Source organism: Thunnus thynnus, chromosome 3 (assembly GCF_963924715.1).
Source record: "Thunnus thynnus chromosome 3, fThuThy2.1, whole genome shotgun sequence".
Classification (NCBI taxonomy): Eukaryota; Metazoa; Chordata; class Actinopteri; order Scombriformes; family Scombridae; genus Thunnus; species Thunnus thynnus.
The window spans coordinates 4,573,075-4,861,432 of NC_089519.1; the positions used below are offsets into that span (position 1 = coordinate 4,573,075).

The 288,358-nt window shown below is 40.6% G+C and overlaps 8 protein-coding genes across 16 annotated transcripts in view; 5 read left to right on the plus strand and 3 right to left on the minus strand.

Annotated features, from left to right (window-relative positions):
• cxcl12b (chemokine (C-X-C motif) ligand 12b (stromal cell-derived factor 1)) overlaps window positions 1–3,331 on the minus strand; it is a 12,833-nt gene extending 9,502 nt beyond the window's left edge. Inside the window, exons 1-2 of the mRNA XM_067581890.1 lie at window positions 3,171–3,331; window positions 579–696 (exon numbers count right to left, since the gene is read on the minus strand). Coding sequence (XP_067437991.1) covers window positions 579–696; window positions 3,171–3,237 — 185 coding nt within the window. The 5' untranslated portion in view covers window positions 3,238–3,331. The remainder of the gene's footprint in view (window positions 1–578; window positions 697–3,170) is intronic.
• A 21,001-nt stretch (window positions 3,332–24,332) lies between these two features.
• Window positions 24,333–28,010, plus strand: LOC137175819 (homeodomain-interacting protein kinase 3-like). Of its 2 annotated transcripts, none has more exons than XM_067581724.1 (7): window positions 24,333–24,756; window positions 26,143–26,316; window positions 26,498–26,680; window positions 26,892–27,070; window positions 27,258–27,381; window positions 27,576–27,683; window positions 27,822–28,010. In XM_067581724.1, exons 1-7 carry the CDS (start codon window positions 24,697–24,699, stop codon window positions 27,897–27,899), a joined length of 906 nt encoding a protein of 301 aa, XP_067437825.1. In that variant the 5' UTR covers window positions 24,333–24,696; the 3' UTR covers window positions 27,900–28,010. The 2 variants fall into 2 exon arrangements, with proteins under 2 accessions (XP_067437825.1, XP_067437832.1); XM_067581731.1 differs by lacking the exon at window positions 24,333–24,756 and adding an exon at window positions 24,766–25,480.
• LOC137175812 (nematocyst expressed protein 3-like) lies at window positions 27,960–29,871 on the plus strand. The gene is made up of 2 exons (XM_067581708.1): window positions 27,960–28,139; window positions 28,258–29,871. Exons 1-2 carry the CDS (start codon window positions 28,057–28,059, stop codon window positions 29,360–29,362), a joined length of 1,188 nt encoding a protein of 395 aa, XP_067437809.1. The 5' UTR covers window positions 27,960–28,056; the 3' UTR covers window positions 29,363–29,871.
• A 46,553-nt stretch (window positions 29,872–76,424) lies between these two features.
• On the plus strand, window positions 76,425–78,540 carry si:dkey-246e1.3 (uncharacterized). The gene is made up of 3 exons (XM_067581761.1): window positions 76,425–76,661; window positions 76,878–76,974; window positions 77,150–78,540. The coding sequence occupies exons 1-3, from the start codon at window positions 76,472–76,474 to the stop codon at window positions 77,463–77,465; spliced, it is 603 nt and encodes a 200-aa protein (XP_067437862.1). The 5' UTR covers window positions 76,425–76,471; the 3' UTR covers window positions 77,466–78,540.
• On the minus strand, window positions 78,394–89,844 carry xpnpep1 (X-prolyl aminopeptidase (aminopeptidase P) 1, soluble). Of its 2 annotated transcripts, XM_067581742.1 has the most exons (21): window positions 89,696–89,817; window positions 88,890–89,004; window positions 88,471–88,595; window positions 88,016–88,079; window positions 87,401–87,505; window positions 86,885–86,977; window positions 86,460–86,603; window positions 86,076–86,171; window positions 84,873–84,954; window positions 84,274–84,484; window positions 83,739–83,828; window positions 83,582–83,632; window positions 83,160–83,218; window positions 82,706–82,783; window positions 82,522–82,593; window positions 82,236–82,296; window positions 82,000–82,069; window positions 79,724–79,897; window positions 79,168–79,244; window positions 78,967–79,065; window positions 78,394–78,683 (listed from the first exon to the last, which is right to left on the minus strand). In XM_067581742.1, exons 2-21 carry the CDS (start codon window positions 88,906–88,908, stop codon window positions 78,564–78,566), a joined length of 1,890 nt encoding a protein of 629 aa, XP_067437843.1. In that variant the 5' UTR covers window positions 88,909–89,004; window positions 89,696–89,817; the 3' UTR covers window positions 78,394–78,563. The 2 variants fall into 2 exon arrangements, with proteins under 2 accessions (XP_067437843.1, XP_067437852.1); XM_067581751.1 differs by lacking the exon at window positions 88,890–89,004 and having other exon boundaries at window positions 89,696–89,844.
• A 941-nt stretch (window positions 89,845–90,785) lies between these two features.
• Window positions 90,786–105,349, minus strand: cusr (Copper-only SOD repeat protein). Its single transcript, XM_067581771.1, has 10 exons — window positions 105,112–105,349; window positions 98,126–100,205; window positions 97,400–97,499; window positions 96,104–96,181; window positions 95,270–95,374; window positions 94,064–94,196; window positions 93,735–93,849; window positions 93,039–93,163; window positions 91,697–91,777; window positions 90,786–91,267 (listed from the first exon to the last, which is right to left on the minus strand). The coding sequence occupies exons 1-10, from the start codon at window positions 105,149–105,151 to the stop codon at window positions 91,176–91,178; spliced, it is 2,949 nt and encodes a 982-aa protein (XP_067437872.1). The 5' UTR covers window positions 105,152–105,349; the 3' UTR covers window positions 90,786–91,175.
• Window positions 105,350–113,070: 7,721 nt separating this feature from the next.
• add3a (adducin 3 (gamma) a) lies at window positions 113,071–218,236 on the plus strand. Of its 6 annotated transcripts, XM_067581796.1 has the most exons (17): window positions 113,071–113,174; window positions 133,284–133,321; window positions 185,069–185,315; window positions 194,762–194,900; window positions 195,544–195,695; window positions 196,313–196,393; window positions 201,523–201,672; window positions 201,816–201,959; window positions 202,621–202,719; window positions 204,092–204,268; window positions 205,633–205,890; window positions 206,569–206,673; window positions 207,051–207,137; window positions 207,788–207,811; window positions 209,006–209,129; window positions 212,583–212,675; window positions 215,179–218,236. In XM_067581796.1, the coding sequence occupies exons 3-17, from the start codon at window positions 185,121–185,123 to the stop codon at window positions 215,427–215,429; spliced, it is 2,079 nt and encodes a 692-aa protein (XP_067437897.1). In that variant the 5' UTR covers window positions 113,071–113,174; window positions 133,284–133,321; window positions 185,069–185,120; the 3' UTR covers window positions 215,430–218,236. The 6 variants fall into 6 exon arrangements, with proteins under 6 accessions (XP_067437897.1, XP_067437882.1, XP_067437906.1 ...); XM_067581781.1 differs by lacking the exons at window positions 113,071–113,174; window positions 133,284–133,321 and adding an exon at window positions 146,467–146,834; XM_067581787.1 differs by lacking the exons at window positions 113,071–113,174; window positions 133,284–133,321 and adding an exon at window positions 177,647–178,067.
• A 28,907-nt stretch (window positions 218,237–247,143) lies between these two features.
• mxi1 (max interactor 1, dimerization protein) lies at window positions 247,144–278,201 on the plus strand. 2 transcript variants are annotated; one of them, XM_067581834.1, is made up of 6 exons: window positions 247,144–247,518; window positions 250,079–250,181; window positions 254,806–254,835; window positions 273,462–273,576; window positions 275,048–275,246; window positions 275,888–278,201. In XM_067581834.1, exons 1-6 carry the CDS (start codon window positions 247,290–247,292, stop codon window positions 276,049–276,051), a joined length of 840 nt encoding a protein of 279 aa, XP_067437935.1. In that variant the 5' UTR covers window positions 247,144–247,289; the 3' UTR covers window positions 276,052–278,201. The 2 variants fall into 2 exon arrangements, with proteins under 2 accessions (XP_067437935.1, XP_067437943.1); XM_067581842.1 differs by lacking the exon at window positions 247,144–247,518 and adding an exon at window positions 249,245–249,781.
• Window positions 278,202–288,358: the final 10,157 nt, after the last annotated feature.

Sequence of the window (288,358 nt, forward strand, 5' to 3'; positions counted from 1 at the left end):
GATCAGATAGATCCCACTCGTCACGTTGCAGTCATCATATTACATAACCGCTACTTCTGGTAGTTTAAATAAAACTCAACAACTGATTTCAACACACAAGGCTTCAGGATGTTGCATTCAGCCACGTAATCGAGGAGGCTTCATGTCCAGCAGAGCACTTCACCCAATGAGGATCAGCCACAGACCAGCCAGCACACTATTTCATACTTATGCGTGAGCATCCAGTTAAAACAAAGATTTCATTTGTTAGTGAGTCTGACCAGCTGGATGAACCTTTTGTTTATGGAGAGTGGCCATGGTCTTTGCGGCATTATATTTTTGCATAGCTAGGAAATTGGCCAAAAGGCTGCAAAATACCAGAAGCTTGACTTCACTTTGAAAAGCAGCTCTGATGTGAAACTCATGACAATTTGTTTACTTCACTGTTTGCTTCCTGAAGCACTGCAAATGAATCTACGTGAGGAAATCCATATGCATATATAAGTGAGTCATCATTTAAATAATCATCCGACATTGACATCAGCAAAACACATTTCTTCAAGTTAATTGCGACCATAATTTTGGACTCATTGACTTACATGACTTGGAAGGGGCAGTTGGGTGTGTGGAGAAACTTGAGCTCTTTGATGGACCGCTGAGGAACCGTGTTGAGGGTGGAACGACACCAGCAGCGCTCCACCAGACTGATGGGCTTGGCTGCAAACACACAAGATCAGTGTGAGTGTAACAGGCATAAGTAAAAGAATATGTGAAATATGTAAATTGTGGAAATAAAGTATAATTTCAGCTGTTCAGCTCAGGCATTGACATGATGATGCTGCTCAAGGTTCTCAGCATAGTTTCTGCTAAACAAATATATTGAACAAGGCACATTTCAGTTTTGATTCACTTTATGGTTTTAACCCAAGCTTAAGATGGACAAAGTTATATAGATCTTCACACCTTAAATAGTGTGCAAGCGACAAAATGTAGCAGAAATCAGACTTCACAATACAATACTGTTAACCTGGTGAAGAAAACTGATCTCAGTGTAAAGGTTTTGATCATATTTAAGCATGTTAAATACTGTATAGAACTCATTATATATATATATTAAAGCCTGTTGAATACAAATATATTATCGCTTACTGTAACTAAAAAATAAGGAAATAAATTAATTAAATGATTATGCTGTTCAGTCACTGCTAAATGGTAAAAATGTTTTATTTCTCATTGAGAAGGATCACTGTGGTTCATATGAGGGTTTAAATATTTAGATCACCATCAATTAAAGTCCTAATTCAAATACAGTCAGACATCTCAGTAGTGATTATACGCATCACTTCCCTCAGTGGACAAATTAAAAGCATGTTTAATCTACTGTAACAAGTCTTTACAAGGCATGGGAACGTATGAGTTTACCTGCTATTGCCCTGAACAACATGTTCATTAAAAAGAGATTAGCCCTTTCTCTCTCATACTCACACACACACACACACACACACACACACACACACACACACACACGCACACACACACGCAGAATTTTAGCTTTTCACTCCCAAAGCATTCACCCTGACCACTCTAATGGAGAAGGGTCCTCAACATTCAATTTCCAATATTCCCCTTCTTTTATGAGGGAGTACTCAGACAGCATCCAGAGCCTCTATGGAAATCACATCAAGTACATTCTTAAAATGATTACAAATCACCCCTGTGCCTCCGTGGAGGTTTGTGGGGTCCCAGTGCACCACAGATGCACGCTAATAACTCTAAACACACAAAATTACAAACTGATTATACTTATTGCCTTTTTTAAAAATACAGCTTGTAGATTTTCCAAAGAAATTATGGTTGTAAAAATGTCAGAAAAGAAGATGAAAGGAACCACTGTGCTTATAAAACTGAAAATGAATTAAGAATCCATCCAAATAGTCTTAATGGTTTAGTGCCTCACTTTATATATTACTTACAATGGGTTGAGGCTGCAGTGTGTTTCAAGAAATCATCAAGAGTCAGGGAGCAGATGTTGATTTTGAAGATATTTTGCAACAACTCATTCTTTCTATCAACCATTTCCTTGCCCAGATAAACACCAATTAACAAAATCAAATTCATCGAGTGTAACTAACAGACCTTTATTCTGGGGTTCAACACGTTCCTATTTATATGCATGTTTATAATGTAACACCAAATGTCCTGCCACAAATGGCTAAATCCAAGTAATATCAGCCTAATGATTCACACCCATTCAGGGTCTTTTCTCATGCAAACTAAAGGGATCATTATGCAGCAAGCAGCACAAGGGCCAGAAGCGAGCATCCACTGCTATCACCACCGCATTGTTTATCCCTAATTAGAAACTAATTAAAAGAAAGCACAGAGAAAAGGCAAATACACACATTTAGATCTAACTCTTTAATATGCAATCAGGGGTCTCACTTGGGTCGAAACAACAAGTTTAGCATAACGCAGGCAGGCGACTCGACACCCTGGCGTGTCTCCTACCAAGTAACATACGGGGAGGCTAATGTGGGGTCACTGTGGAAACTGCATCAGATAAATGAAGGATTTTACTGAATAAAATCATTACTCGTAACATTTTTGCCTGATTTCTTTTATAAAGAATATCCTTTCAATGTTACAAAGTTTCAATAATGATGCAAAGTTGTTATTTCATATTTATGAATCATTTTGTAATAAAAGTTTACTTTTTGCTAATAATTTCTCCATGTCTGAGAAATCCTTATGAACAAAACAAAATCAAAGCAGGGTATAGAAGTGCTGGAGTCTGTAACAAGAGATTTGTCATCAGGTACCTTTCCTCTCTGCAACAAATCAAACTCATCCACCATCAAGCCATAAAAGTTTAGATAAATAAAACTTGAAAAAGAACAATCAGCAACACCAAAACTCCACTTTTCAGATAATAAAAAAGAAGTTAAAACATGAAGCCAGAAGGATTTGAGACATTCAGCTGCTTTCTATTACAGTCTGAATCCTGAAATTTAAAAAAAGGTCCAACATAATCAAGATTACAAACAAGCTGAACGTCAGAATCCTCAGCATCCAGACCATCAAAGCAATAAAAATCCCTTCCCTACATTTAAAGCATCTCCTGTCAAAACCCTCAAAGATGATCAAACCAACAAACTATCTCAACTAAAAAAAGTTTAAACTCCTGAACTCACCGTCAGAGGTTGGTATGCGTGTGGCCACGGCCAGCAGAGCCATCAGTGCCAGAAGTTTGACATCCATGGTGGTGAGCAATCAGGCTGCAGGAGGGCTGCTCTCTCTCTCTCTGCTACAGTCCAGGGCACAACTGTGACCGCCAGCTCCGCTCTGCGCTGTGTTAAATCTTCAGATGGAAGAGAGAGAGAGTGAGTGAGGAAGAGAGGGAGGGAGGGAGGGAGGGAGGGAGTCCTAACTTTCTCAGGAGGGAGGGGGGTCCCAGCATGAGAGGAGAGAGGAGAGGAGAGAGGAGGTGAGAGGAGGGGAGGAGAAGGAGGGAGGGGAGGAGAAGGAGGGAGCAGCGGCGAGTCAGTAGAGACTTCCTCGATTGTTAATGTGTTGGCTGGGAATCAAGGAGAAAGTCTGAGGAGAATTCTCTCTCTTTCCCTTTTCACTGATTTATCTCCATTTTTCAGCCTTTTCTCTCTCAAATTTGCTCCCTTTTGTCTATTTAATCTCTATTTCTCCTTCTTTGTCGTCCAGTTCTATTGTCTTCTTGCCATCTGCCACACACACACACACACACACACACACACACACACACACACACACATGCAAGCACACACACACACACATGCAAGTACACACACACAGTACATGCAGCTTCCACCACTTCCCACCAATCACTCACAGACTATTTTCAGACCCAGAGCTCCCTGCTGTTGGGCTAATATTGTTGTATATTTCAGCTGAGTGTTGTGTTATTGTTTACTAGGACGCAGACTGTGCTCTCTCTCTCTCTCTCTCTCTGACTCTTTCCTTTTCCCAGTTTGCTCGGTTGACTCCCTGTCATCTGGCCCTGCTCCCATCCCTGACGCCTGGTTCATGTCTTTATTGAGCTCCTCTGGACTTACCACCAGTTTTTCACTGTCTGCTCTGCAACGAAGCTAATAAAGGACTCTTTAAATGTCACAGTTGTACACTTAAAGGCTTGGAGGGGGAAGATCTGTTGAATAGCACGAGAACAATTGAACAACAATACTAATGTAATATAATGTAACGTAATGTAATGTAAAACAACTCACATCTGTGACTCTGCAGGGCTTTTCTGTCGGCCAAAGACGATAAAAGAAGAAGTTGAGGTTTGGAAGCACGGTCTGCATTTGCCGAAATCATAGATGGAAATGTAAACCTCAAGCTTCAAATGGTTTATTTTAAAACAAAATTCAAAAGGATGAAGAAGAAAAACAGTTTGCAGTACATTTGTTGAATTTGTTTCAGGGGAGGGGAGGATGTCAAATTCCTTCAAATAATAAGATGGACTGGGTTTGATGTCCTCATGCATTGATGACTAAAAGTCTCTGACAAGGAGGACAGCTGCTCATCCATGATTGTTCTTGCCACCTTGACAATAGTGATAAAGCGGTTCCTGCTTTGCACATTTCGATTCACACACCCATAGATAAAGTAGGACTGGTCCCATGGAAGAACTGCAGGTAAAACCATCAATTTTCTGTTAAAGTCGAGTTTCCGTAGAAAATGTAGCTTATGCTTTTCTCCCCTTCTTACATACATATACAAAAAGTGTAAAGTTTTCTGTAATGTTTTAATCTGGCTCTTAACAGATTATTTTTCTATTGATCCATAAGAAAATAATCTAACAAAATAAATTCTGATGAATATTTTTATTGCGTTTTGAGTAATAGATAAAGCTAATGAGCTCTGATTCGACTTTTGTCGATTTGAGTAGCTGATAAGGTGTGCAACACTACCCATAGTGTTAAATTTATCCATGACTCGATAACGCTAATGATTTTGCTGTGCGTGAATATCTGCCTTTATTTGATATCTTCTCTAAGTGAGACAGACATGCAGTCCAAACAGAGAGGACGCTGGAACAGGTGGGAGGGTAAATAAAAGCCTTTCGACAGATATTAGTCCTCATGTGTTTCTGAAACACTTCATCTGGAAGAAAAGGTCTTAATCAGTGAGCAACGATGTAACGGGACACAGATGTGTGTGTGTTGATGTGGCTGTGCAGTTAGTATAGTTTTCGCATGTGTGTACATGTCTCTACGTGTGTGTGTGTGTGTGTGCGAACGTGCATGCAATTATGCGTGGTTTTGTTTCCTTTCACCCTGTTCTGCTGCATTGAACTGAGCAGCTGGTAAATTGAAACTGGTTTTCATGCCAGAACTTGACGCCTTCTCTGTCAGAGCTGTTGGAGAGGATTCAAACCCCTCCACCACCTCCACCACCACCACCAGCAGCAGTAATAAACCCATACACTGCTAAAGGCTGGCTGTCAATTCATACACTGGAACCCCTCCCCTGCAGTTTACAGGCTCATGCCACGGGGGCGTGCTGAGAGAGTATTCACAGGTCTGAGCCCTGCTGTAAGCTGTAAACCTGAGAGGGTGTTTACTGTTAGCCAGAGAGTTATCCAATATAACTGCCATTAACAGCGGGGAGATCAAACTTAGCTAACAAGAGACAAACATCAAATCACTTGGGTGGGTTTGACTTACTTTTTTCACACAAACAATTAGTTTTCATTGTTTTATGACCCAAGTAAGTAAGCCGAGAAGCAACACAAGCAGTTTTTGTTTGTGTGGTTGTGCTGCTTTGATCACACAAATTATAACGAAAGCATATTTTCTAACTTCTCGTTAGTTGTATTTAATCTCAGAATTGAGACTCTATGCCTTCACCACAATACAATGGAGGTGAATTAAATGTCACAGCATTGATAAATGACTTTAAACTATTCAACAGCAACACATCTTTCCAGAAAAAATAATTGCGTCAGATGATCTACAGACCACACAGTCAACAGTTTTCATTGGAACTACTTTCTACCAAAGAAATAGCTCCTATTAACAGTGATGGCAGTGTTTCCTCTGGATTATCTAGAGAAACTGGGGATATTGTTTCTGAAAAAGAGATGCTGCTGCTGATTTTTTGTAATATTCCAATATTGTGAATGCCACAAACAAACCTGGAAAACAGAAATATCAAAACCCACCACAAAGAAAAACAAAACTATGGCTTGGTAAGGCCAGAGTTAAGTTGGAGTATGTGTTTTCTATCCCCATAAATTGGGTGAACTGAAGATTACGGTAATATTATCATTTATGTAGAGAATGCGTCTTTAGAAGGACCATATTACTTGTCATTTAAGACAGGGCTGGGAAACAGATGTTGGTTTATAAGTCTTATAGGTCTGATTTCATGCTAAAGCTCAGCCTTGCGCTCCACGCCTTGAGCAATGTTTGGATTTTCTCCATGGATGTAATGTTTCTATGATGGGACGTCTGGCAAAACAAGTCTGTATTATGTTTCATTTACAAGTAAGCTCAGATAAACCCCAAATCCCCCAAACTACCTTAAAACCTTGTCAATCTTATCATCACAGCGCTAAGGGTTGTATTTACTGAGACGAAAAAACAAATGTCACAAGTGTTTTAACCGCTTCAGCGCTAACACGCCACAGGAGCTGCGAGGGGAGGCCTGGGAATGCGTTTGGCACGTTTACCGCCAACCTGTGGGACAACACTGCCACTTGTATCACACGTGGGGTCAGAGGTCAGTGTTTCATGTCCCTATATAGGGTTACAGGGAACAGAGCTGCCAGCTCTTTGTTCTGCACCCGTCCTGATAGACAAGCTTGCACAAATGGTTGCCATGATGACGGATATGATGGAGAGCAGACGGGTATTTGGTCTGGTTGGATGGTCTGCGTCGGATCTACGCATGCAACACGATCCTACGTGAGTTAAGTAATCAGCTAAATAAAGATTATAAGGTATAATAAATGTTTTTCATTTCACTGTAAATGCAATTGCCTCTTGTAAAACAGAACTTTGATCACAACAGGACCTATAAGGATGTGGTTTAATAGGAACAATCAGGGTTTTTAATGAGAGCTGAAAAACATCTGAATGTTGTTTTTTCTTTCTGTTTTCCTGTCTGTGTATTTGCATATTAAAAAAGTCTCGAGACAAAGAGAAAATGAACACACAAGTTAAAATCTTTCCAAAAATCCTATAGAATAATTAATGTCTGCCATATGAGCTTAAGAGTTATAAAATAAATGCACTTTGTCCACTTCAATAATCATCTGTCATCAGCAGGTGTGTCATAGCACTTAAACAAAACCCACACAAACTCATTATTAATGTCCACCATGCACTTAGATGTAAAAATGAACCCAAATAAACACGGACTAATCTTTTGAGTAATCTCCCATGCAACAGTGGATCCCGACTTTCCTATTGGGATCTATGTGTGGAGATTGCTTTGTGGTCTAAAGTTTATTGTGTTTGTCCAGCAGTTTGAGTCTGGTGCTGAGTTTTATTTTATGGTGGCAGAGCAGATGAAAGGTTTCCCTCCACTGGGCTTAGATAAACAGTAGTTCACAATTACAGCCGGGTCTGTATAAGAGGCTCAAAATGTGCCATGTAAACACACATTCATCAACATGTGGAAAGATTCTCAAGAGTGCCAAACGTATCGGCTGCTAGATCATAAAAAGGGAAAGTGTTGAGTAAAAACTACGCCCAATATGTCTAGTTAGTGTAATAAAGTGGCTGAGCTAGTTCACAGTATATGAAAGATTTACAGTGTAATAAGCGGACTGGATGTAGATTTCTCATTGAGTGAAAAAATTTTTCTATGTGTGTGGGTTTGTGTGTAATTTGAAGCCGGGTTCTGTAAACAGGATAAACAGGAGGTTTAGGGGTTTAAGGTGTGTGTGTGTGTTGGGGAGAGGGGGGGGGGTTAGAGAGGGGGATGGGTGTGTATATGTGATTTGTTTTGGGGGGGGTCCCTGTTATCAGTTAGCACGTTTTACCCTGAGTCTCAGCAGTTCAGGAGGAACACACACACACTCACACACACAAACACACACATGCCTTGATTTAGCCACATGGGGCATCCTGCTGTGTAGAAGACAAAACGTTTTCATTAAACACTTAGGTTCATTAATCATCAATAAATCAATAATTCTCTCCAGAGTCCAGAATCAGCAGATCATCTAGTTGATTATCAAAGGAGCAGAAATGCTGCAGCTCAGTAGAGGACACTGTGGACAAATCTCTACTAGAAGCTACAAGAAAGTACGATTATTTTTGTTGACGACTATTGAGTGCAAGAGTCCTTTAAAAAATTACATGTTCGAAATAACACATGGAACAACCTTAGCAACAAAGGCTACCAGCAGATGGCCACAAATGATCTGATGTCATCACAAGGAGGAAGAAGTGGTCACACTGCAAACAAAGTGTTCAGAGCAGACTGAAGCCTGGGTGTTTGACTAGCAGGGAACAATTTTACATACTTTCACCTCAAGTTTTGGACCTTTAACCATGTTAAACAAAAACATCCAACATTATAACAGTACAAAAAGAACAGAAAATCCCAAAAAGCACGATATATCCCCTTTAAGAAACGCCATCATGACAAAAAAAGGTTGCATCCGACACTATGAAATGATTTAAATAGTGTTAGTATAGAGTAGAATACAATTGATATCACCGTATTATATGAGCACACAGAGGGCATTAGTTTAGTAGCAGCCTGAAAGAAACAACTGTTAAAGACCAAAGAGGTCTTCACTTAACAAAACATGAAGAGAGCTCCTCATTGAGTCCGCCTCTTGACCATTTTAATCCGGCATTTCGCATTCACATGTACAGCACATACAGTCAGAAAGCTATGGATGCCAGCAGAGAGCCACGATAAAGGCATTTGCATTTGAATACAGGTCTGGTCTTTAGGTAGAAATGTCCTGAATGTGTTTGAAGATTTCAGCTCTCCTTGGTTGTCAGTTATGGGAGAAAGGCCTCTCAATGAGTAATCCAGTTTACTTTGTGCCCATCTGTGGAGGAGAGAATCTGGCATGACACCAAATGCCACTCAATAGATGCTTTTCCAAACAAAGGCAAAAAATGGCCGCCCCTCCTGTGCTCTCCTCCTCCTCGCTCCTCGTTTCCTGCTTAACAAGCACATTGAATCTGTCTCGTCTTTCATATATTTGTCAAGAGCATGGTTTGTATCTGACCCAGTTGCCATGGCTTCAGCTCCTGTATGGGGCAGAACATGTGTTTACTGTATATATTATGGGATGCTGAGAAAAGAGAGGGCGTTCTGGAGTGCTGGTGCCCTTTGGTGGCACATTCAAGTGTATGAGACTGTGTGTGTTTTAAAGCTAGGCAGCTCTCAGCTCCTTTTCTCAGGCAAATGCTGAGAGCAGGAGGCCATATAAAGGGATAGTCATCACAACTCAAACTCTAATTGGATGGGATGTACCATGAACGCTCAGTGACCGAAGGCGTGTGGTCAAACCACACGAGTCTGTTTCTGTGAATGAGAATGTATGTCTGTTATGTGTAAGTCTGTTCTTTATAGACAGGATGGGAAATTAATAAGGGATTGGAGCAATACCCCCAAAAAGTTAATCAAATATCCGCAAATCCTTCAATATGGGCGAAATATCAAATGCCCTAGTCAATTTTGGAATCAGGCGCATTCATATTTCTTAATCATGTTCATTTAGTACAATAAAGGTTATTATTTGTGATGCAGGACTGAGGTTTCTGCTCAGGAAACAGATGAGGAAAAAGCATGAACTCATAGAAAATGTTTGGCCAGCAGTATGAGAAAACATTGACCCTAGACAAAGACTGCATCAACAGAAACAAAACAATCAGCAGAGTCAAAACTCAACAATTGAAGAGTTGCCATCGGATTAGAACCAGAAAATTGTGAAACAGTTCCAGTTAACAGGAATGCAAGAGAAGGATAGGGGGCCTTATATAATTGAAGATGAAAGAATTAGTCACCGGTTTGCAATGCAAATGTATAACTTCAGACCTACAAATGCCATTCAAAAAATAGCCTAGTTTCCCTCTTTGGTGTGCACATGAATGAGTGTTCATGATAACCCATACAAAGTTTTGGGTGTTCTCATTTTGTGTCACCGACAGCACATGCAGACTTCATCTGGATGTGACAGTTTGCATGACTTCACCTCTGAGATTCTTGATAGAAAAGACACACTAATGGCAGCCGCTGTTTGCCCCTCCTTTCCCAACAGTCCCATGGCGACGGGTGATTGAGGGCTCCGTTTCGAATTGACAAGTTAAATTTTTCTGAGTTTTTCAAAAGCCAAAGCTGACGGAGGCCAAGACAAATTGAAAACACCAGGTTACATGGCAGAGTTTTAAAGAACATATTCCTCTGCTGAGATTTTCAGCTTTAGCAAATTAAAGTTGAATTGGCTTGCACACATCTTCCAGATCTAGCAACGCTGTGAACAGCAGCCTTTCGTAGAGTTCACTCTGCTCAAATTGCAGTTTTTTTTCTGTTCTGAAGCAATTCACTTGTAAAACTTGTACAGTCAAATGAGATTGGATGCTGTCTTTGTGATGTAAATTACTTAAGGGCTCTGAAGGCTTAATGGGATGTATGTCTGGCACATCAGGAACAAATCTGTTGGCCTTGGCGCACTCACACATTACTTTTCTTTAAACACCACACACATAGACGTAATTTCACTGGCTTCTCAGCACTTCTTGATCAACACACAAACAAGCACAGCACTGCTATGGAATGAGGCCAGAGCTGAGGCCAGGCAGGGATGAGATCCTCAGTGCACTGGGACGGGGCTGAGGTCATGATCTCTGCAGATTGGACGGCCAGTATCAGTGTGAGTCCTCCTCTTTGCTCCCAGTCTGGCCAGAACTCACACTCCTGCAGGTGGGAGGCAGAAAGCACTTTCTCTTTGCAAACTGTTAAAGCTACAATAGTTGACAGAGTGTTTGTGTTTCAACAGCCAACATATTCCTGTGTTAAACACAGAGAGCCTGTTTCTGTAGGAGTGTTTAATTCCAACCCGCTCACCAAACACAACGTTGATATGGTTACGGTGCTATGTTACACTGATTGGTTACGAAGTTTTAGTAAGGCCGTCGTCATGGCTGAAAATGAACAAAAGCGATCTCTGACTCTTTTGTTAAAGATGAATCTCAATCATCAATCTCCCGATCCCAATTTTCACCATGTTATATAAACATCATGTTACTTATACTTAGCACTGAACAACAGCACTAGATGTACTCATTTATGGCAGAGTAGTCGACCATTAACATATTTCCCCCGTATAGGAGACTGGACCGTTTATTCTGTTTGCATGTAATCAATCACTCACTCATTGCACATTACTTTACCAATTACTTTACAGCGAAAATAATTTCCAGTTTGAAGCCCAGTTTTGCTGTTAATGCTTGGCGGCCATTTTTCCGTTTAGAGCCAGGATCTACCAGATAAGGAGTGCTGAGTGTTGCATTTCATGCTCTGGAAACACTCCCAGCTACCTCAAGGCTGAAGCAAATACTAGCTTACTCGGCCTAATGTTAGCTACTTTAGCTAAACTGTGCTGACAAGGCAGATCTCATAATCAAGTAACATTAAACTTACTGAAATATTTCAACAACTCAGTGCGAGTCCCGGAGCCGTGGAGAGCAGCAGGTAAGCGATCTGTCAATCAACACCCACAAAGCCATCATCAAAACCTACTATAAATCTTCCAATCTTATTAACAGAACAATCATTTCTAAAGTGACCACCAGCACACTTATTAGAGGGCCTGAATTTAGCAATGTGATGCATCTGATCCATATAACAGATTATATGGCCCCCACAGAGCCCTGATCTGAACATTATCGAGTCAGTCTGGGATTACATGAAGAGACGGAAGCAACCGATACGCCGAAATCCACAGAAGAAGAACTGCAAGTTCTCCAAGATGCTTCTAACAACCTACCTGCAAAGTACCTCGAAAAACTGTTTGCAGGTGTACCGAGGAGAACTGCTGCTTATTTAAAGGCATATATTGATTAGATTTGGATTTCCTCTGTCTACTGCACTTTGTATGAAGTTAACTGATAAGTAAAAACTATTCATGACATTATCTATGAAGGCATCCTCACTTATTTGTATATCACATACACCACCTCAAGATCCACCATGAATACATTTGTGTCAAACATCTGTAGCTTACATGAATACCAGGCAGATTATCATATAAGACATTTTGAACATCCTGAATGGACTCTTCTCATTGTTTCCCATTTCATCACAAGCTGTTTCACTTCTCGGTTTTTCCGCTTCCCCCAATTTGGTCATTTTCCTTGTCTTCACTCTCTCTACCCCTCCATCTCTTTTAACATTTTTTCCTTCTTTGCCTCTTCTAATGTTACCACTCATTTATTCTATCCATCTACAGACCACAGCAGGCTTGTTTTCAGAGCATTTAGAGCCTGTTCTCCCCGTCATCAGAGAAAACCTAGCAGCTGATAGGATCTAGAGGAACTCAGCAGCCGTCCTGGCAACATATTCTAGAGAGAGGAAGATTAAAGTGCACACAGTCAGACCAACCAGACTGCATATCCGCATGCATGCAGACACACACGTACAGAAGCATGAATGACACATGCCTCAAAAAAAAAAACATACACACTAGTTCACGTATGAAGATATGTATATATGTCCACACACACACAATTATTATCAAACCACCATCACACACTCTATTTCAAAAATGTACTCTGAATCATCAAAAGTCTTGCACTTTGTGTGTCTTTCTTGATTCCTGCCTGAGCAAGGCTGTAATACACAGAGACCCAATAATGATCAGTATCCTGGACTTCTACTTCTATTAAAAAAGGTATTATCTCAAATAAAAACATTCAAGATAATATTTTTTTTTATTTAACTCAAAGAGCAGAACCTTTTCCTGCCAAATATAACTGTAAAATATTTTCTAGAAATGGTCAGTGCCTTGATGTAAAAACACAACTTCTCTCTGGAAATACAGAGCCATTTTTTCTTGAATTTACTTTAAAATTTTAAGTGTGTCTTGTATTTTAAAAATAAATGCTTGCTACGGGGACATTTACTTTAAAGGGGACATATCATGGTTATTCTGATTTTCTATTATATTTTAAACTGTTATGATATCAGATGTCTATGTTAAACACGGTCAAAAGTTCAGAAACCTGAGGAGAACGTATGTAAAAATGCTCCCTGAAAGTCAAAACCCAGAGCTTCAGCCTACTTTGAATACTTCGTTTGCAAAGTTATCTCTACTTCCTCCCAGCGATGATGTCAGATTGTTCGCACATGAACACAAATGGCCATCTATTTCGTAGCCTTTGATGCTAATGTTGTTCCATGGGTTGTTTACATATTCCACTTGCATATTTCGGATAGTATTTGGGTTCGAACATGTGTGGATGTATTTGAGAAGTTTCCATTTAGAGTAAAGAATGAGAAAAGAGATGAAATCCCTCTGGGAAGAAAGACTGAACAAACATGACAAACACTGTCTAATCCATTTCTTGCACTTTTGCTCTCGTCTCTTCTTAGTTTTGGAATGGCAAGAAAACACTTTTGACATTCTTTGAATAACAACTATTGCTTTGACTAGTACCCCATGCACACTGATTCCTTGAGAAAGCTAGTGTAAGTAGTGGCTGTAAAGCTAGTCACTGGACAAAAGATGTTCGAGGGAAAGGTTACGTGAAACTTCACATTTTCTCCGCTACAACATCTGTAATACATGATCAACTGAAAACAATTTTGAACGCTTGGATAGGTACATGTGCGAGCTGCATGAGAGTGAAATTAGACCGCACAAAATGTCCAGTTCTTGAGAAGTGAGGAATAAACAAACATGTTGCTGAATTTCTGTCTGAATTTTGCAGATTTCTTCACATTTCAAGCAAGCAGTGCTTCTCATGGGATGTGCTGTTTAATAATGGGCTCTTTTGTGATTAACTGTATGTAATACAGACATAATACAATACAATGTCACTGAATTAACCAATCCATAAATCAACAAATGTTTTGAACGGAGGACGTGTATATTTAGACAGAAGAAATAAAGAATAATGTGATGAAACTGGTTCCATTATAGCTAAGAGGTCTTGAACCTTAAAACAAGGTTTCAGTAATAAATATAAAGACTTTTGACTCTTGAAAGTAATATGCTTCGGTATAAACATCCCCCTTTTAATCTTACAGTTAATCTCAATCACATCATAAACATTTTCATGTTCGGCATCGAGTCAAGTTTAATTTTGAGGTTGAAAATTAGCCATTACTCAAACCATTTCTGGCCTCTCAGCTTTTTACTAGAGACCCATTAACTGGTATTATGAGTCCTCTCCTTTCAGTATCACCAATTTATGGCCCGTCTGTCAAAACATGACAGAACTTTCCCTCTCCTCCTCCATCTCCTCCTCCTCCTTCTTCTCTCTAGACGGAGGGACAAAAAGAAGCGAGCTTTACCCGTCCCGCTGAAGTCTCTGTAAGATGGTTCCCAGATGGAAGAAAGTTATAAATCCTAACACTAAATGTGGCATGACAGATCAAAGTCCACATGACATGACTCTCCTCTGCAACAGTGGCACAGGTTGGTCAAAGGTTTCTTCTTGATCCCTTTGCTGAAAAAAACAATCCTCTAATTCCCCGGGGAAGGTGCGTAACAGCGGCCGGTCTTGTGGACAACATAGATATGATGTTACGTCTTCCCCAGAGGACACATATCTAAAGTATTTGCATGCGTATCTCTAAATCAAATAAACAGCTGTCATATGATAATGCATGGCATGAGTTTAGCAGTTTGTCACTTTGTCAAATATGTCGTCAGCTCACTAAGAGATCAGTATTTATTCAGTGAGCCAATTTATCATCCTTTGAAGGTTTAACATTTCATATCTTTAAGCTGACATACCAGTCAAAATTCCCACGCTAATAAGGCAGATAAAAGTATGATAGTGTGTTATTAATCTCTTTGTACTTTCAACAGAAATATGCACTTTATCCTTAAGAAGCTTTGAAAAAGTAGCTGACGAGTCTACAATGTAAAAGAAACTCCTTGAATTATTTGAGAGCAAAATATTTGTATGGCATTTGTGTTCAAATAAAATACAGTCAATTTGGGTTTTTTTTTTTGTTTATTAAAATTTTTTTGAATAGTATGATGTGGCTGCTTAGTCTTTATATAAAGTTGCATTTTCCATTTCTTAGAGTCAAATGTTAACAAATTCTGATTCTGGATGGATCACATGACAAGAGAGGAATGGCATATTAGTGCCTCTCGCAACTACAGACTTTAAATGCTCTAAAATACTGCTTCTAATGTAATAAACAAACACTATAAACACCATAAACTGCTTTTAAATATGCTAGCAAGGTATATTGTTGCATGGATGTCTGGTGAAACAGCCCATCAGGAGACAATATGAAAAAAGACACAGCAACAGCTTTTGACCCAGATCAATAGTATTAAAAACCCATTTGAGTCTAGATTTGACGAACTTAATGACTCTATGAAAGGACAGAAAAAGACACCTGGTCTGTCTTGAATAGGATAAGCAACGCTAAGACACAAATAGGGGAACTGGAGGACCAGTGCAGCACTGATAGAAACTTACTAAAGAATTTACCAAAGACGTGGATTACTTGAAAACCAAGATGATGCTTTTGGAATCCCACAGTAAAAGAAATAATTTAGTGCTGATGGGCTTGGAGGAAGGCCTGCTGGAGACAAGTGATGGTGGAGATTCTACAGTATGTCCTGTATGTCCCATTGACCCGATACCAGAGGTGGAGAGACAACATTGCAGCCTCCGTACCTGCCCCAACCCCCCAGAGCTGCTGCAACCCTATCTCATTCAACTGCTATGATGGGACGACCAGCAAAGCATCTTAAGAGTGGCAAGTAAGAAGAGAGAGAGAGAAAGAGCAACAATGAAAACAAGTGGAATATGCAGATGTCAGGAAAAAACTCTGTGGTACAGATTACCACTATGGCATTCTACACTCAGAGAGGCTCATTGTTACTATTGATGGAAACACAATTGAAAAAAAAAGAACTGAAAAAACACCTTCCAAATATTCTATATATACAACTTCGAAGCACCTCAGAAGCACACTGGCAGACTGATGTGAGTTATTGATTTTTGTTAGCGATAGGCCTCCGAACACTTCTGGACAATTTAAGTTTAATGAAAAGGAACAGTCATGTGACGGCAGTTTCAGTATGTGAATAAAATGGTGCAATTAATGTATTATGGTAATTGTTCTGTTCAATTGTTTGTTTGTTTCTTCTCGGTGGGCTGGTTTGGTTTAATAATGTTTAAGCACCAGAATCACCATGCAAAATGCTACTCACAACACCTCTACAAGCTCAGAGCTGAATGACCCACTTCCCTGAATATTGCGTATAACTGCACCCCATTCATGTTTGCTCACAGACAAAACAAAGATATGGTATCGGTCAAACGCTATAAGATCATCTCACATTTGAAATCATAAGCATGTGATGTGGCAATGCTGCAACCTTAAAGAGGCTGAAATGCCTTAATTAAAGCAGAGATATGTTGGACAAGCATTCTCATCCCCAGGCAGTGGAGCAGCTAGCGGTGTCAGCATCCTGAATGCAAAGAGAATTTCTTTCAGATTAATAGAACAAATAGCTGACAATGTTGGGAGACATATAATAGTTTCAGGTTTTTACAAAAATAAAAAAATACACCCTTGTTTACATTTATGCACCCAACTCTGGACAAGTTGTATTTTTATCATCCCTGAATGTACTTTTATAAAAGTTTGCTGGAGATCTCATCCCGATGGGAGGAGACTTTAATATGGTCAATGACCTGACTGTACACCGTTCAAGCCATCCCCTTCCATCAGATATTGCTCTCTCTGCGAGTTTTAATGAACTAGAAAATACATTGGCGTTGACTGATATTTGGCGCCTATCTAATCCCCACACCCGCAAATATACCTTTTATTTCAAGGTTCATAATTCATCTTCACAAATAGACTATCTACTCATATCAAAAGCTTTAATGGAGAATGTGTTAGATTCTCAGATTCATAGTATTATTATATCTGACCATGCATCTCTGTCAGTTATTTTCTCTCCTCTAGTCAATAAATATAAGACTAATCAATGGAGATTCAATAACTCTTTTGAAAGATGAGGAATTTATCTCCAAAACAAGAAAGAAAATGTCTGAATTTATTGCCAATAATCAAAATTCAGGCCCATCTGTCCAAATAGTATGGGAAACTTTATAAGCCACATGTAGAGGGTGGATAATAAGCTATTCCACTTCAAAAAGAAGAAAATACTAGACAAAAAAAGAAATCTAATGACTGAACTTAAGATTTTAGGAACACAACACACGCTCGATGCAAAAAAACCTTAGACTCGGGAAATGACGATTACTGATAAGATCCGACCTCCAAGCAATCTTACATGAGGAGACATATTTGCTCAAGAAAGATTTCAAATCTGGAGACAAGGCTGGAAAAATGCTAGCACTCCAACTAAAACAAATGGAAAATAAACATTCTATCCTGGTGATATATGATTGTAATGGGACCATGGTATGTGAACAGAAACAAACAAATAAATCTAACCTTTTTCGTGTGTTCTTGGAAGTCTGCAATTAAAGTTCTATCAACTAGGAAAACACCAGGTGATGATGGTTACACACAGGTTTTTATAAAAGCTTCAAGGACATATTGGCTCCATTTCTCACCACAATGATATTATCTCTACACAATCAATCCCAATGACTATGCGATCTGCTATAATACCTCTGATTTCAAAGCAGGATGAAAGCAGGCTCTGCACCCTTTGTCTGGAAACCTCAAGGTATGACGTACCTCGCAATAAATATCAGATGTACAATTCAAATGGCCCCAGCATTTTAAAAGTAATTAGAGAGGATATAAGGAGATGGGCGGTCCTGCCTATATCGCTGTGGGACAGAGCAGAGGTGATGTAGATGAACTTTCTGCCCAGACTCTCCTTCCTTATATCAGCCATACCATTTAAGTTTCCCCAGCAATGCTTTAAGGAAACTGACAAATTATTTTCAAGTTTCCTATGGCAGAACAAGAAGCCTAGAATAAAATGTAAAACGTTTGCCATGCCCAGAAACAAGGGTGGTCTGGGTGTTCCTGATGTTCATCTTGACTATTTAGCATACAATGCAAGATTCAAACTGTTATGGGCATGCAGAGATAAGAACCAATATGCGGTAGGTAGGTAGTTGGGGGTGGCTTGAGGAAAGAGTCATATTTGAATGCAAAGAATTAATCTCCATGACGTCATTATTGTACCACCCCAAATATAATGCTAAAATAGATGATATGCATATTGATTTTTCTTGTGAAATTGCAATGGCAATAAACGAATGATTGTTTATTTATAGTGTGTCTCTACCATCTTTTTCCAGTAAGGAATAATCCACTGTTAACTGCAGGTGGTATAATACTGGTAAAGAGCACTTGGCAAACACCAAAATATCACTCAGATTGGACAGATTATAAAAGATGGAGATATTATACCATTCCATGAGCTGAAAATGTAGTCTGAATGAGTCTGCATTTCTACAACACTTATAGCTGAGATCTGTCTTTAAAAAAATGAACATGCAAGGGAATCATACTGGGATCTAAAAGTGTCCTTGATGGCAAACTGAGGGATGCTGCTACTGGGTGATGAACTGTCTCAGCTATATATAAGTTATTCCTTCCCTGGCAGCACTATACCCACCAAATTACAATGGGAATGAGAAATTGGTTCACCCGTCACTGCGATCAACGGGACTCAATATTGAAGCATTCAACATCTATGTCCAACTGTGTGAAATATAAAATTATCCAAATGAAGGTCAAACACAGGGCTTACATTAAAACACATAAGTCAGAAAAATGGACCCAAATGCTTCTGAATTGTGCTGACACGAATGTGGTAGGATTGGTACACTCAAGCACTTCCGGTCCAATGGTAGAGAGATTCTGGACTGAGGTAACTGATGTTTTACAGGTGATAATGAATGTTCGTATTCCTCTATGTCCTGTTGTATGCATATTGGGAAATAGAGTGGAAAATATACATGCAAGAACCACATGACGTATTGCTGCCCAAGCCCTTCTCTTTGTAAAGAGGACAATATTTATAAACTGGAAAATCTGTAAGCCAGACTGCTATAATAAACATATGTGGCTGAATGTATGTGCATGCATGTGCCACATGATTATGAGTAGGACCTGAGCTGATGTAAGGTATAACCTATGGTCTTGACTGGGGTGTTGATGTTAGATTGGCATGCTGGCCGTGGCAGATCACTGATGATTGGAAAGCTGCCTTGGCATCTTCATCTCCAATGTTGATCTGTACCAACCCCCACTTTTAGAAAGTTTAGCCTTTACTCTCATTGATTTCTTTTAGAAATCAATGAGAGTAAAGGCTTGAATTACTTTGGGGAGAGGGACAGATGTTAACAGTCTTAGTCTTGGACCGTTTATATTGATCAGTTGCTCATCTGTGCTGCGCTTTTAAGGACATGATCCTCTTGTGTATGGAAAAATGATGGCTAGATTTACTGATGTGAGCAGACAAGGCTCATATAGAGACACATATACACTTAACATAGTTTCAAACACACACACATAAATTCCAACCCGCCGTCTCTCACCCCTCCATGCACCTAACATCCGTCTTGAAAGATGCCGATGGCCTGGTCGCGGTGTAAGGTCTCAGTGAGTTGTGTTTGAAGTGTGTGTGGGGGGTTGTCCAGATGGGTCATTGTCCACTGACACACACACACACACACACTCTGTCCTTCAGTGCCAGTCCTGGGGCAGACGACCCTGCTGAATAGAAGAGCAGATGGTGGAGAGGTGCCCTCAATGGACAATGAGTAAGAAAAGAAAAACAGTGCAATGAACAGAAGAAAAGCTCAGGAGGACGGCTGAGATTAAAGATGCCTAAAGAGGTGGTCAGGTGTGTGTGTGTGTTCGGAGTTTGTGTATTTTAAATATGTCTGCTTTCACATGTGTTTGTGTGCCTCTTAGTCTGCTCAGGAGTCAGTATCAGTATATCTCAGTATCTCTTTGTATCTTTCTATCCAGCGACAGGCAGTAAAAGCTGTGCAAATGAAACTTAATACTACACTGTTTATGCAGCATGCATGAATTCCCAGAGCTACTCCCACTGTATGCCACACACACACACACACACATACACACACACACAGACAAACAGAGCGGAGCTTTTCCTCACAGACAATCACATGTTCATGTTCTACTTTGCTTTGTTTTAGTCAGACTTTGGGTGTAATTATTTTTAAATACAAGGATGCATTACTCTCATAATTATGACATAATGCTTTCATTATTATGATTATTCTCTCATTTCCTCATCCAGGGTAAATGAGAGGCGCAAGTTTACTCTAAGGGGTGGTTTCACAGTAAGGTCTAGTACTAAAATGGCCCTTTTAAGTCTTGAGGGGCAAAATAGTCCTTGATTTAAGATAATGTAGGTTAAAATAATCTGCTTTTGAAGTGATTATTCATTCTTGTATAACATTACAACTACATCAGCTAGTGCTACTGAGAATAGTTACCACTAGAAGCTGTGTGTAAAATAAACAGTTGGGATTGGAATTAGATAGTTGTTGTGAGGCCATTTCATTCATCCAAATTCTTTGTACTTTGTTGCAGTTGTTAGAGGTTGAAGAATAGCAACCCTCAGGTTTAACATTGTTTAACCAGGTTTAATTACCCAAATCATATTGTGATGTTTTGTAATTCTATGTCATTTATATAAATTGTTTGTCCTTGTTTGACCTTGAAGAGGGCTTAATAGCCTGAAACCTAACAGTTTAGATTACATAATGTTTTTTATAAATATAATATCAAATATGAAATGGCCTCACACACACACACACACACACACACACACAAACACACACACACACACACACACACACACACACACACACAACCAGATCTATTTGAGGCACACACACACACAAGCCTCAAATAGATCTGGTTGTGTGTGTGTGTGTCACTGAACTCCCTACAGGGGAATACTGTGTATCATCATATTTATGAGACTCAAGGCATAAAACTTCTTGTGTGGACTTGAATGTCCACACACGCACACACACACACGTTTTATTGATTGTCTGCAGCCGTTACTCCACAAAAATGTGTGTGTTCTTTTTATGAGTGACAGGGTTTTGCAGCAGATTCTGTATATCTATTAGAAGATTTAGGATTTAGTAGCTGGCATGCTAATAAAAGATATGCAGTGCCACTTTTGGAAGAAAAATGTAACCTTATTGAAACTGTGCTTTCTATAAATCAAGCCCTGTTTGCCTGTAAAAGACAAACAACATATTAGCAGATTAACAGAAAAACACAAGCAGCTCATAGGAGAGGTATTTCCAACTCTCTGAATCATTTCCGTAATAGTGTTCAAAAGGACATAAGGACCATTCCCTTGCCCCGTCTTTGTTCCTGTGCTTAGCAGCTTATATAAACAGATCCTCGTACCAAGTTTCCATTAGATTTTTGACTGTTAAGCCCCAGAGTGCAGATCTTTTCCTCAGATGATAAAATGTGCCTAAAATAGTGGCCAGCACTGAACTTGGATCTGCTTATTGGTAAAAAAGTTTCCATGGCTTTGGCAATCCTCAAGAGGAAATCTGTGATTAAGTTAAAAAGCACAACTGCCGCCTAGTTAGTGTAGTGTTAGAATAAAGGTACATACAAATTTAACTAATGAGCTGTTTGGCTCTTTGTGCTGGTTGTCTGCAGCTCTTCATAAAACATCTCATTTCCTCAATTTCTCTATCTTGTTTTTATTTTTCTTTCCCAGATAAATCATGTAGCAACCAGTATCATAACTATACGGTGGTGGTGCAAGCCAGGCTCTGCAATTATCTGTACTACAAAGGTGTCTGCTGTGCTTCTTGCTCTCTTGCACAGAAAACATACCCCAAGTCATTTCAAAAGAACCACATCTGCAGGTGATGCTGCTCCAGAAAGTTTAAATTCATTTCAGGTTGCAAGTCTGGTTTAAGATTGAGTGTTTCTGTCTGCAACAAATACAGGATTCTATTTTGTGAACACATCTTTCATTCTCAGTGAAACTTTAAACTCAACTAGTCACATTTGGTGATGTAATTACGTATTTATTCTTAATAATTTATTCATTTATTTATTCATTTATTTATTTATTTTATTGTTACGATGCAAGCAATATGCTGCCGTAATTCATTACCAGTCACATGGAAACATAGATGGATTGAAAGATGATGACTCAGATCCACACTAAACATGAAAACATAAATGGCTGCAAATATATTTTATCCAAAGAACTTTACAATGTTTCTGCTGCTCATTCACCCATCCACACTCATATTCACACGCACACTCACACACCGGTGGCTGCAAGCTATCATGCAAGGTGCTGGCACAATCATTGGCAGCATTTGGGGTTCAGTATCTTGTCCAAGGACACTTCGACATGTGGACAAACCTTCTGATTAGTAGATAACACCCTCTACCTCCTGAACCACATCCACCCCAAAATGTGTTTTCCTCTAAACCAGCTGTACCTGGTGGTGAGAGATTTGTGGTGCTGTGATCAGTAATTGAAAATGACTTCATTTACATAATCACTTGGGCATCCTAGCCATATGTGGTCACTGTACAAGGATCATAGCATTGTTTCTGCACTGACGCACTGCAGCCCCAGCCCAACCTCACTGTTCTTTTATCACTTCTGTGGGAGTATAAATCAGAAATGCTTCAGTGTATTTTGTTTTTATATAAATGTGTCACTGTGCACATTATGTAGCCAACAATTGCATTGGAAAGGATCACACATTGGCTTGATCAATCATGTCTGAGTCTAAATGTAAACAAGACAAAATGTATGTTTTTCTCTAAAACTATGTTACAACCTCCCAATGCTGATATTTTCAACAAAGGTGAAAAAATTGACATAGTTACTGATTTTAAATATCTTGGTGTGACACTAGATCCAAATTTGAACTTTAAGAAACATGTTAAAAAAAACAGTTAAAACCATAAAGTACAACTTAGCAAATTTTAGACATATGAGAAACTGTCTCTCTATGGACGCAGCCAAGATATTTATACATGCTATGATCCTTTCCCATATGTCTTATTGCATCACATGTTGGGGGCAGGCTGGAGAAACAGCCATAAGACCTCTTGAATCCTTATAGGCTACAGACAAACAAACTCTAAAAACTCTGGACAAAGAGCCAATGCATTTCCATCACTGTAGGGTACTGGAGAAATACAATTCACTGAGCAATTTCTCAAATTTGTGCTTAGTTTATAAAATTTTAAGTGGTTTGGCCCATCCTTCACTATGTGACTTTGTGTACACTCGCTCAGTGTCAAGTTCTGTTAGATCCTCCAGAATATCCTCCATACAAGATTGTACCATTTTGTCACACTGCATTTGGGCAGTCAGCTTTCTCTGTGAAAGCCACAACTCAGTGGAACGTCCTACCTGATGATATGAAGACCTGTAGTTCAATCAATACATTCAAGGCCAAATTAAAAAATCTACTAAAGACGAATCAGCTGTGTGACCACTGAGTTTAGGTTACATTATTAATTTTTAATTGACATTGTGGGTGTATGTGATGTGCTGTTGTGTGTAGTTTTGTATTTTGTATATTGTGTTCTGTGTGTTTTTTTTGTTTGTTTTTGTTTTGTTTTTTGGCTTGTTTTTTTTTTTTGCTTCGTACTGTTTGTTGTTGTAGTGTTGTATGTTTTAATTGTGGGGGACTACGGATGCAAATTAATTAATATATAACAGTGGAGGCTGGTCCATAGAGGCAGAGGAGGTTGCTCCTCCTCTATTTTTTGAGAGGCAAGAGGAAGATCAAAATATAAAAAAGAATATTTGGTTGAGATAAACCATTACCAAATCTCTGTATTATATGTAAAATTATTTTCTCTCTTCCTTGGAAAAAATCCATTATTGACATTCTGGTTAAAATGCTTCAACAGCGACACTTGCAGGGCAGGAGGAGAAAGAGCAGTGTGTGTGAAGTGGTGGTGGGGAGCAGTGGGGGAGCAGTGGGGGGCAGAGGAGGACGAGCTCCTGCTGTCCTCCTCAGGACGGGATCTCTTACATCAATGTAATGTACTTCATTTTTTTTCATGCTAATCTATGATTGGCCAAGACTCGTAAAATGACGCTCCAAGGGAGGCTGTCCTCCCTTACCAATCAACAACCAGAATACATTATTGACATCGAGTTGGTCCAATGATAGTTTCCAGATTTCATCTTCAATTCTCTCCACTGTAAGGCAGAGTAGCAGCAGTAGATAGCTCGTTGTGTTAGCCAATACAACAGTTAGCTTGTTGTAACAGCCTGAAGGAGTCTTAATACATCCATGGAAGGACTGTTAAGGACTGATGTTAAGCTAACGGGAGAAATGATTTGGACTGTGCAGCGTAACAGCAGCAGGACGCCGCTGGGGAGGCTGGAGAGCGAAGCAACCGGAGAAACAAACAGGAGAGTTAGCTTGTTTGTCATTGTTGCTAATGATATCAGACTGGTTAACCAGCAGCCATAAAGTTCTGTTAACTAACAAACAAGATGACCAACAGCCATAAATGGACGTTATGACATTAATACTTCATCTCCATGATAGAAAGAAGAAGACATCAGATAACGTGAGTCAAACACAACTTCTCTCTGTCTGTCTCTTTGGTCGCTAATTTCATCTCTGATGGTTAAATGTCTCTGTGTGGCTTTTTTGTGTTTTTTATCTCCTTAACAAGAATGCAGCAGAGATCATATAATGTGTTGTAGGTAGTTTGCTTGTTGAAGTTACATTGAGATGTCTGGGCTCACTCATTCATTTGGAATTGGTAAAATAACACATTCTGAACCACTCCATAGCTAAAATGAGCACTTTTTTGTTTAGAAATAATATGTAAATGCTAAATGTATTTAAAGAAGCAGCCTTTTCACTACTCAGGGATTTTTTGTTTTTGAAAGCAAATTGTTTTATTGACATATAAAATTGCCCCCCACCCCTCCAAATTCATCGGGTGGGGGACAGTGATGTAGTCTGATGCGATTTGTTGTAAGATTGCATGTTGATTTTCCTCCTGTCCTCCCCAATTTTTTGAGTCACCAGCCACCAGTGATATATAATGATGTCATCAGTCAGAATCCTATGATACATCACATATTCTTATGACATAAAGGAGTTCTAGATCTGATGTCACACAAGAGCATCTAGGTGGAATCTGTATGTGGAATCATTTATTCAGAACCAGTTGTATTGCCAAGTACATACAGGGAAGTACATACAAGGAATCGTGCTCTCTGAGTAAACTACATTATCATTAAATCCAAGGAAGAGAACCATAAAGTCAAACAGGATTACGAGTAAGTCACTTCTTCATTCTTTTTAATGTAGCAATTTGTTTGAGATCCAGTTATGACTTACAGCCAGAAGTGGAGGGGGGGTTAATGTGCAATATGAAGTCTCTAAAAGTAATCACCTGCTTTTTCTTATTATGTTATTCCAGACGAAGTTCAGATATAACATTTAAAATGTCTCATAATTTGTCACATTTACTTGATATTGTCAAGTCCCTGGTAGGTTAGGGATCACTGATAATTATGTTTTGGCCAGATTTGCAAATGTCAACTAGTGCTACCATACAGGATAACCACCTTGCCCCAACTTTGTTTGTGGTAATTTGATTAAATGCATAGCTAATTAGGAATACAAACAATTTAAGCACAACTGAAATAGAATGATAAAACTAGAAAATGATCAAACTAGAATTTGACCCAAAGTTGCTCTGTAAAAAAGGATTAAGTAATATGAGGATCCACCAGATAGACATTATCATAAATATTGTCTATCTAATACAAAAAATACAAAAATTGTATCAAAATAAGTTATTCAGATACAACAAAGCAGCTGGTGCATAGCTGATGAGACCTCAAACACACATGTAATTCATTAATTTACAAAATGATTTCTTTACAGGGAATTAAATTAATCTGTTCTTTTACTTTCCCCCCCATATCAATTTCAGCTTTTTGCAATGGAGACACCAAGTTCATCGAATTACAGCGCAACCCACTTCAAGAAGTACAAAATCTTGAAAATAGTCGGAGAGGGCAGCTTTGGACACGTGTTCAAATGTGTCCACAGAGAAACTGAAGAGATCGTTGCCATCAAAGAAAAGTGGTGGGCTCTGGACAATGAGGTAGGACTCTAGTTGATTTTGATTTTTACAGATTTTGCCAGAGAAGATATTTAGTCTTAGTAAAACTCTGGTAACAGCATTCTTAATGAGCTGCAGTTGTTTAATTGCTTCAAGATCGATGTGTCATTTACATTTTTGTATGAGTTTGACTAACAATGCCAAACTTGTTTTGTATCTGCAGGCATGCACCTTAAAAATCTTAATGGAAAAAAAGCTTGACAAATGCAATATTGTCAAGTTCTACGATGGATTTTCGGGGGACCGATGTCTTGTCTTCGAGCATTTAGACATCACCCTGGGGGGGTTCCTCGCAGAAACAAAGACGGCCATGCGTCTCCAAGACGTCAGAAGAATTATCCAACAGGTACGCCATTAGCTGGACAACACAAGTGAACACTCAGTCTGTGGTCAATCCCCCATTGTAGTTATGTTGTTTTTTATTGGATTTGTCTCCATTTTTAGGATTGAAAGCACTTAATAATTAAATAATAAATAAATAATTTTAGGTTCAGAATTTTATGTTGTAAAAACCTTTTGAAATAATAGGCTCACATCTTGTCATTTATTATTTGCAGATGGCCGTAGCATTTGATGCCCTAAAGAACATCGGATTGATCCACACCGATGTTCACATCAATAACATCATGCTGGTGGATCGTGTTAGACCAGTCCGGGTGAAGCTGATTGGTTTTGACATGGCTATTCCCAGCCACAAAGCCAAAAGGAGCATGATCGACCATGGCAGTTTCTACAGGTGAGGTCTAGCTCTGTATGTGCATGTGTGTGTGTTACCTGTCCATACCTGTATGAGCTGTTGGGTGATTATCTGCTGTGATAACTTTGTACTAATGCTATTATTACATTATGTGCTACATTGTGCTTTAATCGTTAAAATATGACAATGTTCCTAATTTTTTTCGATGCTTTTATTCCACATTCAGAGCTCCAGAGATTATGTTAGGTATGCCATTTTCTGAGGCCATTGACATGTGGTCGCTCGGCTGTGTGATGGCAGAAATGGTTGTGGGCTCGACGCTGTTCCCGGGAAGGAGTGACCATGAGACGGTAACTAATTTACTATAAGTGGACTGGACTTTTTGCTTTTCATTGCTAACAGATTAAGTAGTGCTGTAATCTTTCTTAAGGAGCCATTGTCAGTTTGCATCCTTATAAACCAGCTAGTTTATCATTATTATTTCAACTGTACCAGAGTCTCAAAAAAAAAAGAAAGTTGATGTGATATTGTGTTTTGTTTCCAGCTACGGTACATCATTGACATCCTGGGTCCGCCGCCAGACCGCATTATCAAGGAAGGGAGGAAGTCAAGGGAATACTTCCAGTCGGATTCCCAAGGATGGAGGCTCACGGTACAAAACCCCTTATTTGGCTTTTCAAATATTTTATCCTTAACATATAAAAATAATACCTTCCAATATTTTCCTTCAGTTCATCAGTTGAATTTATTGAGAAATACATGTATCTTAAATACTTTAACCTTCTTTTAGGAATTCTCGAGATGGTGTGGGACTGATGACAGGTCCTACTCGTTCCGGTCCCTGGATGGAATAAAGGTAGGTCATTAAATAGGCACTAGCTGCTGAAAAGTGACGTCATTGATTGTCTTTTCATAATTTAGGAAGATGACTCAAATATTAGGTTAAATTTTTCAATTATTTCCTAAACTAGACGTGTCTGAAGAAAGTCAGGAGATCGAGGGACTGCGTCAACTTGTTAAAGGCGATGCTCCAGTGGGATGGGAGGGAGAGGATTACCCCCAGCGAAATCCTCACCCATCCATTTATTACAACGACCTACCGCAACAAGTATGGGCATATGTGTGTATATATGTGTGTTATGTGTTTGTGTTGATTTACATATTTGCATACACATGGGATTTCTGTTTGTTGTCCATAAACATAACAGTGTAAGTTTCTCTTGTAGCAAAAGAACTCTGGAGACTGCAGCAAACGAACCCGGCCCGACAGACACACCCAAATTGAACCAGGAAGCTGAGCCTGGAACCAGTGAGGTATACGAGCCCGGTATGAACCAGGAACCCGGAACCAATGAGGTGGATGAACCCGGTATGAACCAGGAACCTGGAACCAATGAGCTGGATGAACTCAGCCTGAACAAGGAAGATGAAGATGGATTCTGGAGTAACGTTCGTCGCACAGTGCCATCAGGTGTGATCATGGTTCAGCCTCTACCTCCTGCATTCAGTCTTCCACCGGTGGAGCTGGTATCCTGTTTGCGAGAGGCACAGGCTGAACGTGGACCCAACAACGTAGAGGAGGATTTCTGGAGTGCTATACGCCGCATAGCACCATCAGGCATCCTTATGGTTCAGCCAGCTCGTGCTCCTGGTCTTGCTCCTGCTCGAGCTCCTGCTCCTGCTCCTGCTCCGGCTCTGGATCCCTCTACCGCTACCGCCCCCGCCCCCGCTCTGGCTCCGACTCTGGCTCCAGTTAAGGCTCCGGCTCCTGCTCCTGCTCCTGCTCCGGCTCCGGCTCCAGATCCCGCTACCGCCCCCGCCCCCGCCCCCGCTCTGGCTCCGACTCTGGCTCCAGTTATGGCTCCTGCTCCTGCTCCTGCTCCTGCTCCTGCTCCTGCTCCTGCTCCGGCTCCGGCTCCGGCTCCGGATCCCGCTACCGCCCCCGCCCCCGCTCTGGCTCCGACTCTGGCTCCAGTTATGACTCCTGCTCCTCCTCCTGCTCCTGCTCCGGCTCCGGCTCCGGATCCCGCTACCGCTCCCGCCCCCGCTCTGGCTATGGCTCTGGCTCCAGCTATGGCTCCTGCTCCTGCTCCTGCTCCTGCTCCTGCTCCTGCTCCGGATCCCGCTCCCGCTCCCGCCCCCGCCCCCACTCTTGCTCCGGCTACTGCTGCTACGGCTCCTGCCACTGTTCTATATGAAAACAATCACCTGGATAGAACGGATGACAGCGAGCCGAAGAAGAAGAAGAAGAGGAACGGCTTCAAGCGTTTCTGCTCCTGGTGGAAGAGGACGTTTTTCTCATGCTGCTGCGTGAGCACCGTGGAGGACTGAGGCTCGCTATAAAGGCTTTATAGCAAAAACAACTAAGAACTTGTCTTTGCTATAAAGCCTTTGTAGCTCTTTATATGGGCAGCATGGTGGTTCAGTGGGTAGCACTGTGGCCTCACAGCACAAGATGGCCGTGGTCTTTTCTGTGTGGAGTTTGTATGTTCTCCCCATGTCTGCGTGGGTTTTCCCCAGGTGCTCTGGTTTCCTCCCACAGTCCAAAGAAATACATCCTAGGTTAATTGGAGACTCTAAATTGTCACTAAATCTGACATGATCTGAAATCTGGATTGAATCAAGGTTACAATTTTTGCCACAGAATATAAAATAGTAAATACCGTCAAAAGTGAAAAATTGTTTGAAAATACAAGAGTCCAGGAGAGAAAAGTCAAACAAAAAAGAAAAAACAAATAAAATAAATCCACAATAATAATTTGTCCAACTTCTTATGTGTTTCTTTAGGAATCTGAACTACATTATGTTTGAAATAAATAAAATTCGGATATCAATTTTTATTTCATATTTATTTCGTTTTTTTCCCTAATGTTGCAATATATATATCACTAACTTCCTGGAAACCTCACTGTAGAGTAAATATGAGTACACAAATATTTCATAGGCCATGATCTACCAAAACTATTTTAGAGTCAACTTAGCTTGGTTTATGCCAAATTATTTAGTGAGGGTTAATTGAACACAGTAGCTTGCAAAGTTGCCGGTGTTATCAAACCTATGAAACCCTTTATGTGCTTTACCAATTATTGATGCTTTCAAAACATCCCTGACTCCACCAAGTAAAATAGAGTTGGAGAAGCTGATGGAGGAAATGAAGGTGAGGACAGGAGCAGAGAGGGGACACCCGGTTTATTTTCCAAACTTTGACTTAGTTAACACACAGTGTGGGATCGGCCATCTGTTGACAGCTCAAGTCACCATAGTGGAGGCTAAGGTTACAAGGGTGTGAGGAGGAGGAGGGCCAAACGGCTGGTGTGGGAAGTATGTGGCTAAAGTGCATGTGTGTGAATGAGTGTAGGTATGGTATGTATCTTACAGTACCTCTCAAAAATGATAGGGCCTGCAGAGACCTCCTCTGTGTGTATGTGTGTGTTGTATGTGGTGGGTTTGATAGCTGTCTGTCTAATATTAAACACATGCTTTTCACTTATAAAAGAGCTCCATCCCAAGTCGTTCCATCACTGTGAAAATTACAGTCTACATTATTTAGATTATGATATTACCACAGTACATGGTGGGGATGCCAAGGAAAAGCGGGGGTTCAGGTCAGCAAATTAAACTTTTACAGACATTCGGGCAAATTGGGTGATGAGTTTACTCCATGCAGCCTCTTAAATAAACACACCAGAACAAACTTGACATGTTTCAACATTTGCTCGTCAACATGTTGGCTGCGTGTTGACGTGTCTGAAAACAATCTGAAGCATCAGCGAGTCAGTAAACTGTTTACTGTTGGGATTGAAGAGCAAAGATTGCATTGTGTGTAGGTTTGTGTGTGCCTGTGTTGAAATGTGTGCCTACGTGCTACTGCATGTATGCACAATGTGTGTGACAGGAGGAGAATCTGTTAGACATTATCAACACTCAACTCTGCCCACAATCAGGAGGCACTTAGCCACGCGAGACAATCACCACAGGGTTCACAAGGTCACCACATCAACCGTGCAGCAGCAAACAAAAGAAGAGCATGTTTGAGGTTAACAGAGGAGCCGGTAGCACTGAAGACACCACTTACACAGAAGCCCGGTGAGTGGGAAAAGAAAATAGCTGCCTGGATTACACGGTCAATCTGAAAGTGTGTTTGCATTGCGGGCATCAAAGTCCTTCATCCCTGAGGGATCCCTGAGTACCAGCCTTTTTCCTGTTATTTTATTTACACCATAGCAGACAGTGGTAGAGTAAGAATTTTATTATGTTCTATATTAAATAATAAAATACCATCTCAAAGACAAAATAACAATTCAAGGCATTTTCCATCGCTCTAGGCTGCAGCCTCAGTTGTTTACTGATCAGAAACAGATTTGCACAAACTGCCCATATAATAGCCGATGAGGGAAAATGGATGTATTTCTATGTGAATAATTGCCTTGCCTGGGCAATGAAATCAGCAGATGTGACCTCTCTGGAGCTTGAGTTTCATTTCTGGTTTTTGAAATGAAACAAACATTTCTGGCTTTTGTAAACACCAGTGAAAACAACAGTCTGTATCATTGTCCTAGAAATTTCATACAGTAAATACTCATTTGTTTTGCCATTGATTTTTTGAGGGAAACATAAATGCTTCCTCTCTCTTTGTTCTTAGTGAAGGAGGTGCTACATCTTGTGCTACATGGAAGTCGTAGGGAGGTGGTCAGGGTGGATAGTGGGCATACAAGACACTGGACTTTGACACACGAGATGGTGGTGTGCATCCTGATTCCTGCATGTGGTTGAGTTTAAGCAACCGAAGCACTTTGGTTAACATTAGGGAAAGATCATAGTTTTGGTTAAAACTTGCTGTTATACTGTAAACACAGTGTGTCTCATGCTTTAAGTCACTGTGGACTTTTTCAACTTAATACCAAGACCATGAGCTTTCCCCAACCTTAACTGAGTGCTGACAGTGCCGAGACATAACCATGAAAAACACTACTGCTGTTACTATGAGCAGAGCATCGTATAGCAAGTGTGGATATTATAGGGAAAACAAATTAAATACATTGTCAGTGAACATGCAGATATGTTCAGGATCAAAATTTTCAGTCTTGGTAGATTACGTTCATTAAATGTTTCCTCATTTAGTTGATAAAAAAGTCTAATCCGGACAGCATCTGCAGTTGCAAATTAGTCATATAGAAGCTTGATTATATATTTATAATAATGTCTATAATTGACAGTGGTGAAAACAGCAGTCTGTGTCATCCTGGCACACTAAGTGGCAGCTGGGTTTAAACCAGTGTCGGCAAACATCTGTCCCGCTGAAGTGAACACTGAATACCCTCCAGCTCCAGGGCTGCTGTTCCATGTATGCTGACCTCCCTGAATAAGAGGAAGTGACAAGAGAATTTACCTTAAGGGATCAATAGAGTAAAACACGGTTACTGACAGCAGCAAAGGCCATGAAATCTGCAGATGGAAAGAGCACAAGCTATGACAGCTTTATTTTGCAGATTTTGCTCTTAGTTTTTTATTCATTCATCTTACAAAAAATAACTGCAAAATTAACCTTTAATTCGTAGCTCACCAACATTTGAGAGGGAAGACAAAAGAAGAAGAGAAAGAAAGAAGAAAAACATTAAAGGGTGTAAGAGTTAGACTCACATTGCCCTGACAACAACTCTAACAAAATACTCCTGGAACTCTCTTGTGTAGGATTGAAACATGCTGGGAAAAAAAAAGAATAAGAGAAATAAGAGCTGAGGAGAGGGATACAAAGTGTTTTGTTAAGACAAAGTGTATCCAAGCATGTAGAGGAAGAAGATAAGGGAGAGCAGAGTGTGACTCAGAAGGGACAGGGAGGTATGTCTATCCTCCAGTTTATCGCTGTCAGAGTCAGCTCTGTATCTTTACAGATGTCCAGTTTGATCAATGTATTTCCACACAAACATCATGTCCTCAGATGCACTCCACAGTGGGCCTTAAGGGATGTGCACATGAAATCTTGAGGGAATATGCATTAATCTAACATTGCAATAATACTTAATTAAAAGTTAAAGGCTTGCATGCAGAACAATAAATGAACTGGTGTTAGTATCAAAAGTTCTCATTATGAAGAGTGCTTTACTTTCAGTATTACTTCATTGCATGTATTTTTAAAAAAAAAATGTGTATCTGGTTTAATTAGTACACTACTAGGTTTGTAGATTGGATGTTAGACGGACACTATTTCTAGAAAATTAAACATTTGTTATTATTACATCCATAATTATGAGCTCATTGTATGTTTTTCATATAAAACAGCAATCGAGAAAATGTAGCAGTGTAAAGAGGACAAGGTTACGGTGGCCATTAAGGACAAAGTACATACAAGAATGCACAAACATTAAGGGAAACACACTCTGAATCCAGAAAATGCTACAAATACCAAAGTGAAAGTATTTGTTGCATTCTTGTGTGTGCTTTGTCTTTAGGAGCCACTGAACTATGTTGCTCTAATAGAAAAACTCACAAAAATACTAATACTTGCTTTTTGCTTTTACGTGCTTTTGCCTTTAATAAAAGTCTGACACACTCACACATGGACACGCACTGTGTTACGACCGAATCATCTATGCATCATAAACTTTAACGCTTTCCTAACGACAAACCCGTAAAAGAAATCACCTCTGAGAAAACAAGCGTTAAAATGGATCTTTCCAAACACATTCGGAGCATTAGCCTCCAATGAGCTGTTACACAAGTTTACACCCAAGCAGCAGCCTTCCGCTAATTTACTGTTTTCCGTATGGCTCAGCCAACCTCAACAGGTTGGTAAGCCAAACAGTGGGACCTGTTGCCCAGGTGGAGAGCTGGACACATCCGTCCTCGGCAGGCGGAGCCCAGACTGAGTTATGAAAGAAGAGGGAGCTTGGCGGGGCGCCAGGACTGGCTTCACTGTTTATTTACACTCCTGTTTCACTGGCTTTATGATTCATAAGTCAGTGTTAACGGCCTTCATGGGACCAAATATTTATGTTGGTTAGATTTCTTGTCACTAGTGAGGAAACACACAAACACACACACACACACACACACATACACATACACAGAAACACAGTGATTTGTTTTTCACTTTCTCCAGGAGCTATTTGTCATTATGAGCATGTGGCCCCAAAACACCTCAAAGCAGACAACTGAGATTAGCTACTGATGAATAGCTAAAACATGAGTCTGCGTGGTGTGTGTGTGTGTGTGTGTGTGTGTGTGTGTGTGTTAGAGAAAGCAAGAGAGAGAGACTGAAAGAAGACAGACAAGACAGAAAGACAGCTGAGGGGCAAGACTGACCAATGGAAAAAGGACAGAACAGAGGAAGAGGGGATAAAGTGAGAGCACAGTAAAGACGTCAGAAAGACGCACAGTGATTGGCTCCTGCTGCAGCCAGGAGAGAAAAGAAAGAGTGATGGAGTGACGCAGTGAGAGAACGATGGTGCTGCTGTCTTCACCGGTGGCTGCGTGTGATTAGCTCAGGAAGCACTGGTATTCTGGTTCCCATTACTACCCAGTTCATTCCTCCGAACCTGTCTGGTGCTCAGGAGGATGACATAGGCAGGAAGGAGTGATTTTAGGCTCTAGGCAAAGTCCTCCAAACTGAATGACAAAATATGTCATTGGTCCAGTGCTCCAGAGCGACACATAAAAGCCCCTATTGGCAGCAATCAACGGGATGACATAACTTGTCTGTGCTTTCTAAAACTGTTAAAAATGACTGTTTAGAAATAAATTAGGTTTAGGGATAGATCATGTTTTGGGTTCAAATAAAAGTGTGCTTTGTAAATGACTGCTTAGGAGACTTTTGTTGTCATGGTTACAATGACAACCATGCAGTTAAAGTTAGGGAACAATCATGGTTTATAATAAACAATGTTCTTGTGGTTGGAAATGGGAAACAAAAAGTCCAATTCTTTGTTGACCCATCCATGCACATCGACTTTGTTGCTATATAATATCCAAAATTGGATGTACAACTGGTTAAAAAGAAGGCATTTTTCAATCTGCAAGAGTGGACGGTAGAACAGAGGGGGCTGCAGAGGAGAGAGTGAATCCAGGTGAAATGCAAGATAAAGATACTCGAGTTAATGACGACTACGCTTGTTACCGCAGTACAATAAACTATTATAAAATGTCAATAAAAGCAATTTCTCAAACCATCTGTCCAACAAGCTTAAACTTTTAAAAAAGCAACATGCCGGTATGTTTTAGCCATAGAGATCTTAATTGTTTGACAAACAGCAAATTGTTATGTACAACCTAAGACAAAAGCTGACTGTATGTAGCCTAATTAGCCGCTAATCTGAAAAATCCAATTCTTGTTGATTTTCTGGTTGAGATGACAGCTCCCGCTCCCAACCCTGCTCCTCCTCCCTCTACCAGCTCTACCTGCAGTCTAGTTACTAGCTGCAGGTCTGACCAGTGTTGTCACACCAGACCAAGTAAGGCCTGACCATTAGCTGTTGGTGAGTAAGTAAGTTTTGGACAGATATTGCTGTGTAACTGATATTACTAAGTCAGATTGCTGACTCAGAGAAAATTGGTTACTGTTCAGCAAAAGTTACATAGCTTGAAGAAGTGCTTGTTGGATTTTTTATGCAGGGTTTTTCTTATTTTTTTCACACTTCTTCTTCACTTTGTGTGCACGACCGAGTGCAGAACCATAAATGTCCTTGAGGAGGGGAGGTCCAGTGTGTGTGCTGTTATCCATTTTGTATGATTAATTGCTACAAGAGACTACAAAGATGTGTAAAAGACAGAGTTTTTAAGAGAGCTCAGTGTGACCATTTGTTCGTTTTAAGCATAATAAACCCTATAGCCTATCCAAAACTAACAACCTATTTTCACTGTTTGTAGGCTGGAAAGGCTGCCAACTTCCACGGAAATACAACAGCTGATTGTCCTCTTCACCAGTCAGTGTCTGATGCAGTTGCTCTTCTTTCTCACCAGAAAAAAAAGAAGAAGGAAACATCATACGCTTCAGCTGTCTTTGGTAGAATTAGCAACAATAAGCTTGTTCCCATCCACCTGTTTTTATTTTAATTGATTTGAACTGATTTTTTTCTTCAAGTGAACACAAGAAAAGTGTTTTATGTTTGCTTTACCAGGTGAAAAAAAACAGTTTAGTTTCAGTTCAACTGAGCATTCCTCTTTACCACAAACAGCTGTTTCCTCTTGTCAAAGTAAAATTGCACATTGAAATGCTACTTATGTGTTAAATAAAGACTCATCATCATACTCATCTTTTACATTTTACTTTGAACAACAAGACAGTAATCAAGTCATTTGCAAGTAAGCTGAAATGACTCTCTATCTGGTGTGTAAACTGATGGTGTGGAATGTGGAGTGGTGTTGATTTGAGCAGCTGTGTTGGTTAATCTTCTCCAGACCGGTCCTTTATAACCTTTTAGAGCCTTTTATAATCCTTTAATAACCTCTGACCAGAGCCCTCTTTATGGTCTTAATCATGATGGCTGGGGGTCAATCCACTTAACACCAATCTCTCCTCCATTACTTCCTCTTTACTTCCTCTTTTATCTGACCATGATGAGGGCATAAAAATTAAAGCCCTGCTTGTTTTTGATCAGATAACTGATTGAATTATAGCCTTTCTTTTTCCTTTTACAAAGGTCCCCTAGTCCACGATGATCCCCACAATCAATTTTATTGGTTTATCATTGTTATTATTATTAACTACTGACACAAGGGTTTCGAAAGCTACCGTAGTCGGTGAAAATTCTATAATGATATTAAATTGGATCCTAAACACTCAAAAGCGCCCAGAAATGTCAAAATAGACTATGTTCCTCTGTTTTTCTCAAAACACTCTTACACAGTCATGCGGTCAGATGTCTGTTTAATTCAACTTTACATACGTATTCAGGATGTGGCAATTCCCACAGCGCAAACAGTAGATTTCTCACTTTCTCCCATGTTTGCTTTAATCAGTGGAGGGTTCCAGTGATTAGCATTCAAATGCTGCTTTGGGATTATTCAATTTACGCACCAGCTGCACCAGAGATGAACGATAGAAATGTAATGTCAGCGCAGATTTGTGTGTCCAAAATGATTTATTCAATCTTCTTGCTGTGCCAAAATAATTTGTTGGTGATTATTTAACTGAAAACACTCAGCTGTTTCTGTAACCGGTCCAAGTTAGTGTAAGGATCATTTATAACATCAACAAATCTTGATTGTTCTTACAAGAGAATTATCAAGTTACTTGCTATACACAAAAAAAGAGATAGTGGATAGAATAAAATAGATTAATAATAGATACGTACTGTTATAACTGTCACAAGATAACCCATTGATTTTACAAAGCTAAACATTTCCTTGCTGGAAAAACAATAGCAGTTGAGACTTTCTTATCTTTAAGACATTTAATGAGAAACTGCAGCTATTTTGCAAAAAGGATATCCAGTGTTGGAAATGAACTCTCTGAATACCTTCGGTCAGAGAAAACTCCCCCCAGGCATAAAGTACAGCTCACGCTTAAACACAGGATTTACATCCCAAACAGCTAATTCTAGCCAGCTTGGGGGGAAAAACGTGCACCCAAAGAAAAACCAAATCTAAACGTCTCAATCACTGTGTCAATCTATTTGAGTTTAGATTTAGGGTGTTGGGAGTCTTGTCATGCCTCCATGTCTGAGGATTAAGGGGTCTGTTGGCATACAGGCTCTGTTCTCCTATAGTTCTCTGTACTCCTTTTTTTACACCTCAATAAAGCCCAGTTTTCCAGGAGCTGCAATTCCCCCATCATGAACCTCTCCTGTTGCTCTTATCTACGATTACCACTTCACCGCCAGAGTGTCTCTCTGACAAATAACTTAATAAAATAGCTTGCCAGAAAAATTGTAACAGCGCTTGAGGCGAAAGTTCTGGAAATTTTGTAAAAATGTGTCAAATATGTTGACTGGTTGTTAGGGTTTGTCATTTCCAAAAATGAAGTTAGAGAAGGAAAGTGAAAGATCAAGCTGTGGAAAGAAGGGAAACGAATTGATTTTAAACCTCCAAAAGCAAAATACAGTTACAAAGGGCAGATCCTTGTGCACAGACCTCAGGGATTCTCCAAGCTCACTGTACGCCTACAATGGAATTTAAAATGTCTCGTTTTCATGATTGTTGGACGAGATTTTCTCTAGACTGTGAGCATGACAAGGTCGAGGCAGGGATTACTCATCAGAATAGAACTAGCAGGCAAGGTAACACACTAACCAGCCAAAAACATGCTAACGCTAGTCAGTCACAATAGCTCTTTGCGCTTCTATTTTCTCTGTACTGTGATGTTTGCTCCCTCCTGGCGTTTTGCTCTCATGAACGCACTGTTTGCAGTTAGTCAGCAGTTTGAATATGCATGACAGATTTCACCAAAATTGAATTCGATTAGATCTGTAAGCTTCCATTAAAATAAAGAGATGTTTCTGTGAAATATTGCTATTTTAAATGCTGGTGTGGTTGTGAGTTTCATGTCATAGTGTCATATAGCCTAATTATTCTAGGATGAAAGAACCTGATGTTATATTGTGTACCTGATATACTCAACATTAACAAAGACAGTTAGTTGTCATCAGTTCAGTAAGTAGCATCAGTTGAGGATCATGTTTCCTAATTCTTGCACAAACACAAACACATGTTGATTGATTAATGTCTACACACCATAAGCACACCAGGAAAAATTCACACACAGACACACACACACCCACAGAGAGAGTCAACAAGGACCACTTCACTACACAGAACAACCAACTGGAACCCAGGTTCCTTCAGAATAGCATTAACCCCATGACTTCCACAGACAAAAACGTTGGCTTCTATAGAAACCACTCTATAGGATGTTAGTTTTGTGAAGTTTCCAGGCAGATCGCAAACAAGAATCCTCCTTTGCCCTCCTTTTCACTCCAAATTTTTACTTCACACAAACGGACAGGCGTCATTCAAAACCCATCTCGTTCCATTGGCTGACCCACAAAGGCTGAAAAGCTGCCATTGACAAAAAAAAAAAAAAAATTGCAAAGAGGGAGAGTTTTCATGTCTCTAAGTCCACGGTCAAGCTCTGAGCACCCGGCTGTGAATGAGCCTTTGGTGAAGTTCAGGCTTCTAATGAATGTTATTAAGAACATCTTGAACTGCACCAAAGTCCCAAGGTCAGCAAAGGCCATATCTATTCACTCTAAATGATAAAGCTTCAAGGCCACTTCCCCTTGTTTCTAGATCACTAACCTTTCTCTGTTTTGCACCTCAGGAATGCCAGTCAGAATCACACAGTCCGTCCATCTGCAAAACACACCTTGGCATCGGAGTTACACTCAAACAACTGTGTCCTCGATGCACAGATGTCGTTTTTTGACTGCTTTCCCGTAAAAAGTAAACATGAAAGATTACGGTGCGCTTTGCGCTGCAATAAAAATCCAAAGTGTGGATTCTGTTAAGGAAATGAGCTCTGTAACACATCTGCTACAGCGTTTTAGGACACCATCTCCCTCATACCTTTGTAGCTGCGAAACAAAGAGGCAAAGAGCATCTCAGTAAAAATATTTAAGAGGTATGAAACCCTGCTGTTTTTGCATAGAAATAGAAGTATTTCTTCTTCTAGTCTTTCATTTACCTTGTGAGTCTTGAAATAACTGTTTGTGCTGGATGCACAAAGAACCATTACATGTATCTCACAGGCATACCTTGTCATTTTTTGAGAAGCCTCCTAAGTGAAAAAAAAATGGCAGCTTCAGGCGTCAGTGTCAAAACTGGAGAAAGTTTTTTTGTCTTTAGCCACCTAACAGCATTTGTTCATGTTATTAGATCTGAAAGCCGACAGCAGCTGAGTGCTCAGTTTCCAGTATTTCTGCTTGAAATCTCAGTAAAGTCTATAAAATGTGTTGTTTATTATAGTACATAATGTTAAAAGCCAATCAGCAACATCTCATTATTGATTTGGTCACATAATTACCTCTCCTTAAGATTCTTTTTTACAATTGTAAAATATTCATCAGACCATAAGTCTAGACTGTACAGTCTGAATGAGACCTGATTTCTCCGGTCTTAACCCCGACTCGGTCTCAATCTTCACTTCATCTGCTCTGGAAACTCATTGATGTAATTCAATTCCCTCTTGTGAGAGATATTTATAGGCAGTTTAAACAAACCATCACATCATTTCATCACCTCATGTGATAAACAGTCCTCTTCAGTGTTCCAACAAGTTTTTATCCCATTTTTCTCAGGGGTGTCTATCTTTCAATATCTTTTTATTCACTCTCTCTTTCTCTCTTCCAACCGTTTTATCTCCCTACATCAGCTCTTTGTCATGTCTCTCTCTCTCTCTCTCTCTCTAAGGCCACATCCTATCAGCGCGCTCATCTGAGTGCCGTCTCAGATCGCCGTTACCTCGCTGACAGGCTATGATCCCGGCAATCACTTTGGGGGGAAAGGAAAAGCCAGTTGGGGGTCTCCTTTCATGTTTATCTGACACTAGAATCATTAAACTGAATTTACAGAGAATTTGCAGCGCGGGAAAGTCATTTTGTAATCGTTACTGAAGATAAAATCAAGCCACAACCTCACCAGAAAGACTAAAAACCTAAAAACATTTTTGTCATCTGTAACGTCTCCATGCCAACACTTTCTTTCTTTTTTCTCTCTTTGATTCATGCTACCACCTCGTCCCTTATGTTTTTTTTTTTTTGCTTCGTCTCACTCCTCTCATCTCATCACTAATCTGCACAGCTGATAAGTGTTGCAGAGCAGCGCTGATTGGTGTAGATAGTGATAAAGTTAACAGTGCTCCATCTTCTGACCCCCTACAGGTTGTAAACCAGACCAGATGACTTTTAGATGAGAGTTATGGTCCACTTAGAGGGAGCAAAGGGTCAGGCTCTGGGACACACACAAGCATTTAGGGAAAGTGTTATTGTGGGCTTGGCATGTGTTTATCGTGGATTTACTTAATGGATGACTGGATTATATTCTGACAGCTGAGGTGCTGTGGTACTAGAGGCAGCTGTGTGTTTCCAGGTTGAAGCAGCACAGCAGAAATATTTATATATGTATTGTGTAGAAAAGCAAATCAAATGTCCTGAAAGAGATACATTGATGTGTTGAAAATGAAAGATTAATGCCCTTATGAAATGTGTACTGTAGCTCTGACAGCTGAGGTTTTGTGGTCACCAGAGGCTGATGTTTCTTTCCAGTTCTTCACTTCTGAGATTTAAAACAAAAACAAGAGAAGACACTTTACAAGTTTTAGTCACATATATGTTGTTAATTCCCACATTTGAAGTGTAAGAATATCTTACAGGAACAAGAAGAAAAATATGTTTTTGAGTGGAGATAGTCTTTAATGTGGTATATGGTCAATTTTGAGACTTATGATCTCTACTGCACTGATGTGTTGTTGTTGAAATTTTAACATTCAATTCCAATTTGTCAGACAAACCAAAAATATTTATAATTGTTGAAGGGAACTGCGTCAAGCAAGGTCTTGTAGCCTGCATTTCTTCAAGGATACGTATTATGAACTTGAATAAGGACAGATAATCTGACTGTAAGTAAATATTCATTAATCTAAGAATTTTGTTGACAACAATTGGCATGCTCATTCTGTCCTTTGTGTGTTTTGTAATTACTGTACATAGCACAAGGAAACAGTTAAGAAAATATCAGTTGGACAAATTTTAATATATTTTGATGCGTTCCTTAATAAATTAAGGAAATAATAAATGATAAGTTTGTGAACTGTGTTCTACAGATGTAGTTGGCTGTGGATCAGCAGATCTGAGGTCTGGCCGGCGCCTTTCATGCTAGCTTGCTGATATCTTTGTGTTTGTGTGAATGAAGAATAAGAGGCGGTTTGGATAAAAGCACCATATAAATGCGGTCCATTTATCATATACTGCATGGGCTAGGGTTACCTTAAGGTTAAGGACAATAGCTTGGGCTCAGTTTTTGTAATAACTAAATCAAATGAATTTAACAGAAAAAATACTTTGTATGAGTTGGGAATAAAACTTAACCTACCTAAACTGAAAGCCACTATGTTATCTAAATAAACACAGTTTCCTGGTTGCCTTTCTTTAGTATAGGGATAATGTTTGTGTCTCACTTTCTGAAATACTGTCCCAAAGACATGTCATATAGATGTTAATGTACAGATAACATCTGGATGTCTGGCTGCTACACAAACCTGGATATTAGTTCACTTCAACCAGACCGTAATCACCCGCAGAGGGACTGAGAGGAGGAATATCCTGAGTCCTGCTGCATAAATGGTATCAGACAGTTAGAAATACTGTGGATCAGCAAGAGGATACGAGTCTATGCAGACACTATACTCCTAATCCTTTGACACTTGCTTGTGCATATGTATTCATGTTAAAGCATACGCATGCCTCATGTCAAGAGACATCGTTGCACCTCTCATCATCCAGGATCGATCTCATGTCTGTTTCCAGGGGGATAATGAATATCATTTGAAATAAATAGTCCCATCGTGCAGGACCATTCTTATTTTTACAGCTGTACAGAGAGTAGCGGAGCATGCATGAGTGGAACAAATTCATTAAAACATTAAATCACTGCTTGGTTAAAAGTCCAGAGTGTAAAGAATTAAGTTGTCCTCTCAAGCAAAGAAAACAGGTGAAGTGACTTCCTATTTCAGCACCAGTTGAGGATCGTTCAATCATTTCAGGCCTCACGCAGAGCCAGTTTCATTCTTGCATTCATATTTTTCAATTTTTTTTGAATTATGTTTCACCGAACTTACGGGCAATCCATTATACTAATATTTCAATTTGAATTACAGAATATTTATACCTTTCATCTGGTTGACAAATCATTTTAAGTCATAAATTTGCCATTTTTTATTTGAATTGTATATAAATTATCCAGTTGCATTTGTGTTGGTTGTTGAAAGCTCTATTAAAATGTAACAAATGATGATTCATCTCTTTTTACTTTTTACAATTGATGCTTCAACATAACTGGTGTAACTAAGACTCTAGTGTAACTCAGCAGATGAAAGTAGAGATTTCTAGACCTCATTTACAGATGAGGTTTGCATCAATCAACCTAATATAATTCACCCGTGTGCCAGTGAGTATAATTAATTTAGTTAGTTACTTCATATAACTGAGACATTAAAGCTAAATATTATCTTAATAAACAACAATTTAACATGAAATTGAAATAAATAAGGCCACTAAAAATAAAGTTAATCAATTACTGAAACTAATAAATATTAGTTTATACGAAGAAATAAAGATTTCAAAACCCAAAAGTGAAGAAGCCAAATAAGAGCCTTTGTCCTCTATTCTCATCTATTTTCAGTGACAACAGACCTGCCAACATAATTACTACAATTATTTTAAATATCAGGCATATTTAGATTTGTTTTGTTTTTACCGTGACTGAAAGTGAAATTAGATAAATGAAAGCCCAAACAGCTGTCTCAAAAGTCAAAATGATATGAATTAGAGGAAAATGAAATTAAAATCTTAAGTAAATTGTAAAATCATAGTGACAGATGTTTAAACATAAACGAATGCAGACATCTCTAATCACCCCCCCCTGCAAGACAGATACAAAAACCAAGACAGAAATGTATGAAACTACGGGTCCTCCCAGCCTTGATGTATGTGGGAGACGTGTTGATTTAGCCGTAACTCCACCATCTGTCATGTGAACCATAACCAGAGATGTAAACCCGTGGTGCTGACCCCAGCTGCTGCTTTTATGGACGGCCCTGACCACGTTTAGTTGTCCCGTCTAAAACTGTCACCTCCAATTTGTGGGTACACAGGTAAGAAAACAGTGGAGCCTGTTTGCGTTGATGGACATTATGAGCGAGGAAAGGTCAGCTGCCGTAAAGTTTGACCACCGAAAGACATAAAATAGACTGCGAAAATGCATAAAATACCGTGTTGCTATGTGGAAAGATGCTTTTAGAGAATGTTTATGTGTTTAAAAAAAAGACAGAGAAAGACAAGCAGGGAAAGAGAGAAAAAATAAGACAGAAAGAGAAAAACACAGGAGATAAATATGAAATCCAATCAAATCCCAATCCCTGAATCCCAGCTCTTTATAAAAGCTGGACAGCTGTCTCAATTTGTCTTACACAGAACAAGCTTCTGTTGAACAGAAGCCATTTTTACTGTTTGTAATGCTCACCTGACATTGAGCTATTCATTTAAAAAAAAACAAAAAAAGCATTTTCAGAGCTGTTTCTGCTGTTTTGGTACTACAGACTATCATTTAAATGACATATGATGTTCTCATCGTGAATGTTTGAAACCTGTGAATAGGTCATCCGCCAGGTCGACCATCTGATAAAACAGATCCTTGGCTGTTGAATTTAACATCTGGGGAAATTATTTTTTCTTATGATTCTTCTATTTTTCCATATTATCTCTGGACTGTCAGTCATCAGTGAGAGCTCTGAGAGAAGAATATGCAGACTGAAATAAAGACGATGAAACAACATTTTGAGAAATTTGGAAAAAATCTTATTTGTTTTCTTTCTGAGAGTGTTGACACCACTCTCATGTCTGTACACTAGATATGAAACTACAGCCAAGAAACCGTTAGCTTAGTCTAGCACAAAGACGGGAAACAGGGGGAAACAGCTAGCTTTGTTTTGTCTGCCTACCAGCATCTCTAAAGCTGACAAATTCATTCAAGATCTGATGTTTGTTTAATTCGTACAAAAACCGAAGTGTAAAAATGATATGTTGAGGTTTTATGATAATTTTTGTCTCAGCTGTCTGCCTGGCAACCGCATGTAAGACTCCCCCTTAAAAGTACAATGGACAAACAAGATATAAATTGTTAGTGCGCTTCAAAGATGCTGATAGGTGGATTTTGTTACCTTTGGAGAAAGTCAATTTAGCTGTTTTCCCCATTCCTAGTCTTTACGCTAAGCTAAGCTAAGCTAAGCTAAGCTAGCTAGCTGCTGGCTATAGCTTCATATTTGCCGTAAGCAAATAAGTGTTTTTCTTACAATGTTGAACTACTCCTTTAAAAGACAACAAATTTGATAAAATCAGGACTTTTGCAATAACCCAATAAACTTCAGATTATCACTTAATTTCTATTGTTTGCCATGACAGCTTTGTGATGACAAAAAAACAGGGAAAGCTGGAGTCGACACACTGTAAAAGTCTAACCTGGATGTAGATAACATGAGAGATAAATGCATGAGGCACATGAAGGAAAGTTGGAAAAGGATGAGGAGTTTATTGGGGTCTCCTCTAGTCTTTGGAGACAGGAAGAGTGAAACTGGGGTGGGGTTTGAAGAGGGGAGATGAGTTAGGGAGCTTCCGAACCACAGCAGCGTTTTTATTGGTTGCTCGTAAACCTCTGATGATCCCAGGGCTGACAGGTCACTCATAAACCGTCATTTAAGAGCGTCCCGGAATGCTCCAAGCCTAGACTGATGCTAGGTAGGTAAAAGGACACCGTCGGGTTCGACAGGTTTTATGAGACCCCCCCCCCCCCAAGAGAGGATTCCATTTCTGTTGATCCGAACAGGGAATTCCTGGCATTAGTGAACCAGAACAAGTGGGATCAACGCTTCTCTGTGTCAACCCAATGAGCTGGAGAAGAGGAGACAAGGCGGGGTTGTCAGGATGGAGTCAGGAAGACAGAAGGGAAGGGACTCCGTGTGTTTACCTCCACACATGGCTGCACGACATTGTCAGATTGTCAGTTTAGCCTGAGAGCGGTCAACACGTCCTGCCGGTTAGACACAGTGCACCTTTCCCACAGCATGCTGTTTGCAGCTTGAGAGATTAACATGGCTTGTATTACAACAAAATTAATATTTCCATTTTTTTTATAATAAGTCATAAGGAAAATCCATCAGCCTGATGGATTTCAGTGCTTTGACGTTCTTTTATTGGCTTAAATTCAACGACAGAATATTCGAGCACTTCATGAGAAAAGAAACCATATTCATCCCCCGTGTGAATACATCTACTGGCCGTCACCCCTGTCACTTCCGAGCGCCCAGATGTTGTCTCAAGTCTGTTTTTCCTCTATTGCACATTATCGCGCCATAAGTAAAAAGAGGAAATCATGTAAAATCAAAGTGGCCTTAATGGATCCGTTATCTAGATGATCCTAATGTGATACTGTGTAGGCAGCAGGCCATGACAAATGTTTTTTAAATTTTCAACTCAGTCATATAACAGTGTGCTCATTTATCAGTCTCTCATTCAGGCCAATGGCAAACATAGAATCTCAGTGTGTCCTTGAGAGATAAACACTGACTGCAAACTTGAAAACATGACTCCCGCTCTGATGAATGGTTATTGGCAGTAACACTAAGCTCAAAGTTCAGATTTTTTTTAAAATTAAAATATAGTGAAGTATGTTTGAGGTGCTAAGCAAGACAAACATACTGAATTTTCCACTAATGGGGCCCATAATAGAAAAACAACATTCACTCCATCATTGAAACACACACATTCAAATAGAAAATGATTTATATGCCTGTGCGAAAGCTCTACTGCTGCTGCAGCGTGTGTGCAGCATGACACTTCTGTTTTTCTTTCAAGTGAGGAAACTCGATACACTGAATGAAACAAGCACTTTGGCCACAATGTCGGCTGTTTGGAATCAGCACTTAAACCATTACATTCCTGTATCATCGATAGGAATCAGAGGTCACTCCTCGAATAGCCGAAGTGGAGACCATTACAGGAAACATGGACAAAAGTCTGAGGAATTTCTGGAGTGGACTATTTCCTCACTCCTCTTTATTGACTCTTAAAATCTCACTGTTTAGCCCTCACGGTGCGGAAGTCGGTTTTGAGAGAGGCTAAACAAAGACTTTATTAAAAATGATCCCAGAACAGAAAAAAAAACCAGAAACAGAAAGTCCCTGTCTCCACAATCCTTCTTTTAATGTTAAGAAAGTCACGCTCAGGTTGTTCATATGAGGTTGATGAGTGATGGAGGTTGACCAGGGAGGGTGATGTGTGTGTCAGACATATGGTCTCATGTCGGCAAGCGTGTGTGTTATAGATAAGATGATAGGATAACATTTTTCTGTTTTCTAAGAATCACGTTTCAGTCAGGTTGGAAAAAGTCCTTTTTATTAAAAGAAAAAATCCTTATTATTAAGCTTTTCTGAGCTGAAAACAGCCACACTGCTTCACAGTCACAGCAGGCAACAGTATATTTGCATTTAGCATAGACTGCACAGAGTTATTTCTTATAAACTTCATGCATCAAGTCTTTTTTTTAACATTTTAGATGTTTATCAATGCTGAAAGAATTTAAAATGATCACCTTACATTACTGAGTTTCATTACTACTCGAAGGAATAATTCATGCAGATAGAGTCACTTCATCAACACTACAGCGGAGCGTCTCCAGCACAACATTGGATGTCAGATCTTTTCGCTGCAGGGCCGTTACTTTACCTCCCAAAACCATATGCACCTGTAACTTGTTAGACGGTGCAATTGTTGGATGTTTTACCACCTCTCATGTGGTGTTGAAGTGAGACACAGAGCGCTCTACAGTGGAACTAGAGCCACAAACTGTTTATTGTCCTGTAAAATCCACACGAACATGTCAGCAGGCAGCTGATGGACCAGTCTGGAGACACATATCACAGACTCTATCTATCTATCTATCTATCTATCTATCTATCTATCTATCTATCTATCTATCTGTCCGTCGGTCTGCTCCTGTGTATTGACCTATTCACATCTATCCACTGATTACTCACCTATAACGACAGGTTTTAGCACCGTTTAAATTGAAATTCAATTATAAATTTAATTTAATTTAATTATGAACTGGGATTGCATTTAATATGAAATTAAAAATGTAACTTAATTACATTACATTTTAGATTATATTATACAAAAAATGTAATTACATTGAAAATTAGATTAATTAAATCAATTTATATTATATACTGAATAAATAAAACATAGATAAATGTAATCTTATGAATGAAATGAAACAAAAATTCAATTCAATTCAATTAAAAACTAAGCCCAAAAAACTTAAAGTTTAAATAAAATTAAATAAATTAAATTTGATTTAAATAAATACAAATTTTTTAAAAAAAAGTTTTGAATTATTGGAGAGCTGATTTGATTAAAACTGCGCTTTTAAAACTTCATTATTTTAATATTTTTCCAAAACACTGACTCGATGAGGCTCGTTACCTGCAGCACTGAGTGCTTGTGAGCAGGTGGTGGTGACATACGAGCCCTCTGAACTTCCTCTCATTCCTCTCACACTAATGAGCTCCTTTCAGCACTAAAATGTTTGTGTATTACTCTGAGACCAAAAACTGAGTTCTCAAGTTAGGACTGACACACACCTTTATTTTATTTTAGGGGTTTCTCCGAACTTTGAGAGAGTCTTGACACAATTAGTAGTTTATAATACAGCAATCCTCTCATCCCGTTCTGTATAAATGTGCAGACACATTTAAATTGTAACGGGGGTTTTATGCCAGTCTTACACTCCAAACAACTTAATTGATGAGTATCTTGAAATGTAAATAAAACAGACAGGAGAGCTAAATGTTATCCTCCTCTCTCCAAACATCTGCCAGCACTAAAATCACTGGTTAACATGGAAACTGACTTTCTCTGATTATTATGTTAATACCAGTGATGATGAGCCTTTCAACACATTTTCGCTCAACATACAGAGAAAACACCATATATGTTTCTATAGGTCTCAGTCGGTACCTCATTCCCTCTTACTTTTGACCTCTCACCTGCATTTTTGGCCATCTCAACTATATACCGACCGAGCTTTTGGCCCCACGGATAGCTGGGGCCAACGGGGATATTTGCAGTTCCTATGGGGTCAGAGGTCAATTTTGGCCCCCTTAATGGAAACTTCTCCTGCGAGCTGCCAATCACAACTGCATATGCCTGAGCCAATCACGATGTCCCATTACCCCACTGGAACTCAAATTAATTTCAGCCTAAAGTGCATTTGGGAGCAACAAATGGAGCAAAGCAGCTTTGGATGGTGATGTAATGACTGAATTACTGTCGCTATGGAGAGAAGAGGTGCTCATGGGAATGTGTAGGATGTACTAGTGAGTTATTGTTGTAATGAAGACATACCAGACAAAGCACTTTAAGGTACATATTTGGTACACTAGCTCATATAAAGTGACTGAAGAGTGTTTAGCTGCTAAATAAAGCTTCATGTTCTTTATTGTGTTTTTATCCTGTGTATTCACCATACGATTCAGTGTGTGGCCTATACCTAAGCCTCTTATATAGAGAGCAATAAAGATCTTATTGAAACCATATTAAGTCTTTGTGGAAACTCCAAGGGGGTCTTCCTAAAAAAAAGATTAGCCAACATGCATTCAGTGCCAGCCTAAAAAGCACAGGATTAAGTTTCAATATATGGAGAAACATGTGAATATCAGACAAATACCTGACAAACTCCTACGTATGTGAGTGCGTGCATCTGACATTCATAATACAACGAATAAATCACCTCTTTAAAAAGAAAAGTTTCCTCTTATTCTCTGAGGAAAACTGATAAGAATGCATTAATTCTTAGTTGTGCAAGAACAACGGCCGGAATATAATTTAATAAAACTCTGAGCCAAGTTTTTTCCCCAAGCTATGAGCTGCAGCGCGGACCTTAAGTTGAGCATAATTTAAACATAAGCAGAGAAGCATGCCAAAACCTACTATTTTGATGGTTTAGAGAGCATTTCATACAGAAGTAACTGTATCCAAACAGTTCATCGGACAGATATTGCTTCCTTTTTAGATCGTTCAGCGAAACGTGTAACGAAATGAGAGATTTGACCGAGTCAGATGTCAGAATACATGTGCAGATGTCAGATTCCTGTTGAGTTGATGAATGGATAATGAAAGGGGTGGCAGCTATATTTGATTGAAACAGAGACATGGACAGTGTGATGAAGCACGTTTATCCGGTGATGAGCCATCCATCATCTGACAAAATCAAACATTGCGTACTATAGTTTGAACACCAGCCAGGTCTGAGTACGCACCGCTTAACATTACTGTCTGCCATGTGTGTGGCTTGTACATGAATGTACTGTTCCCTACTCTAGTGTGTGTGTGTGTGTGTGTGTGTTACATACAGTATCTCATATGGAAGCGATTGCCTGAGCCAGCCTGAGACAACCTGTTTCTCTTTAGAAGGCAACAATTCCATTTATCATGATTTATAGCCTGTGATGGATGTCAGATAGCGTTTCATGGGCCTTTTCAAAGTGACCTGAACAAAAAAAAAAAAAAAAGTACAGATATTCGTAGGACATTTAAATGGTGGAGATCAGATTAAAGTCTTGGAAATGGCTACTAAGTGAACAAAATGCTGCCATTAAGTAATTGAGAACTCTGATTATCCTCCTTTTATTGGCTGAAATATGTAAAGAATTAAAACACTGCATTTACATTAGAAATTCTTTCATATTAACCTTGACTGCACCATATGTTCGAAATATCAAGAGATTAAAAAAAAACCCAAAATAATGTGATTATTGGTTTAACTTATTTGATCAAACTAAAAAAAGCCAGATTTTTTGACTAAAATAGATCACATTTGATCAGACTTTTTTACTTACTGTAGTCTTTGATCCATAATGTCATTATTGCTACCAGACCAACAAAAATACACAGAGATAGAGAGAAAATACTGATCAGAGGGATAGATACACATAAGATTACAATCTGTAGGTTTTGCATTTACATAATTCATAGATTAAACCTTTAAAGTTCAGATTTGTCTATTTTCACTGAGCAGATGGGGAGCTCCACCTCTGCTGGTCGTCGTCCGTTTCTCCTAGTTTTATGTGGGTGTAGATTTATCTTGTCTGCCGCAAAGTGCTGTGTTGTGGTGAGAGCTGCTCCCCTCTGTAATCCTTGTGGTCAAGTGTTTATCGCTTTTGGCACTCGACTCTCTCTCTCTCGCTCAGCTGCAGATTTCAATCTGTTTGCTTTGTCAGTATAGATGTTTGGGTTTTTTTTATTATTATTCTACAGCCAAGTGCAGGTGCATGGGGTTCCTGTAGAGTTAAATCAAAAATCAAATCTTCTAACATCCATAGTTTATATTGTATATTACTGTAAACCTATTGTATATCATTAAAATAAGAGATTTATCCGCCAGAATTAAAGAATAAAAACAACATATCTGTGATAATCCTTACAAGACTCACATTAAAACATCAAAGACATGCTAAACAGGAGACTGAAGTGAACAGCTGTTTGTGTTCCTACAGAAAATGTACATAGAGTTTACACATAATTAGTAAAATAAAATGTCACAAGATGCTGACATATATAAACTCAGTGTTTACTTGTACTGTACAGGATATGGTTGTTCATCCTATGTTGGTATGATGCTGATTTCCAAATATGTTTTCAGCTGATTTGATCCAACAGCAAACAGCATAAACTACGATTCATAAAATCATATATGGAATATGTGCCTTTATTTATTTACCATGTAAAATGTCTCAGCCCAACTTTTCTAGTGTGTAAAGCTTGTAAATTCTTCCAGCTAATGATTATTTAGTGAAGATAAGTAATTGCTCCACATGTGTGCATCCTGAGGATCAACATCTTAGTGCAGTACAGCAGTTGGTCTGTTTGAAATATTGTGCAGACATGTTTGAATTCTAAGCACAAATAATCAGTAGCAGCAGTATTATTTGTAGTCCGTGAGGGTGCGGAGTGAAATGTTGTAAGCAGGCCTTCTGCCAGTCGTCCACATTTTCTCTTCATGTATCCTAAAACAGAGCTACAAGCAGAATAGAATAAAAACTACACTACAGAATGAGATGTCACTCTTGGTTTTCTCAGAAGCCGACAGCAGAATGAAAACCACAAATAGAGACTGACAACAAGGGTGTGGAGGGCTGTCATTTCTCTTTTAAAAAAGAGGACCACATTGTATTTAATGTTCATCACTGCCCTGCTCTTTACTGCTACCAATGTTACAGTATTTGTCTGTACTAAATGGTCCTTTCACAGCATTGGGAATAGAGTTTTGAATAGGGTCAAGAGAGAGCAAGGGATCGAGGGCAAAGATGCAATGGCATGCAGTCTGGGCACAGAGACAAATGGACAGTGGTTACACGCTAACACACATACAAACAAAAAAGAAAAGAAACCACAAAATAACTCTTGGTAAGTTTTAAATGTTAATTCTTTATATCTAATAATGTATGCATCCAAAGATGTTTTTTTTTCCTTATTTTAAATAAGGAGGCTAAAAAGGGCATCGTCTTCTCACAGCAATCCGAATGGTCAGACTATTTATTTAAACTTAATGCAATTTAAATTTAACAGGATAGATGTACAGCCAAACCTCAGTTGCACTTTCAAATATTTGCTGGTATCTTGTCCAGTGTAGCTGGTTCTTGTTTGAATGTTTATTAAGACAATATTTGTGCACAAACAAAGATTTTCTGCCAAAGATGGGCTTGACTGTTGAGATGTACTCACATGTTGATCATTCTTTTGCAATAATTAACCACAAGGGGAAAAAAAAACAATACAGTGGATTTTTGTAAACCAGAATTGGTATGTTGATAGCCAGCTGCTGAGCAGTTGGGCGGTAATCAAGAGGACAGACTGCAGAGAGGGAACCTGCTCCAGACAGTCATTTATCAAAAGGGCAAAAACATCAGGATGTCGTATCCCGAGGTTGAAGAGGAGGCCTCTGGGTTATGTTGCTCTAACAGAAAGACTGATATTTGAAAGGAGCAACAAAAGAAAATCAAGCGGTCTGCAAATTTGATCATCACTCACTAGCAGTTGGAACACAGTGTGTTGCATCCTGGAGAAGACTGAGATGGAAACCAACTGGCCCTAAAGAGCAACCTTCCTCCGGAGCAGGGTCCGCCGGGTCCTCGTTCAGCGCTTAAAAATGTTTATCGACTCAATCAAATTAATACTTCTGGACCAGTGTGATTCGCTGGATGTTTTATTTCATTACTGCATTACTGTGTGGGATATATACTGTGTGCATGTGGTCCTATGAGCAGTGGTGGTAGTAGAATGAGGTAGGTAGGACAAACACTGGGGCTAGTTTATCTAGTGTCGTTAACACTGCAGGTAATTTAAGCACAGCAATAAGAGAAGCCTTGTGGCTTATTTCAATGTCTCAACCAATTTTCTCACTTTCATCTCAAGCTAGGAGTATGCACGCATATCCAAGCCAAAGAGGGATAGGTGCTGGGCTCAAAGTGAGCAAATGTTGAATAAACGTATACACAGCTCCAGTGTCCGCTTATAATTTATTGCACCAAGATGACGTTTCGAGCACTACTGCTCTTCATCAGACTCAAGCGACTTACTTTCATCTTACCCTTATTTTGATGTCATGTAATCCTGTCACACAACTTAAAAAAGACAAAAATATGGAACTGCAACTTTACAGGTATGTTAAATTTATATAGTTAAATTTATATGAATTTCATGAGCCTAAATCAAGAAAGTAAGAGAAAGACAGAAGATAAAGGGAAAGACAGAAGATAAAGGAGCACCTACAGCTCCACCCTGATCATAAGAGGCCACCTGAATTTCCTTCCTTCTATCAACGCATCCATTGTCTGCCTGCACCAGTATGACTGTTTTTGGTAAATGGAAACTAATCTACCCTCACACCCTCATACTCCTGCCCCGCATGATGCACCTGATCTGCATCTTGGTGCTTGGACATTAACTGTCTGCACATCACCATCATGTTAGATTAACTTCAGTTTATCACCAAAATTGTTATGGTGGTTGTAGCTTAGGTTTCTTTTTTCAAATGCAGGTCTGAAGTCTGTATTTGACTTAATTCAGGACTTTTGTCCTACAAGGCCTTAATGGTATATAAACCGTGATGGTTAGGTCATTTAAGAGTCGTCACCTTATTCAGATATTTGGATACCGCTTCAAGTAAGAGCCTTGCTCTTTTAAATGGGAATTTTAATACTCTCAAACTAACTTAACTCATGTTTCAAGGTTGACACTGGTACCAGAACCAGCTGTTTGTTTAACTGTCTCAAAGAGCTCATTAAGAATCGCCAGTCAGGATGAGTTGCATTTCAAGTAGCCCAAGTATTTTTTCAGAGGCTTAGAAATGCCTTGTGGTCTCATAAGTGTAATTTCAGCTCTATTTCCAGCTTTTATCAAGGCCTCGGCTTCGTTAATTGTTCTCTCTGAGGACCCACAGATGACAATTACATCTCTACAATAATCACTGCTGCTCAATTTATTAGCAGCACCAAAAGGTTTATGTGAGCTTTAAAAGTGCCAGTTGTGCAGGGGCTCAGCTGGTTTCCATTTTTTTTTTTTTTTTTTTTGTCATCATGGTTTTGTCTTTAAACACAAAAGGCTGCAGAGCACAAAGAAATCAATACCTTATGTCCGAAGACCATGATAGTTAATGCTCATGTTGCTTTTCCTCTAATGACGAATACAAGATGATAAAAGGCCTTATGGGAACTGGGATATTGCACTTCTGGAGAGATTCAAGATGTTCTCCACTTCCACAATAAACTGGAGATGATTTTTCATGTTGTGATTCACTGGTGTGTGTTACTATGGAGACAACATGTTTCAGCAGCAGCCCACCTTGTGGATGTATGTTCCCCAGCGAGAGCTTGCTAATAGCTCGCCACGCCAACTGTCCCTCCAATGCCATCCTCAATTACACTGATAAGAAAATAATTAATGAGCCACTTTGCTTTCCCCCTGAATCGAATCCATTTTCATATTTAGGTGTGAAGCTAAAATCGGGCCCATCGGAGTATCAGGTTAAGCTCTAATTGAGTAGAAATAATAAACTCTGTTCAGGTTCACAACTTTGGTCGAGGGGGAGGTGCGGTAAAGCTAACACCGCCCAGGGTCTCCACACTGACGAGCTGATTGCGGCATTGAGTGCGACGTAGAAAAAATGTTTGGGGTAACTCTTTGCACTTCTGAGGTGTACCATGACGGGACTCTCAGAGAGCTATGAAGAGAGTCCTTGTTTTCCCAGTGCACGAGTGCACCGTGAACGCGGTGTGAATCTGCATCTGTGTCTGAAAGATGTGGTGGGAGTGAAGCCCTCAAAGGCAGAGGGTCATTTCTGTTTTATGTTCACCCAAACCTGCTTGTGTAGGCCTCATTGTATTCAGGAGAGGTGAGGATCCGTGTGATGGCTCACTTGACCAGAATGAATCATGTTTCGTCATGCTTTCTTTTCATCTAGAGCCATTTGTATGTTGCCTAGACACATTTTATAGACGTACTCCTCATCTCCTTTGACAATATAGTGACATAGAGTCATGCCTGAGCTTTATTATCAAATATGATGTTTGGCCGGTACAGCCATGAACTTGTGGTGGAATTTAACCTGTACAACCACATGCTTGACCTTAGCTTTTAAAAACAAATACTCTGAGCGCAGTTAGTCATCTTTTGGGTCTGCAGCAGCTCTACATGTGTTGTTTCAGTGTGAAGGTGTGAAAGGAAAGTAGTAATGAACAAACCAAACCACCGTAACTGAGGCTGGAAATTTACGATTATATCAACCACAGATAAATCAGTTTAATGTGCAGAAACCATTTAGCAATAACACAGGCCAAGTGATCTTACTGTATACTGACTCTTTCTCCTTTTCAAACAATGACCATCATAAAGCATTTCTATAGCCACATTAAACTTGTTGTTTAACATCTTGGCAAAGTTAACTGGCTTCAGTCTTTGACTTCCTATTGGTATATACACTGTTTACAATCGGCAATTATATTCGGAACTTTAAAATGGCTGTAGGCCAGATAGCAGGATACACGTATATATTACATATATATACACACACACACATAAATAATACACATAATAAAATGATAGAGTATAAACTCATATACTTGAATATATACTGTTACCCCCAAGTCATAAATAATGTTTGGAAGTTTTTTGTGCTCATACTTGGAAACTATAGTAGGTGTATTTGCTCAACTACTGTCCTTAAAGGACACATCTCATGCACATTTCCAGGTCTATTTTTATATTCTAGGGCTCTGCTGGAATATCTTTACATGATTTACAGTTCAAACACACTCCTAATTTATCTTATACTGGTCCTTTACGCAGCCCCTCAGTTCAGCCTCTGTATGAAACAGACCGTTTTAGCTTCTGTCCCTTTAAGGCCCGCCTCCCGATGACCTAACTCTGCTCTGATTGGCTCCCAGGAGCTGCCCCTCAGCAGACTTCTGATGGCTCCAAAGGCAACGTAAAGAGAAGTGGTAGGATTTCACTTCTTTTTCTTGTTCTTTACTCGAAATGTCAATTTCTCAAATACATCTGTACATGTTCAAACCTGAATCCGATCAGAAAATGCGAATGGACAATCTGAACAACCTGAAACAACCTTAGCAACCACAGCCTTAGTGTAGCCAGGTAGTCTGAGCAGTCATTATAAAATCAAAGTCATCAGACAGGTATGACAATATTAGAATAACTACTCAGTATTTGTATTTGTATCTATTTGTTGAGGCAGCAAAATTATTTATATTTGTATTTGTACTCGAATAAGAGTGGAAATAGGCGTAAAAATCCAGTTTTTGTTTTTATTATGCTTTCAATGTTATGATATTAAAATAAAGATAAATGAGGAAAGGTTCTTGGAAGCTGAAAGAGAAGTTATGTGACGGAGCTGCTAACCCCGTCCAAACAGTGTGTATATCAAACATTTGGCCTGTTTTTTTGTTTTTTTTTGTTTTTTTGTTGAGACTATACTACAGACAGAACTGTGCAGCCCAAGTCGCTGTCATGCTACTGCCTCCTGGTCTCCATCTCCATTATCACGATCTTCTCGCTGCTCACTGGCTCTTCAACTGCCATCATAATCTTCAGAGTCTGCATTTCCATTACTCATCAGCTTCCAACTCCTTCATCATCCTCATCCTCTTGGGAGCCAGTTTTCCTTGCCAAGTGTGGTGGTAGGAACTTGAGGGCACTCAAAAAAATCATAAAACAGAGTTGAACAAACATAAAGACTGATTTCATGTTACCTCGGTTATTTTTATGAAGAGTACAGACTGTTTCTGTTCCAAGATCTCATTTTTTTTATTTTTTATTTTCGTTGTTCTTGTTTGGGCCCAACATTTAAAAATTGTAGGTGAAATACATTGGGTCTGAACTTAATTGCCCTAGCAAAATCTGGTTCCCATATTGAATAATTTAGGCTTTCTGTGAAAAAACTGTAAATATTATATACTATAAATTAGTCAATTATAGGAATTTCGTATCATTTCAAGCTCTAATTGGTCCCGGTTGTGGGTGAAATTTTGTTTCAATACTCAAGATGTCTACAAATTCAATGACTCCTGTAACAAAATGGAAAGTGTAGTGCTGTAAATGAAAGAACATATGCAAGGTTATTGTTCTAAGGAAAAGGAAATAAGACAGGAAAAATAAACAATAATGCACTACAGTGAAACATTAAGGTATTCAGTTGTTGGTGTGTCGAATGTGGCGACACACGCCAAGTGCATTACATTAACAGCCGCGGCTGTGGAACAGACAGTCCAAACAATCTGACGTCATCACAAAGAGGAAGTACAGGTAACATTGCAAACGATGCGTTCAGAGCAGGTTGCAGCCTGAGCTTTTGACTCGCAGGGAGCATTTCCACATACGTTCACCTCAAGTTTTGGAGCCTTGACCATATGTCAAGCTTGATATGTCCCCTTTATGTACAATTTTGAGGTATTTTGATCTTATGAGCTTATGTTTCTTTACATTTTTTAATTTAACCAATGTATACTTCAGAGGGAAATATAGTACCTTTTAATGCAGTAAATTTATTTGACAGTTAAGTTACTTTGTAGATTACGATTTTACATACAAAACTTGTAATATAACTTGTGATATAACAATATGTAACATATTTAATATATATTAATGCATCCCTATTATATCCTTTCATTTGCAGTGGAGCATGTTTATGTTGAGGTATTACCACTTTTACTTATGTGAATGATATCAGTAACTCTTCTACCACTGCTGATGCTACATAAAAGACAAAGCAGTAGCTCTCGATGCATGTAAAGAATCTGTCTTTTTTTTTTTTTTAAATACTCAGACACATCATAATAACAACTACAGTTCTTTATATTTCAGTATAACACTTGTTAAAGCTTCAGAAACCTTCATCATCTCTGTGAAGATTCAGATCAGAGCTAAATTTTCCATGAAGACTATGAACTCAACAGCGACATCAGCTGCAGCGATTCATCATCACTGATTGTGATCAGATGACACACTTGGAAAGCGGTATGATAACAGTGACACTGATGTACAAGTAGGGATTTAAGGCTTATCGTAAGTGCCTTGTTAAAGTTCTGTGATGATTAGGAACGTTTGTGAAACATGCAGTGAAACATGTGTCGCTGATAAAACTGTCACTAACAAAGCTTTAGTCACCTTGTTAAAGGCCCTTAATGATGAAAATGATATATAATAACTGAGTGAATGACTGTGTATACAATTGTTGAAGTGATCTTTAGGTCCTAAGTGATTTTTTTCTTCCCACTGAGAAAAATATCCATAAATCAATAGGAGATGTGACATCTTCACTTATACCAGTCGACAGTGTAATTCGTCATCATCGGCCAAATGTCACACTGTGACAATCTGCAGCTGGACCAAAAGGAAGGATAGTATAATTGTGCCTTATAACAAATCAACCATCAAGTAAAATGCGAGCGTTCCCACAGCGGATGAAGGCTATAACTGCCTCCATCTTTGTTAGAATAATAGACGATGATATAAGGCTGAGAACACAAAAACAATATAGAATATGTTAACAATAATATTATTTACATTTAAGTATTTTTGGTTCATTGTCCCTTTTGGTTTTCACTGGTCCTTCATGCAATAGTGACAACATTTCAGTTTACAGTACTGCATATATATGCTGTTGAGATTTTACAATAATACATACATGCATTATGATACCATAATACATTATAGAATTACACAATAATGTACAACATATTGTTACACTTAATTTGTTGTTTGTGCTGGCCAAAAGATCTGGATGTGGTGGATATCTAATTTTGGAATTAGACTAATTGAATTACTTAATGAACATTTAGCCTGATTTGAAAAGGCCCCCTCAGTGTTTCAGGTGTCAGCAGGACCTCGGGAGCGAAAGAGCTCCATCACACCGGGCCAGGTCAGCTGGCCGAGGCCGTACAAGCGTAGCGCCTCCAGTGTGTCTGATCTCTGGGGAAGCGAACCTAATACCTCCCTCCATCCTTTCTCTCCACGCTCGGACGAGTGCGCTCACTGTACCATGAGTCGCACAGTATGTGATTACACTGTTTGGGTTGGCAGCCTGGACCAAAATCATCTTAAAGAGCAGGCTGTGCTGGACCGTGAGGGAAAAGACAGGTAACGCAGAGGAGGTATTTGAAAAATCCCCCTGTTTGGTTCTGTTGAGCTGTGCATTGTCCGTTCTGTTACAATAGGAACATAATTCATGACAATCACCTTTGTGCTGAGGCATTTCAGTGGTGTTATGTCATGTGTTGCTTATGTTTTTGATGTTCACAGCTGAATTCAGACACTGAGGTCATATCCACAAGGTCACACACACACACACACCTCACATTTCTCTGTTCCTTGTTCTCCACTTGAGCCCCTCTTCCCTTCCCAGCAATGCCACGTTGCTTCTTTTTTTAAGTCTTATAGGGCATCATAAATGTACTTCCATACTTCATTGAATTGCTTCATTTTATTGTTATCGTCAGACAATGTCTTTTCTATGGTCAAAGAATATCTCATCACTTCTCTCCAAATCTGTAGGGGCCTTTGTTTTTTTCCAGTGTTTTAAAATGAGTTTATTATAAACAAGGGAGGAAAACATCATCTGTCTTCCATAGGATACCTTAGTTTTTTAGGGATTTAAGTTTAAATTTCAAAGCAACATAGTTGGTATCATGTAGCATGTTTTAGTCACTTTACTACGAATTGTGTAAACTTCATACCACTGCTTGCTTTTTCAAATCATGATATTAATTAGAAGGCATTCATTTCACTGCACTTTGAAAATTAACTTGTAAAGATATGAAAAGTAGCTTATATATATATATAACAATCTCCCTGTTAGTATGTTCAAGCACACTTGAACTCCAATTTTCACAGTCACCAGCCAAACAGCAACCTTTTATTTAATAAACGACCAAAATTAAATTATCCTCTTTTACAGCTCATTTCCTCTGGGCTTGACTTTCTGAAAACATTATTGCTTATATAGGCAACACTTTGTGGTAGCTGACTCTAAAATCTCAGATGAATGTCCTTGAACAGAAGAACAGGGAGGATCACCAAAACAGTCTCTGCTAGCACCTGAATTACCACAGGATGAATAATGACAAAAAAACAGTCATGGAGTATTTATGTTGTCCAAGTCTTTGTAAATTGATTTTCACAGTACTGGGAAACTGGCCTGAACAGAAATCAGTGGCCACATGGGAAGCAGGAAATCTTTGAGACATTATTGATCTTAAAGGTACATGATTTGTAATTATTGGGCATACCATGCAATATTTTCTAATAAATACTTGAAAAGCCATCATGTTAGGTTGTCAATTGTTCAGCTTACTGGTTTATTAAAAGAGCACTACAGCCACAGATGCTTCCTTTCATAGACTGTTTTTACAGTCTATGAAGAGACGTTTTTACTTCTCATTGTAGGGGAACCAGGATGTTACTAATGACACTGAGCTCAGTTCTACTGAAGTGTTACAGTAAACCAGTATGAGTGAGCCAGCATGCATCAAATATGTGACATTTTATTGCACAAAATTTCAGCATAAAGCTTATTTGTAAAGCAGATATCTAATTCTTGGATCAATTTCTGCATTTTTAGTAAATAGTGTATTTGTTTCCAGTGTGATTGCTGGTTGCTAAAAGCCGAAATACTTTGACCCTCCTGGGACGAGGCCTGTAGAAAATTCCCAAATTTACCAAACTTAATATGAATGTTGAGATTATTGTGGTTGGTGTTTCCAGCAGGATCTTTGTCTCTTTCCCGTGTCCATCCTGTGAAAACTAATTAATGGGGGGTAGGGTGGGGGGGAGGCAGCATTCCTCTAACCATCTCCACACAAGAAGTCTGTATCTATTTTTGGGTACAGCTCCTGCATCCCACACATGCATGATTCCCCCTGGAGTGTCTGGCGATATCTTTTTCCCAGAGATCTATGTATACATGCGTCCTGGGTTATCTTTATTTGTCATGTAGGCACTTACACATCAAGTATGCAGTTCCCAGAAACAAGGTTTGCCCTTTAGAAGTGGGCAACATGGTGAGAAAAACAACAGAAATACAGATTTGTTTGCCTATGCCAGCATAAATGAATAGGTTTTGGCATCTAACTCATAGATTAGACATGTATGTCAATATTGAGCCTATAATAGGGCACAACCAAGGTTTACTGTTTTACTTATTACATCAGCATCAGATATTTTACATACAGTAATAACATGAGTTCTTGGCTTGTATTAGATTTCCACTGCTCCAAATAAACATGTCAGATTGAATAATTTTGATTTGAGATCAGATGGTTTGGTGTGCATCCTCTCCAGAGGACGATGGTGGAAAGTCTCCCAGAATGCAACATGGTCTGGATCCTCTCTGACAAAATGTTCCACTGTTTTCCAAAAAAAAGTGACAAATTGTATCAGTGGCAGTAGCTCAGTGCTGTTTCACAAACCATTATAGAGTCAATGATTTACACAGTTTATGAAAAGTAGTTTGGAAGAAAATTTTGCATGTTTTGCATTAATAGTTAAAAGAAGGAAATTTATATTAAAGGGTCAGTTCATCCACATCACAGAGAAACAAACATAATTCCCACGTTCCCCAGAGGTATTTAGTCATGCAGATTTCTGTTTGATCAGAAGGGATTTTGAGACCTCTGCTGTTGAGAGATTTGTTGCAAGTTGAGTCAAAGTCAATTTTATTTATACAGCCAAAAAGTAACTTAGATACTATGGGGAAACAGAGTGACAATATTTGAATAAATAAACATACTGCATATGAAGAATACAGATCAGAAAAATGTTGAGAAACTTCCAGGTGCTGCAGAGGAACGGTAGGACAAAGAGCTGGAAGGAGAAGAGACTCCACACAAGAGGCAAGACTCAAAGATAGACAGAGAGAGAAAGAGGAGAGAGAGAAGAGATGCTGAGAGAGGATAAAGCAGTAACTGCAGATAACAAATGACGTGAGAACAAGAATAAGCAAAGACAGAACAAACACTAGCCGACATTTCATTACAGTCAAAGCATCGAAAGAACTCAACGGCAGAGTATTGTGCTTATCTGTCGTCATTAATTAATAGCAGGGGAAAAGAAAAGACCCAGTCACTCAGAAATATATGCAATCGGCATATTTTTTCAAATTGAGAGGTCACTTTAAGTTGAATCTGACATATTGTTTTAGGAGTATTGCATGCCGTTACAGATTTAACATCTGATAAAAGGTGTAATGCTTACATTTAGCTCGGGCTTAGAGCCCTCCTCTTACTGTACCTACAAATACAAGATGAGGTGAAGCTCCCTGAAGCGCTGAGAAAAGCCATCTGAGTTGCGCCATGATAGTTCATGTTTTCATCATTTTTGGTACAGCAGCCAAAATCTAATTTCTTGGCTGGATAAGTGAAGACCCGACTCCGTTTTAAGAGCACTTAGAAACAGGCGTGTGCTCCGTCTTTCACAGTTGTAAAGATTATCAAATCATTGAGCGGAACAAGTGACTGACCAAACACATAAACAATATGAGGCTGATCAAACCGACTGTCCACTTTCTTCCATTAAAATATAGGGTGTCAGGTTAACGGTCAGGGTGTAATCTACATTTTCTCTGCTGCTTGGTTGACAGATCTATGCATCATTTTCAACTTGGATGTTTCAGAGCTTGACAACGAGACAGCAGTCATTTTTCCTCGCTGTATCTATCTACAAAGGAACACGATGCCAAGTTCTAGTAAGAAAATCTATTGCGCAAAACTAAAAAGGGAACTGACATTTAGTTGGCAAGTGACTGAGAGAGATTTTAAAGCTTTTATATTCAACATTTTGTCAGCGGAAAAAGTCAGCCATATATGGATTTGTTTGTTAAAATGACAATATAGACCTACTGAAACTTAAAGAGACTTAGCTTTGTTGATTGACTGTCATTAGCCTTAAAAGCCAACCTGTTGCTAGGTGTGATCATCTCTGCAGCGATGATTAAATGTATACATGAGAAATTGTTTTCAGATGAGTAAGCCATTGCACAAGGAAGAGTAATGACTGCATTGTATGACACACTGAAACATCTGAGTGTAAATGTGGTTTCAGCTTGCTGGCGCATTATTCACGTCCAGTCATTTATCAACAAGGGGGCAACAGTCAGGAGCAGAAAATGACTTTTTGATCCAAAAAACAATCAATCACGTTGCACAGTATACTGCAATAATAGTCGATAGATGGGCATTTGAATTGCAAAACACAGACTATCCAATGAAAAATATATGCTGCAGTGCATCTCGTTTCATCATTTTGAACATAGGTATCTACAGTAAGAATTAGGCATTCCTTCCTTCATTCAACCGTGCCATTAAATCTAATTGTAATAGCTTCTTTAGACAGTTTGAGCCTTTAGGCCTGACAAGGCTGGAGGTCCTGATTTTGAATCCATGAAGCGTGAGAGTCATGGCGGACAGAACTGCACTGCACTGTATAAGGCAACATGGAAACAATTTGATTTGATGGAATAATCCGGTTTACTCTAATACATCATTTTATAGAGGTTTCTTTCCTCTAATCACTGCAGTTTTCGCTGGTAGACAGTAGAGTGATCCCAGCTCGTCTGTGTATGTCCCGTGGTTTGCAGCGCCATGATAGAGAGAGGAACAAGGAATGTTAATGTTGATTCCTCCAGGAGCCATCAGTCGCTCTGCAGAAAACCTAAAAATGGCCACGAGCTAGTATACTCATATAATATACTCATCTTCCCACATGCACCTTTGCAAGTTTACTGTGATGCTTTGCCATCATTCTGATATATATGTTTCTCCCCTCAGTCGGTATTTGTTTGTGTCTTGCGAAGTGTGTAGTTAATTTATTTCAAAATCCTTCATAATAATTCAGCCTTGACTTTTTTCATCATCCTAGTACCATACCCCCCCCCCCCCCCCCCCCCCCCCCCATATATCTGTCAATGTTTTTTTCCATGAATGCATAACAACATTAGGTCCACTCTCGTATGAAGAAAAGAACTGCACAATTAAAAAAGCTGTCGATCTACCTTGCTTTCTTTTAATCCATATGCTTTTTTAGTGGTGTTTTAACCAGGAATAACTGGCCAAATACTGATGATGTGACATCAAATTACAATATAAACAAATGTAAAAAAGTTGTGTTGTCAGTCCCACAGAATTAAAAAGCAAGAGCTTATTTTTCTTGATGAAACCCATCGGATGCAAACGAGATGTCCATCAGTTAACTGGAGCCACAAAGTCCACATTTGGTCAACGAGTAGAAACCTGAATGGAGCTTAGGTGGGTCAAGTGGCATTGACCTGTGCTGAGTGTTGAAAGCTGACAGACCTGTCAGTTAAATTATTGACTCTGATGTAGTACTTTGTATTTGTACAGAGGATTTGGGGGTCACTTCAGAGTTTAATTTTGGAGCCAACATCCAGCAACCATTAGAGGAACTGCATCTGCTGGCTGTGGCACCTTCTTTCAGACATTGTGGATGCCACTTGAGAGAAATCCTTCAGACACAAAGGCTGATAGACAGATTTCTCTGCTGAAAGCAGCCTCAACAAACCACAGCGAAACACAGTGAGAAGACGTGTTGCATTTTGAGGATGTGATGCTCATTTATATGTACATACAGATACTTTTTATTTTAATTTCTATCGCTTCCTCTCAGGTCTCGAAACAGATTTTATACTACGCAGAAGGAGGCGGGTTCCTGTAATGCACTGAACATTACAGACTAATGACAGTTTAAGGGTGGATTTTCCCCCAAAGTCAGACTCAACAAAGGGGGTCTGGACTACAGTACTGCCACTATGTCACCAAACACAGTTTGACATTACACTGATCCATCACAGGGAGGTGGGAGGGCGAGGATAAGTGTTCCTGTAATGCGCTACTAATGTATAATCCTGAACATGGCACACTCTGACACACTACATATGTCAGGCTTTACATTAATAACTGCCAATGAGAAAAGTACACAAATCCTTTAAGTGGACCATTAAAATTGTACTCTTATAGTTTGAAAATTATTCTTTAGGAAAAGTATGAGATGTGGTTAAGATGTGGTTGAGTGTGTTGTGGCTGTAGTTGATAATAATGATAATTAAATTAATTAATTAAATTAATGATAATTAAAGTTCATGAATCCCCATTTATAGTTGTTCAGATCTGTATTTGCAGACAGGTAAAATAACTTTCTGTTAAAAAAAACTGTTAATGATTTTAAGATCATAAGATAACACAAAGTACAGCCTAAATGTATTATTTGGGGCAACATTTTATTCAACTTTGCAAGGAGATTTTTTCTTTCTTAGACATTAAACAGGTTGCTGAAAGGTCAACTGAGAAGTTCAGCTAACGACATATCGCCTCACATAAGGCAACACACATTTATCTTTCTTCAGATCCATGATGAATGATTCATTAATCTAAATATAATTTACACTAATGTTATTTAGATTGTTACTTCATCGAGTGACACCATCATTGTACATTTTCCAAAAAAGTGCCTTATCTTATCTGGGAGCTCAGAAAGAAAAGAGTTCAGAATGGGTAACCCAGTTTGACTTGATGGATTGCAGAAAGTAGCTGTGTTATCACATACTATAACAATATTGGAAGTAGATGATCAAGACAGAGGCTTCCCCTGCACAGGCAGTATAATAAGGCTGCTGTCAAATACTATAAATGATGAGGAGAAAAGAGGAAAAGAGGAATTTAAAAAGTGCAGTTACAAGAAAAAAAAAAAGTAATAAAAAAGAAATATAAGTAAGAGGAGAGAAATGTCATAAACAGGAAGTGTCACTGTCCTCTCTCTCCCATATGGTACATGTACTTTTCTGCAACATACAAACACAAAATAAACTCTACCAACACGAGCAAAGAGTAGTTAAATATTTCCGTGACGTTGTTTCTTTACTCCTTTCTTCTCCAGAGAACGGCTCTTTGGCCTCAGTTCCTCTCTCGAGCCGCCCCAGTTCAGACTTCTTCTGGCCAACAGCAGCTTTGGCAGAAGGAGTTTGTTTTGCAGAAACTGTTTAACTAAGACTCCCCAGTCTGCTTTGTCACACAGACCAAGATAAATATACATCTGATGGGCTTTTTTAGATAACACTGGAACCCTAGGGTCCACACATACACATGCAAGTATGTGAGTGTGTGCTGTGCTCTATAAGAGACATATACACAAGAGCACACACATAGTACGTATTCAGTATATCACCCTATTTCTTTCATTGAATTGAAGGTTTATCTGGAACATAAACTATGAACCCTTAACTTCACAAACATGCCATATATTGTATGTATGGATAAAGTCATTAAATTGTCACTGGAATACTTAAAAATAACTTAAATAGCAAAGAATGCATTGAATGTTTTTACTGAAACACTGAAGTTTCTGCAGGGCTACCCATGGAGCTCTAATTAAGGATACAGGTAATCGCCTTTTTCCAAATATGGCAACATCCAGCGACTGCAGGCACAGAGCAGTAGTTAAGACATTAAGACATTTTTGTCTAGTTGCATGCATTTGTTTTATATTTTATGAAATTAAAAATAAAACAATTAAGTGACCCAACAACTGTGATCATCAGTCATCTTGTCACCTTTAACCTCAGTCTGTTAAGCTGACAGGATATTTATATTGTAGTGTTGTTTTTGAAGTGAAGCGATCTTGCACCCACTGCTGTGAGGTAGTGAGACAGAGACAGTAGGTGGTCTTGGTTCATGGGAACTTTTTCTGTTTTTGCTCATTTGCAGTGCAATGATTGGCATGACGTCTGTCCTGCTCCTCAGTTATAGTCCAACAGGCTGTCATTAAGCATTTGTCAGAGTTTATAGTGAGTTGATGTGGTGGATGGAATTGACATTTTCTGGAGACCTGCAACTAAAGCTTGATTTATACTTGATGCGAGGGCTTAATGGGAGTCTGACTGTAGTAAAGCCTCAGATTTCACTTGTTGATATCACCACCACAACACTAAATGGGTATATCAGTGATCAGGCGGTATTGTGCTTTCATTAAATACCCCACAGGTGGAAAGTTTTGCTTTGTTCCATTACGTATGTAAGTATGTTGTTCCATTCAGTGTGATAGTGAGCAGGGGCCAAGGTGAGCCAAAGGTTTTCAGTGGAAATGGTTTTGCTGGATGTGAACAATGCTGATCAATCACAGTTCTTGTGGCCCCCCCTACGGTATCTCCATAGCTGCAGTAGTCGCAACATGTAGTTACATTTTTGTGGAGGTGCACAACAGCTTTGAAACCTGTGCATGAAGCTGCTGTAGATACAGTGTAACCCCTCAACGCAGACGCATAAATCAAGTTGTCATTACTATTTCATTCCTATTTGAATGAATTACTGACTCTGTGCAGCTTTTGGATTCAGTATATCATAATATATCATTTCAGTTCACTTTATAACGTAACTCCGTTGCACCAAAGGTGATGTCTAATGATATTGCTATTGTGTTGCATTATTTTTTAAATACCTGTCTATTACAGTAATGCTAAATGCTATTTTATTCCATTTATCATATGGATTGAGTTTTGAAGCAAAATATCAAGCACATTATAAGAAATCCAGGTATTCTGAACAGTCTAATTGAACTGGCAATTAAAGTACCTGCCACACACCTTTGAGTCCTGGTTGTTAGTTTGGTTTTTATGCACCCCAACCCTGAAGAAATCTGCTCCCACACAGTATTTGTATGGCTAGTCCATACTAGCCCATTAGCTTATTCAGGTGTAATATAAGCACAACTTTTGCAGGCTGGTTATTCCTCCTTTTGTTTGCATGCAAACATTTAGAACTGACCTTTTTATCGCCCCAAAGTGACAAATATTTAAATTAATTCACTCCAAAAACAGCCTATTGGTGCAAATCTTCTATTATGTTTTTGTATTTCCTCCTTGTGGAAATATATGGAGCTACTTTAGCATCTTTATTATGCAACCAAACAGAATAGGTTTGCAATCAAAAAAAAGATTTGAGAGCAACACTATTGACACTGCAATCAAAAAATGTTTTATTGCAAGTAAAATAAATTTGTGATTAAAATATGAATCAAAAATGTTTGTTTGCAAATCCAAAAGTGTTGCTTGCTGTTGAGCTGAATTTCGTGGGCGGGAGGCTGCGCTGAAAGATGTATCTATTGAGTGACAGCTTGGCAACATCTACAGTTAGTAAATGAGAGAGGGAGTTTTGAAGTCCAGCAGATAATCAATGCGCAGGTAATTTATTTTACTTGCAATAAAACATTTTTTGATTGCAGTATCAATAGTTTTGCTCTCAAATCTATTTTTTGGATCGCAAAACTATTCTGTTTGATTTCATAATAAAGACACAAACGTAACTCCGAATGCATGCAGACTCCTCCAACAATCTCTTGCAGAATTTGTCCAGAGAGGTCAAACAGCCACAGCCGGTGTGTTACTTTTAGTCTAGCGTGCAGTTCCCACACATAGCTTCCGAGCCCATTTGTACAGTATTTTCTACTGGCAAGAAGTGGATTAGGCCTGGATAACTTCAGGGATGCAGCAGGCTCTTGGTGGTCGGCCAACAAGTGCACGGAGCTGGGCTGAGACTGAGCACAGAGGTGTGGGGGATGAACCATCATGCTTGCGGTACTGAGGTGGTGAGAGTTCATGATTTGAGAGATAGATGTGAAATGCAGGTGGTAGTTGAGCAGATAGGGCACTCCCATGGGATTACAGAGATATTTCAAGAGGTATAGTTCCCAGCAAAGAAATCTCAAATAAAAATCAAGTGGCCAGCTTACCACACACAGATGCTGTCATATTTGGACAGTATACAAAATTAAGTGAGTTTTTTTTTGTTCCCTGATTCAGTCAAATCCTCCATTTGTAAAATGTTGTTTATTGAAATACACAAACAACGTGGCGATGTAAATCAAACTCTGGTATTACGGTGAAGCAGCAGCCTGCGCCTGCTAACAGAATTGTAAAAACAATGCAGATTTAAGACCTGCTATAAGCTATTACTGAACTTACAACAGCTGGGCTCATTACTGCACACAAAGTTCATGTCCTCACTGTACGCTTGACAGCTTTGTAGTACTTCTACCATGAAAAAAAAAACAGGTGACTGCGGCTACCTCGCTACTGCAGCCAGCTATTAAGGTGCGGTGGGCAAATGAGACCGTTTGTCTTTGTCACTTATAGGCTACTTGTTTCTCTGTGCTTCCAGTCTTTAGACTAACACACTTCAGTCCTATCTCTGAACTGAAAATGAACTTTTGACTTTGAATAAGACAACAAATGTTTCTCAAAATGTTGAAATGTTTTCTGTTCTCTTGCAGGAATCTTGTTTTGGCAAAGAAATATCAAAACATTAAGCAAATATATAAACAGTAATCTCTACATCTCCATGTGGCTGTCCACTTAATCATTATAATATCAGTGATAACTCTCCTTTTAGGTCTATTTTCAGAGTCTAGCTGCTAGATGTTGAGTTTCTTCACTTGCTAGTTGCTAACCTTGTCTGAATTTTGTAGCTACAGCAGTAGGTGGTGTACAGTGGGTTCACAAGAGTTTGTTTGGTGTGAGGATAAATGCAAAAGACTACAATAAATGTGAGTAAAACGGAAAACAATGAGCTAAAAGAAGAATCGTGTTAAATCGTTTCATCTACACACACACACAGATGTTTTCACTTACCTTCCTGATTAGAACCTTATATCTTTATCATTCTGTTGGCGCATTGACTAATGTGATTCCCAACATAGCTCCATTCAGCCTCAGCAGATATCTAATTAGTCAGATTAATTGAAAACACCTGTTTGGGTGTGCGTCTATATATTATTCATATTATATTATTAAAATATCGATTAATGCAAGTTTAAGACCTTTAAAACAAGCTACAACCTATTGTACAATTAAAAAATTCAAGATTTTGAAGAGATGTCAATCTGCATATAATGTTACATATTTTTAAAGAGTTGCTTGAAACATGTAGACACTTAGTTTTTCATATCTGAGACGAATATTGTATACTTATACTGGCACAACATAAAACACAGCCTGAGGAGTTCCTGTGTCTTTTGACTGCACTAGGATCCGCACAGGCTTGGGAGCAGCGAATCCCTGAATTGAAACGGGAGATTTTCGGATATATATTAAGAGATTACATATAGGCTATACTGTTTATGAAAATTGCTTGTTTTTATAAAAGAGAGAAGAAATGATGAAGAGTAAATCTCCACTGTAAATCTTTAGGTCGGTGCTGGGAGAACATAAAGTGTAAACAGACTATATTAATGTCCTTTGCTACACTGGAGACACTTAAACACACACAAAGAATGTGTTTCTTCTCGTTATTCGTCTGTATAGGCCTCAGTTTTCCTTGTTGCTTTGAACTGTTTGTTAGCTGCAATCTAAATAAACTAAACTTGATTTGCCTCAGAGTACATTTCCCATGTAGTACAGTGAGGAGTCCAGGGGTCAGACAGGGTGGCGGAAGTAGCACATTAGCATGTTTTATGGGTCACGCACCATGCATAGCCTCTTTTCTGATACTGCTTGGTAAAGTTTCACAGGCGTCCACCGAGGGCCACAATATCATATGTTCGGTTCTAATTAGACAGAGTAGCGATGACAGCAGGGATCATTAAATCACACGTAAACGCAACGTCTGACTTCTCACGGCTCTTTGGTGTCTCCTGTTTCTGACATTAAATATCCAACGCTGGTCTTTTTTCTAGTCTCCTAGCTGCCAAAACAGATTTTACCTTCATGCTGCCAAGAGAACGGATCATTCGAACATCCGTCAGGACAAGTCATTTAGTCTCAAAGCTTAAAGACTTTTTACAGAACGAGAAGAAATCGGCCAGTGGACTGAAATAATCCTAGTTGTTACTGAAGGATTTTCTAGAAATTGATATATTGACACCACACACCACATGTAATTACTGTTTGATATGGCAATTCTTTGCTGATTGTTTTTGATGTATATAACCAGCAGTATTGATACTGAGTGGATTCTCCAGGTTACAGTGAAATGAAAAGAAATTGATAGAGATTTCGCAAGTGTAAAGTCCACTTTAAGTTGATTCCTATCATTTACATTATGTGCATAATCTGATGAATCTGAAGTGCCACATGGCTCTCTGAATACACACAGTAGGTGAACACTGAATATCTGTGATTGCAATGATCAGGTGTGAGAACAAATAACTTGTTCTTGCGGTTATAAATGAGGCACTAAGTCAGACATCCATGTCTCATAAATAACTTACATTGTACATTTTCTTAGTAATAATGATTATTCATTATGGATTAATCTTCATAAGATGCTCTACTCAATTAATCAATTGTTTGGTTTATGAAATGTCTGATCAGTCACAGTTCGGTTGCAGTTCAAAACACAAAGATATTAAATTTAAAATGATATAAAACACAGAAAAGCTGAAAATTCTTGCAATTCAAATAAATTAATGCTTTTTTTCTAGAAAAAAGTTAGCAGTTTATGGTGTTTAATAGATCACAGTCACATTAATTCATATTTTTCTCTACTTATGTACATACATTTTACTGTACAAATTAAGACAATTTAGACGTTTATAATATTCAGTCACAGTTTACTTTTTTCGCTTTGGCACAGTACTTACTGTTCTGTCTGTCAGATCTCAGCATGCAGTTTTATTGTATAAATACCCTTTCATCTAAACTACAAGAAAAAGAAAATTTCTCCTGCTGCATGACTGTGTATTTGAAAAAATACATCAAGCAAACTTAACAATACGGGCCCTTGTAATAATAATTTTGCAATTTCCTTTCTCGTATTTTCTACATACTGTTTATATTAAAGTTCCATCAACAGTGAGTCTTTCACCATGAAGTCAGTGATACTCTGCGGTATGATCACTGATACAAATACCAATCAAAATCAGAGAACAGGAGCAGCATGCGGTACCCAGTCTGTGTATTAAAAAAGTTACCTCCAGAAGTTTAACTGACAAGTGTAATAAATCAAGGCAGGACCTTCCAGCTGAACCAAATCAGAACAAATGGATCACGCCAGAACGCTAATTCCCCACCAGCCTCTGTATAAACACAGAGAGGGGGGAGGCAGAAGAGCGGCGTGGACGAGAGGGTGAGGGCGGGTGAAGAGGGGGTGAGGCGGGGTGAGGCAGGCTGATGAGGGATGGTCAGGAATTCACTGGCCACTCGCAGAGAGTAGGAAGAATTATAAGAGAGATGATTGATTGACTTTACTGCATTTTATGATATAAAGAAAATATAAGAAAATATGAAATAAAGGACTCCATTCACTCCGCTTGACCCTCAGCAGATCCGCTCTGTAAATGCACTCATATGGGCAAACAAGGCCTTATGATAACATCACATGAAGCCAAAACTGTGTTCCATGTTTGGGCAATAGGGAGCAGATGCCACCTATTTCAAATAAAGAAATCACATTTTGAATCAAATAGAAAATAAACACAAGCTCGGAAGGAAGAGAAAGAACAGAGAAGACTGAGAAGAAGTGAGTTTGAAGGGTTACGAGCCATTATGTCTAATAATCAGCAGTCATTGAGCAAGATTATGAAATATCACCCTCTCAGTAATGGAAAGCTGGTATGTATAGAAACATCATAAAAAAATGCCTGAAATCTAAATGTAAAACATAAAGTGCTATTGCCGCCTGATAAGGGACCTCTGGTGTGTATGTGAGACCTATAGTGGAAGTAACGAGGCCGTATATTAACAGTCTGTTATGCTGATAAGTGAGGTGCTGGGTGTGGATGTGCTGCGAAACTAAGAGCATGCATTAACACTGACGTTAAATATTTTATTCACTGTGTTTCCTAAAGCTGACATGCCCACAGATACACTTCTTATTTAAACTGGCAGCACATCAAGATGGTTTATGTTATATAAACAGTATAAATACTTTCCCTCCTCAGTACTTAATTTCTGCCCCCCCACCCAACCACCCACCCCTCCCTAAATGCAAGCACCCTGCATTAGCAGCTGCCAGATGTGGCAACGGCTGCGGTTGTGTAAGGTAGCGCAACTAACATGAGTGATATATAGTATGTGCTATGTCCTTCACACATGAAATGAAAATCTCTTTGCATTCTTTTAAAACTATTCTCACTGAATTACAGACAAACTGCTCTAGCTGTCCGTGTTTAGTTGGAATATTAAGATACATTGTTTTTATATATTTGTTTTTAAGGATTTTAATCTGCTCCGCATCTCTTTTTATATTCCCTGTCATAGTAAATTTATTGCTGTTCTATCTAATGTTACGTCATTTTTCTGTTCAATATTACATCTGGTACTGATATTTGGCCCGGACACTCCTGACAATTCAATTTCAGTGAGGTCTTTGGTTAAATAAAGTTATCTACATATGAATAATGTTATGATATTTTACAAAAAGCACTGTTGTAAAAATCCGCTAGAGTATAAGCAAAAAATTGGCTAATTTGAAATTTGTCTGTAACAGTTACAGAAAACGTTTCAGAAAGGAAAACATTGTTACCGGATGATGGATGTAATGTTTTCCATGCACCTCTCAAAGGACGAAAAAGAAAAAGAGGCTAGAGAGTATTTTAATTGGAAACCAAGTGAAATAAGTTCACAAAGCAAATCCAGATGACTCTCAGCTATTTTTATTAACTGACCATTGTTAGTTTATGAGGTTTTCCAACACAAAGACAAACGAAGCACACAGAGCGGAGCTCGAGATACAGCGATTCCCTTTTTTTTCCCCTGCTGACATTCAACCAAGTGACTGTGAAACATTGAAAAACTTGGTCATTCCTAATCACTTGACTGTAAAAACTCCCTCCCATGAAACAGAGAGTGTGCGAGATTTAAAATGAGGATTTAACACTCAAATCCTTCTGAATTACAATGTATTCTTATGGGTATTAATTGTAAGTAAATCTCATTACATTTGCAGAAACAAAGACTATACATGGATTCAAATTACTCTTGCAAACAAGTACAACTCCAGTTAAAGGAGTAAATGTCATTATTGTCGTTTTCTCAGCCCAGCAGCTGATTAGCCATCATGATAAATAAAGTCATTTCCTCCTCAGTGTTAATACATTAGTTCTGGGTGAAACGGAGAAAACACTCATTCCCATGATAGCAGCCACAGACAGAGTTGGTTTATGCATACTGGGCCACTCAAATAAACCATACCAACGTAATGCCACCCACATGCCCCTTTAAATCATAACATCTTAACTCTGCAGTGAACCAGGATGGATGTGAAAATTAAACAGGCTTTAAAGTAGTTTAGGAGGCGAATAAACAGATATTTCAGCCTCTGTGTCACGCCTTATTTCCTAATCAGTCAATCTCTCTCCATCTGTTTTTCTTTACTGTACGCTGACTTGGAATACAAAGGACACCGCCGTCACTCAACCCCAAATTGCCAGACTGATAAATATCACGGAGCTGTCCTTTTACTGAGCTACGTGGACGCCAGACTGATGTTCAATCATACAAGCGAGGTCTGACACCTAGTGGACGATTCGTTAAACATAATGGATATTCCCATAATAGGAAAAAGAAATCAGATTTAGTTGTCTGATTTGTAGTTGCGTGCTGCAGTTACTAAGTACTTTGTTTTCATAGATTTACCTGATAGTCTCTATGTTATATAACTGATACTGTTTAAGTGATGCATGAGAAGTAAAAAAAGCTTGAGACTGTTTTTCCAGGTGGTTAAGTCTTGGATGTAATAGCTCAAATAAGCAGTTTTGGGAGGTTTAGGGTAATATTGTATCCAGACATATACAAACATCTATTTAGTCTCAAACTCAGGAAACAGAAATAGAAATAGAAATGAAAAATCAGACAAAAATAGCAAGAGAGAGAAAATATCTGGGAAGATATCAGAAAGATGTTTTCATTTCCAAGACGTTTGACCAACAGCTCTAACATTTATTTGGTACTTTTAAATGATCATCTACTGCTAACTTTATACTATTATTAGTCAAATCCATTCTACTGATATTAACATCTAGAAGTCACAGTATGTGCCAGTATCGGACTACCATCAGAGCATTTTATCAATGGCAACATCATCATTTCCTTGACGACAGCCTGTGCCTGAAAACTCAACCGCAGTGCATTCCAGCAGCTCTTTCCAGTCACTGGTGCAGTAAATAAATACTTTATTTGTGCCAAGTTGTCAGAAAAGTACACTAAAAGGAGTTACAAATAACATTCTGGTCATATTTTTAGCTTATAGCACACATTGTGTATCATCCTATGCATAATCCACCAAAGGACTCCAAGCAGGTTAACGCAAAGGTCACTCAAAGAGGTCAAATTCTCTTCATGTTCACTCTACACAGCAGCTGGTCTTGTCAAACAGGGAAACAAAACCCTCTTTAATTAGATGTTCAACTAATTGCATAATATCTCCCATGGGGCTGCGGGGTGAAGTGAAGCATAAGGCAAAAGGAGAATGCTGTCTTTGTTTCCCTTTTTTGCTGATTTTTTTGGCTCTTGCAGCTGATTTGAGTGATTTGATGTACTTTACTCTTGTCCCCAAAAAACACACCAAAGAAGCAGCGATGATAGATAGATACATAAATAGATAAATGCTTTATTTATTTAAAATGAATTAATTAATGAACATTAAAGGTAACAAGTGTGAAAACATGGCAGACATGGACGTAAAATCTGTTGTTATTCTAAAGGAGAGGGTTTTGATGATTTACTGATGTGTTGTGTGATTTGACACAATCTTTTTGAAAGTTTAAGACATACAGTAGCGCACAAATTACAGCATGTTGATCACAAGTATGGAGGGCGACAAGACGTCAGACATGAAAAGGATGTAAGTTGCTTTTAAAGAGAAAGAACTCATGAGAAAACCCCGTCAGCTTTAGTTAAATTCCTCTTTGCGTCCTCTCACACATTTCCAGTGGTAGTCTTTGCAAGCTGAACGTTTTGGGTCACCACTCAGCTTATTACAAACAGTATAAAAGGCCCAACATCTCCCTCCCCTCAGCGTCTCTCCCCCCCCCAAAAAAAAACGCTGAACAGAATAATGAGCAGTAAACAAGAGGAGTAGCAGAGAGGGAGAAGGGGGTATCCAAGTTGGACCGCAGGGGTGACAAAAGAGGGGGTGTCTCCACAGCGACTGAGTCAAGCTGGTTGAGTCACATGGCCCGGGTTTCTATTGAAACCAGTGAGAGAGGATTGAAGCTCAGCCTTTTAGTCCATGTTTTGGAAGCCAATGGCAGCGACATGAGTGGAGCCCAAGCGAACGGAGCGATGACGGCGGACGGCCTCCATCTGAACGAGACTGCAGCTTTGGGACTGCAGGATGAGGAGATGAACACAGCCCTGTTTGGTGTGTTATACTCTTTTTATATCAGTTATTGACATTTCACAGTATTTTTTTGCAAGTGGTTTAAAGAAGACCTATCATTTGCAGTCTCTTGACCAACCTATTTTTTTTTCTACATAACAAAAACAGGACTGATCTTAATAATTCTTAACAAAATTGAACTGAATGATCTTTCAGTGTTCCTACTAAGTGGAACTCTTGTGTTTTTATCCTCTGCAGAGTTCAAAGTGTTTAACATTGTCATGATTGCCCTGGCCTTGTGTATCCTCACTATCACCGGCCTGTACTGCATCACAGTCTGCTACAATCGCACCAGGTGAAGATCGAATATCATTACTACTGTGAATAGTTGTGTATCCGCTTTTTACACCTAGTTTAATAGCATCATATCCTGTCTACTTGTAATTTTAGTCTTTACTGATTACTGTAAATTCAGTACAGTAAAATGACATGAAAGTCATTAATACAATTAGTGCCGTCTTCTTCATCAGGCAGTCAAAGAGAGCCCACGTGTATGAGAGCGCAGTGACCCGAGGCGAGCCAGTGAACCCCGTCGCGGTCAAAGCAGTGAAGAGGTCGACCAGTTTTATCAACCCTCTCGCCTTCTTCAGGAGACCAGAGGCGGCGAAGGACAACTCCAGGATCTATTACATCTACAGTAACCCGTTGCCTGTAGGAGTGAAGGAGGAAGAAGACGAAGTAGAGGAGAAAACCGCGCTGTCGCTGCCGCTGTCGTTTCAAGAGTACGCCAACGATCCCAACAGCGGCGTCATCCTGGACCCTCCGATTTTTTACATGCAGCTTTAGAGGGCGGTGAGGTGTTACCCTACGGGGGTGGGAGGGAGAGACTTGAGAGACTTGTCCTGAATCTGAAAGGTCTGACCCGTGCAGCTGCACTGAACAAAAGTGATGTCACCGTGTACACGTCATTAAAGGAGCACTTAGGGCCAGTTTTACACAGGAAATTCAGTTTACTTGTCAAGGCGAGTACTCAGTCTTTAAAAAGTAGTGATGTCATCAGGCTTATATCAGCATAGACTACAAATTTATAACAGAAAGCCTTCAACCTGGAAAAAGAGGTTTGAAAGACGCAGGTGTTCACCAGGTAAGGAAGGTCTAACGAAAGACACTGAGTTGCATTATGGGAATTGTAGAATCCAATCCAATTTTGCAGCTTGACCCATACTAAGAGATTAAAAATCAGGATATCTTGGCCTCTGCCTCTGCAGTTCTTCTTCTAATCAAATATACAAAAATCACTGGAGTACCCCTTTAAGTCTTAAAAATCTCTTCATGCATAACAACTAACTAACTGCAGAGTTTCAACTTCAGAATAAGAGTTTTTTTAAGACTGTTTCTGCCAAATCCAAAAGAAAAATTAAAAAAATAAACCACAAAATAAACTACATAACTGGACAGAAGTGCAGCATGGTTTAAAGTGTAACATACCCAAGAGGTGGATGAAGATCTTAACTTGAAAGATGCTAAAATTAAGCTGTAGATGTACTTTGAATTTTTATTAGGATAGTGCTGAACTACTGTATAGTGATGCTGTCATACACACCTCGCATAAAACACTATGTACATCTTAAGAAAATTCCACAGCATTTGGGTTACAAAGCACCCAGTGGGTAACCTAAATAGATCGTCTGATTGTTTGAATGTGAGACTGTCACAGATCCTTAAAAGCTAAAATCATTTATGGGACAAAAAGTACACGACAGGAAAGTTCTCATTTGATTTTGAATGATCTTTAATAAAACGGCTGATACACAGTGTTTTACAAAAGAAGCCGAGTGTGAGACACAGAGAAAGATGAGAAAAATACAAACAATTCTCACTGTAGAGCGATTGATCATACAGTACTTGAGGGCAAAAATGATTGGATTGCACAAAAGTCAGGCCTCAGACGATCGGCTGGGTCTCTCTCATCAGCCACTCCAGAGCTTCCTTCCTGCCCTGCCTCTCCAGCTCGGCTCCGATCACCTCCCGACAACTCCTGTGGTACTCGTTCACCCAGTCCCGCTGCGGGACAGAGAAGAGAGTGTCAAGGGCTAATGTAATAGGAATATATGTTTATTTTATGATTGTAATATTAGATCATATGAAGCTAAACTGCTAAACCATTTCTCACTTTTCTCATAATCTCTTACAGAATGTACAGTAGGCTGGTAGCTGTTGTGTTTGAAGCAATGTGTTAATAACATTTCCAATAAAAGCCTTTTGAGATTCATTTTTAAATACACGATGGTGAATTTGTCTTTGTTCAATGACACTATTAAACATAATCATACTGGATATTCTTTACCTCCTTCTGAGTGAGCATCTCCGTGTTCATCATCTTGACTTGGATAGGAACCAGAGTGATGGGCTCAAATGTCAGGCTGCCTCTGTTTCTGTAGTTGTGCTGGAAACACAGACGAGAGAACAAAAACTCATCAGTTTTATTTGATTTGAGTTAAAGTTTTGATTTTACATTTGATTTGGTTCTCAGTTAAAAATGACCTACTTTGGTCTTGGCCGGTACGACAAGAACCACGTTTTCAATACGAATGCCAAAAGATCCATCTTCATAGTAGCCGGGCTCTAGAAAAAAAAAGACCAGAAATGAGATGATTTACAACATAAACAAACTTCTGCAAAGAACTTCTGCAAAGAAACAGGTTCCTCTCAGTTTCCCAGAATGACAAACCACTTCAATGCTGATCAAAACACAATATTTCTACTTCCAGAGAGAAATCTTTTATGATGACTATATTATGTTTGTGTAGCTGCATCCGTTTTTTGGTTGTACTGTTTTGAGGAAGAAAAGAAACAGATGCAATCTATCGCTCATTCCTGCAGTGCAATCCGAAGCCAATTTATGACACCTGTGAAGATTAGTTGGTTTAATTATGGGCTGCTCTTGTGATGCTGGTGACATTTAGGTTACGCCTAAATCAGTCTGTTTATATTAAGGACTATACTGCTGGTCAGATGTTGTTGCTTTTAAAAAGGTGAAAATACAATATAGTGTGCAACGCTTTTCATAACGAGATGTGTGATAAAATGATCTGTATCCATACCGTCGCTGACGATCATGCCGGCCTCCAGAGGTTCATCGGCGAACGTCTTGTAGCTGATGCCGCAGGGCCCTTCGTGGACGTTGAGGAAGCAGCCCACACCGTGACCCGTACCGTGGAGGTAGTCCAGCCCGGAGTCCCACAGGGCGGCCCGGGCAAACGAATCCAACAGGTGGCCTGGAGAGTTAACGGAGGTTTGAACGTAGCGATTACACTTTGTATATAAACCTGAAAAGTTTTGTTTTTCGCACATTTCTAATGAAACATACCATACACTAGTAGACTTTGAAAAGATTTGACACCCTCTCACATGTAAAGACAACGTGTCTCAGTCTCAGTCAATCACTGAGTTTTTAGTCACAGACGAATAATTTGCAAAGTCTGAGGATCTTGCAGCATCACTGTTTGTGAGACTACAACTAGACTCCTTTTGAGATTATTTCCCATCGTGCTCCTAATGGAACAATGGAGCAGGAACAAGCTGCTCTTTGTGTGCAGTGGTTTGTCCTGAAAAACCAGCCAAAGAAAACTTAAATTAATTAATTCAGTTGTAACTGAACAACAACTGTGAAGAGAAACAGACACTACACACTGATTGCTCCTATTATTAACTCATTTTCATTTTTTTGGGTTAACGTTTCTTAGATCATATCAGCTAATCACATTTCAAAAGGCCTGTACTTGTATTTTTACAACTTTAAAACAGCTACACAGCATACAGCTGCCCACAGAAACCACCTTCAACCATTAAGTATCTGGACGCTTTCAGCTGCTGGATGTTGGAGTGTTTCTGTTTGGAAACCCACAAACTGCATGAAATACAGAAGAAACAGCAGCAGCCTGGATAATTATTCAACGGCACAAAGTCACAGTTTAACACAGTTGAACTCGATTCCTGTGAATAATAAGTAAATACACTGCAAACACGCAGCAGCCGACAGAAAGAAGAGGTCACACTATAAAGAGAAATATTCGCTTTTTCCGGGTGAGTGAATTAATGTTAATGTGACTTATAAAAAGGGAGGCTAAAGGGCAGCAAGAATGATGAGCTTTCAAGTTTTTTCAGGAGTCATTAATAACACTATTGCATCATGTTTCATCAGGAAAGTAGTTGGAAAACACACACACACACACACACAAAGAGCATCCATTTACTGCGTACCACCATTAGAAACTGAGTACAATCAGCCATTGACAGTAATCATATAAACACATATTATAGACGCAGCATCCAGTGTGTCCCAGAGGCTGTAAACCATTAATCAAACCAATAACCTTATCATACTAAAGCATTTTACTTGGTGTTGCTGTAGTGGTGACAAAACGTTAAAAAATATACATATTAGCAGTTTGAATTCAACTGAAGCTCCCTGCGTTCTCTGGGGAAATATTACGCCAAACTCCCTTTAAAACATAGGACATATTAATAATTCCTTATGTGTCCGCAAAAACACATAACTCTAGAAACACAAGATAAAAGGCGTCATATGTCGACAGTCAATTCAGCATCAATATAATCCATAAAGATAAACTGTATTACTTAATATTTTGGGTTTTGTCGTCTCAACTTGCTACCAAGCCGAGATGTTCACTGTCTATCGTGTGTGTGTGTGACGGTTTGCTGCTTCCTGTTTGCTGCTGGAGAGAGCACATCTATTGGTCGTTGACAATGTTCACGTCACTGAACTTCACTATTTGCATGAGCCGAGACTGAAGACTTACGATAATATTAAATATGTTTGATTTCATCCGACCGACTTAAGACTTAAGCTCGGACTAAGTTTTTTTGATCACCAACACCAACTCCAGCAAAACTCTCATGATTTTATTCTGACATTGGAAATTTCTCTGCGCCAGTGAGGGAACAGCTATGAACCGGGCTGGGTCCCTGCGTTGGGTCCCTGCGTTGTGATGTGATATCTCAGACACCATCGGTTAGATATTTCCACCGATTGGCCTGATGGGAACGTTATAGTTAAAGATTAAGTTCTCTGTAGAGTAATTACATTGGCCCAAAGTCTCTTTTCTCTAAACACTGTTCCTGCTTGGATTTTTCCAGAGCTGCATGAGCGTGACGACACAAGAGGAGTTACTGATTTGCCAAAAGGTCAACAGCAGTATTTTTGAGAGACAAATACCACAGCTGTTGACTTGTTATTGTCTGAGATTAAAGAAATACTTTTATCTAAAGGAATCATTTCAGTCTTACTGTTTGTGAATGCTGAACATTTATGATTATTAGTTTTTTAATGAGGTAATGTGAGAGTGGAGGGCAGCACCTTTGGTTCCGTTGGGGAAAACGGCAGCGCTGACGGCTATGTGTCCCTTCAGTACGTAGGTAAAGCATTCCTGGAGGAATAAAAAGAAAAACATCATAAATATCAGGGCTGGGATAAATTTAGTCAATGCAAAAATGGAACTGCCCTCACTAAAAAATTTTTTGCACATTCAATATAAGAATATTTTATATAGAATAAGAAATTGGATAGACTGCCTTCTCAAATATAGAACGTACCTTCTCAAAAGCAGATGGTGTCCCAAAGTGCATGGTGCGTGTGACGTCTGTGGTTCCATCACTGCCAAAGAACATGAACGTGATTTAATATCAGATTATCAGCAATGTTCTATCACTTATTTACTAGATCATTGGTTGTTAGATCCAGACAAAAAAGGATGTAATGCATCACCGGGCAGGAAGGTGATGATTGTCTGAATCGAAACATGCAAGTCACACCAAACCTGGACATGATTGGTTCGTCTAAATGAAACTGTTTTGAGAACAGATGATAGATTTTGTTTACATGTATTGAGCTCCAGAGTCTATCAGGTAAACTTCATTCATGGTTAGCGTTCTGTTGGTTTCAGGCAGCGGTCTGTAGAAGGAAAAAAAAAAAGTTGTATTAAGGAACAACAAAACCGTTTCCATGAAAAACATATAGTTACACAAACACGTCACACCCAGGCCTGTTTCATCCACCAACTGACCTGTAATGTATGATCGCTCCATTTGGACCGACGCTGGAGATGGTGGGGAAACTGAGGCCGACGAAATGTTTCTGTTGACTGAAAAAGACACATTCAAGTCCATCAATTCATTGTTTAAATAATCTATCATCAGTGTCGCTAGAACATTAAATGTCAGAGTTTCTATTCATCAAAAACAAAAGAGAAAAATATTACTCTTGGTCAAAAACACTGTGATACAACAGCATTTAAATCTATTCGTTTGTTACACTTCCATATCCAGTAGAGGGGGACACAAGTTCAGAATGGTCTTTATCAAAGCGTTCTTCATATGCACACATCTGTCAGTCTTCATCTTTCATCTTTCCACAGCATGTAAAGCTGACAAGAAGTTAAACTGGATGAACTTGTTAACCAAACAAGGAAAAACCAAAGTGGTTTGCAAATCATCTGTGGAAAAAACAAAAAAAGACACCTGCGTAATTCTTCAGCCTTATCAGACGCGGAGATCTCGGTCACGGTGCCTTTTGGAATCTATAAAACAATAACAGCAGAGACAGAAAGAAAAACTAAGCCGAGTTATGTGAAATCCTCCGCCTGAACACATTATTTCCACTAATACTGATATTGTTTCTTGAAACTCAAGGTTATATAATTGGTGTTTTTCAGGACAAAATAACAAATAATAATAATAAAAGATGGTAAAATACTAATTTCTAAACAGTTTCTATAACAATGAAAATATCCATATCAGGGGTTTAATCAGCACAAAAAGTATTTAAGTAAGAACAGAGAAGCGAGTGGAAACCCAGTGACACAGTGACACAGACTGGAGGAATCTGTTCTTTTCTCTTATAGATCTAAACATGTACGACCTGAAAAGCAGAATTGAAATACCTCCTTTTCCAACCAAACGAAGAGTTCACAAAGGGCGACTGCATCCTTGATCTGTCGGGAAAATCGCCCGTTAACATAACGTTTTAAACGAGGGAAATCAGACAGACGGTTTATGAAGATGTCATAAAAGATTTTACAACGAGTGAAAGCTTCTTACATGAGCCATTCTCATGCCTTGAATCTCCGTGGTGTTCTTCACAGCCTTGGAGAGGCAGAGTGGAGTGTAGGGAATTGGAGTCCTGTGGGTCTGAAACAGATCAGGAGGAAAGTAGCTGATGTTACCTTCAAATAAATGTTACGATAAAACAGGTTTCAATTTCTAAATCTGAAATATTTCAAGTAATGTATTGTTCCAACTGTCAAAGGCAAGAGAATTGATGCTATTAAAACAGCTTAAATGTTGTGTTCTACTGGTTTAAGCAGGTGAAATAAAGGCAATCATACAATTTTAAGATTGTACCACATGATGACTAAGTCTCTGTCCTTCCACAAACAAAACTGCAACACATGTTTGTCGAGTGACACTGTGCATCAATCGAACTACAATGAAACATTTAAAAATACATCATGTGATGGGTGTAAGGACACAGATGATGACATCTGATAGACACCAGGAAACAGAGAAAAAACACGATGTACTCTGATTAACTATCTTTTTCGAATGTTCAGCGTGCTCGGCGGCGCTCTCTCACCTTGGGGATGACCTGTGTGAGAGCACAGCTGGCCTTGTCACAGATCCACACTTTGTCCTTTGGGCCGAGTGCGGCGCAGATGGCCTGGAGCTCGGTGTAAACCGACTCGTACGGGAACGTCTGGATACTCAGTTCGGGCTTGCTGGGAGAGTCCAGCTGCAGGTGGTCTCTTAACGCAGGATCGGAAAGACGCTTTAGGTCCACGAAAAGCCTGCAGAGAGGGTTTAGGTCAGTGAGGAAATATTGTCTGTTCCTCCAGGAGTTCAGGGTGCCGATGAGCTGATTAGGATGGACAAGGATACTGTGAAGTATATGTAAATTACTGGTATCTGGGAGGGAAAGTAAATCACAGTTCATCATCATATTGCTAATACTGATTTACTTGCTTTAAATGTTTCAATATGGAGTAATGGGGTATTTTTTTCCATTATTATATTGTTACTGGACTTTGTACGTACTGTGGTGGAGTGCAAGTGTCAAAGGACTTATCTGTATTGGATTTTGGAAGTCTAAGTACTGCTGATTATCTGGTTAAAAATTAATGTAGTAATTAATAGGACACCGATCAAACCAATATGCTGCGTGTCATATTTCATTACCTTATTGTGTTCATGCCCACAATCGTATACACGAAGAACACTGGGTTGTACTCGATGTCTGCACCACGGAGGTTGAAAAGCCCTGAGAGAAGGAAACAATTCAATTTTATAATTGAAAAAAAACATTGAACAACATTAAAGACTAAAATTTCTCTGCCAACAAAACTGCAGGCATCGGCAGTAAATCTGTGTAAAGATTGCTTAAAATTTCCCTAATTATCCTCTGCAAGCAGAGCTTCATATGTGACGTCTCTTTATGAGAGTGACTTCCACTCACTCAGTCACTCATTTGATAGGTTAATATACAAAATAGTTTACTAATCCTTAAATATCCATTTAAAATACCCTGATATGAAATATGTCTTTGAAACCTCGTATAAACGAGTTGTTAAAGACTGTCAGTCATCCTCTGTGGATGCCTGAACAAATCCCCTTCAATTTAACGCCCATCGAGACTCTTTGAGAGTCTAAATTCTACCTGATGACAATCAAAATCAGCTTCGCTCTAATTAACAGAAACTCTCAGACCAAACAATCAGAAACAAGAGCTCATTAGGCACGGTTAACAAGGTGCTCAAACAGACATCTAGAGGGACACCTGTGCATCCCTGGGTCCTTGGATCGTGATCGTGTATCAAAACGGACTTACGTAACAGAAATGAAATCGGGTACGGCTGCTGCTTGTGTTATAGAGCGATATCTGAAAACTAACTTTACATGAACATGAAAGATCTCAAATAAGCTTTTCATTCTGTGATCAGTTGTAGTTACATGTACATGCAAAAACATTTTAGCCTGAGGCTAAAATGTTTTTGCATGACATATTTCCGCCCACAGCTCTGAGCTTGACAAACACTACTCTCGTACAGTGGGGCTGAGATTTCTATCTGTCGTTGCACATCTGATTGTTGACCTAGTCAGAAAGTAACTCAAGAACTGTGCTTAAATGCAACTGTGACTTTCCTAGTAAATGTACTTCAATATATTTATCTTTTTACTTTATGCTTTATAAATCTTCAGTGATGTGCACAGCTGTCTACAACAGTGATATTTTTTAATACTATCACAAAAGGAGGCAAAAATTTTTAAAATTCTACACATTGTTGGTTTAATATAGTTCATAAACACCTCATGACTGTCTTCATTTACCTCCTTGGCAGAGGTAATTATACTAATTTGTACTTTCCGAAAAATTAGTCATACATGCAATCTCGTCCAACGCCGTGGCAACGAACCAAGTGATTTTCCTCTCCGTCATCTTGCCTCTCAGCGCTGTGATCTTGTCTTGCCAGGACATACCTACAGGAAGATAGCATCAACATGGCATGATGCTTATTAAACTTTCCTCAAAAACCTGTATATCTAGTAAAAGTAAACAGAAACTATTTTGTCAAACTTAAAAAACAACATCCAAAAATGGTGCAACTACACCTACAGCGTGATTCAAATAAAGGGCAATACTGTAAATAAAAGAATTCATTTATTCTACAAGCATAAAATGATGTTGATGTTCTAGCTGTCAAATATAAATTCTGGTAGAATTTCATAACTACGGATCTCTGTGTGTTAATCCAGCGTCACACTGACCAGTGTATTCCAGTCCCATAGTACGGAGCTGTGTGCTGGGTCTCGCTGGGCGGTCGGGCCACACGGCATCGATCAGGTTGTGCTGCACCGCCACCAGAGAGTGGCCTGCACCAATCAACGCCTTGGACATGTTTTTCCACTGGTCTGAGATATACAACATCAGAAAGGTTTCAGTTAAGATGCACAAAAAGTGGTTAAAAAAACAAACAATATTTTAACATATTAACAACAAAAAAACGACTGGGTGTTTAGGGTTCGATAAAGAGGCTCTGCAGGATACAAAAACAGGACACTTGTACACTTTAAAGTCAATTGTAGGATTTTTGTTAACTGGAGCATATTTTCTTGCTATACACTTGTAAGAATGCAGCGTTCACACTGCTTGAGCCTTTTGCACTTAAGAGGAAAATGGAACCATAATGTACCAGCAGCAATAATCCAAGGATCCACTCCCACTTTGGAGTTCTCTGGCAGGACACTGATCAGCCAGTCCTCCTGAGAAGGTGTCTCCTTCAGTCCTATATAAGATTAGAGAAAAAAAACAAGATAAACTAAACACTGAAGATAAAGGCGTGTTAAGTGTGCCTGACTGATACCACTGTTGAACATCTTTAAAGATTTATTTTTGTCTCAGGTCAAAGTGCAGACATAAACCAGAATACCTTGCTTGCCAAAACAGGGAATTGGAGACATGTTTTTTTTATTCTAAAATTAGGTCAAAACATTCTGGTAGAGTCAAGCTGTAAGTCATGTCTTCTCACCAGTTTGATGCTGAGGGCACTTTATTTCACTACTAAGTCTGAAGCTGCAAATCCTAAACTTATATCACTTAAGAAAAACAACTAAACTGGAGCTTAACTCTCAGTACTTTTGTTTAGAGCTTATATAACATTATAAAGAGGCAGTTGTTTACTGTCATCAACAAACAAGTTGGAAATTACCCATCTTCATCAGGGTCCAGTTGTTGTCCATCTGCTGGCTGGCCTGGAGGAAATAACGCCCATCGGTCCACATTGCAGCATACTGCTCTGTGACAATGGCTGTACCTGTACATCACAAATCATACACACAAAGCAGATTCAGACTCTGTCGGATCCAGTCTGTATAACAGACAGAAGGTATGCAAGTAAACTGATATCAGAAAAGTGACACACTAGTCTATTACTGTCTGTCTGCTACACATCTAACGTGTCAGTTGTGTTTGTACAGTGAGACACTGGGGGGGGGGGCTGTTCAGTCAGTTCTGAGAAGCAGGATATACAGGACAAGCCTCTGTAATTCGATGTTTAATTTGTAGGTCAAGTAGAAAGAGTAGAGGTGATATTTCACACAGAACATGCTATGTATTTAATGAAAGCCACTATCATGAGGTCATCCGGTGCACTAACGAAACGTGATACGTCGGGATCTGGTTTATCATGAATAGATCAACAAGACAATACAAGTTGGATGTCTCTGCCCTTTTTTTCCCTGTAAATAAGATTTATACATAAGCTTCTAGTTTGCCCATTAAGATTTGACCTCTTGCTTTTAAAATACACACACACACAACATACCTGCAGAGCCATTGAATCCGCAGATAAATTCACGCCTGCAGTCACACGGTGCGATGTATTCGCTCTACAACACGCACGAGGACAGAAAGAGAAAGACAGACAAAAGGGAGAGATCAGCTTCATTAACAATCAGCGCAAAGAGGCCATAAACCAGTCAGACATTTTAAATGCCACCTTTGCTGCTCTTCTCACATCATGGCTTTACATGGAGAGGGGAAAAGGGAGGGGCCGTGGGCAAAGGGCTACAATTAATTACGAAGGTCAGACGAGACGATCAGAAGTGAGGAGTCAAGACAAACACACGCAGAGAAAGAAAGAAAGAAAGGAGTAGCAGCTGTACTACTGTGAGCGTGTACATGTGTGTCTTAGTTTATGTTTAATAATCACTATATTAAAGCCCTCGTGTATAAATGCAGAAAATATGTTGTTCCATGTGTGTGAGAGATCTCACTTACCTGGTGTGCGTCTCCAGAAGGGATGATGTAGGCTTGTATGGGCTCAGTAAAGTATTTGCAATTCTTCATCACCTGGCGAAGCTGCCTGAGCAACTCTCCTGTGATCTTTGGAGACATGGCTTGGTCTGAATGGAGAAAGAACATGAAATAGTAAATAAAGACTTAAATTTACTTGATGCAACAGAGCTACAGTGCACTCAATATGCAGTCAAACGACAGATGAGTTTAATCTAAAAAAGCTCAGATGAAAGCCGTTGCAAAGTGCAGACAGTGTCTCAGCATTTATCGCATGAAAATAATTGGTTAAATCTCCCAAAAATAGTAACTGCAATAAAAGAAAACACAAGCGTTTAGGCAAAAAAAAGACACTTATGAGTTTCCCTTATTCATTATAATTCTAAAACCCACACTATGATTACCTGACTTTTGGGAAGCCATGTTGACTTCAGGTGGCTGGAGCAGGACAGTGACTGACTATTAACGTGGAGCTCAAAGTCACAGTCCACACCTGGATCTTTAACCCTCTGTAACATGCTGACAGAGCAAATGTCACAGGAGTCTCGGTTAAATATTAATGGAATAGCTTAATTGGCAGGCAGGTCTGTGACCTATTTACACCGCAGTAAATTCAAAACACAAGTGACTTTTATGTGCTGTAGTGTTCCTATTATAGTAGTGCAATTTAACTCGATGTGAAACCAACCGACCAATCAGGTTGCAGTCTTCTTCATCGATGAGCTCTCTCATTGGCTAACCGCTCCGCATGCGATTGTTGTTTACAATTTGGTATCCATTGGTTCAATATCTTAACCGACTAGCTAGCTACTAGCTACAGCAAAAATGCTTCCGGTATTATGAAAAGACACTACGACGGAGCCAGAATTTAGCTGTGTGGTCGGGAGTCTTTTTTTTTGTCTTTCATACATCGTTATCAACAGGCCAACCATAACACACAATAACTGCTTCATTCATTGTGTCGCCGTTGCTGTTTGGCAGTGGATGTGGTAGCAAACGGTAGCGCGTCAGGAGGATGTTTGCAGTTGCTTGCCAATTTAACCAATTTCACAACTGGGAGAGCAAATGTTTCGGCCTCAGTTTCTGTCACAGACAATACGCTAACAGACACAACCGTTTCCTTCAGTTGAAACACAGTCAACGTCTCGACGCTCCTCAGTCTAACAGTGAAGTTTCCCCACATGCAGCCAATGAAATGCTGGAGACATACCCGGGTCGTTTCGCCTCGTAAATGTGAGTCTTGCGTTGAGAAAACAAAGCGTTTCACGTTAACAGCTCGCACCTCAACACGAGGCTGCCATTTCGATGTTGACGTTTGCGGTCACATGACTGCAGTTTCTTCCAGTAGACGCAGAGGGATCCAGACTCGCCTCTTTCCCTGTGATTAATCCATACATACACTCGCTTCAGCCTGTATGAACACATGAATACATTCACTAAATATACACATATTAATCAAGTCACTGTGCTCGAGTGCATCAACCCGACATTAGTGATCATACGGCGCCCACAGGAAAGTCAAAAATACAAGTGATCCCATCAGCTACTACCGTTAATAAATCATTCAAATGGAGTGTTAAATAAATATAAACATTTAAACGTTTCCATTAACCTCCAATCGGTTTATAATAAATGCAAAAAGCATCTAATGTCTGTTGATAAAAGTTACCGCCACTGGCTTTCTTTTTTGCACTCCATTTTAATTATTAACAGTTTTATTTATTAATGTAATCTGTTATAATTTTTTATCTGATAACCTTTTACTGCGTTTTGTTACATTTGTGGCTCCTTGTTTGCCAAAATGTACCACTGTCTAATAGAGAACCCTGAAAAGGCTTTATAATTTATAATTGATAGCTTATGCTTTAACTAATACTTTATAGGTCAGTTATCTACCAGTTAATAATAAAGTGTTTTTACAACTATCCATGAAGTCCTTGTCCTTAGTTGTAAATGTTAATAAGTTAATAAATTCATTTTGGTTCATATGCTCTGCAGCAATACTAAAGAACTCAAAAACTACAAAAAAGGAGGAGGATAAACACCAGGCAACCCAAAATTTGCTCATATTAAAGGCTTGTAACTGATCTATAAAGAATTAGCCAGTCAATTTTAAACCATTAATAAAGTAATTACAATTACATGCCTCTCATAAAGGGTGCCTTTTTTAGAAAGTGGTACCGAAATAGTATATGAATAGCCTATTATTTAATCATTTCAGTATTTGAATAGCATCTCCCACAGTCATTGTGTAAATCTCAATAATTACTGGCACACAGCATACAAATATTGCATTTTATTCACAATTTTTACACAAAATTTGACAAGGAAATTGATAGTGCATACATAAAGGCAAACATCTGGAGATCTGAAAAAGTACAGCATTGACTTCACCCAACCATTTAACATTTCAAATGAATGAAATATGAGCAATATTTGTTGTGGAAAAAAATAAGTTTCTAAAGGCTACATTGAGCATTTAATATGGTATTTGCAAAAAATTAAATAGTAAAATAGAAAGATCTTTATTGGTTGACAAAAGTTGTACAAAGAGACACAGTTATTATTTTGCTGGATAGTAAATCAGATGACCATTATATCACTTGGTGGGCTACATTTCATAATCATGTTCACAGTTTGAGGATCCATGTATACCCAGTTATGATGCATGGTGTGGCTGAATCTATGAACTATACGTGGGTTGTAGAAGGCAGCAGGTATGCAGCAACAGACATCAAGCCAAGAAGAAAGCTTCCCGGCACCAGCCGCACACCTTTATTCCCTGAAGGCATCAGACCAGAAATGTTTCCACAGGTTATTCAAATGAGAAACGAAACTCTGTTAAAATATGCTATTTTTACACTCTGAAACAGTAACCTAACATTGTGTAAATTAGTAATCTTTAAAAGCATGGCCCTGGGTATGAAATTAATGTTTTAGTTGAATTGTTTATTTTATCAGTGGTTGGCACGACTTCCATGCTCTCCAGGTTGTAAACATCACACATCTCATGTCAGTGTATTGTTGAACAAGAAATGTTAATTATAGAGAGCTGCTCATATATACAAATACAAGTGTTCCAATGTAGGAGTTCTGAATGCCATTCTCCCTTTAATGAAGGGTATGAACAATTTCCAGTTATTCATTCATTCATTCATTTATTCCAGTAATGCACCTAAGGTGCAGTGAAGACAGTAAGCAGCATACTTACTGGAACATCGGTTAGACTCTTTGAAGTTGCCCATCTTCTCACTGGTTTTGACAGACTTCAGAAGTTCTGCAGTGACATCCCCTTTAAGATACAGACAATGTGGCAATGCTTAATTACAAATAGACTGTCCAAGCCACAATTACTGTTTCTTATACTTGATAATTACTGCATTTGCGTCTAAAGGCAGATATGGACTTGTTACAGTGTATTTCTAATGTTCCAGAAATAGTAACTTCTATTACATCAACTTTTGATGATGATTGCATAGTAAACTTTCTAGCTTGTGGGATATGTCTGAGGGCATAAATGCCCATCCTGTGCTATACTGTGTGAAACCTCTCTACAGATACCTCTCTGTTCCCCCCTGGGACAGAGGAAGGGACTGAAAAGGAGACACACGGACACTCAACTCCAGCATCAGGTTACTGAGCAATTTTTCAGGTTTTCTAAAGATTTTCAATGCCCGTAATTGTTCATTGTCCTGATGAACACAGCCTGGGCACACAGCTTGCCCAGCTAGGCCCTGCACGGCTGTAAAAAAAAAAAAAATCTCCTCCTAGAGAGGAAGAATCTGAGCCATGTGTTTGATTTATGTATTTACTGTATAGACTTACATGTTGTACATGCAGTCTGATATCACACAGACAAACCTAATTTCACTAGCCATGTTTGTAGATATAAAACCTATTATATAAGGCATTGTCCTGTGTGCTGCTAAATCTGCTTTTCCAATGTTTAATTCCTCCTTTTATTATGTACAGATTCTCTTTTGATGTTTCTAGATAAATATTCAAATGAGACTGATGGTTTTCCCCTCCTTGGCACTACCATGTTGTTTTTTCATTTCCAGAGAAAGTTTACGTTCTCTGAAGGCACATAATTGCTTCTTAACTGTGAAGTGAAGTGAAGTGTGAACTTAAACTGTGATACAACCCTCATTTAAAAAATACCGACAGCTTCCTTGAGGAGGTGACATGATTCAACCAATATTTTCATACTCGCATCACTGAACCAGGTGATGTGTGTCTGCAACCTGCTGATTTTAATTGTTGCGGTGTCGGATCAAACTTGGGTGTTGCCATAGTTATAGTCATTATAATTTATGGTCTCACATACCACTGGGACAACACCTCTTCTAAGAATTGAACATGAGTCATGTTTACACTGAAATGTCTACTTCTTATTTACATAACATAATAAAGAGAGAGAACATTCACTCACTCACACCCTCAAATCATCTTTCCTCATGTTTCAAGCGTTACTGTTCGGTTGTTGTGTCGTTAGGGGAATATTCTCTTTGAGAGGGTGTTTCAGGGAAAGCATTAAGAGCTGGAGTGCATACCAGACACCATGAAGTTGACTTTCTGGCACCTTCCTTCAGCTGCAGACATGGGAGAGCTGGGCAGGATGGTGACTCTTGCCATTTCCAACTGAAGGACATCAGCAACCCTCCTACGGAAGTCATATCTGAAAAAACAGACATAAAACATCAACTTTATAGTCGCTCGATACTCAGATTTTTTTCAGTGTAATTCCTATAATCAATCACAGATATTAGCAAACTAAGGTAACTGATGCAGTTAAAGTGTTTCCTTCAAAAATGAATAAGAAATCATTTGAAATATGAATGAATTTACTCCCCCGAGTGTAGGAATCATCCAGGTAGGCACAACATGATTGATGCCAGATTTGTCATAAATGGCATTTCAGAGTCAGCCTAACTGTACTAAAACAAAGTGCCAACATTGGCCCAATGTCAAAACAAATCCTGCAAACTGGAGCTCAGACCAAAAGATTATTTTCAGACATTTAGTTGTGATGAGTCTGACTCAGCTGGCAACCGGGGACCCCACACGTCTGAAAACTATTCTGTCCACTCAAAGACACCGACCAATTTAAGAACCACGTAAACCATGGGTGCACTCATAGAAAACAGCGTCTGTTCATGAGTAATCAAAGTTTGCCAAGAAGACAAAGGTAAAATTCAAATGACAGGTTATGAATCATGCTGTATGAGGTTTTCTTTTTCACACTCAACCTGCTGAAGGTGGTCACAGTGGGAAAGGTCTGATCTGCTGAAGGAGATTCTGGGAGGATCTCAGCACATGCGATGATACTGTCTCCATTCTTCAGTACTAGAGATCTGTGGACCACTATAAACACAGAAAATAGAAAACATAAACCACATGTTCTTTTTTTCCGTTATGGCACTCAACTAAAGCGATCCTGAACTAGCATTAACGGGTACTTGTAAGTTTGATTTACCTTTTCTAAATAAAAACACATTTTCCCTCATTTCAATAGAAAATGAGAGAATTACAAATTTATGACTGTGACTGTAACTATTAGAACCATGTATGGGGGTACCTGTGTAGTCTCCAGAGAGCTGAATGATGCTATCAGTGTAGAGCTGTCTCAGAGTCAGGCTGATTGGGCCATTTCTTGCGGAGAACTCTCCCACCACACAGCTCAGAGGGTTTTCGAGTGAACAGCTGGAAGTCTGAAGGAGGAAGAGAAATAAGGAAGTGCATTTCACATGAACCACACAAGCACGATTTTGACACCATAATTGCAGCTGTTTATGCAAATGTTTTGACCTTTAATGGTCATGTTTTCTGTTAAGTGAAAAAGAAAAAAAGGAAAAAGGATCATTGCTTGAATTTACAATTGAATGCTTAATTGACGTGAATACAATTGTCATTGAAACATCATAGTGCATTAATTAATAACAAAAACCTTTGCACAGAATATCTTAAAATCTCAAACTTTCTAACTTTAAACATATAAATGGCCTAGTTTTGCAAATTACACTGACTAGGCTGATTATGGTAGTATAATTAAAGCTCAAATTTAATTACAGCACATTTGGAGCACAATCTTGGAGAATTTACATCTTTTTGCAATTTTTTCTAGTAATTACAAAATAAATAAATTACTGGCCTAATAAAAGTAATTTGATAAAAAAGTTGAAATTTCCAACTGTAGCTGTTGTATTTGTAGAGGACAACATGTTGGTTATCTTGACTCTTGGCTTTTGTCTTTATACAAAGTACATACAGTACCTCACAGAACATGTAAATCATACAGAACATGACCATATAGTATCAGAGGAACTTTAAAAATGTAACAAGCCAGTATGAAGTTTTTAGCACCTTGTGTTCACTGAAATTTGTTTCAGATTATCTTCCATCCTTAAAATCAACAAAAATCTGAATAGAATCTGAACGTGGTGGTCGTGGCTCAGGAGGTAGAGCGGATCGTCCACTAATCAGAGGATCAGCGGTTCGATCCCCACCTCCTCCAGTCCGCATGTTTAAGCCTCTGCCATCAATATATGTGCTTGTGAGTGGGTGAATGTTGACATGTGGTGTAAAGTGCTTTAAACGATCAGAAGACTAGTAAGGCGCTATATAAATGCAGTCCGTTTACCAATACTAAAAATACTTGAAGGGACCAGCTCTTGCCCATTAAGTGCTATTATAAATTCTGAAAAAGCAAGAAACTAAAAATGTAGTAGTGCCAGCATAATAATGAACCGAATCAGTTGATGAACTGTTGACAGTGCAGTCTCACCATTGATGTCATGTTGAAAGGATTATACGTCTCTCCCACACCATTGCACTGGCTGTTGTTGGCACCCGCGCGGTCGTTTGTGATGAACAAGGATGCCTCAGTAGTCTGAGAAGTTAATGGAAGTGTGAGAGTTTGATTTTAATTAGTCACAATCACACAAAAATACAAAGTAACACACATACATGTTAACACTGAACACATATTTCAGATACACATTTACAATCTCTTTCAAATCCTGCTGGAACCAAAGGCAAAGAAATTAACTTGCTGAATAACAATAAGTGTCTGGGAACTTAAATCGGCTTGCACCATGTTATTTATCCATGGTGTCTGACCGCACAACCTCATGTCCTCAAATTACAGGGACTGCCAATTTGGATCTGTGTGTTGCAAGTATTTCCTCCCTCTCAGACACTGGTCACTGACTTATACATGGCAGCAGTTGTGGGTGCTAGGTGAGTCCCACCCCTTACACAGTATTTCTACCTGTTTCTACTTGGCATTGTGCATGAGTGCACTCTTATTTCATGATAATTTTCCATGTTATTGTCCATTTTACTACTCTGGGAACAGTTGCACACTAAGCCATTCAGGTGTCTCACCTATTGTGCACGATTTCCTTGTAAGTTTTTCATAGTATGCTGAAAGGTTTTCAGGGCGTTGGCACAATATGTATATGCACTCATGTTTGTCATTGATTGTCACCTTCCATTGAATTTTTGTTTCCTTGTTTCCTCCTCATGAAGACGTTCTTTGAGAACTGTTATAAATCTATATAAATAATTGAAGGTGCATTAGTGTTTATAAGTGTGTGTCCCTATGTTACATGCTTACATTTTGCCTTTTTGCAGATTGAAGGTTCACCTCCAGTGTGGTATCGCTGCTACTCCCATCAGGAAACATCTGCTGGTGCTGGAAGAGAGGAAAACCAAAATATCCAATATCAGTGAACATGTAAAAGGACTGAATTGATCTTCAACCAGATTGTCTTTTCTAAAATACATAGGCAGTTCAAATGGACACCAGTGGGGATTTGTGGATATGGCATACATACAGCATTGTTATGCCATTCTGTGACTTTGTGCTCAATCTGCCTGAACAAAACTAGCAGATTGAAGTTAAAGGGACACATATATTCCTCAGACTGTCATTTCCATTTTTTTCTTTGCTAATATTGCCTCTTAGGAGATGCTGTATTACTACCTCTTATCCATAGATGTGGTGCAGCAGAGCTCAGTATGGGGTCTCTGGAGGGCAGCTGACAGACACAGCTGTTCCCTCGGTGAGCTTCCTAGATCAGGGAGCCTGTAGGTTCTACTAGCCAGCAGACGGATGCTAAGCTAAGCTAATGATCTTGCCCCAGCTTCCCATACCTCCCTGATACAACCCACCACAGGCATAATTAATTCACTGTCTGTCCAGCACAGCAGAAATACCCTGTCATGTTTTTGTGGCAGCTTGGTTCCTAGTAAGTTAGCAAGAAAAATATCTTGCATATGTTCTGTTGAAATCTTTTTCTGTTTCTATGTGGAAATCTTGTAACTCCTCCTAGGTAAAATGATTTTCTTCAGAATAATTTGAGAAATACTCACAATCCATTTCATGATGCTAAAAATGGACTGTAATCACTAATGAAATGTTTTGAAATGTTCCACCGCTGCATAGTTTAGCAACTTGAACTTGTAACTCCTCCTAGGTAAAATGATTTTCTTCAGAATAATTTGAGAAATACTCACAATCCATTTCATGATGCTAAAAATGGACTGTAATCACTAATGAAATGTTTTGAAATGTTCCACCGCTGCATAGTTTAGCAACTTGAACTTGTGCAAAAAAAAGTGGGTAGCTATGTTCTCACCACATTACTATAGTTGTTGTTGTGATCCACCAGACAAAAATGCAATCTTTTAAAGGCGGTGTATGAGATGAGAAGAGCCAGTATTTCATTTATTATCACTGCAACAAATAAATTAAACTTTGTATTTTGCATTGTTAGTTCTTTTTTTGCACAATTCATAAAATAAATAAAACTATATACAGATGTACATTGTAATGTAAGTGTTTCAAATAAATTGGCATTAGTGGAAACAATGGATTGAATGGATGGAAGACTTTGGCTGCTGTTTTTACCAGTCTGACTGTCCCAGTCAAGGTGCCATTGAAAACAGCCTTGGCAATAGTCCATTGTCCATCTGGATCTCTGTCAGCAGAAATGTCTGCACACCGCATTCTGTAGAGAATACAAACATGCATGGACATGTATAGGAAGACACAAAAACACAAACAAGATGAGCAAAACATATTCAAATCCTGCAGGGATAACCTTTAGGATTTTCTCCTTCACAATATTTTGTTGAGTCACTCTCAATGAATGAAGAAGATTATCTGTGTGTTATAATAAAAAACATGAGGAGGATACGGCACAGTGTCTATGACATCCTACACCTGTAATTGTCCTCAGTAGCCTGTTTAAATCTGTTATTGTGCCAGAGAGCAGCTCAGAGTAGTAAAGCTTGGATGTCTACACATGCTGCAAAATCATCAATGACTACTCAAACTGCTATATATCATATAGTATTTATATAGTACACTATGATATGTATTGTATCATATAATATGCACATGAAATGACAAATAGGATCATGGTCTATGAAAAAAGTTGGGGCTAGAGATCGGTGGTTACAATGCTCACCATTTCTTCTTTAGATATAGGAAGCTGTGGCCATCCTATGAGTATTTCCTCATACTATATCTCCTGTCTCTCTTTCATTTTCACTCTCTCTGATTTTTTCTCTCCATCTAATAAGCATTCTACCACTAAAACAAAGACATGCATTTTTGCACACAGGTTCTCACCTTGATCCGTTGCTGTAATGAACAACCAGGGACCTCCCCACAATGCTATAGGGCCCCGTTAATGGTAAGGTTGCATCCATGTATACATCCTGAGACTGGTCAAGGCCATTCAGCATCCCAAACTTCCCACTAATGTCTCCAATCTCATACTGGTCAAAGGTGCCATCTCCAGGTGCAGGGGAGTTTGATGCGTTCCAGGCCAGTGGATTGAAGTGGCCCATAATGTTTGCTCCTGAGCAGGGCTCCACGCTGTCAGATTCAATGGGCAGTATGTGAACATGGTAACCCCCAGCTAAGGCGTTCAGGTTCATCAGGGATATGTTTATCTGTGTGGGGCCTTGTGGGATGGACTGGGAGAACCGAACCTGCCCACTGGATATCCCAGGGCCAAACCAAGTACCTGAGCTTGCTTTTGGGACCCGCACCATTGTAACGTTGGCACAAGCAATCCTTTGCCCTCCTCTTTCTGCTTGATGGATGACCACAGAACGACCAATAATGCCTGACCCTGGCAACCAGGAAGTTACATCAGTGAAGAAGTTTTTTCCTTCCACTCCACCCACTCTGGAGTCAAGGTTGATCGTGCTGTGTTTGCTGGAGAGGTCTCCCACTTCGCAGGACAAGGGACTGGAGGGGCCACAATGGAGGGCATAACTGCTGTCTCCTGTGGTAATGTTCATGGGGTTCCAGTGACCTCCTGTCGTGCTGCAGCGCCTAGTATCATCATCCCTCTCTGAGCTGATGGGGTAGGTGTGAATGTGCCAGTTGTGGTTTCTGGTTTCACTCATTGTGGGGTTTCCATATGATAAATCCATGAAGATGGATACATCAGACAGAGGGTATTCGTTCAGTTGGGTGAACCAGATCTCACCAATCACAGGGCTCTGGAATCTAGCTCTGGCAACAGTCACTTCACCGGGATAGCCAATGCTGGCGCAAACATACCTTGCACCATCTGTTTGGTGAATCACAACTGACCGACCTACAATGGAGTTTTGTCCAAACAAAGGGAGATTGAAGTCCGTGAACACCATGTCCGAATTGTTTTTACCTGCAAGGGACATATGCTTGTTGCTGAGGTCACCGATCTCATACTTGTCATGTGTTGATCCAGGCACTTTGGGGTATGTTGGGTCACTTTGGCTGACACCAAATGGATTCCAGTGACCACCCACATTATCATTTGAGCACAAGCTTGAGGGATGCGACCTGACTGAAGGGACAGGGAAATTGTGGACATGGTAAGGGCCAACTCTGCTCTCTAAGTTACTCAGGTTCACCCTCAACTCTGTCACATCAAACGGGGAAGCCTGATGGAAACTGAAGTATCCTTTGATCTCTCTCATATTCACAACGGCTCTCACCTGTTTCTCTGGCACATTATAGATCTGAGCACACATGTAACTTGACCCCATAGGGAGGAGAAGAAAGGCAGTGTTGATATTGAAGCTAGTGAGGTCCAGACGGGACTTCTCAGGTTGTAAAGGGGTTCCAACCTTTATGACGCCCAGACGGATCAAAGCTGAGGGATCTAATATTCCAAGAAGAACATCACAGTTTGCAGCGGTGTTCACTGAGCCAAAGATGGTGATGTTTGTTTTGGAGGCATTGACCTGACCGATTGTAACTAGGTCTGCAAGAAGCCTGGGGTTGGTCTGGTCTGTGTTCAGGCGGACATAAACATTACCCGCAATGGGTCCGGTGAACCTGGCCTGACGTGTCAAGAGCGTTTGACCTCGACTTACAACTGTGCATACTTTGGTGCTGTTACAGGTCTGCAAAGTCAGCGAGAAGTCATCCAAGTTTGATCTCTGTTCAAACAGGTGTGACACATTGATGGAGTCTGAGACGGAATTAGCTGTGAAGGTAAAGACACTAGAGCCAATGTTTGCTTCAGAACAGGGCTGATCAAAGTGGCCGTACATGACGGGAAACTCGTTGACGGAAAAGTTAAGGGAACCACAGGATCCAGTACCGGATATGTTGACAGTGGCCAGCTGGGAGGCAGAGTCAAACTGCACCTGCCCTGTGACTCCTCCCATGTTTACAGGTGCCAGAAACTGAATGCAGGAGATGGAATCTGAAAAGGATGACAAGGAGGAGGTGATGGTAGTATTCTGGGTTCCTGCAAATTGTTCTTGCACAACCCACCCCAACAAATACAGGGCTGATAATGGATGACCCTGCAAAACCTTGACTTGTGTTCAGTGATGTTTTTGAATGTTCAATTGCCAATGTGTTGTTAAAATAACATTCCTATAATCTCTGCAATTTACAGTATGGTTGATGTTAGGCAATTAAAACAGTTGGTTAATGTTGGGGAAAGATTCCCATCATGGATAAAGAAATCCAAAATTAATGGTTTGAGTCCATAACATGAACTCTGGTCTCCAGCTCAAAACTGAATCCTTTATACATGCATCCACCACTATCACCACACCCTCCACACCCCTACTTTTTCCCACACTACAGAGATGTTTCCCTCCATTGGCATTGAATATTAATCGTTTGCTGACGTATCATCCAATATAAACTTAATCTCTTTAGAGAAGTTTTTGCTCCAACAGGAACACACACACACATAGAGTACCACATATTTAAGGAAGTCTTTTCATTTCCTATTAAATAGTGTGTTGTGTAAATAGATGTGTTAACATCTGCCCTTTTTGTTGATCTGTATCAATCTCCTGTCCATGACTTCCCTTTGTTAACTTCCCATCTTGTGAGTGCCCTTTGTTAAGTTGAGGCTTTTTCTGCTGCAGAGACAATTTTAGGAAATCTCATTGGCCACCCTAGTGGTCACCCCAGATCTGATAGGTCATTGGTCAATCGATGATGACAGCTGATTAGCTGATATAGGGCAGTTTACCATTTCCAACTACTATAGTAATTGTAGGACTGAAGCCATGACAGCCAATCTTTAGTCAGTGGACTTTTCTCCATGAGTCACAAAAAAGCAGGTCTCAAAATTGAAAGTACTGGAACATGCAAACGGCTGCATCCACGTGCCCAGGACTCAGGACTCTGGTTACAGTGACCAAAAGCTGAGCTAATGCCATGATGATATGAATAATGTGCTGACAACTACTTTATATATGTTTTGCACAGGTAAGAAAAGTATAATGGGACTGTTTAGGTGGCAAAATAGAGTTAGCTCCTGTTAGTGTTGTGGACATTGGTTTGGGGTCGCATACAATGTGAATTTGAATGTACATGTGGGGCCGGGACATGTGTATATGCTGCAAGCATTAGCACCTCACGCTAGTGATTAGCATTAGTGATTGACATGAAATTTACAGTCTAATGTGTGTTAATAGATAGCATTAACAGCCACTGTGATAAAATAAAGCCCGTATTTAGTTTATGTACACCCACAACTGTAGTTTGTTCAGTTTTGTTTAATAGCATTTTTCATGTAGGTAATGTTATCTGTGCTTAGAGTGTGTAAGAGTGAGAATATTGCTAAAATACAGACAGTTAGCCAGCCAAGGTAAACCTGTGAGCCTGTAGAGATGTAAACTGGAAAGTGAGGTTTATTGTATTTCCCGACCATTGTTAGACTGCTTAGGTCATTCAGTAAAGACAGTAAAAAGTATAATGTGATGTTTTCAATAAGGTAAACTGAGTAAGAGGTAACTATGGAACATAAGAGAGTTTTATTCATGCAAATGTTAAGGTGCAGTTTACACATGAAGAGAACTGTAAAGCAGGACTGTAAGCTAAAGTTAAAGTTCACAGTTCAAAGATAGTAGAGCTGATGCAAGCTGAGCTAATGCCACAATGATATAAATAACATTACAGACAACTGTTTTAAATATGTTTTGCATGGGTTACCCCTGTGAATAAATGTGTTTCACCAGTTTGGACCGAGAGCTTCATTCTTAACCTGTAACATATAACATATTAACTCTACTACAGGGAAACAGCTCTTGTGTAGTCTATCCTGAACATAATTACTGACTGAAAATAGACATGTTTAAATAACCACTGCTTCCCAGAGACTGGGATATGTGGAAATGGAAAATGTGATGTACATGGAATAGAAAACTGAATAGAATGGTAGCTGCATCTTAGTGCTGTTCTTGGTTGTAATATGAACTTTAGTTGTTGTGAGTGGTCAGCATGGCACCTTTAATTTAATGCTGTATTATAAAATGCAAAAACAACAACCTGGCCTTGAGTACAAACATTACAATGGATGCTAACATAAGTTTTGGAATTCAATTATGATTTACCTGTCTATAGGTTGAAGCAATGTGATGCATTGAACACCTGTATTTACACATTTTGATCACCAGCCCTTCATTATGGTTTTCTATGCCATGGCTACCCCACACTATAGCTCTGTGTCCCATCTTGACCACCCCAGTCAAAATGTCCTGGATACCACTGCGCAGTGATCTTCTTTCCTCTCAGGGTAATTTGAAGTTTAATCTCATTTTATGTTATACATTTAAGTACTTTTAATCCCAATCTCTATTTACAGCTACATCATAAATTCAAATGATATACAGTTTGTGCAGTCTTGTGAGCCAGTGAGGATTAACTGTCACAATGAGGTGCACAGCCCTCATTTGCACAGTAATACCCACACAGGTATCAAGGTATCCACTTATTTGCAAACTTTTTACCTCTAGTTCACATATCTACCACCTCACAACCTAATGCTCATTCTGTCGGAGATATTCATACCAAGCTCTAACTCACAGGTGTGAACTAATTTTTGGGCTACTGCCAACATTCTTTCAAACTAGAACATTTATGAAGAGGATGTATGTATGCTCACTGCTAAAACTTTGTCATTGAAACATTTGAAAGAGTTAAAATACTGAAAAGAGGTTGTGGTTAAAGTTGAGGTGACATGATGTCACACACACTGTTTCAACATTCTCAACATACAAATCGGATCGGTGTGAAATAAGTATAAACCTGGAAATGGGTTTAACGAAAAACTATATAAGGGATGGAAATGTTAAACTAATACAGTAAAGTACAAAGGGTGGAGACTGCTTTAAAGTCTGAATCAAGTTTTTAAATGAAAGTATGAGTGAGTATGAAGGGTTTAAAGAGAAGTTGAAAGGGTTTAAAGTTGGGTGGAGTTTTTATTAATAACATTCATTTCAATATGCAAAAAAGTTGTATTGTGAAAAGTATGAATGATATGAAAATGTGTTGACGTGTGAATAGAATGTCTGTATAAGGAAGTTAGAGCATCTCAAAAAAAGTGTCCAAAAGAAGGAATGGAAGAATAATAATAAAGATATAAAGATAGTTTTAGAGTGCATTCCTGAAGCGAGCACAGTTATGAAACCTGTTTCAACATGTCATCTGTTTATTTATTTGGCGCTACTGGTTTATTAATGCAGCCTTAGGTGCCACATCAGTGGCGGCACACCGATGGGAGAGAAAGTTGAGACAATTAAAGGCACATGATTTGACATGTACTTTTATCTGTTTATTGTTTTTGAGAATTATATCATTTTTATACAGGAGAAGCCTGCATGATGTTGGTGTGCTGGTCTACTGACCATGCTGACCTCTTCATATGAGACAGCTGTCACAAGTCAGCCTGCAGTTGTCCCCATTTAAAGACTTGAATTTGTAAATTCCAGACACGCAACTGCTATATCACAGAAACATTACACATATTACTTGACTAAGTTACACATAATGTTGTTTCAAATAACCTATAACTCTGAACAATTCTTTTGTTAGGCAAGATACTTTAAGTATGTTGTTAGATTAAGTTGTTTTGTAAGTGGCACAATAGCCACCATCAGGTGGAAATACATCTAAATCTAAATTTGTAACCCCTCTCAAGTTTCATTTAGTAAGAAGTTAAATGAAGTAGACGCTTTCATTTCTGTAAAGTTATTCAGCCTGTATGGCACTTGAAGTGAGAATCAATAGTGGAAATGCTACTTTCACAATGTGATCACAGTTCTGGTGTAAAATCATTAGCTCTATTTTAGTTGCAATTTTAATTCTATTAAAATATATAAATAGGACAAATAGAAATTATTCTCTGGCCATTGTATAAATGAGATGAAGGACTAGTGAGGCAGACCTTTGGAAAAAACACTGTTTTGGTCTAGTCAGAAAGTTGTAACATGAATCAATCCCGATTGTTAAGAGAAGGAGCTTCAGAAGTTTTCTTGGACTACAACCAATATTTAATATAGCAGGTTAGTATCAGGGCATCATCTGCCTCTGAGACACAGACTTTGAGTAAACCTGAATTCTGGATCAAAGCCTTTTCTGTGAGCCCCATTTTTTGGGAAAAGAAAATCCTGGATTTCTCAGAATTTCAATGTAACACATCCCACTAATCCCACTAATTTGGTAATCCTCCTCACCACCCTGATGTACTAAATGTCTGGTGAAATATCTCATTGCCTGTGCAAGATAAAACTAAGGATTCTTTGAATCCTATTGAACTCTGGGAAATACAAAATGATCAATAAAAAAGCAGACTGTTTGAAAGGTTATACATTATAGGCATCAGTTGGTTGCATTGTCAGTTTCTTATATTTTCAGCAAATTGCAAATGTTTGGGATTCACTTAGAGTGCTTACTAATATCAGATGTTTCTAATTTTATCATTTACATCGTTTCAAGCCTTTCCACAACATCGTGGGATTCTCAGGGGGGAGATGCAACCTGAGAAGCTCATATCAATAAAACTGAGCTGCTGGTAAAACTACTGCAAAACTGGTTTCAGAACAAGTAAAACATGATAAAGAAAGATTAACCCAGGAATCATTAGCCACATGCTTATGAGTAATTGAGAGCCTGCAGGTTTTACTACCAACAAAGGGAAAGGGATGATTTCACATAAAAATACAACATCAACCAAAGCAGAGAAACTAATGACTGAAATTACCAGCTGTTTGAAGAAAACCTCTCCGCCTACATGACACATAGTAACATTAGACTCATCTATGAGATCCACTTTATTCAAAAGTTAAAAATTACAAAGTACTCACCAAGTAACGAAAACAGCAGGGCAGCTGTCAGAGGGCCCATGTTGGGAGATGTGTGCAAGACAGACAGCGAAGAGAAAATTTATAAAAGAAAATTATCTTTAATAAAACTGAAGTCATGCAAATCCTCACAGAAGGTGTAGATGATAAGGAAAAAACAGCTCAGTTACAGCATGAGAAGTTTAGTGACTGCAAAATGATGGAGTGTGTGTGTGTGTGTATCATGTGTTCTCTAAGATTGTGTCATATATGACTGGTTTGCAGAAGTGTGCAGCCTCTCTTGTGCTTCTTTTTCAGCCGCGGTCTGTCTGTGTCAGCCTGTGATTGGCCAGCTGGGTGACAGTGTCTCATGTATGGAGGTAGGGGAGGGAAAAAGAATAATTTGGAGCCTGGATGGGTGGAGGTTGTCATGCTCAGCTTGAGAAAAAATTGTGGGTAGAAGATTGTATTGTATTGTTGATTCTATTGTTCATGTGTTCAAGGTTTCATAGTACAGTCGATGTCAATCAATTCAAAACACAAAGAAAAGATTTAGTAGTTGGACACGGAGCACACTTTCTGACAATGTATAAATATAGCAAGATATCAATCCTTTGTTCAAGCTTTCATTCATTTAGTAAATGTAAACTTCAATCAACTTCAGACCTCATCTGGTTGAACTGAAAGTGAAGTAATTCTCTATAAGCTTTACAAGCAAAGGCTATTTGCTTTGTCAAAGAAGATTACACTGAAATACTTTGTACTATACAATTCAAATACTTATCTGCTGCGAAGTGTCGCTAAAATATCTCTCAGTTTTACTTGGTCGTTGTTCAATCGTTTCAATAATTTCTTAATAAATGCAGGCAAACAGGCAGGCATTAAACACACAGGTCACAGGAACACAGTGTTGACAACAGCAACCATATAGCCAAAGACATAAAAACAACAAAAAATATGTTTATAAAAAATAATATTGTAAGATCTAAGATTAGGACCAATGCCAAATATAGAGCCAAATGAAGTGCAGTTCTAATTAAGTGCAGGTGTGCAAATATCTGTATAACATTAAAAGGTTCAGCCTTCCAGCCAAATTGCTTTATTCTATGTAGTTAAGCAAAACAAAGTAATCAATATTATTGAGAGCATACATATTATACATGGGTTTGCTTTACAGGAATAATTAAGTATAAGGTGCCAGAATCCAGTTTCTCTAGGAACATCAAAATGTAATGTTTTTAGTTTAGGGTTTTTTTTTAGTTGCTGTGGCTTTTTGAAATTTCTTGTGGTACCAGGGTCAATAGTTTTCTTTCCTCTTTTAGACCCTTTTTCTGCTTCTTCCTCTTTCTTCTCACATAATATTTCTCAGCTGTCCTTGTAACAGGGTTAAGGAAAAAAGACGAAGAGAAAATAGTAACTTGTTTCTAAGAATAGCAGCCCGATGGCCCATCATTGTGAGCTGTTTGGGGTAGGCCACGCAGCTATTTACACATTTTAGAGAGCCTGTGAAGTGGGTCAGGTCCTTCACTTGGCTTGTTTAGATCACTGATTGCGAAGCTGCAATTGTGACCTGACCGTGTCTGCGTCCCTGTGTGTACACAAGGGTTTGCTATTTGCACACACACACACACATGCAGAAAATACACACTGACAGCAAAGGACTGGAGGAAATTGGAAAGAGCAGAGTCACTACAGTGGTAGTTTTCTCAATGAGGTGATCCCCACCACAGTGTTATAAAGGATGAATGTGGGAGTGTTTTTAGCATCTAGTGTCTCAAAATGTATGGAATACTAACACCAGTTTTATAAAGTGACTTTGAGAATATAATTAAGCACCAGAAGCACCAGAATAAAGATGTTCTGCACCCTTTCATCAACACCAATAGTTGTATCGCTGTGCATTTTGAATTATACAGGAATAAAAAAAAACCCCACTGTCTCATGAGAGCATGCTTGACATGCATGTTCGACTTTCCAGTAACAATCTGCGGTAGGTGAGATAAGATAATCAGTAAGATCACAGTTTTAAGGAATTTAACAGATAAGCATGCACAATTATTGTTTTATGACTTGTTTAGGTGTGGGCAGCATTTCAAATTGAAAGCATTTACTAAAGAATGTGCAAAAAAATGTATGAAATCTTGTGGGTGGATGTGATGTTTTCTACACTCAAACATGTCCAAAAAATAGAGTTTTGCTGGTGAAATGGTGAGGGTGGTATACTTACATATGATGTGACATATTAATATAATAATAACGATTAATAAGACCAAATTTATTTATTTTTTTATTTTTTTATTTTTAAGTTCTCTATGAATGAGGAAATGTGATTTTGTACTCCACTGACTCAGATCTTGTCAAAAAACATCCGGGGTTATTACAGGTGACAACAGTGTAAACATAAACATTGAAAAAAATGTCTTATAATATCATCATACCATGCTGAGATCATGAATGAGATCATCAATGGATTCAATCGTGAAGTCATGGAAGCATTGGGAAATGCGTCAAAGTTGTCAAAAGTGTTTGACAGAGATGCAGATATAACAAGAATGATGTAATATGACGGAAATTAAAAATTACCCATTGACACCGTTGTCTATTGGTAAGGTCACATTTAGTAAGTAAATAAGTAAAGTTTATTTGTATAGCACCTTTCACAGATAAAAAACAAATGAGATAAGATAAACATAAAGAAGTACAAAAGTTCCAAAACACAAACCAGGAAATAAGGCAAAAAAGATGTGGAACAACTATTCAGAAAGGCTTGATGTCACATTATGTCACAGGAGTTACAGGAGTCTAGTGCTTGCAGCGATAAGGGGAGAGCATCACATAACTTGAAAAGCATGGTCACCTCGGGTTTTATAGCAGGTTTTAGGGGCAGCCAGTCATTTTTGTTCAGCAGGCCTAAGAGCCTGACTGGGCGAGGAGGACGTCAGCAATATACTGGGGTGTTTGACCATGCAAGGCTCTATAGGTTAGCACCAGTATTTTAAAATGGATGTGAAATTTAATTGGGAGCTAGCACTTGTTATTTCTAGTTAAAAGCTGAGCCGCTGCATTTTGGACAGTTTGGAGACGGTTCAGAGAGACAGGGGGGAAAAAAGCATTACCATAATCTAAACAAGAAGAAATAAAAGCATGAACAATCATCTCCAGCTCAACCTTGGTAACCATAGATCTTAATTTAGCTTAACTGGAAAAAGCATGACCGCATAAGTTGACTGACATGATTATCAAAGGACAGGGACTGGTCAAAGATGGTTATGCTGAACACAAACATTTAATGACCCCATATGCTTTTGATGTTTGGAATAAAGTTTTCAGGAGCAATTATAAGAGCTTCTGTCTGATATGCATTTAACTGATGGCAGATGTCAGCCATTCAAATCTTGACGGCATCCAAACATTCATTTAAAATGGACAATCTGTTGCTCTCATCAACTGAAATATCATCGGCATAGAAACGATAAGAGATGCCGCTATAATGGCTAATAATCTGTCCAAGAGGCAGTATATATAAAGAGAAAAACAGAGTACCCAGGACAGAACCCTATGGGACACTGCATGACAGCAAGGTAGGAGGAGAACCAATCCAAAGCAGACCCGGAAATACCCACTAACTAGTTTAGCCTATTTAATAGAATACCATGAGCTGAGGTCAAGTAACACCAATAATGAGCATTTGCCATCAGCTGCAGCCATCATAATGTCATTACTAACTTTAAGAAGAGCCGTTTCTGTTGAATGTAGTTAACAAAAACCTGTTTGAAATGAGTCATACAGGCTATGTGTTTTAGAAACAAGCATTGGCTGCTGGGCGACAACTTTTTCCAGCAGTTTGGATCTAAGTGGCAGCTTGGATAAAGGCCTATAATTCATTGGGAGGGTGGGGTCTAAATTAGTTTTTTTCAGCAAAGGCTAAACTATTGCATGTTTAAACTGGCTAGGGATAGAGCCAGTTGAAAGGGAAAGACTGATCATGGCTCAAACAAGGATGAGGGAAGAATATCTAGTGGACCAGATGAAGGTTTAATTTTGTGCAGCAATATAGAAAAACGGCCCTCTAAGGAATCAGGAGAAAAAGGAGTTCAGGATTGTGGAGCAGGAAACACCAACGGTATGTTGGTTTGATGATGGGGGAATATTTGCTCTGATATCAATGACTTTGTCCACAAAACAATTATTGCAATCAGTCGTAGAGAAAAAATGTATTTGTTTCTGACTCTGGGAAAGTGGGAAAAACAGAAAAATTCCCCTAAACTATTGTATCTCTTAACTATCTCTTTAACCAGATTACACACATTTGGGCTATTCTATGTGATCTCATTTTGATAACTAATGTAATATTTTTTCAGTTCCATTCACTGAGCCTCCCCTGAAACTGTTTGGAGCCCCCCTGGTGAGGCCCGCCTCTGATCTACAACAAATGTTGTTTTTTCTTGTTGTTGTTGTTGCTTTTTGCAGATGACCACATTACTGTATACAGTATACACTCAAAGAAATTTAGAAAATGTCTCTGCATGCATATCATACTTACAAATATACAATTTACCGTATTATCCAATTATTTTTTTCCAGCCAGTGCTTATAAATACGGAAATGACAAACATAAATTGCATCCTTTGTCCTCAAACAGCATAGTTCAGATATTTCACAGAACAATTAATCTTGCTGGCTTTGAAAAAAAAATAAAAAATACTCAGTAGTCAATGGTGATCATATTTAATTTCATCAATACATCACATGCCATAATAAGTGGTCCAATTTAATGAGGAAACTGGAATACTGGGCATTTCATATGATAAAAATACTGTAGAATAATAAAGGTTCTCACAGTACATGACACATACTCTGTGTGAATAGTCTCCATACATCCTGCACTCAGGACCAGTTTGTCCTTTCCTCAGAGTCACGAGGAGGAAGAGCAGGAAACCCATCCAATTACTTCAAGCCTTATTGACTCAATTCAAGCTGTCACAAGACCCGATCAATCATCTACACTGAGTCCTGTTATGCGTTTCCTTTTAGTCGGTGCTTTATTCATATTTCCGCGAACCATGAAAACAAAACCAAAACAATGAATAATAACAGTTGGGTAGGTGTCACCTAAAACAATAAAAATTCCAGAAAACAGAGACAATTAATCGTGAGTCAGCTTAAAGGAATATTGCGGTTCATTTGAACCTGATGTATTTCCCGTTAATATGGCCATTGTGGCTCTATGTGTCATGCTAATTTTACTCTCTCCAGCTCCATTATAGAGATCTATATCTTTCCATATAAACGTGATTTTTACATGAATCGCTCCAAAAAAAATTTCTGACTCTGAATGGAAGTAAACACAGAAACTAGCGGCCTGTAGGTCAGACTCCGGAGAGCTTAGCGTCTGTTCCTGCTAGAGAAGTAGAGACTAACCCCTGACCCTATCATATGTCCCATTCATCTAGTAATCCATGTTGATTTCTTGTCTTTTGTTTCTTTTGTCTTTGCTTTTGCATCTGACCCAAATATAAGTCAACAACAATGATTCAGTGATGTTGACCTCATTGTCTTTATTGATAATAACGTACATGTCCTTTATTTGTAGCAACTAATTTATATGCAGCTTTGAATGGTTACAGTAAACATATATTTTCCTTATGAATATATGCTATTAACAACAAGGGCTGATAATAACATAATAAAAACAGCGTTAACACAACAGAGTCCTTAAATGATGCATGATACACAATGCTCACCAGTTAAGTCATTACGAATAATAAGGAAATACACATTTTGCAGCCTGATGATATCACAAACAGTTTTTTTGTTGTTGTTTTGCAAATCATCATTTTTTAATGTCTATTACCTTGTAGGAACTATTTATTTGTGTTCATTACACTGCAGTATGAAGAGACTCAACACTTAGTCTGTTTTATTCACCACACAGTCTGTATAAGGGGTTCTTTACAATAATATTGGTTCACAAATACAATTTGCTTCATTTCGGTTTTCCCATTTTCAAGACGAGTTCAGTTTCATTTATGTTTTTTGAAACAACACTCAGGTGCCCATATGGACAGTCAACCCGGTTTTTCTTGCTGTGATCATTCCTTCTGTTCATACTAACCATACTGTAAGAACATACTGTTCATACTGGAGAAGATTCCCTCCAACTGTGTTCACAATGTAAGTGATTGAGGACAAAATGCACAGTCCTCGTTTTGAGCAAAAATATATTTAAAAAGTTTATTTGAGGATAATATGAGGCTTCAGCCGTCTGAGTTAGTTAAATATAGTTTAGCAAAAAAAAAAAAATCCCTTTGTGTCTGAACAGAGTGTTTTCCTGTTCATCTGCAGTAAAAGTAAAGCAACAAAAAGAGGGAATTTTGCACTAAAAAGACTAACTTTGAAAGACGTTGACTTGATTTGACAAATTTGGACGCCTGAAGCTTCATATTAGCTTCAGATAAACTTTTAAATACATTGTGGAACAGTCAGTCCTGAACAGGAAGAATGATGAAGCAAGAAAAACATGTGTCGATGTTCATTTTGGCACCTGAATATTGTTCTTGGACAGACTTGAAAAATTGTGAACTCGTCCTTCAATGTGTTCCAGTAATCCAACATGATGCAGCATGTGACATATAAGAACCATATATGGATTTTTTCAGGTGAAATTATGAATTATATAGTGTTTTCCAGTACAGTCTTTTGATGTAAAAGCTGTCTCCAGATTTGTTCATAAAAGACAATAATGCACATTGTAAATATGACTGTTAAATACACAATATATATGAAAATATTATGATAACCCAATCAAACATTCCTCTACAATTATATGCTCAACGGACCAATACACAAAAACATAGTTTATGGCTGATCTGATGTTTGTAAGAATGAAATCTGCTCTGCAATATTGAAACATATACTTGTGTGTGTGTGTGTGTGTGTGTGTGTGTGTGTGTGTGTGTGTGTGTGTGTGTGTGTGTGTGTACATGTGGGTGTTTTTTCTCTTTTGTTTTTTACAGAATGCATTATATAGTGTTAATAGAGTAATTGGCTCAGCTTTCATCTTTTATTTTTAATCCACCCGCAGTTTGCGTCTGTCAGAGCTCAAACACACATCTTTACAGAAATCCATAAAAGACAAAGAAACATTTTATTTACCACACAACTGAGAAAAAAATCTTGCAGAGGAGAATCACTAAGATTTATGTTTCTCTATAAAAAAGAATTGTCCATATAATTCATTTTTATGAATGCCCATTTAGGCTGTACACCACCACCTTCATGGCCACTAGATGGAGGTAGCACAGCATATTTGTATGACTTGTATTGTGATAACCATATAGATTGCTGGTTCAGTCTTTGCACAAAAATACATTTGTACACTTAATATGACAATGTGTGTTAAGCCACAAATGTATAGGCAACATTAACAGTATAGATAGCAGATGAAAAGGGACCTCTATATTAAACAGTAAGTACAGTTGTAACTTGTTTGGATGTGTGACAGTCAATCCCACAAGCGATGTTTTTGATACACTGACATGCAGTAAACTGTGAATGATATGATGTCAGCTGTTCGCCCATTTAAATGGTCCAAAATATACTTTACTCTGCATGTGGCCTACATAGCATCAGCGAGGTTTAAAGCCTGTATTGTGAAACATAGTTTTGTCTCGGTCTGGTGAACCACAGCTCAGGATCACATACACTCTTTCTGCCTGAATTGGGGACAAACATAAATAATACACATCAACATCAGTCCGCCTGAGTCACGTGTGCTCCGTCCCAAAGCAAGGGATTTGCAAAAAAATGCGTCGCCGACCGCTGTGAACGGGACTCCACTTCCTGCCATATAGTGAGCCAGTGTTTCCGCTGCAGCCGGCGGATCAGATCTACACAACATGTGAACCTCCCGTACGGTCCGCCGGCAGCGAGTTTATCCCATCACACTGCTTGAACATCGGTGAAAGTGCTCTCGGACGACGTCGTGTTTGAACGGAACCATTGAATTCAAACGTGAATGAGGGTCTGAGGACGTTTTGAATGTTTCTGCGGGTCTGTCGTCACCTTCTATGACCTCTTCACTGCAGGTAACCGGATGATTTTATACATGTTTTTGTGAATAAAACCACTTTCCGTGTGTTGCTTTGTAAGTTTACGCCATCGCCTGTAGTCACGCTGTTTACTGCTGTTTCAATGGAAATAATAGTTAAACAAATGATGTCACTGTGACCTTTACTGATACATTATAACCATCATTAATAACGTTTCATTCATCAGCCTATGATCATGTGCTATCGCGTGCACACCTACAAGTAATCCGGTGCCTCCAAACAGCTGTGATATTGTTTATTGTTAGCATGTCTCTGAAGGTGTGAGTTGCTGTTGATATTTGCACCCGCCTTTTGTTTTTTCTTGTTTGCAATTAGTCACTAATAAGCATCAGTTCTGTAGTTAAAGACAGAGAGTTACAGGCGCAGTACTGGACATGGATATACACCTGCATTACTCAGTTTTAGTAGCTGTAATTTTTCTTTTGTATGTCGGTTGTTGAAGGGAAAACAAATATTTCAAGATTTTGCAGTGCTGCACTTGTCTAAGGAGGTCAAAGGTCAGGGTAAGATGCAATGTGTATAGAGATTCACAGCGCCCCTTATTATACTGATAGAAAAATGTATGTGCTAAAGGAAAAAGTGCACTATTTGAGTTTACTGTTTTTATTTCTTATTATCAGCTGACATTTCTAACCTGTCAAAAAAGCTTACAGTGTTCCACATATTTCAATGTATAGTGATGAAGGCTAAAAAGTCTCTTGAAAGATGTACCTGACCAAAGTATTGCGATGGCGAGGAGAAGGAAAAGTTCACATGAAGTATTAAGTTAAGTTTAGGTTCAACTGAATCTTCAATCTGGTTAATTTACGGTGTCTGATCAGCATGCAGAGTGATTTTTTTTTTTTACATGAGAGTTACTGACAGTTATTCATAAATGCTTTGCTAAATGCTAAATCGAAATGCTAAATTGATGGAGTGCTCCTTTAAGTCAAAGTGGTAAGCTGGTGGTCTGCTGGGTGATTCTTTCACCTGCAGATCAGTCACCTCACACAGGTAAAAATGTGGTGTTAACAGGTTTATTTATAGTGATACTCTCTCGCTGTAGGTGCAACGGGGCACTATTCTGAAGAAAACATGTACTGGTAAATTGCCAACAGCTGGCTGACCTTGTGCGTGCATTCGTCTCCTTCTATCTGTCATGTCCTCTCTTGTTTCCCGCCTTTTCCTCCAGTTTGTTTAGTTTTTTTCTTCCCCCGACTCATTCTGTCATTCTTGTCATGCCTCCAAGTCCTGCAGATCAAAAGTCTAGCAGACACCCTCCCTCTACCTCTCCCTCCCTCCCTCAGGTTGCATGTAACCCACGAGTACCTCCTCAAGCACCTCTGGCTCTCGGATATTTCTCAACCTGTAATGACTCTCTGAGGATATCCATTTCCACACCGAAGCCCAGCGGGCTCTTAAAAAGAGCTCAGATAAATATGTTTATCGTATCCAAAAGGCCTCTACCCTGACATACTTGATTTTTCATTTCTGTTTCCTTTTTTTTTTTTTTCTCCTTAATTTTGTTTCTGGAGAGTATCCCCTCCCTAAAAAATTGTGAATGTTCGCCATATGGATCTGAAATCTAAGAAGGAATTCCCCTCATCCTCTGATTTACTTGGTTAGAAGGCTCCCACATTTCAAAATCCCTCTGGGACTCTCTATAAGTGAGATATTTAACCCCAAAGCCAATGACGGAACGGGTAAAAAATGCAAACATAGTCCGTATTTATTTTTCCTCCACCTCTGCACATCCTCTTTGATGAGAACTCAATTCTCTCTCTCTCTCTTGCTTCTATTTTGCTCCGAGTCTTTCGTAAGGTCCTCATGAATTTTGCAGTTGCTTGGGACTCCAGGGAGGCGAGACGGCAGGTTTTCTGGCTCTTGTCGCCAGTCTGAGTGAAGAAGAGGAACGGTACCTATTTCTCACGCTTGACATGAAAGCTCGATATAATAGAACAGTTTGAAATCTCTCGCTGCCTTCTAGCTTGTTTTGATATTTGTGTTTTGTTTGTCATCTGTGCAGCTGATAATATTGCACCAGCCAGAATCTGAATTTAGCTCTCTCCACAGACGTACTGTACCATCATTGTAAAAGGCCTTGTGTTGATCTTTACAGTGCTTGTAAAATAACATTTAGCTAAGCAGAGGGGAATCTTTTGTCTCAACACTTCTGCTGCAGTCTCTCTGTCTGAGCTGTTCTCTTTTGTTTATTTTCTCTCCCCCTAATGAATAACTTAAGCCTGAGGCACCTCTGAGCTCAGCTAATACTAAGATCCATGTTGAGACACAGGAAGAACAGCGTCCACCACGACCGCCTCGTTGTAGTTAAGTGACACTAATAACAGATCGGTGGCTACTAGGTGAGTGGGTGCAGGGACTGTTTATGAGGTGCGTCCATAGTAAGACTTGATTTTCTTGGGAACGTTTTGGGAAAACAGGAACTGAAGGATGAGAAGGAGATATTTGATGATAGCATTTTTTTTTTCAGCTTGAAAGAGGAGCTTCTTGAGTGACAGGTGTATAGAAGAAGATGAGGTATCTTACTCACATGCTGCAGCTCCCTCAGTTGATACCCAATGCAAAATAAAAGCTTGCGTACAGTCTCTTTTTTGTTTTTTTTGTTTTTTTTACTGCGTAGTACCCCCCCCTCCCAGAAATGGAAATGCAAGTCTTTGTGTTGGTGAGTCATTTAAAATGTGCACGGCCCTGTGAATTTGAACCTGTCCAGAGGACAGAGATGACTTCATCATTACCTCACCCTGCTCTGCTAGAGGACTTATCAAAAACATGTGGCTCCACTCTCTCTACACACTGCAAATTGATTGAGTCTTGGACTCCAATGTTTTTCCTTTGTCAGAGGACGTGTGTGTGTGTTTGTGCACAAGCGGGCCTCATTTTGTTATCTTGGATTTTCTTTGTCTCTCTCTCTCTGGGTTTGGACTTCATCTGTCGTTCATTTGGCTTGTTTAAACCTGCAGCTCTGGGTTCGGTCAGACGGGGCTGAGTTAGACTTATACGCCAGAGCGTGTATGTGTGTGTGTGTGTGTGTTACGCCCAATGAAACCAGAAGAAAAACATAACAGGGATAACATTTTATTTACCCTGTTATTAAACAACCATACAATACAGTGCCTCCATGAAGCTTGAAATTTCACAGGTTTTGACTGACATGTTGAAATACTGTTAATATTGGATGTGTCACAACAGTGAAGGTAGTAAAATCTTTCTCCTGTCTTCTGCAACTTAGTTTGGATGAAATTACTCTCTGATGCTACACACCAGAGGAAGATATAATTAGTTTGTAACATTTTTTCAGGGCTGACCGTGTGTAAAGGGAAAAGTGTTTAAACCGTGCCTGTATCGAAACAGTCACACTTGAAGAGCCAGCTGTCATACTGGGGATAATTGTGCAAATATAGACAGGAATCCCTGTAAAGCCTAGAAGAAAAGCACCAAGAAATGAATTTGTTTTGCAGTGTAAGAAGTATCTCGATAAAGTTGCATTGAGCAGCACAACTGATCCGCAGCTTCGGTGTTTTATTTTTTTTTATGCACCGATTTCTCTGACTGAAAGAGTCAGGCGGAGCTGAACGGTCTATTGTTTCATGCTATTGTACATCCACAGTCAGGGTGCTGTTTGATATGATACATGTGTGGGCTGAGTGTTTAGATTCCAGACTTGTTTGGTTGCCAGAGCTAGAGGTCCCAGCAGGGTGGGTGGTTAGAATAACCTTATTATACACTTGTGGGTGGATGAATTACTGAAAGCATCCGGCCTGACGCGGAATACAGCTGACTTCTGTCCACCTCGCGGAGGTGCGTATGTCCATATGAGCATCCGTACGCCGTCGCGTTGGATGTGCGTGTGTTTGCATGTATGTTTGCATATGTGTGTATTTCATACAGGGTTCATAATATGTTTACAGGCCTTTTCTCTGTTTGCGTGCGAGGGGGCAGATGTCAGCTCCGGACAGCAGTAGGTCTTCCCATGCAGCGAGAAGGCGTTTGCATAGATATTAGAGTGGAGTAACCATGGCGACGAGGTCAACCTCCGACCATGGGAGAAGGAGAGGTGCCAAGTTTTGGGCCGAATGAGCTTTTGAGGCAGACAGCGTCTCTTTTGATCCCCGCGGTCGTCACCTTATTAAAGGGTTGAACATCTGAGATCATGGAAGTCCGGACGGACTCCCGACTTCACCGGACCGTCTGTCTGACTTTTAATCATCTGTGTGACCATGAGCGATGAGAGTGAATACGTTGTCTCTTGTCTGACATTTCACATTTGTTATCCAGTCAGTGAACATGTGCAGATGTGAGCTGAGAATCATCAAGTCTCGTCATGTGGAAATACCAATGATCTGGTCTTTTAACATCAGATGGTTGTGATTATATAAGCAGAACAATCTATTAATTCTGTCCTCGCGAGGTTCGATCCATGAAGTCTTGACTTCTTAATATCGTCAATCTCAATTGTCGATTTTACCGCTGATAACCAATGAAATGCTGCCATTGTGAGCGGAGAGTGACACTGCCTTGGTATGCTGTTTTGGCTGGGCGGCTTGCCAGTCATGAGTGTGCAGTGGGTGGTTGGGGTGGAGGGGGAGGGGGGGGCTACCCCCGTTTCTGGGCCCCCGGGGGTCCGCATTAGTATGGAGATTAGATTAGAAATCTTCCAGGTCACCTAATCTACTCAATTAACTGACTGTCATTTTGCATATTTACTGGCAAAGGAAAAAGACTGGCGAGTACAGTGAATGCAGCCGTTGGGGTTTGTACTCATCAGCCAGTGTGAATCCATTCCTCACAGCACGTTCATGTGAAGTTCATTCTGTTCATTTATAGCCCAGGCTGTGTGTGTGTGTGTGTGTGTGTGTGTGTGTCTGGCCACGTGAGGAGCTTCCATGGATGCCTTCATTACGGGTGTTGATCCCCTCAGTGTTCGGGGGATGCACTGTCACTATTTCTGAGTGTGATGGCAAGCTCACATTGCTCGTGTGCGCACCATATCTAAATCTACGATACTGCCAACTGAGCTGTGTCTCTTTTCTTCTCTTCTCTTCTCTTCTCTTCTCTTCTCTTCTCTTCTCTTCTCTTCTCTTCTCTTCTCCTCTCTTCTCTCTATTGTGCCATGTTTCTCCACTGTTTTATTACCCAGCTATAAAAGTCCTACTAAGCAACATAACTCTTCTATACATACACACACATAAAACACACACACACACACACGGTTTAAACCCTGCATGAGACCTGCAGCGACATTCAGCCTCCTGCTTTGTTCATTTCACTGAGTGCACCCTTTGTATTGTCATCATAGCATTGGATAAAGATATATCACTCTGTGATTGACCTTCTGGGTAATGAGCATGCAGGTTTTCATTGTGCATCGCAAAAGGGAAACATTCTGGAGTTTGAATTCTTACTAACCATGGACACAACATGTCGATGTGAGTACCGGGCTGTTGGAAAAAAACCTTCTGGTCTTTCTGAGCCATAAAATCAAATGTGGTAGCAGTTTATGCAGCAGTTACCTTCTCGGTTGGCTGACCACCAGCTGGTGAATTTTGGCATTTCTAACAATAGTGTTTTTTGTCATGTCACTATTTACCACTTTATTTGAATGTGGATGGTTTTATTGGTTGTCTGTGCTTGAATGTGGTGTGTGTGTGTGTGTGTGTGTGTGTGTGTGTGTGTGTGTGTGGGAGGGTTTTATGGCTGAATGGAAAAGCTAATCGACCACACATGTCATGCATGCATATAATTCAACAAATATTCAATTAGTTGGTTGATAGAAAAATTGACACAATTTTGTAGGCAAATATGCCTAAAAATGATGGTTTTCAATTCTTAGTCATCTGTATATGATGGTAAACTAAATAAGTTTTGGGCTGTCAGACAAAACAAGCTGTTTGAATATGTCAACTTGGAATTTGGGGAATCATGACGGGCATTTTTCACTTTTTTCTGACATTTTATCGACCAAACAGTTTGTTGATTAATAAAGAAAAGAATCATTCAGATTAATCAGTAAAGAAAATAAGTGTTAGTTCTGGCCTCAGGAGTATTGTTCTTCAGTAGAAATGACAAATAAGTCCACAAAATAATGTAATAAATCATGTTGTGGGGATATGAATCTGTTTACACAGTCACACTGTGTGGGGAAAAGTAAGTCCCCCGTAACGTAAATCATTCCATTATGTGATGAAGACTTGGGTTAATGTTAAGATAAGGTTAGGGTTAGGTAAGAAGTGTTTCTAGTGAAGGTAAATCTCTATGAAATGTACGTCTGTGTAATTTCCCCTGAAGAGATGGAAACAGGACCGTATGTGTTCATTTGCATATACGGTCAAATATGCCCTAAAAATGATGGTTTTCAATTCTTAGTCATCTGTATATGATGGCAAACTAAATAAGTTTTGGGCTGTCAGACAAAACAAGCTGTTTGAATATGTCAACTTGGAATTTTGGAACTCATGACGCGCATTTTTCACTTTTTTCTGACATTTTTGTTGATTAATAAAGAAAAGAATCATTAGATTAATCAGTAAAGAAAATAATTGTTAGTTCTGGCCTCAGGAGTATTGTTGTTCAGTAGAAATGACAAATAAGTCCACAAAATAAAAATTATGTTGTGTGCAGTCACACTGTGTGGGGAAAAGTAAGTCCCCCGTAACGTAAATCATTACATTTTGTGATGAAGACTTGGGTTAATGTGAAGGGAAGGTTAGGGTTAGGTAAGAAGTGTTTCTAGTGAAGGTAAATCTCCATGAAATGTACGTCTGTGTAATTTCCCATGAAGTGATGGAAACATGTCCGTATGTGTTTATTTGCATATATGAACTCTTGTTGGCCTCTCTGCTGCAGGAAACATGCTTTACTGCCTCTCTGACCAAACATCTACATTTACCTCATCATCTGCCACTGTTAGCAGGCACACCCAGGCCTCGGTTCCTGTTTGTGGACACACACACACACACACACACACACACACCACACACACACACTCACAATAGTATTGTCACATCATACACCCAGTGGCAAATCACAGTTGGCAGCAGTGAACCTGGCTGGCTGGATCCTGGTGTTGTTGTGGGTATGTAGTGTGTGTTGTCTCTTCTTTAACTGGGTCAGCTCGTGTACTAAATGATTCTCATCCTCTGAAGTAAAACACTGTGTCAGCACTGCTGAGTGTGACCTTAATGTTGAGATTTGGCAGTTATTTGTCATTCTTAGTCATGACTTCTAATTGATTTGGTGTTGTGATTGATTCGGTATGCTTTATTTGGATGTGTGGTGTGATGAGGCGTGACAAAATAAGACACGAAGCCAAATGTCATCTTACGAAATAGAGTTGACGTTCACATGGCACACGATCAAAGCGGTTATTGCTCTGAATTTTGATGACATCTGAGATACCGCGCAGGTATTAAAGCGGTTCAGTCTGCACTTGTGCGTTCCAGAGATCACTTGTTAATCAGTTGTGTGTGTGTTTTTAGCATGCCGACAGAGCTGACCATAGAGATAGGGTGTATTTAAAGATACGTGGATAAACGGTATTGTGGTGTTATTTGATCGCAGGACCGCCATGGCGCTAATACTCAGTTTGTTTATTTCTTCTCCTGCCGGATCGCAAATAGTCTCCTTGCCCTTGTATGTGTTTATTGCGTTTACATTTGCTAATATGACCTTGCAGGCATGTCCAAGAATATCACCGAGGACACATCTAGGTATGCACCGTTGGTCATAGTGTGTTATTTTTGAGTATAATTGGTTAAAGATCCCCTGCAGACATGTTTTAAGACATAAAAATAATATTTTTCCATAAAAAAAGTTCAATTTCCTGGTTAGAAATTCTTAGAATAACATTCATTCCTCCTTCCTCAAAAAAAAATGTGCACTTGAGGCTTCAATTTTCCACATCACACCTGGACCATGATTGGCTGCAAACTAGTTGCGATGTCACAAATCAAGCTTGTAAATACACGTCTTAAACTCAGATTTAAAGTGACCACAGAGAAACTTTCCTCCTCCGGTAGATGAATGTGAAAACGGGTCTTCTAGTGCACGTAGCTACATCACTCTGCACAGTGAAGCGCAAACATCCGACTGAAGGAACAAGAAGGAAAAACACATTTTAATCTCAGTAATATATTACTGGATACATTAAGGATGCTTTCACACCTGACCTGTTTAGAACTAGTGCGTTTTCTTGTTTAGTATGGTACATTTTCATATGTCCAGAGGCCTGGCGTGTCTCGATGCGCTACAAGGACAACTATTCGAAGCTTTTACTCTACATGCAGCCTGACAAGTAGCTGCAGGTTTCCTTTACAGAGTGTAAGGTTGAAGAACCTGAGGATACCATTAAAACCTTTCTCCCAGCTCTGCAGATCTGATCAAATGATGTTGAACTCTTATGTGTTCAGCCTCAGAGCCATTTACTGCGTCTTCTGTGCTGTACATGTAAACAGAAACAACATCTAAAACCATGAGCCTCAGCCTGTATTAATATTTCTGCAAGATAACTCTCCACTGTATGCTCAGGAACAGTTTGTCTGTGCCGTTGTTGACATTGCTGTGAGTCTCCTCTGCTGGAGGGCCAATGCATGTTATTAGTGATGCATGTTGTATTCTGTGCAGTAGCCCGCTGGGCATTGCACAGCAGTCTGTGAGTCTGAGAGTGTGTTTGTTTCTGTGCACAGTACACAAAATTTTAGATGTTCTTGTGCTGAGGGTCTTAACATTTTGATGTGCAATCAAGTGTGCTCCCTTTGAATTCACTGCCCATTTTTTAAAAAAATGGTCAGCATACCAACACAAGGGTTTTGTAAGAGTTTTTCTAGGCTGTTATAATTTCTAATCTTAAATGTATCATTCCTCTATAATCTATCAAAAGCATGAAAAAAAAAAACTAGAAAACACATGATGATAAGACTCTAAACTGCTTCAAACAGAATGTATGTATCTGTGTTTGTACTGCAGCTCAGGTACACTGCCAAGCCTCCCCATCTGTCTCTGTTCCCACTGTCTGTTACTCATCCTCATTAGTTGAGTTGAATCTGTGGAGGCTGAGCAGAAATGAACAAGATGATTCTTAGATGTTATGTTAGATAACAGATTGCCCGTCACGCCCAGTCTTTCGTATCTGTTACCAATTTCAGTTACTCAAGGAGTGATGTTGCGTTACATCCTGTGCATTCAGACTGCAACTCAACCCTTCCTCTAAAAGGAAGATCCACCCTGAAATAATTAAGTACTGTGAGGAAGAAACATTACCTTGCATTACAGATATCTGCTAACTAAATTTTAGCGATCTGAAATCATCACCTGTGTTTCAGATAGATACGCGGTATGATTTCCATCTCACTAAAATAAGATAAAAATGGTCAAATCAGCACTAAATTTCTGCAGATTTTCTAAATTAATTATCTAAACATTAGATAGGAGCACAAAAAATACACCACTCTGTTTCTATCATGCATACATTAGAAGAAACATATTTTCTGAAGGGACAGTAGGCTTCATTTCAGTTTATTGTCTTTATAAAGTGATATTCAATCATGCTGCTAGAAGAATGTTGGTGTGGCTAGATAGACTTGACAGGCATGGGTTGATGTGTTAAAACCATTTTAAATAAATATATAAAGGGAAGGGAGAGAGAGACAGAAAGTTCACATTTGAATAGTTTTATGTTGAATGGACCTGAGAGTGGCTGCTTTTATATATCATTAACTTTTAGCCAAAAAACATTCAATACAAATAGATGGTCTTATCAGTCTCCCCTTTTTTATGGATGACCCCACCCGACACACACACACACACATATACACACACACAGTTTCCACTGAGGATGTATCTGGACGTAGTCGGGGAGAGATACTGTGTCAGACATATGGTGTCGTCTCAAATCTCTCGGACTCTTGTCGCAGGATGGGAAGTATGAGAAGGCTGTGTTTCCTTTACCTCAGCAAAGGAAATCACTGGATAGGACCCATCTTTGTTCTGACCTCGCAGGACGGCCGCTGATATGCTTCGGGTGGGAAGTAAGACAAACACATCATGTAGCACACAGCCATGTGATATCCATGTTTCTGCACCCTTTGTGGGCCGATGACACGATACGATGTTTCAAGATCAATTGTTGTGGATAACGGATGAGTGATGTCATCTATCTTGTGCTCAAAAAGAGCGCAGTGTTGTGTCCTAAAGATGATGTCAACAGTTTGGGCCTAAGTCTGATGTCCTGTTCCGGAAAAATCTGTTTCGTGGCCTCCGGCATGTGACAATGAGGGGAAAGATGACAAATAGGCTTGTGGTGTGTGTGTCAGTGTGTACTAAAAGTTTTTCAAGTCTAAAATGCTCCAACATGGACTGAATAGAAGATTTTTTTTTTATTAGACATTGGGTTATTGGCTGTGATAACACTTTACGCTCTATAAATCACATAGCATGAATGCGGAGGTGACTTGAACCTGCATTCTTTCTAATGGCCAGCAGGGGGCGACTCCACCGGCTCCAAAAAGAAGTCTGATTGTATTGAAGTCTATGAGAAAATGACTCTTTGACTTCTCACTTGATTTATTACCTGAGTAAACATTTTCCTACTTAGTTTATGGTCTAGAGTAAAATAGATGAGAATATTAGCATTAGCATTATCACAGTAAACCACAGACTGTAAATGCACCGTGCTAACCAAGCTAGCAGCTAGCGTTAGGGTCAGCTCCACCCTCTGGTCCAAATATGGTTATTTCTGGCTCCAAAAATCCAAGATGGCAACGGTCAAAATTCAAACTTGAGGCTTCAAAACACCACAAACCAACGGATGATGTCACACGGTGGCTATGTCCATTATTTTTAACAGTCTATGGTTGTACATTCTTTCATCGTACATGCTTGTGTCAGTGTTCCTGTCATGCAAAGTCTGAGTGATATCGGTGCTATTTCCATTTGCAGGGAGGAAATGAACCAGAACTGCAGTGGAAGCCTGGGCTGATCCAGACTAATAGAAGTGCATTAGAGTGATAAATGTAGGGGCTGAAGGGTTTCACAACCAGCTGCAGAGGGAAATCACAATTACATCTGAACTTCACAGGCAAGCTTTTATTCTTCCATCTTTGTGAAAGCATTCGCTTGTCATGAAGAGCACACAAAATGATGGAAAAGTGCCAAAGTAAAGACATGTTTAATCATTCTGTTGACAAGGTTAATTCCTATAGTTTATTCCCAGGCTAGAGGTTACAACAACTGTGGTTGTAATTGATTGGTGTAAATATGGTTAAGAGATGATGTCAAGGTTAGGAAAATAGAAGAAACAATAGACTAAAATTAACTTTAGATGCGTTCAGCTGCTTTTTCTTCTCGTAAAAAGAACAAGTTGACAAAACGTTTTTTCCAATACATTTGAAATTAACGATTTTATATTACGTCTAAATATTTTTTTACAACAATCAGCACTTTCAGTAACAGTTAAAATACTTGTACATCAGTAGTAGACATTTTAACTTTCTTTCCAACCATTTTTGGCAGCCTGGTTGGGTCGTTGTATCCTTCAACTACATGGCCTATGTTCAGGCTCTCATTTCACATCATCAAGCACCGACCCAGTCGAAGTATCTCTGAGCAAGACCCCAATGTGTACAAGCTCCAGAGGCGTTGCTGTATAGCTGAGCCTCAACCCCCCGACCTCCCTGAAGGAGGAGTGTTTGCCTGCTGGGATTAATAGTGTATCACATTTTCCAAGTTGTTATTATTAATAAAACAAATGAAAACAAAACTGAGTGTGGGGTTGTATCCAGGCTCGTTGTGTCATGTACTTCGCCTGAACTCATCCTTCAGTGAAGATCTCTTCCTGTTAATACAGCTGTCTGGGTGATCTGTTCAGAAAGGCTTTGTAGAGCGTGGACGACTGCCAGGACTGAACACAGATAGACCTGAGAAAAAGAACAGCAGGGGACTGTGTCATCTCGCCAGAGCAACAGACAACATCTTACATAGTGTCTGCATAGAAAGCTTTTCAGTCATCCATCCCAGGTGCGTTTCATGGAACAGATTCGCAACTATTTTAATCAATACAGCTGTCTACACAGGCTGCGGATCTGCTCATGTTTCACTTATGTGTGTAACCGTGACACGAAGTAATTTTTTTATTGCTGCTTATAGCTCAGAGTATTGGCAAAATGCAGATGACCTACAGTCAGTACTGTGCCTGAATGCATCCTGTGTAGACACAGTGTTAGCCTTAAGTGTTCAATGCTTCTCTTGTATTATGAATGTAAACACATGGAAAAGATAAAAATAATTAGCAGAATTAGCAATGAGTTTTATTTAGCTTCCAAATGCATGTCAGGGTACATTTTCAGTTGCGTATTGTATTTAATGGATGCTGTTCAGACCCACTGGCACTGATTAAACGTGTAGTTCAACACAATATTATCTGTTTCAGGGGTCAAACTGTTACAGTTTTGTTTTTCTAACCACAAATCCGCATGACTTCAGTGTTTCTCTGCAGTTCGATAGCTGTTGTTTTCCTCCGAACAAGTTGTTTCTCGGATAATCATCCAAATTGGATTATGTTTTATCTGGTCTGGGATGAGGAGGTTCCTGCTGGGCTGGGGTCTCTGTGGGTCTGGATTTGTGAGTGCATACGATGGTCTGTCCTTAATCACATTGTGGTGACAGTAGTCTGGCCACAAAGACACACATATTTGGGGGACAAAAAGCAGGCGTCCACAAGGAAAACAATTATATTTTTGGATCAACACTTGATTTTTGGTTCAAGTTAGTGTTTGGGATATGTGTGCAGGATTAAGATTATAATGCTCTCCAGTATGCAATGTTTTCCTAAGTGAAACAAGTGTATGTGTGTGTGTATCTTCAAGGTCCTAATGTTGTCTCCCTACTACCAAAGAAGTTAAATCTGGTTTAAAGTCTTTGATCATTCTCAAATTGATCAGCTGAGCTCAGGAAATGTATTGTTACTAATGGTGATTTTTAAGGTTTCTACATTCGCAATACGCTTGACCATTACTTTTGGTTTGTGAATGTAAATATTCTACTAAAAGTTTTAGTTTCCATCATGACAAACTCTCACAGGCTGTGTATGAGTGTACCCAGATGTTATACAGTGGAAAATGTTATACACTGACTTTGTGTGTGTTTATGGGTGGGGTTTCCCTCGTAAAATCAGACTGTTAGCAGTATGAACTGAAGACTTATATTTTGCACTGGGGATCAAAGATGAAGGGACATGTTAAGGAGGGTTTTAAGGATCAGTATTGGGGCCAATTCAGGCTTTATTAATGGATGGTTATTGATTAAATGTGGATCCTTTCTTTTACTGTACTCTACTGTGTTTTGCCCACCTCAGCCTGCTAGCATTGCAGCGCTGCTCTCCTTTACAACAGTCTACACTGCAAGAATTTTGCTCCTTATGCAGTGAAAATCGGAGTGTGTGTATGAATGTGCCTCTTAATTAGAGGCAAAATACACAGATTCACTCACAAATATTTTCTCTCTCTCTTATTAAGAGCAGTGTACAAAACATTCAGGTAGCAGCTTCTCATTTTTAGCCAACACTAAAGTTTTCACTGGTATCAGCTATTACTTTATAATAGTAATTCTGTGAGTAACTTGATGGAAGGCCTGAAGTAAAGTAGTCTTTTGTTGGGTTTGGTTGCTCTCTGTAAGCCAATGTATTTGTCCAAAGATTTTTTTTATTTGTGAGGGGAAAAACCTCCACTCTGTTACACCACTGTACAATCTGAGTGTTTCTGTAGTTCCCACAACACCAACAGTGTGAGGTAGTCAATCATGTCACGTCAATTCCAGGTGTCTCCCTGATTCTCCCAGTTAATTCTGTCATATCAATACTTTAAGGTTATAGACCTGATAGTTTTGAACTAGAACCTCCACTGTTTGTTTGATCTAGCTTGTGAAGGACCAAGATGTAAGATGGTGGGGAATAAAGATTTAAACACACTAATAGTGAAAAGTAAAGAGAAGAAAGACACAGAAATGCAAACTAAATCATAGAATTATTTAGAATTCATGTTTGCCTCAAACTCACAGAATACGTAAATACAGTACCAAAAAGGCTATTGTTTGTGGTATAAGGTGTTTCCATTATTTTGTCTATCATAGAGGAGGCTGGAACTGAAACCAAACCTTAGTGTAATGCAGTCTAATGCAACAACACCAAGAACTACTGCCTCATAGATTACTGAAGTGTTGTGTCACAATTGCATCACAAAGATACAGCTGTGTGTGTTGCATGGTAATTGCACTGCATTGGATTATAATTTGCACATGCTGCTGTTATTGTGCCCTGTATGTGTGCAAGAGCTTAAATTTGATATTTGCATGTGCATTGTTAAAGCATCTACTCGTTTGCACATGCATACTGCGTGCATGTGTGCGCGCTTGTGTGCAGAGTTCCAGGCTTGAGCAACTGTTTATCCTCCTTTTTAGTATCGCTGACCTGCCCATCTCCTCCTTACTGCCGTTCTCTCCAGTGAAATTAATGCAAGACAAGATCTCACAAATTCATCACAGCACATCTGGGGTTTCCATCAGCTGTGCAGTCAATTTGCAGATTTGGCAGGGCACTCGATAGCAATACGCAATAACCCGGTGTCTGCAGCCACACAGTTAAGACTGGATGGATAATGGATTTTGAAGCCACTCCAACCCTCTAGTCAGGTTACTATGTTGTGAATGTCTTTGTTCACCTTTTAAGCAATGAACACAACTTCAGTCCATTCGCATCTTTTTGCCTCAGTGAGTTGTCATGTTAGGTATAGTTTAAAGTTAAACAATTGTCTCCTTCCTGTGTCCTAGTTATATATGGTTCACTACGCTTCTACTGCAGCCTAGTCCAACACATCTTGATTTGATAGTTTGTTATATTCGCCTTTCTAGCAGGGATGTGCAGAGGGCTCAGTATTTGTATTTGTATATATTTGTTGAGGCAGCAAAATTATTGGTATTCGAATAAAAGTGGAAATAGGCTCAAAAATCCTGTTTTTGTTTTTATTACGCTTTTAATTTTAGAAAATTAAAGTGTTAGAATAAGTGATCATGAATAAACAAGCTTATGAAGGAGGTCCCCACACCAGGTCTCCAACTGGAGTCTCCCAGATCATAGACGACTGCGGTAACTACTGAGCTAAAACCTTGCACATTACTACTGCGCAGATAGACCTGTAGGTATTTATACACCCATAACACAGAAACAGCACAGAGTGTAATGTGTAGGTAAGAACTTCAAAGGTGATTATTCCTTTGCACTTCTCATTTATTGCCTATTTTTTACAACCTAACTTTGTGGAAAGGAGAAGGGCAACAGCAGGTTATAGAGAGTCCTTTGGGAGCACTTTGTGTGTGTCAGTAGCTCAGCTTTAAACTCCGGGAGTGATGTCTAAATTAGGAAATGTGCGTCATGTAGCAGGTGGATGTGACTCTCCTCGTTGAGACCTGCTGAGAGATGTAACAGCGGAGCAGAGGAGAGAGACTGAGATATTGATGTAACTGTCCTTTGTGCTGGTATTAGACATGTTTTCTTTTTTTTTTTTAAATTCCTGAAAACAAATAATTTTAAAATATTTCTATGAAATAAATATTAATAAAAAACCCACTATCTGTGCTTTGCCAAATAACTCATTTGTATTCGGGCACACCCCTACTTTCTAGTCAATCGTGACAAGTGACTCATTTATTCAGGCAGTTTGTGAAGTTGTCTACTTTAACAGGAAGTATGGATCGTGGTAGCATAGTGGTGGAAGTGTGCCACACATACAGTAGACACACACACACACACACACACACACACACACACACACGCCTATAAAGCAGAGTCAACAGTAGTCAGATTAAGGGGCTTTTATAGTGGACAGCAGCACAGACAGTGTCCACACGATCTGAAAAACTGCTGCTTCCGGTTGGAAATTCTGCTTTTTGTTGCGAGCTGCTCTTTAGCCAGTCAGGCTAGACAGCAAAGTTTTTTTGTCACAGATATTTATTTTTCTGCACACCTATGAAGAACCTTGTAACTCTGGTGTTTATAGGCTCTATATAAATAAAGTTTTCTCGATTACTTATTCTTACAAGGTCCTATACAGTTCATATTCACTTTCCAAGTCAGAAGCTCAAGAGGACACAATGAAGGGTCGATGTTGAGCAATTTAATTGTAGTATATTTACTCAACTTTCACATCTCACTAGCTGGCTGTTTTCACTTTTGTTTAGTCTTGCTCCAACATACTGTAACTGTGTCAAAATAGAGGCTGATTCAAGGTATTTTAGCTAAACTAGAAGCAGACATGCTATCGCCTGTATGCTGTAATTATCTTAGCTTATTATAGTGGGATGCTGCTGGGTGCACATATGATTACTTTGATAAATGGGTTGATTTTCACACTCGAACAGCATTTTACAGAATGTGAGTCTGATGATGTTTCCTGCTGAATGAACACAGACTGTCTCAGCTGCCATCTGTTCTGAGGATGATGTGAAGATAAACCAATTCTAACAAAGCCCTTTTGCTTTAGGCTCAACTAAGTTATTTTGCTTCTCAGTTCAGACTCTGCTCTGATGTTACCTTTGCTTCTCTATTTTGACCTTCCTCTGTATACTGACCTCTGGCTGTCTTCTCATCTCACTCGCTTACCCTCATTACATTTCAAAGTCACAAGTTAGACAAATCAGCTCAATGAGAGAATCAACAGTCAAAGGATCACCTGTTATCCTCTTCATACCTCTGGATTAACCGAGTCTCCAACTGCCATACCATCAGAAAATGACAGAGCTGAACAGACTGGAAACTGCAGCTCTCACATCGTCTCTCTAAACCCGTCTGACAGAATCAGATTAATGAGATGTTGGGATTGTTGTGTAACTGTGGCAAAACTAACAAGACAGCAAGCAAAGTCGACTCTCTTCTAGTCCCTGAGTTGTTTCAAACCTAATCTCTAAGAGCCAAAAGGTGCTATCTTTTTATCAGAAGTGACCTCACACATCCTTATCAGGCTAAAGTTATAATATGTTAGAATTAACACTTTGAATTTGTTTTAATTTTGTATAATGAGGCCAGAGGGGGCCATGCTGTGTTGTTGGACAGTCACATCCACCAAATCGCTGAGGCCATCGCAGCGTTCAGCAGAAAAGGTTGTTATGTAACTGTGCTGGTTTTCCTTGTCTCTCCGCATCTCGCCGAAAGAAAAAAATATTATTATGTCAAGTGTGGTGCCTGGCTTAGTTAATCACTTGAAGCAGGATTCGTTTCGGTTGTCACAGTTACTCTGGTACAAGTTGCTGCTGACGGTGAGAACACCCGCATTATGTTAAAGTGGTGGTTGACCCCTAAGATGTGTGTGGATGTTGGGGGACTTCAATCAGTATTGAATTCACAAGCTGCATGCAGTTCCACATAGAATAGACGAATAAACAGAGTTGCAGCAGAGCACATTTTTGTGCTGAAAAGTGACTTTTTCCACATGCAGTATGTACCATTAAATGTGCATAACAGGGCCTCATGAGAGCATGTGCTCACCTTTTTGATTCACCATGAAGGTACTGAGTAGTTTCTGATAGTTTATGGTACTAATATGCACCAATTCAGCTTGAAATACAAGTTACTAAGTCAGTCCAGGTACTGGGGTGTTCAGATGGTGCAGCACCACTGAGACCCAGCATGAATCTTTTGCAGCAGTGCCTTCTGGCTTCAGATGCTACAGGTAGTTGTACTGGGTGGGAAGCTGGTGAGGGATCATGTTCTTGTTGCAGCACTATTGACTCCATTTGGTTGGTCTGTCAGTACTTGTTTACTTATGTGGGAGCTAGCAGTAATGAAAATGTTGGTCAAAATGCAAAAACGGTCAAGAAAAGGTACCATAATGCAACTATTATAGGGTCCCAGGAACACAGTTTTGGGCTCCAAATGGTACAACTCTGCGCTACCTGTTTGGAAAGCTGAGATGATGTCTCTCACTATTTGTATGACAAACTGACTCATAGTGTTTTTTATAATCTGAAGGTTTAGGTACAATGCAAGGCATTGACTGGGTTGACTTTTGGTTTTTCGAGATTTGGTGTTTGCTCAAACTACAATAAGAGTGTGGCTTAGCCTAGACTCTTTCACTGACAAATGCATAATCAAAATATCCTAATGTTGATTTGGGCTAACTTCTAACCTTCACTAAGCTACTGCTAATGAGTTCCTACTTCACTCAAGACTTCCTGGAAATTTTCTGGAAAGGTTTTATTGGCAATAAAAATAGGCAAATTATGAGGATAGGTGATGCACATTGTTATTTGCATACAGCAGGAGGCAAAATCAGTGAAAAGAATGCTGTTGAGATTGACCTGGAAGTTGATACAGTCCATTTTCAATTTGATCTTGGAGCAGTCTCAAATTTATTTGGTTAGAAATTAGGTCTTTGCATTTATTTAATGCAAAAAAATTGAGCTAACTAAACTGAGAAGGCAAAATTTGTAGTGAACTTCAGCACTGGAATTTCAGCCCTGTATTTCTCTCTCTCTGTCATTTCTCTGTCAGATTACCAACGAGCTGACTGATCTGCTGACTGTTTTATGCTTTTTATACGGCTAGATGGATCTGAATTACGTAAGAATGCAGACTTGCTGTCAACCTGCTTCATGCTTCTCACACTTTTCATTGTCATTCCACACCCGAGTACTGAAGGAAAATTCATTTCTCCACCTTCACTAATTCGAAAAACATCTCCACCAGATTCAGCAGCTGGTTTCAATTCCTGTTCATTCAGCCAACCTGGACAGACGTGTGTTTCCACGAGTGCAGTGCCGCATGGGGCTTTTCAAATTTCAGGTGTCCTACATCTCACACAACTCCCAGAAGCAGGCAACACTTCCAGTCATTGTGGCTGCAGTTACGTAATCTTCACTGTCCGCCCCAAGATTCAGCTGTTAGCCGTTTTGCTAAATACAAACTATTATGAGACCTGTGGATTCAGACAAGCTTGATCTCTTAATCATTCATGATTGCGCAGCTTGTTTTCAACACATTGTTCCATAATTTTTTTAGACATAGATTTGGAATATTTTGATGTGTTATTTTGGGCCAATCCCAAAATTCCCAGTAGCCAATTATCATTATAATGGAATGCAGGCGCAGCACCCTCTGCAATAACACATTTTTCATGCTATCAATAGCCCTCATGTTCTCGTACGCTGAGCCGTGCTCCCTGGTGTTGACACAGTTGGTGTTTGTGCAGATGATATAGATGGCTATCAAGGGCAGACCGAGTCCCTCAGGCCGCCTGACACTCGCTGTAGCCGCCTTTACAGTACAAAGGCACAGTGGAAACTACTGACCTCTGTGACCGAGGAACACACATGTTGAAGCCTATAGACTTGCGTGAGATTTCACCAGTGCAAACACACGCTCACATACTGCATACATGGGTAGTAATTGAGCCGCATCCAGAAATGGTAGAGGTTCCTGTGGTGTTGAAACCGTTGGGAGAGCATAGTGAAAATAAACATAATACTTGTAAGACTTTGTCCATTTGTCCCGACATAGTCGTCCCTCCTGGAAATGATTCATAAGAAAGGAAGAAACGCATTTAACATTTCCTTTGTAAGGAAGTTGGCTATTTATGAGGTCTGCTGTATCTCAAAATAAAGAGGAGACACTTAAGAGACGTTTAAGATTGAAGAGTAAGTTTTTGTCTGTCACCTGATGGAAAAGTTTCTGAAAGATTACAGGCATCGGTTGACACTGGATATCTTCTTTTTTGATTTGATTTTCGTGAGTATGTCAGAAATGCTGAATTACAGAGCATACACAGTTTTCAAGGATAATGAAAAGGTTTCAGGCTTCAGGAGACTTTATTGTGGGAGCTGTCTTCCTTTCATTTCAGGTTTTTATTTCAGTCATTCCTTGCTAATCTGTGTTTTGTGTCTTTGCATTACAGACTTCAAAAAAAACACACAAGGAGTAAATAATATTTAAGCAAATGAATGTGTCTGCTTCTAATTGGGACATATTTCTTCACCTCAGACACATAATATGGTTCAGATATCTACTGGATGCAGAAGGTAATAATGTGTTTGTGTCTGTTTTTGTCCTAGTTGGCGAGACGTCCTTAACTCAAGCGGTCTCCTGAAAGGTAAGAATTTCTACATCAAGACGCAACATTTCAACTCCTGCTCAAGCTTTCAAAACACCTGTTGATTGCATCGACAGCACGACTCTGTTTTGGGTATTATTTTACACCATCGGAGCCACAATTGAAGTGAAATGAAAAAAGTGTCAAATGTGTTGTTGACTGAATTGGAAAGTTTTTGGTCGTCCAAACGCCTCCGCCCTTCTCCACGGTTTCCTCAAGGACACAGAAGGTAAACGGAGAGTAATAGTGAATACTTTTCGAGAGCCTTGAATAAATGACAGGGCTTTGTTCAGTGGTAAACTTACAAACTGCTTCTGGCCAGACATTTTACTGTTGCTGGATGTTATCCTGTAAAGGAAAAACTGACAGGCAATTTATCTATATATATATTTCTCCCTCGTCTCTTTGCCCACTCGTGGTGAGGAAAACTTACTAGGATCTTGTTTTTCGCATGATGACCTTAACAGTCATTGATCCCCTTATAGCTTGGCTGGCTCATTCAGTCTTGTCAGATAATTCCTTTTTTTTTTTTCCAACCTGCGTGATGTACCTGATCAGCAGAGCCATTCAAGTACTTTCCTGTCATTGTTCAAACTTTCTGGCACTCGTTTTTTAGAATTTCTGTCAGTAGTTCATGGAAACAGCAAGAATCAGCATCTGAACTGTTTTAATTGCCAAGTACAATTTTGTTTTGGTGAATTTAATGGAACAAACACTTATTTTAATGATTTTGACATTGCTTTTTTAGCAAAACAAGCAGTGAGAAGTCTCTGAATGTGCTAATTGATAATACAGTTGTGCTGTCGATGAATTCCCTATTGAAAGCAGAGCATGTCACCGTGTTGTCACTACACAGCACTTCCTGATGATGATGCTGCTGCTATTGCAAAGGTTTCTCTCTCCAGATACCATCAGATCCAGCATTAACACCTTTGACATCTCTTTGGGATGTTATTTAACTTTCAAAGCACCTCTAATACTAAACGTAAAAGATTTCTCTTCTGCTTAAGTTTTTTTTCAGTCTGTCATTCCAACATCTTTGCGTCATCTTTGCACTCCCACACTTGTCCGCTCAGTCTTGCTTTAAATGAATTGTACCAACTCTAAAGTAGAAGAACACCTGTTTATTTCTCTGTCAGACTTTCAGGATCTGATCATTCAATAGCTTTTGCTGCACAGACCACAGCTGCCATACTACTACCATACATTTTCACCTTTTTGAGAAAAGGTGCTTTCTTCGTTTTATACAGATTCACTTGAAGCCCATACAGACTCAAATAATCTCATTTTAAACTATTATATCTTTCTTCCTTCTTTTCCTCCCTAATGCCTCTCTGCTTAACTTTCTCTCCCTGTCCGTCTGTATTTGTTTCAGCATCAGGATGTTCCCTTCCAAATGTTAATCAAATTTTAGGTAAACTTCACAAAAAGATGGAAATTCAAATGTTGTGTTTGGTGGTTTCAAGGTGTTAAAGCAAATAAAAAAGGCTTCTTGTATGTCAGAAAAAAAAAACACCTGAGCAGAAAGATATTTCAGCAACAGACATATATGGGAACGTTACCAGAAGTACAACTCACTGAAGATATTTTACATCAAACAGAGCGCAGGGCACGCACATCCAAAAAAACTTGCTTTGCTGGATCAAAAAACAAACTGAAGGCAAAAGTCAGACAAAAGATCGGCACAGTGCACCGATAGCTCCCAGCAAATTTAACAGAGCAACATTTCTTTGTCAGGCGTTGTCAAATATTTGATGAAGATCTCTGATCCAAGGACACATTTGAACCCGTGAATTGTTGGGAAATTACATTTATAACTAAGCCAATGTCATTATCTTTTATACAGAGGTGTTTGCTCAATAGGATTTTATGATACTGGATAAATGTTACAAACTTCTCTGCTTCTGTGGAGATTCTCTAGTTCCAAGTATTTAAATATATTTGATGAAACAAAATTTGAGGCTGGTGTTTACTTTACTTTTCTCTCTCGATGATTGTCATAATAAAAAAAAAGCCAAGTTGATCTTTGTATCCTTGTGGAGAACATGAAGAGAATTAACATCTCAAGACAGCCAGGTACAACACTGTCATTTGTATATTAGATATCACTATTTAAAATGTGTTATGAGCAACACATGGATTCATATCTGGACGAGTCATGTCTCCTCTGTCCCTCCTGCTTCACTCTTTACCTGCCTCGTCTCTCAGTTCATCACTCTTTCTCAGTCAGATAATTTTGGAGCATCTCTCTTATCCTTCTAGTCCCAGTCTGGCAGAACTCCCAGGTCCGAGCTTTCGCGAGGTCACAGGAGGGGAAAACAAACAATGCAGCTCTGTCGTCCTCATATCTGGGTACTTCATCCTTGCGTGGGACCATTTGAACCCTGACTAAGTTTAGCTCCTAGGTGTTACAGTTGTGTTCAAGACTCTTACTAGTGTGCACCTCTGATTGCTGGTGTGGTTGTGCCGGTTGATAATGGTGCACTGTATATTTAGATCAGTATGTCGAATGGTGATATTGCACACGTCTTTAAAGAGATACATACATGTACACATTCCCTCAGATAATAGAGGTAATTAGCAGCCCTGAGGTGGCTAAAAACAGGGTGATGCTGCCTACAAATGAAGCATCTTTTTCAAGCTTATGGAAAATATACAATTAAAAACTGATTTTTGAAGTAGTATCAAGATTTCTAAACTAATTCTATCTATCTATGCCTTTAACATTTGTAGAGCTGCGATGATTAGCCCAGTAATTAATTAGGCGATATACTAGTCTTCTGTGAGGGAATCACTTTGGGTTTTGGACTGTTGATCAGACAAAACAATACATTTAAAGACATCAAATTGTGCTGTGGGAAATCATAAGAGTATTTTTCACTGTTATCTGACACTTTCTAGACAAAACCGCTGTGTTATTATATCGTATGTCTGTTTATCTTTGCATCTTATCTCAAATTGCCACAATGAGGATGTTCATATTTCGATAACTAACTCTAATCTTGTTTCAAAAATTGTCACATTCACTTTCATGCAAGTTGATTCAGTGTTATTATCAACAAGGATTCCCACTGGCATTGACAGCTTTGTGATTCGGACATGTTTGCCATTTAGATTGCAAATGACAGCTAAGCCATCTGGCTAAGCTCCTAATGCTCCATTTATAAATTACACTACAATAGAAAGTGGATTAACAGCTGTTGATGTAATCCCCTAATGAGTATCGTAGTGCTTTCTGTGATTCACTTTATCCTGCGTTGATAGCAGAGTTCAGGAGTAATACATACTACTAATGAACCGAATTAGGTGTCTTGGTCTGTTTGACATGTTGGTATTTTCTAGTAATAATGAAACTTAGTGGTAAACAGATGAAAATGAAGTCAGTCCTTTTGCTTTTCCTCTTTCTTTGCAGCTGCAATAATCAGTATTTTTGTTTTAACAGTGGATTAAAAGTGTAATGGTAAAGGAGTTGCTTATAGTGTGTTGTAGCATCTTTTGATTTTGGTTTTACAATGCTCAGCTTTACTGTTTTGGTTCCCTCTCACCACTCTCATCATGTCTGTTTCTCAGTAAAAAAAAAAAAAGAAGCTCCAATAAACCCACAGCACAGTGCTGCACCGAAAGGCAGACAAAGTTATCAATAAGCCGGTGAACTTAAAGTGAAACTTTTGGCAACTAGATATTTCTCTCAGGAGTTGGTAGTGAGCAAAGCAGAGCTAGGGAATAGTGGATAGTAACACAAACCCAAATGAATGCTAATGTTGCGCCATAACAGTTTTGGAAGATTTTAATATGGAAATGTTGTGTTTACAGCTTGTTCTGCTGCCCCCAAGTGGCCAAAAAATCAATTATTGTTCCCTTAAAGCGACTATAATCAATATTTTTCATGTTTACATTGTATCAAATGACAATGTGTAATGTCAGAGGTGTTGCTTGTAGTGATGAACCTACAGAGAAAGTAGAGATGTGTAAAGAAGCAACTGTTTGCTAACAAGTTTGCTGTATTGACTTATGATATGTCAGTGTTTACAGCTTGTTTCCCCCAAGTGAGCAAAAAATCAGCTAATGCAGGTTTAAAGGTGCAGTGTGTAGGATTTTCTAGCAGTTAGGTTGCAGACTGCAACATACTGAATACCCCCCACCCCCCTTCCAAGCATGTAGGACAACCTACACGAAAAACGCTAAAGGCCCTTTCCAGAGCCAGAGTTTGATTTGTCCGTTCTGGGCTACTGTAGAAACATTGCAGTGCAACATGGCGGGCTCCATGGAGCCTATGTAGATATAAAGCACTCATTCTAAGGTAATGAAAACACAACAATTCTTATTTTCATGTGATTATATACTAATTAAACCATACTTATGAATATTATATCCCATTTCTGGGCCGTTCTGCTAGATGTCACTAAATTCTACACACTGCACCTTTAAGCAATATGTCTCAAAAACACAAGTCCTTTGTTCTCTCTCTTTCTTTCCAGTTAGCTAACCATTCCTGTAAGCCAGCCTAATGTGACTAATGCTTATGAGTGAGTTTGAAAGTGAAAGAGCAACAAAAGATGCCCATGTAACTAGGTAACAAAGACACAGCGAGTGGTGGGAAAAAAGGAGAAGACAAGGCTTTTCCTGAGGGTTTCGAGGGCGTCTGCACAACAAATATGGCTGAAAAGACAAGTTGAGAGAAAACAAAGGAAGAGAATAGAGAGAGATATAAAACCACATGACTGCTTAACTGTCATTATGCTCATTCTCTGTCTTTAAGTGCCTGATTTATTTGTCTTTTTCTTTTCTCTTATCTCTGCTTTTTCATATTTCTACTTCCAGTACTTCCCCCTCTCAGTTTCTGTGGTCATCTTTTCTACTGCCTCCCTCCTCGCCGTCTCCCTTCTCTTTCATTACATTTCCTAAAGTAAGACAAGCAGTCCTCTACTCAGGAGGGCAATAAAGAGACACGAGCGTCTCCCTCTGTCGCACCCTGATGATGTCATGCACCTGGTTATAATATAATGTCACTTACAGTAAATCGCCTTTTCTTATTGGCTCTGCCGGTTTGGAAGCACTGATGGCAGCTAGAAAATGATGGGGGCATAAAATAGAACATTTGGAGTCTGCACACCTTTGGTCAAAAAGCAGCTTTTTAAAACCTCCAGGCTGCCGTAGCCACAGATAACTTCCCCATGCTTGGTGCAGTTAATCAGCTTTGTGACCTGAGATGCTAGTTTGACTTGGCACTGATGTCGGCCGCCATCTCCTCCAGTCATCAGCATGGCATCGCAACCGCTCTTATCTCCCTGCTGGTCCAAACCACACACACGCATAAATGTCTCTGTATAAAACACACATATGCTGTGGAGAAAGGTAAATTCATCAGGGATCAGTTACAGTGGAAAGTAAGTGAGGGATGCACACACCAATGTTTTTTTGTGTGATATTTTTATCCGTATGTTGACTGATACTGATATCAATCTGTATTTTTGGTAAAGTTTTTATTAGAAATACAGTACCAGTCATATATTTGGGCATTTTTCTTTCATTTGAATGGGAAGACAGACATTGTTTTTTTATTCTTTGCTAATTTGAAAGTTGTTTTTAACATACTAAGCTGTTGCTTAATGTTCACAGAAAGAGAAATTTCACAACTGGCCAAATACAAGCTATATTATTATTGACCTAACATGATTTAAAATCCAATATAAGCCAATCCAGAAAGTATGCCAACATATCAATAGCTGGCTTTCTATCTGCATGTAACTTGTGCCTAACTTTTTTGGTCTTTAGCTATAATTTATAGCATAAAAATGACACTTTTGGGTGCATTTAAAGCTTTTGAGTCATCCAGCGTTTCACTATACCTTTTAAAGTATGGGTGCAGTTGATGATATTTGCACACATACTGAAATGTACAGTCTCTCGCACAGATGCACACAGTCAGACAAGTTCTTGCCTTACACTCAGTAACTCAATGACAAGTCAATACACACACGCTAAGCTGGCTCTCATTTAGAGACTACTGTGGGAATCTGTCGGACAAAGGAGGGTTTGAATTATACACATTTTTACTACAGAGATGGGCAGCTGTTGGTGGGCGCATGCGGTAATACCGAAACTTAAAAAGACTGCAGGCAGTCGGCCAAAATGATGGATTTTAGGGTGGAAACAATAAAAGGCGTGCAGTTTTGGACTGTAAGAGAAAGTCTTTGGTGTAAATGATAAAAGGCCAGGCACATCTGACATGGATCATGGTGTAATGATGTTCAGCCCAACCCTCCAGCATAACATGGACTGAGCTCATTACAAGTATATTCTTTTAATCTCGTCCACTGTCAAATGTCAAACGTATTCATTTTGAGGTACTGAATAAATGTTCACATCTAAATGGATAAAATTTATAGAATCTGGTTTAGAGTTGCAATGATTCGTCGATTTTGATGATTAGTTCAACAGAGAATGAAGTGGCAACTATATAAAAATCATCAGCAGATTAATCGGTAGTGAAAATATTAGTTGCAGCTCTAGTTTGGTTCAGTGAGTCAAGATAACAGTTTATTGAAACAGAGATAAATCTGGAAAAGGTCAAGGTCAAACTCTGACTAAGTGCTCACTCTGTAGGCCTGCAGGGATGCACACAAACAGATTTGTGGTGACCATGCACATGGATTTTAAGTCTTTCCAGGGTCTCACACCCACTGATTTGTACTTACAAACTGTTTTAATTATAATCAGAATGGGTGTTTCCCTGATAAATAACAGGCGTCTCCTCAACGAGTTGTCAGACCTGAAAGCATCCAGAGGAAGAATTCGATCTCTGTGTTTTTCTTTCTATGCCTGATTACGCATGTACTGTATTTGGTTTGTGTTTTACAGCCATATTTGATATGATTTGTTGCCCTCTGTTTGTAGTTGTGTCAAGATGGAACAGAGAGTTCTGGACTTGTTGCAGCGCTCATACATCTTAAGCTTTATGGCCATCTGTCTGTGTGCCATGGTTTCGTGGTGGAGTTTGTGTTAGACTCGGTTGTGGGCCACATGATGTGTCTTGTAATCATTAGGCACATCCCAATGAAATGCAGACAGGGTGTATGTGGCCACATCTTGACCACATATGCAAACGCCTGAACACACACACACACACACACATACATACGTGAAGAAATATGCAGATTTTCTTTTGATTCCTTTGCTCATAAACATACATGTGCACATATTTAGTCAAACACACATGGTGTATGCATATATACAAGCATATAGACACGTACAGTCGAAGACACACTAACTGGCACACGTTCAGTTTTAGCTCTAGTGGCCTGTGGGGCTTTTGTAGTGCTGAGAGGCCACAAACGACAGCTTTGTGTTCAGGGAGGCTGGGAAAGTTGCACACACACATACACACATGCATACATATACACACTTTGGCAGTGTCAAGCCAGTGCACAGTTCTGTACGGCTCAATAGACTGATTCATTAGAGCCTCCTCATGACATTAGATGAGAAAACTGACTTGCAGTAAAGGGAGGATGAGGAGTGTTTCAGCTCAGCACTCTGTGACTGAATGACCTGACAGTGGTCAGGTCATTCAGGTCAGTCTTAAAGGAAAAACACACTCTAAAATGCTTCTTTTGACTATAATGAGTAAAGTTGAGCCTTACAGTTTCAAGTTGCATTTTGTTGTTTGTTTTCTTATCATATTAGACGAGATTATTAGACGTCATTTATGCAATTTTGTGGGCAGACGCATTAACATCAGCAGCATTAGTTTTATCAGTGTAGATTAAATCAGTACATTTTATTGAGAAACCATTTGTCACGTCTTTACTTGACCTTTTTCAGAATGTTTTTGGTAACACTTTAACTTGTTGCAATAGCTGCATTCACTGAGGAATCTTACATGAAGTCATGCAGTATCATTTCCAGTGGTCTCCTCCTCTACCTGGGTGTTTCTTGAAGTTAGTTAGTTGTTTGCAGTAAAGAAAAACTTGTTAAGATGACTCATCTCCCTGCTGGTTGGCATAAACGTTGCTTGTACCCTGCATCAGGTAAATAATGGCAGTTTACTTCAGTGACATTTATGTGTACTAAAATAAAAATTTTGATCTCTTCTTGTAATCGTCTTGATTCTTTTTTTGTATCTTTTACCTGGGACCATCTACTGGCCCAGCTCTGCTTTAGAGGGTCAACATATATTATCGAGAATTTCATTACACTAGCATCATTTTAACTCTCATGAAAATGCACCATCCAAAAAATAATCTGCTTTATTTTACTGCCTGGTTCACCAAAAAACTCCAAATTTAGAGGGTACTGACAGCAACTGTTACACACAATTACTCACAATGGAGCCACACAATGATTCAAAAATATTTACACTCTTCAGTCATTCTACCCTATAACATAAATACACTCTTTCCAATAGCTCATCCCAAAATAATTTCACTTCTTTGCGGGAGATGTTTTTTTGTTTTGTTTTTTAAAGGAGATTGTTTTTATCGGACATCATCATTACTGAATCTGGCAGCCAGCAATGGAAATGTGCTCTGAAGTGTAGTGGGTGTTGTAAGTAACGACGCTTGGCAGCGAGCTGTGTTTGTCTGGATCTCTCCCTCGCTGTCTCCACTGGAGTCAGGCAGACTTAAAGCCCTGGCCTCCCGTCGATGAGGGGCTCTCACAGCCCAACAGCCCCCCCCCCCTCCCTCCTCGGCCCTCCTCAAGATACATATGAGATTTACTTCATGTTATAAATGCTCCCTCTGGACGGCACTGGGAGATTAGGTTGAGTTTTCATATTTTTACGACGTGCTAAACCTGACATCATTATTATAATGCTACCAACGTGTGTATTTGTTTCATTGCAGAGGGGAGATGCTAACATGTTCTATCACATGGTTATATGTGCATCAAAGTTTGCATTGTGACTGTAATGAGCATCTCCTGACCTTGAGACAGACATGGACTCATTAGCTGAGATACCATGTTTACTTCTGTCACATGGGGTTACAGTCAACATGGGCAATTAAAAAGAACCCCCCCCCCCCACCCAATAACACATGGGCCAAGAGTCTCCACACCCCACAGTGGGAGGGGAGGTCGCCTCAGGACACGTGTCGACCAAATTATGTGAATAAACAAGGAAAAATAAATCTAACAAAGCAGAGTGCTTGGGGCAATTTTGTCACATTTAGTTATTTCCAAAAATAAATGACATGTACTAATGAGTCATTTATTAAATGTGATATTTCATAAACATGCACAGCTATGAAATATGAAACCATATAGACTCCTGATGTAGTTTAATAAATAATAATGTAATTTTTCTAAATCCTAATATCGCTTTCTGCATTATCTGTACAGTTTGACCACATATGGCTCATATTTTGATATAAAAAGGTCACTGTGATGTAGGACTTCCTGCTTCACTGTTGCTCCACTCCACATGCATACTTTACTCCCACTTTTGGACGCTGGCCAGTTAAGCCACTGCAGGTGAATCCCAGCACTTCCTCTGGGTTTTGCAGGGGATTTGAACTTACGTCAGCAGTTGCGTTTGCTTTGCTATCCTCTCACGTTTTTGTGGAGTAGAGGGGGTTTATTCAGTCTGCATGCACAAAGTTGGATTCTGGGTAGAGAAATTATGTTTTTTTTTCTTTCTTTTACCCACTTGATCTGACTTTCAGTTACATTTTGTTCTCTTTCTGAAGGATATATCACTGTACTTAAGGAAGGAATCTCTGTATGTGTGTATGTCCTTCGCGTATCTCTTGAATCGTTCATCTGATCGACTCCGCACTTGGCAGGTGTATGGCAGTGGGCCCAAGGGAGTGCAGCGTGGAATTTGGTGCAATTTGAACATGTGATATGTTTACAATTAATAAACTTTGAATAAACCAGCGATAAAGAGCTGTTCCACTCTGTGCAGGGGCAGGGCGGAGCTTCAGGGAGAGACCAGAGACGAGGCGTGACACGAGTCAGAGAAGAAGAAGTGCTCTAAAGAGAGAAATGTAGACGGAGCTTTTAATCAAGGACGGACACTCTTACTCTGTGTCTAGACAGAAAGCGCTAGCAGCACATTTAGCAGCTCAGCGGCAGCAAGTGACTACAGGGGAGGCGTTCAGGTACATTGTTTAGTGTAGGTCTCTCGTGTTTTGGAAGCACTCAGATCTCAATAAACAATGACTGTAGTTATGCAGGTAAAATGGAACAAATACTTTCCACAGGCAGTTCAAAACCAGCCGTGGACTTGTTTTTTTTGTGTGTGTGTGAGTAGGAAACATTACATATTTATCACATATCACTATTTGTAACAGTAGAAAGAACTGCCTGTCTTTTACACTAATCATCCATGGTGTCTCTAGATAACATAGATAATAAAATATTACTATTATTAATATTAATATACTATTAATATCGCTATTGCTCAGATGCTGCTGTGTAGAATTGTATTGCTGTGTATTTCTGTGCAGAAATGTTGACAAGCCAACTTAGTAACATCTCTTTACTCTTTTTGAGATCACTTATTTTAAATGTAACACAGCAGATCACACAATACAGCTGTTGTTGTTGATCCATATTCATTCTCACAGGTTTAACCTGTTATAATGCAGATTTTTGTTGTTTGCTAAATGAAAGAGGAGAAAAAGTGTGGTTTCTTTTTTCTATTTGTCAGTTGTTTGTTTCACATGTAAAAGGAGGTTTCAGATTCAAAGTCTTCTAGCCAGAGGTTTCTGTTTCTAAAGTCAGATCTGCAAAGTTGCGACATTCAGCAGCAGATTCAGTGAGATAATACTATCAAGATCATAAACACACATGTAAATACACTTTACTGTCCAGTTGTTAAGCAATAGTATGTCAAGATCTATTAATGGAAGGATACTGACAGATATGGACTTTATGATTTGTTGAGTAATCTTACTATGCGTAGCTCATATGTACACACACGTATAGAATTATTAACTACTGTGGATTTATGTCTTTGTACCATCTTTAGCTCACCCTGCTCTGCTTGAACCCTATAATTACCTACAAGCATGAGTGCTTATTAACGTACAGTATGCATAGTTTGCAAAGTGCACAGCTCCTCAAAAGAGGTATTGTAGAAAGTTGCAACTAGCAATCCTGCTCATAAATAATCTAGATGTGTATCCTTTTTTAACCCGGAGACTGCCAGGCCCCTGCACATTTCACTTAAATATGTGCTAATGTTAGACCAGGCATCCAGCTCCAGCTATGCTGCGGGAGGCCAGAGGGCGAGGTTTATTCTGGGACAGGTATGCTGAACTGGAGGGAGACCGTGAGACTTGCATGTGGCGCTGCGTCCTTTGGCACATGTGAAGTGTTTTTTATCTGAAGTCCTGACCATCAGTAAGGCTGATAAACTCAACGCAGGACTACCGAGGTTTGAGATTTTTCTTTGAAGAAGAAGCATTATCTGTCAATGACAAATTATTCCCGACAAGACCGAGGATGCTGTTTATTCCAGTGCAGCTTGAACACACCACAACTAAATAGTTTCCAGTGTGGGAGATTTACTGCTCTCAGCCCCAACGAGGGATTGATTCTCTCATCCTAGACGTAGTTTGAAAAACATGAAACCGCACTCACCACACAGACAGAGTAAGCAGGGAATCCCTGCCACTTAGAGATTGACAGCTGGTGTACAGTAGCTTGGCTGGACTGTGTCTCCCCATAATCCCCCTCTCTCAGTTTGAATAATTGATTCTGAATTGATTTAGGCTCATCTTAGGCTCAGTTAGCATGTATTTTTGCTTCCTATAATTATTGTCTGCGTTGTTTCTGTGCTAGTCAGCAATAAAGCAAAGCTTTTACCCTCCAAATGGAAGCCTTTTTTGAGGAAGCAGCAATTAAAAAATCATTTGAGATTCGTTTGTTGTTCTGACTGTCTATAAATAACCGCACCAACAGTCTGCCTTTGGGGAAGTTTTGAGTTAATGAGCTTTTTAATTCTTCTAAACAAAGTTCGGAGAAATCGGAGGCGTCTAGAAAAATTTGTCTTAATGAAATTATGTTCATAAAAAGCATGTAACATGCAGCGTTGGCTTTGTTTGTCTGCTGGCGAGAGTGCAAACACTCTTAAGCAGGAGACACGGATTGAAGGAGCGTGAAGATGCTCCCTCAGCTGAGCTTTATGTCGCCATCCCAGTCAGTGTGGAGTCAGAAAGTGAGCCTTTCACATGCTAATTTAATGTCCTTCCCCTGGCCTCTTTTTAAAGCACCCCAGTTAACAAATTGACCTAACTACAACGATGTGACAACACTAAAACAGATTTGCTATCCGCGTTCTCCTCACTTGTAAATATTTTAATGGAAATACAGTCTCCACATTATCTACCAACATATAGTCAACATTTGACCATTTATCTGTGTTTTTGAGTTGGCCTTTAAAAAACAGCTCATAGTTCTGCCAGACTGTGCACTATACTCACACACAAAAATAAACACACAAAAAAATGCTCACAAAATCCTCAGATGTTTGATGTTGTATGCCAATTCAGCTGTTTCTAAAGACCAGCTTCTTTGTTTTGGTCAAATTCTCTTCACATGTTTTTGTGCGGAGGCAGATTCCTCACGAGAAGGTTGTCAAGCTGCTATCAGGGCAAGTGCTGGATGTCTTTTGGGGGAGTAATGAGGGAGGGAGCTTTTTAATGGAGGGAAAGTAAGGGAAGTTTCTCTTGTCAGACTTTTTTTTTGTGCCTTTTGTGCCAAGGCCTTCAGAAAATGAGAGATTAGACATTTATATTAAAAGTTTGGTCTGAAAAGAAGGGAGGGGGTGGATAAGATGATTTAAGAAAGCAAACAAGGGCAGGAAGGAGGAAAACTGAGAGGTATTTCTATTTCACCAAACTTTTAATTTCACTCTGATCCCCCCACCCTCCTTTGCCTTGAACTTTGGGACAATCAATAAATATTTTTGAAAGAGGGAACTGCAAAAAAAAAAAAAAAATGAACGTCCTCCTGCTTTTTCACAAAAGATCACTGAAGCACCCTGAAGGGAAAAGGGACCCTGTCATCTCACCCCTGTGTGTCTGTGTGCATGTCAGTACGTGTGAATTTAAATCAGGTTTGCCCCTCCCCCTTCCCCCTCTTCAACCCCCCTCCACCACCACCACCACCACAAGCACCCACTGAATGCACAGCATGCTGGCTAGTCCTCCGCAGCCCCTGCTGCTGATAAGTTGTGTTTTTGCTTTGCACAGAACCAGATAAAGCAGAGCAGCTCCCGCAGACGGAAGAGCACTAAAGGAAAAAAAAAAAAAAAAAAAAAAAAAGGGAGATAGGAGGAGCGTGAAGGAAAGAGGGCAGCTGGAGCAACAGTTTTACACTGCGTTCAGCTAAAATGGGAGAGGCGTGTTAGAGAGAGAGAGAGAGAGAGAGTGAGCAGCAGCAGCAGCAGCAGCAGCAGCACACAGGCAGAGGACTCACTGCAGTGCAGGTGGATCTCAGCCGTCTGCTGAAGAGGAAGATTTGGAGGCAGGGGTGTAACTCTAATTGGCTGTCCGACCTACAGGTTTGTAGTGCTGTTTCTTTATAATGCTTGCATGGTTTGTGCTTAGAGAGAAAGATAGTGCGTGTGTGTGTGTGTGTGTGTTCTATGACTGATATAATGGATGCTGTGTTCTCCACAATCGGGGCTGCTATCTCACTGCTGTCCACTCTCGTTGTGACAGTTCCCAGAGCTGACAGTACCAGGAAAAAAAAAACAACTCGAATCTGTGATAAACTCAAGGTTGAGGCTTGGATTCTGCTTCTGTTTTGCACTAAACTTCACACTACATGAGAAAGTTTTTATGCCGGGAAAAGAACAGAAGACTCTCTGCTTCGGGAGCTTGAGTGGGTTCAGCGTGCTAAATGAAATAGCAGAGGCCCTCTTCCCTCCTTTCAGATTGAGAGTTCTTTTACTGTGGAGAAGAATAGAGCTGGGAGCTGTGAATGGGCCTGAGATGGCTTTCTGTGTGCATAAGAGAGGTGCCGCCCTCTCAAGTGTTAGCATGCTTAGCGGGTGGGTGGCGGAGGGAGGGGTGGGGGGTGGTGGTGGTGGGGGGGGGGGGGGGGGGGGTAGGTTCATGTGCTTGTAGTTTGCAGAGGGGGCTGGTTTTTATGCATCTGGGCCACATTGATGCAAGACGAGCTATTTACCTGTGTTTAGTCGTCCACTTGTTATAAAATGAGTCTCAGTATTTCTAATGTTGCTTCCTGTGCTTCGGCTCTTCCCCCCCCCCCCCCCCCCCCCTCCCCGAGGGAAAGGAGGAGTGATACAGACAAGTGCTTTCGTCAAACTGTCCTTTCATAGGTGTCTGTTTACTATTCAGAGAGCAATGATAAGGAGCCATTAGGGAGCTTCTTGTTTCTATTTCTGGCTGTTGTTTTCTGGGTGTTCCTATGAAAGGCCCCCTTTCACAGTTGGATAACTGACTGACTGATGGGAAAGTCTGTGGTCTGGTTAGCTCTGTGCTCATGCGTCACGTTGTTATTTGTTTGCCAGCCCCCTGGATTCGCTGCTGACAGTCGTTGCATCTCATTCGATTTTATGTTGCCGGAGGTGTTTTGCATGATCGAAGATTTGCATTCCAGACCTTAAGGTTATGGAATCATTTCTGCTTGTTTTCTTTCCCTTCAGCTATAGCACAGAAATCTGTACACCACTTCAGCTCCAGCCTCTCTGATTTCAACAAAACAGATTTCTTGCCACAGATTTTCCCCCTTTGCTGTGCATTTTATCTGACAGCAAACTGAATGGTCACAGGATTAGGGAGTGAAATATGAAGGAGATTAGGAGCCAAGTTGAATCTTGTTGATGCTGCAGTTGCTTTGAGGATGGAGTAAAAGTTTTGCGCAAATTAATATTTCTATTGTAAAACCACCTGCTTATCCTACAGGGCAATCAAGTAAACAAGACCGTCCTCCCAAGAAGAAAACAGGAGCATCAATCATGTCAGCAAATGTCTGCAAAATCTGGTCAAGTGACAAACCCTCAAGGGGCTGCAGGAGTTGTTGTCTGTCGCGAGCAAAGCAGGAAATTGTGTGGCGTTATTTAAGAGTGACAAAGTCCACAGAGGGAGGAGGTCAGGGTTTGTTTCTTACAGACAATCACAGTAATTTCTTTCAACCATGGCGGTGAAAGTCCCCTAACCTTAAGAGAGTAGTAATTTCAACTCAAACCATAATCTTTCCAAACCCTAACTGAGTTCGCTCTGTGCCTAAACCTCAACCATAATGAGGTAAGATCATAAACACCCGTGCCATCCTGTCAGTAGTGACGCCACATCACAAAATGCTTCGTTCTGGAAGGCATTGACCAACAATATTTTGTTGTTGAATTTGGAAAAGCTTTAAAATGTCAACTTCATGTCTATATAGAATAAATGCTATGGATGTATATTTCAAAGCCAGCCTGTGTATTTGTTCACGCGAACCGGCTGAAAGAGTTCTCCTTCTCCATATCGTATGACAAGCACAGCTGAAATGCTTCTAAATGAGCCAAATACATCCTGACTTGCTGTCAAGTTCGTCTTCTCAGTGCTGAAATAATGATGTCTGATGGATTCACATCACAGACACCTACGTCCGTGATGCTTCCTCCTGAAGGCAATAACCTTGTCACACACTCATACGTGTTTATTTCCCCCCCTAATTTCCTCCTGTGTTGTCATATTAATTTGTCTGTTGGCTTCCCCCAATCAGTCCTCTGATAATGGTTATAACAATATCACAACAAGATAATAATAAATGTATATGTTTACATAATATAGACAACATTTTGAATTCGAGGAAGGAAATTGGATCTTGTTCCCTGAAAACATGTCTGGCTGTTTGGACTGCGGTGTCAGATAGGGCTGTGACAGTATGGATTTTTTATCTTACCGTGGTGAAAAAGCAACATATCCCTACAGTTCGGCGGTTTATGGCTAGCTGGATAGCAGAGTCTGGGATACTGTCGTGCAGCCACGTTTTGGTGAAGATGAGGGCACGGCAGTTTGCAGTTTCTCTCCGGGAGAGAAGCAGTCTTGGGTCGTCTAGTTTATTGTCAATGGAGTCGACATTGGAGAGGAAGACTGATGGGAGAGCTGGTCCACTGGGGTTAGCCCTAGCTTGGGTGCTGGCTCACTTGCCATGCTTACTCTTCCTTACGCACTGCTTTCGGCATCCCCCCTGTGCGGCTGTTCTCGTGGGGCGATGCCGAGGTCTCGCAGCCTGGTGACTGGAGCAAGCCGAGCCGAGTATATGCGCAAGCACATTAAACTACTGTATATGACAGTCGTGGTTGACATTTAAAGAAAAAAAAATTCGGCGATGATGGTAATGAGCTCAACCCAGCAGTAGGCATCACATGACTGCAGTAATGCAGTTATCATCACAGCCTTAATGTCAGATGCTGTCTGAGTTTGTAGACATTTAACCAAAGCGTAGAATATTCTGCTTGGAGATCAACTGTGTCTGCAGCTGCCATGGTGATGGCCTCGGTCCTCTAAGGAATCCTGAGATGTCAAATCAAATATTTGTAGAGTTCTTTTTCAGAGAAGTAATAAAAGAAGACCCTCTCAACAGGCTTTGTTTGGTCTTCATCTTTTGGCCATTCTCTAAAGGTTTTTCCTCATTGTTTCAGGAATGAATTGATGTGTCAGGCCCTTGAAGAAAATATTGCTGCTTCAGGCCGAATGATTTGCAGTCCTGCTGGCCTTGATTTCCTCTGCTGAGGCGTTTGTGTATCCGTCTGAATTCAACACCACATGCCTGCTCTCGGGTCAAGGTTTAGAGATATATCTTTGTGGCAAATTAAGATAGATTTCTCAGTGTTACATGTGGCTCTTCAGCCTTGGACATATAGTTCGATAACATTTTTAACCTTTTAAAAGTTGCCAAAAAGAGTTACTTCCCCCCATGCTGAGGTCGAGGAGGTGAACACAGAGCGCTGCGATGATGAACTATTGTCCTGTTGTCTCAATCAACCTCAGTGACCAAAGCACGTCTCTAGTTCCTCGCCTTATGTTTCCACTTTAGGAGGGATGATAGACCATGTATGTGTGTGCGTGTGTGTGTGCATGTGTGCGTGTGTGTGCGTGAGCGGATAAGTGTGTGTTTTACAAAAAGACAGGAAGGGGTGTCTTATCATCCAAGAAATGGGTGTTACTCTCCCTTCTAACTTGGGTTGTAAATCACTAGTTTATGTAATGGGTCTCTCTCTCTCTTTGTGTGTGTGTGTGTGTGTGTGTGTGTGTTAAATAGCTTGGCGAACCTGCCTGTGATTATGTCATACAGCATGGTTTCCAGCTGTCCAATTCAGCTGCATTTAATTTTGCTTTCAAGAAAGTCATCCCCAACCACAGTGTGTGTGTGTGTGTGTGTCTGTGTTGTTTATGTGTGTGTGTGTGTGTATACACTGTATACATTTCTAGCTTTTTAAATTTGTTTTAAATTAGTATTGTTTGCATAAAAATGCACACTCAATAAACTGTTCGGGGCGTTATCTGCTGGCCGCTGAGCGAAAAAAAATAATTGCTGTCAGATTCTGGCTGATGAAAGCTCTGAACCTTTTTTTTTTTTTTTGATGATTGTGATTTGGGTCTGATTGAACACTGCGGTCCAGCTCTTAAGTTAAACCAAATGTATCTGGACCGGGTCCCACAGAGGGGCTTAAATATGAGCTTTAACAAAAGGATCTCAGCTTAAATGCAGGTGCGCACGCAGGGGCCCAAATTCACTGTGATCAGGTTTCTTTGGCAAAAGCAAAGCAAGAACATAACATCTTTGAACCGAAATTTGACGATTTTTTACGGTCAAGATGATTTTATTTTGTAAGCAATGAGGTCTTCCAGAGTTTGATATTCTCATGGACAAGGATAACTGATCCTCTGTTTTCCTCTGACTTAAATTTACATGTAGTATTTTGTTGACATAAGCTCGACTCATTGATGTCTTCTCCCACAAGCCCCCTTTAAACCGAGATCCCACAATATCGCCGTAAAGAAGACCCCTCATTATGCCAGCATAACGCCGCCCATGTGTGTGATTTTTAGATAGCATGCCGGCGTTCCAGGATCAGAAGCGTGACGTGTAACACAACAACATCGGCGTCTAGTGTTGACTGTTCCGCCATGCCGGCTCTTCCTTTTACACAGACGTCTATTCAGCAATGTGACTACCTCCGCTGCCAGTTTAATGGCGGAACAACAATGCCCCCTCATTCTGTGTTCATACCTTTTATGCACAACGGCAAGGTGGAATAACGGCGCAACATTCCCGCCTTGAACAGTCATGTATACTTAATCAGATTCCTGGAGAGAGTGGTGAGACAGAACTGCACTCATAGTATCCAGAATGTTCCTCTGGATAATAATATCCATTAAATGCTGATTGAACTGTCAGGGTCGCTCTGCTCTTTGCTCTTCTAACCCCGGGCTCCTCAGCTTTGACCGCAGTGACTTGAGGCTTGTAGGGTCAAACCAATAAAGGTTTGAACCTCTCCCAATACTTTTTATAGATAGCTCTGTCCGGGTCAGAGTTCATGGGAGAGCTTTGATGAACATGACTATTGACTCATCAATATGCTCTTGTTAGACGTACAGTAGCTGCTCAATAAACTGTTCTATAGCTATAGAAATAAACTCTGTATCTGCCTACATAGGACCATTCAACATTTCTGTTATATTGTCTTAGCAGATCAAGTCACAACAGCAACATGTATGCGATTGGCTAATGTAGCGCCTTGCCGGAATCACATCACATTGCGGCAAAATTTGTGCTCGGTTCAACCTTGTTGCAGGACGACTACTGCAGGACGTTTGCTGAGCCCTCTATGGTGGCACCACCTTGTGTTAACGCACTTCATTCATATTAATGGGAAGGTTGTGTTTTTTCACGCAGAGCTGATCTGGTCTGTCTGAATGCTGCCTAAATGCTGCGTCTTAATCGTGCACTGTAGATCAGGTCAAAGTGGAAAATGTGATTCTGGAGAGATTAGCTACACTACTCTTGTAAAAGTGGCTGAAAATTGGCCTGACACCAAAATGAGAGAACTTCTTTCCCTTCACGCTGAGGATAAGATATCAAGGAAACTATTTCTTGCCTCGTATGTAATGAGCAACTTCATGCATTAGCTTGTCTGGCTTTCCAAATGCCAAATATCATGTGAATATTACAGCTGTGTCTATAACAGTCCTGTCATACTTGAAGGTAACCATTATTTTAAAAGCTAGATGAACACACACCCCCCCCATACTACAGAGAAGGGGCTATTATACTGGGAAGATAAATACTTTGAACGAACACAGTTACCAAATGTTATGAGTAAAAGTTTCCAGAAAATGATTGGGCAATATTCACCAAAACCACCAGACAAGTCAGGCCTTGGGGACACGATGCAACAGGACATTTCTCCCCAACAGTTATGACCAACCTTAACTTTCCATTATGCTTAAGTTGTTTTTGGCTTCTTGTCATCCAATTTGATTATCCCCATCTGCAAAGATTACTCATTTATAGCAAATGCTCTTTGTCTGTTTTTAATTTCTTTTAGACCAAATTTTGTATTTGAATGTCAACCTAAGATGCTTGAGGAAACTTGTTTTCCCCCTGCAGATTAGCATGTTGTTTGCATCTGATATGTACAGTTTCTGTTGTCTCCCTATCGTCAAGGACAGTGTCTCTCCTTGTCTTGGCAGTGGTAACAGCAGAGACGAGTGCTGAGTCACAGGGGCTATCATGTGTCTTACACCAGTTCAGCTATTTGAAGGGAGGAATTCCAGAGTTTTTGTTTGTATAAAAGCCCGTAAAAGCCTTTTATTAGCATTAGTTAGTAGATGCTGATGCAGGATAGTTGAGTAAGAAACACCACATCAAAACTGAAGCCATTCTTGGCTTTTTGGTAACTGTGGTAAGTGGAAACAAAAAAGGGTGTTTGAACAATTTGAAAGGTGTTTTATGAGTTTTTTTTACGGTAATGGTTTTGCCCCATTGACTTTCACTATAATTGCTAACAAATGCCAGGTAATAAGTGCTAATTTCTCAATCTACTTGCATAAAAAGTCAAAAGTAAAGACTATCAAGTAAAGACTAACAAAAAGAAAGATAAGAAAAATGGAGAAAGTTGAGTTTGTTCCAGATGTGACATTTGTGTGCAGGTATTTGCAGCTCAGTGTAATGTGATGTGTCACCGGTTGAGAAGCTGGATAAATGGGGAGCGGAGAAAACAGGAAGGAGGATATTGCTTTACTCGTCCCCGGCCTTGTCAGCTCCTACATAACTAGGAATCGTACCGACCAACCAGCATAAACACAAAGACACACTATTACACTATATCCCTGGGATCCACTGCAAAGCCCCACAGAACCTTGTTTTTAAAGTCCAAAAACAGTGACTTCATCATTCAGTGGGAAGCTTCTCTGTCCTGGCAAATATTGACTCCGCTGGTGAGGAGACTGAGCACACAGCCTTCCAATTTCCCCTTAAATCTTTTTATCTTCCTTACTTTTTCTTTCTTTTGTTCTTTTTTTTTTACCTTCATGCCTTCCCTCCCTGCTTCTTAACTAAAACCTGGAAGTCATTTATGAAGTCAGGATGGGGTTTCACTTGTCCAGAAGTGGGATATGTGAGTAGAGCTCAGAGAGTAAGGGACTCCAGTTTGACGTCCCACACCTCCCATCAAGGGAATTGCGTCAGAGTGGAGCTGGGGATCTCAGTGCTGGAACCAAACCTAGTTACTAAAGCAGAAGTTGTGTTTACCACAGTCACAGTTTCCCCAAAATTACTAAGTGCAAAACAAGTTCTGGAATTTATGCCAGTCTCGTTGGTTATGAGACATTGTGCTAAGATAGTGTGGAGCATTGGATGGGAAATTAGGTACTGGCACAGTTCACCGTTACCTTTTACTTTCAGGCTGTATTGCATTGTATTATGGGTACAACTAAAGTAAGTGAAGTGAATCTAGAAAGTGAAAGTTTAAGCTCAGGATGTTCAGAAGATGTATGGACTTTGAAGTTTTAACTTAAGCAATTTAGTTGAGCAGTGTGTACACATGATATTTCAATGGGCAGCTCCCATTGTTTTCTTTCTGGGCATAGCTTAAAGGAGTGGATCATTGAGTCATTATTGCAGGGATCAAATCTAAATAAATCTGTCACTCAAAGTACTCTCCAAAAGGAAAGAAAAGTTCTCAGAGAACATCCGTGTTTCAACTCCAAGCTTTCATCCTCTTTCTGTTTATGTTGGTCCCCATCCTCTGTGAATCCTGTTATTCTTGAACTTGTGTCTTTTCCTCTTGTTTCTTAAGTTTGTCACACACACTTGATTAGACCTAGAAGATACTGTACTGTCATTGTACTCACTCATCTTGACCTTTTGTGATCAGGTTAACTAGATGCTATTTAGATGCATCAGTATTGGTTGTGACAGGCGGTGCCTTTGTGCTTCTTTTGTCATCTCTGTGAGGGATCGATTGAAGCTGTGAGGGCTACAGAAGAAAGACTAAAGGAATTCAAAGAAGGAATGTAAATGGATAAAATGAATAGGAAGTAGATTAAAATATGACTTGTGCTTGATAGATAATGAAATCTCTTAATTTGGTTCAGCTATAGCGCTTCAACATCACAAATTAGGGGGAGTTCTGGCGGTCCACACCCTAAGGCCTACTAATCATTGTGGACTGCAAGTTTGAGAACACATCCCAGATTCTTTCTGCATGAGAAAAGATGGGGTGCAAATAGGAAAAGGAGGGGAGAAACTAAATCTACTTGTGTGTGAGCTTCCTGAGTGTATGCAAGACAGAGTGACGTATCAATTTCATGGGTCAAGGGTCGCAACCCCATAGATGAAAGGAGTAGAAGTGCAGATTGAGAAGTGCGTTGGGACATCAAACAAGCAGCATAGACAGAAAAAGACTGGTTTGGGACACATGAAGGGAGAAATGAGCAAGCGAGAGTGCGGGTAGGTGGGAGGAGATGTTATTAATCTCTGTTGTTTTCCCCATATTGTCATTTCCTCTGCAGCTGGTCCCGGGTTGAGAGGGAAAGAAAAACACAACCGAGGAGATCAGAAATCTAAACAGTGGTCCTGCCAGTGGGCTGGGTGTTCCCCACCGCTGACACATCTGTAATAAAACACATTGTCTGATTTCGTAATGTGCGGCTAATGAAGGTGAAGAGAAGGCCAGGAAGGAGAAAAATGCACAAATGAAACACAGCCCTCATGTTAGATAAATCATCAGTGTCTTGGATCAGGCATTTACAAAGAATGTAACAAAAATGATATTAATGTACAAAATGGACAAACATCTGAAACTAATGATTATTTTTGTGCTTAATCGGTTGGTAAAATGTCAATCAGTGTTTCCTAAAGCTCAAGGTGACATCTTCAAATGTCTTGTTTTGTGCACAACAGTCCACAACCCAAAGATATTCAGTTTACTGTCAAATAAGACTTAAGAAACCAGAAAATATTCACATTTGAGAATCAGAGAATTTGGGCATTTCTTTCTTAAGAACGGCTCAAATCAATCATAAAAATAGTTTGCAATTTATTTAATAGTTGGCAACTAATCAATGAATCAGCTAATTGTTGCAGCTCTGAATTATATTTAAGTTAGTGCATCAGGAAGTAGATAACCACAAGTCCAAAGTTACAATGGTCTTAATTACTTCTGAGCTATTTCAAGCATCAGTTGGTTCTCTCTTTTTTTCTAGTGCTCTTAAATAGGTCTCAGTATTTAGTCTGACAAGAGTACTTCCACAGATTTATTGCTCTGCCTTGGACAAAGACCTCCATCAACCCCTTGTCTACCCTCAGGTCAGGTCACTGGAGTTTGACCTGACAGTCTGTGGGTCATGGCACCATTAAAATATACTCCCAACAAGGGTTTTGAGGGTATTCACACCTGACAACTCCTGGAAACCAATAACTGCTGACTGGCGGCCTTTTTCTCACACAAACACACACTCACGGACAACTCATGTATGCAAGAATATACACCTGAGACTATCCAGCACTGGGTGAAGAATCCTGCTGCATTTCTATCTGCAGCATTTTGTACTCTACACAGCTGTCAGAGCTGCCTCATAATAAAAGCCTTCCAGTGGTTTGGCAGTGTAAACCTTTTTAATGTGAAGTAGCAGAAGCACAAAGTGTTTAGTTTATGTAAAGTCCTCAGTATGCTTTAAACAAAGTCGGGTAATCTAATATTTAATCTAACACCCTCCAGCAATTTTTGTACCTTTTTTGAAACCAATAATCCACAAAGCACACCCAGTCAACTTCTCTGTTAAGCTCTTTTGTCCCCAAACGAGACAGAATTCTTGGAGAGAGTTTAGGGAAGTAAAGGTTTGCATCCAGAAGGAGGCTAAGACGGCAGGTTTTTAGCCCAGGTGTTCTGAACAGCTATAACACTTTAAGCTTTAGACGTGGTCGGACGATCATACAACACTAAACACTTTATCATCATCATTTACAGCAATTACAACCGTAGCCTCGAAGTTGAGGGACACTTTTATAAATGGAGTTTCCTGCTTTGTACACAAATGATCCAGTCAGTTGAGTGCAGTGGACGGCCATGGTCAGGACCACTATATCATGGGTCAATGCAGTTGTCCCTTGCTGTAAAGCTGCACTGATCACAACTAGACACACCATGGCACATCTAATTTATGCTATATCGAACCAGTGCATTATTAGCTCATCGATATGTCCGTGTGTCTTCTCATTTGAGAGAAACTCCATCCTCTTTTAAAGCTGCTCCGCGCTTCAAAGCGTACAACCTGGCTCAGGCTCCCAGTTCGTCATCAGTGCCGCTAAACTGGCTAGTCCCAAGTCCACTACTTCCCTCATGCTGCCTGGGGTTTGGCAGGTAAAGAAGCCAGAGTTATGGAAGTCATTAAAATTCCTTGGGAACATGTGGACGCTTGTTTATTTTTCCGCCCAAGCTGGAAGAGTTGAGCACTGCCAGGACGCTGCACTGTCCTTCTCTCAGCAAGACAGAAGAGTGGACAATGTGAGAGAGGAGGAGGAGGAGGACCTGATGGATGACGAAGGAGATGAAAGACAGATGAAAGGAGGAAATGAGTGAAGCAGAGGACAGAGAGGGATGGAGGGAGAGAGCGGAAGTGGTTGAAAGAGGGAAATGGAAGATGGAGGGATGAATGAAGAGTGAGGGAGAGAGAGGAGGGGGAGAGGCAGACACCCTCTACTGGATGGCAAACAAAAAGTCTGACAAATGAACGCTGAGGTTTCAGTGAACCGTACAGGAAGAGGATTAGAGACGGATGGATTCACACACAGGCTGGAGGCGAGAGAGGAGTGAAGAGAGGCAGGGACACAGAGAAGGACAGAGATATAATTTCTGTCCGACTGTCACGTGAAGTTTACACAAACTTTTAAAATGTCACAAAAAAAAAGAGAATCATATCAAAGGATCCCATATTCCCTTTCAAATAACATTTTTGTCATATTGATGATATTTTATTGAAATGTGTTTTTCCAGTTTTTCTAATTGGTTTGAAAAGCAATCTGATGGAAACCCAACCGACAGCTGAGAAGCACAGAAAGGCAGTCAAAGGAAAGTCAGTCTTTAAAAACAGATTTCAAGGGCTTGAATCAGAAGACACGCTCGACTTCTCCACGTTACTTTGCTTTGCTTTTTTGCTTCTGCGCTCAACAACGAGGTGAAATTATTTCTCACGAACTTGTAACAAAACAAGACTCGCAGAAGCAGCTAATGGGACCGTTAGACCATCTCCTCCTGCAGCTCCTTCACTGGTCACTCTACACCTCTGTTAAAGCCATCCAGTGTTGCAGGCTGTTAATAAGAGACCTCAGAGCTCGTCTCATTTTCTGTGACGAGTTAGTTCCTCCATACGCAATACACGCTCGTGCTTTACATCGCCCACCAACTAGCCATAAATCTTCCTTGCCTTAGTTTTAAATGTGGAAAGATCCCTTCATGCTTGTCTTTAAACACCAGATCTAAGGGCAGCCTGCTGCTGCAGTGGTGGGCGTTCTTTCTGATTGGTTAAACAGAAGGGAGGACTTGAAAGGGATACTGTACTGATGCAGAGTGTTACCTAGGGGAAGACAATGTGAGGGAGACAAAAACAGAAATGACCGGTCTGTATGTTCCATCAAGCACCTCGTGAACCGAGTTAAATAAAGAATTTCAACATTATCTTCTTGTCCATTGCTGATACTCCACCTACTGTCTTATCTTACAGGAGCTTGATCGTATTTCATATTTTCTTATCTAATAACCAATGATGATAGATTAGGAGATCGAAAGGACACCGCAGGGGCGAGGGTATGGGTGATGACGATGGCACTGTCAGCCCGGGAGGATGAGGAGGGGGAGAGAGAGAGAAAGAAGGCAGTTGTGGAATTGTCAGTGCATAGTTGCGGTATCGCCTTGAGCAGCTGAAAAATGTATCAAAAGTGGTCTTTCTTACTGTTGATACTCCCTTCATTGAGGGCCAGGAGATGTAGATTGCAGCAACAGACCTCCATTGAGGTCATTCTCCATCTTTGCCTTCTTTTTCTTTTTCTTTCTCCCTCTTACTTCCCTGTGTTTGATCATTGTAATTGAAACAGACACTGCAATGTGGACCCTGGGGGCGATCCTTGCGTTTACCTGCCTTTCCAACAAATCGGTGGCTAATTGAGACGTAACATGAGAACCTGCGTTTCCCTCCCACCTAAATGTTCCTCCCAGAAGGCAGCGGCCTTTGACATAGATCCAAGTGTCGGATTACATGTCTGGGATGCCAGTTTAAATCATTACGTGGAACTGACATGATATCAGTACCTCGGGTCAGCTGTATGTCTACATATCAAAGACATGACGTAGTGTTTGAAAAAATCTTAACAAATTTTCTTCTTCAGAGCTCATCTTGTATGCATGCAAAAAAATCAATTTTCCTACGTCTGTTGCCAAAATCACCTCATGTGTTAAAGTTCCTAAAACAATGTAGTCGTTAATCTGTCAACGAGCCTTGCAATGTGTAGTCAAAGAGACAAGCCATTCCCCTGAAGGTTTTTTCTCAATTTTTCCATGTTTTTAAAGTTTATGAGGTCAAAGAGAAAGTGTTCCTTGTGGGATCATCTTGTGTCTGAAATACCCTGTCCAACAGTGGAATTGTCTGAAAATGAACATCCAACAGTCATGCTGTCTTTACGCAGCAATTCTCCAGGATTGCGGCTTTGAACTCTTCTCATCCTTAACACAACTACTTATGTTACTGTATGTGAGTAACACTGAGTTCAAACCCTGAGTGCCTTTTGAGGAGAGACTTTCCAAAACCGTGTGCGACTGTCCTCATTTGTACAATTCATCACGATGAGACTACAGAGACAAAAATGCCAGCAGGCTTTTCACTGCTTTGGAGTTTTGCCATTTAACGCATGTATAAACACTTGCTTTTAAAAGTGGTTGGGTGACATGTCATTTTGACACCTTGAACCATAGGCAGTGATTGAGAAACACTCCTTACTGCCGATGTGTCCCTGAGCCATTAACTTTAAAGCCATGATTATTGAGCTTCCTCGATGTTTTCAGCTCCTACTAGTCATTTTGTGTGACTGCTTGCATGGCGTCAGCCTCTGTCAGACATAAAGGCACACAAGAATCTAATCAGATCTGTTGTCTGGGCATTTCAGCACTAGCAATCGGTTATTTGTATTATCAGTAATCTACACAGTTAAGCTTACTCTGCTAATTCATTCATTGTAATACACTGTAGATAAAGGTTTGAGCTTAACAGGTGTAATGACTTCCAGTGAAATTTGGCCCTAGATGACTTTGGTCTCAACAAAGTCCTTTTGTCACACAAAGTAATTCCTGATTTATCTCGGGTTTGAAATATAAAATTCCCAGACAAGCGGGCTGAGCCAATTTGATTTGACGCTGATGCACAGTGACACGCTGTACTTCTTAGTAACCATTAGCCTGCAGGAGTTTTTCTTGAATTAACATCTGAGTGATATTTATCCCAGCAGGGAAATGATCAGACATCTTAGCCTGAAGGTTGAAAAGATAATCCCTCTTGCTTTATGATCCACCATCAGTTGTGTAATCCTTCTTTTGCCTGCTTCGCTCTTGTTCTAGCCTTTTCAAAGGTCTTACCGTCTAGCATGGCTTTAAGATATCTGTCACTGGATCCTTTGGTATGTTCCCTGTCTGTCTTTAGTTGACAGTGACACGTGTGATGGTGGTAGAGGGACGCCGCTAGCCGACTACGGAGAATGTAAAGATCCTCCTGTAAGGATGCCTAGATAAAAGCAAGAATGCATTTGAGACAAAACAAGCAAGATGAATACCATGAGTAAGCACTATTGATACGTTTTAGCTTTCTGCAAGTTCAGAGTTGCATCCTTCATTGTAAACTTGAAAAGAGCTTTGCTGTGAAAAATATAGCGCTAAGCTCCCAGCTGTTACATCAAAACCACAGTATTTGTTTATTGAACGGCTCACTCCACACACAAAGATATGGACATCCCCGTAAGCTGTGAAAGGGTTGTTCTAAAGCTGGATTTGGAGTTAATACTTGTTGGCATCTTGACACTTTGAAAAAGAGGGGTGAGACTTGGTGGAGCCAAGACAGGACACCACCAGACACACAACAGAAGAAGTGCAGTTACCTGTGAAAACCCCAACAGGAAGGGGAGGTTTCTCAAGCCACTTCAATACGGTCAGTTTCTTTTCTTTTAAGGCAGCGTAGCAGCTTTCAGGGGAGCAGCAGCTCGCTTCGGCATTCAGCTGTGGCGGTTGACATACGGTTCATCCATGCCTTAAACTTTTCCTTCCTGATTGCATCACAAGGTCTCCGTCTCCATGGCAACTGTGAGTCATATAGCACGCTGGTTGTCAGGAACAATGCATTGCCACAATGATACACTGCTACTATTTGGATTTCCTTTAAGCTCTTCCTGATGGGGAAGGATGGCAGTTTGTATGTGCGCTGGTGTGTGAGTGGGAATACGAAGGAAACAGCTGAACCCACATGTACAAACACACACACAGAGAAACACTCATCCACATCCATGCACCCAGTTGGTAATGAAGGTGAAGGTCATTTATATATTTATGCAGAATTGTGTTTGGATCCTTGAAATTGTACCAGTTTTGGGGTCTTTTTGCAAATGTTTTTGAGTCAATGAAAAAGACTTCAGGTGAAATTTGACAAAATATTTGTCTATTTGCCACCTTGTCTTTGCTATTATGGCCTAAAAGTACAGTTGTGCCAATGAAAATATTACATAAAACAGCTTGAGACATCATGTGATAGTGGGAAGATTTCCATTTGATTTGGTAACAATAGTGTTTATTGACACCGTGTCATTTAAGTCCCTAATGTCTCCTGATATAAATCATTCTCTACTTTTTCTCTCTTTCCTTAGCTCTTCCCTCAGCATGACGTTTGTTGGTCGATAAAGCATGAATGATTTCTGTTCATTTTTCATGGGTTGTAGAAATACAAGAGATGAACAATCGTGAAAGGAAAAGAGAGTGCAGAGTTTGGTGAGATGAAGAGAGGGATGAATGAGAGAGAGTAGAAAGAATGTGAAAGAGTAGAGAGGCAGAAGGAGAGGAAGAAAAGGAATCTATGAGGCCCAGGCTCTGGAGTATTTCTCTCCTCCTTGGTGGTCTAATTATCTTGAGTCCATATAGACCAGTGAAGCCTTCCACTATGATTGGTGGTGCAGGAGCGATGCTGATATTTGGCCTTATTCAGGTTCATCTGGAACCGAACTCCATCCTCCACTTCCCTCTTTCAACTCACACTGTTCAAGTTCATGAATGAAAGCTCCGCAGCAGTATAAGGCTGAAATCTCTTTGATGTTGAAGAAGAATTTCCTACAGTCGATGAAATGACTCCTCTGAAATGAAGTATGCTCGCTCAGTGGTCAGAGCAATCAGGACGCGGACAATTGCACATGAATGCATGCACCACACAGAGACTCACACACACACACACACACACACACACACACACACACACACACACTCCAACACACTTGGTTTCAACTGAAAGTTGTGACTTCTGGCTTTGTGCCACTGTCCCCCTGCTGGATCCCACATCCTGACAGGAAACTTGTCCTTCCTTCACACACACTTATGCACACACACACTTGTATGTGTGGCAGTTTAAAAAGGGGGGAAAAAAGCACTGAAACTCTGCTGGATGCTCAATCGGACAACCACAAAATAACAGTGATAAGGAGACAGAGATTAAAAAGCATGAATAGAATTAATTACACAGACCACAAATGGGGGGAAATGATGCCTAAATTGCACCAGGACCTCTTTGTAGAGAGCTCTGACCCCATGTTGAGTGCCCGGCATCCCAAAAACATCACTCCATACCACTTATTGTGGACCACTATCTTCTAACAGAATCAAGATCTTATTTGCTCCAAGGGTTACAAAGCTAGAGGCCAATTGATTCAGATTTTCATGTCCCACAAATGTAATTCCTCTGTGAGTAACACCAGCTACAAATCTTGTTTTTGCTGATTTTCCAAAGGTTAAAGTTCTCACCTTGGTGCTGTGATGTAGAAGTGAACTCATGGTGTGGTCTTTACAGCCTGACAAGTTGAGCAGGCTTGAAACTACCAGTCAGAAGAGGTCATGGAAACCATGTTTTCATCAAGGTCTTAAATTATTTTGAAATATGTATGTGAGCTGACCTTATCCCTCTGCTTTAAGCCAGCAATTGACAATTATATTCGTCATTAATTGCTTAATTGTTAACCCAAAGTGACATCTCTAAAGTGCATGTTTTGTCCAAAACCCAAGAAAAAAATGATTGGGAACCCCAAAACTAGAATTTCAGGCATTTTTTTCTTGATAAACGATTTATTTGATTGTAAAAATGGTAAATGTCAAATAAACTTTATTTTGAACGACTCATTGTTTTATCGACTTTTCAAAATGCAATGCTTTTTAAGAAATATTTGATACTTTTTGGCAACAAGTGCCATGATCTCTCACCACTGTGACTGACAGCACAACACACACACACTTGAACCTTTGACTACTACTACAAGAACCAGTTAAATGGTTTCCTCCTCAAAGCTGAAATTCTTTTATCTTCTGCCATGTTTTTGGGACTCTCCATAATGGCGATGATCTGTGAAAGAATTGTTGACGAGGCGAGGAAGAACCCCAGGAGCCGATGCAGCAAGATGCCTGACCTTCTGGATGTCATCAGCATCGGTTGCTGCCACTTTCCTTTCCGTGATGGATGCTTTGTATGGATTTGTGTTGCAACCCCAAGGCTTGAGCTTGACAGGCCCGGAAACATGGAGGGACTCACACACACACACATACACAGTGCGGAGGCTCTCTCTCTTCCCTCTGTTCTGAAAGCGTGTCATTGAGCGGTCAGATGTGATAGAAGGGGTCAAAGCACAGAGCAGTGACAGTGACTCACTGAGAACAACTCTGCTTGTTTCCTTTCCTGTCATGGAAGAGACATGCTGAGATTTCCTTTCAAATAAAACAAAAACTCGTCAAAGCCCTCTGGCCGAATTCCAGTCTGTCGAGACCACCCATTTGATCTACACCCCACATGGATCCATGCTGTACTCCAGAAAGTCTTGCACAGAGAGCGGCTTTTGAGACTTTAATACAACTGTTGGTGTTTTTAAGCTAACATCTACCCAAGTGTTATTGATTAATCCAACAAATGTACATTTAGATCCTGGTTGACCGCAAAATGTTTAGTAAATTAGTCATTTTTATGGTCTATTGTTATGGGGAATGAGCTGATACTGTTGTTTCCTCAGAAAGATGGAGTCACACTTCAGCAGCTTCCTTATTACTTATTACTTATTACTACAAAGCTCCTGGCTGTCAGGTGTACTGTACACACCATATATCAACATAGGCAGTAGGCAATGTTGATCTGGGTTGAATGTTAAGGTAGTTGCTGTAGTGCAGGGACCTCAAAAAACCTGTCATCATGTATAAGGCTTCAGTGGCTCTGTGGATACTGGTTACCTACTTTTCAGGCTCAGGTCTCAAGGTAGAAATCTCATCAAGATAAGTAACAGTTGTTATGGCAGGGACGTAACCGAGTGAGAAGAGAGTGACATTAGTAACATAATGCCTTAAATGCCTGTAGGCGAAAAGTAGCATATCTTAAGGTAGTATCGGGCTACACAATCAACTGTTCTATCATGTAACAAGACTAGGAGTTGACAACCATGCTAGCATCTCTGTGAGGCAGCAAAATGCTGGCATGCTAACATGCTGGTTGTTAGCATGCTAGCATTTGCTAATTAGCACAAAACAGAAAGTACGGCTGAGGTTGATTGGAATGTCGGTTTTATGGGTGTTTTTGCCAAAGTAAATATTTGACCTGATGATAGTACTAGATTAAAAGGTAAAGGATCATCAGAGTTATTACAATTCATCCTGAGAGGGGAAATCATGTTTGAAGCAATTTTTATGGCATTCCATCCAATAGTCGTTGATATATTTCACTCTGAACCACAAATGTCAACCTAATGGTGGCACTAGAGGAAAAGTCAGGCGATCACCAAAGTCAGCAGGAAACATCATCTTGGAACCATAAAGGTCTGCACAGAATTTTATGGCAATCCATCCAATAGTTGTTGAGATATTTCAGTCTGGACCAAAGTGGTGAGTCAATCAACATATTGGCACGATTTAAACATTCCTTTTAATTCATAATGTCTGCTGGAAAGACAATGATTTTTATTTTGGTCCCAGTGTCTAACCTGGTTAATTCCTGCCTTCTTCATACACCATAAAGCAGTGAAATACATTTGGGTTTTGTTTTGTTTTTTTCATCTTCTAAAAAGTGCCCATAGGTTAACCTGTAACCTTTCACCAACAACAGCGGAGTCGCACGTTTTATCTGGGCAGGAAGGCCTTTACAAAACACAGAGGGAAATACCAAAAGTCCAAGCGGTCAGAGCTTTCTTCAACCAACAAAACATCTAAATGCCAGCATCCTTTTAATGTGCGGATGTCGGCGGCCTCAACGTTGATTGACCCTGGAAGTCGCTAAGCCTCAATAACCGGCCGTCACTTTGATACAAAGCAGCTCGTCTATTGTTGGTTTGTTCTCTTTTCTGTTTCTGGAGCTCAGAGGTGAAGTGAATAGGCCTTTTTGGTGGGATTGGTGTCTGTGCGGTGGGTTGTGTTGTTGAGGCTCCGACCTGTGTGGTGTAACAACAGAAGAGGCCCATGGGATACTGGTTGGATGAGGTTATTTCACAATTCCTCTGTCTTCTTGGGAAATCAAGTCTAAACAAGAGACTCTGGCTTTGGATGTGTTGTTTTTAGGTTTGTTACAAATTTTGAGGCTGGTTTTAGAATACGAAGCATGGTTAGGCTAAAGCTTTAACATAGTTTAGGACTGTTATGGGGAGGGAAGAATGCTAACATTGCTTGATGTGTGTGGTTTTATTTTTTATGTCTCTTCTACCACATGGAGCATGCATAAAGTGAAGCATATGCTGCCACAGAATCTCATGTGATGTCCCATACCGCTGCCTTCGTCCCACTTTTATGTCACTTTTTGCCTCGCAGTCTTGCTTTCTCGCTTTTTTCGCTGGGGTGGGGTCACCACATGCACACACTGTTTGTTTGGAGTTGCTATAGAAACTCATGTGAGTGTGTGACTGTTGGTGAGCTCATGGCCCTGTGTGTATGTGTATGTGTGTATGTGTGTGTGTGTGTTTGATGGGGCTGTAGTTCTGCTTCTTGCATAATGACCTCATCCAGACACAGACCCCGACATATCGAATCCGACTGCTTCCTCGGATTGTATAATGAATAGTCCCAAACACACACCAGCTCTTTGGCCGACGCCCCATCAGTGCTGCGCGTCGCTGCTCGACCACAGACAAGTCACGGGGGCCCCACATGCTCAGCAACAATAGTAAATCTCAGTTTCACAACAGGAACAATGCATGATTGCTTGATAATTTGATTTCATATTGTGCATGCGTAAGTGTGGAATTTGATTTATTCGACTGGAATTCGGGTATCAGACGTCTCTTAAAGAAAAGGGGAAAGAGAGTTCACGAACTGACAATGAACCCTCGAACTTTAGAGCTCTTCATGTAATGTATGTGCTGTATTCCAACGTTTCATGTTACAAAAGTGTTCCTACTCCCACCTTATCACCCGGGGTCAAAAACTTCACGTTCCTCAGCTGCTAATCTCGACTAGTGTGAAAATGTGGAACACAGCCCATCTGTTGATGTGCATTTATTATAGCAAAGAGTCAAGTCAGTGGTAAGAAATCCTTTCCATGTGGAAAAGAATGCTGCTTTCTCCGAGAGGGGGGGAAAAGTCCTGCTTCATCTCACAAAGATTTCTGGAAGATCTATTTTCCCCCCAAAGCATAAATGTACACAGTTATTAAAGACCTAATTATTGATCTGCTATGTGACTGTGGTCTTCCACGAAAAGTACCGTATTCACTGTAAAAAGAGCACATTCAGAAACATTGCCACATCACATGCTTGAGATGACAGACCCCTCAGTCAGTGCCAACCCTATTTATTTATTTATTTATTTATTTTTTTATTTTACTCCCTAATTTCAGTATCGGCATAGGTCTTAAACATTCAGTATCGATCACATGACGACCAATCCTGTTACATGCAACTCTACAAGTCTGATTAATAGCATATCTTTCATATTGGAATAAATAGATGACTGACTCGATAAGTTTTTCAGACAATAGTCCCTTCTGAAAGGTTGTTTCAGGCAACTCAAGCTGCATAGTACACAAATCCCCCAAAGCTTCTGTTATGCTAGATGGATAATTTGCCTATCAGTTCCCACATGTAAATTCAGGCAAAGTGTGTGCTGACATGGGCACAGATTGATGTAGAGGGATCAGCATGGAAAACATTTGCCTAGCCTGGAAATGAACCACTAAACTTTACGGCGCCGCAATCTAGCTTCCTTAAAGTTGCTGCAGCCACATCTTTATTTATTCCCCCAACATACAAATTAAATTTCCTTTCCAAAATGAAATATTCACTGTTACTGTAATAGTGACACAGTCTTCCTCAGTACCTCACTCTTGCAGCTTTTTGCCCCTGAGACTGCCACTTCAAAAAATAACTCAACTATCTGTTTGAAATCCAGGTCAGGAATGTATTCTTGCCCTCTACTGCAGGGAATCTGCATGAACTACTGCAGCACAGACATCTCTCTGGAGATCTTGTAAATATGGGAAAAAAAAAAAAAAAAGGTTATAAAAGGTTCCTCTGCACTACCTTTATGCTCACAGCCAAAGAGTAACTGCAGTTTTGGTTCATTAAAACTGGATCTTGATTTTATGGCATACGTCGTTATACATGACTAAACTAACAAGCAGAGTGATTGAGTTAACACGTTTTATAAGTAAGACAGTCCTTGTACTGTATGTGTGAGTAATTTGAGCATGCTAGGTAGCAGATTTGCTCGTAGGCTTATGTGAAGTTGATTTTAATGATTTGAAGAGCCTGATCAGCATTGAAAAATGTTATTTGGAGATAACAAGAACACCTGTAACACTAAATCCTGCTTTCCCTGTGAGTAGCGGCTCAGCCAGGTGTGTTTTTATCAGTGGTCAGCGGTGAACTCGTGAAGCCGAGACTGTGCGTCTGAGTGATAGAAAGACTTACTCGGCCCCGGCTTGTGATTTGAATCTTAAACAGTCATGGTTTGTAGTACCATCAGAGCATAATTAAAGACGAAAAACAGTGGAGTCAACTTTAAAAGAATCCATGTAGTTTTCCCAGTCTCTCTCAATCAGGCATTGATGTCAGCGAGAGCTTTGAGAAAATGTCAAGTAATTCACACCAAAGCGAATTCAGAACACAGCTCTCCTGTTCAACTATATTGTGTTGTGTAGCCATGGAGCAGCGAGGGCCATTTAGCTGTTTAGCCTCTGCCCAACTGGCGTCTGGCAGTGAGGACATACGGTAGCAGTTAGCAGCTGTGACTCCCGGAGATGGATTGTTTTTGTTTGCGTGGTTGAAGCAACAGGGGCTTGTTAAACTGTGTGGATGGCTCTGTCATTACCAGCTATAATTATACGGTGATTAGCGGGATCGTAGTGTGTGTGTATAGTATGTTTGTGTGTGTTATTTCTACATTTCGCTAGTGTAATCCATTTTAAATTGTCCTAGATTGCAGTAACATTAATGTCAGCATCGGTTTACTTAGTAGACCAATTAATACTGACTTTACAGTAGTAAATTGCCTTGTTTTGGTGACGATATTGCAACATATTAGTGATACTCAGTATTGCGAGCACAACCGGGTGCTCACTAACTGTTACTTGCAACAGAGCCAGACAGTTGAACACAATTTCTTACTGACTTTCCATGTTATTGTGCACACATTTGCCATATCATGATATATATTCTAAAAAACATTCCTATTAACATTGTAATAGTGATTTCAGACTTGTCCCACAGTCCCAGTTTGTGTATGTCAGTGGTACTACTAGTGGATAAAGCTTTACTGTGCCTTTTGTTTGTATGACTTTCCCACAAAATGACCTTTGATGGAGAAGAATCAAGCTTTTTTTTAACTGTAACTGTTATCATCTTTTCACACTTATTTGCCTATTTCCGCTTTGTGGAAGGACTTCATGCTTCATATACAAACCATTTAGGAAAAAAACAGCATGACCAGCGCATTTCTAATTGCTTACTGAGAACCTTAATAGTCCCGAGTGTCACCATAAATATACTACCCGCAGCTAAAAGATATTGACCGGTGCTGTTTATTGTGTTGTTAGTATTGGCACACACACATAGACTTACAGTTGAACATGCGTGCACACAGGAAAAACGCGCACACTCTCTCCAGGTTTGAAGGTCGTTGGCTGCTTTCATGCACGCTCAGCGGCTTTCAGTGCCAAAGATAAAAGTGGGCGACCACCTCCTTTCATAGCTTTGATTCAGAGGAACTGGCCCGTGGGACGTGAAGCTACAAAGCGCTTTATTGTCTCCTGAAAGTTTGTGCGAGTTGCAGTTCTTTGGCTTTCATGTCACAGTTTTATTCAAGAGTCGTGACTGCCAAGCGTGGACTTTGAGAGAGACTTTCAAAACTGTAACATCTGCTTTGAACTTCTAAGGTGAGATCGAATGTGTGCTAACCGTCCCACACTCATTTACAGTCATTGCTCACTGCTGCTTCAAGGTGTATCCGGCTTATTCGGAATAAAAGGTGACAGGAAATTTCTTTTGACGTGTGTTAAATTTGGTCCTGCTGACTTTTTTCCCTACTCTGACCTCTGCGGGTCAACATGGACTCCAATAAATGTATGAAATCCCCTTTTCTGCTTTTCTATTGTATGGCATTCTGTTGTCAACAGGGAGTAGAAAAGGTGTGTGTGTGCAGTATGTGGTTATCTGATATGCAAACAAACAGGAGGGTTGCTCTGATTGCTTTGGGAGTGACAACAGTGCACAGGTATGGAAGGCTATGTTAAGAATGGGCCTATAGGGCCTCTCTATGTGATAAACAGCACAGATGAAAAACATTACAATGCACCTGAATGAACACTGACTGGAAACCTGATCCCTGCACTTCATGACAGGCGTTGTCGTCAACTAACCTCAACACCGTAAGTCATTGTTGGATCCCCAAACATTTCTTGAAATGTTTGAGTTTCAATGCAATTCCCACCTGTTTTTTTTGTTGTTTTATTTTAACATATGCTGAGTCATGGAAATGTGATCCAACACTGTTTACAGGAAGCTAAAGCTTTGTGCAGTTGTGAAAAGTTCATATAAATAAAGCTTTGACTGAATCTTTCCACTGTCCATTTTTGTTAACAGGAAACAAATTATGCTTTTATCAGAATTTAAACAGAGGCTTATCTCAGTCCATTTTTTCCCACAAGAAAGATAAGAAAAGACAAACTTTATTAGTTGCTCGAGGAAATGCACAAACACTGCCGCTCTCACACATCCAGTACTTAAATGTCACGTAGTTAAGTGACATGATGTAGTGTGAAATGTTGGTCTGATGAGTCGAGACACTAATGTTCTCTACATAGAAGATCTGATGAAGCGTATTGGGTTTAAAATGTCACGTGTACATGTAGGTTTTAATAAATGTGTACACCTAGTGAACAACTTACAGGGTGTTGTGTCATAGGATCATTGTTGTGGAAATGTCCTTGTGAAAACCTGTCAAACTAAAACTGTCCAGCCAAGTGACAAATGTGACCAAGACAAATAAAAGTGAGTCATTATTATCAGCTGTTTTCATTTTTTATTTCCGTTTTACTAACGAGAACTTAGCAGTTGAGTTAATTTTAGATTCTGAATGAGTGTCCATGAGCTAACTGCTCTAAATTTCCTACCGACAAACACTGTAGTTCCTAAGTTATCTTCAACTTGACCTAGAATAGCACATTTGACCGAAGTGAGGACTAGGCGGCGACTTCCTATTGTCACTTCCAGGACTCATTTAATCTCCATCAACAGAGGAAATGAAGGAGTAACAACGACTCTTTTACAAATACACACTCTATTTCCTCACTCGCTCTCCTCTGTAGAAGTCTCTTATCTCTCTACCTGAGCCTTGAGGCAGAGGCAGACTCCCCCCCCCCCCCCCCCCCCCGCCCCCCCCCCCCCCCGGTCACGCTTAAATACATCCCTGTAAATGGTGTGTTTACATGCATGTCCTATTTGTCTATATGTGTGTATATATGCTAAGTAACACAGCAGCTCTCAGACAGTGACAGCTTTGTTCACACTGTGCACGCTCCAGGAAGTGAATGTGAATGCGTCTCAGTGCGTTAAACATTAGCTTCTCTCTAAATGCCTCTTCAGCTCTCAAACGTGGATTAGTGGCTACTTAGGATCACTCCCATGCAAGCGTAAAACTAGACAAGCTGTTAAGAGTTGGATAAACAGCTGAGTGACGGTTTTACAGGTTTCTGTGTGTGGGTGTGCGTTTGTGTTTGCATGTCTACACCAGGTGATCCTAGACTTCTTTTTTTTTTTTTCTTCCAGCCGTGCAGCTTTAAAAAATGATGAGGGCCACAGCTTGCTACATTACAACACCCACTACTGTACCATTAGTTATAAAAGCTGATGACAAAAACACAAAGAAGCTGTGAACCTGGTTGTTTTTGTCACATCTGCTACTCTGTTATTCATGAAGATAAAAGGGGACACAGGTATTTGTTCCACCTGCTGTTGCTGCACTTTTGTTCAATTAGTGATCAAGAAGCTCAACTGTAGTGTGCTCGTGTTTTTAGAGATGTAAGAAGTTCTGCTGAACACCAGTTTAAACAACCCTCCTCCAACCCTGTATGATTATCTGTGTGTACCCAAACACATCGGTTTCATTTAACTATTTTTATCCTTGTCATCATTCCTTGTTGTTGTTTAAACACATTGATTTAATTTTTATCCTTACAGGCCTTGTTCTTGTTTGTAAGTGTGAGAATTTGCTCTGGTCTTACAGTGTTGAATATTTTTTTTTTTTTAAAGACCAAATGATTAATTGAGAAAATTAATGGCAGATGAAATGATAATTCAGATCATTGTTAGTTGCCTTACTGATGAATCTGCCAGCAATTTTCTCAATTAATGGATTAATCGTTTTCTCTATAAAAGGTCTAAAAGTAAATAGTCGTCAGTATAGTATGAAATGCCCGTTGTAATTTCTTAGGGGCTCAAATACATCCTTAAATGATATTCAGTTTTCTATCATGTATGACTCATAAAAGTTTCAAATTCTCACATTTGAGAAGCTGCAACTGACATTTTTCCTTAAAAATGACTAAAACTAAAACTATTTGCTGATTAATTTTCTGTCAATTGATAAATCGACTAATTGTTGCAGGTCTTATCTCAACCAGACTTTTACCAGGTTAAATAAAGAAAAAAAAAAAGAAAAAAAATATCTGGCAATAAAGTTAAGCAGCGATATGACATCATCCAGCCACGCCTTGCATCGACTAATCAAAGACATGCATGCGTACATTCCTGGTAGATTACTCTTTAAATGTGAATTATCTCGTGGTCACTGAGATAAAGGATTGAATGATTGTGTTGTAAAATCCTGTTTTGCCATCTGATAATTCTCAAACTCCTGGATCTATCGCTGTAACCGGCCTTCCTGGGTTGTATATCATCGTTTCACCGCTACCCGTAGAAAACATGCCCCTTAAAAATGCAGCCCCCTTGCAACACAATTTTGATCTAAACACCCACTGACATGAAGTTGCAATCCTCTTTGGCAAATGTCTCAATCTGCTCTTTAGGCTTGTTTGTCCTATATCTCTCCTGTAGGTTGACTCACAATGCAAAATGTTGTCATATATGGACTGACAAGCTGTCACTAAGAGTTATTTCGGAGGCCGCCGTGTGGCTCCATGCTGTTCTCCAGGGATCAACTTGACCTCCTTGTCATGTGGGAAAATGTCGTTTGAAGTACAAGTAGTCAAAACAAGCCTTGTTAAAAAAAAAAAAAAAAAAAACTTCTCTTATGTCAGTGGGGTTGCCTCACAAGCATTAACTGTGAATGAGTTGTATTTTCTTTAGCATTACCACATCTGTCAGTTCCCCCACTGTGGGATCTCTACACCAGTCAGCCATTTTTTTTTTCATTCTTGGAGAAAAAAGTACAGACGTCCCAATAATGAGCTCAAGTGTTTGTGCATTCCTGAAAAGTTAGCATCAGTGAACGTGCCTCCTCTCTCCTCTCCTGTTACTGCTCAGCGTTCGGTGGGAAACACTGATATCAGAGTTTTGGCAGTAAACGGAGACCAGCGTGCATTTAGCCCAGCAGACGCTCAGGTCTTCCTCTCCATTGTGTTTTGTTTTTGACCGCAGTTTATCACACGGGTCAAGGAGGGGGTGACTTCAGCAAAAATATGGGATTACTTAAGAGCACTTGCGGTGTGCGAAGGATTCATCAATCATCAGACATGATAACAGTTGCGTGGAGACGGCAGAGTTTCAAGCACGCATTCGAGCGTCTGGGTTTAGTCTAACCTTAATGTAACGTGTCACATGAGTCAACCTAAAGCAACAACAGTAATTTGGGTTGCTACAAGGCCGTGATTAGCTATCGTTAGGAGACAAGCCTACAGTTATCAGTGAGACATTGCTGCTTGGACACTGTGCTGGGACTGTCCCGGTTTGATGGGATGTCTCTGCTTCCAGCGCTCTTCCCGCTCGTCATGTTGCCAAAACAAAGAGGGAGTTGAATCCGTAAAGTAGTGTCAAGATTTTCAAGCTTTCTGACTTTATTGCCTACAAATTTTTAACAGTTGTGTAAATTCCCAGTAAAGACAGGAGGGTTTTGTAATACTGGAGCACAAGATTCACTCTCCAGATGTTTTATTTTGTTGTAGTTATCGGTCATGCAGAAATGAGTCATTTGAATGTTTTTAAGTGTCTAGCCACAGGCTAACCCTCTCATAACTGTATAGCACCTAAGCAGCAGGTGTTACCAAACATACTTGTGTCACACAATCTATAGTAGCAGCATATCGTCTTCATATAATGACCTGTGTTTGGGATCTGTCTTGCATTAAGTGGCAGCATTCAGCATTGTGCAGGAAGTTCTGTTTCACTGAGTCAGTCCTGGCAGTGGCAGCAGGGGATGCTGTGTGTGTGTGTGTGTGTGTGTGTGTGTGTGTGTAGAGGGGAGTTGGGTTTAAAGTGCTGAGTGATGCACCAACATCCAGAAGGAGGGGTGTAGGTGGTGGTAAGAGGTAGAGGGGAATCAGTCTCCTTTCTATGCCAGTCTACACTTGGCATATTCACTGCACTGCGGATGAGAATACTGTATGCAGACACAGGGCTGACCAATACAGAAAAACCTAATATTGGACCAATCACAATTAATATTTTTATTTTGACAAAACATGCCTGTTGTATGCAGAACATTTACAGCTTACACAATGACTATCTTGAAAGGAAACCATCAACAGTGAAGTTGCCCAAAGCAAAACATGAAAAAGACTATAAAACACAAATGCTGCTTGTTACCAATTATGTAATTATCACCAGAGCGTAAACGTTGAACACATTCATTCAGTGAGTTACAATACGTTTTATTGTGAAGGGTGTGCCATGTAAAAATCTGCAGGTTTTGATTCCAGTCAGCCATGATGCAGCAGATTTTAGTCATCATCTTGCCTTCATCCAGATTGGAGAAACTAATCAGTGAAATCCGCTGTCAGCATTTGGCTTAGAATCTGCAGACTCTCCATCAGTTGTGCATTTCTACTCTACAGTATATTTTTTCCACTTTCATAAGTGAATGTTTATTGCATTGAAAAAAGGGTTTACTTCAAGAACCCCAATCTGAAATAAACAGTCCCTCCAGGCAATATAAGCATTGCCTGTATTTCGTAAGCGTTGCTTCTAAAATGATTTCATAGACCAGCAAGTAATTCGCAAGAGAGCTTCATTTGTGCAGAGGACAAACTCTGTGGGAAGAGACAGTATTGTAGGTCATGTGGTGACGGCAGGGTGATACTTCCAGCTGCAGCCCCCCCACTGATTTCCTCCATATGCATGTGATGCCATTTTTAGGGATCAACCTATTTTACATCACCAGCAGTACCCAGCCCATGTCTGTTTAACGCATAACACAGTACAACGTAAAGATAATGGATGGTGCAGTAACACATCACAATACAAAACATTTACTCTTTAGTATCTTTAGACTAATGTGGTTATCAAAATTACATGTAAACCCATCATAATGTATCTAATGTATAATAACAATGGGTTATTCGTATGTATTTATTATGTATATATGAATTTTCGACTCAATAAAAAGAGTTAAAACATTTAAACTTCAAAACTCTTAATATAAAACAGCACATTAAATGCAATATATCACCATATAGAATGTGTTCAAATTATGACTTTTGTGTATAATTTTAGTATTATTGCACCCAGCTGTGGTTTTAAGCTCAACAGTATTTTGTTGAGAAGGTTGCAGTATGTTACAGGTTCACAGCGAAGGTGATAATAGTCAACGTGTCTTAACTGTCAATCACAGAGTACCTCTCATTTTAAGTGTTGGCTTAGAGCCAGTAACAGACATGTCATACATACCTGAACACTTACAATAATCAATAATGTCAATCACTCATCCTCTCACCAACATTAATCATGTAATACATATTTTGCTAATTATTTTCTCTTCTTGTCTGAACACGAATCACCACTTTGCACTATGGCATTGAAAACATCACAGTCAAACAGCTGGTTTGAACTGATAGTGGGATTTCAAAAAAACAATGCTGGATTATGTGTAAACTGTCATCTTGGCAGGTTTTCAGCTTAGGAGCAGATAACCAGCAGATAGGTTTGGCTTGGCGTCTGTTGCAGCAGATTTGTTACAGTTTCAGGAGCCTAAACAAAAACTACTGATCATCTCAGGTGATAGCAGTCAGCAGGCACTTCTGTTCTTTATTGCCCAAGAGCTCTCAGCCAAGAACCTTTGGCACTAAAACCTACAGCTCTACCTGCATGAATTGGAAGTTATGTTTTATGACGAGACTTTTATGCCAAAATGAGATAATGACATACTTTTACAAGACAGTTCAAAGTTAAAAATTAATGTTACTAAAAGAGACAGTTGGTAATTCACGTACTTTACCACTTGCACTAAACCAGGAAAGACACTATCTATATCCTGGATCTTTTCGATATTTAGATGTTATTAGATTATGGTTGACCTTTCAAAACTTCTATGTATCACACCTATAAGTAAAGCCTTTTGGTATTAAATCTGAAGTAATCAGAGCAAATATAAAATAGCATCTGTAAGTGATACACATGTAAATTTACATAGCAACTGAGGTGTAAAATTAAACCGCATCAGTCATGACTTGGCTGGCAGGTTGATGGCTGCTTGGCTTGTTTTTGTTTTTCTTTTGCATATATGACTTGTGCATTGGACCACATCCAAGTATTACAAGAGAAAATGTGTGTTGTGTTTCTCTGGCGGTTCAGTCGTCTGCGTCTCGGTCTTATAACTACAACTGTGGTTCATTTCCTGTCTTAATGATTCAACAGGTTGTAGAGTAGAGTAATGTGACCGTCTCTCAACTGGAGCACACAAGTACAAACTTCCCAGTTCTAATTGTACATCATACTAAAGTGTCCTTAAAGAACAAATTTGTCTGGTTTTTTTATCCCTATAATCAGATAGTTTTGCATTCTACCATTCAAAAAAACAACTCTAAAAGTAGACATGTCTTTTGTTTTACTCTGTAATCAATTGGGCTGGGCAGTAATTAGCTTATATTGGTTATCAGTGGTATCATATTCTGTCAATATAATCATATCATGTTTTTGTTTTACAGAATGTTGTCATCCATATTAATGGTTTTAATCAGGATGTCATTTGAAACTAACACAATTAGTTTTGTCTGCTGAAATGGAACATGGTTCATTGCAACAACCATTAATGTGATTATTTTTTTATGTGATTTTGCATATGTTTCTTATGTAATCCTACATATTGCTATCATAAAAAATAGTTTTATTGGTATAGTAACATTGGTTTAACCTTATTACAAGCATCATCTGACAAAATTGTATGTAGCTGGTCAGTAGAGAAGCAGTTTTTGTGAGAATAGATCAGAATAAAAAAGGAAAAAAAAAAAACAGGCCTGGTTAAACTTCAAGATTGCACAATCAGAGGTTTGCTTCAGGCGAGACACTAAATCGCAAACAGCTGTTATGTGGCTGACCCCTGACCCGGGATGTGAACAAGAATCATTAAATTATGATGTTTCTGTTTCAGTATCTTAGTTTTCGCGGTGTTCTCTGTCTTTTTGAGCCCACTGGTAATTCAGTTCACCACAGATCCAGATTACATTCATTCGGAAGGGGCCGAGGTGGCGGTAAAGGCCACACAGTTTCTGCTGCAGCAGGTTGTGTGGTTGCAGTTACACGGCTGCCAGCCGAACTCATAAACACTGACCTTTAGTACAGTCGCCCAGAAGTGGGTGGCGGGGAGAGTCGGGGGGTGTGAATGAGAGACATAAAGAGAGAAAGAGAGAGAGAGAGAGAGGATTGTGGAATGTGGGAGAGAGACCAGAAAGTGAATGGATCAAAGAAAAAAGAGAGACAAGAAAAAAAAGACTAGAGAGAGAGAGAGAGAGAGAGAGTGCGGGCGAGGGAGGAGGAGGGGGTGATTAGTGTGTGAGCCTGAGCTCCTATTGGTCTAGTAGGCTGTATGTGTGTATTTGCCTGGATCTGTGTGTGTGTGTGTGTGTGTGTGTGTGTGTGTGTATGCTTGGAGCCAGTGGGCGGGGGATTAAGCCTGCATCACGTGGTTCCTTTAGCTTCTTTTCCACACAAACACACATCCTCATTCGCTGAGGGCACACAGGCACACACACACACTCAGATCCTCTCACATACACACACACACTCACAGCTGTTGATACTTCTCCCTCTGATGAACGCCGAGGAGCAGAGCCCGCAGGAATCTGAGAGAAAGCATATCTGCTGTTTGCTGGCAGCTCAACCAAAGAGCATCTATATGGAAAATCTGGACAGACAAGTGGACTGACTGGTTTTCTTGATCGGCGCCTGGCACTCTCCTTCTGTTCATATCCCGCTCTTTCTCTCTCTTGTCTCTCCCGATCTCTGTCTGGGACTCGGTTGTTGGAATTTTAGCGCAGACAGCGAGCAACGGAGGGAAAATAGAGACATGTGTTTTGCCTCAGCCGCCTACTACTACTGCCTGTTCTCTCCCATTCACTGACCAAGAAGGAAGTACAAGGTTGGTTGGGCTTGGCTTATTTGTTTATGTGTTGGTCTCTTGTGTCACTACACCTGGTTAGCCATTTGGAATATAGCGTTCAGATATTTCATTCCTCTGGGATCTGTTCTTTTGAGGATACACAGTCCCTTTCATTTCTCTAATAAGAGTCAAGCTTCTTTTTTTTTTTGTATTCAAACTAGCCGCCAAAGCATGACTCCAAAAATTACCAATCCCTAAAACTTGATTTATAATTTTAGGGGAATTCCATGTCGGATGCTCACACACTCCTGCACTATGAACACGCTCGGCAGTAACAGTGCAGTTAGTGTGAGCAGCAGTGAAGATTAGCTCTGGTTATTATCTCTAATGTGTAGAACAGTAGAGCCTGTGTGTGTGAAGGAAGACACAACAGAGAGTTTAAGGGTCACTGCAGCAGCAAGAATCTAAAAAACATCCATCAACAATTTATAAGGAATGCAACTCTCTCCAAACTACAACCAGACTCCACTGTGCGTCCGTCACAGAGGAAAGACCGACTAGCACGTCGGTGGCCTCCGGAGAAGAGTTTTCTCCATCTCATAGTAAAGCCGCTGCAGGATCTGTAAGCTGCTGAGGCTTTGGCTCACACAGTTTCACCACTAGATATGTCATGCAGGCGTGTTTAGACAAGGAACACACCCACTCCTATGTTTGTGTGTGTGTGTGTCTCTGTGCATGTGTGTGGCTTTTACAGGGTTTACGCTACAGGTCAGTGTGTGCGGATTTGTGTGTGAGTGTGGATATAATTAGCCAACATACAGATTCTTTCCTGGTATTGTTGCTGCAAGGGTTGTAACACAACCCAAAAGGCAGTTTGTTTATTTTTAGGGGTGGCAGTTAGTAGATACACAAGCAGCCATGCTTTGAAGCTTCCCCCAGGCATGATATGAGGTGTGTTTGTGTGCGCAAGCGAGTGGATGATTCAGTGGCGGTGCTGCCGAGTGTCTTGTCTAGTGTGTTTGTTTATGCATGTGTGTACTGTCTAAGACTTTAATCAGCATTAGCGTAAGTTTGTTTTTCTTGGTTTCACTGAGTTTGCATGTGACAAGCATCTAGTACACAATGTTTAGGGACAGAAAATGAAATAAAGTTATCGAGAAGGATGATGGACAGAGAGATAGAGATGGAGACGAACTAGAGAGACAGAGAGATGGGTAGATGTAGCTTTCCAGATTAGCTGCCTGTCAACAGAGGAAGATGGAGAGTTGTGTGTGTTGTCTGAGCCGCTGGCTCTTATCCAGCTTCAAATGTCAGAGGAGTACTTGGCATTACGGGCCAGCACTCTGTCTTAGAGATGTACAGTAAGCTCCCATAATAGAGATAGAAGAGGGAACTCATTCTTTCAATCTCAAATTAAAAGAAGATGAGAATGCAGTCATGCGTTCACTGAGGTCTTGCACGACAGAAAATGTTTGTCATATAATATGTAATGTGCAAACACTGGCTACAGAGAGCACTTTAACACAACAACAGACAAGTTTAATCTAGTCCTGTTGTCAAGTTACTCACGGATTTAACGTTAATTAGAGACAGCTGTGATCCGCCGCCTAACATTTGTCATTTTAACCACCGAAAGCGACGTTGGCACAAAAAATGAGAATCTGTTACTGAAATGTTTTGTATGATAATTAGCGTAGTGAATCTGTGCATTTTGCCTCAGAGTCATTCAGTGGTGCACCCAAATAATTTGTCACATTAACTCACTAATTTTCACTTGCTTATGCAGCAGAATGTTCACACTGTAGAGCCCAGCAGCACTGCAACACTAGCAGGCTGAGGTAGACAGAGAGTACACAGTAGAGTACACTGATGGGCTTTATTTTATCCAGTACCAATCCTTTAGAATATGTCCGACATCCCTAACATCTTTACCTCTCATGCATTAACAGCCTATTGTTGTGTGGAGGTTAAGGCCAGGCTAGATGGAGGTTACCGACCCCTGATTCACACCATTCTTCATGTAACTCCTAGTAACCAAAAAACATGTTAAGTAGTCTTTGGTTTATAGCAACCTTTAGATTTTCTAGATGAGAAAGTTTTCATGGACGGCTTCCCCACAGATGAAGACGGCTTATGTCTGCAGAGCTGCTGAAAATGAGCGATGGGGGAGGGTCACTAAAGGTCACAGGGTGAGGGGTTGTGGTCACCTTGCCTCAGGCTGCGGTAGCGGTCCAGCACCCTGCAGTAAACACAGCCAGCCCTGTCTATCTGCCACAAATGAATGGAGTTTAAATCAATTACAATACACCGCTGTCCTCCAATGCCATATCTTTTAAAGGGCAATTGTGTCTCAAATATCCAGCCGGTTGGTCACTGAACTCAGTCTAAACTTTTGGCATTGTTGTGTAACTTCAGCGTGTTTCATTCAAGATGTGTTTGGATGAATCACGAGAGAGAGCATCTGTTGCGAAGCATGAAATTTGAATTATAAACATTGATGCTGTAATGCGAGGATCGTATTTCATTCTTATTGGATTAATTATGCACTCTCTCACATACACACACACACAACAACAACACAAAACCACCACGACCGCTCACCCTCAACCGTTGATCTCTCTGTATGTGACCACACCGAGAGGGTTCAGGACGGGGACAATGATCTATTGACAGAGACAGAGGGATGGGGGCAGTTCATGCTGGGGACTGCTGGAGTTGTGTGTCTTCTTGCAGAGCATGGTTGGGGCTGGTGTACTAGTGTGTGTGTGTGTCTGTGTGTGTGGAAGGAGAGGCGGGGCTTAGAGTGGGGTGTGTAACTTTATTTTGGTCAGGCTACAGCTGTTGCGTTCAACCACGCAGAATCCCACTCATTCGACAAATTTCAGGCATTCGTTCTTGCCGTCAATCACACCTTCTCAGATATGTTTTCTGTGCTCAAGTGATTTGATACACTATATTGCGTTTACCGCGATAGGTGGTGACAGAGTTGCAACGATTAATTGGTTAGTTACCAACTATTAAATTAATTGGCAACTATTTTGATAATTGATTAATCTCTTTGAGTCATTTTTTTAAGAAGAACATTTCCAAATTCTCTGGTTCCAGCTTCTCAAATGTGAATATTTTCTGGTTTCTGTTTTCTTTTATGACAGTAAATTGAATATCTTTGGGTTGTGGACTGTTGGTTAGGACAAATATAGATATTCAAAGACGTCATCTTGTGTTTTGGGAAACAGTAATCAACTCTTTTTTTGCCATTTTCTGAAATTTTATGGACCAAACAGCTAATTGATTAATGACAGTACTCTTGTACACAACACTACTCCTCTCAAATCCCAAATAAGTCAATTTGGATTCCTGTCATTGGAGTTTTAACACTTAACTTGTTAAAAGTATAACAGGAAGTTAGTTTGTAGGATAATATACTGAACTGTTTCTTTGTCTGTGGCTTTTTGGCAAACAAAATGGATTATATTTCTTCATCCATAACCTATATGACATATTAAACATGAGACACTTCCTCTTTTGGTGTTGTAACTATGTTTTACAGTCAGGAGACAGGCAAGTATTTAAAGGAACAAATTTAGTTGATTTTGCAATTATCGTTTTTTTACACATGTACAGCAGTGGGGTCTTCGGAACACCAAAAAAAAAATGAGGAAGTAAAGCCACAAGACAGCAAACAGAAGAACAAGTTCAAGAAATGAAGGAAACAAGATTGCACAGTAGCGAATGGGTCTGCCTTCTTTTAATTACCTTCATTTTTATATCATGATACTGCTCTCATCACCAGTCATTCGGAGGTTTCTCTCAGTTTTATCCCAGCCCATCCTGTGCACAACTACTCAGTAAGCAGAACAGTGAAGGCAAAGCAGGAGGATGAATTCAATATCAGGTTACATAACTCTTCACCGCCCAGCTGCCTTCACTTAAAGAGGATTTTTTGGGCGGCTTTTATTCGTTTCCATAGTATAAATCACAGCTTTAGTATGGGGGATCAGGTAGAGGGAAAGAGAGGTTCCCTGCGTTCCTATGGATTCTCTGGTTTAGAGATAACACCATATAGGAAATGCCGGTTGTTTAAACAGATATTTCGGCATATTCAAGGGAAAGCAAGCAAAACAAATTAGAGGTGTAACGTTCTATTCTCCTAAAATTTGTAGCTGCATATCCGTGGCTTACCGGTTCCAATTCCCAATGTAGGAAATTTTGGTAAAGTAGTGATAATCACACTGATCATCCACAACTGAATTAACATTAAACACTTTACTGCTTAGTGTTCAGTAAAGGAAGCAGCAGTGGTTGTACGGGGTAAACCTGAGTATATAAGTAATATTGCATAGCTGCTTTTATGTGAAAGTTGAAGAACTATGCTTATAACATCACCTGCTGCTGCAAAAGTGTTCAATAAAAAATATCAGCTAGACTTGTGGTTGAAAAAAAGAGGGAAATAGTGTAGTAATGGTCTATAAAATGTCCTGAAATAGTGAAAAATACCTGTCACAATGTCTTCAAATAGTTTGTTTTCTCCAACCAACGATCCAAAACCCAAAGATATTTAGTTTACAGTGAGATAAAGAACATAACAGCAGGAAATCTTCACATTTGAGAATCTGGAACCAATGAATGTTCAGCATTTTTGCTAGAAAAATTACCTAAACGATTAATCGATTATCAAAATAGTTACCAATCAATTGTTTCAGCTTCAAAGTCATGATAAATTGATGCAGTAGCGATACTGTACATGTCAACAAGTGGAGATTTGTGGTCACTTCATGCCATGGATACACATTCATCCTCTTGAAAGGATTTCTTTTAACATACTGTTTTGTTTGGTCTGAGGATGACTCTTCTATATACCAAGCTGTGTGTCCCTCCGCTAATCTCAACCATCTTTTTAAGTGGCATTTGACCTGAATGAGTAGCTTAGCGGCATGAGTCAAACCAAATCACCTCTCCAACCCCCCCTGTTCACCATCAAAATGACTGAACAGCAGAAAAAGGTCAAAAGCGGAGAGAGAGGGAGTCACTTCTGGCAACATAAACCCCTAAATTTCCAATCTGCCTGCTGTCAGATGGCCACTGGGCTTTTTGAAGACAGAAAGCAGCGGGATCCCTTTCTTAAACTCTTTCTTGCTTTCTCTCTCTCATTCCTCTCTGCCCTCAAAGCCAAGACACCATCTGGTCCCATAAGCTCCGCCCCTCCCTAATACACCACCAGCTTATCCTCCGCTACTGCAACCGCTGATGCAGTTTTATGTATTCTGTCTGTCTCTTCTCTCCATTCTCTCCCCTCTCCCTGAGTCTTCGATGTTTTACCGCTGCCAAGGAAGTTATGTTCGGTCACGTTTGTTTGTTAGTTAGCGTGAGGAGATTGAGGATTTTGGTCATTTCCATAAATTAAAAGGAAATCTATGCTTTCTAGTTGAGATTAGATGTGTTTGTCAGACGTCTCCAAAATTTGTCTCTCGTCACAAGGTGCCTTATTCTCATATTTATTTCTTTTTGCCTTTTATTGGTTGTCTCCTGGCATGACAACAAGTCCTGGAGACAGTCGGTCACACTTGTTGCTTCGACTGTATCCTGCAAAGTGTTTGTCGTCATGCCAGCTGACCTGAAAATGAGCAGTGGGAGTAAACCGCCTCAACAGTCAAGGTCTAGACATTCAAACAAAACTGCTTCTGTCCTCTTCGTACGCTTTGTCGGATGGTGTGTCAGTGTGTCCTGGTTACTGCCTACGTGCAGTAGTGTCCATTGTCAGTGTCTACAGTGTGACACAATGTGTTGGAGCCTGTTCTTTGCGTCAAACCAAAGAGCAGCACCTCTTAAATCCACAAAAACATGAGCATGTTTTCACATGTTTGACAAACTCATGCTGTGACTGTGTGCCTGTCATCTGCTGACAATAGAAGAGTCATTATTTTATTTGTCAGCAGGGTTGCCTCATGCCAGACATTTCACATCAGTGAAAGTAATAAATAACTTTTTGTTTGTCCTATTGAATAACTACTTGCATTGAAAGAATGACAATAATAATTTCACTCAACCCTGTGCAAGGGGGAGAAATACTGTACGTATTAAGCCTAGTTCAGATCAGAGAAAACTGCAGCAGCGTGAACTGGTTTGTTGCAGAGCGTCTGAAGCTGTTGCCCGGGGTATCAAATGACCTACCTTGTCAGTACAGTTTTAGAACGTTAGGACGTCGCTATTTCCCTTCAGCCAAACACGGAACAGTACAGGCCAGTACGAAAACATGTCGGATTTCTGGACAGAGGAGAGGGAGGACCAGCTCCAACTCCTTACATAGATTGGCGTAGGCACCTTGTCTCTGCCGCTGCAGTAGCCAAAGACAGCTCCAGATCCTTGATTTTCTAGCTCGCTGTCTTCGCCGTTTCATTTCGCCGTTGATAAGTGTCATCCATTTCTTTCTTTTTTCTTGCCAAGTAAACACAAACAGAAATCAAACAAATCCACTTAATACAATGTATTACGAAGTAGAGGGGTATGCCGAGACATCATTGCTATGGAAACGGTCATGGTGTCTATGTGTGTCGCTTTGATGTGAACAGCCCAGTTTTAGAACGACTAGACATCTTGGATTCTTTTGCAAGTTCAGTCTCATTGCGAATCATTGATCTGAACCAGCCTTTTAAACATCAGTGGTGTCCATTAGTGAAGGCTTTGTTGTTCCTGTGATATTAATTCAGAATAATGCATCATAAAAATTTAATTGAATAAAATAGGCATCGTGAAACTCTTAAATTTTCCCACATGCATTTTACCTTCTACAGTCGAATCTGTTTTGCATCCTGATGACTGCATTATTTGCATACCACATTGTCACAAGCGCTTTAGTTTGAATACTGGTACATGCTGTTCTGTTCTCCACACTCCAGTTTTTCGTGCTGTGAAATACCACAAAACATCTGAGTGCAAATGTAAATATTAAACCTTTCCCACTTGCCTTTTGAAGGATATGATTTGTACTCTAACCGATCCACCTCTCTCTCTCTCTCTCTCTCTGATTTTCCACTTCTCAGGTGAGAGAGTCAGAGCGGCAGCCATAGAGCGTGCAACTGAGGTGAAGCAGGCATGAGTGCGGACAACCATCAGGGGGTTGTGACCACCCCTCCCCCACCCGGCGGCGGGACCAAGGAGCGCTACTTCGATAGGGTCAACGTCAACGACCCGGAGTACATCAGAGCCAGGAACATGTCGCCCGACCTCCGGCAGGACTTCAACGTTCTGGAGCAGAAGAAACGTGTCACACAGATCTTACAAAGCCCCGTAAGTTAAAATAGAGAAATGTCCCATTCAGAGAATATGTGTTTATACATGGCAAGACTTCCTGCTGGCCTTCAAGAGAGGTCTGCATAATTTGCATACCACAGTTGTATAAAATTATAAGATGGAGCATAATCATTTGCCAAAATAGAAAGAAGTTGCTTATTAAAATCAGAGCTGAGTATTAATAGAACACCCGAGGGAGAACTTGCTGCACGCAAAGACCTTCTCACCTCACTGACTAATACTTCGGGTGGTCAGTTCCCATTTTCTCTGGCTGTTAGTTACTATTCCTCAACCCCGTGATTTCTAATGAAGTTACATCAGTATGTGTATGTATGTTGTTGCTTGTGTCCCCGGTTACTGATGTTGTGACACCGGTAACAGAATCACAGCAGTCAGCGACCCGCTAAAACCCTAATATAACCACCAGCCGCCACACCCTCGCTCAGGCTAACTGCTGCGGCTCTCCAAGTTCCCTCCAGGCCAGCCGCTCTTATGTTGGGTCAGGTTTTGCTGAAGTAAACAACTCAGTGAGCACAAGGCATATTTCAGCCAACACACATAATGTCGTTCTTTGATTTTCTTTCTTTGGAGGTTTGGATTGTTGAACATTACTTTTTGCTCCGCTAGCCAAACTTGACTCAAGTGCTGGAGGAACAGTTAGAGGTTTGAGCCCGTTTGGGACCACACGTGTTAAATATTTAGGAAAGATAATGTATGAGGATACTCTCTCTGGACTTTGCCGTAGGCTGCGACCTCAGCCAGGATCAGAATCCTGTGCAAAGAGAGCAAAAACATCTTATACCATATTATTTTAGATGTATTGAATATAAATCATGCTTCTAGATCGGTTTGTCTCCTCTTTGACCCCAAATAAATTTGCTTCCCTGACAGGAACTCAACGCCAAACCTTTCATTAAACTGGAGACAAAGTCAAGCTCACGGGCGCATGTAGAGACGACACATTGTTGTCCGATCTCGCTGTTTGGATTGTGCCCTTTGAACAGTTGCATCACCTCGTGTAGAGATTGTACAACAAGCCCCCTGTCTTTCAGTTCAGCCCGCATAGTATTAGGAATATTTGTTCTGCTCTATTGACTCAAGGCTAGTCTCTGACTGAAGTGCTCCTGACTGTTTACAATAGGATTTTACGTTTTTAGACATTTGCGTTTGTACTTTGAATTACTTTTGAAGTGAGGACACTTTGTCGGCTTTAGAGGCAGCAGATTTATGGTAAAGTAAGGTAACGGATAAGGTTAGATGTTGCTCGGGTAGTGAATGTCATGAATGAATGTTCTTCACAAGTAGAGTAACACAAGCCTGGAAGTGTGTGAGATTGATATTGGGTAGTGGCTGCGGTGGTTTGGCTCGTTCTTTTTTTAAGCTTTAAATATGATTCGCATTCTGCACATGCCCAGTGTGGTTTTCTTGGCATCCCGTGTTTTGTGGCAGATGTCTGGAAGGGCAGGAGCATAGTGCTGCTGATGCAGGTTTCCACTTGATACTCTGTGTGTGTGTGTGTGTGTGTGTGTGTGTGTGTGTGTGTGTGTGTAGACATCAGGACTACAGGCTGATAACTCCTGTGAAAAGCAAAACTTAACCAGCTTCAATGTTTTATCACACATATTTTCAATTGTTATTATGAGCGTAGATAAGTGTATGTGTATCTGTGTAATTAGAGGATCGGCTAGATTGTTTTGTTTGTCCTTTCGGGATGTTTTTGTTGGAAACACGAACTACTGACCAGTTATTTCCTCTGAGATAGTTGCACAAATACACGCTGATGTCGATGACCAGCTGACCATCGGCTAAAGTCTTGTTTAGTTTGGTTTAATGCCACTTTTAAGACATGCTCTAGTTTTTGTCAGCCCTTCTCGGTTGGTTTTCATGGCCTCAACTCATCATGAATAAAATTTACAGCTTGTCCCGCTGCTCCAAAGTAGCAAAATCAATTAATACCGCCTTAAAAAACATTTTTATCTGTAATTTCTTTCTTTCAAACCATTCTACGTTGAGCACCTTGTTGTTTTATGACTTGTAAAAGCTGTTTGTTATCACCAGTGATAGCTGATTTCACAGGCTGGACGTCATAGGTTAAACCCACCATCATTATTTACCACTACATCACACTGAGCATGCCTGTGTCACACTTGTGGTCATGCAGCGGTATGTATATTATTCCCGCTTCATGTGGTTTTGAACGCGAGCCAACCGGCTCTCAGTCAGCAGTAACAGGTGGTCTCCCCGTGAGCCGCAGAGTGTTTCCAGCTCTTACATCAGGGACGGTCGGCCTCTCAGCTCTGCTTTACTCTTAGTCAACTACAACAACAATAACAAGTGTGTGTGTGTCACCAGCTGGACGCGGACATGTGCGCTCTCTTTCTCCTATCGTCCACATTTCTTCTCTCCGTCTTCCTCAGTCCATCGCTCTCTCTCTCTCTCATGTCGAGCCTGAACAAACAACATGTGTGTCACCACCTGGGTGTCCACACATGTGCCTCTCTGTCTCACTTTGTTGTCTTCCTTCCCTTCTTTTTCTCTCCTCTCTCTGTTTGTTTTTGATTCCAGTGTTATGGGCCCTAGTGGCAGCACCAGATTACATGTTTCTAGCACTCAGATGGTAGGTTGTATTTAAAGTCGGACCAATATAGACCAGGCGGGACTGAATCAACTCAGCTGACTTCATCCACCCGTCTCATTCATGCATCTGTGTTTACTTTTGGAAGTCAAAGCCTACAGCTTTTTTTTTTTTACCAGGTAGTTAGGTCTGGATTTACAGCAATATGAACACTTATAGTATACTGTCAGTATGCAACAACATGATGCATACAGGCAATGTAAAACAAGAGATAGAGGGTAATGCATGGATGTGTAAATTCATGCTGTTTCATGTCACGTTAAACATGCAGGAAAAACACACTGCAATAAACATCTGGTTAAGGCATCCTGTTTCTATCTGCTTTGTTTTAGACATTACTTGATTTATTTGATTATTAAAAGTCACATGATGAAGGAAGATCAAAGAGGAAGAGAAGAATTTTAAAGGAGGCTTCTGGTGGTTATGTCAGTTGACATGCAAGGATTGAAATTTGCCTTGAGGTGATTTGTGAGCCACACTGAGGTGGGTTTTTTTTTTGTTGCATTCCATCTGCAAGAAGGCATTTGGATACAGATTTTGGCAGCTAATCCAAGTCTCATGATGTCATGGTGGGTAAATGATGATATTAATTTATTATAGTGTTAAATTCTGCGGTTCTCTCTGTCTCTCTGCAGCTGCCTCGGAAGGTTTTCGTGACTTTGTGTGCGACCCAGAAAGTCAGAAGGTCAAAAGCTCTCAGAAGCACTTGATTAAATCAGATGAAATTGAATTTGAGTCGTACTCGCACATGCTGCTTCTATTTTCTACGTCTTCTACGGCTCATCTCGCTCTCTCATCTCGCCTCTGCGATTAGGCTCCTCTGCTCCTCTCCTCTGCTCTTTTCCAGCATGTGGCACAGTTTGCTCATCATTCATAGAGATGATTTACCAATACCTTGTGGTAAATTTACTCAGCCTCATTTGCGCTAGTTCTGTGGTTTTCAGAGGAAGTACACATTTTCTCCTCTTCCTCCGCCACTTGCCAGAAAACACAAGTGGATAATTTATGGTGCTTTGGCCGGTTCTGTCGAGAACCCCCCTCGTGTGAGGCAAATGTCACGGCTGCTCTCTATTATGTTTTTTTCTTTTTTAAAGTCCCGAAGGTCTCATTTGATAGAACATTAGTGGTTGAACTCACTCCAGAGATTCTTTTTTCTTTTTTTTTTTTTAAACCGCCGCCTCTCCCCTCAGAGCCATGTCTCAGCAGATGTGTTTCACTTTGGCATTTCGCATCATCTCTTGGGTGCTGAACAGTGGAGCGGTGCCCTCAGGATTAGAGGGTAACATAGTGAAATGTTACCAAGTCCACTTTAGATAATGTGCAACCTCAAAGGGGATAGGCCAAAAATCAAAAGAATCCTCTTGGCACTTAGAGCAGAAGCTTTACACTAGTTTCTCTCTCTGGAAGCTCAAATCGAGACAGAAATGTTTTTGTCTCAAAGCGAAATGACTGTTAAGAGTTTTTTTTTTTTATGTTGAAACTGGTGCATGAACATTTTCAACCGGGATTGCACCAATCCAATATGACAGATCGATATCGGCGCAGATACTGACCTTATTAAGCCGATCGAGTATCAGCCATGATATGATCAATCCGCATTAAATACTGATTGTGATTCTTTGTTACTGTCATGAAATCCATTACATTCATTCAGCCACAACGAGCCGCTGACTCACAGTAACTTTTAGTGCCACAGCGATCTCTGGCCTCTTGTTAACCAACAATAAAATTAGCCAGTTAAGGCTGGGCAATATGGGAAAAAATCACAATATTTTTGACCAAATACCTTGATATTGTAATATTATTGTAGGGATGACTACTGGTGCTTTCACAAAATGTTTACACAATGAGATTTTTGATAAATAATCATCAGTAATGTGGTTATAATAACTACGTGGGTGAAGGTTTATAATAGAACAGCTAGAACTGGTCTGGTAAGTTCAGAAAATGACATCACTTTACTGTAATGCAGCCTTTAAAACCAGGATAAGACAACACCAATGCCATATTATTATATCCAAAAATCTAAGATAACATCTAGTCTCATATCACAATATCAACACAGTATCAACATATTGTCCAGCCCTCACTCCTAAATTTAGGGGAAAACTAGAGCTCTGGTATCAGATTGGTCGTTGGTATCGGCACACTTCCTCTTGTGCTGCATTTTGTGTCGGGGTGAACAAGTGCATCTCTCAAGAAAAAGGGCAGAGAGTTTATGCACAGTAGTGAGACATCATAGCCGCAGTGGGGGGACCGGTCTCACTGACACACACTCTGAGGTTAGATGGGGGGGAATCAATAGCGCTGGCAAGCTTGCAGGCAGGCACTCTCCTGCTTTGCAGCACTGTCACGTTGGCGGCTTGAAAGAACAGCATTGTGCTAACATAACGGGCAGAGGCTATTTGAGTGTTTGGCTGAAATTACAGACCTCACCTGGTCTCTGCGTGTGTCTGCAAGCTTTTAGGTGTGTGTGTGTGTGTGTGTGTGTGTTTGCCTGTTTGGGTAGCGTCCTATTTCTTTTCACATCAAGTATGTTTGGAGTGTTTTACTCAAAATCTGGTTTAGTTTGTTTAATGGGATTTGAGCTTAGAGGGCATCACCAAGACGTCTGAAAATGCAGGTCACTGCGTTCTTCCAGGTGAACATAATCTTATCCAGCTGCAGGAAATGACCTGCACAGTGTTTATGGGTATAGGAAAAGGAAAGTTGACATTTGATTTTTAGTACAATAGCCTAGCTTAAGCTCCGTCCAATAAAAAGATACTTGTGAGCCCTTAGTGACTTGTTTTCAAGCCTAAACAACGACCAGATTTTTTTAAATGCACTTAATCAAACACAATAGTTTCATTTCACAAGCGTGTGAGGTAATGCTGAAACCATCAGGAGTGACACGCACTTCTTAGATCAGGCCACAAGCGCAGATGTGCAGGATCGGCCTCCAACAAAGTCATAAAAGGAGTTGTCTTCCTTTCCCACAGGATGACGTACAACAAGTTTCAACAGTGTCACCTGTATCTGAAACAATAAGTGCAGCAGAAACGAGAGAATCACAACAACTGGAAGTCTGATGACACAATCTCTTGGAAGACTAGAAACTTCCTGTGACAGTAAGAGTTTGAAGAAAACCTTTTGTTACTTGGAGAGTTTGACCCAGATGGTCTGAAGTATCCATGTGACAATGTATTTTTGTCCACCATCCACCCAACAGTAAACTGGGCATAAAGTGCCCTTTTCAGGAAGCATCTGCCCTGATGTGGCGTCCTTGATGGTGGAGCTTGACTGACCTGCGTTAGATTTCTCAAATTAGCTTTTTCTCACTTTACGTAAGTGGCCGTGTTTTACTACTTTGTCCGCTACAGGCTTTGACGAAGAGTTGGACGAGCTCCAATCCGCATGTCAACTTAATACTCTCAAGACCACTGCAGTCCCATTTTGAAAGATTAGCTTTTGCTCATTTTGAAGTAGTCACGGAAACACTTCCTCATTTCTCTGATTGGATCACATTTTTCCTCCAGTAAGTGGAGAACCTGCTTATCCCAGCTGTCTGTTAGTGATTTTAATCTGGCAGGGTAGATGATGGATATTTGTGTTATTGTGCACTCCAGAGGTGAATGTGAGGTAACTTTAATGATGTAACGTAGTTTTCAAGGTTCACTTAACTTCCTGTCATTTGCTTAAGGAGGGATTGTGTTCATAAGGCGAGCAGGCATGCACACACAGCAGCTAAAAAACATACTTGATGTGATGTTATTTTTGTCGCTGCAGATGTGGGGGGGGTTTTGCCGAAATATTAATGATACGATCCACTTTAGGCCCCCAGGGATTAATCTGTTTAGATGATGGGAATCAAATCCCTGCTGTCATAATCTTCTTGGGAATGCACATACACAAATTGTAGAGCAGATGCCTGCTGGTGTGTGGCTCCTGGATGTGTGTGTTTGTGTGTGTGTGCATGTGCTTTTTAAAAGGTTTCATCTTAGAAATACTCCGAGTTCAGTGTGGAGAAAGTTTGTCATCTGAAACTAATTTGACGGTATTTTAAAAAAAACACAGGTGATTCGGCACCTGGGTGGTGAATTGCAGCAAAAAATGAATGACTTTAAAGTGTCTTTATTCAATATTTGTTCATTAACAAGGGAGGTTTTCCTTTTCTTGACCATCGACTGTACAGTTGGTTAACTCTCACTAGCTTTGTTTGCGACAGCAGCAGGCAGATGTTTTCAGTTAAAAAGCTCTGATAAACTGACTGTACGCTGTCCAGCAGCAAACAGCAGACAAAGTTAACAACTAGCTGGTGAACACAGTGGAGCATTGGAAAGCTAAAGGCCCAGATATTTCCCTCAGTGGTTTAGCGGACAGCAAAAACAGAGAGACAGTGTCAAGCTAGCAAGAATCTTTCAGCACAGACCCAAAACAAAGACCTCTGTAGTTGACTGGGATCTGTCTGATCGCCTGATCCAGCTCTGGCTCCAGTAAACTGTGCCTCAAGCACTGTGACTCCAATGTCAATGTGATGGCACAACAGTCTCTGAAACAGAAATGCCCAGCACAACAACAACAACAACAACTGAAAAAAAAAAAAAAAAACCCTCTGATCCACCACTGTCAGACATCCGCAACAAGCCGGTTGCCACAGCAACCTCGCCACCAGGGACAGAGGAATGTCTGGCCAGGGTTCAGAACCAGCGGTGCTCCGGGACTGTATGTGTCCTGACAGAGGGGGCTGCTCCACTTTTAACAAAAACACCCCCACATGAGCATAAAACCAAAGGCCCTAATGGAGAATGGAAAGACACTAATGGACGGACACTAATGGATCATCCCATGGGGTGACATGAGGGGATGTGGGGGGGCAGAGACAAGGGGAAGCTAAGTGTCAGATGTTTGTGTGCTCGATTTGGGAGTGTGTTGACTGTTGCATAAGCACCGAGATGAAATAAAGGCATTAATATTGAATGTTTGCCCTACTAGAGGAGAGTCATCATGTGGAAATGTCATGACCTATTTTCACTCTCACAGTGTGCTGATTTTTTTTTTTTTTTTTCACAGCCAAGATCAGATCCAGATCGTACAACCAGAACAGGCAGAAATGTACAAACCTTTTACAAGAATCGTTAAGGAGATTTTCAAGCGCCAATATAGATACCAGCAGGAGATTCACACCACACGCTTAAACATCAAATACATGAATGCACAGGATTCAGGGAGTCAGTTCATAGAGATACAAGGGCTTTTCATAGATATTCTTTGTTGTGCATGATAGAGGACGCTCCTAGAAAACATTTATATCATACATCTCGTTTAGATGATAAGATGTTATAAGATGTTAGTCAAGCTCGGAGATGTTTGATACTTCATTTTGCCGTTGTATATTAGGTTTCACATCATTAACATGAGAAAAAAAATACTAATTTGTAATTGGTTAGGAGGCAGCTGTAAAGATATCCCAGTACATCATTATTAAACTACAGATAACCACGGCAACAGTACTTCTTCTTCATGTATTTATACTATTTCAGTTCCACAGGTAAAACTCGACTGATGTAGCCATGTCAGGTTTATTAATAGGGCTAATTTGATGACAGATGAAAGTATGACGACTAAAAACCATTTTTTTCTGGCTTTAGTGAGATCAAACAGACAGATACGTCACAAACTCTCAAAAAGCAGGACCACGACTTGTACAGTATGTATTCACGTCGTCTGCTCGGGTGTCGACAATCCTCCTGTACTGGTCACAGCTTTAATAACATTAGCCGGTAGAGAAAGGTGAGCGTGCCCCCTGAGAGGTCAACAACCTTATTAAGATAATCAGCAGCTACACATACAGTATTAAATCCTCCTCATCATCTCCAGCCTGAGTTCGACTGCTTGAGGAATGTAACATGTCTGGAGTAGTTACATATCCTGCAACTTGTAGCTGTCCTGATCTGATACTTTTCTGTTGTGATGTTCATGTTTACCGAGAAGTCTTGTGATTTCTGTTTGAACATTTGATTTACGAGCTGTTGCGAGATGAAGGCAAATAAAAGCATAACATCATACTGTACTCAATGTGATGTAATCCGGACAGCTGTGTGTGTATGTGGTATTGCATTAAAGCATGTTAGCATATACTATATGGTGTCTGTGGATTCAACAGATGACTGTATGTCTGGATATGAGGATTAGCCACACACACACGCTCACTCTCTCCCAGTCACATCAAGCAGCCAATCGTAACACAAGACAGCCAGCCAATCCTGATTGATGTTGTTAAGTAGACAACCTATGGGGATTCAGCTTCATAGAGCGCCTATAGAACGACTCGGATGGACACACGAGGAGCACGTCTAATCTGTGATTAGCACGTCTCCTTCATTCTTCCTCTCTTTATTCCCGCTCTTCCTGTCTCTATTGATGTTTCCACATTCTTCTTTTACTCTTACATTCATCCCTCTCTCTCTCTCTTTCCCTCTACTGTAACCTCTCATCATCATCATCATCATCATCATCACACTCTTGTCTTTTCATTTTTGTGTTTTCACTGCAGTTCAAGAAAGTTTATGATGTCGGCGAAGTGAGATAAATTAATCCAGCTTCACTGTTATTGTTGCATTATACATAACTGAAATCTTATAAGTCAAAGGCTTGTGTGCTGATTTGAATGGTGGTGAAGGGTTATTACCACATAGCCTTTTTAGGGAAATCTGAAGGTTACATTTATAACCTTAAACCATAAATATAAGCGCTTAGCACATTGCCGCTCGGTCAAATGTTTCCTTTCTTAATTCTTTCTCTCTCTCTGTCTCCTCTTCTTTCTCAGGCCTTCAAAGAGGAGTTGGAGAGTCTGATCCAAGAGCAGCAGCGGAAGGGGAACAACCCCACCGGCCTGCTGGCCCTCAGACAGATCGCTGACTTCTTCATGGCCAGTTCAGTGGCCGGTTTCAACACTTCCCCCCTGAGTGAGTACTCGCAGCGCCGTGGCCCGTTACCCCGGGCAACCAGACACTAACATTCAGCAGGACATGCCATCCCTGCCTGGGGTGCAACCACTCTGAACCGCTCTCAAAAACAAAACACGGCATCGGTATTTGAAGACAGGAGATCCATACCCAAACACGAGCTTTGTTCGCTTAGGGGCATAAATACCGACTCTACCCCCAGACTCCGGAAGAGCCGTGCATATTTCACTGGGTTTTGATCCTAGAGTTCTGTCCAGAAGTCCATATGTGAAGTCTGCTTCCAATCACAGCACTGGAATGCACAACTAATGCTGAATTACACGTCAAAGGCAAAACAGCAGTTCAGTTCAGCTCTTCCTTAAAATTTACCTGTAATGTATACGTGCATGTAGGCTTTGGCGGTAAACAAAGTATTAAAGGATGGAGTGTTTGAGCCAGATGTGTCAGATACATCATTAGATAAAAAGACAGATGTTGGGTCGTGGTCCTGTGTGACTGTCTCGGCTGTCATTAGTGGCTAAATGGCAGAGTGTGGCATACATATTAAAGTGATTGAACTGAATTTGTTGTTGTAGACTTAAATGTAAAGGACATCTTATCTTTTTAATCCAAACTAATCAACAAAAACTCTTTTTTTTTCCAGGTCTGGGGATGGTCACTCCCATTAACGACATGTACGGAGTCGAATCCACCACCATGGTGAAAGGAGAGAAGCTGACACGCTGTAAACTGGCCAGCCTTTACAGACTGGTGGACCTGTTTAGCTGGGCCCACTTTGCCAGCTCCTACATCACAGTAAGACGCCACAAAAAGCGAAGCACTGTATTTAGAGTCGAAGTGTTGACAGTTATGGGCTGTGTCTGAAATCGCTCTCTATTCTGAGCGTTACGCTCCACAAAGTTCCCTCTAAAAAACTCACACAATGGAACAGAAATAGCGTCCCTGCACATACTTTCTTCTAACAATCCCACGATACAATGTGTCCAATTTTATAGATGTGAAAATTACAGTGGTGTGACACTACGCCTGTGAAAGATGCCACAAAATGATGAGGATTCATAAGTGTGTGATTGTCAGTTTAGTGCTCACTATGTAGGGAGTAGTGACTGGTTGGAAAAGGGAGAGATTTCAGACGTAGCCACGGTTGCTGACTGCAGTAAGAGTGGATATACTGTTTCTTTTGCTGAGATTTAATCAGTGAATTGTCTGTATTCTCATGTTACTCTGATACAAAGGAGCATGCCAAAAAACACAAGGCAGTATTTCTTTTAAAATATCGCACGCTTGACCTTTGATCACTAAAGTTTCATTGTTCAATATTTAAGGTAGCAAAAAGAATAAAAAAACAAATATTGGAAATCATTTGATATCGCAACAACAGAAGTGATTTTATTTGTCTTTCTTCTTTCTAGGGCCGAGTGAGTAAAGAGCAAGACCACATCCTCATCATCCCGAGAGGACTGTCGTTCGCCGAGGCGTCCGCAGCAAACCTGGTGAGAAGCGTGAGCCACCGTGGCCTCGTCCCAACATGGTTTTTTTTAGCCTTAATCTCATTTAACTGGATAAAAATATAATTCTTTTATTATTTAAACAGTGAAAGATCCAGAGTGGAGAGACGTAGTTAAAAAAAATAAAACCGGTTGACATTTTTATTTGTAGTTTCGTAAGAGAAACACAAAGACGTCTATTTTAAGCTTTGACTTTAACAATCCCGTGGTTGGACTGAAACTAATAAAATAGGTTGTAAATGTGATGCTGCGTGTGTGCTAACATCGCTCTGAGTATTAACAGAGCCCAATGTTTTCCCACTTTGCATCATCAGCCATTTATCACCTTTAATTTACTTCCTTGAATTGCATGAGCGGGAAAACTAGTTGATGAACTCCATGTCGGTGTTGACACAACAATCACCTTCCCTCTCTCTCTCGCTCCGTTCGTGCTTTGTTTCATCAGCTCCTCTCGTATTGACACTAGTCCTCTTCTGTCTGCCTCCAGGCTTGCCTGTTTCTAGTCAGCAAATATAGTGGTACAGGTTGTTTGTCCGCCTAGTTTCGGTTCAAAGAGTGGACATGTTGTCAAAGTGCTGGGCGTGTCCTGTCAATAGATGTGTAATAATCTGTTGGCAACCCTTTTTCTTCCCGCCTTATGTTTAAACTCCCTCTCATTCAGCGTCTATTTCCGTCTGTTTGTCTGTGTCTCCGTTTCCCTCTTTTTTTCTTGCTCTCGTTTCCATCCGAGCGTTTATTTCTTCTTATTCCAATGTAAAAAAACAAATTATTAGGTTTTCTCAGTGTTGAAAACTATGAGACTCAGATATTTGGTGAATGTATGTCACAAATAGTGATTCAGAAATACTGAATAATCTGGATAAAATGATGGCTGATGCTTGGTATGATCAGCCAGGTGAAAGCTTTACCTTCTGTACACAAAAAGCACTTCAGCATTAACAACTTCCTTAAAAAGCATCTGTCCATCACAACTTCTGAGATTTGTAAAAACTGTCAGTTGTTTCCGTATTTAAAACAGGAGTCAAGTTTGTGTGGCCATTTGTGCTGCGACATCGAAGAACAAGAATATCAACTTGACCAGAGATAATACATTTCTGGAATGTTCTTCAGGTTTCTAGCAGATGCGGTTTGTTTGATTTTTATGAAGCATTACTTATTTTTGTTAACAAAACTAATCCACATAACTCCCCACTTAAATTAGCTTTTTATGTTTTGTGACATTGCAAAAGTTTTGCTTAAAACACACTCAACGCTTGAATCATATCTTCTATCTTTTCTGGCTTTGGTGTACCTCTCTTCAACACCTGTGCAAACATTACACACACACACCTGTGTAATGTGGCTGCAGGTGAGGATTGTCAGCTGGATGTAGTAGAAGAAAAAGAAGAAGTCCTTTTTATTGATACCCGGAGGGAAGTTGATCCTTCACATCTTATATACACACACTAGGAGCAGTGGACAGCTGCAGTGCAGCGCCCCGGGACCAACTCCGGTTGTTTTTGCCAGTGCCTTGGTCAGGAGCACTGACAGGATTATAAACCCTAACATGCATGTATTTAATGAAGAATAAAGATTAAAAGTAGCCGTACTGCTGACAGGCAGATTTCACTGTTTGACCTGCTGGAGTGGTTGGCAGGCTGAGAGATCGAATAAAACTGTGCTGAAGTTCAGATCCAGCTGGTAACCTGATTTCTGCTGGTGCCTGATAGTGAAGCCTGAGTTAAATTACCAGTGTTTGCAATGACCTTGAGGCAAATTAATTGATAACTTATTTTAATCTTTATTACTCCCCAAACCTGTTTATAACTTTCTTTTTTCTTGCTTCACCTTGTTGGCATTTCTGAGTGGTTTATTTAGTGGTTTCATTTACCAAAACTACATTCAGAGCAGTATCTTTTACAAGCTATTCTCAAAGGAAACATAGCTGCATTTGTTTCCAGTAAGTACACTACAAAGATTCATCTGGCAGAAGAAAATGTTGTTAAATTTTATTCTAATGTTACATAAAGCGCAGAAAATATGACGCCAAGATCTACATGTTGAGCACAAAACAAATGACCTTGTCTGAGACGTACAGAGTTATTATAAGTTCAACACTTCTGAAGCTAAATGACCTCATTTCATTTCTTCACAGAATAGTGAGATGGGTTAAATACATTGAAAAAAACAATGAATTGTCTGTGTAACATGGTTTAACTTTACAACACCAAATAGCTATAGTTGCATTAGTTAGCTGCCTCCAAATGACAAACATGTCCAGATGCTGTATACTCCCTTCTGTAAGCTCTCTGTGTGCAGCATGCATAGAAAGATTCAATATTTTATTCACAAAATATATTGCAAAGACAAACAGATCTAAGCTGTAATCGCACACTCGCATATATCCGCTGACTTTTGGTGTGAAATACAATCCACCACTGATTCACACAGCTGCTTTCTAGCTTATTCTACTTCTAACTAAATGTTATAATATAGTTGTCATTTCTAGATTATTCACAACATTTGCAAAGCTTCTACAAATGTCAAGTCCAGGAAGTGAAAACAGTGTAAGTGAGAGCACTGTTTTAGTTAAAGAACTGCACCGCTGCCAAAATGATTTGACCACATCATGAACCCCGATGCTCTCAAAAGTCGAACTCACATTTGAAAAGGCTGTCTGAATGTGTTAGCTGATGCAGTGTTGAGCTATTGCAAAACTTTGCCACTTATACTAATAGTGTAGTTTAGAAGACAGCAGAGTAAAGTGCAGACTCAGTAGCTTTAGAGGATAGCCTGTAGCCTTAGAAGTATATAAAGCAGCATCATTTAAAATGGAATATTTTTAGTTTGTGTCTAGACCACGTCCATATTTGTTGAGGTCATGCGGTAAAGTTTGTCTGTATGAGAGCTGAGACCACAGCACGTCAGATGTCAGGACATGGAACAAAATGATGTAGTCTGCCACTTTCAGATTTCTGGTCTTCCCTTTCTTCTCCCTCAGTTTGTTTTTATCCACTGATCTCTATAGTTACACAGCTGAGTGTTTACAGACATGAAGAGATTGATTAAGAGGAAGTCATCCAGGATGAATGAGTGTGAGAGGTCTTGTTAGGGGTCGAGCTGGGTGGAGGTTCTGGTATCAGAGAAAAGGCTGAGGTTTAGTTAGCTTTGGTCAGTTTCCATCGGCCTCAACCTCTCAATGTCTGTTTCTAAGCTCCGAGATGAAGGAGGGGTCATTTCAGTTCAGAGAGGAATTGGTCTATCTATCAGGGTTTTGTTGCAGAGTTTGAGATTTGACGGCTCTAAATGTAATCCGGGCTATTACTGACTTCAAATCAGAGGTTAAAATTAGCTTAACTTGAATGATCCTTGAAAGGATTCAGGGAATTCATGTTCAAGTCTCAGCTGCACCTTCTCAGGAGGCCCCGCCGTACTCTAGCGTCTGTGGTCGTCGAAGCGCCGCGTTCATCAGAGAGGCCTCTCAGCCGTAGAGCCGTCTGACTGACGGGCCACCTCAGAGCGAGGGAGCCGTGAATTGAAGGACATGTGAGGGCAAACTGATACTGTACTGGACATGTGATGTAACCTAATCGATGTTCGATCGTCTGACAGCTGGCGATCGCTGTGTGTGTGTAGACAAAGATGGAGGTGGTTAGTTACGCTCGGATGGTGCTATTCACTTTCCTCTGCTGCTGGGTGAAAGATCAATAGACGGTCATTCATCTTAACAAAAGGCTGAGCACCACTCAGGACAGGTCTCAGGATTTTCAGCCTGAGTTGACTCGGCAAGCTGTCGACCTCACGCGGACCGTTTTAAATCAAGATCAGTCCTAAGTGGGGCTGATATCTGAATCATGGTTAAATACTTACTTATAATGTATCAAAAATGACAATTCAATACAAAAAAGTTGGTTCTCAACTTTGTTTTGGGTGTGAGGGCCGAAGCTGCCTGGACGCAAAATGTTTTGTTTGTCAACCTTTTTTATTTTCTTTATTCTAATTACTTTTTATACAGGTTTATAGTTTCCTTTACTGCACTCGTAGAAGTTTTTTGGCGAGCTGAGGATGAGGATATCAGAGCCCTACACTGTTTTCTATTGTTATTCACTGCAGCACTCCCTCCCTAGTGCCTCTTTTCTTTAAAAAAAAAAAAAAACTCCTGTAACACTCAACTTTTCTCAAACTGCAGCAGAAGCACAAGCAGAAAATAAGGCTCAGTCAGTATTCAGCAGGCTCCAGCTGAAATGGGTGTATTTCATTAGTCTCAGACTGGATGATGGATGCCCTTTCCTGTTGTGATAACACACGCTTGTACTTTGTGTTGGAAAGAGAAATGTGCGCTCGCAGGTTCTGGTTTGTATCCAAGAACAACATGCGGTTACGGTGATGGCAGCGTACAAGGTCTGCAGGCGAAGATGTGTTTTCTGTTTGTTATTAGCTTTTACTGCGAGCTCTGACATCTGCAGTCGTTTTTGTCGTTGCTCTTCCTTCCGTTTTTTATGCCTCGATCTCTCTCTAACCAGTTATCTGTCTTTATTCTCTCCTTTTTTACTGGTTATCTGACTCTCCTCCCTCCAGGTCTATACCTCCATCTTCCCCTCCATCTCTCCTCTCCCCCCGTCCTGTAATCTAATAACTGCTAACCGGCTGGTAATGAAGTTGTCATAGCGAAGGACGTCATGTCCAGTCTCCGACTATATTATCTATATTATTATTATATTATATGTTTCCTAGTAATGGTCCAATTCATTTCCTGGAGAGGAGCAGGACAGAGAGAGGTAATCGTTGATAATGTGATGTCTGTCATCACGCTCATTGATTTTGACTTGTGTTTATGTCTTCTGAGTAATGCTGGTGGTTTATCAGCTCTGTGTTTGTGCGGGTGAGGTGGGTGGATCTGGTTATGTGTGTCAGTCTCTGGATGTGCTTTAAGGCCTGAACATATTTGATTTCACTGATCTTGGCGTGGTTAGTTTAACAATACGTCTCCCTGTGCTCTCCTCCAGCTTGTGTCTGAGTGTCTTTGTACCATTAGATTAAAAAAAAAAAAAGTTTGGGAGCTTCACATCTACCAGTTTCAGATCCAAACCCAGTGAACCTTCCACTGACTCCAGCTCCTCTCTATGTTTCCGCAGGTGAAGGTCAACATCATCGGGGATGTGATCGACCAGGGCTCCACCAACCTGAGGATCGACCCCGCCGGTTTCAGCCCCCACGCCGCCATCTACTCCATGCGTCCGGACATCCGCTGCGTCATACACGTGCACACTCCTGCCATGGCTGCTGTAAGTTCATTTTACACCAGAAAGCTTTCAAACCCCGCAAGGAAACATCTTGGGAAAATGTCAGCCGCCGACAGGGATGAATGAAACAACCTGTCCAGGCTCCTTATCTCCAACGTGTCTTCTCCCTCTCTCTCCTGCTTCAGGTGTCATCTATGAAGTGTGGCATCCTGCCCATTTCCCAGGAGGCACTGATCCTGGGTGATATCGCGTACTACAACTACCAGGGCAGCCTAGACGATCAGGAGGAGCGCAGAGAGCTGCAGAAGGCCCTGGGCCCTACAGCGAAGGTACGATAACCAAGAAAACGAGGCACTGAGCCACACCCTGACCCCCGACGGCACGCAAAAATATGAAAAAGAAGTAAAACAAATATTTCTGAAAGCTCAGAACAATTAACCCCTGAGGTGTAGACACAATGACTCGAGGTTGCTCTAAAGTCCACAAGGAAGGGCTATTTTTATATTTGACTTTGCAGTCAAGAAAGAGAAATGAGCTAATTATCAGGGTGTGGTGTATTTTAAATAGGAAACAGTAGCAAGACAGTCAAAGCAGCACATCCTGTTGAAATATCTAGCTGTGTTTAGGTTACCTTCAAGTTTTAGATCATTTAAATGTACTTTTCTGTCATTTTTATCCCCGTTATGTGCTTCCTCGTGTTTCTTGCACTGAGCTTTGTTTGAGATCAACAGAATTTAAACTGGCAAAAATTCAGGGAACTTGAGGGAATTTCCACCACTGGTTTGTTGCCACATCCTGCTGTCATCATCCAGCGGCCCAACCCTTATTAATACATGAAATCAAACATGTTTTCATTTGTTATTTATTCATCAAAGGACCTGTCACTTAATTACATAGTCACAAGTAAATAACGTTAGACAAGCGGACCTTTTAAATACTCCCAAAGTGTTTCATTGTGCTGTTCGGCTGCTCTTTATGTGTGTGTTGCAGGTTTTGGTGTTGAGGAATCATGGTGTGGTTGCTCTCGGGGAGACCATCGAAGAGGCCTTTCATTACATCTACAATGCCCAGTATGCCTGCGAAATCCAGGTACACACACACACACACACACACACACACACACACACCAGCGCCAGCTAACTGCTGCTGTTGTTTTGGGTACCCAGCACATTCCAGCAGCACTCAGCTTCTCTACTCATTTATTAGACCAGAACGGCAGCAGCTTTCCCGATAATTCCGATCTTTCTACAGTAGTTTCACATTTCCCCCACCCTATTTTAACAACACTCTGTAAATCATAATCTGTTACCTTGTGGAATATGTTGGCTAAACACCGTCTCGCAGCCAGGCTATTAGGAATTTAATGAGGGGAGTGACAAGCTGATGTGTTGTTGTTGATGTCGGTCCAAAGCAGCATTTAGAGAAGGGCGGTGTTCCTTCTTTTCTTTCTTTTTTTTTTTTTTAAATTGAGTCAAGAAGAAAGCTGAAGAGAGGAAACCATGAGATCCGGACCAGCCAGGAGAAATGATTGTTAGACTGATTATTGATTGTGCGTTAATTAGCAGCTAGTAGGTGTGTCGTATCAGCAAAATCTTACCTGAGAAGACCACAACAAATTATACTTACTAGAATATCTGTATTCTCTAGTTTGACGTTACACATATTGTCTAGAGCCTGTTTCATTTTAAGGATTTTCAGAGGCTTGAAGAGGTGAAAGTATCAAGTATCTCACATAAAAAAGCAAACCTTAGAGAACAGTATAGATACCATTATGTGTAACAGAAATATTTTTGCCTTTTTATGTCTTTAATCATCTTGTTACTCCTCAGATTTATCTCCCAGGCTGTGAACTATCATAGGATCATCTGATATATTGAGTTTTTAAATTTGACATGTCAGTTTTATAGACTCTCCGAGGAAAAAAAAACAGTGTATGTACAGTATGTGTGCATGTGTGTGAGCTCAGGAAACTTTTAGGTGTATAAGTGGTTGAAGTCGGTGCTACATGTTGGATTTCTCTGGTGTTTTATTCTCGGGTTCTCGCGTGTCTTTGTGTTCACTTGTACGGTGGATTTTAGAGATGTTGTTGTCTCCCCCGCTGTAACAGGCATACAAATCTCCTGATTGACTCTCCCCGGTCGAGCAAAAGAAAACATTAATCCATCCTGCAAAGCCCAGCTTAATTTCTATAAATAAATCCCCCAACCATGTTTGTTGTATGTCATGTACAGTATATTCCTTGGTGTTGTAATAGCTTTAGCTAGGTTTTGTTAAATTATGTTTTTTTCTCCCACGTGGGGAGAAACTGTTCCCGCACACAAGCAGAAATATTTTTAAGGATGATTTTAGTGACAAAATGCCAAACACAGATGTTTAGTAATGTCTATATTCTGTTGCATAAGTCATCAGATGTCAGTGAAAGCTTACACACTTCTCCCTCTGTGTTTATTTGTGGTTTTAGGTGAATGCCATCTCGTGCGCCGGCGGCGTGGACAACCTGATAGTGCTGGACCAAGAGAAGTACAAGTCACGAGTGCATGGCGTGGCTGCAGCGGCTGCTGTCAACATGGCCAGTCAATACAAGTGGAAGGTTGGCGAGCTGGAGTTCGAGTCTCTGATGAGGATGCTGGATAACCTGGTGAGCGCACAAACACGTCAATGATATGCGACATTTAAATATACCCAAACGTCTCTTTGGCTTTTCTTTGTCGTTGATTAATAAAAACACAACAGTGACGCAACCTATAAGCATTTTATTTTGAAAATCCCTGCACTGATCCCTGCAACAGTTCAAGGAGGGATTCTCAGAAATTTGGGGCAAAAGATAGCAATGGAGCAGGCATTAAAAAAAATAAGCCTTTTGAATCACAGCATAAAGCAGCCGGCTACTGTTTACAACTATCAAGTGCAGGAGATCTGGTAAATGTAGAGGTTTTTTCCTCTGCTCGTTTTCTGTCTGAGCTGCTCTTATCGTCTGTATCTGTTTTCCTTGTATCACCATGTCTGTCTCCCTATCTCAGCTCTCACACCCCACACTTTTCATCCTCCCTCCCTCCCTCCTATCCTCTAGGTCTTCAGCTCTCTCCCCCTCTCGATGAGTCATCGCCTCTCAGCCTGTCGAGACTCTGAACATCTCAACCCCCCTCCCTTCCTTTCCCACCATCTTTCTCTTCTCTCACACCTCATAAACACAGCATTTGTATCAGATAAGCTCTTTAGTTTAAAACCCAGAAACTGTAATGAGAATGAGCGGGAAGATAATAAACCGGTCACTCTCCACATGTAGGAACATGCCAAGCTTCCAGCTGTGAATGCGTATAAATGTCTGAAAGCGAAGCATGAAAAGAGCACGCCATTTGGGGGATCAAGTCAACTGGAAAGGTCAGCTTTAACCACGTGGGCTGAGATGAAATGTTAAAGGAAAAAGCAGACAAGAACGGAACTTAAGCGTCAAGTCGAGTATGGAAAAAATGTCTGAAAAACAGTTGTGAGAGGGCAGTGACAGAGAGAGGGGGAATGGGAGTGTGAAAGAAAGGGATAGATGAGGATAAAGAGGAGAGAGGCTAAAGAGAAAGGGTCAGACAGGAAATGGCTCTCTGACTGACTCTGAATGACTCTCCTCTGTGCTGCCAGAAACCCTGTGGTCACAGCGCTGTTTCTGTCTCTCTTCTCTGTTTGACTAAGTGTGGAACTGGCAGGTCTGCTAGCGTTACAGGAAGGAAAAGTCACGGAATAAATGCTCATTTCAGTTAAAGTCTAACATTCACTTCATGTACAGTATGTATGATGATGTGAGCTATGATCTAAGGCCATTTAATGATCCTCATGGGTTAAACAGGAAGTAAAAGTTGGAATAGAAGACAAATGGGGACTAAATAAACATACAACAAACAAGTACAGACACATGACTTTGCTTCTATGTGAGCACATGTGGTTTATGTTAACAGGCCCGGTTTTTCTTGTAATCAGTCAGTGTGAACTTGTGTGATCTTGTGTCTGCAGGGCTACAGGACAGGTTATGCCTACCGGCACCCCATCGTGAGGGAGAAGCCGAGGCACAAGAGCGACGTGGAGATCCCCGCCACCGTCACAGCATTCATGTTCGAGGAGGACGGGGACGGTGGCGCCACACGGCTGCCCTTCAAGTTCCTGCAGCAGCGACAGCAGAGGGAGAAGACGCGCTGGCTCAACTCACCCAACAGCTACACCAAGGTCAACGTGGAGGTTGGAGAGGAGCGCTACAACAGCAGGACAACCATGGTGAGCAGAGTATCTGTGTGTGTGTGTGTGTGTGTGATAACATAAAGGAACACAACAAACTGAGTATGTATTTATGAAGTAAAAAATATATTTAATATAATAAACCTAAACATGAAGTATATTTCATGGCCTGAACTGTCATTCAGTTCATGTACAGTTGATGCTGAGTGCTTTGTTTTGACTGGAGCTGTTTCCCAACTCGGTACTAGATCGCCATCTATTGGCTGAACAGAGAACTACATTCATTTTGATTCAGTCGCACTATTTGACTTTATTTAGTGTTGAGGCATTTAGCTCAGTGATTAATAATGTATCAAACCTTCAAAGAGTACTCCAGTGATGTAGTGTAAGTTGTAAGTTAGGCTTATAACAAATATGAAGACGATATAGAGACTATATAGACTAGAGAATAGATGAGATACTGTGATACACGTCAGTAAGTAGAACGCAAAACTATCATTTGACGCTCATTTGAACGCTAGCTCCATTCCATTAATTGTCCCAGTATGCCATGGCAGTAAGTAAGCATGCACAATACCACAGCGCTGGAACTAGCTCACCTAAATGCAACGCAGCCATCATTAATGTCATTGATTCCACCTGTGTTTTTCCTGCTTTGTTGTTCTTGTGAGTGGACTGTTTTGATCTCACCTGTTCTCACCTGCTTTCCTGATACAGTGGATGAAGGCGGAGGAGACAGGAACCCCGATCCGGATTGAGGACCCCAATCAGTTTGTCCCTCTCAACACAGACCCCAGCGAGGTGCTGCAGAAGAGGAACCAAGTGAGTCTTGACTTTTTGCTCTCGCTCTGCATGACTCATGTTACAGTCCGGAAGCTGGATGAAGTTTCATCCTCTTGAACTGCAGTTTCTCACTAGTGACAAACATTATATCAGTTTCTGAAGCTGTTAGATCATCAAGATGGTGAGCATCTTAAAGTGTTATATTATTAGGTTAGGGATCAGGTGAATGATCAGGAATTAGATATGAGTAAAGAAACAGGGAGGGTTTTCTTTTGTTATACGGATTCTTTGATAGAAACACTAGAAGAGTAAATCTTAACTGAACTGAGACATTGTTTATTCTTTGCGCTGGTATAAAGAGGAGACGCTCGGATTAGCAAAAGGTTTATATGATCGTGTGTTTTGTCCTGTTACAGATCAGAGAGCAGAACCGGTTTGATGTGATGACGTCAGGACCCCGCTCTCAACACCTCGCTGGCATCCCTGTCGACGAACCACGACGGGTGAGACTGAGAGCTCCCGATGATATTCAGAATTTATGGAAATGAACGGATTCACTTGATTCTCTGGCATAATAGCCTTAAATCTTCCTGTTCAAACACGGTACAAGAGACCTGGAACTGGCACGACTACTCTGAATGCAGCCATCATTCATACTATTAGTGTCACCTTTCAGCTTTTCATGCAGTTACAAATCAGAAAGCCTGCTGTGAAAGGTTCACTATGTGAGGTCACCAAACTCCATGAACTAATATGAATCATGAAGTCGTACATTGTTGCAACCCAGCAGGTGCAATAAAAAAAAAAAAGTCACAGGCACAGTTTGCACACACCCACACAGTCCTGATAAGAGGTCTAATCACTGAAATAAACACACCTGTGTTGGTGAACTGTGGATGTTATTGGGTTTTAATTATTACCCATTCTCGTTATTAATGTACCAGGCAGTTAATACACTGTTTGACCACAAGGTGGAGACACGTGAACACATGATGCTGCAAATGCCAAATGAGTCTTAATTTCAGTGTGTTTGATATTTTTATTCAGCAAGACAGAATTAAACAGAACATAATACAGACATAGATAGTTTAAAAAATAATTAATCTAGACGTTTTGATGCTGACTTTCTTGTGGTTGGTATCTTGTCTTGAAGGATGTGGTGCAGATAAAAGTTCTGGTAAATATACACAAGTGTATGCTAATTGTTTCTGTTTGCAGTGATGTTTTTAATTTTATTTTTTTATAATTTTGTTTTTTGACAGTTTTTGCCTGTTCAGAGCACAAAACTGCATGTTTTTGTTAGTGTTGTCTTTTAAGATTGACACAGAATTATATTCATTCATTTTATATATTTCATTTCTAAGTTTCATTCCCTTTTCTATGAGATGTCGAAGTTTGATGGCGTGTTGGAGCATGACGGCCTTTGAGATGTAATTTTACACACAAACCTGAGAAGATTTATTATCTCACACGTGTTTCGTGTGCATGCGTGTGTCTTGTTTTGTGGATACGATGATGCTCGTAATGTAAATTGCATTAGTGTGTGTGTCTCCTTGTTTGTGCAGTGTTTATTTTCCCCAGTCTGTCATAAAGATGTTGGGGTTTGCAGACTAATTGGATGCGAATTTCTGTGTAGAGTTGATGATTAGATGAGTTTTGTGTGATGTGGTGGACGCTCTGTTTTTATCTTTATATGAGCAGCCTCGGTTATGCTATAATGAATGATTGTCCTTCTCAGACACAGTGGGTGTGTGAGTCTGCCTTTAGGAGTGTGTATATGAATTCTGCTTTGTTTAGTTTTTTTTTTCATTTGAGTGTTTCATTCAGTCAGCGAGTGTGCACGGTATTTGTGTGTGTGTGTGTGTGAGAGAGAGAGAGACAGAGAGAGATTTTGTTTATGTCACTTTCAGGGACACAGACCAGACTCAAGACCAGTTGATTGGGACAAATCAACAAAAACTGTCCCCAATCAGTAAAATGCTGATTTTTGGGTCAGTGGTTAAAGTTAGGTTTAAGCAAGTAGTGGTTATGGTTAGGTTTAGGGTAAGTCTCCAGGAAATGAATGCATGTCTATTTAAATACCCCAAAAGTGACTTAAGTAAATGTGTGTGTGTGTGTGTGTTGTCTGTCATAAGCTACTTTTGAGGACAAATTTCAGACTTAGGACCAGTTAATTGGGGACAGCTTGTCCAACTGGGGGCAAAAGCTGATTTTTGGGTCAGTGGTTAAGGTTAGGGTGAGGGTAAGTTTTCAGGAAATTAATGTAAGTCTATGTAATGTCCCCAAAAGTGACCATGATCTGTGTGTGTGTGTGTGTGTGTGTATGTGTGTGTGTTCCCATGCTCACCTCTCTCCCCGTCTCCTACAACAGCCATACGTGCCCACAGAGGAGGAGCAGATGGCTCCCCTGCCTCCCAACCCCTTCAGTGAGCTGTCAGAAAAAGAGCTGGAGGAGTACCGCAAGAACGTGGAGAGGAGGCAACTGGGCCCCAACGGTACGACAAACACACACACACACACACTCTTAAACAAACAAACACATACACACACACACACCGATTTGTAAATTCATGAATGTTCATAGGTGTGTGGACTGGATCCTGAACTTGTTCATGCTCAACTTGCAAACACCAAGAGCCCAGTCACACTGAGAGACATATGGACACACACACACACACACACACACATAGTGACATGTGCTCAAAGCCAAACTCTTGTCCCTTAGTGTTTGCTGTAAACAGCCCTGCCATTCAACTAAATTATTGAGCAGATTTAAAACAAATCTGATCAATAATCAAGCTTTAAGTCACAATATGAGAACACACGGGGAGAGATTAGTTTTTGCTGGCGCTACATTTTAGCAGGTAGCAGAGCTTTGGTATCTTAGCTGCACGCTCTCAATTTTGGCAGTTTTTACTATAGACCAACTGATGTATCAGCAGGGCAGAGTCTATCAGCCAAACACATATACTGGCGTAGATGTCGACTGATATGCAGCTCAGTAACTTTCAGCAAGGCAGGTTTTTAAGGCTGCATCTAGTATATCTGTTATAAATAAATATATATGTGTATATATCTATATATATATATCCTGCCCTAGACATATCTTCATTACAACCCTTTAATAACCAGGTCTTTGCTTATCTGACTTTTATTATCAGATATCAGTATCAGCCTAAAACATGCATCGAGAGCAGAGTAGAATCTGTTGAATTTGACTCGCGAGTGAAGTCTGATCTTCCTCGCCTTCTCACTTGTGTCAGGCTGCTTCCACAGTGTGCTCCATCAGCTTTTTCATTTCTCTGTCTGTGAAAAAGATATGACCCTAACAACCAGATATGGTCACGTCCTACCGAAGCCTGTTAAAGTTGTTAACAAGCACCGTCTGACATTCTCAAGTGTTCAGAATTGGCAAAAAACAGCTGGAGCAGATTTCAAACTGAGCTCGAAGCAAATCTGAGTTTTCTGAAAAACATGCTCTGCCCTTTACTGATCTCTCTCCCTCCTCTTCCTCAAATCTCGACTTTGAAATTGATTACAGTGGGTCTCGATCATCATTCAGTGCTCTCTCAGCCGATTTGTCGTCAATAAGCGTCCATATTATCCCAGTCTGTAGCACCGTCTCCTTAGTGGCAGTCCCAGGAGACGTCGCCATATTCTTACACACTGCCTGGAGTATCAACACACACACACACGCACGCATGCACGCACACACACACTTATATACCTTTCAACATGAGGACTTGTCCCCATGGGCTCGGCTGCTGCCTTCATCTGCATTAACCTTGTGTCTGCACACACACACACACACACATGCACACAGGATAGTCGATGCTAATCATATTAGCCCTCTGTCCCACTGCCTTTCTGAGAGGCAGGGGGAAAAATCAATAGTGAACAGATAGTGAAGGGGGCTCCACTCAGGCCACGCTGGACCAGATTAATGTGTGTATTGGTTCACATGCATGTGTGCATCAGCATGCACATGTGTTCATGCATGTCAATAGGATCCTCCAAATGTTCTTATGTGCATAAACATGGTGCAAGTGTTAATGTGTGTGTGTGTGTGTGTGTGTGCACATGTGTGAGAGGCCGGTATGACTAAGATGGCAGACCGAACAGACAGCAGGTCTTCACGCCCGCCGCATGAGCAGAGCTTGTTGCTATGACACTGTTGCCCCCACAGCCCCATGAATCCCCGGTGACCAATCTGGATGCAAGCTGGAGACCGTCTGGAATGGCCTGATACATGCCTGGGCTGCACACACACACACACACACACACACGCGCACACACACACACACACACACAATTAAAGGTTTAGCCTGTGATTAGTGGTGTCCAGTCCACTGTGCAGATTTACGGTTGATATTATAATTTTAATGTTAATTCATTTTAATTTAAGTTTGTTTAATGTTTTACAAAAAAATGTTAAATATGTCAAAGCTGATTGAACTGAAAAGCAGTTGAAAAGTATAAAGTGCCACCAACCTACTGTATTTGCATGTGGTGAAGATCCACTTTTAATGGGGTGAATCATTTTTTTTTAGGATGACAAGCTTATGCAACCTTCTCTACATTTTGAAATAAAAACACAGGCCTTAGACTGACAACAGCAGTTCGTTCCTGATGATTTGTGCTTGTACAGTTTTTATCTGCGTATAATCCCAGAACATAGGAGCACTTTCACTGCACGAACAGGCTGTTATACAACCACGTTTCTATAGACCGTGCATGAACGAGTTGTGAATGACGCCACTGAATGTGTAACTCTGAATGTGCTAATGAATGTGTTAACGTTATATGGGAATATCATTCATTCACACTTATCAGTGTTTAACACTAATGAAGCTACTAATGCTGAGCTGGACTACAACATTTACTGTACTTACAAAAATTGTTTTAAAAGCTGCTGCAAACGATATTTTTTTATTATCTGAGAGATATGAAAAGCAGAGTGCATCATTTTTTTCCTGCTTTAAGATTCAGGAACCGTAAGTTGCTCTTGAAGCAGAAAAGAATTGATGACAGGAAGTGAGATACAAAAAAAAAATCTAAAGTCACCTAGAGCACGAAGATGATTAAAAGCTTTTAATTTGTAGGCATGATTATGGTTAAAATGATAGAAGATTAGAAGATAACATCTGGTTGATATATGGGCCAAAACAATTAGTGATTTATCAATTTAGTCAATTGTGAGAAAATGAAGCAACAAAAATTTTGATAATAATGTATTTGTTGAAGAAAAATACCAAAACATTTGCTGCTTTGCTGCGTTTATGTCACTGTAAACTGAATATCTTGAGTTTTGGACTGTTTGGACAAGCCATTTTTCACCACTCTGTGAAATTGTATTGGTATTTATTTATATTTATTTATACATTATTTTTTTTACATAATATAATTATATATTATGCCCAGTCATGGCTGTAGATTTGAATTCATCGTGCTCTTCATAACAGTGGCTAAAGAATTTTAGCAGAATCTCTTCCTCTCATATAATTCAAAATCTATGAATGTTCACCTTATTTTTAGCCGGTTGAGTTTGGGGATCCAACCTGTGGCCCTGCAGGACATTTGTCCTGTCCACAGGATATTAAGGCACAACAAAATGTTACAGTGCACGCTCAGCCACCAGGAGAACAAATGAGTGATGGCAATCCGAGAGCCTGATGATCAACAGACAAGGATTTTGGAAATTGTGTGTAAAAGCAGCTGTGCATGGCCTGATTCTAACATGTGTGTATTACCACTAATCTCTCGAACCCCCCCCCCCCCTCCACTCCCTGACCCCCCTCTGACCCTCCATCCCAATCCCCCCCTCCCCAACCTCTCAAACCACTGCTGTCGTCCCACTACTTCAATCCCCTACACCACCCTGCAATCCTCTCATCCATCCCTCACACCCCCCCCCCCCAACCCCGACCTCCTCCCCACCCTCCCCGCAGATGGCGAGCACGAGCTAACCTCCGACGACGGCTCCACTCTCTCTCAGTCTCTGTCTCTCACCCAGTCCCCGCAAAGCACTCCAGCTAAAGAAGGTATCACTCACTCAGAGAGAGAGAGAGAGACTTTTTCACAGTGATCTTCGCTGCCTTGCTGTGTGTCTTTAATATCACATACATGTTTCTGTGTGTATGCATGTCGGTGGAAATTTAACTGAAATTTACTGAGGTTAACATGCGGCGCTTAAACTACTGATCTGCGCTGTAAATTTATGCTGCACTGATGATCTTTAATATGAAAACTCACCTGCCTCCTCCCCCGTTTGAGACCCATTAGGCTTATTTGCACAAGTTAAATTCTGGAGTTGGTTAAAGAGACTCCCCACCCAACAGAAACGATTTAGATTTTTTTATTTATCTTCCAGATTGTCACTGTTTTCCAGTTATTTTTTTGTGAGAATCAAGTTGTTGGGACATTTTTGAGAAACGTAATCCATCACAGTGACTATTCAGTTGCATTGTGGACTGTTTTTTGTTTATCGCTGTCTTCTGGGTTTGATAATAGTTCAACATTTTAGGAAATATGCCTTCTTGCCATGAGCATGATAAGAAGATCGATGCCACGCTCATGTTTGTGTGTGTTGATTATGGAGCTAGAGCCAGGAGACAGTTAGCCTAGCTTAGCAGCTAGCCTGGTTGTGTCTGAAGTTCAAACATCCATCTATCAACACCTGTTAAGCTCACTAACATATTAAATCTGGTTTGTTTCATCTTTACAAAAACATAAATATATTTAATGACAAATAGTATATCCGTCCACCCAGCTCTTATGTCTTCTTGATAAGCTAAGCTAATCTCCTCCTAGCTTTAGCTGAATGCTTTATTGATATAGTACAGACATGAGAGTGGTGTCAACCTCCTCGTCTAACTCTTGGCAAAAAAACATTTTCCCTAAAATGTCAACTCTTCCTTTAAAAGACTCTGGTTCATGAATGCGGAATGCAGTCATTTGCCAGCTAGCTAGCATAACATATATGTTGGGGCATCTTGGGGACCTTTTCCCTCTCTCTTCCATTTGTTATATAACTTCTGGTTTGGAAACATGAGCGCGCTGTGACGTCACATCACATGATTTCTGGGTATTGAAATATTGCCTCTCACTCGCTCTTTGGATCTATATTTGTCAAAGTATTTCATTTATTAACACAGAAATTATTCTCGTCTCTTGACATTTGAAGCCAGTTGGTACACCTCCAAGAGAGACAAAGATCAGAGCGTTGTAAATAATGTCACTATGGGATTGACTTCCTGTCAGCTTCCCTCCAGCACAAACACGCAAAACCACACAATGAGTAACAATTAACCCGCGACAGCACATTGGCTCAGGGGACCCATATTTTCTGACGCCACGGCTTTGAGGTCAGCCAGTTGTGCTGAAATCAGGTCAATTGTTGTTCGAGCTTCACTTACATGTCGCCCTCTGTGTTTTCTGTGCAAAGATGAAAATAACATGGGAGGTCACCACTGTTTTTAGTGTTTCATTGTAGTAACATGAAGCCGCTGCCCTGCATTCCCTAACCTGTATTTGCAGCCCGGAGAAAGAGATGTGACACTAGCAGGCCTGTTACGTGAACAGTCATTAAGAGAGTGGGTGTTGTTCACTCTTCAAAGCCTGTTTTTTTTTTTAAAGGTGAAAGGAGGACAGACTCAGGTCACTGGGGTTTTACGCAGGGATATTACGAAATATGTAGAGCACAGGGACAGTGTGTCTCTATGTGTGAAGTGGAAGTTCAACACACAGTTCAACATGGAATTAGTGTGTGAGAGACAGCGGAGTCTAATATTTACAAGAGGATAATATGAGACATTCAGACGGTTGACAAAATAAACACCTGTAAGATATAAGGAAGTCAAACACAAAGTTCCTGCAATAAATACATAAATACATACATAGATATTGAGACTGTATCAGAGAGGCGTTGATACAGCTTTATGGTACTCTTTGAGGCTGTAGTGTTGACGTTTTGGCACACCCACCCTTTGTACGATGGACATAAGCCTAATTTTTATTATGGATTATAAAAAGAGACATTAGTTAAAATTGGTGACAAATAGTCAGAGATTTATTAGATATTTAAATTTATTTATCACCAAAAAATGAAATAAAGTTTTTACAGCTTTTCACATTTATAACATACATCATTATGAATGTTACCATATTAAAGAATATTATATAAAATGCTTATTTATGGAGTCATTTTTCAAATTAGTACTGTTTCTAAATAGTTAATAATATAGTGCCAACATAAGAATTTATTATTTATTAGATAATGTGTTATTGGTTCCATCAGTGGTTTATTATAAGCTCAGGACTGCAGACTTTATTGTTTCCCTAATTATTCACTCTTCCAGATGAGTAAGAAATAAAATGAGTACATGTTGTACTTTGCACTCAATAAGCATACTGCAAGCCGTCTGGTTGTGTATTAGTTGTGGGTGTTATCAGGGTGTGTCTTGCAGAATTAAGTGATATATCTACCTCATGTTTTTCGCTTCCTGTCCTCACCTAACCCGTCTCTCGCTTCTCCTCCTCCCTCAGAGAACCACACAGGCCTGATGAACGGTAAAGACGACCACGGCGACGTGGACGGGGAGCTGTGCAAGCGCGTCAGCCAGCTGACCACCAGCGTGGAGAGCGTGGAGATCACAGTGCGCCCCGGCGAGAAAATCGAGGAGGCGCTTTCCCCGGAGAGCTCGCCCTCCAAATCACCCAACACCAAGAAGAAGAAGAAGTTCCGCACCCCCTCCTTCCTCAAGAAGAACAAAAAGAAAGAGAAGACGGAGGCCTGAGGGCGAACGGGCGGCAGGGTCGAGGCAGGCGTAGAAGAAGAGAGAGGGGCGGCAGCCACCTTTTCTGTTTAATGTCCGTGTTTTTATTTTGTCCTGTTTTAAATGTCCTTTTATGATTTCTGTTTTTTATTTTATTTTAAGTTTTTAACAGAAGGTTTTATGTGCAAAAGGCAGAAGAAAGGATTTAACAAAAAAAAAAAAGAATTGGTTTGTAACAAAAGAAAAAAAAAAGGTCTCTCATTCTGCAAAAAGACAGGAATGTTTTGGGAAATTTCGGGGTAGATATGTGGGTCCATAAATTAACATTGCAGCAGATATGAGGTGACACGGTGTATGTCGTCTACACACCTGCTCACCAGTATGCAGTACTGTAACAGGGCTCCTTACAAGCCCTTAAGAGTCAGTAGAGGCCATTTAGATCCTGAATAACTGGATCCTCCTGTGTTGTTCCCCAGGCTGAAAACAGAACTTGAAACCACCTTGCGTATTTCTTGCTGCAAAAAATCCAATTTTATTCAATGATTGGATCACAACGTGAGCGTTGTAAAGCTGCACAAGTTGAAACTAAACCTTTTTTTACTCTGCCGAGACTCCCCCGGTCTTTTAAGGTTTTGTTTTTACATTTTTTGGTCACCTGACTCTGCATAGGGAACTGAGAGGCCACATGAAATTTGAAGTCACACTGGAAAACCGGTCTCAGACAAAACAGCCGCAGGGTCTGTGTCGATTTATTTACTGTGAGAGAGTTTTTCCTCTCCGCCTCGCTCTCTCACACTCTTCAAGCTTCTTTTAAGCGCAGGCTTCTGATACAAACCTTCTCTTCAGCTGGTCGTGGTCGAATCTCCGCACCACAGACGAGTTAAAGGGTTACTAGACTGGAGTAGATAGCGAGGAAGAAGGCTGGCGGTCTATCACGACTAAGTTGACATAAACTCAAAGAGCCGTCAACCCACTCTGAATATTTATGTAGCATTTTTCCTGTCTTCTCCTCCTCATCTCAATTTCTTTTTTTTGCCAAACTAAAAGGAAAGAAAGAAAGAAACAATCTCATTTTAGTGATGTGTCACTGTGTCTAGTTTATGTCATCTCATGAAATTTGATCTTTTTTTTTTTATTGAACACAAATTTGGTGTTAGTCAACTCTGTTTTGTACTCATTTCTAAGCTTTTACAGAGAATACAGATGTTACGCATGTTTTCTCTCTTTGCAAGAAGTGAATTTATATGGCTGACGTGATGCCTGATTGCTAATCTTCAGAGTACACAAATTTACTATATAACACAGATATATGGAAACTGGATATGTTGGCTATAGATTTTTAACTATATATTTTTTATTTTTATTGTGCTGCACTTTTCTTGTGGTATATAACACATTTTAGTTGCAGGTGGTTTCACCAGTGAAGGAGATTGTGAAGTATTCGGTAAAAGTTGTGCAAGTAGCAAGCGAGGCATGGTGTCGGAGAGCGGTCAGGACCCAGAAAGTGAGTCGTACGAAGAAAGAAAAGTCTTTCATTGGTGTCACACATGAGAAACTATCTCTACTCAGCTAAACTAAAACAAAAAAAACAAAAACCAGGAGGTGTAGTGCCAAAATACTAAGTCAAACTATCTGCAGTCGCCAGCTGAAATGAGAATCATGGCTCTTGGAGTGTTGGAGCGGTGACGTCTTTGTTTGGTGTGTTTATGTGTGTGTTTTTTAAAGCCATATTGTAATTTTTTTTTTCCTCCATTATTTTAATGATGAGACAAGGGTTGCGATTCTCGTCTGCCTGCTCGGGCATCAAGGACCCTAACAAGACCTCTGTTAAATCACCCCAGTGACTGCATCGACACCCCTCAGGCTCCCAAAAAAACTTTATTTTCAGTAGCTACATTCACTGCAGCTACGCTTCCTCGCTTAATTTGCCGTTTATTTCCTCCTCGAACTGGAACATTATAAGGAGGTCATATGGACGTTTTATTTTTATTTGATCACTCTGCGAGCCCGGTCGTCATTTCAGTTTCTAAAGCCTCCCTCATGTAATATTCTCTCGTAAACGCGATCGTGTCGTAACTGTCAGATGACCCACAGTTGAACTCTGCAAAGCCAAAGTGGGATGGGTTACCATATATCCTCCCCCTGCAGTTTAACCAGATGTACCAATATCCCAGCTAGCAATGTGAAGTATTGGATTTGGAGGGAGGGGGGAGGGTTTAGGACACATCTTTAGCTGTGTTAAACGATAGCTTTTGGCTCTGGGCAAAGAGCTGAGGTCACACAACTGAAAGATGGAGAAGGGGAGGTGTGAGTTTGGAAATGAAAGTGCATATGTGTGTAGCAGAGAGGGACAGGGGGGTAAAGACAACCTGACATTAACGCACCATGTTTTTATCACTCTTTCATACCATCTCTCCTCCTGAAAAGTTCTTTTTTTTTTTTTTCATCCTTCATTTGTATCGCAGTATGCTTTCTTTTTTTTTTTCTCTTTTAGTTTGCAGAGAGCACTAGGCTTTTTTTTATTAACCATTTTATGAGCATAAATTGCTCCCAGATGAACTGAATGTGCATTGCATCCTTTTTATTTTTCCTCTTCTGTTTCTGACTGTTTGCACCTTGCTTTACTAATGCCTCTTTATCCAACTTTTTTTTTTTTTTTTTTTTTTTTTTCTGTTTTTAAAAGAGAACGAGTTTTGCTTTGGCATGCCAGAATGAGCCAAGCTACTTTGTGACCTGTGAAAATCCTATATAAATGGTTATCTAATGGAGTTGCTTTTAGATGTATTGCTAATCAGTGTAAATTCACAAATAAACTGTATTTTAAGAAACGGAAGCTCATTTTTTTTTCATCTTTGTGCATTATAATCCACATCATTCTCCAGATTGGGTTTTTTGTGTTCAGCATAATCCATACACATTCATTTTACTTTAAACCATTATCACAGACAAAGTGTACATATTCAAAAGTTTGAAACACTTAATGCTGCATCCATAATGATCATTTTACAGTATTGCAGAAAAGCAAATAGAAGGATCTATGCTAAAGCGCTTCGGTGCAATATGAGCAGGAAATAACAGTAACTGGTGCCTTTTTATTAAATCTTTATTTGTGATGTTTTAAAGATGAGAATGAATATACTATGTGTGTGAATAGCTTAATCAGAGCGTTATGGCACATTTGTGGTAATGATTGAGTAAATGCAAGTGAGAATGTGACAGTGTAACAGAGGCACAGGAAATGCGGAAGTACTTGACAGAATTGCTGTCAAGTGGAGCACATTGACGCTTCCTTTCACATATAAAGATATGCATTGCTTTGTGTGAGCAAATTGACCCTAAAGCCATGAGAAGAGTTTCTTTTTTTTTGCCTTTGGAATGTACAGAGAGTTGTATATGAGAGGTTCCCTTTCCTTAAAAACATTGTATATCCATTCAGAAAGTACACATGACCTGAAATTTACCCTTCAAACCTGCCAATTCCTGTTTCAGAGTATCCTGTAATCAGTGGTTACGCGCTGTAGCTTTTTTGTATGAGTAGGTGTGACTTTTGGAGTCTGTCTCGCTCTTAATATACAAATCAACCCTGTACCGCCATAACAGGGACAACTATCTCTTGTTGGTGCAAACCCCGTCACCGCCGGACACAACATGGCCTCTGTATTGCACAGTGAGCACAAACTGTCCAATATCCAAGTAACTGGGGGGACTTTGTGTTGGTGTGAGCAGCCAATGTGCCTTGACTGCATTTATATCCTCAGATGCAAAACAAAATATGCAAAACCCACCTCATGATATGGTGTGCTAGCTTCCCTGTAAGATGTCTAACTCTGTCACTGGTCTTTCAGTATCTACCAATCGACTGAATATTTATATTCTGACGTAGATCTAGTTTTTTTGTTCTACAGTACTTTTCCCCCTAAACTCGTCCTTGCCCTTTTGACCTCAAAACAATTAGATTTTCTTCTTACTTAGATTTTTCAGCTTTACGAGACCAAGCTGCTACTCACATTAGTGGCGGAGATAACACTTCATCACTTCTTACGATGTCTGTTTCTAGATAAGATTTGAAATTTAAAACAGTAATGACGCCTCTTTGTCATTTTGGCCTATTTCCACTCTATTAACACTTCACTGATTCGATATCAGCCACTACAACTCCTCTGAGAAAAACAATACAACTCATCTTCCAGCACTACAAGCAAAATCTGTATTTTTAGGCTACTTACACACCAGATATACTCGAGTCTGACAGTTTAATGAATGCCCTGACACTGAAATTACTTTCTCTCCAAGCATTCGGGCATTCATTAAATTGTCAAACTCAACTTTTTTCACTGAAATTTTTAGTGAAAGGAAACTTATGACATCCATGTTAACAAAAACACTAATCATCAAGTACTGTTTGACTGGATCTTTGTCTCCACTGAAGCCAGATTAGAGACACATCAGGGAGTGTGTTAGTGAACGGAGAGAACAAGAAAGAAACTGGACTGGCCCCATTTTTTTGTTTTTTTCTCTCCTCACTTCCATGTCTTTATCTAGGATCGTTTATGTTTTACATATTGCTAGTGTGGCTTCCATATATAGCATTTTCAACACTGTAATCCTGTCCTGGCGTCAGTGAATGTGATATCAGTATACAGCACTTTATTTGGCAGCGTTCCTGATATGAACAATAAAAGCGTATGAGTGATCCTGTGACTCGGTGCATTTTATGTGTGTGTGTGTGTTGATTGTGTGCAAACATTCGCTGGTCTTACAGCTGAAGTGAAGCGCTGATTCTGAGGTCATTTGATTTGTTTGTATCCATTCTTTAACTCTGGTATCTGGAAAGATACCAGAGTTAAAAAATAACAATTTGATATTGATCACCTTGGTGAAATTAGGTTGGGGATCTATAATGCTTCACCTCTCATTATGTACCCTTCTTTCCTTATAGCAGGACAAGGGAACGTAAGAGAATGGAAAATGTGTATTCATTAGTTTACTTCCAAACTATCTATTAGTTCATAAAAATGAAATTAATGGTTCAGTATGCAATCAGACACAGAGGATTATTCATACATTTCAATTTTGGAACTTTGTAAGACAATGTCTGATTTCTTTCCAATTTTTTCTTTCAAGTTTTTGCCTGAATCACTTCAAATTGATCACGAACCAACCACGATGACAAACTCATTCATTACACACAGATATGTCCTATTGCATCATATTCAGTACAATTAAGAAGGTGGAGAGTTTCTCCTCTCCTCCAGACAGCACCACGCTGGGAGTGTCAAAACAATGAGCCTACTTGTGTCCAGATGGATGCTCTGCTAGTGTGGAAACCATGATAGGCCTTTTTTTCGGGGCAACCCCCACACCTCCACACACACACACACACACTAGCACCCCCACCCCACCCTCTGGACACCCCTCCACTCCACAAGCTTCACAGCTACCAGAGACCGCAGTGATGCCCAGATGCCACTGGGATGAATTAAGGACTGATAAACAACATAAGGGGTCAGTTAGGTCTGAGCCCAAATGCACACCCCATGGGACCACCCACACACAGAGACACACACACACACACACACACACACACACACACACACACACACACACACACACACACACACACACACACACAGTGATACAACAAGCTGCTGGTACAGTTTCTTCTTCTGAGGTACATTCTGTGTGAGAGAGAACATGTCATCAGGTTTTCATCACCAACAAAAGATTGCTCTTCTTGGATTCTGTATCATTTTATCCGTTTTTGCTGACGTAAGTTGTTTGTTGTAGATGCACTTTGTCCAACATGCAGTACACCGAGTACATGTGTTTGTAGCAAGGTGGTGTCTATGTGAATTAAAGGGGACATATTATGCACATTTCCAGGTCTATATTTTTATTCTGGGGCTCTACTGGAATATGTTTGCATGATATAATGTCTAAAAAAACTCCTTATTTATCTCATACTGGCCCTTTATGCAGCCCCTCAGTTCAGCCTCTGTCTAAAACAGGCTGTTTTAGCTCCTGTCTCTTTAAGGCCTCCTGTCCCAAAGTGTGATCTGATTGGTTAGCTTACGGAAATTACTTCTTGTCAGACTTCCGCCAGCTCCGGAGGCTATGTAAACAAACAATAGTGGAAGGATTTCACTTCTTTTTCTTGTTCTTTACTCGAAATGGAAACTTCTCAAATACATCCATACATGTTCAAGCCTGAATCTGAGCTGAAATTTGCAAGTGGACAACGTGATTAACCCATTGAACAATATTGCAAACAAAGTGTTTAAGCAGGCTGAAGCCTGGGCTTTTGACTTGTTGGGATCATTTTTACATTTGTTCACCTCAAGTTTTGGAACTTTGACCCTGTTTAACATAGACATCCTACATCATAACAGTATAAAAATAACAGAACATCACAAAATCATGATATGTCCTCTTTAAAGCAGTATTTTGAAATTTGGGGAAATTATGCTTATTCACCTTCTTGCAAAGAGTTAGATGAGAATAATGATACCACTTTTATAATACTATGTGTCTGTTCAACACAAGGCTGCAGCCAACAGCCAATTAGCCTAGCTTAGCTCATAGCACTGTGACAACAAGTCATTGCTCCCAGTCAAGAAATAGTCTGGCATATAACCTCCTGTAAAACAACAAATTGACATTTTTACACTTAGACTTCATACAGATTAAACATACACGATATCATGTATCAGATAGTGAGCTTTAAAGGTGCTGGTAGGTGGATTTTGTTGTCTTTGCACAGAGCCAGGCTAGCTGTTTTCCCCTCAGTTATGAGTCTTCATGCTAAGCTAAGCTATTCGGCTACTGGCTGTAGCATCATATTTATCTGACAGTAGTGTTTATCCTCTCATCTAATTCTCAGCAAGACAGCCAATTAGCACTAATTTCTAAAAATGTCAAAATATTCCTTTAAAACCATCTTACCATCTTAGTTTCACCCAGTCCCTTTTGCCACAAAGGCCTGTTATAGTGTTAAATTAACAAGTAAGATCTGTTTTTGCAACAGGCAAGCCAGTTCCATTTTTAGCATCAACATTCAAGGGCAGGGAAACAATGGAGTCCTCAACAATTGCGTGTTAGCGAGAGAAACAAGCTTATGATTGATATGTCAGTGGTCTGAATGCCTAAACTGGCCAAGACAGTCAGACTCTGCATTTAAATAGAGCACCATGATGAAAAAATTGTATTATTTTCATTTATTACACACTTGAACAAAGTTTGTTAGAGTTGTTGAGTATAGCTAAACATTTCCATGATTTTCTGATATGATTTAGTTTCATGAACAAGTAGTGGTTCAGCAAGTTCCAGATAGAGTTTCCACATCCAAATCAATAAAATTCTCTTATAATTCTTTCAGTTTTTATGTTCGGCACAGGGGAATAAAATGTACATATTTTCGGGCCATGTCTTCTTCAGTGTACAATAGTCATTTATCTACAGAAACTGTGTTGATTTCATAAAGCAATATTCATTGATATTTTTGACATTTGAAGGCAGCAGAAGAAGCTGCAAACACAACATTTGTATATTATTAGCTTATAAGTTGATATGAAGTTGTGTTAGCCAACAGTTGCCTACACATCCAGCAGACAAGGAGCAACATTAGCAATCACCTGGAGTCATGTTCCTGGCCATCTAACAAATGTAAGTTCAATATTCACATTTTACCCCCTTCTTCGGTCTCCACCAACTCCTCTGGGAAATATCTGTCTTTTTTAGCTGTGAAATAGAATAGAATAGAATAGAACTTAATTGTCCACCAGGATGAAAAATTGTCTTTGGCTCACCAAAACATGAAGACACACTGTGCATGATTCTTACAAGAAAGAAATAGCGAAGCAGTCAGTATAACAAACATAGACACAAGGTCACATTACACATTAAGAACAAAATGCTCCACTAAATTTGTCTATTGGCTGTTTGATGCTGGGTAGAAAGGGTACCATTGATTTATGAGAGTTTTTTTCACTGAAAACTGCTGCCAGTTGCATCTGGAGATGGTGTTTGATGTGAGATGTGAGTGTGAACCAAACAGAAAAGCTGCGGGTCATAATAAAACAATGAGTTGAAAGACACTCAAATGTTCTGTCGAGCTGAGGGGAACTGCAGAGTCTGGAGATAATTCTCTGTGTGTTTGTCAAACTCCTTACTTTAAAACAATGCAATGTGAAGAAAACACTTGTGGAGAACACTTCATAACTACAGACTGATAAAAACAACACAACTGATTAGATCTACTCCTCACAATGTACCTACAACACAGCAGAAACTGGCCAAATTGCATTACAAAAAATATCTTGGTTTATTTCTGCCTACACAGAACACAAAGGTGTGTGACTGATAATATAAGAACACATATCAAATATTTTTTGACAATAACAGGAGTCAGGTTTTTTTTAATATAAACCCAAAACAGTTTGTGCAGCATACTACACCCGCTATCCTTTGAGGTACGATTTAAAAATAAAATTTGTAAAATATGTAAGAAATTGGGAGAAACCTCAGGATGAGCAACAGAACAGATTGATATGCAATATGTTCTGCTTGTATAGTATAAACAGGAGTAGCAATAATAGAATTACAGTAGTAGAAAAATAGAAATGACAATCAAGAATACAAATTAACAATGATGCAAAGCACTAAGAATATAAAATAACAGAGTAACAGCACCCAACAAACCAATTAAGAGGAATAGTGGTTGTACATTAGAGCTAACCAATAGTGATGGATTTGAAGTGCCTTTAAAGGAAAACCATGCAGGAGCTCCCACTGACTGCTTTACCTGCTTTATAGTTTCTTACGATCAAGAGATCCATGTGACAAATGCAGTGACTGCAGAGAGGAATTAGAGGCATAGATTGCCTATTGCCACAGTATCATTTGTTCTCCTGGCTATTGACTCTCTGCTATGGGTTATATATAGGCCACTCTGTCACATGCTCCCCCCCATTGCACAATGAGACCTGTATCCTTTTGCTATTGGAAATCTAATCCTCCATTGGAGATCAATAGCATCCTATTTCCTCATTGCTTGTCAAGGATTCAATAGAATACTGGCGTGGGCTGGACCTCTGCTCCATATTTTAAAAATGCAGGATTTATTGGATACCAAACCGTATATGATGATTTACTGTATTAGATAAACAGAGCGATCTTAAAGCATATGTGTTATTTAGTAGATGTGTTAACCTCTATGTCTCTATGTTTTTTAAGTGTGAACCTAAACCTTACCTGATCATTTGTTAATATTACCATAAACTGTTTTAGGGATCAATATTGCTTCACAGAGGGGATGATGGAAGGGTTTGTTTGTGTACTCTCAGCAGAAAGTGGAAGAACGTTGGGTACTCATTGTGTTGTATAGTCCAATGTCAGCTCCTTCACACACACACACACACGTCACTCTTTAACCTCCTTATCACCAGAAACCAGGGATCCAGGAAGGAAGAGACAGAGAAGGGCCTGAAGTGTGTTGATCTAAGCTGGGCTTGTTTTGTCACGCAGGTTAAGTTGACGGGATGAACTGGGCCACACTGCTGGGTTGCACTTGGCTAAAGTAGGCTAAATAGTACAGGGTGTGATTACACTGGGCATGACTCTGCTGGATGAAATTTAACCAAAGAATGTTGGATTGGACTAGGCTGAGCTGAAATTGACTGGGTTGGACTAGACACAACTTTGATGGAAAAAGCTGATTTAAAATGAGTTTGACTGAGCTGAAATGTGCTTAGGTGGTAATTTAGGTTTAGCTAATTTGGGGTCTGCTACCTTTAAAGGACTTATCCACTCTCAGACACATTGTTAGATCAAAATCCTGGTGTATTGCATTTCACCTACTAAGGAAATACTGGGATTGCTTGTTACTCAAGTCACTTTTTTTCTAGCTGTGAAATCGGTAAACCATCTAAACTGGATTTAGACCATAAAGCCTAAGATCTAAGCACAACCTGAATATATATACCAGACACTTCTGCCCTAATACTACTGAAAATATCACTTCATCTACAACCCTCCTAAACCTTTTGCATTTCAGTTGAGAAAAGTCACAGTTAAGGGAAAGTTGGCTGCTCTTCCGTCAACAAAGACCCTTCAAGTGGACACATCAGATAAGGCAAGAAGTCATCACTGCACCTGGTTGTTAAGAGGCAGATTTACGAACCAACTAGGCCCGCAGGGTGAACAGGGGTGAATTGGATTTGACTTCTAAAACCTCTTTTGACCGGTGTTGCACTGAGTTGTGTCAAATACCCCCTTTCTCTCTTCCTATACCCTGACCCGCAGGAACGGCAGCAATTGTCCGACTCCTGCTAGATAAATAATGTGCACATGTGGTGTGTGTGTGTGTGTGTGTGTGTGTTGCATGGGGTAGGCTATATATCACCCCTGTGCTAAATACCAGGGTCACGAAGCATCCTGAAAAGAGGGTGATGTACATGTTTGCTGACAATGCCTTAATAGAGACACTGTATCGTTTTCTTTTTTCTTCCTATTCTCCCGTCCTTCCTTTTTTTCTCTATCCACCACACCCCACCGAAGAAAGGGGTCTAAGGGGGGAAGGGGAAGACGGCTAAGACAGACGCCAAACTCCCTTGCGAAAGGGGTGCGTCTGTCATAAAGGGGGTCAATAAGGTACAACCAGGCTACTGTGAGTTGTGTCTTGTGGGCTGATCCTCTTCTTTTGTGTCAGCCACTATCTCTACAATGGAACGCTAATGGGAGGCTTGGATTTCCCTAAGTGACACTGATTAATGGGATGAGAATGTCGGCAGATCCTTCTTCCCTTATCAGTACGAGCCCATACTTATCGAGCCTTGAAGTCTGAAGTGAAGTGCGCCTTTAGTGGAATGTTTTGACTTTTTTGGAAGTTAATTTTATTTAAAGTTCTGGGAAAAAAAGGAATTATTTTAATGAAAGGAAACCACGATCGCAAGGTTTGTTTTCAGCCTTTTAGCGTGTTGTTGCATTAACTGTTGTGTTGGCTACTTGGGAGCTGTGGAACAACTGGCATATTAACTATCACCTTGTAAAGTTGTCATGACCGACTGAGCCTTATTCAACTTACTTAATGTCTTCACTATCAACATCTCCACCTGCATCAGACACTTGAATGAGAAAACACACGCTGTCAGAGCTGATCAATCACAATTCTTGCAGTCTGTAGCTGCTGTAGCCCCAACTGTAGCTGTTACATTTTTGAGGAGGTGCACGACTGCTATGACACCACTACTGTGCTTTAACTTTGTCGCTACCCCTTAATGTAATCTTTTAGCAAGGCAAATTGTTGAACTTTTTCGCAGATTTGATGCTAATTAAGTGTCTGCCATATGATTCTGGGCTGCTGGTTGTGCTGCTGAAAATGAGGTTGATGAGATTGGAGTTCACAGGCCGGAAAACCAGAACAATGAGCGAAAGGAGGCTGAAAAGCTCCACATAGCTAAGGCACATTGCAGAGACAGGTGATAACTCCTGCGTTTGTCACTGTGAACAACTTTTACATTATACATGGCCATTTGATGTATTGTTAAAGTAAAAAAAAAAAGATTTTATGCCACAAAATGTGGAACGCAAACTAGTAAATCGAAGGAAATAACAGTAAATACACACTATGTCTATGATATTCTTGCCTCATGAGCAAAGCCAACGATAATGAAAATTTCAAGCCATCCCTCTGAGTGGATTTTCACGCAAAATTATTTGGGAATGCAGTATAGGCTGCATTTCATTCAGTGGTGTGTTTGTCCTGTTGGAGTCAAAGCGATGTGAACGGAGCTTTATAAATGTAAAAAAAAAATGGGGGGAAAGAATCTTCTCAGAGAAAAACTTAAAAGCTCATTCATGTTATTCATTGCAGCAGATAGCGATGGCATTACTCAGAAGCAAAGACATGCTGTGTGAGTCTCATAATGCTATTCATTTCCACCACTTGAGATGTGTGTTATGTACACACAGACACCATATCGTCCCCCCGGGAGCCGCCAATCGTTTTGTCTGGCCTGGATCCCTCTTTTGTCTCTCTTCTTCTCCTCTCTCTCCCCATTCCTGCCTTCGTATCCCCCCCCCCCCCCCCTTGTCCCAAAACCTGATATTAAAAAAGGATTACCAAAAAACAACATGGGTAATTTCCTGCCATCCTGAGAACTATACCCCTGTTGAGAAGACTCCCAAACCTCTCTTTCCCACTCCCACCTTCTCTCTCTCTCTCTCTCTCTCTCTCTCTATCTTTCATTAGCCTGCCAGCAGAGATTTGGAGGGGTGACAACAACAACAACAACAGTGGGGGATGGCGAGGTGAGGAGGGTTGGGGGGGGGGGGGGGGACGATGCAGAAGTCTATTTCTTCCTGGGTGCCTCTCTTGCTCTCTCCATAGTCTGCCAGCAGAGATTTGGAGGGCAACAACAACAACAACAGGGGGGATTGTGAAGGGAGGAGGGAGGAGAGACAGAAGTGTGACTCCCCAGCGACCGTCCCTCTGCTGAGGTGAGAAAGGGAAAAAGAGGAGGGAGAGACGTGGGTGAAGGGTACGGGGGAGGAAAGGTAGCAGATAGAGGAGAGATGTGAGATGTTGAGAATATGGATCAGGATATAACTTTCTGCTCAGTTATATCTCCATGCTATCAAGGAATTTGAACTCCTACTCGTAATGTGAGAGGCGTTATGACAGAGTATGGTTTAGAAATAAAGAGACAGGACAGAGAGACACAGCAAGATGAAGGATGATTTCTATTTTCTGGGGAAAACAGCACTTGAGAAGTTGAAAGATATAGATTTCCATCCAAGGCAAATAATGTTTTTTTTGTGTTTATGTTAATTAATTAATTGATTTTTGTGATTGCCACTTTTCAAATAGTGGATTTGTCAGCCAAACGCTGAAAAACATATATTAATGTGTCACAATCAATTTTCCTGTCCAGTATATTTGCATGTATATTAACCTGACATCGAGCTCAATATAGAGACTCATGATATAATAAATATGCAGGCTGACGTCTCAACAGCAATACAAATACATAGAATATAGGCATTTAACAAAATATATAAAACAAAAAAATATATTATGATATGAAAACTAAAAAGAGAGGTAAAAAGGTTAATAATATATAAAATAGAAGGAAAGCTTCATGTCTGATTTATTGTAGATTGGAAAAAAAGGATGGGGGGGGGGGAGGGTATGGTAATCACATTTGCTGGCAGAATTTGCCCAATTTCATGCTTCCCACAGGGGAAATCATCTTCATTTGCTGATGAGACTAATACCACTTTAGCACAAAAACACTGTGTTTGATGTAACATAATGCACAAGCTACATATTAACCCACGTCTAACTAATCCCCATATCTGTTCACCCTTTCATACCAAAGCTGAGCTGTTTCTGACCCACAACAAACCCAGGTGTGGAGCATGAGTCAGTTTAGATCACACAAACTTAAACAATCCTGGGTAACTGCACTGGCCGGAAAATGGTATGAGAGTCTGCAGGACTTCGATTAGGCCCTTGCATATATGTAACGTCGACCAGGATATGTTCCAAGCTCTGACAACAGTGAGTTTAGTGAGAGACAAGCTTCATAGCAACGCTGACCAAAGATATCATCCCTACGGTGACTGTGTGGTCATTTGCAAACCAGAGATAACCAGTGTTGATGGCTGGGCTGAGTCTTTTGTTGGGGATGCACCATTATCATAGCAGATTTGCAATGTGAATGGTAGTAATAACTTTAGTTCCACTCTACGCTGCTTCAAAACATGGTGGTTATAGCTGGGAACGGAGGGATTTGAAAGGAGGAAGGGTGGAGAAGCGAAAAAGGGAGGGGGAGAGAGAGAAAGTGAGAGGCGAGGAGTAGTTGTTGATTCATCCTCTATCTGTCATGTTTTCCTCTCTCTTCCCTTCTATTCAGGAGTCACACTGACCTCCATTCAACAGCTACTAACAAGGACTCCACCCCTACTCACTGTAATGCTACACTCTACACACACACATGCACACACACACACATACGCACTGCAAAACTACAACACAAAACCTTTTCTTATGCACTTCTTCTGTCTCGTTCCAATCACGCACAATGTTTTTATGCATACAACCGTGAAAACAATCCATCCTTTATCTCTCTCACTCTACAACACACACACACACACACCAATGCACAGATACTGTACATACGCAGAACTGCAATTGCTGAGTCTACATATGCATAAATGTTTAATATGTATGTGCATGTCCTACTCTCGCCTCAGCAGGAACTGGTTTAAACAAGCTTCACACATGTACACACACACACACACTCTTTCCACATGCATACTTTAGCTTTTAGACATGTTCTCAGAAATCACACGATGCACACGTGTACACTTAGGACTTCTTTACATTTCACACACACACACATATTCAGACTCACACAGATGCCCGCAGGCACACACTTACACAATATGCTACACAACCCATGCCCCAACTGACAAACAATATGCCTGCCTTTTCTGTCTTTATTACACACACACACTTAGACTTGCAAACAGTCCTCCCTCCCTCCATCCCTCCCTTTTCTTTCTCCATAAGCACACACACACACACACAACGACTATACTTTTTGTACAGTGTATGGGGCAGCTGCCAGAGTGCCTACATACATCCCACTGCCCATTATAATGCACACATTGTGGTCAAATCCCCCTGGATCTGGAGTGGGCTGACAAGCGTCTCACTGTGCCCGAGGTCCCTCCAGATAAGCCATTGTAAGCCTTTCAGTATCACAATATAGCCTCCCCCCTCTACAAGACAGGATATGGGTCATTGGGTCAAAGGGACTAAGTGCTGTGTATTACATAGGAATTATGAATCCGCCTCCCTCTCTTCTTCCGTATCTACCACAGATAATCACCTGCAGATTATCCTTCATCGAATGCTGCCCTTAATCAAACTCCTCTTAGGGAAAGTAGATGATGTATGTTGCCATGTTTTGGTGTAGCCTAAACATGAGTGGGATTGGCTCACCGCTAATCAGCCATGTTGAAACAGTTTGACCGTGTTATCCCAGTGGACCTGGGAGATCTCCCAAAACAAGAACAAGCCATCTGAAGTGGGTTAAACTAACAAAACAAGGCAGCCAAGTTTAGTCTAGGTCAAGTTATGGGAGGATGACTGTGCAACAAAGTCTTGACCGCAGAGAACATGACCACACATGCAAACCACCCCCTCTAAAGATAAAATAGTAGAGGAGACTGATCATTCTGGGTCAGTATAATCATCATCTTTGTGTCTTTCTGCCTATTGTCTCTGCTTTTTTTCTCTATCAACTGGTGGCTGGTGTTGCTCTTTTTTGATGCTGTTTGCATTCATTTCTGAGACTTTTCCTCTTGACATGTTGAATTATTTGGCTAATAGTTTAACATTTCGGTAAATACACTTGTTCACTTTCTTGCTGAGAGTTAGATGAGAAGATGGATACCACTCTCATGTCAGTATGGTGGATATGTAGCCGCGGCCAGCAGATGGTTAGCTTAGCTTAGTGTAGGCTACAGACAGCTGAGGGGAGTGACCAAGCCCCTGGGGACAGCAACAGGCTTTGAAACCAATTTGACATAGTGGCTAAACTGTGTAATTACAACTTCTGCGTCCATCACGTGATGCACACTGGCTCAAAAGGACTTTTTCCCATAGACTTACATTGTGCAAGTGATGTCTGTAAATCAGCAGATATTTTTTTTTTGAGCATCACAACCCTGCAAAATGACTCGTTTCACTATCAGAATTTGATCTGATCACATTTTGAAAGTATAGAAGAGCCACACAAATTAATTGTTTTATCCCCATTCAAGTAAGCCAGAGGGCTAAACTGGAAATTAGCTGTTTCAGTTGGCAGAAGTCTGTAGTGAGTGGGCACATAGGGCCCATAGAGCATGTTTTCATCCAGGTAATTTCTTTACAGCGGGAAGTGGCTTTTTTGGCTTCATAGGCCACTGAGCAACTTTGATGGGAATGAACGAGGCTCCACCTCCAATGCTGCATCCAGTTCCCTTTATACATCCATGCAACAGATTGGAAACAGGGGAAAACAGCTAGCCAGGTTCTGTCCAAAGTTTAAAATCTAAAGCTCACTAAATAACCCATTATATCTTGTTTGTTTAATCCACACAAAAATCAAAATGTAAAACTGACAATTGGTGGTTTCTACAGGATGTTTGTGCTAGAACTGTTTCTAGGCCTGCGCTGCTAAGCTAACAGCTAACCACCTGCTAGCTGTAGCTTTATATTTAGGGTACAGAGAGAGTTGGTGAGTTAGATAAGATGACTGATACCGCTTATCTAACTTCCTAACTCTAACTTTAATCTAATTTCATTTCCCAGAATGTCAAACTATTACTTTAAAGTGATGCACCTACAAATAGGCTCTTTGGAGCTTTGCTAGTTGTCCCATGTACTACTAACTGCTAGACTTATTTTAAAGCTGAGTAATGCGACTATTTCAAGAAAATGTGACCGCCATTTATTGTTGTGATGAAGTTACATCAGCATTAAAGTCAATTTCCAAAACATATTTATGTTATTTTGTGTATCCCTATTCTTTACATTGACCCTATATTGAAGCAGACAATAGATTATTCTAATAACAATCAGAAAGTTTTGCTACCTTGGTACATAAATAAGGAACCTCTTAAAGACTGGGGGAGGTAATGAAACTTACAGTATGTTTTATGCATTTTGTCAGGCTCATATGTCTCTAGCAGTACAGTTAAAATGAGTTTCTGTTCTCCTGTTTTATGGCAGGTTGTGTTCTCTGTCTGTCTCCCAGTCACTCCTTCACCCCCTCCTCCGCCTTGGCATTCTTCCCACCTTCGTTACTGTGCATGTGACCTGGTGAGGAGCAGGGGTCATGGGCCAGTAGTGAGGGGGCATTGGGGTGTTGAAGAAGGGAGGGGGGGGCGAATTCAGGGTCTCTAAGCCCTTCTTGTTATAAGCAGGGCCCCCCTGTCTGCCGTCTCTTTCAGTGAGGAACTGAAATGAGCTCCATGGGAGGGCACAGCGCTCCGTCGCAGGCGTCTGCTCACACCACCCCACCCCAAAGCTGAGAAGGGCCAGCCATCTGCGCCCTTTGTCTAAGGAGGGGGATAGCTACCCCATTTCTTTTCTACACACCCCTACACAACCCCATACACATCTACGAGAAGGACAGCCCACATGAGCGGGGTAGAATTAACGATTTTCTTCAAGGTGGAAGAGATCCCACCCCTCTCTGTCTATCTATCTGTTTTCCAACATCCTTGTCCATCTTAGAAAGAAAGAAAGAGAAGAAAAAGAATATTGAGAGTCATTTCTTTTCCTCTGCAGCTGGCTCTGTTCAGCTCTGCCCCTCCTCTTACTCACTCAGTATGAAATATCAACTTTTCGCTCGTCTTTCTTCTCTTCAGTCTCTCCCATCGCACTGGCACACAATGAGCGGCTGTGTTTGCCTGGGAGTTGCCGATTGACTCGCCGAAGTTGTTCACATAGCTCATTGTCTCTGCCCAGACTTTTTTTGGGGGAAAAAGACCAGACACCCCCCTAAAAGATAATGTTTGAATAATTCAACGGAGCAATAACTTCTCACAAAAGTCATTTTCACCAAACAGTGGATTAAGATTTGTACATTTGAATTTCAAACGTGATGCAAAGGCAAAAAAAAAAAAAAAGAAGAAGAAAGAAACGCCTCCTCAACGACAGACGCAGCTTAACTCATAACTCATTTTAATGTCCGGTGAGAAGCAGAATGGATGAAATAGGGTGAAAAAGTGACATCTGACATGTAATCAGCCATGGAAATGGGATGCTAGAGGCCCATTCCAATTTTTTGAAAAAAAACCTCCCTGGGAGTAAAATATCACAGAGCAGGGTTCATGACCAGAGGGTTGAACAATACACATCAAATCACCATTCAGGGGCTATAAGAGTGGGAGATGAATAGAGGAGAGCCCTTTGCTTTTGATAAGGCACAGATGTTCAATAGGGAGACATATTTAGACTGCAAAGGACCCATAACTGGGTTGCAAGGCATGGCTATAGGGGCTCCTTCTGTCTGTGTTTGTGTGTGTACTTCATGTAGATCGGTTTCTTTGAAAGAAGGCAGAACACACACGTTACACACTTATACTTGTGCTTGCATATATCACCAGCAATCTCAGCATATCCATAAACTCCTTACTCACTCACTCACTCACTCACTCATTCGCTCACTCAGTCACTCACTCAGTCACTCACCCCCATCCAGCCCCATTGTCTGTGTACGACGGCTCAGTGAATGGAAGACCTAGTTTTGGCTGGAGAGGTTGAAGGACCCTCTCCGCCACTCTTTCCCCTTTCGGCTCCTATTGTTTGGCTGGGCCTCCGCCTCGCTGGAGGCCGATCCCAGACCTACTTACCCAGAAACAGCCAACTGCTAAGGTCACCCTATTTCCACTGTAGGTCAGTGGTAGAGCAGAATGTATCTTAGTCCTGAAGGAGATTTCACAGAATTTTGAAACATGCCAGCAATGTGCAGTGATAGAATACAGCTAATGCTCTTGAAATGTTTTACATAACCTTAGTTTACATGCTAGGTGTAACTTTATATGGTCATGTAGCTTCCTGTAGCCATTTTGGCCCATTAATAAGGACCATTGGCTGTAGCTTTTATTGTAACACAATTGATTTACTAATAATTGAAGTAAATTATAAATTACATGAATGCTAATATTTAAGTGGCTTATTTTAGTTCGTGGGTTAGGGTTTTCTCTACCTAAAACTTTTACATTGTATCTGTTCAACTCACAGACTGAACAACCAAAAAGTCTCACATTGGACATCTTGTCATGATCAACCTGCAGTCCAAAAGTCACAATTGTTTAAAGCAGCATCAGTTGTTGTTTTGGTTGAATGGGTGCAGAAAACATTGACATATTATCACTGTAACATTTTAAAGCAGTTGCCTACATATCCTGTAGACATGGAGCACTGTCCACCTGATGAATGCAAGTCCAAAAACTATTAGCTCTGTTTTAGTCTCCTCCAATTCCTGAAGGAAATATCTGCTGTAGCTCTTTAGCTGCCAAATGCTCCACTTTGTTCACCAGCTAGTCACTAACTTTGTCTGGCTGCTGTTTGGTGCTGGGCAGGTAGTATGCAGTTGGTTTATAACAGCTTTTTGCTGAAAAATGGTCGCCTGCTGCTGCTGCTGGAAATGACATTGATGAGAGTGAACCGACAGTAAAGTTCCAGACCAAAACCAAAACAATTGGCTGAAAGACTATAAAATGCTCTGTAGAGCTGAGGGGAAGTGCAGAGTTAGGAGATATTTTAAATGACGTTCTTGAAAGTGACATTCTGCTCATGTGGCTCACTTCTTCAATAATTATTCTACAGTTAGAACTTGTGTTTACGGTGAGGTTTGGAGTAAGGATTAAATTAAGGTTTGAGGAAGGCTTTGGATTTTACATATAGTGCTGATGGTTTCGGTTAGGTTAGGGGATTTCGGGAATGAATGTCAGTGGGGGGTCCTCAGAAGGATAGATGTGTGTGTGTGTGTGTGTGTGTGTGTCTGCACATGCATCGATGACACTTGATCTTAATCTCCGTGGTTACCAAGAGGATAAGAAACAGCATGTTGCAGTCTCAACTCTAATTTCATTATTGAGCTTTTATCTGCATGCAAGTTCTAAGTTGTTCTCTATTATATTTGTATTTTCTCTCAGATTCTCCGTCAAATATCAGATTAGAGATTGAGCACCGCTGTACATACAGTACATCTCCTCTGATCAGAACTTGCATGACCCAGACACCCTGTAATACCAAATTCATGGGCAGGAGGGTTTTTGGAGAGAATTTATTTTGCTGACAGAAACATCAAAGCATTAGACTTATAAGGATTTAGCAGCTGCAGTCATGAGTTTAGGGGGGCTGGGGTCTGTTTGTGCCAAAGGGTCGGGTGGCTGTGTAGTATGTGAATGTGTATATTTGTATGAATGTATATGCATATGTGACCACATTCCCTTTTGGTATAAACAAGGCCCCTCAGCCCTTCGCCCCCTCTTGCTCCCCTTCTACGCTCACACACGCACATTCTACAAGAATGGCGCTAAATGGGGCGTTTAAGCTGTCATGTTGATGAGTGCATGGCGGGAGTTCGGCTCCAGATGATGATGTAAGGAGGCCGCTGAGGTTCAACCCCCTCACTTTCATGATGATTCATTGACTATTATGCTCCCCGGCTCCCTCTGAGGCTCATCAGAGATACAAGTGAGCTTAAGGATGTGACCATAAATAATAGCTAAGTGAGGAATTAACATTGTTTGTCTGAAAATGGTAAAAACAACGCTCCCAGACTCATTTAGAGAACTTCAGTTGTCTTATGAAAGTGCAGCACTGTGAAATTTGCTTTCTTTCAGTAAAAGATTCAAAAAGTCTGAGCTCAAACAGCAAGAGACATTAAGGCGCTGCCAAGAAATATGGGCCAGCAGGAAGATAAAAGGAGGCGAAACACTTGTGATGTATAAATATATAGCTCTGTTTATTAGCTAAAACATTTTTTTTACTTATCAGATGACAGACAAGAAGGCACATGCACTTTCTTGTACGGTTCCAGGCAAAAGTTCATTCATGTTAATTGGATTAGACTCACACCTGTTCGCATACATTGAGACCGCCGTTCTTCTCAATCAGGAGAGAGGAAGTAAGGATATATACAACCAGGTGTAAGTCTTATCCAATTAACCTCGATGCCTTTCACCTGGAGCCGGTAAACCTCAAGTCATGCTTCAGTCACTGTGCCTGCCTGCAGTAATTCAGACAACCACTAAAGAAAAGTATACATGATCCTCACCGTTTTTCAACGGGCTTCTTTAAATGCACAAGTTAAGCTGAAAGGAACAGAAGCTATGGACTTTCTTTTAATGGGGACATATCATGCTTTTTGTAATTTTCTGTTATTTTCATACTGTTATGATGTCGGACGTCTATGATAAAAATAGTAAAAACTGAATGTACGTAAAAATGCTCCATGAAAGTCAAAACACAGGGCTCCAACCTGCTTTGAATGCTTCATTTGCAAAGTTATCTTTACCTCCTCCTTGTGATGACATAAGATTGTTCGCACATGCCCAGAAACGGCTGTCTATTCCGCAGCCTTCGTTGCTAAGGTTTTTCCATGGGTTGTCCACTCACTTGTTTTGGAAAGCATTCAGCCTTGAACATGTACAGATGTATCTAAGAAGTTCAAGAAAAGAACGAGAAAAAGAAATGAAAGCCTACTGTTATTGTTTGTTTACGTAGCCTCCCAGAAGTTGGAAGCTGACCAATCAGAATTGAGTGGGCTCCTTGGGAGGGGGGCCTTAAAGAAACAGGAGCTAAAGAGGCCTGTTTCAGACAAAGGTTGAAATGAGTGACTGCATAAAGAGCCAGTATAAGATAAACAGTGCCACTACTTGTGGCAGTAACTTATAATATAACTAACTACTTTTCAAATTAAATAACACAATTACAAATACTGAAATTTAAATGGACTCATCTGACCTTACGATGGTGCAAATGAATCAATCGATACTAGTGCGATAACTTAGCCGACAGTTCAGGCAATGTGAGCTCGCTGCCCTGGAAATACGGACATTATTCTTCCCTCCTCGAGATCAAGGATAAAATATAGTGGTGAGCTGTAGTCTATGTGCAGGTGTGAGAACTTCACATCAAAGACTAGCATTCTTCTGAAGCATCTAGCAAAACATTGTGCCTCTACAAAGCTAATCGCAGAAAGGCCCCGGCGCTAATGCTACCATTAGCTCTGCTGACCAAGGAGGAACCACTCCATCGAAACAGCCAAGGCTTGATTTTAAACCGAAAAATTGGTCTGCCCAGTTTGTAAGCCAGCCAGAACTAAACAGACTGATTTCCAGGTAATTGGTAAAGTAATTCAATTACTTTTTGAGAGAAGTAACTAATAACTGTAACTATTTACTAATTTTCAGTAACTTGCACAAAACTGAAGATAAAAAAGGAGTTTAAGGAGTTTAAAGTGGGTGTGCATGACACACCCACTTTAAAGGCTGTACACTCACACAGGTGTCTTCAACTAGCTTGCTGATTAGACCTCTTGTCAGGTTAAAGTTTGATGGAGCTATGGTCGGCATTACACAATGTCACAAAACTCTATGTACTAATAAGAATGATAATGTTGTCCCACCCTAACAGGAAAGTCAAGCCCAGTCAGTACCCGCTCACAGGTCTGGTCAGGCAACATATGAAAACACCTGTGTGAGTGGATATGGGTGTGTAGGGGCAGATATCTGAACATTATATTATATATTATATTCATTAAAGGAAATCTGACTTTGCATATATCATGGAATAAATAAAATAAATATAAATGAATGCAGTAGAGATTACCCATAACCTATGTAGCTCGTAGTGTGAAAGCAGGGTGACCAACAGGCCAGTCTGCAAAGGCTGATGGACGATTACGCTCCACAATGCTCTCAATTGACCTTACCAGACACAGAAAGAGGACAGAGATGGGTGTGAAAATGGCAGAGAAGTAATGGTTGCAACTTCACGTACACTCTAAAAGTGAATAAGATTGATGCCACAAGATGTAAAAGTTTTATTTTCTTTAAGGCAAATAAAACACGTCAGGTGCAAAGTCGTTACAGACAGATTATAAACAGATATACAGATTCCTTTTTATGCATCTGAGGGGTATTACTGAATGATAGCACATATGGTCAATTAATCAGCTTTATTACTTATTACTGCTTGTTGTAGTTTATGGAAAATCTTTGGATTGTCAGCTAATTTTACACATATGTGTCAGGCTTGTGGTGCTCAACTAAACTCTGAAAAAGTAATGTTAATTAAGTTATCACAGGATGATTATTTTGATCAACGATGTAAAATGTTTCTCTTTTCGACTCAGCAGTGTTACAGTTGAGCAGGCAAATATCAAAACAGACATTTGCAATTTAGACCCCCTGACAATCCGGGTAAATGCAGCCATACTTAAGTTTAGTCTCTTATCCTGTGGGACACCCACGCTATATACTCATGCACACACACACACACACATACACACACACATACACACACCCGACACCCAGGCAGCGCGCCCTCTCCTGCTGGGCCCCCGTCTTATCCTAATGGGATTGCCACGGTGGAAGTCTCCCAGTAATGAAAATAATGAAATCAGCAAGGACCCAAAGAAAGGTTACTGCTTCTCTCGCAGGCAGCATCCCCAGCCAGACTGCACACTCTCCCCCTCCCCTCCGCCTCAGAAAACAGACAGAAAACCACAGAGGGGAGACGGAGGGGAGGGAGTGGAGGAGATTCGCAGACAGACCCCGGGGGGAGGAAGGTGAAGGAGTGCTAAAGGAAGAAGTAACTGGGAAAACAAAAAACAGAAAAGGGTGGATAGACAAAGGTAGGTAGCCAAAGGGAAACTAAGATACAGGGGGGGCGGGGGATGTGCATGGTTGAGTGTGTTGACCCAATCAGATCAGTCATTTGTTCGATCCTGCATGGCCAGGCCTTTGGATTGGTAAACATGAGAAGGATTTTAACAAGAGAAAGGTCAGACTTAACATATGCATCTTGTGATCAGCGAAGCTCCTTCAAGGCACAGCCTACTGACACAGAAACTGAAAATCCTCTATTTTGTGCCTTACATGAATCAAGATATAAATAAAAAAAAGGAGGCGTTCACCCCTGGAAATAAAAATGTTTTTAGCAGACCAGGTGTGGAAATGAACATAAACAAAAAGGAGAGTTGTGGGATGTGTGAGCAATAGAGGACTAGAGGAGTTCCTCTGGGAGAGGAAATGGGAGCAATGACAACAGGAAGCCAGTGTGAAAACAACAGAGGAAGGATTCTCACAGCATCTCCTCTCCTCTATTTCCTCGTTGGTTTCTTCCTCTCCTCTGGCTCCTCTTCTCACCTCCTCTTCATCTTCTCTGAGTGCACACAATATCACACCGTGACGTCTCCAGGGGTCTCGTCTACAACTAGAAGAAAAATGAGAGCGAGAGTGTAATTATCATGCTTGTGTGTGCATGTGTTGGCGACCACAACCATGTTTGTGTGTTAGCGCTGAGTTTTGTGGGTTTTTTTTTTTTTTTTTGAGGATCAGCTAATACCGGCCATGTTATATACTTTCAGCTGCTGACACAAAACAAAGAAATGCACTTGGCAGTACTTTAATGTGCAAAGTAATGACTATGCAACCACAACTGCCAAGTTACACTGGAAGCAACATCTAAGTTTTCTGGTTGACAGGCATTTTTTAGACAATATTCCAGCAAGTCCACTTTAGAGCAAAGAAGTGAGACATTTGTCATGCAGATCAACTCTGTATGATTATTTACTAGCCTAATGCAACTCAGTCTCTGTTTGAGGTGTCTTCATTACTAAGAAAGAAATCTGCTTCAAACTGAGGTTTTGAACTGTCAAATATCCACCCAATTTTAAAGCATAGGTTCACAACTTTTCAAGACTGTACTAAAACAATAATCAGGAGCCCAAATGAACATTGGAACAGGTTTTGCTGGCTGTAATCATTCCTCTTGTTCATACTGGTCATTATAACATCCCTTGCTGATGCGCTTTCAATGTAAGTGATGGGTGACAAAATGCACAGTCCTGGTTTTTGTGCAAAAATGTGTTGAAAGGTTTTTTCTGAAGCTTATTTAAGGCGCTCGCCACCCAAATCAGTCAAATCAATTGTATATAATTCAAGTTTAAGTTTTATTCCCTCTGTGCGTTTGTGTAGACGGTGTTTCCCTGTTGAGCAGCAGTTCATTTGGACGGCTAACTATCATTAAAATATTCAACCAGATTGATACCAGGAACAGAGGGAGCCGGAAAGTCCAAAATGGGAGAAGCTATCATATTAGCTGTACAACCCTGCTCTCCCGGAGTATAACCTGCTCCACAAAAGAGGTGTGGGGTGGTTTGCAGTCCGGTGTGAGACAGGACTGGATGGTGCAAATATGTTCCCTTGAATAACTGTGTTAACTTGCTGTAACTAACTGTTGACCGTGAGCTAGCGGTCACCATGAAACCGAGCTTCCAGCCCCACCTATTTTGCGAGGATACGCAAATGAATCGTGTCCTACCACTTTCTGGCACGACCAGGCTAAACAAGCAGCAGTGGATGACATCATGTGTCTTTCTCGTCCTATTTCTCCATCCCTCCACCGACTCCCTTTACAAGACCCCCATTACTGCTCCCCTCCTATGCAGGTCATTAGGCCTTTGAACCTGCAGTCCCTCTCTCCTCTCTGTCTTCCTCTCTCTCTGTCCTGCGTACGCCCTCTCTCTCTCTCTCTCTGCTCTCTCTCCTCTCTAATTTGCAGTGGAGACACACTGCCCCAAGGCCCTCCTGGCTAATTTGGCAGCATCCCACATCAGAGGCACAGGGAAGAGGCGGGTGGCTGGAGGGGGGGGAGTTGTTTTAATGTTTTAGGGGAGAGCGGTGCCACACCTCCAGTGGAGCTCCGGAGACACAGAGACAGCAGTCTGAGGCCCCCGTGACTAAATGATGGGCTAGCAAGGGACCTGAAGCAAACAATATTCTGACTGTGCGTCGTCGCTGACTCCACTGACAGCAGAGAAAGGACATGTGTGTGTTTCCCCCACTCTGCCAAACTTTCCCCTTTAACTGGAAGAAACATGTGTATTATGTGTGTGTGTGTGTACTGATTTTGTGTAATCCCTTAAACTCTTAATATTCATTTACACGTCTGATTAGTCTGCATGTACCCATGTAAGGGTGTGTATGTGTGTGTGTGTCACTCTCAGCCACTCCCATGCTTAGCGGACTGTGTAAACATCTACAAATATGAGTGTGTTTATGTGTGTTATGTGTATTTATTTTTGGTTCAGCTCTCACATTCGAGTTCATGCGCAGAGATTTTTGTTTCCTCTTCTGTGTGTTTTCATAAATTTGTACACGTGTGCATTTGTGTGTGTGTGTGTGTGTGTGTGTGTAATCACTGAGTTTACGCCCTTTGTTTCAGCTCTGTATATTTATCATATCAAGTTTGTTTGTTTCTGTAATGTCAGCAAGTGTGTTTGTGTGTTTCTTTGTGTGTGTGTTTGTATGTATGCATTTCTGCATGTGTGCACTTGCAGGCTCTCTTCCCTCTTTTCCCACCGTGGCCATTGTCACCAGATGTCAGTGCCTGGGAACACAGGCGAACAATGGTCACTGAGAGCCAAAGGGCAAGCGCCTGAGGAGGGGCGACATCAGTCTGTCGTCTAACAGGTTTATGTTTCACCCACCCTGTCATCTCATCAGAGTGTTTGTGAGCAAATGGGTGCTCTGAGTGTTTTGAACGTCTTCTCTAACAGTAGGACGCCAGAGCGAAATTTTAAAAAATGGCGAGAATGTTGAGACAGGAAGTGAGAATTGAGATTGAGAGGTGCAATAGTAGCCGCATCAGCAGCACCGAGTTGAGGGACAGGGTGGGGTGCAGCTGTATAATGTGTTGTTTTGATACTGTATCACAAGGAAGGGCTGAGAATATCCTGAAATGGAGATAATACCCAGGAAGCCTTTCCCCAGTGGCCGCACGGTTTGAGCCAAACAAAAGAAAAGCCTGACTGCAATCTTGATGGAAGACAGATTAGTATCTTGGCTAGAAAGCCCTGACAAAGCAGAGAACCACACAGCTAAGGGGCCCTTGGGAAAATAAGCACACACTGACAGTAGCGTAGTCCATGGTGTCAACATGAGGTCAGTTGAGAAGTCTCTCACGAAAAAAAATGCTTCGTCACTCTCACCCAGTCATTTTCCTTGAACAAGCGTTCGCACTATCTGATGGACGGTGTTTTGAGGAGGCAGCAATTACGCACAGGCACCTGTGTTAGCATGCCGTCAGTTTGCACAGTGAGTTTTGTAAATAAGATGTAACTGAAACAAGGTGGTAGCTATTTGTTATGTAGCTAGGACTATCCACCCTGAGAATTGCAGATGTGTGCGAGTCAATGCAAAGAACCACCACGGCCGCCGGTTCACATGTGAACCAAGGAATTACAGTGTTTGTGTGTTTAGGCTTGACCTCCCACTGAGAACAAATACCTATTGTCGCTGATGAGGAGAAGACATAAAGGTTAAGGATGAAGGTTTCTTTCAGAGGTCTTGTTAACTACACCAGTGGACAGAGGCCAAAACAAAAGAGGAGGGTTGATTTAGGGCCCTGCAGCTGACACTCACACGCTCATTCTTTACTCTCTGGAAATTATCATTTATAACGTCCTTTAATATGCATCTTTTAATATGACATGCTTACAGTATTTTACATTTTACTGCTGCTGTTTGTCTTTATCTCTGATTTCATCCGTTACAACTAAAGTTCATACTTTTTTTATGCGTTCACCTTGTGGACAAAGTGCAGGCCGAGGTCAAAAGGCCGACTGGGTGAATGGGAGGCAGAAGGGTGCTTCTGGTGTTTTGGAAAGCTAAACAGACAGGAATACAAGGCTGTAAAAAGGTCAGTTGTATGAATGGCCACTCTTCAAATCTCTTACGCCCCGCTGCCAGGACAAAGGTGTCATACTGGAGAGCTGCGCATGTTTATTGTTAAGAGATTTGATGACATTCTCTCAACTATCACTCCCTTTCTTTAAACCCCTCTTTTCCTCCTCTTTATATCACTCAGTCCCACTTTGTTTCTTTCCTGTCTTCCCACTCTGACTCAATGAGTGCGGAGGTTCACGTGGACATTGCCTAATTACCCATGAACACCACCAGCTGAAGTGGTCCTCTGAGAATGATGTAAATCGGTGACATTTACGAAAATGTCAGTGAGTTTTCAGAGGAAGCAATAACGGGCAAGAGAGACCCATTATAGCTGAGCGTTTTTATTGTGTCAATGTTTCTCCCGTCCCTACGATACCGCCTTCACAAGATTTGAGAGTTTCATTTTGCCGGGTTCTGTAATACGTCCTCAATCCGCAGAGACTGGATGGATGATGTTGACTCAGGGATGATGCAAAATGGCTCCAGCAAAACAATTTCTCCTGGGCAAAATGCAATTAGATCAGTTTTCAATAAGCCTTAAAATGTTTTTACATCCTCTGAAAACATATGATAAATAATGGGCTTGCATTGTCATCATCATCACATTATGATCATTGTCAGCTGCATTTCCACTACTGCTCTCCATTGAAACTCTCCAGAGGTCATTTTAGCTACGCTGAGATGATTAGTCCATCACCTAAATATTAATCTGCAGCAATTTTGATGATAAAATAACTGTTTAAGTAAGTCACTGACACAACAAAAGTCTGTTGCCAGTTTAGCGGCTCTGTGAGGCTGCATTGAGGTACGGTGGTGTGTTGTTCACATGCTGATGTTTTCAAGGTGTAATATTCAGCATTTTCACCATCTTAGTATAGTACAGTAGCATGCTAACATTTGTTAATTAGCACTAAATACAAACTACACTCGAGGCTGATGGGAATGTCATTAGCTTTGCAGGTATTTGACCACAAACCAAACTGTTGGACAAATTAAGATTTTGACCTTGTGATGATGGTGTTAGATGAAAAGTCAGAGGACCACCAAAATTATTACAATTCATCCTGAGAGGAACATGAATGTCCATATCAAATTTCGTGGCAATCCATCTGATATTGTCAAGGCATTACACTCAAAACCACAAACGTCAACTCCATGTCGGCACTAAAGGAAAAGAAAAGAGGATCACCAAAATCATGAAGATACATCATCTGCGACCATGAATGTTTGTGCCAATCCATCGAGAAGATGTTGAGATATTTCAGTCTGGACCAAAGTAATGGACCGACCGACTGGAACCTTCGACCTGCTGGTAGTGCTAGAAGGAAAGTTAGGGGATCACCATAATAATTAGGATTCATCCCGTGAGGACCATGAATGCCTGTATAACATTTTATGTCAATCCATCTAATAGTTGTTGAGATATTTCAGTCTGGGCCAAAGTGTTAGATAGACCAACTGACACTGTCAAATATTGAGCTGCAGCGCTAGTGTAGCTAAAAATGCCAAACATTTCAAGTTCCAATTCACTGCTTTTCTCTATTGTGTTTCACAAATGCTTCTGGGTTTTAGAGCTTTGGCTGGACAAAAAAGAGAATTTGAAGACATCACCCGAGCCTCTGGGAACTTGGTTCGGGCGTATTTTACTATTTTCTTCACACATAATTAATCAAAAAATAATCAACAAATTAAACAGATGATAAAGGGACATAACAGTTAAAGGACAACCCTTGTTGCAGCATACCATTTCATTTCAACTTGGGAGACATTCAACATTAGTTTTGCCATTCAACCCCTTTTCCCCATTTAATTTATGGATTAACTTGTTGTTGTTGCGGTTTGCCCCTTAGGCTCGGAAAAAATGAGCTTGTCTTATTGAAAATGTTTGACCTTTGTTCCCGTCTCTCCTCTTGAAGTCTGAGCTCTCTGTGGCTTTATGACTAAGCTTGTCCCCTTGTTTTGACATGGGTGTTGCCTTTTAATTAAAAGAGCATGGGGCGGCCTGTAATCAGAATGATAGCGTGAAGAGAAATTGTTTGACCTGTCTGTGTACGGGGGAGGCGACAAACAATGTGTCTGTAGGACATCCATACCCCTGAGCTATAGTGTCTCACAACTCTTTACCCTCACACTGTGATCACTGCTGCCTACCGACACATGACTCTTGCTTTGCAGCATTCCTCGATTCCCTTCCTGCGGCACGTGACCTGATGGGTTCAACACTTGCTTGTGACCTGTTGGGCTTGTGACCCCCTGTGACCCTTCCTGAGGTTGAAAGCGTTATGAAGCCTCAACAGCTTTTCATGGTATACTTTTAATCGCTGCTGGTACATAAAGTGTTATGCACTGCAGGAGATGAATGCGATCTAAAAGGCACAGTCTACAAAACTGCACCCTGTAACCTGAAATGGAGAAGCTGGCCTAAAATCCTAAAGAGGATGTGGCCGAGTGCTTTTTAAATCCACTTATTTTGTCAATGTGCTGGCGGTGGCACCTTTCAAACTCCAAACAGGACTGCCGCTCTCAAATGGGTTTCCTTCCTCTACAGCCACCCCTCACTGAGGGTGGAGAGGTGGAGCAGGGGCGGCAGGGACCTTCAGAGATTCCCCTGTGTGTTGGACTTGAAAGTTTCTGTCTCTGTGAACTTTACATCAAACGATCATGGGCTGTTGCTGGCTCTTTGAAGTGGCAGAGGAGGGGGGTATCAGAGCTGAGTACAGGCCTCTGCCTCGACATGTTCCGGTTGAAAACGGACTCAGCTGCAGTATAAAAACAGCTCAGCTAAAGGTCTACTGAGAATGGCACAAGATCAAGGCTAAGGACTTATCTCTAAGTTACCATTCCAGTCACATACAGGAGGATCTATAGATGCGTGATAGTGTTTTACTACACACAGTTATGTACTGTATGTTCTTTCTGTCCTCCTGAATAGAGTTTTATAGAAAGTCATCTTGGGTTTCAGATCTCAAAGGCCTGAAATGTCAAAAAAACAAACACTCAACTACAACAACTAATGCTGCTACTTGAACAACTTGTATTGCCTTTACTGCTACTGCTGATATACTACAGCTACCACACCAATGATAATGCTATTACTGCCGAGTATAGAGGTTGAAGTATCATAAGCACTGTAAACAGGACAACTGTGAAAGGTATTCACAGTGAATGCTCAGTTAGTAATAAAGACTATCAGTGGCTTCACGACACTAATGTCATTTCTACATTTTCCACTTAAAACAATCTAGTTTGAATTCTGTCCACTCATCCCTCTGACATGATAGAGATCACATCATTTATTGTTACATTTTATTTCACTACTGCACTACTTCCTGTGAGCAGTTGGGATTATAATATATAGCCACACAATATACCATATCAATAAACAATAAAACATCCAGAAAGATTTTTTTTTTCTAATGGGCATTCACTCATTATTACATGTTACATTTCAATGCAACCTTTGAGAATTTCTTTTAAATTTTAAAGCAGCTTTTGAGGGATATTTTAACGTTTTAAAGCTTCTTTGTGCAAGATTTTCTCATGTAGATTCTTACATAAGTAAAATAGCAGTACAGTATATTGAAAAAAATACTACTATAACAGCTAGTCAGAATCAGGACCAGCTTTATTGTCAAGTGGGTTTGCACATACAAGGAATTTGCCTTGGTGTTGTGGTGCATCACAGTCAAAAATATATACAAAACTGAGTAATCCTAAATCATATAAAAAGAGAAAGAAATTTACAATAAAAAAAAATACATAAAATCAATCTAAGTGAGAAGAGCTGCTACATGTTTAAATTTTAAATTACAGAGAAATTAAATGTACGAAATATTGACCAGGAATGAGCAAATGTACATAGTGTAAACAGTATATACAGTGTGCAGTTAATAGTAGCATTGACTAGCATCTCTACTACTGCTATGCTATTGTTATTTCTATTAGTAGTATACTCACTAGTACATTACAACTGCTTACTTCTCATTATTTTGATTCTTCTGATTTGTACTAATCAGTCAAGACAATATATAAAATAACACATTACATCCTGTGATTACAATGTATTGTTGACATGACATTGATACCGTATATCTCAATGGGCTAAGGAGCGGCAGGCACAAGGACCATGCGGAGCTCCTCAGACAGACAAGGGGGGGGGAGGAGGGCGGGCTTTCGTTTTCGCACCACCATCCACTGACATTGGCCACTGCTCCACATTAAACACCCCGCATTCATAAAAAAGAAAAAAGAAAAGAGGAACCATCTGACAAGAGCAGCGTCCACTGGTAGTTCACTGCTCTCTGTTCCCTGCGCTCAGCACTTCCCCGGCAGAAGCCACGCAAACTGAGAGGAAAAATGGCCAAAAGTGAGAGGCAAAGAAGAAGTTTGAAGAGTGAGGAGTTCTTTTTTGATTCCGAGGCATCTCTCTTGGATCAGCAAGATTTCGAGATGTCTAGTTGCCCTTTCAATGACGTCTTCAACTCCAAAGACTCCCACATGGAGCAGATCAACACTTTTCTGAAAAATGTACAAGTTTTGCTGGAGGCTGCTAGGTTTCTTGAGAGCGCCGACAGGAAGGACGGAAGTGAGTTTATTTGTGCTGCGTTTGATCCTTTTTTCATTTGCCTCTGAATTTCAGGAAAACAGGACTTCATTGTCAACAGACTCAGACAACAAAGGACTGAGTTCATTCAACTAAGCACCACTGCCTGCTATAAGCACAGCCTATGCCTGGACACCAGACTAGTATGAGTGGTATAGTCAGTGCAGATATAGGAGAGTGTAAACATACATGCTTTCATCATATTGTGGATCATTTTCATCCGCATTATCTGCATGTGGGGCGCTTGTGCATCGCTTTGCGCCTGCACAACTCTCAACCCACGAATCTGCTATTTTTTCCCTTCAGTATAGATAAAGATATAGCAATATGACATAATGATTGGGTGTGTGTGTGGGTGTGCATGCTGGCTACCACTCGGATAGGATAAATCTGACCATTGCAGCGCCCTCCAACTCAGTTTAGGATGATGTCATTGTGCCCCCGCAGACTCAGTCGAAAAAACGTAAAACTTTATAGATAAAACGCAGAGGACATACCTGAATGGACATTCGGACATTTTTAAATGAGGAATGTCTGGCCTGCCTGTTTTATATATTAGTTTATCATTTCTAGCCTTTAGGAAATAAGGCAACTGGACATGGTTGATCGAAGGAAGCAGATCTCAAAGTGCGAGTGGTCTAAATCTTATTTCCTTGCAGGACATTTTTTATAAGATATATTAAAGCCGATTGGTGTTTATTCTTGATGTCCTCTTCATTTTGTCAACTCATGATTAAAAGCGAGGCGAAAACCGCCTGTTTTCCGAGGCTTCCGTAAGCATCTGTCCGTGCAGGGCTGTTTAGTGCGACTACAATATATATTAGCTCATGCGCGTTGCAAAAGTCCTTCGAATATTATTATAATATGAGTAATATAGTAGGAATTTTTGCAGCAGTCGATCGCAGAGGCTCTCTCTCTTTCTCTCTCTCTCGATTGTTTGCTTCCTGCTATTTGTGGGCGTGCCGCAGAGGTTTCCACATGGCGCAGAGTCTGTCTGTGGTTGGTCAGGTGCGAGCTCAACCCTCGACGCCTGTCAAAGCTGCCTACCAATCAGACTCCAGGTCGTTGGCGACGTCACGTGTTGCTGGGCCTGGCTTCAGCCGGCAAGTACACGCCCATGGTCCTGGTGAATCATGGGACTTGTAGGGTTTTTTTCGCAAAGAGAGGAGGCTGTATTAGCAAGAATGACTGTGAGAGAAAATGATGACACGCTATGTGTATCTGTGTTTAATCAGTAACATATCAAATAACCACCACAATCGATGTATTTTATTGCAGACACAAATCAGTCAAGATTGGCTTTTTTGTTTTGGCAAAAGATGTCCTATTCTCATTCACTATTATAGGCTTGTGATCTAAAAAATAATGTTGAAAATCCCAATATTGTTACATATTTCAACACTTTTTCTTTATTGTCATCAGTAGCAGCAATCTCATCATTTATGAATATTTTGTGTAGACCTTCAGACTTGAATTCACATGAATTCATACAATGTATATTTATCAAAATTTACTGATTTGTCATTATTACAGTTATTTCATAAAGTAGCCACAGAGTATGTTTTACTTGTTAAAACACAGTATAAGGCAGGTTTAACTGTGAGAATGATCAATTTTGTGCATGTTTTCATAAACGCACCAAGAGACTCAGTTTCCCAGAGTGCATCGCGCCAGATCGGACTCTCCTCCGTTGTGTGCCCGCCCCTCAGCTGTGCAGCTAGGTAAACAAACAGGAGAGCAGAGGAAACGAGCAGCAGCAGGCACTTTGCTGGCTCTGGGCTCACTCTGGGATATTTTATATTGTTTATATCCATTTTTGTAAAAACAAAAATTTAATATCGGGTTTCCTAGAAACTTTTATTACTTTCATACACTGGTTTTGAGATTTTATAACAACGAAACCTGGCAAGGATTGGCTGTAGCTTGCTAGCTTTGGAAACACTGGATTTTTTTCCCCCCTTCTCCTATCGACAAAGGCTGTTAATGAGCCAGCGAAGACCTCGAGCAAGATAAATTATACGACGTTTTTTAAATATCGTACAGCGTAGTAATAGCCGATGCACTGTCTTCCCTGTGTTTTAAAGCGGCCGGCCGTTTCTGCTGTTTGCAAAGCTAACGTTAAACGCAGAAGAGAGCATAGCTAACGTTAACGGCAGCCAGCCTCAGGAAAGAATGACGGCTGTTCAGCTGATAAATATCCAACGGTTATTGGAAGCAGCGGAATACCTAGAAAGGAGAGAAAGAGGTAATTACTCTGAGTCATCTGTTGAAATGTGTGTGGAGCTGAGAAACAACTCTTTCTCAATGAACAGCATTAAAAAAAAATCTGGCTTGTTGACTGCGTTTTGAAATAGGTAACGGTAATTGCTGTGTTTCACAAAACAAGACCAAAAAAGGACATGTTTATCCGCGTTCTGGAGAGGATTACAAAAGCGTTACCTGTATGTTTGCTGTAACCTACAGGATTGTGGCAAATAGTTGAGAGAAAGTGTCCAAACTCGCCTGTGGCTTACTGTTAACCACATATTTTTTCTTTCAACAGAGTGCGAACACGGATATGCTTCGACATTTCCGTCAAACCAGAACACAAACTACCAGAGGCAAAGAAAATTCCGAAATAAGAAATTCAGCAGTAACCACAATAGGTAAGAAACTGCTCTTTCATGTTGAAGTCCTCCGGGTCAATTGTGGTACTTTCCTTTTCCATGTGATGTGCTGGGAGGGAGGAACGTGTTGCAGGCAGCATGTGATTACACACTCGTTGCCAATGCTTTATATCGCAGTGTTTGGTAAACAGCGAGCTGTCACCAAAGGGTGAAGCATCATTCACACGGTCCGGAGAGCACACTTTTTGTGTTTAAAAAAAAAAAACAACAACTTTGCATGGATATTATTTTTAATTCTAAAACGTGGAGAAACGTGTTAAATACAGAGGTGCACATATGACCGATGTTTTGCTGGCTTGGGGGGGAGGGGGAAGCACCAACGGCTCTGCTAGCTTTTCATCAGCTGATTGTCAAACAGGACTGCAGTGGCCGAGGTTAGGGATCATGGTGAAAGTGACGGCTTTAAAACGAAAAAGGTCTCCTGTCATGTTGAGTAGTCCTCTCACCCCTGATTGAATAAACTCATAATATCTTGCCTTATTTTAAATTTAGTTCTTTTTTGAAGTTTTAAGAGAGTACATTTACTAATTTTTCCTCCATATTTAATGTTGTCTGCTCTGTGGGAGAGAAGATATTTTTTTCTTCTGCCCTGAAGGAGAAAAGCTGCTATTTATGGTTGGTGTTGTTTGCAGACGTGCAAAGGTGAATACGTGGAGCCTTTTTCATGATGTTTAGAAAAATCAGTCATATGTTGTAACATGATTCACCATTATGTAAAAATATATCCTATAAAGAATATTGTGGGTGCACCGCTCATGTTTTACTTCTTGTAGTATGCATTAAAGCTGTTGATATGTGAGGTTTAATCATTTATTCTATGTGTATAACACCGTCTCATCACATCATTTGCTGCCACAAAGATTAAGGTCCTTGTCAAGCTTAATACATTCACAGATGACAAAAACTTCCATTGGAGAAGAAGACAAGAATCTCCCAAATTAAGACCCATTGGCATTGTGTTCTCTCTTGGCGTTAGGCTGCTTACATTAATCTGTCCATTGACAGTCATACATCAAACGAAAGCCCAACTCTCTCTCTCTCTCTCTCTCTCTCTCTCTCTCTCTCTCTCTCTCTCTCTCTCTCTCTCTCTCTCTCTCTGAGCCTTTTAATATTAATGTAAGAGCGGGCCACAAACAGGAACTGCGCATTACTCATCATAAGCGCCTAACGCTGCCTAGTTCTGCATGGCAACAGTCATGATCAGATATAGGTCTGAGGCCGTATTCATAAAGCTTCCTACGAGTTGGTCCTCACAGGCAAACTCTACAAGAATACTAATGATGTTGTGGAAGAATATTCTATTAAATATCAAATGAAATCCTAGGAAAGGTGAAAGATTTTTCACGAAGCATCTTAAGACGGCTCGAGTTTCAACTTTTGGAAATATTTTTACATGCAGGAAAGAAAATGGCAGCGAGAGAAGCAGAGAATGGAAATATTCTGTAAATGCTCAATAACGGGGGATAATCGCTACAGATTAGACTGTGCAGGAATGATGTTTGGTGTTGATCTTGCTCTCTACAGAAACAGGTTCACAACTCACCTAGCGAGGTAACACCACCATTTAGCATTTGACACCATTTCTCAGCCTTGTATGGCGATGCAGTTTATCTGATTCCCAAGACACCTTGCAAACCGGTCAAACAGCATTATTTTGATATCTCCGGTGCTCATGTCTGTATCATTAGTGATCTACTTTCATTATAACAGTCCTCCTATGCTTGCAGGCATAGGTGAGAAATTTTGGTAAATTAGTCCAAGTTGTGTGTCATTTTCACCACCTCGCAATGTTAGTTCATGGTGTCCAGAGAAGTAGAGGCATCAGCTGGTGACATCTAAGCAAATGATCCAACCGTAACATCTGCAACTTCTAAATTTAAAGATGATGTAGTCTGATTTCATGTTTTCCTTCTGAATGTTAAAAAGAGATAAGTTGAGGATCTCATTATTGACTATTGACAGCATCAAAATGACAGCACCATGCCTCAACCTAATCACTCATTTAGATCTTCTTGCTCACTTAGAATCACCTAGAGGACTTTCCAAGTACAATGTTAAAGCAAGTTCTTAGAGATATTATTGTAATAACACATTTTCTTTAAATACAGTTTGCTTTCTGGCATCAGCTTGTTCCGACTACTTCCTCTGTGGTTGTGTTGAGGCTTAAAGTGATGGGCTTATCTTACTCTGTCCTCCATTGCGTACCGTTTATAGCAGGGTTGCTTTATCTCATTGACCCACTCTGTATGCGTATGTGTGTGTGTATGTACATATACACACACATACACATATGTATGCATCCCTACAGAAGTTGGCCTTGAGCCAGTTCATAATCTGTAGGGCATTGTTGTTGAGCTCCAGATGTGCAGATCTCTGATTCAGGATGCAGGGAGAGGGTGTTGTGGTGATAAAGGCCTATAGGAAAGCGAGCTGACATAGATTGATCTCTTTGAATGAAAGGCTATACAGATGTGTAGATTGTGTGTGTGTGTGTCACTCGATGATTGGTGCTTGGATTCGATTGGGTGTCTCGTTTTTATAGTATTAGACAGTGTAAGTCACATCAACATTGCCCAGAAATGGACTTTCAGTTGTAAAGTTGCTTCTTTTATGAGAAAAATAATTGAGGTTTTTTCACATTACTTCCATTACTATCTGTATTTATCACTGGCCTTTAAACTTGGATGTTTCTGCAATCATTTATAATAACACTCGTCCTTTGATTTTCTGCAATCATTTTCAAGTTGAAGCAGTCGTTTCACAGAACACTTGAAACAGCCACCATCGAGACAGTCTCTCATAATTCATTTTTCATCATTCTTGAAGTGTGATAATCAGCCAGAAACTGACTGAACTCAATCAGACGACGGTGAAAATGCTCCGAGTTTGTAAAAGATTACAAATTTGGATGAGGGTTTCTAAGAAACACTGACAGATTACAAGCACGGTGACAACTGATGACACAAACTGTGCACTCGAAAGTACTCTTCTTCTGTTAGCAAAACCACAGTTACTGAAACCAGTGGACTCACTGCCATTAGAAAGTAAAAAAAAGCCTGCAGTGAACATAAGACTGTGACTATTCATTTTGCCAGTAAATGAACCATTTTTGGATTTCTGCATGTCCATTTTTTTAATGACATTTATGGGGATGATAGTAGCTGAACAGGAGAGCGTAAGGAAGAGGAGGGGGATGCCTTACAAATAAAGCTGGTTTAGATTCATCAGTTTTTGATTTTTTTTTTTAAATGTATGTGGCTGATGCAGAGCACAGCCGTGCATGACCACCACAGGGTTGTACAATATGTAAGTTGAAACCTCTCAAAAGCACGCGTGTTAGCACTTAGGCTCTTGCAGGTTTTCAGGAAATAGCCTTGGCCGACTTACATGTGAGCCCCGTGTTTTGCTGTGATAGCAGCTACTGATGCCGATGATTGCTTTAAGCTTCACAACATGTTCGTTTTTGCCCAAAATAAATAGCAGACTACTGATCTGTGAGTGCCGGTATTCTGTTTGTTTTGATAGCAGCTACTCAACCTGACCATAGACCATGTCATGTTAAATCAAATCTACTGCCACAGTTGACTTAACACCCAGCCTTGCATACTCAACTACATGAACAGTAATGTATTCTAATGGAGACATGTGGTGTTTTTATTGGTGTAAATAATTCATCTTAAAGAAATCATTTCCTCTGAGGCAGGGGGCCGATTTTAACAGACATAAAAGCGACCTCGGACAACTGGTGGTCCCACTGTCTAAATCCTCTCCCCGTTCTAATATCCCAGTTCAGCCATATTTCATGCTTCCGTATTAACATGATGGCAGATTGTTCAGTATTAAAAGCAAAAAGAGAGGAGAAGATGCATTGCAGTATTGATGGCCTACGATATAGAGCAGTGTCGTGTACATGACTCAGGAGGGGCCGTGTCCATCACCCTCCCCTAAAAAACCTGGGCCTCCTGAAGCGAGCCGGAGTGCAGCTTGTGGGGAGGGAAACTCGGCCATTTAAGCATCAGGAGGAGGGATTGTCTCCCTTCAGTGTGTTGCCACACAAAGATACTCTCAGGGACCAGCTGATTCACTTTACATTATTAACAGAGCACTGAACCCTGGTCGCTGCATGCAGAGGCTATGTGTGTGTGTGTGTGTGTGTGTGTGTGTGTGTGTGCATGCTCACACTTGCCCAGCAGCACGCATACATGCACAGTGTGAACTTTAGAGAGCATGTGGCTGCAGTGTCACACACACACATACACACACACACACACACACATCCTCGCAGAGTTGTGTTGTGCATTATTAAGGAAGAGATGATAGTGCATGCCTGGCTGTCACTTTGACGTTTGTTGGTAGAAAGGCTCCGGTGTGCCGGGCCTAGAGTTGGTCTCGTTTGGGATTAATTAATAAATCCATAAATCAAATTCGACAAGCTAATTCGCTTTGCTTCTCACAGGCTCTGTTTGTCCATCTCATATAGTTATTATCTTTATATTTCACCTTATCTCCCCATACTGAGTGCATTCCCTTTTCAGGAACAGATACTACATGTGTGTCTAAAATTTGCTCTATGTATGACAACTTCTGTTTTCTGTCCTTGCAGGTCCACACATAATGAGCTGGAGAAGAATAGGTGAGTTGGCATTAAAGTTCATTAAAACATTTCACCTTTTTAAATCATAGAACACAGCCTGCAGGCACATGCACACCCTGTCCTGACATGCGAATAAGTCCGTCATGTCGTTTTTGCCCTTCCTCAAGTAAGCATTTCCTCTTCAACAGGTCCTTTAAAAACAAAAGTAAGGGGTGACCCAGTTGTGTTCATTTAAGGACATTCCCTCCTCTCTTTTCCACCTCCCCTCTCTTAAACACACTCTTTGCAACCTTTTAGAGTTATGCAACAGTTTGGCTGCTAAGGGCTTTGAGTTACACGGGCAGGCAAGGGTGCATGCAGGCAGAGCTGGAATTCAAGTCAAAAGTTCAGTGCTTGTATTGATGCAGAGATGTTTTTTGTTTGGTACATAGCACTGGCAACAAAGTCAGACCTATAACTGAACAAAATGTCCTTTGAGTGGCTTTCTAGCCTGAACATGATTCTATACTGAGTTATATCTCTTCATTCAAGATAGTATCAACAGTGGAAGAAATGTGGTGTATTCAGAGACACCCTAGCTTGCGATGGTTTACCACATCGTCTTCTGAAGAGAGCAAGCACTGGTTTCTTAGAAGCCCTTATCAGATTCAGTCCACCACCCACATAGGGTGCTTGCTGGTGTTTATGCTCCATGACTTTGCAGGCTTCAAGAGTCAAGCTCTAAAGGGTTTTCTTCAACACCATAAATAAGAGCGGCTAGACTTGCAGGATTTATGGTAAATAGAAAAAAAAGCTTGCCTTCCATTTCATTATCTCTGAGGGTGTGGGTACAATGAAAGGATGTGGGAGGCTAGATCCATTCAGCGTAATTACATATCACCTCGGCCTGTTTTTCTCACCATTTTCCCTGGCAGCCTCTTCTAAAAGGATGGGAACATTGGAAGGAGAGGCATCCAGTGAGTTAAATATAGACAAGAGTTGATGTGTCATCTTGGTGCTCATATGCGTTGCCACACAAGGCCAGCCGTAGTCGGCTGACTGGCCCCGGCAGATTGCGGCACCCATGCGGGATCGCATTTTTTTTAGCATTCCACCTACACAAATACATTTTCAAAAAAAAAGGTGCCAGCTCAGTTGTTTGTTCCTACAACACAGTGTGAAGGCTGTTTTGGTCACTCATTCCACATTCTTGCCACCGTGCTTTGTAGTATCGCCTGTTTCTACGGCCTGTAGTCATCTCTGCCAATCAGAGCCGACTAGCATAAAGCCTGTAGCTGGTTGAACAGAAGGAATCTGTGCTGGTTAGGCTCTAGATGGTGGCATATCGCTGAATTATGGTTACTGCAGAGTTATGAACCATTAGATCATTTAATTAAGCAGTGAAATGAAATTCCATGCATAATAAAACGAGGGCTGCACCCGATTTTCCTAGTTAACTAATAGTCGTTAGGTCAAGCCATTAGTCGATTAGTTGTCACACGTTTAATGACAATATATATTTTTTATTTAGGCTATCAAACGTTAGCGTGGTCATGCTAAGTGACTGACGTTAGGCTAACATTGCAGGGTTTCCGCAAGTGTATTGCAAGCATGGCGGCCTGCTGGGGCTAAGTTGACTCCCCTCTGGGCCCAAGCATCTAGGAAAGATGTTTTTATACTAAAATGTGTGAAACAAGTAGGGTAGCTGAAGTGAAGGGGGTTAGCCTTGAAGTTAGCGACAACTTCAGCCCAGGCTCACTTAAGGTGGACTGGCCTTTAAGATGGACCACTTTCACTACATTTGACCACCAGGCATAATGTTGACAAGGTGTAGCTTGGAGCTCTTTTATTTCCTGTGACCAACCAACCAACCAATGAAAACTAGGTCGACTAAGACTCTTCTCATTGACTAACTTTTGGTCTACTATTTGGGGGAATCCCCAAAATAATACTCATGTAGCCAAATGTAAAAATAGACTACCAAGGTGATTTACCCACTAGTTTGTGAATTTGATAGCTTTAGTTTTGCATCAGTGTGTTTTCATTCCTGTCATGAATACAAAACCCATTGGAACTTCCATCTGCCTCCTCTTTTTCCTGGCTCACCTTACTGGTTCGTGCAGACTCAAGAGAGAGCTACAGCAGAGCAGAGCAGGCCGGGAACAGGCCATCCTGTACCATACCAAAAAATCCAGATACTCTGATATCATGTTTTATCCCCCTGCTCTTGTCTTCAGCTCGACACAGTGAACTCGGTGTTGTTCCTTAGTAGTTGAACAGGACAAGACAAATTCAAATTTCCATTAGCAAAGAAAGGGGGTAAAAAATTGAAATGGTAATCCATCTTTTTAGAAGCACACTTAAAGTCAGAATCATTCATAATCCCCCCCTTTTTTTGCCAGCACTTAATCCAATTCCCTTTAAGCACATGCCCCACTGTAAGCTATATGTATCAGGCATAGTTGTTCACCCAAGTGTGTCAGGCTTATACCATGATTCTACAACAGCAGCAGCTTTTGTTCCATCTCAGCAGACTTCCAAGTCCTGTAAATTGAAGCTCTTTTAAAGTCCAGACTGACTGAGACTTTTTTTTTTTTTTTTCCAACAACCCATATCTGCTGCCCGGCGAGACGCTTTGCCTTGCATGGATACCACAGGTCTTGATAACCCCTATGACGAGTAGACTCGTCGTGACAGCGGAGACCACAGGACGCGGATAAAAAGGCACCGAAAGAAAAAAAAAAAAAAAAAACACATTCCAGATGCTCACACTGTGCGGTGAGACCTGATAACATGGTGGCTCTGCCGCTTTGATCATGTACCTCCTAACAGCCCTATTTCACTTCCACATGTCACTGCTAAATTACACTGCCTTAGTAGGGTTTAACAGTAAAAGGCTTGTATGCCTGCACATTGCAATTCCACTGCTTTGATCTCACTGCCTTCCGCCTATTAGTCTTTTTTTCTTTTAAACATCTTAATAACAAATTCCTGAGCTCGGTTCAGTTGTTGCTTGATTGTAATGTAGAGAATGTGTTTTTCAGTACACAACCGAAGTAAACCACGACTCAGAGTTTAATCTGTTATTCAACCAGGTTTTTTTTTTTTCTTTTTGATGCTGTCTCTGTTAATGGATAATCAATACAGCAGGCTTTTTACTCGCTACAATAAATGAGAACCGTCGCTTATCATTTACCCTCCTCCTCCTCCACCGCGACCTATTCATTTTAATATTGTTTATCCAGGCCAGGCTTATAATACACACAGCAAATTATATTTCCGCCACTGTCCAGGCAGGGGAAGCAATATTAGCTTTTCCGCCTGATTCTTTACGAGGGGAGTTGGGCAAACGGTGTGTTTTTTTTTTTTTTTTAAACACCTTTCAGTGTGTGTGTGTGCCGGTGGAATATTAAAGAGACTCACTCAAGAGTCAGGAGCCTGTTGTCCTTGGGTGGCATGCAAGGAGCATCCGTGAGGTCTGCCCTCTTTCGGATTTGTTTTGGCTCAGTGGTATGTGAAATGGTAAATGAGGATAGTCACGCCTCATTTACAATCAGCTTTGGATCAGTGTGGGTGTTCTTGACTGTCAGTGTTTTTATTTGTGTGTGTGTGTGTGTGTGTGCGATGGTTTATTTCTCATGTGTATGAGCTTGTTGTGAGAACATGTTGTGAGATTGTAGCATGTACTCCACTTACTTTATGCTATTGAGTGCAGTGTTGGTCAAGTTACTGTAATTTGAAAATTGTTATTAATTACTGATTATATATTACTCATTGTAAAAGTACATTACTTATTACTCAGCAGCAAAAGTGAGGTGTTGTATTACTCGTTACTTTACTTTTGTTACTCTGCCGTCAGCTCCGTCAAAGTTTATCTTTTTAAGGTGCAATATGTAAGAATTTTAGTTAAAACATTCAAAAATTAACTAAAATTATCAACAGAATGTGAAGAATTAATACAATAAACCTTCCCTGACTTTCTCAGTTGCCTGTAACAGCTTGTGGACTGATTTCTGTGTAAAGTATTCAGATCCAAAGGATGAGATCTAGTCCCCCTACAGCACCAACAGGTTGCAACACTAGCAAACACTAGCTTAGAAACAGAGTCTGCTAACATCTGACCCCAAGCTGGCTTTTTTCTTATTGGACAGATAAACTAACATTACTACAAAGCATGTGAAATATATTGTGATGTTGTGGTTTTAGCTGGCTGATGTTAGTGCCGCTGCTCGCTCTCGCTGACAGTGTGCGAGCATACGCACAACAGGATGCTGACTGCAGCTCACTTAATGGCTACTAGTGTCATTAATGAGAAGGAGTTTCTGATTCTTACGTATTGCACCTTTTTTAAATGAGATGTTTGTGGTTTAACAAGCGTGCAGGATACAGTTTGTAAAGATTTACTGATCCAACAGCTAGCGTTAGCGTAGCCTCAGTGACTGCACACAGCACTGCAGGAGTCCTGACCTCAGCTGCATGGTCCTCACACCTTCCAAATCTTAACTAAACCAGCGTCAGGTGACTCCTGAATAAGGGATACCTGTGGCTACAACACAATATTATTACACTGAATATTACCAGAGTAGGTGTCACATTTTTCAAATGTTACATTTCATGTACCTTCAAGTATTTCTATTCTTTCTATCCAGTGGGCTACAAAGTCAGTATTGTTGTTCAAGGCCTTGGGGTTGGATGAGCAGTCAAACATGAATAAGCCTGGGCTACATTTTCTCTGGCTGTGCTGATGCTCCTTGAAGAAAGCCAAACTGCTTCACCAGTCTTTCTGTTGTCTTCCCAGTGAGTGCAGCCTATTCTCAGGCTTTGCTGCAGGGCCTAAAACTGGGACCATTTGTTCTGACCAACGTGACGACTTGTAAGCTTTTCTTGGCTCAGAAAAGCAGCTTAAGGGACTTGATCTTTGGTCTGGTGAGCCCAGCTAGAGCATGCACACGTGCTGGGGCACGTCCCCCCCCCCTTCCCCTCGCCGGCCACCCGGTGCTAGTCTTTAATAGCCTAGCATGGCTTTGGCTTAGCTAACGATGGTGTCAGAGAATGAGGAAGTTATTGACAGGCTGATGGGATGAGCGGAGGGATAGGTCACACACACCTGACTAAGGGAAGCGGCACGCAAGCCTGATCCATACTCTCACTGTGTCAGTGTGCGCACGGTGAGCATTTCTTCCCTGTAATTAACAGAGTAAGACATGACCCGATATCACCGCCACAAACAGTCAGATGGTGACAAATTGTTGCTGTGTGCTAGAAGTCTGCCTCTTCTACTAACCAGTGTGCCAGGTGCCCAGCTTTAATCAGGAAGTCATATTGTTTTTTTTAAAGTGTAATTGGCCCATAACATGGTGAAACTACTGTATATCTCGTTCAAGCTGTGTACTTTGGCACCACATCTACATAAAACAAGACACTTGCATTTTCACTTTTTGTCACGTGGGTGTGTTGTGCTCTGAGTCGAGGCGTAGGAGGTGTGAATTACCCTCCATTGATTTACCTGCTCGCTGGGTTGCCAGGGTTGACGGTAGAAAGTTTTTGTATATTGGCACTCTCAGCGGACCAGTCACATTCTTTTTAAGAAAGTCACTCGCCTTCAACACGGAAATGTAAGACTCCATAAGCCTAAACAGGAACAGTGAATATCAAATAGACCAGGTTTTCATTTTCTAATCAGCAAAATTGAAGGATTCTGTGGACATATCTCGGCATTCCCACTGGCTCGCTGTCGGATGGTAGAAGACAGTGTAAAATCATAGGTCGCCACTGTTTTGCCTCACATCCTCAGAATCCATCCCCACACTGATTTTTCTGTAGACAGGTGTAAAGAAGGCCTCACACAGGGGGATTGGTTGTCGGCACTTGAAGGCTCACACATCACTCTCTCTTCCCGTCTCGCTCTTCTGACCCTTGACTCATCTTATCTCGGCGCCTTCTTGTTGTGCCCTCATCCTGCAAAAGTGCATCCGCACGGCATTCTGTGGAAGGACAGTGTAACCAAACGGAACAAGGCCGGACGGGCGTACGGGCTTAGTCAGCAAGTTTAAGCCTGGAGCATCTGACTCTGAGCTTGTTTTCATTTTGAGGGACTGAAATTGGCACATTTTCAGCGGAATCAATTTGTTTTGTAGGTGTTCGAATCAATTAACTTGAGACGGGGACTGTATGTTCAGGCTGTACTGTAATATTCAGCAAAGTGTTCAGTTCCTCCCACACAGTATGTCGTTCAACCTGTGCCATTAACGGCATTGTGTCGGGCTCGTTGATAAGCTCGCTTCGTGCCAAATGGTTGAGGCTGCTGTAGCACGCTGTTCCAGGAAGAAATATTCCTGTTTTCCTTCCTCCTTCCTGGAGCAGTTTGTCATGTTAGCTGCCGAGCAAACTTAATCTGTACCTTAAGGAGAGAGAGAGAGAGAGATGAAGATGGAAAGTGGGGAAAACAGGATGCTTGTTGAAGACACAAGACAGACTCAATTAGGCTAAATCTGACTATGGCTTCTATTTTTAGCCGTACAGCTGGGGAAAAAGGGGGAAAACACCACTGCCTTCTGACCAATCATAGAGGTTGGCGTTTCACCAATGAGAGCAGCGAGATGAGGAAGCAGGGAGAGAAGTCGCCACCCTTTACTCCCATCGTAGCCACTTCACATCCTTACACATCATCGGAACATAGACTGAGTAGTCATTATTGCCGCACTGAAAAAATAAAGTCTAACCCCGGCGGAGCAGCCTACATGCCAACTGGGTTAAGTGACTTAGCAAGATAAGTATGTGAATTTAACCCACGATAGGTGAATGAGCAAGCAGCTGTATGCATCTGTGTGGTTGTGCGTTAAACCTCGATGTACAATATTTGGATTACACGCCTGCCCCCACCCTCTATTGTGTATTAAAACACATCCACAGCTGTAAATGTGGGCTGACAGTGCAACCCCCCCACCCACCCCCCTCCCCATCTCCCTCCCCTCAAGTCACACAAAGCTAAAGGGGGAAAAGTGTGGGTTGTGAGTGGGTCTGTGTGAGGTTGGGTGGGATGTGGGAAGAGGACAGTAGGACGGATGGGGCATCCCGGTGGCCTCGGGGTAGAAGATGCTGGCCTTGTAGTTGCAACGTCATCGGTTGGAGTCAGTTGTTCCGTGTCATCCCTCGCACAAACTAAAGTAAATCCCCCTCCTCCCTCGAAAAACAGTCGTACAGTTGGATGGAGATGTGGGTATTTTGTGTATCTAGTCACATGGTCTGTGTTAAAGGGATCTGGGGTATTTACATAAGACAAATGTATTGATAATATGCTTGTTTCCATTATAGTTGATTTTTGTCCAGTTCATCTAAAGGCTTGTCTCCTCTACTAACTCCATCCCCTAGCCTCCCTACCCCTCTCCGTCTCTGTATCTATGACCGTCCCTTTCGTTAACTCCATCTCTTTGTCTCCCACCCTCTTTCTTTTTCTATTTCTCTCCCAACCTTTGTCAGTGGAGCAGATTAAAAGGCAGTGTGCACGTGTGAGCTAATCCGTGTGTTAGTGATGGGTTTCAGCCCCAGAGTCTCTTGGCTCTGCCGCGCAGCTAGCTACCCCCCCCCCCCCCTCCCCATCCCTCCCCATCCCTCCCCATCCCTCCCCATCCCTCGCTCTCCTCTCTCTACTCCAGTGAACTTTGCACGTGTGTGTGTGTGTGTGTACATGTGTGTGAGCACGTGTTTATGTGTTGGTTGAAGAGGGCAAATTGCTGCACTATTCTTTTATCCTTTTTCTCTGAAATCCCCCCTTTTTTTTATTTTTTGCTTCATGTCTGTCTTCTCTGTTTCCACTTTTGTCAGTCTGTCCTCCATCCCTCCTCTGCGCTGTTGCTACGCATCACAACCGATGCTGTTTGCGGTATGGACTAGTTTCAGCAGGTTAGCGTGACAACAGCATCGGTCTGCCTGGTAATCAACTGCGTTTTACTTTATTTACAACTCGTGGCCTTTGGATTGGTTGAGCAGGGGCAGCGTGGGCTCCTGCAAGTCCACATAGATTTTTAAAGTCCCATTTGCATTTTATTTCCCCCAGTTTCCAGTCTGGTTTCAGCCCTGAATCCATATACGTTTTTTTTTTTTTTTTTTACAGTGAGCTTTACTGCTCATCAGAAAGATACTCTTCCACACACTGAATCTCCTTTTTAAGGATTGAGGTCACAACTGCCTGCATGTTCAGAAATATCAAAGTCCTATTCCCACCCACCCACCAACATGCAGCAATGAATTTCCACCCCTCTGCATTTCTTTTTTGTTCCCTGCCATCTAACCAGAATATAGGTCATCATCCGGCACAGTTCCCGTGGAATCCCAAGACTTGTTAATATTTGTTTAATTCCTAAGATGAGAAAAGGGGTAGCTGTGTCGGAGAGAGAGATGAGCATTCTCCTCATTCCTCAGCACTGTTTGTCAAATTTAACAATTGGTTGTTAGTTTGGACGGGGCAGTGAAACCCTCAGTGGAGGATTGAACTGGTCAGGATGCTGGCCATCATACAGAAAGACACATCCGAGGTTTTCTTTTTTCTGAAGAGCATCCTAAGTGGAGCTTATGGTGTTAATATGCAAAGTTCTGTTGTTCTCTTGCAATTTTTTTGGATTCACTGCCGGGTGAAAGATGAAGATGAACCAAACTTTTCTACCACATACACTCAAAGTAGCTTTTGGAGCACAAAGGACAGACCATCTTAGTTCAGTTCTCTCCTTTTGTAGCTTCATGAGTAGAGCATGGCTCTTAATCTTCCAGAGTTAGAGGGTTAAATGTACACTGGTGTCACCCATGCATAAAATATATGCACTCGTGGCTCTTTGGATGGATGAGCTTAACATATAGCATGCATGTTTTTATGTGTTTTCTTTAACATGAAAAGTTAAGTGGGAACTTGAAACAAACAGTATATTTTAGTTGTTTGCAATTGCAGTGGAAGTCCTGACAGGCCAGCTCTCATTTGCGCCCATGGCTAGTTTCTGGGCAGATTACACAGGCAGAACACCCCCCCTCCTCCCCTCACTCTCTATATCTCTCACCCGCTCTATCTCGCTCCGACTCTCTCCCTGCATCTATCCCATCTGTCCGTATTTCATAAAGGAGATGAGGGAAGCATCAGTCAGTCAGAAAAAGAGAGCCTACAGTGGCTGTAGGGCAAAGACCGCTCTAATCTTGTGTATGCGTGTGTATATAGAAAACGTGACGGACAAACTGACACATCAGCGGCGGAAGGGATTCAACTTTCGCCACACTAGCCTCAGTGTACAGCTCTCCAGCTCATTTTAAATTCTTTAAAGAGGACCTATTATGCTCATTTCCAGTTCTATAGTTTTATTCTGGGACTCCACTAGAGTAGCTTTGCATGATTCACAGTTTCAAAAAAATTCTTATTTATCTTATACTGGCCCTTTATGCAGCCCCTCAGTTCAGCCTCTGTCTCTAACAGGCAGTTTCAGCTCCTGTCTCTTTAAGGCCCCTTTTCCAATCAGCCCACTCTGTTCTGATTGGCCAGGTTCAGGAAGCCTAGTGAGGGGTAGCCGTATCAGAGTTATGTAAAGTTACTGCTTTTCCTGCTTTACTGCTTCATATTAAAAACTTTTTAATGACTAAATAACAGGAGATGTTTATTGTGAAGAATTTACAGGAAATTAAATGTTCTTCACTGAATTAACAGAGCTTTGATAGCTGCACATATGGAGATATTTGGAGCTCTTTATTCAGCCGATCAGTTAGAAGTAATGCAGGGAAGAATAGTACAAGCAGAAACAGCCACAGTGATGATGATGTTTGATGAAGAGCTGCAGACGACCAGCACACCTCCAATAGATAAACAACTTATTTTACTTTGTGCTGCTGTGTAACGGAAAAACAGTCCTAGCGTGCCAGTTTGACTTGTGTCATGGCTCAGCGAGACTACCCCACAGACAATGGAAAAATGCCATAATGTCAGTGGAGCGGAGCAGAGAACTCGATGACCATATAAAGAAATCCGTCACAAGCCGACGTGGGCTCGGTTTGAAAGTAGAAAAAAAAGAGTGTTCAGAGCAGTCTAAAGCTGGTGCTTTTTGCTCACAAGCTTTACCTCGACATACCTCGTTATTTGACACTTTGGCCACGTTTAATATGAACATCCGACATTGTAACATTATATGTATGACAGGAAATAAGGAAAAGCATAATAGGTCCCCTTTAAGTCCAATAGGTTTCAAGAGTTAGTGGCATTGTCCAGTTGGTATCACTGTTATTATGGGTATTATGGGTAACACATCACGTGCCGTCTATGGGCTGATGCTAGAACCATCTGTCAAATCACAAATCACCAGCACAAAGTCTTCCACAAGAGTGGAAACCTAGAATAATGATTATGCCATCCAAATCCAGACCTATTCAACACAGAAGCTGGTCTCCATCTGCATTTGTCATTTCCTGAACTCGCCATTTATAGCTCAGATAATAAAGCTGTAGTTGGCTAAAGCACATATGGCCAGTTTTGCAGCCAGGCTGTTGGCTCTTTGATGACTGTTCCAGCAGTCAACCTAGTGAGTGGTAGTTTCCCTCTATTAAAAAACCCCATTCAGTCAGGTGCCACTGTCTGTATGGGTAAACATGTGACCTTGGGTGCAACTCGACAGCAGTCATGTGAGAGCAGGAGGGAGAGAATGATCCCCCCGCCCCTTCATGAAAGAGAGAATAAGAGAAAGACAGAGGGGGTGTAAAAAAAAAAAAAAAAAGCAGAGCATCCTAGAAGAGGCATCCTTAGCATAAAAAAACAACCCTGCTCATTGTGTTAACTCAGCTAGCCAGTAAACAAAGGTAGTGGGCAAACACAGAGAATGCTGTGTGTTCATGTAGTCGATTGTGTTTGTGTAACGTTATATCGCTCATGCGTATTGGCGTGATGTTAATGCACGTTTTAGGTGTATTTACATTATTCATTCATTTGAAAATTAAGCTTAAAAGTAACAGCTTCGTTTCATTGTATTTCACAGCTAGTGAAACAAAATTAGCTGTACCTTTCCCCTCTGCATGTATATTGTATGTCACCATCTGCAGAGTATGGATCGGTGTGCCACATGCTCACATGCTCCTCCACTAGGTATGATCTGGGAGAAAGAGCTTTACATGTGATTTGCCTAGGCGACTGGTCTGGACCATTTAAACAACCAGCAATCTCACGCTTGCTATTTTTAACCGTGAAATAATGGGGTTGGAATGTTTTGGAAAATAATGCTCTCAAAGCAGAAAAAGAAAGAAAAAAAAAAAAACATCTGTGCCCACATTTTCTGTGTTTGATTTAATTGCCTTTCTCTCCATAGTGAGATAATTTACCCATGATTCGATGTAGCGCTCAGTGGACGTGGCTTAGTCTGCTTTAAATGAGGCTTTGCATTACAAAATACTCTTAATCATTCCTATAATCTTTGACATCACTGTGAATCATGATTTGCGGCCGCTTTAAATGAGCCTCGACACAGGAGAAGTAGTAAGGCAGAAGAGGAACAATAGAGCTCCCTCGCAAAGTCAAGTTCTTTTTTTTTTTTTTTTTCCCCTTCTCTAAGAAGGCCTGTGTAATGATGTCTTAATTTCCTTTCGCATGTCAATTTAGGAGATTTACCGCTGAGACGGTCATTGCTGATGTGTAATTAGTGTAATAACTGGGTGAAGGGTCAGATTTCCTCTCCCTCCGCATGTATTAGAAGTAGGTCAAATCGTGAGTGTGTGTGTGTGTGTGTGTGTGTGTGTGTGTGTGTGTGTTAAATGGGTTTGAGGGAGTGGGGGATTTGCCAAAGAGAAGTGTATTGACTGGTATCTGGGCTGGAAATCTGACCCTCCCCTTTAAGAGCACGTCCAGTAATTATGTCAGACATCTTGGATGGCCTGAGAAGTTATCCATTATTTATGTATTCACAAGTTTGGAATCTAGGGCAGCCATACTTTTTTTTTTTCTCTCTCTCTCTGTTGCTCGAGCCTCGACTAACGGTGTTGGTTCCAGAGGACTTTGAATAAAAAATAAGCAGAAACTTGGGTTGCTTTGTCAGTGCTGTTTTGCAGCTGCTCTTGTTTTCTGAAAAGACAGAAAAAAGAAAAAAAAAAACCACACAGTTCTGTCCGTGTCACTCTTCAGGCCCAGGTGTTCTTTTATTGCCATTTATTTCATTCACAGACAAAGACTACTTTCATGAATATGCATTTTTTTCCTTTTTTTCTACTAACTCCAATTCCCTCTCAATACTCACTGCCTGCAGGAAACTTTCTGAATGACTGCCAGATTATCTACTTAGCCATAATGCTCTGTATTCAAATGACCTGAGACCTGAAATGCACCTGAGCAAGTAAAATGATGATTTGAGACCAAAACGGTTTCAGCAACTCTGGGACTTGTGGCATATTTCTGCGCTACCACAAAAATGTGGCAAATTACCGATAATGGATTAAAAATGTGACGGCTTAGTTTGAGACATAATAGTTGGTCATTTATTTGTTTTATTACTCGCTCACGCTCTCGTTTAAATGTCAGTAATATTAAAAAAAGACGTTCCTGTGTTTTTAAAAGGTCTAATATACAGTTTATCACCTTCATAAACAAAGCAATCTCCATATTTTTTTATAGGCTGAGGATGTGTTCATGTCTTTACACAGCTGGGTTTTCCTTTCAGACTCCTGATCACAGTATCCTCACACTTCTCTCTCTCATATTATCCCTCCAGAGTCAGTGGAATATTTTCATACCACTAGATCGCTGATTGCTCTTGTCATCCCGATGATGTGGGGAATTACAGCTTGTGGCTGAGGAACATTTAAAGGAGTATTTGTCTGTCGGTGTATATCTGACACTTGTTTTTGACTAGAGATGACAGATATCTGAATATGTGTATGTACACACTGCAGTGTGTATGCCCTTCTCCTTCAGCCCACCCAAAGGGACATGCACTCTGCATATGTGTGCGTGCGCATGGAAGATACAAGGACGAGGGAGGTGAGTGCAGAGCTGTTGTTCTCTGCACTGACAAAAGAGATGTACATATGATGTGCGTAGGTTCTGTGAGAGCTGTGGTGGGCAGCTCTGCCATACCAATAGGGAGAGCTTCAAAGTGCTCCTTTAAAAAGGACTCTGCTTCAATCACGTTGGAGGCAGTTTTGACGCATTTCAAGACTAAGCGAGGCAGCTATAGTTCGAAGGGAGAGCAGTGCAGCAGTGATGACAAATTTAGTTTTAATATAAATGCTCATCTATTTCTAATCATGATTTTACTTGGTTAATCACTTCTCTGTGTTTCAAATGTAATTACATACAGTATTGTAATCACACTTCAGGTGTTATTTGGCCTTAGGAAAGACTCATAGCTTTGTATTTGAATAAAACTGAATTGAAGTAACGAAATAAGACCTTAAGTTGTGGGATTTAGGGGGGGGGGGAGGCAGGGTGTTCACATGATTCACGGGGAGTCAGGATGAGGAGGAAAGGTGTGGTGCAGTGACCCGGGACTGGCTGGCTGCTCGCTCACATGTCAAAGCCAAAAGGCAGAGCTGCCTGCCTGTGTACCCATCTGGGGCCCATCAGGAACACAAGCCACGGGAACATACACACAAGCGTGAAGAGACACACATGCACACACACACACACACACACACACACACTGTAGAGTGGAAGCTCCCCGTTGTCTCAGGGGGAAAGGGAAGGCCGGCTGTGTCCGTGGTGAGCCTGCAAGTCATGCGTTTGGGATACAATATGAGAGTGTGTGTATATGAGTGTGATGGAGGATTTTCTGTACCTGAATTCTGGCAATTGAAAAAAATCAATTTACTTTTTTTGTTCATTTGGGGCACATTGCGACCAATTTTTATGACTCAAAGGTCCTGTGTGTAGGATTTAATGGCATCTAGCGGGACAGACTTGGCAGAAATGGAATATAATATTCAAAAGTATGTTTTAATTAGTGTATAATCCCATGAAAATAAGAGTGATTGTGTTTTACCTTAGAACGAGCCCTTTATATCTACATAGGAAGCGAGTCCTCTTCCACAGAGCCTGCCATGTGGCACCGCCATTTTTCTCCAGTAGCCCAGAATAGACAAACCAAACACTGGCTCTAGAGAGAGACTTTTTTTTTTCGTGAGTTTCGTGACTACCATAGGTTCTTTTACACGCTTGTAAGGGGAGGGTTAGGGGAGGGCTATCTGCAACCTCAACGCTAGATGCAACTAAATCTTACATACAGGTCCTTTAATAATAAATGCAGTGTATGTGCTCAAACACATGCTAGGCTTTCAGTACGAACACTTGTTTTATTTAAAATTACGGGTGGACAATATAGACAAAGTTTATGATGACAAATGCTCAGAAGGCATATATAACTCCCATGAATCACCTACAGATGCCCACAAGGGACAATAATCATGATGAACTGCAAAAAGGTGGACAGCTAATTTTCAGCAGGAGTGGAAAAAATGACAATATACAAACAAATGAAGATTTAGTCGTGTTGCAGAAGTATTGCAGAATTGCACAATTTGTAATGACGGAACCAAACGATTGCTGTACAGTTATCTATGTTCATTAATGCACCTGTGCCCGCTATCCCTAAAACACATCATCTTGCTTTAAATTCCAAAATAAATTCATAATTGCTGAACCGAGCCACCATTAATCGTGACCTCGGCGTGGAGGAGCAGCAGCAGCATCACTAACAAGTGAAAACTAAAAAGCTTCTGTCCGTACAGCTCCTTTTATAAATGCTGTTACAAGCTGCACACATCTGCTCTGCAGGTTTCAGGTAACTCCCATTAACTGATGTGAGAACAGCAACTGCTTTAGATGCAGTTTCTTTTTGAATAGCCAGTTACATTATAAATCAAACTATATTAAGGCTCCTGTCCACAGAAGCCTCACAACCAGAGGCTGCGTGGGATTTCAAAAGCAGCTGTTCGCTAAGGTGTACCCACAAGACAGCAAACAACAAAAAAAACAAATGCTTTTATATTTGCTTACATTCCCAGGAATCTCCCTTTACTGAGTACAAGGAAAAACAAGGCTTTTCTGCCTGTGTTGTTCTTCTTGTCAGTGAGGGATTTGATATCCCTGCTGTGCGTGACAGTTTGGAGCACAGGTCCTGGTAGCAACTGGCCACGTGTTATGTAATCCGCCACAGATGGAGAGTTCCCTATTCTGGCAACCTACAGCTAGCCATGCCATTCATTACACACTGGAGATCTCTGAAATCTTATGTTTTTTTTGTAATGCTAATCAACTACTAAATTAACTATAAACAGGCTGGAAAATCCGGTGATCCACTCCTCTCAGTGGAGCAGTGTAACCCCTGATGAAACGGATCAGAGCCACATCAGCCCCTTTAACACTAACCTGCTCACACTGACTGCGAGCCTGTGACTCTGTCTTAACCAGTCCTTAGCTGTAGCAGCTGAGGACATACAGTTATGTGCTGCGGAGTAAATCCATAGCTGTTTATATAACTAGCGCCAGTCTTTTCTAAGAACTCGGAGAGGGGGGGGGGGAACATTAGGCACTGTTGCCGGTTGCTGCGTTACGTGGCTACAAGAGGGCGGAGGCAAAGAGAGATTCTGGCTGCAGCACGCAGGTATTTATGGTCACAAGCCGCCACTCATATTGTAAGCTGCAAATGGCTTAAACGCTTTGGCTGCGGGTCTACATGATAAACAAGCCTTTTCAGGGATTAGAGAGCTGTGTAGGGGGCATCATCGGTAGCTCAGGAGCTCATGACCTTTAACCCCTCGGTAGACGTTTAGAGATAGCGCTGGCGGTAGGAACTAACATGATAAACCTGTCTCTGTCGTTAATTTTGTCTCTCAGAATGATTTTTTTTTGGAAATCTCCCTGCTGAGAATAAGAGTTCTAGTTTGACTTGTCCAATGTGATGGCCATCAATTACACAACAGAACACACTCTCTCTTCTCCCTCCCTCTCACAGTCACACACTGTTCCTCCGTCCCTCCCTCCGGTGCTTTTTGTGGCTTCTTTGCTGACTGTAGTTATCATCGTGTTCCGCAGAAGAGCACGGCATGCAACCAGAGATTAGAGATGGACGCCACACAGACGTCTCGCATCATGCCTGCCTATCAATATGAGGCACAGCGAGGGTGTTTTGAAGGCAACATGCTGCCAACCAGCAGCTTGTGTTGCTATAACAAGAGATCACACCGTATATAAGGTAGCTGTGAACCAGGACGTAGAGTGCTGAAAGAGGTGACAGCAGGGCCAGACTCCATCTCCGCCTCCTCATCACAATCATATGGGTGTGGAAGGGTGTTTATGGTTTCACACTGACTTGGCAAAAAGTGGTGATTCAGCAGCCCGACAACAAGCGACGCCTCACACCGCACTCACTAATAGAAGTCTTAGTGTTAAGAACCATAATGGGATATTTTGGTTTTTAGCCACCGCTAGAAGTTTGGTGATACTGTGTGCGGTCAGCGTACCCCCGCTTCCTCCTGGATCTGTCATGTCAGTGGGTCACAGAGGAGGGAGGGTGGAAGAAGGACAGGAGTGGTTGTAAGTGAGGGTTATCTGGTTGTCTGCTGAGATAACCATTTCAATCTGGATGGGAGTGGAGGAGAGGAGACCTTGGTGTCTGGAATTTGTTAAGTCGACGCCTCACAGACAGACAGACAGACAGACAGACAGACAGACAGACAGACAGACAGACAGACAGACAGACAGACAGACAGACAGACAGACAGACAGACAGACAAGTCCATACATGATCGGTGTGTCCTGCTCTGCCCTCGCAGCCCTCTTCATCAGACAGTCCATACCCATGTGTTGAAAAGTGTTTGCATGTATTTGTGGCTGTGGAACAAGTAAAGTATGTGCTTGCACAATACTGCATGTATGAGTAGTATACAGTCGTAGTTTTAAGATCGTTCATGAGAAAGTAATGTGAAATCATATTTGTGTCAGCTACAGCTGCACAATCAATAGTTTATCAGCATATCAGCAATGTTTAAACGTTCCATGTCATTTGCAGTAAAACACATGGAGTCCCTTGTTTCCACATCTTGATCTAGTAATAATTACGATTATAGTGTTGAACAAAATGTTCACAAGTGGAATCACTGAGACACTCTGTGTAGTATGTCCTAGACATCTCCCAGGTGGAGCTGCATGTATCTCCCCAGGCTGCTGTGAAAGAGAAGAATGAGATTAATTGCTATCTGATATCTGCTTACGTACGTGTGTGTGTGTGTGTGTGTGTGTGTGTGTGTGTGTGTGTGTGTGTGTGTGTGTGGGGTGAAGCGGTGTGGTTGGGGTTCACGTGAGACAGGTACAGATAGACATTTCACAGATAAAGAGCAAAGGTGAGCTCAGCTCAGTTCTCTGAATAGAACTCATTACATAGACAGATGACCTGAGCCAGACTGATAGTCATCATGCTAACCCCCCAGACTGAAAACGTGTGTGTGTGTGTGTGTCTTGTGACTTCCAAACTTTTAGCACCACAGATAGAATCAGGGCGCTTCCTCGTTCACTCGACAAGCACTCGCCTTAGTTTAAGCACACACTCACGCATACTGCACGGGTGTAATGGCTCGCTCTCGTGTTCTTATCAGCACAGTCCATGCATAGCTTAACCTCCCTTCCACACACACACACACACACACACACACACACACACACACACAGACAGACAGATATACTCTAGCCAGCACTCACACGTCTCCACCAGTCTTAAAGCAGCAGAGCGTAGCAGAGAGCAGTCTTGCCCATCAAAGTTGTTGCTGTGAATTCCCACTCTGGTCCCCTGGGCTTGTCCTCTGGGTTCTCCCAGAGATAGTTCCTGAGCCCGGGTCGCTCCGTTGAGTCCACTGACTCTTAATGTCTCTCTACTGATCCCTTCAGGCTAGCTGAAAGGGCAGCTCCTGCTAATGGAGCGCTGATTGTGTTATAGCCATAATTATCTCTCTTTACCTCTCAACTCGGGGCCATTAGCAGGATAGATAGTACCCGGGGCCTGTCTCCAGTCACAGAATTAGGGACTGTCAGGATGATGGAATGTACGAGCTGAGCGGGGTCCAGGAAATGCCATTACACCTTTCCTCCCTGCTCCCCCACGCCTATCAGCTAAGACTTGTTGTTTGTAATGTAGTCAAGAGGGGTAACTAAAGCTGGGTGCAAGAAATACCAGCAAAGGATTACGTATCGTCTCAAGGCTTACATGAGACATGAACCATATGTAACCTGTTGTGGTACTTTGTCGAACTATAAGCCGGGGATTTACAACATATGAGCTCGGCCTGTAGCTGGTGGATTCTCACAAAGCAAGAAAACGGGTGTGTCTTACTGAGCATACAAGCCAACATCATCAACATCATCACAGTTGTAAATGAGTTGTTTTCAATGGACGGCAGGCGTAAAGTCATAAATAGCTTGACAGCCAGAAAAATGCCACCAGTTAACATAAAGAGGAAAAGAAACCTGAGGTGTGTTTAAAGCGTTTTAGGGAGAACTGGTTCAAATTACTACAGCAGTTGGACAAGTCTACTCTGAGTAACTTCCGATCCTGCTTGTGCAACTTCCCAGGTGCTATTGAGCAAGACGCTTAACTACCAGTGTGCGATTCATTTCACATTTTACTGCCCAGGCCTCAGCCTTACCCTACCGTACACTGACTAATCATCCTGTTTCTCTCTTCCCTTTGCAGACGAGCTCACCTGCGGCTGTGTCTCGAGCGGTTGAAGGCCCTTATACCCCTGGGACCCGACTGCAACCGCCACACCACCCTGGGCCTGCTCAACAAAGCCAAAGCACACATAAAGGTAAAGATAACCAGCCCGGACACACATACATCAACCACAGGCAGGAAAAAGAATTCAAGTAGACCGGGGACGGCATGAGAAATTGATATGACCCCCCAAGAAATAAAAATGATAATGATGATACACACATGAAGTATTTTACAGCAACAAAACTCTGCAAAGAGAAAATCAAACAACAATCGCTTCTTAAATGACAACCGAAGGGGGGTGACGTATTGATGCAGAAGCATTCAGATAAAATAAATCCCTGCTTTGTTTTGGCCTTTGACACCAGATTCACTCTTAATACGTAATTCATTTGTGCTGGAACATATGGAAGATATGTTTCGAGATGAAACAGATTTCATCGACTGTGCACGTTCACATATACTTTGATCAACTCGCTGTTTTTATCACAACGCCGGTAAGAATCCTGTGAGTTAATGAATGGAGCAAAATCTGTTATACTGGATTCTAGATACATGATTTGTAGAGTTTGCTCTTAATTTTATATTAAAAAATAATCCTCCATACATGAATCAATCCAAATGTTTGACAATATTTGTTCTACATCATTTAAAAAAAAAGGCTTATATAAAACAAGCCTCAGCCAAAATGAACAAGCGTTCAGCTGGTCACTGGTGATCATTTCCCTGCCTGATAATCGAGGTTTGAGAAGCGTATAAAACGTTAAGACATCCCGCTTCACGCTTTTCCGTCCACTTTAAAAACAGGCATGTGACTGCCTGAGATTGAGCAGTCTGCATGTGAAAAGCCTGGTGTAGCGTGCATTCACATAACGGAGAGGAGAAGCATAAAGCCGATATTGTTGTTGTGCCCCCCCCCCATCCCCTCCCCCTCCTCCTCCCCCTCCTCCTCCCTCCCTTCTACTACCACCACCACCACTCTGCACTTCTGCTGCTGTCAACTTGAGTCTCTCCGTCGCTTATTGATGGCCTATTGTTTTTGTCCGTCGCCGGGAGTCACGCTCGTCACTGTCGGCGACCGTGACATAAGGCTACAAGGTTAGAGCACAAACACGGCTGTATCGGCCCCTGCCACGGCCCTCGCTTATATTGTAACGACACAGTGTGTAAACACAGGCAGCGAGTAAAGTAGTCGACACGCTTGTAAACAAGGCAGGTGAGAGAAGATTATTTAGGCGGTTCAGAGCTGGCAGGATGGAAAAATTCCAGGCACACGATAAGTTTAGTGTCTGAATGCTGCGCCTGGTGTGTTTTGTTTTGTGCGATTGTAATCTGACAGACTTTTTGATATGAGAGGAATTTCCTTACAGACTAACATCTGTCTCTTCACCACTGCATCATCTTCAGCACTGTTGTTCTTCCAGTTTTCCTTCCCTCACTCTCAACTCTAATCTGCACCCAACCACTGCTCTCTTATCTATCGCATCTAGTTTTTCTCTACACCTAAGAATGTACACATAGTTAACTTTTTCCTCTTCCTCTCTCTCTCTCTTTCCCCTGACTAGAAACTTGAAGATGCGGACAGGAAGAGCCAGTACCAGCTGGAGTCTCTGGAGCGCGAGCAGAGGCACCTCCAGCGCCAACTGGAGCTGCTAAGGGGAGGCAGTGGTGCTGCAGCCCAGAGCAGCCCAGGGGAGGGGGAGAGGATACGCATGGACAGCGTAGGTTCCACCCTCTGCTCCGATCGCTCCGACTCTGACCAAGGTGAGTTAGGCGGCGGTCTGTAACCAGGATTTTAATTAAGGGACTACACGGTGATCAAACCTTGCAGCTGCTGTCTGGCCGATTTTTACAACATTGAGGTTGGACTGGTCAGGGCCCCTCTGGGACTGTATCTTAGGATACAGGATTCTTCCCGGATAGAAGATTTAAATGCAAATGTTTCCTAAAGGGCTTAAACGTAAACCTTGGTTACTTGAAGTAATCAGCAGCCAAATATAAAGGCTAGTTTTTATCATGTCGGCCTGACTTTAATTTCATCTCCTTCCTACAGAATTGTTTACATAGACTGCTACAAAATAAAAGCATAACTACTGATTATAGAACTAAATGGTTTGACATTGAGACAACATATTGTATGTTTAATCCATACCCCATATTACTCTGTCAATACTGTATTTTCCACAGAAGTCATGAAGGCAGATGACGTACTAGGGAGTCACAAAGAAAATATTAAATTGAAATTAATCATTTTATTTGACCTACTGCCACAAATGTACTTAACACAATCTGTTTCTTAGTAGTCACAATAATAGAGATTCTTGTGAGAGAAAAATGTTTAATTCCCCTTTCTTCTCTTTCCTTTCGCCCTCTCTCTCCGCCCGTCTCCGCGTGCTCGGCTGCAGAGGAGATTGAAGTGGACGTGGAAAGCACGGAGTTCTCCCATGGAGAGCTGGACAGTGTGAGCACGGCCAGCACCAGCGACCTGGACGACCACAGCAGCCTGCAGAGCATGGCCAGCGACGAGGGCTACTCCTCCTGCAGTGTCAAACTTGCCTTCTCCTCCTAGAGCCCCCTGCACCATCGACACCACCACGACCTCCCTGCCAAACCCACCCGCCCTCCTGTTTGTTTATCTGTTTCTCAGCCATGCCTACAGACGTACATCCACGCACCTCCAACGACGGCCACGCTCCCAGCTAACGGCGTTCCCGTCGCTCCTGCCTCTCAGCAGCGCCTCCTTCCCCTCCTCACCTCCACGCTGCTGTTGGAGGAACTCTGAGCAGAACTTTGAGCCGCCCCGACCAACCAACACTGACAGCAGGGACCCGAACACAGTGATGTCAGACTGCCAATTGGTTGTAATCTTCATTTAAAGGGAGATCAGAGATTTGGTTGATAAGAAAAATATGTATCATCTTGATTTTTAAACCCATACAACTGTGAAGGAAGGTGGTCGCACACTTATAGCCACGATGCAAGAATAGTTTATTAACTTTTCGACATGACAGCCTTCTTCAGGTTTAGACTGTCACGTCAAAATGTTGGTAACTTAATAAACTATTCTTGCGTCGTGGCTACGTGTGTGCAGCTACCTTCCTTCATGCTTGTACTTTCATTGTGGTCAGCACCTCTCCAACACTCCTCTCCCATCCTGTAAAACCAAACAATTGAAATGAATGATTGATTTTACTTATTTTATTTCCCTGAACTGTCAGATATCTGAATTTTTAAAGATACACAACCCCAAATTTGACCCAAAATGCACTCAAATTCATATAATATCGAAATAATTTAGAGTTTCTGTTCAGTTCTCTCTTTTATGTGTGTGTATGTGTGTGTGTGTGTATGTGTGTGTGAGAGGGTCTTGAGCTGATCCTGCTGTGTATTCAGTTTTAACGTTCTGGTGTCGGGCCTGGATAAACAGGAGCACATCTAATCTGGACATCAATGAACACTTTGGGTGAACTTTGCCATATCATCTCAGCTCGGCCCTGATAAAAGTCCCCTCTGCCCCGAATTTAATCTCATCCTATTGTTTTTTTCATTACCTCCGCTCGACACTGCAGAAGCTTGGACACTCGAACTGGTGCTATTGTGAAACAAACCAACGGGGAAGCAGATCAGATCCACCGCCACTACGCTTTTAAAGCAAACAAAGTGTGTCTGCCGTGGTTTCCAACCAAGCACAGAGGAAAAAAACAACCACAGAAATGGAGGGGAAAAAAAACATTCCTGTCGAATGTGGGTGCTCAGTGCATTTAAAGAGTGGAAATTGTAACGTGTGTGTGTTTTGTTTTCTTTCCCGTCGACAAGCAGCTACAACAAGCTATCCTGCACTTGCCTACTTTAGAGCTGTCCATAGAAACAGCACAAACCAAGACATTAAAAAAAAAAAACGATAACAGCAACAATGAAAACGTCCACAAACAACAAACTTTGGAATAGATGTCCATCCTCTTTCCAGCAGTAACAAGCAATAACTCTTGTAGTCATTTTTGTCTCGTCAGTTCTTCTCCCTAAACACACATGTGTGTGACCGTCCAAAAAAGCAAAATTTAACTTTTCTTGGGGTTTTTTTGTACATACAAATAGCTTAATAAATTTAAGTTAAAAAGGAGTTTAAAGGGGACCTATTATGCTCATTTCCAGCTCTATATTTTTATTCTGGGACTCCATTAGAGCAGGTTTGCATCATTAACAGTTCAAAAAACTCCTTGTTTATTTTGTACTGGCCCTTTATGCAGCCCCTTAGTTCAGCCTCTGTCTCTAACAGGCAGTCTTAGCTCCTGTCTCTTTAAGACCCCCACTCTGTTCTGATTGGCCAGCTTTCCAGAAGCCTGCTGAGGGGCAGCTGTATTGTCTTATGTTAAGTTACCAATGATGTAAACCCAACATTTCCTGCTTTATTGCTTCGAATTGAAAGCTTTTAAATGACTAAATAATGGGAGACTTTTATTGTGAAGAATTTACAGGAAATTAAACATGTTTCTCACTGAATTAGCGGAGCTTAGTAAGCAGTGATAAAAACCCATCACATATGGAGATATTTGGAGCTCTTTGTTCAGCAGATCAGTTAGAAATAATGCAGGGAGGAATAGTACAAGCAGAAACAGCCACAGTGATGACGATGTTTGACGAAGAGCTACAGATAGCCAGCACACCTCCAATAGGTAAACTCCTTATTTTACTTTGTGTAAAGAAAAACGACTACCCCAATGGAAAAATGCCATAATGTTAGCAGAGCAGAGCAGTGAACTTGCGCACTGTGTGTGGAGCCGATGACCATATAAAGAAATCCGTCACGAACCGACATCGGCTCAGGCTGAAAGTAGAAAAAACTGTTGGAAACTGAGCGTTCAGAGCAGTCTAAAGCCGGTGCTTTTTGCTCACAGGGATTACTTTTACATACGTTTACCTCATTATTTGACACTTGTTGAATATGAACATCTGACATTGTAACATTATATATGACAGAAAATAAGGAAAAGCATAATAGGTCCCCTTTTAAAAAAAGGTAGAGCTCATGGATAGAACTATTGAATCTGTTGCTGTTTGACCTGTGTTTATTGTGCATTTTAAATTCAATTTTTGGGAAACTTTTGTCACCTTCAGAGCGGCAGTGGATGTGGCATGGACACTGTTACTTTGTTCAGTTTGCTGGTTGAAAATTTAAAAAAGTTACTAATTCTGTTGCTGCCCTGAGAAGGAAAAGAAAAGTTACTCTTCAGTGTGATAAAAAAAAAAATGATAGAACAACATCCCACCTGGCTGCGGGGAAGCAACCCATTAGGACTTCTGTTGGAGATTATGGAGTTTGTTTGGCACTCTTTTTATTTATTACACATTCCACTAGCAGTCAGGTGAACTCTGGAGGACAAGTCTGAAGTGTGGCGAAAAGAAACGGGTTGTATGATGTCAATGTTAGCCATCCCAACTCCACTGGCATTAAGAATTGCACTTCAACCACAGTTCTCTTTATTTTGTTTTATTATTTTTTTTCTTTTCCACTGTCATTTTCAGCTCTCAACATCGCCCTTTTAAATATTTATTTCTCAATCCCTCAAACAACACAAGTGACGGGGGGAAAAAAAGTTAACTTATTTTGGTTCTGTCTTATTTTACTTCTTCTTTTTGATGCTTATTCCTCATTCCTTATTTTAAGAAATTGTATATTTTATGGGTTATTGTTTTGTTTGTTTGTTTTTGAGGGGGGGGGGGGGTGGGGGAAAAGAAAATGTAGCCATTTTTTGTTTTGATTTTTTCTGATGTTTTATTCAATGGACACTTGAAATGTAATTGGCCCCTAAGCTGCTCCTAGTGCTGAGCCTCGCCTGTTTAGAGTCACCAGCCTTGTCCGGAGCTAACCCCCCCCCTCCCCCCCTCTCCCCCCTCCAGCACCCGCTCCCACACTATGTCAGTGACGATAAATACAAATGTAAAACAACTGGATAGGCTGGTAAACAAAATGGCTGAACCGCCACTTCCCTCCATGCCCAGCCTGCTGATACAAGCCGAAACACTCGCAACATTCCAGTTGTTTTAGCGTCTGTGTCGAGGAGGGGAGGGGGGGTAGGGGCGGGGGGGTTTGTCTCTGCACAAGGCTTATCGATAGCCAAGACTTTAATGGCAAATATTGAGCCGGCTACTACACACAAAAAAGGGGTCTAACACTCCACTTTTCTCTATTAGGAGGATTGTAGTCTCTATTAGACTTGTGTTTTAGTTGACAAAATGTGTCTTACATTTGCAAGGCCTCCGACTGAGGATTTAAAGAGAAAAAAAAAAAAAAAAAAAGAACAAATCCTTTTGGTTTCTATGAAGGACATCATTAAGGTGTAGAGTTTTGACATGTAAGCTCTTTAAGGAGCCCTGTTGAGGTTGTTGGACTTGGCACTGAATCAGAAAGTCACCACAGTGGTGCTCGATCATAAAAACAGAAATGCCAAAACCACCTCAGAACACCTCAGTGTCCTCTCGCTCTCTCTCTCTTTCTCTCTCTCTCTCTCTCTCTCTCTCGCTCTGAGGGACAGTTTACATTTATTCTGCCCCCGTTTAAGTTATTAACCTTCATCGTCTCTTTGTTTCTCTTTTTCTTCTTCTTCATATGTTGGTTTTATGAACCGGCATCGCCGATGAGGAAAAAAAAAGGTCCCGTGTTTGACGACAAATAAATTTCACTCCTTGTTCAAACCTGGGTCAGACATTTCTAACCTTCTCGGAGTACAAAATATTTTGAGGTTGAACGCCTCGGGGCAATTTTTAAAGTGTGAATCACTGACTTTCCTTTTCTGAGAAATTCTCTGGCACAAATTGTATTGTCTCTGATCTTGTGTTCCAGGGAGGGATAAAACGAACTATAAGAACTGATTTTACTGAAGCCAGGTCTGTCCTTTCCTATGTGAGTGTATGTATGATGTGTGTGTGTGTGTGTGTGTGTGTGTGTGTGTGAGCGCTCCATGTTCGCACTAAGCCTGAGCTTTAGAAACGCTCCTGATCCATGACTAGTCTGCACCGATCTCAGTTTCCCACTCGCTCATTTACTTGGTAAATATCAGACGTCTGGAGAGTATTTGTCATAAAAAAAAGACACTGAAAGTTACCTGATCACAGCTTGTTGAACCAGAAGTGAGTTCAGTGCAGTCCAGATTTGGATCAGCCTAGGTTAGATGGGAGTTTCTGGCTATGCTGCAAATACAAAAACATTATCATATCTTCATAAGCTGGTATTTACCTCTGTGTTTAAGGTTTAAACATACAATCTCGAGTGTGTGTGGTTAACTTTTCTTGTTGAGTTCCAGTTTTGCAGCTTGGCCAGAAGTGTACCAGTCTGCAGGAAAGTGTAAGTTGCAGTGTTTTTGTAAACCACACTCCGCTCTGGTATCGGCCTCTCTGGGAGGTCGACTTGAGGAGAAACAGGTCCATGAGGTCAAGTTAACCCAACAAATCGAGCAGTCCCATGTAGGGAGTCCTCCTGTTGTTCTGAACCTGTGGCCATCCTTTGTAAAACATGCACTCTGATGAAGACTCTAGCCGTGTAAGTTGAAGAGGCAATACTTACAATAAAAACACCAAGATTTTCAAACCTGAACGACTAAACTGGCTTGTTTATACCGTGCGATGTCTCGGCGCTGAATGTACTATGAAGTAATGACTCACACTGATAAAGACATGAAGGTTATCAATGAAAAACTACTTTGAGGTCAAGCTTTAATATTTGCTGTCATGTTATCTGTTATCCAAATGATGAGTTATAAAAAAAAAATGTGTCAAACCAACAATGAATTAAGGTTTTCTTTCATGCTGCAAGAATGATTTTTTCCTTTTAAAAGTAAATATATAATAAAGCACCCCTTAAATAGATCAGAAGATGATTATAAGCAGTAGAGGGAAGAGAAAAGCAATTTTTTTTTTTTTTTTATGAAATACTAGAAATTTTTACCTCTTCAAGCCTGTAAATATGACTCAAGTTAAACTACATGAGAAACAATAATGACAGTTTGAGCACATATGCAAACTGTGACGAGGGGTCACAAGTAATAAGGCTGCATTTAAAGGGTCTCAAATCTAAAAAAAGTTAGGAGCCGATCAACATGTATCACTGTGTGGATGCAGTAGATGACTTTTTACTAAGAGCTGCTAAAGAATTTAGTTTGAATTCACCTGGAAAATGTTTCATAATGATTGAAACCTTTAGCATTCTTGATCTTGGAAAAAGTAGTTTGACTAAAGGAAAAAAATACTGACTCAAGTTCCACTTGCTAGCTTTTTCCTGAACTTTCAACCACGTCACAGTCGTCATAAGCGGGAAATTGACCATTGATCATTTCCTTTTTCTAATAACAGCAACAGTGATATAACCTAAAAATGTTTTAAGAATGTGATGTCAAATTTCAGGAAACTATGTGCAGTTCTCACTTATTTGAAAAATAAATCATCGTATTTGGATGGTGAACACCTCCTCTAAATAACTGCAATGATTCTCACTAATACTTTCATCACGTCAATCATTTCATCAAACAGAACATTTGTCAGCGTGTTAGAGTCTCTCCTGCAGTCTGCACGTGCCATAGATCTGTTGAAGATCACATGACATCTGTGTGATTAAAGCAGTCTTGTGGGGAGAGTTAGTTTTTTTTTTTTTTCTCTGACAGAGCACATGAGCATTCACCACATGTAATATTCTTCTCAAGTGATCACAGCTCGTGAAAATTGGTTAAGAGGTTCGACCTCCCAAGTTGTACAAAACCACCGTGTTACACCGCATGATGTTCCCTCAGTGTCATAAAGAGTTCACTATAACTTCACTAAATATAATCTGCACACTGCAAAGATAAATAACCAAACAGTTAAACAAACATTTCACATCCCAAAGTAAAAATTAATATGTGTTGAAATGGGCACAAAATTGTTAAGGGTGTTTTAGTAAATTAGTAAAAGACAGTCTCTTTATTTGCAGGTTCATGTTTTTGGTTTAATGATTTACATTATACGTGTAATTTAGATTATGACCTCTAATATGAAGACAAAGGTCATGCATCAAGCTCATGTTTATGTCCTGTTACTAAGAGACAGAGCGTCCTTCCCTCTCTAGTCTCCAAAGCTGTTGGACTTTTATTGTCAGAGGGAACATCATCATAAAGCCATTTTGTTGACTGTGCATCAGCTGTGGGAGGCAGTCGGACTCCATGCTGACTTGTTTATCACTGAGCATCATATGCAGTGAAATGCTGCCATCTAGAGGACAAAAACAGCTAGTGGTTGACCTGATAACTCAACTCGACCTTGTTATCACAGAAATCAAGTTTTAAAAACGTTTATTTTGTACTGAGTGTCATAATGTGATGCTGAATACCAGACTATAATTATTCTCATGTTCTCGTTTTTAAATCTTCTTCTGCATCTCAGTAAAAGTAAAAGAGGCTAAACTTAGTTTGCTGTTTTAATGTGTTTAAATAAAACAAAATGAATAAACCCAACATTTAAAACAAATACTAAATACCTCTCTGAGGTGACATCACCACCTCCAAACTATGCTACTGTGACACAACACAGTACAAACCACTAGGAGGCACAAGACGCCTGGAAATGATCTCTGTCAGACTGTTTATAGTGCCTCCACTGTCTGCTCTGTCACCACTGACTGAGTGTGTTTATATGGTATCAGTATGCTGACAGAAATCTGCTGAACCATGTCTGCACGCTCTAATGTTGCTGTATTAAACCACCATGTCAATGATTTATCTTCTCTCTGAAATTCTTTCAGGCTTCGCAGGTGCAAAGATTTCCACTCAGTCGATCTTCACATACATGCAAATGAGATCAGATGTGATAATACAGAGTGTTTGTTATCCTTCTGCACTATGTTCACACTGCAGAGGACAGCAACCAGAACTTATTTATTTCCTTTATACGTGATCGTTTGTTTTGTTGTTTGTTTGAATGGCAGTGTAAAACAGAAACTAAACATGTTTAATTTTATATTGTAAATTTGATTTGGATCCATTTCATATGTGACCTCAGTCTGAACATTTCAGAAAGCCTACAGAGCATTACAGCATAACAAGAAGAGAAGAAGAGACCATAAGAGAACGTAGCTGTAATGTTCAACATAAAGAACATCCAAACTAAAGACTGAATGGCTGGAAAATTTGACTATTTTACAACATGTGCATGTTCAAAAATCACTTGCACACCTGTGTAGTCTTTGTCACGGGTGCGTTGATGAAGTAGACACATACTAAAAAGAGGAAGGGACACCCGCACGCTGTCTTCACTCGCTCGGTCAACGACCTTCTTCTGGTATATGATATACCAAGTTGATCATTATTGAGCAAGTGAAGACAGTGTGTGGGTGTCCCTTCCTCTTTCTAATGAAAACTAATAATGAATCATGGTGGTCTGACACTGAAAAACAAAAAGTAAAGAGTCTTTAACCTTATTAATGAAAGCTGGTGTGAAATAGTATCAAGATGCACGAAAAGCCTTCTAACCGTCTGAATAACTGAACGCTACGAGTGGTCAGTCGTCTTGGTGTTTATTTTATTGCACCACTAGGCTGCACAAAAGCACTGCAGATCTTCAACATCCTGAATAAACCGTGACATCACAGAGCCTGTGTGTGAGAGAGAGAACAGCACGGCTTCGAATATTTTCAGTGATGAGCAGGACTGTGACGTTGTGTTTTTACAATCCTTGTGTCTGTTCTCTGAAAATCAGACCGAAGAACGAGGATGACCGAAAGAATTCTCTGCGACATGAAACTATAAGTCAGGAAATAAGATGAAGCGTGAGTACAGCTATCAACACTTCAGTAAAAAAGAGAAAGATCTGTGTTCTGTGTCACACGATTCACCTACACTTACTCTGAAGTATGAAAGGAATCCCAGTGAGCCTTGTCTGACTGTCATCATTCTTCAGAAGAAAACCCACTCAAACTTTTCCAAGGAGATACTGATCACTCCTGTCATAATGATGATTATTTCCCCGGAAAGTACTGTAAGAGACACTTGGAGAGAAAGTCCATGTCTCATTGTTCATGAGTTCTCAGTAAATTGACGTAGGCAACGATAACATTCCAGAAAACACCCATATACGCTGGCAATCAACACATTAGATTAAAGCTACAGGGGACTCATACATTTGGAACTAATTATTGGTTAATTGTGTTTGTCATCTTGCCATCAGCTCTTAGAAACGTAATGATAATTGCTGTTTTTAGAAAACTGAGCTGTAGTATCAACAATAGCTATCTGTGTGGTTTTATTATATGACACTGGACTCTGAGCCATGTAGAGAAGACTTTCACAGCTCACACAGTCTGTGCTGCACTTAAATCTACGCCGGACGCTAAAACGGCTCTAAATGGACACTGCATCAGATTTCACAGACTCCCATCGTGTGACGCAGCAGGTGTTTTAGTGGCACTTTGTGGTGGAAACCGGCCATCCAGAGAGGAAATCATTATTTACATCTGGCTGAGACATCAGGTGAAAGCGGCGATCTGTTGTCGCTGATAGTGTAGCGAGGAAAAGGAACGAGAACAGATTCAGGTTTAACAGCGTATAAACACGCAGCAAATATACAAGAAACATAGATGTTGAACATCTAACAGCACTGAAATTGTCTGCAGCATGTATTTGTGAGTAAAAATAGAAATGTTGGGTTGTACTTCAGTCAAGGTCACCTATATCTCCTTGATGAGAGTAACACCAGAATTTGAGTCCTGTAGATAGTCTGGAAATGATTTTAGGCCAATTTGGACAGACTTCTAAAAATACTGACCTGCTCCTCGTTGCTTGGCTTTAATTAAAGCTCATATAGAGCCACTGACAGATGAAGGTCCTTGGGATTCTGTTGGTCAGGTGTGTGTGAATCTCACCTAACTGAATTGCTGCTTATGTGTGCAAACAGTGAAAGTAGACTATGCTGCCTAATTAAAATGTTTCTGGCATGTTTTTTGGTTTCCTGAATTGAAATAAGAGAGACAGACTGTCGGCGGACTCTGTTGACTGTTGAGGAATGTCACATGAGGAGCTCTGCTCTGCTTTCACTCCCTTCGTGACTCATACTCTGGATCTCATCTCCATATAGTAGTTGTTGTTGTTTTTCAACCCCCTCTCCCTTCCCCTTGCAGAGAAGCAAATCCATGCAACCAATTACTGCGCTGATAGTCAGATGGTGGGAGTCCACAGGGGAATATGAGGAGGTAAAATGAAGCAGGCCAGTGGGGCTGAGTGTGCGGCGTGGGGTGGGGTTCCTCCAGTGATGCGCATGAGTCATCATCCCCACGGCGACTGAGCTTCTGACATCAGAGCAGCCTTATCAGAGGAGGAGAGCAATTCCCCGCAAATGTCCTTCACTCCTAATGGATGAGGGAGGCGTTTGGGGAGGTGGGGGGGCACACAGCACAACAAATTATGCATCATGTCTCTGAGGAGACTGGCGGCATGTTGTCAAGACCTGAGGTGTGTTGTAATTCTAAAAGGAGGAGGCAGGTGTGTGTGTGTGTGTGTGTGTGTGTGTGTGTGTGTGTGTATCAGCGTGACGGACAGAGAGTGTAATTGTAGTTGCAGGGAGAAGGGCTGGTTTGGAGGCCGGTCGACGTCATGCGCTGACCAGGCTCCAGGGAACCCAGTCATAACAAACCCCCTCTCTCTCTCTCTCTGTCTCTCTCTGTCTGTCTCTCTGTCTCTCTGTCTGTGGGGTTAGTCACGCTGTTGGGATGAGAAGACCCAGCAGGCACATGGGTCCCTCCCTCACCTCACGTAGTCCAGTCTTTTCAGTCTTCAGTGAGGACAATATGAAAAGCCTGAATGGAAATTTTATCAAGAGGTTTCAGCACTTGCAGCACCTTGTTTGCCAGTTGCAGTTTCAAGTAGCTAATCCAGTCGAATGACAAGAGGTTTTGACACGTGTGTATTTGAATAGATTTCTCCAAAGCAGCTCAGAAGTAAGAGAAGACCATTTATCACTGAGACAGAAACCGCATACATTTGCAGCTGCTGTTGGGCTTTGACACACTTTTCTGCCCAGAAACTAATTCTGTGACCCAAACTGTGACTGACACACGTTAATACTAATGTGCAGCAGACATGTCACTTATTTTTATTTTTTCTGCTGTTTTTTTTATTTTTTTATTTAGTCTACAGGAAGTAGTCCCTCTTCCTTATGTTCCACACAGTTTTTTTCAGTCTCGTGTCGCTCGGACGGCCATCGTGTACAGACAGTGTTATCTGTATTTCTTGAATAAATGTGACTTCTGTAATTGGAGCATCTGTTAGAGTGTTTAGGGAGGTGAGGAGTGGCTTAATAACACTTGTTCCTGTATCCCATAAATATACTTCCTGTTGAGCAGGTGGAGAAGCCCGAGGAGACGGACTGGAGGCAGGTGGACTGTTAGTACGGCAAGCTGTTGTCTTACTTTGAAGGGAAGCTGGAGAGTATATACGGCACATAAATCATCTACATGCAAATTCAGTGACATTTGGTGATAAAGCATGTGATTATAATGTATTACAACTATGAGAATTATAATACACTATGACCCTTGCCAAAAAAAATGTCAGCGAGTGACCAACAGTCATGTAGTATTATGATACTTGACCTTATGAGTCATTATAAAATGCTTTGTAATGTGTCATGATTATTGTTATAAAGCATTGCGAATATTTATGAGTGCTTATAACTATAATTATACAGTATTATAAGCAGATTATAACACATTATAAGTCATGGGTGTCATAGACAGTGTTACCGCAAATTGCTTTTCCTGTTCCTCAAGTTTATTTGCACCTTCATATATTCACTAATCTCCTTTATTACAAGCACAGAAGCTCCAGGCCCAGGACTGTTAGCTCTGCTAATACCTTATTACTTTCAAGCCTGTGGAGTCATCCAGGCCTTGCAAGAAGCAGCTGTCACTTCTACTTGCAAGAAGTAGAAGTGACAGCTGCTTCCACGTTATCATTGAAAACCCATCTGAACCTCATTTCAACCCGGGATTGTGGCTGGTGGGAAAAAAAAAAAAAATTGGATCACTCACCAATTTAATACCCCAACAGAAATGATCATACATCACTTCCTTGACACGGAGTCTTTATCAACACCAAGACTTGTAAGTGACTGTGAGAAGGACCATCACTAGGTTTCAGCACAGAAGGAGCATGTTGAATGTCTGAGATGCACTGCATGCTTTCAGCTGTGTAAACACACATTATTCACATGATTGAACTTCCTTCAAACCTTGTAGAGATACTTTTATTATGTTAGCTATGCTTACTGCCCTGGAAATGAAAGATTTTTTTTTTAAGAGCAGGTTTTAAAAACTTTCAAACATGTTGGATTTTGATGTTCACTTGCATTCTTAGTAATGGAGAACTGTCTGTTTTTGTTTGTTTGTGCTTATTTTTCACCATTTTTGCCTTTTTTATTTGACAGATGACCGTAGAGATTGAAAGGAAACACAGAGTGCAACAAAAGTCCCCAGCCTGAATTGAACCCAGGACTTTGATATTACATGATACAGTCTGTGTCTTAGTCCTTTAGGTCACAGAGATTTCCCCCAAACTATCTCAGTTTCTGTCTGCGCTGCTTCTGACAGGAAGTAGGACGAATAAAGTGAAACACATAAAGAAATCCAGCAAATCCAGTAGTTACTGTAGCTAGACACACTTTGTAGCCTCACATGAATTTGCCTATTTTATACGATTCGCATGATGTTGAACTTAAACAAGAAAAATTCAAGCTACAATATGAGACTTTTCAACATTTAACTAGATGAATGAATCAGTATAAGTGTGTTTTAAGGTCTGGTGTTAGATGAGCCAGCATTACATTACATTACATAATCTTGAGGCCTCATATTGTGGTTAAAA

Bases quoted from the DNA above. Each gene is read 5' to 3' on its own strand.
- LOC137175819 (XM_067581724.1), top strand. From the start codon at position 24,697: ATGGACGTTATGACATTAATACTTCATCTCCATGATAGAAAGAAGAAG. The intron at 27,382-27,575 runs GTAACTAATTTA...TTTTGTTTCCAG, and splicing joins GAAGGAGTGACCATGAGACG to CTACGGTACATCATTGACAT. The intron at 27,684-27,821 runs GTACAAAACCCC...ACCTTCTTTTAG, and splicing joins CCCAAGGATGGAGGCTCACG to GAATTCTCGAGATGGTGTGG.
- LOC137175812 (XM_067581708.1), top strand. From the start codon at position 28,057: ATGCTCCAGTGGGATGGGAGGGAGAGGATTACCCCCAGCGAAATCCTC. The intron at 28,140-28,257 runs GTATGGGCATAT...TTTCTCTTGTAG, and splicing joins ACAACGACCTACCGCAACAA to CAAAAGAACTCTGGAGACTG.
- si:dkey-246e1.3 (XM_067581761.1), top strand. From the start codon at position 76,472: ATGGCCCGGGTTTCTATTGAAACCAGTGAGAGAGGATTGAAGCTCAGC. The intron at 76,662-76,877 runs GTGTGTTATACT...TATCCTCTGCAG, and splicing joins GATGAACACAGCCCTGTTTG to AGTTCAAAGTGTTTAACATT. The intron at 76,975-77,149 runs GTGAAGATCGAA...CTTCTTCATCAG, and splicing joins GTCTGCTACAATCGCACCAG to GCAGTCAAAGAGAGCCCACG.
- xpnpep1 (XM_067581742.1), bottom strand. The intron at 79,898-81,999 runs GTGCTGCCCTCC...TTAACTCTCCAG, and splicing joins TTTCCCCAACGGAACCAAAG to GCCACCTGTTGGATTCGTTT. The intron at 78,684-78,966 runs GTAAAGAATATC...TCTGTCCCGCAG, and splicing joins AGATGCTCACTCAGAAGGAG to CGGGACTGGGTGAACGAGTA.
- cusr (XM_067581771.1), bottom strand. From the start codon at position 105,151: ATGGGCCCTCTGACAGCTGCCCTGCTGTTTTCGTTACTTG. The intron at 93,164-93,734 runs GTTGAGTGTGAA...CTGTTTTTTCAG, and splicing joins ACTGTGACCACCTTCAGCAG to ATATGACTTCCGTAGGAGGG. The intron at 91,268-91,696 runs GTAAGTATGCTG...TGATGCCTTCAG, and splicing joins AGAGTCTAACCGATGTTCCA to GGAATAAAGGTGTGCGGCTG.
- add3a (XM_067581796.1), top strand. From the start codon at position 185,121: ATGAGTGCGGACAACCATCAGGGGGTTGTGACCACCCCTCCCCCACCC. The intron at 194,901-195,543 runs GTGAGTACTCGC...TTTTTTTTCCAG, and splicing joins TTTCAACACTTCCCCCCTGA to GTCTGGGGATGGTCACTCCC. The intron at 205,891-206,568 runs GTGAGCAGAGTA...TTCCTGATACAG, and splicing joins ACAACAGCAGGACAACCATG to TGGATGAAGGCGGAGGAGAC.
- mxi1 (XM_067581834.1), top strand. From the start codon at position 247,290: ATGGCCAAAAGTGAGAGGCAAAGAAGAAGTTTGAAGAGTGAGGAGTTC. The intron at 250,182-254,805 runs GTAAGAAACTGC...CTGTCCTTGCAG, and splicing joins TTCAGCAGTAACCACAATAG to GTCCACACATAATGAGCTGG. The intron at 254,836-273,461 runs GTGAGTTGGCAT...TTCCCTTTGCAG, and splicing joins AATGAGCTGGAGAAGAATAG to ACGAGCTCACCTGCGGCTGT.